Source organism: Sarcophilus harrisii, chromosome 2 (assembly GCF_902635505.1).
Source record: "Sarcophilus harrisii chromosome 2, mSarHar1.11, whole genome shotgun sequence".
Taxonomy (NCBI): Eukaryota; Metazoa; Chordata; class Mammalia; order Dasyuromorphia; family Dasyuridae; genus Sarcophilus; species Sarcophilus harrisii.
This window is the reverse complement of record NC_045427.1, coordinates 98,770,184-99,058,541: the sequence shown is the minus strand read 5'-3', so window position 1 is coordinate 99,058,541 and position 288,358 is coordinate 98,770,184. Positions and strand designations below refer to the sequence as shown.

The window sequence follows — 288,358 nt, the reverse complement described above, 5'->3', positions numbered from 1 at the left end:
TTGAATTGAATCCCAGCACTAACTACCTATGCAATCGCCATGTTAAGACTCCTTTCATAAACCAGAGCGAGTTCTCCTAACTATGCCTTCAGGCCATTGCCAAGTGTGCATCCAGATGCTGCTTAAAGAAGCTCAGGGAATAGCTCACAGATGCAAGTAACTGCATGATCCTTCAGCATTTGGCACAAGCCTAATGCCCCTCTGCCAGCATCCTTAACATCTGACAAACAGCTAGAAGTATCCTTTGTCTAAAACATGGACACAAGAAAGAAGGGAAATAAAATTAGGTTGGAAAGGTAGGTTAGAGAAAGATTCTGGAAGACCTTAAGTACCTCGCTAAGGAGTTTGGATTTTACCCTAGGAAAAATATGGAGCCACTGAAGATTTGTATGACATGCTCTTGCCTGTGCCTGAGGAAGATCATTATGACAGCTATGTAAGAATGAATTAGAAATGGGGATGGAAGAAGGACAAAATAGGAAACTGTTACAATAGACTAGTCCAAGAGTAAGGAAGGGTTGAACCATGATAGTGTCTGTTGCAACACAGGAAAAAAGGAGAGATTTAAGAGATGTTGCAAAGATAGAGCTAGTGGGGGAAAAAAGGCCACATTGTTTGAATATGAAAAGTTAGGGAGAAGAAAATGTCAATGACTTGAGGATTTTGAACTCAGATGACTGAAAAATGGCAGGTTTAATTTTGGATACTTTTGATAATAAGGGGACATTAAATAGAAGAGTCAAGAAGACAATTGGAGATGCTTAGCTATATTATCCTGCTATAGTATATATCCTAGGAACTTACTTGAAATACCTTAGTCTTTCATGGATTTTTCTGTAGATTAACTTAATCTCCTTCACTATTTTGTTTTCTCTTTAATTTACTTTAAGAACAAAACTTGATGAATTAAAAACTGATAAGATTGTTTAATCATTATATTTTCATCCCATAAGTTTTGGTATTTGTCTCATTGTCATTCTGTTGGATGAAATTATTAATTGTGTCTATTATTTGCTATTGATTGATCCATTCTTTAAATTGGATTATTTAGTTTCTAATAAACTTTTGGTCTATTTTTCCATGAATTATATTTTCTATATTTTGTCATTTAGGTATGTTATAATGGAGATTTGGGGTATCAATTGAGCTGAATAGCCACTGAAATCCCTTCTAGAACTCAAATTCTGAGATTCTATGATTACAAAGGTGATTTATTATGAAAACCAAGATGATATCTCCAAATGCTATCAATTTAGCAATGTAGTGAGATATCTTCTTCCTCTTCCCTTTTCCCTATCAATCTTAAAGTATTCAATTGTAAAGAATAATTAGATTAATTATTCTTCCATCTTAACTATTCTGATTCATAAGCTTGATTACTTTGGTTCTTTGTTCTAATATCTGAAAATGTGTTCTATGACAGTCAATATAATTATGAATCAGCATATGTTTTAGTGATATACATTCAATATTTCTTCTGTGGCCTTTGATATTCATGACTAGTGAATACTTGTAGCTCAACTTGTCTTGAATACTTGAATGGTACCTACTTTATTATAATGAGAATATGGTTATTTCCAAGGGACTTGTCTTTTGCTGACATGACAAAAAATATTCTCAAACAAATCAAATTGAGCTTTGTTTATTTTTTTTCAAATTGGAGATTAAAAAATTAACAAATAGAAACATCCCTTAAAGGTAGCTGGAAAAAAGAATTTCTATGAGTTTTAGTGGCCTCTGCAAAAGAATCTGCTGAAAAATCACAATTGTGGTTGATCCAAAGGTCAATTGTGAGATATACTGGGGATGTAAATAGACTGCAGAGTATTACCAACAATGACTTGTGAGTGGTAGTATAAATATCCTTTATAGGAAAATTATGGGCAGAAAAGGAGGTAAACTAATCATACAGTTAGAAAAGCTATCAGATGAACAACTAGCCCATGAAATGTGAAAGACTCATATTAGAAGAAAATATCTGTTGTATTAACAGATGCCTTTGGCAGATCCATTCATTCAGTTGTGAGGACAAAATGAGATAACGTTTGTGCAACACTTTATAAACCTTAAAAGAGTAAATTGCTTTTGCTATCATCATCATCATAATAATCATAATCATCATCTCACCTAGACTAGAAGTACAACAATCATTCAATTCACTGGCTCAATCCCATTAGTGATCAGCACAGAAGTTTGAACTCTTCCATTTCCAACCTGGGATGATTTACCCCTCTACACAGCCCCGGTGAGTCCTCATTCTTGGTGGTTCACTATCTTAGTTCCAGACTTAATATAGAAACCTTAATGGTGTTAGTCTCACTGCAGCTCAGAACTCAAGAAATCCACCCGTATCAGCCTCCCCAGAAGCAGTAACCAGCATTATAAGCATTCACACATGAGTCTCTGGAAGATTTACAGGAAATGCTGGACAAAAATTTCACAATCTGAGAAAACATAGATGGGTTGCAGTCTGAAGCTATGGAAAAAGTACTCATATTATTGAGATAGTGCATCCAGTGAAGTATTCAAAGGTTAAAGCAAATATAGAAGCTCCTATTCTTACAATTTTAACCTTGCATTTGTATCATATTCATTTCTTTTTGTTTTTTTAAAATTAATTTCATTTTTAATTTTATATATATAAATATATACATATATATAATATATCTTTTCTCCTAACCATTTCCAGCATTGAAAAATTTTAAAAAATGAAAAAAAAAGAATAAAAAAAGAAAAAAAAGGGTCTTAAATATATAGTGTGAACCCTGGTATGGAGAAGTCTTGGAGAGGTCAAAAAAGTAAGAGCAAAGAAATAGAAGTCAAGGCTAGAGGTGATAAATTCAAGATCATCTACATCAGGCCTTTGAGGGAGTAAGCTCAAACTTCTGGGTCTTTTTTTCCTCGTCCTTGACCAGAAAACTATATGATAAGTGACATGAAACTAAAGGAAATGAGGCGAGAATGTCTTTCAAACTTCATGAAATAATTCATATTGTTTTGTGAATAGACCCAAGAGGCAACAGTTTTTGAGTGTTATTTAACATGTGCTAAGATGAATGAGAAATGATGAGAAATATCTTTTTCCTAAACCCTATCATGACCTTCCCTCCCTTAAAAACAACTAACTTGTTTCAGTTACTGAAATTCTACTATTTAGGCTTTTTTCTTTGGGAGGAATGAAGGATGGGAATTCATTTCTTGGAATTTAAATACTTACTTTAGGAAAAATCAGTTTTTGAATATTTTTTCAACTTGATAGCTACCATAGAATAAAATTGTATGATAGGAAAATTGATAAAGATATTGAGGATATCACACACATTAAAAAATGTATAGAACAATTTACAAATATTACTTCATTTAATCTTTACAACTTAATGACATAAATGCTATTATATTCCTCATTTTACAATGATGAAACTGAGGGAGAAAGTGGCTAAGTGCTTTGTTCATGAACACATAGCTAGTAAGTATCTGAGGCAACATTGGAACTCAGGTCTTTCTGACTTCATGTGGAACATTCTGCAGATAATCAAAGGAACAGGTATACAATGCAGAACATTTAAGTGAGAGTGAAGGCCATATCAAACTGTCCATACCCTTTGATCCAGCAGTGTTTCTACTGGGCTTACATCCGAAAGAGAACTTAAAGGAGGGAAAGGGACCCACATGTGCAAAACTGTGTGTGGCAGCCCTTTTTGTAGTGGTGAGAAACTGGAAAATGAATGGATGCCCATCAATTGGAGAATGGCTGAATAATTTGTGGTATATGAATGTTATGCAATATTATTGTTCTGTAAAAAACAAGCAGGAGGATAATTTCAGAGAGACTTGGAGAGACTTACATGAACTGATGCTAAATGAAATGAGCAGAACCAGGATATCATTGTACACAGCAATATTATACAATGATCAGTTTTGATGGATGTGGCTTTTTCCAACAATGATGTGACTGATGCCAGTTCCATGATCTTGGGATGAAGAGAGTCATCTACACCCAGAGAGGGAATTGTGGGAACTGAATGTGGATCACAATATAACATTCTCACTCTTTTTGTTGTTGTTCATTTACATTTTGTTTTTTTACTAATTTACTTTCCTTTTTGATCAGACTTTTTTGTCAAGCAAAAGAATTGTCTAAATATGTTTACACATCTTGGATTTAACATACATTTTAATATGTATTACATGTATTGGATTGCTTGACATCTAAAAGAGGAGATAGGAGAAAAAGGGAAAATCTGAAACATAAGGCTATGCAAGGGTCAATGTTGAAAAACAATTCATGCATATGTTTTGAAAATAAAAAGCTTTAAAAGATAGAAAGAGAGAGAGAGAGAGAGAGAGAGAGAGAGAGAGAGAGAGAATGAGAGAGAGAGAGTGAAGGCCTGAGGAAGATAGTGTCATCTATAACATCCTAACATTTTGGGTGTCATAAACTCCTACACAGACTGTCTTATGAATCCCATATTCCATTTCACAGAATATAATGCATAAAATAAAACACAAATCATAAAGAAAATCAATTACATTTAAAATAGTCATGAAAAATATCTTAAATAGACTTCCAGCGAAGAATCCCTGGACATACCAGAGAATATTAGATAATTAGAGGTACAGTTCAAGTACTAACAACCTAGAGGAATGGGAAGCAACAGTAAAGAAAGATTGTGAACGGGAAGATGAAAATATCTAGCAACTTTTCCAAGTCTTTAATCTTGCTGTGGTCTATTCCTAGCAAAGATTTCATTATTCCCTCCTCAAGCTTTCATTTTTATTCATTCAAAGTATTTTCTTTTCTTCTACTCAGTTCCATGGAGTGGATAATATTCTCATAAAATATTCATAGGATCATATACATAGAACTAAAAAGGATCTTAGAGGTCATTAAATATAATGTCCATAATTTACAGATGAAGAAATTGAGTTACAGAGATTTTTGGTGATTTGTTCAGGGTCAAACAGGTGGCAGAGTTTGGATATAAATTAAGTCATCTGACTCTAAGCTCAGTATTCTTTCCCTTAGATGATTGGGGGCTGACTAAGACAGCAGTTGACATGAGAGAAGTCTACAAAATATGAATTCGAAGTAGCCAGAGCAAACACAGCAAAGAAAGCCTAAAATTAATTCCAATTATAATTGTGGGCAATTGGGGCATTGTGAGGTCAGGAAACTCTACAGGAGGATGAGAAATGATGACTTTGGGAAAGTTCTTTTCATAATCTGTGCTCTGAGTTGTCTACCAGTATTAGAAATCTAATCACCCATCTGATAAATACTGCAAATCAAATGACAGTTTTGACATTTACATAATAAATGTTTGTTAAATTTAAATAATCTGAATTTGAAAAACGTACAAGGGACTGTTCAGTGTTCATCAGTTGTTATTTTTTTTTCTTCATTTACATTTATGTGTTGAAGAGCCTTGTTTTAAATACAAACACAAAGTACAGTGGAAAATAGATCCTCCCAAACTCATCTCCAAGGAAAAAATTATGGAAATAGGATAACAACAATTATCAGCATTCTGCTCACAATAAAGGAATGCTTTATTATACTGTACCTGCAGAAAATGCTGTCTCCTTAGATATTGGGACATTCCATCAAGTTGTTCTGACATCACAGGGTTTATTTAGAGCAGAAAAGGTCTCATCTCTGCCACCTCTACTTATTAAAGTGTCAGAAATAACTGGCACAGAGAGAAGAATAGTTGATGCCATCACATGGTTCCCTATAATTAGAAAAGAAATCTTACCTATATGGTTTCTAGTAATGTGTTTCTGGTAATCATTCTAAAGGTAGCATAATATTTGGCAAACAAGGAATATAGGTCATAAAGTGGGACTTTTCTACTCCTTTGCAAAGATGGGGAAGAGAACATGGATATAGAAATCATGTATAACATCAGAATGTTTAAAAAATTGGTCAGTTTGCTGATTTCTTTCTGCTTTATTATAAAAAGTAACTCTGGGGAGGGAATGCATTGGAAATTGTAGGTGATAGTTTAAAAGGCAACAATAAATAAGTGTTTAATTTTTCAAAGTAGGAGAGATTTATTTTTTTCATATTTTACAAATGTGCTTCATTAATTAATTTCTATTTATATTATATATATTTATAAGGAAAATATTTCGCCTCTCCCTTAACTCCAACCACTGTTTTACACATATTGTAATTTTTCTTTTTTAAAAAAAATAGCTTTTTTTATTTTCAAAATACAAGTAAAGATAGTTTTCAATATTCACCCTTGCAAAATCTTGTGTTCTAATTTTTTTCTCTCTTCTCACCTCCCTACTCTCCTAGACAGCAAGTAATTCAATATATATTAAACATGTGCAATTCTTCTATACATATTTCCATATTTATCATGCTGCACAAGAAAAATCAGATCAAAAAGGAAAAAAAATGAGAAAGAAAAAAAGCAAACAAACAGCAACAAAGGTTTTTGAATGAAGATGGCTCTCTCCATCACAAATCTATTGGAATTGGCCTGAATCACCTCATTGCTGAAAAGAACCATGTCCGTCAGGATTGATAATGATATAATCTTGCTGGTGTGATCTCCTGGTTCTTCTCATTTCATTCAGCATCAGTTCATGTAAGACTCCCCAGGTCTCTCTGAAATCATCCTGCAGGTCATTTCTTACAGAGCAATAATATTCTATATTATTCATATACCACAATTTATTCAACCATTCTCTAATTGATGGGCATCAGGGGAGATATTTGTGCTAAAGGTCAGGTCCTTGCAATGATCCAGCAAACCAAGTTTTCTCCTTCTGCTACCTTCAGTCCCAAATTCTGACATCATAAAAGTTCAGATAAGGACTTAGAGGATAGATGAAGAACCTTTAGTTGCTCATATTTATATAACTTTTAAAGGTTTGTAAAGTTACATAATCTCACTTGATCTTTATGGCAATTAAGTACCATTATTATCTACATTTTACAGATAAGCAAATTGAGGCTAAGAGATGTTAAATGAACCACCCAGTGTCACAGAACTTGTAAGCATTGGGGGGCTTCAAATTTAAACCATACTGATTCCAAGTCTAACACTGTCCATTGCATTTTCCTTGAAGCTATATTTGGAGATGAGAGATGCAAATGTTGTATCCCTATATGCCAGATGAAGAAACTGATTCTCAGAAAATTAAATAGATTTGTCCACAATTTTTCCTCTTAGCAAGTCACAAAATTAAGTCAGGCTTCTGACTCTAAGTATAAGTTTCAATCTTCTGCCACAGTTTGCATTAGTGACCCATCACTCCAAATCAAGAAAAAATTTTAAAAAGAGCAAAGCAGGAAATAAAATCATGAAAGGTTTAAACAAAGACAGAGTTCAGCTGAATAAACAATGTAGGTCATCTATTTTCATGATAACATTTGTAACAAATTATTTGAGAGGAGTTTTTTCTTAAAAAAAAAAGTCACAAAATTTGGATTTGGCACAAATAGCCAAAACTAGGGGTTTATTATGCTTTGAATTTATTTGTTATATAATGGGCCCTTGCTTCAGTTGATCTAAAACATATCACTCAGATACTTTAAAGCATGAATTTTAGCAGAGACCTCTGCCTCAAATACAGCTGACCTTGGACAGATCCCCTTCCACACTTCACTCTCTCAATATCAGCTCTTCTCTAATAACAACTGTTTGCAGGATCACTGCCTTCCTCTTGGAGAGAGCAAGCCTATTCATTAGTCGTGGTACCCTGAGCATTTGCCTATTTCATTTAATTAGTTTTCTATCTCTAGTGAGAAGAGGACACAAGACTGAAGTTCATTTCAATTTTTTTTAATGGACAAGATCCTATTTTTCTTTTACTGCAGAGATGTGGAGATTGACATCCTGTTGTGTCAGCAACTGTACTCTCTTGCAGGATTTAATCGGAGGAAAGGAAAAGACAAAAAAATGAACCTTCATTAGGATGACTTTAGCCCCTACAACACTGACAATTCTGAGTATCTGAGACATATGGATGGGTTTCCTTTCAGAAACGACCACCAAGACCAATTTCTTTCTTCTCCTGGGTCAGTTTTCTCTTTGATTCTTCTAGTGCCTTTCCTCCTATCTTTTCACTTGACACTGTGCATGATCTCACTTGTCTCCTGTCCTTCATTTCTCATGCACTTAGCCTCCATTAATTGGTTTATCCCCAGGTCATTTATTGAGCTAATGATGAAGCCTAGGACTTCCCACTTCCACCTACATTCTGATTATACTTGGCTGTTCAACAATGAATTACAACAAAATTTAGCCTGAGCTTTTTTAAAAGGATACTTTTCATGCATTCAAATTTCGAATGATTTAACGAGATCTCATCAGCATCTTTCTAAATCCCTTTGTTTTGCTGACAGGTTTAAAAGATCATCTTCAGCAGCAAAATTATGGTTGTCATTTTTAATGATCGATGGCATTCATCACACAGATAAACCGCTGATAAGAATTACGAACCTGCCTATATGAGAAAGGAGACAGGGACAGGAGTAAATCAGCATATGGTTTTATTGCTATCCAAGTGACAAAACTGAAATAATTGCATGAAAAGTGACACCAGAAGCTAGCTGCTAGCCTATGTTTCATTTGTCTGAGCTCTTTCTAAAACCATATCTGAATTGCAGCTCTGAGTGTGGGTGAATAATCATAGAACATTATTCAACAAACACTAGGCTAAGATAGGAGAGATCTATTGTTTTCATCTTAGCTCTTCCTCCCACTAACCACACAATATTTAGCTTCTATTTCATCCCCTATAAAATGGGACAATTAAACAAACAGAGGTTTTCAACTTGGAATTCGTGGAGAGGGTATTTGATTTTCATAACCTCATTTCAATTTAATTGGCTATTTTAATGCCTGGAATTTTATTTTATTCATTTAAAAACATAATTCTGAGAAGAGTTTTATAGACTTCACCACACTGTCACCACTAAAACTATATTAGATCCTTAAGTTTTTTGATTCTATGATTCTTTCTTTAGTTTGTCTAGAATACAAATCCTATTAAAGAAAGTAGTAAGTAATGAGACTGGGGATGTAACTAGAAGTCTGATTGTAGGGGGCATTTAAAATTATTTAATATAATTATAATATAATAATAAATATAATTTATTTAATTTTTAAACAAAATTTATAAATTTTATATAAATAAAAATAATAAATATAATTAAATATATAAAAATTGTTAAGGAACAGGCTGGGAGAAATGTCAACAATTTCGGTAATGCAGATAATACCACTCTGACTCTAGAAAGTGAAGAGGAATTAAGAAGCCTCTTGATGTACTAGGTCCCTGTCCCAAAGAGATAAAAAACAAAAGGGAAAAGGACCTATGCATACAAAAATATTTTAGCAGCTCTTTTTGTGGTAGCAAAGAATTGAAAATTGAGGGAGTGTCCATCAATGGCTGAACAAATTGAGGTATATGATTGTGATGGAATGCAATGCTTCAAGAAATGATGAGCAGGATGCTGTCATAAAAATATGGAAAGACTTATATGAACTGATGCAAAGTGAAATCAGCAGAACCAGGACAATATTGTAAACAGTAAAAGCAAAACTATATGATAATCTACTATAAATAACTTAGTTATCCTCAACAACATAATGATCCAAGATAATTCTTTAGGACTTATGATGAAAGTTATGTTCATGTCCACAGAAAGAGCTGATAGAGTCTGATTGCAGATCAAAAATTATTTTTTACTATCTTCATTTTTTGTTGTTTTTAGTCTATATTTTCTTTCATAGAATGACTTATATGGAAATGTATTTTAGATAACTACCCATGTATAACATATGTCAAATTACTTACCTTCTCAATAGGAGAGGGAGGGGAGAGAGAGAATTTGGAATTCAATATTTGATGGGGAAAGAATGTTAAATTGTTTTACATATAATTGGGAAAAATAAAATTTTGTTTTATTTTTATTTATAATTATAATATTAACTAATTTTAAAAAACCTCTTGGTGAGAGTGAAAGGTGGCTTAAATCTTAACATAAAAAAACTAAAATCTTGTCAAGTAGTCCCATCACTTCTTAGCAAATATAGGGAGAAGAAATGAAAGCAGTATCAGATTTCATTAAAAAAAACATTTGCTCCTTGGAAGGAAAGCTATGGAAAATCTAGACAATGTACTAAAAAAACAGATGAAAGTTCATACAGTTAAAGCTATCATTTTTCCAGCAGCAACATATAACTGTCAAAGTTGGACTATAAAGAAAATTTAATGTTACAGAACTGAAACTTTCAAATTATGATGCTTGAGAAAACTTTAGGAGTCTTTTGGATAGCAAGAAAATCAAATTAGTCAAAATGTTCAAAAATTAATTCATGCTATTCACTGGAAGGTCAAATACTTAAGCTGAGGCAAAAATATTTTGGTCACATAATAAGAAGATGAAACTTATTGGGGGGAAAAAACCCTGATGTTGGGAAAGATTGAAGACAAAAGGAAAAGGAAATGGCAAAAGATGACATGGATAGAAAAAGTCATAGAAAGAATAAACATGAACTTGGACAAACTTCTAGAATCAATGGTCAATACAAAGGCCTGGTGTGCTATGGATCGATGGGATCAAATATAACTGAAAGACTCAACAACAACAAAAGTACTTTATCCCAAAGTCAACAGCAAAAGTTTCAGGGAATGACATGGTCTGACATGTTCATGAGAAAGATTATTTTGGCATTTTAATGAAGTTTAGGTTTTAAAGAAGAAAAAATGGAGGCAGGGATATTAGTTCTGTCTTACAGATAGAACAGGTAAGAAGTTTATTACTCTGCTAAGTTGCCTTCTGTTTGTTATCTATGTATCTTGTATGGTCTTTTTTCGGCATGTTTTCTTTCTCACTGCAATGTTAATTGTGAGGGCAGGAACAGTTATTTTTTTCCCCTAATGTTTTTTGTATTTCTGATAGTTAGCATGGCATCTGCAACATAGACAATCAGTAAATATTTACTGAGTGTCTGATCTGTGTCAGAAACTGTGTTAAAGACTGAGCATTCAAAGAAAGGTAATAGTTCCTGCTATCAACAAATCTGGATCTAATGCAAATAATTGTATATAAGCAAGTTTTATGAAATAATCAAAATGCTTATTAATCATGATTGATTGATTGGTTGGTTGATTGAAGTGATAAGGGCCTAAATAAAATGGTAGCAATTGTGATTGGAAAGTTGGGAATGATTCAGTCAATCTAAGTACCAACCACATCCTACACATAGTGCTACAGTATAGGAAATAAAAGAAACTGTTTATGAGAGATATTGCTTCAGCAGAATCAATAGAACTTGGCAAATGTTTGGATTAGGGAGAGAAGATAGCATCTTATATCATTAAGGTTGAGAACCTGGGCTACTAGGAGGATTGCTGTCAGATTTTGAGGAAAGGCAGATTGAGTGTCAAATGTGATGAATCCAATTTCAGATGTCTTAAGTTTGAGATGTCAGCAACACATCTAAGGTACAGATGTTGAGCAGGAAGTTGATTATGTTGGGATGAAATTCATGGGAAATATTAAGGCTAGCTAAATAGATTTAAGTCATTTGCACAGATATGTTTATTAAAACCATGATTATGTATAAGGTCAACAAAAGAAAGAGTATAAAAAGAAATGAAAAGAAGGCCAATGGCAGCTTCTTGACCACTACTAAAAATATCAGGGATCAGGGAGGGGACAATGATCTTGATTGAGGGAACTTAGGGAGATAGGAAATGAACCTAGAAAATAAGAATGCTCAGAATTCAGCTGGTAAAGAAAGCCATTAATTCCAGATGCTACAAAAGAATAGAGGAGAATAAAAACCTTTTTTTCAATAATATTATATTTTTCCAAATATATATAAAAATAGTTTTCAACAATCATTTTTGTTAGACTTTGTGTTTCAAATTTCTCTTTCTCCCTCCTTTTCCTCCCCGCTCCCCAAGACAACAAGCAATCTGATATGGGAACTTTTTTGAAAAAAACAATACAATTAAACTTTTCACAATGCAATTTTTCCCATTGTGGTTTCTATATATTGTAAGTCACTATAATAAATTAAATGGGAATTTTAGGAGAATTTTGTGCAAACTATAGACAATATACAAAGGTTAACAGATGACACAAAAAAAGTTTAGAAAGTCAGAAATGCATAAAATATTTTTACAATATAATATATCAACTTTTTAAAATATTTTAATACCCTAATAATTCATACTTTTTCTCTGGATCAAAAAATATTAAAAACAACTAGTTTTTGTTTTGAATGTGATATTGAAATGCTCAGTAATCATTCAGTTAAAAATGTCTAAAAGCTAATGTGGGACTGAGGTCTGTGCGAGAAACATGATCTAGTTATATAGATCTGGGAGTCATCTGCATAAAGATGATAATTGAACTCATCTGAGGTGATCAGATCCCCAACGGAGTGCATCGAGAGAAGAATGCCCTGTTCTGAGCTTTGATAATACCTCCAGTTAGGAGGAATGACATTGATGATAATTCACTAAAAAGACTGAGAAGTAGTCAAATAAGGAAGAATAAGCTAGAAAGAGCAATATCATGAAAACCCAGTAAAGTATGCAGCAAGAGAAGGTGGGCAATAGTGTCAAATACTGCAGAGATATAAAGAAGGATGAGAACTGAGGAAAAAGTTTCTAGATTTGGCAATTTTTTAATCAAAAGAATGGAAAAGTACAGACAACATTAAATGTAATGAGAGTATGGCCAATAGAGACAGGGCCATCATAGAAGCAGGCAATGATATTTCATGTCTAGTTTCAGCTCTTAAAGCAAAACCAATCATTCACTGCTTGCTTCAGATTCAACCATGTATGGAAGGTCAATAAGCCTACATAGTTAGTTCATAGCTAGTACCATGAGGTTGACAGTCTTTTGGTTAGCTTAGAGGCCAGAAAGACCAGTAATGCAGGAATTGTTGACTTGGAATGTACTGGTTATACCAAAGGAATGATTCAACCTTATTTTGGTCCTTTGCCTCCTCTCTTCTTCCAATCTCCAAAGAATTTTCTTTCTGAAAACAAGGTAGATATAACTTCTATAAGCTGCTTGGAGGTGAGAAGAAAGACAGCTACTTTATTTTCCACCTGGGTACCATGTGTTCATGAGTACATGGTCATGTTGCCTCTCTAATTTTTTAATTATTCTTTCCTGATCTTAAGAATAAGTATTCTAAGAGGGGAATTCCCAGGCAAGAAGGAGTTTCATCAAAGCCATTGGAGATCCCACCAGCAGAGTTGCTAGCTGACTTTCACTGGTAGGGATATAGCCCAAGTTGATCATGGACCAAAAGAAAAGTGCTATATATTCCAAAATATTTATAGCAATGCTTTTTTGTGGTAGCAAAGAACTGAAAACAAAATCCCCCATTGTTTGGGGAATGGCTAAACAAATTGTGATAAATGAATGTAATAGAATATTGCTGTTCTGTAAGAATAAATGATTATGATGAAGATAGAGGAACATGGGAAGATACATATGAAAAGTATATGGAAAGTGGCATGGCAAACACAGAAAAAATAATGAAAAGAAAATTGTATGAAAATATAAGGAAGAGGTTTAATACCAAAAAAGGTATATGAGAAGGCACTTTCCTCTACTCCTTTACAAAGATGGTAGTAAAAGTCCATGGATTTAGAACACTACACAAAAGGTTAGTGTTTTTACATATTTGTCAGTTTCAATTATTTTTCTCTCCATCCTGTTTTTTTTTTAATTCTTTGTTATAAAAGGTTGTCCTCTGGAAAGGGAGAGGGAGAAGTACAGGAGTGTTAGATGATATAGGAACAAAATATAGCAATAAAAATCTTTTTTTAAAAAATCCTCTCCATAATATACTCAAGTCAGTGACTACTCAAACTGTGAATGCAAATATCCATTTCAACAATTGTTCTAATTGTTAAAACTTAATTTAATTTGATCAAAATGTTACTCTATTCATATCTATTGTTCCTACTTCTATGTTCTGGGTCCAAAAAGTGAAATTCTTCATCTCTCTTCCACATGTTAGTTCCTTCAAATACTGGAAGATAGTTATCATATATTCTCCAAATCTGTTCTCTTGATTAGAAATATCACCAGTACATCAACTGATCTTCTTAGGTCATATTCTCCACTCCCCTTAGCATCCTCACTTCACTCTAAATACTTTCAAGCTTTTCATTGTCCTTGTTAACATGTGACTTCAGAAATGAATCCAGTGTTTTAAAGGAGATCTGATTAGTGGAAAGTATAAGAAAACTGTTATCTTCATTCTTGACTCAAATTTTAAGATTAGCTTTTTTGAATGTCATGATACACTGGTAGCTCATACTGAATTTGTGGTCCATTAAAATAAAAATCAGGCAGTTAGTACAATGCCTACCCTTTGGCACAATGGTGCTTAATAAATGTTTGATGACTACTGTGCAGCCCTTCTTTCTTCATTCTGTAATTTTCAAGTTAACGTTTGTTTTGTGAGCAAGTTGTATATTTAATAGCTGTGTGATCTTGAACTTCCACTTGCTAAAATTAATAACTCAAATCATTAGATGTCTACTCTTAATCCCAATCTTGTGAGATGAGTAGAGTTCCATTTTACAGATGAGCAAACTAAAGTTTGGCTAGGTTATGACTAGCCCACATTAATTATCAGTGGTTGTATAACCAGCACACACAACCTAAATTTGAAGTTGAATCTTCTGATTCCCGGGACAGGGATTCCTACTCTCTAAGAATTAGTTTCATCTTTAGAGTTAAGCCATTCATATAATTAAATACAACATACACACTAATTTCTAAAAACATATCTTTTGGCAGAAGTTCCTATTTGAAACATCAGAATCTAAAGCTGTCGTTGGCAAGAAATTTCTGTGATTCCAATTGTTATCATTAATCACAATGTGTTGATATGCACTCTTGTTCTTTCCACTCCCAATAATATTCAGCAACCACCCAAGAACTGTCTTTTATTATCTCACAATCTAAAGAATCTTTGGTGTGAAAAAAAAGCCCAAGGAAACACAGTAAATGAAAAAAAAAATAAACTAAGTGTTGGCAACTAATAGACTTGGACAGGTTGTTTTCTTACCTTCATAATACATATCTTTCTTTTCTACCTTTCTCATTTCCTTGGTTCCACTTAATTATACCCATAGTCCTTTAATTTTTTTTAAATACTAATACTTTGCATCTGAATAACATTATTAACTTTTCAAGCATTTTACATCTATTCTCTCATTTGACCCTCATAAATCATGTGAAGTAGATAAATCAGATGTCGTTTTCCACACTTGATAAATAGAAAACCTGATTCTAATTTCTTTCACATTTGGTAAAAGAGATTGCTGACATCTGAAATAGATATACATGTCAGATTTGTCATAACAAATACCATAATAAAGGAAAATCCCAAGATAATGCGAACTTTCCCTTGCCTCATGCAATGGCCCACTTATTAATCTTAAATTACTTAATGAAATTGAATCTAGTTAAAGAATTTGGACATAGGTAACCTCTGAAAGGTTATCATAATAAGATGTAAGTCCATATTTTAATATAACTGGGATTTATTTTTCCCCTTTCTCCACATACTTAGTACATTGAAATGTCAAGGAGTCCTTGGCTCTTCTACCTCAGGCAGGAAATAGATCTGGATAATTTGAATGAACACTCCCAGTTGCTCTCAGAAATTTCTTGAGAAAATGGAAAGAAATTATAATATTTTTTAAAACTTACAGGAAATTCTAGCACAAGAGGAAACAAACATCCCAGGAGTTTGGGGGGATAGGGTGGGGAGAGGGGAAATAGCATTATTAGACTAATAATTCCACCAATGCCAATAACAAAAATTAGCTCAGAGATGAGAAGAATGAGGGGATATATTTCTGACTTCTAAATGAACTTTTGGTATGAGGATAGAGCAGTAAGAACACAAAGAAACATTTCAAAATGGATAAGGGAGACACTCTCTCCTAGCATTATGTTTGAACTATAATATGGAAAGAACTTATATTTCTTGTTACTTTTAAAAATAGAAAAGTTCTGTCCTTCCCTTGTTTCCCACCCAGCCCCATAAAATAACAAAGCACAAGGACTGGAACAAAGAATTTTTTCTAAAGTATCCCTGCTGATTGTTGCTAAGAACTGCAGAAATGATATTGAAGCCAACAATTTTCATGGAGCTGTAATGATATTTAGTAGGTAATGTGGAGACCTGCAAGGTGCACTATACTTTAAATAACAGAGAGCCAGATGCATAGATTAATATAAGCCCAGTCTCAAAGTCCATTAATGTGAGACTCTCCTTGGTGGAGAACGATAAATCAGTGCTCTGTAGCTATGAAGTTGAAGTTAATGAGAGCTAGAGAGAAAAAAGATGTTGTAAGATCTTCCAGCTCCCAGCTTTGAGAGCAAGAATTTTTTCAAATGTACCCATCCCTTGAAAGAGTCTCTGGCCAAGGTATTTGTTGAATGAAAGATGAAGCTGTGAAATTGCTTAGGAGAAAAGTATCAGTTGCCAAATGGGAATAAAAGACAGGTTACCTCGCATACTGCATTAAACCATTCCTAGTTTATTCCAGATCTTGCTTTGTCAAGTCACATAAACAAGCATTTATTAATTACTGACTGCAAGTCAAGTATTTTTAAATGCTGGGGATACAAAGAAAAGTAAAAGTAAACAAACAAACAAGGCCCTGTTTTGAAGATTTCATAGTCTAAGGGGAGAAAAATGTGCAAACAACTAAGTACAAATAAGATTTTTTCATGATGAAATAGAGAAAATCTTTGTGAAAAGGGAGTAAGATTAAAAAAGACTGGAAAAGGTCTTATAGAAAGTAAAATTATAACTGAGACTTGAAAAAAGCAAGGAAGTCCAGAAAGTGGAGGGAAAAAGAACAATATTCCAAGGATGGGGAGAGCCAACAAAAATGCATTAGGTCAAAAATTATGTTGTGAGGAAAAATAAAGGGCTAGGGTAACTAAGTCATAAAATGTATGGAGAGGAGTAAATTATAAGATGCCTTTATATGTAGAAAGAAAGAAATAAGATTACAAAAGGGTTTAAAAATCCAAATAGGACATTTCATATTTGATCATAACGGAAGTAGGGAAATAGTAAAATTTGTTGAGTCTGGGAGTACCATGGTGAGAACTACAATTAGAATAATTACTCTGGTAGTTAAGTGGTTATCTGGAACATAGTAGGTGCTTAATAAATGTTTATTGACTGTCTGAGTTGAGGAGAGACTTGAGGCATGGTCACAGCAGGCTACTGCAATATTACAGATGAATCTGCAACAAGATTATGATATTGTCAGAGAAAATAAAGGGGTATAAACTAGAGATGTCATAAATGTAGAAATGACAGGATTTAGCAGCCAAATTGATGTGGAGAGTGAAAGTGAGGAGTTGAGAATGACACTAAATTTTCAAGCCTGGTAACTAAGAGGATGGTGGTACCCTAGACAACAACAGGAAATTTAGAAAGAGTAGAGGACTTGATAAAGTGACAGTGAAAGTTCAATTTTGCATATGTTTAGATGTGGTATCCAAATGTTCTTTGTGAAGAGTAAGGAGAGAATTGTCTTAAGCATTTGGATATCCAGAAAAATAAACACAGTCTAAAATTATGAGGGGGCAACTAAGTGGCATAGTGGATAGAATGCTGGACCTGGAGTCAAATACGACTTCAGAGACTTACCAGCTGTGTGATCCTAAGCAAGTCATTTACCTAAGTTTCCTCATCTGTAAAATCAGGTAGAGGAAAAAAACAAACCACTCTCAGTAGTTTTTCCAACAAAACCCCAAGTAAGGTCACAAAGAATAGGACATAAATGAAAATTAACTAAACAGCAACAAACTGAAAAACTTTGAGGAGGTTTCTAAGATCAGGGCAAACAGAGATTTGATGGAGGAGGCAAACACCTAAATAGCTCAATAGATGGAGCACTAGACCTAGAGTCAGGGAGATCTGCAAATCTAGCCTTAGATATTTATAGTTGTATGGCTGCACAAATCAATTAACCTCTGTTTGACTTAATTCACTGAAAAAGGAAATAGGAAAGTTCTCCAGTATTTTTGAGAAGAAAATCTCATTGATAGTATGATCTATAAATTCACAAAGAGTTAACCATGACTAAAAGACTGAACAATAACAACAAAAGATCTGAACTATTTATTGTCATGAAAATAATGAGTTCACATGAATATAGTGTTGTAACATTTTAAAAACCCTGTCATTACTACAACTCTGTGAGTTAAGCCAAAATTTCAGCGTTAGTTAGAAATTAACTCAGAGGTCAGCCAGTCAGTCAGTCAGTCAAGAAGAATTTATGAAGTATTTGGAATGTGGCAGGCACCGTGCTAAGTGCCAAGGATACAAATAAAGGTAAAAACATGTTCCCTGATTTCAAGAATATGTTATTTTAATGTTCCAACCTGTATCTGACAAAAAATCCCTACTACAAAAAACTCTAGTATGGTCACTTTTACTTGAAGACATCTACTGACAGAAAACTAAAACTACATATACATATATATATATATATATATATATATATATTTCTGTCATTTTTGTCCATTATAACTAGTTCTGCCTTTAAGAATCTAGGAAAAAAAACAAGCTTATTTGCTCTTCTAATTGAAAGGCATTCAAATATTAGAAGATAAGTTTTTATGTTTCTCATAGCCTCTTCCCATGTTCTTTCTTCTCCAGGTAAAACAAACCATGTTCCTTCAGAGAGTATTCATATGACATGATCTCAAGGTTGATCACTGTTTTTGGATGTTTATCAATTTCCTTTCCAAAAAAATAAATGTGGCACTTGAAACAGAACCCATTATTCCAGATATGGTCTATCTAAGCAAATTACACTTAGAATTTACCCTAACTTGAGTCTAAGTTCAAGATCTGTTATTTATTGTCTCTATAACCTTGCATATCCTTAGTTTCCTCTTTTAAATGAAATGACAGGGTTGAACTTATGAAATGACAAGATCATTTCTAAGACATATTAGATATGTGGCCCTAATGAAGAAGGAATATAAAAGTACTTGAGGCTCAAGAAAGTCTTCTTACTTTTATTTCCAGTGGCTGCATCAGTTTTCTTTCTGATCCCAGAATGTTCAATATCAGACATTTACAGGAGTTTTGGAAGCTATTACTGGATCTCTAAGTCACATGAAGTGGTAAAACATGAAATGGTAATTCATAAAAAATGTTAAAATGCTCTGCTCACTGACCCTTCAGTAAAGAGAGAGAGACTAATAATAACCAGGAAGCAAGAGAAGATCCCATATCTTTGCTTCTCCTTTACAAAGGAGAAAAAGGAGTTGATAGACTTTGTTATCTTACTAGTAGTAAATGAGGGGATTATAAGCCCATTATAAGTAGACAGATGGACTTGGATAAGGAGCCCAGATGTGGATTCTGAAGTGTGTGAATTTTAAACTTTTTTTCTGATACACACACACACACACACACACACACACACACACATATATATATATATATATATATATATATATATAATTACATATATATATGTATATACACACACACATATATATATATATGAAATTTTTCCTAATATGAAGAATCCTATCTATTAATCCAGCCAATCTGTGTGACATTGACAATCCCAAATATCCTGCCAAGATTATATCCCATTCCAAGGGATTTGTCATGTCAATTATACTCAAATTCTGTTGCACTAATTTAGTTTTAAATAAATATCTAGTTTTAGGAGTAGAGTTCTTAACCAAACAGGGATATGAGAGATAATAAAAGGTAAAATAGCCAATCTGAATTACATAAATTTAAAATCTCAATATTAAAAATAATAAAATTAAATATTAAGAATTAAAACTATTTCCTTAAATATCACAAATACAAGTCTAATATCATTATGTACATTTATAAAATTATAAATATACATTTGCTAAAAATATCTAACACCAATAACTATTTCCCCAAAAATATAATATGTAAATATAAAACATATAATAGTATATTATATAATATACATATGTAATCCATATACATTTACTAAAAATATCTAACAGCAGTAGTCATTCCCCCAATATATGTAAGCAGTTAAAGAGTACAATCAATACTTTAGAATAGAATTTCAAGATATAAATTTCAAGATGACATAATCCAAATCACTACTAATTTATAAGATAAAAATAAAATAAAACAACCCTGAGATTTCATCTCACAGGCTGAAAATTGTTTTGTCATTGTTGTTATTATTTTTAATGGTAACAAAAATGGGAACAATCACATTGGGAGAAACATCTGTATTGAAATTATTATGATATCAGAATGGATGTGATAAATGCAAAGAGAAATCCAGGTAAAAACTCAGAGAAATTAGCAAAGAGAGATCTTTGCAACTGGACTTATCAGTCAAGTCATCATGGAGAAAGGAATTTCTGAACTGGACTTAATCAAAAGGAATGTATTTCAATAGGCAGACATGGAGAAAAATCCATTGCAGAAATCTATTTGGTATTATGGACAATGAGAGCAAAATTCAGAGACAAGAGGTCACTATAAGGAAAAAAAGGGAAAGAGCAATCTAGTTTGACTATAATAAAGGAATCGTGTGAGTAAAACTAGAAATGGGGGTTGGAAATGGTGAATATTAAGATAGGCAATTTAATATATTGTGTTCAGTCGACCAGGGGATCTTCCAATGGCTTTTGAAAAGAGCAGTTTTCCTGTCTCTCCACACTCTGATACTCCAGATTTTTTGATAGCACAATACTCATCAGTAGAAAAATTTTCCCTAAGGCCAATGAGGAATTGCTGCTGTAGATGCCAAGTAGCAGTTAAATTAGAGCAGAAACTAGCTATTAAATGTTATTAGAAGCAGGGAAGTCAGGAGTTTGCACAATGGAGACAAGGATCAGAGTAGAGAAATATTATGACATAAACAGCAAAAATTAGATGTCCCTGCATCAGGCAAATCAAATAGTTGGTTACCACGGGATGAATGGGATTGATCAATGTCTTTCTGTTTCTATCTTTCTCATTCTTCTGTCTTTCACACACACACACATTCATACACACATACACATACACACACATACAACATGGTGTTATGATATATTCCTCTTTGGAACCATGTCATTTTTATTTTCTCCCCCTCAAATATATGGCCCCTATTATAGAGACAACTGTTCTAGCAAATGACATCACCTTCATGGTTTTTGAAATTTCTTATGAAATTTCATTATCAGTGATTATCAATGTGTCTGACACTTTTTGGAATTTAATAAATGATAGTTTACTGACTGACTTTCTTTTTCTTTATCTATGAACATGTATCTCCACTCGATCTTTCTTTTCCCCTGACATTCATGATTAAGCTTATTATTTCATTTTCTTCCTTTTCTAACCCTTTATTCAACGTATCCAATCTCAAAAATAAATCTCTTCCTCTTTACTAGCTGTTTCCATTCTGTCTTCAAACATGGACTGGAATTCCCTTTTCTACCAAAAAAGCAAGCAAATTCTTCATTCAAGCCTTTATTGCAGTCCCCTCTAAATCTAATTTCTCAGCATCTTATACTAGTGGGTTTTGTTCATTACCCTCAATTATTCACTATCTACTTTCCCACATTTCCCCTGAATGTGGATAACGTACCCTTTGCTCTACAATTATACAAAATCTTTACTCTGAAAGGTCACCAATAACCTCTTAATCTTTACATTCAGTGACCTTCTCTTTCCTCATTATTTTTACATTCTATAGTACTGACATGTTACTCTTGCTTTATATCTCCTTGGCAACTGCTATACACTTTCTTGGTGATTTTATTACCTAGCTGTTCCTTTTCTGTATCTTATATTCCTTTCCCCCTGCCTTTAAATACAAATGTTCCTCAAATTCTCTACAATTATTATTATACTTTCTCATTCAATACCCCGCTACTTCCATGATCTCAGTTGAGTCTTGTATGAAAATTTTCTACTCCAAACTTGTTAATTCATTAAACCTCTTAAATACTATGAGCTTTCCTACACTTAAACATTTGCTAACAGTCTCCATTAAATTCCCTATATATCCAAGGAAATATTACTCATCCTTTAGAATCAAACATCTAGAACAGTAGTATACATTTCTTCAACTCTTCAACGTTTTGGTAATCTGTTGATTTCATTGCCATATATATTCTACCACAGTACAAAAGATCTGGAGAGAGGAAAGCACCATAAAGTTCATTCCAAAATATTTTGTATTTTAGTCTTTCTATTCCTCCTCATCCTATGTAACTCCAGTCCATGATCTTCAGTATACATTACATAAGAGGTCCATCCAACATCCTTTGGGGTTTATCTTGATGATATTATTTGAATACCAGTGCAAACAAGCACACATGCATCTATTTGTTGCTGTTACTTAGTATCATTATTTGACTGTCCCACCTCCTTTCTAGGTCATATATAAATGCATAATTAAATGATACATTCATTAAGTGATTACTATGTACAAAGCACTCTTCTGGGGATACAAATAGAATAGCAGTATGGTACCTATTCTCAAGGAGATCATATTTTGATAGGAAAGGAAACACATATAGAAGGTTTCAGCTGCAACTCTTTTAAGATATCTTTTATGCTATTTCTAGTTCACAACTCATCATGCTGCAGCCTATTTATGTCCAACATATGTTTCTGTGCAGCCCTTTGGGCAATTCTGATTCCTCAAAGTGTGTGATATTTCATGAATGACAACCACAGAGCGTCACCAAAAACTATTGTTGTTTAAAAGGGGGATTTATTTTAGGAGGAAGCTTCAGGGCCATATAAAACACTATGCAATTTGCCCAGTGTACCCTAGCTGATTATTCTCTTCCTCCTATTCAATTTTGGGTCCAGTTCCTGATCCATTAGCACTGTCTATAGAAGAGATATTTGTAACAATGGTGTGACACTATGATGGTTAGTGGGATTGACAGTCACTTTTATATGTATTCTTACATTTTGGGGAGTATCCCCTCGGGTTTGACTAACTTAGTGGACTATCTTTCAAATTCTACCCCCTGGAAGAATTTTGTTGTTGAATTAAACCAGAAAAAAATAGCAGAGGCTCCTTTTCAATATCATCTCAGACAGTTATAGTTCCCTAGCCACTGCTTACTCCTTCATTGCATACCTAGGAAAGAGTTTTTAACCTGGGATCTGTGAACCTTTTAAGTAGATAGATAGTTTAAATAGATAGGTATAGAGATAACTGAATTTCCATGTAATTTGTTTCCTCTGTAATCCTAAATATCTTATCATTTATAAAAAATTAGAGGAGTCCATGGGCTTCTTCTGACCACCTGAGGGATCCATGACCAAAACAAAAGATTAAGAATCCCTGACCTTGAAGGATCCCAATAGAAATATTCTCTTCTTCTCTAGTAAGTTATAAAAATGAATCAGTAAATCTCTTTTTTAGCACCGAGCCCCTAGCCAGCAGATTACTTGTAAAAATACCACAGCTTCAAACTCTATATCATTATTTGCCTATGGGGACATAGGTTTTTAATCTCCTCCTCCCAGGAGAATTTACTCCCAATAAATACACCCAGATTAGTATGATTAAAAGCATTATCACAATTTCCAGTTTAAGAGAGAAATAAAGAATGATCAACAAACTTGTAAGAAACTCATTCTCTCTGGGTTACATTCCAAAAAGGCCAGTGCAAAGAGACCCAGTGGAAAAAGAAAATGAAGAATTGCTGTTCTGAGATTTTCAGGAGTCCTGGTGCTGATGACTTTATGGTGCTTTCCCCTCTCCAGATCTTTTGCATTCTGGATCATGTATGCTCACCAGATTTCCAATTCTTATGACGTCTCTACTTTTCCTTTTATTCCCCAATCTTTTAGGATAGGAAGAACTAACCTGTCAAAATATGTCCCCATCCATTACAAGATCAAAGCAAATTTCCTGGAAACTAAGGAGAGAAATACTGGGGGTCTTTAATTCAACCAGTGGACATTTATCAAGAGTGTTCCAATAACCCTTGCAATATCCAGGAAGTGCTATCTGTAATGATAGATCAGCTTAGTAGGATTTGTTTCCTGCTTTATATCACAATTGAGAAATATTCTTTATCCATTCCATTTTTCCTGCATAGATACTGAAGTCGACTTATTTTGAGAAATTACAGTTTATTATTTAGGACTTTACCATTTTATAGGGCTAATTATTATCAATGTAATATATTTTGGGAAAAGTGGTGTCCAGAAGGACCATTTATAGGGAATCTATCACCAATATGGGTTCTGAACAGAACATTTTCCATTGCAACAGCACCTTAGTGATTAAGTATTTCTTTGATTTAGATTTTTTATATTAATAATAAAAGAATTATGAAATAAAACTATCCCTTTTAATATCTATAAAAATTTTATATAATTTTATCTTAATATATGTGACCTATTGAAGAATATTCTTTATGAAAGCTTGTCTTTTCCTTTAGCAATTTTCATCAAAGATGCCCTCAAACATATGCATAAACTGATTACATAAAGATTTTATACACATGAGAAATTAAGCTTTTGTGTCTGTGATTGCTTGTAATCTCTCAATTATTTTCTTTATTTTCATTGTAGTAAATAATGTCAATTGGTCAATCAGTCACCAGGATTTAATTAGCATTTGGTATATTCCAGGCATTGTGCTAGGTGCCAAGAATAGAAAAAAAGAAAAATTATTGTCTCTGCTCACAACGAGCTTACATTATAATAGGGCAGACAAAATATAGATAATTAAATATATACAGAATAGATGAAAGGTAATCTCAGACTGGAAGGCATTAGGAGCTGCTAGCAGTAGGAAAGGTACTTGACAATGATAAGATTTGACCTGAGTCTTGAAGGAAGTGGGAGAAGGAAGAACATTCTGGTTACTTGGAATGGCCAACACAAATTCATAGGAGATACAGTGTTGTGGACACACGATAACAAGTTGGCTAGTGTAGTTGGGGCATAGAGAACATGGAGAACAACAAAATATAAGAAAACTAGAAAGCAGAAAGGGACCACGATATTAAGGGCTTTGAATTAATGAGAGGGGAAGGAACAAGGAAGAAAAAAGGAAGAAAGGAAGAAAAGAAGGAAGGAAGGAAGGAAGAAGGAGGAAGGAAGGGTGGAAGGAAGGGTGGAAGGAAGGGTGGAAGGAAGGAAGAAAGGAAGAAAAGAAGGAAGAAAAGAAGGAAGGAAGGAGAGAGGGAGGGAGGCAGGGAGAGAAGGAAAAAGGGAGAAGAGTAAGAATGAGGGAGGAGAGAAGTAAAAAGAAAGAAAAACAAAGGAAGGGAGGGAGGAAGGGAGGAAGGAAGGAAGAAAGAGAAAGAAATATTAACTAAGTGCTTACTATGTGCAAAGCAATGGGCCAAATATTAGGGATAGAAATAGAAAAGAAAGATAGTTCTTTCTCTCAAGATCTCACATTCTAATGAAGGAGACAATATGTATAAGATGATCTAACAAAGTCAAAAGGAAGGCACCAGTGGTCTTTAGAGTACAATAGTGAGATAGCTGGCACTCTTTCATTATTTTATATTATTAAAAATTATATCCATTTCTGATGATTTGGGCTTTCCTGGTTCGAACTTTATTTTTTTATCTTTACTAACTGTGGCTATTAAAACTATTTGCCAGGTCACAGTTCCACAAAGTTTTATTTCCAAGATGATTAGGAATGGATTGGAAGGGGAGTCAATAATCTAAAGGATGTTTCTCTTTTTGAAGATGTTGGATTCAGGGTTATCTTCAATAGATCTAATGGGAGGTTATGGTTGAAGTGAAAGCGATTGGTTAACTTTCCTGGCACATGTCTCCTCCTGCCTCACCCTAAGAATATCTTGTTTTTTCAGCTAAGTTGGATTGCCTGTGCTTATAGCAATAGTTGACAGTTGACAGGTGGAAATGGTCAACCCCTTCTCTATGTGGGTTTGTCTTCCTGAATAATGGCTGTGATTAGGAGGCTGAAAGTTGAGCCAAAATGTCAAACAAAGGACTTCTATTTGATCTAGATAGGGAAAAACTAGAGCCCAATGAACAGTGGGATAATATGGTCAAATATAGCCTTTAAAAATTGCAGTGGCAGCTGAGTGGAAGATGATTTGAAATGGAGAGATTTAGTTCAGGAAAACCAGTTGGAAAGCTATTGCAACAGTCCAGATGAGATTTAATAAGACACTGAACTTGAATAGAAAAGAAGAGGAGAAGGCTATGTGAGTAGGGAGAAGTGAATTTATGTGTATTAAATCATAAGAGTGGAAATGATAAGATTTGTCAATATTTGGATATTGGTCTGATTGAGAATAAAAGGTCAAATATGATAAAGTTGTAAGCCTGGGTTACCAGAAGACTCATACTTAACAGTAACAGAATATTTCAAAAGAAGGAAAGATTAGGGGATGGGGGGATGGTAATGAGTTCTGTTTTGGACATGTAGAGTTTGAGATGATTTGAGATATCTAAAAGACAGGTGGTAATGTGAGAGTGATACCTGGGAAATAGACTGAGATTTGATATAGAGATCTGGTCATCACCTGCATAAAGATAATAATTATACCCATGGGAACTGGTGAGATCACTGAGATAGTAAAGAGAAAATGCAAGAGAACTCAGGAAAGAGTTTTCAGGGAAGCTCACAATTAGATTTTGTGACATGGATAAAGCACCAGCAAAAGACAAATAAAAAAATCTGCTGAGGGCAATGTCAAGAAAACCTAGAGAGGAAAACAATTCTTGTCAATGGGGTCAAATGCAGCAGAGAAATCAGGATGGATTAACATTAAATTTGGTCATTAAGATTTGGCAAATAAAAGATAATTGTTAATTTTAGGAATAGCAAGCCAGATGGCAGAAGGTTTAGAAGAGAATGAATAAAAGTAAAGCTACATAGCATAATGCCTTCCTCAAGAAGCATATCTAAAAAGAGAAGAGGGATGCAGGATGATAAGCTAGTAGAAAGAGTTAGATTGAATGGGAATTCTTTAAGGATGGGGAAGACATGGAAATTATTAAAACCATCAGCAATAGAGAAAAACCCATAGATTGGCAGATTCTGGAGGTAAGAGAGGGTGGGGTGACAGTGGAAACAATCTGCTGAAAAAGACAAGAAAGGATAGATCAAATGTGCATGCAGAGGGCTTGACTTTTGAAATTTTTGAAGGATCGATTTGAGCGTATTATTCTACTGTGCAGTTGGCTCTAATTTTTCCCTATTACTCCCTAGATCAAACATGAAGTCATGTGAGAGTGAAATAAAGGAAGAGATTGAAGGGAAAATGGTTAAGTAATGTGAAATGAGTAGTTTGGAAAAAGAGTCTCTGAAAATGGCCTCAGTTTTTTCATTTAAAGAAAAGGAAAATGACAAACAATGGAAAGAAGGTAGAAAAATTGGGATACTAATTTACTGTTGCATTGGTACACTAATAATAATTTTATGGAGTTATGAACTAATACAACTATTCTGGAGAACAATTTGGAACTATACTCACAGAATTATAAATTTGTATATGCCCTTTAATTCAGCAATACTAGTACTAGGTGTGCATCCCAGAAAGATAAAAGAAAATAAAAAGGACCTATTTGTATAAAATATTTATAATACTACTTTTTATGGTGGCAAAGAATTGGAAATCGAAGAGTTGCCGATCAACTGGGGAAAGGCTAAACAAGTTATAGTTTTTTATTATGATAGAATACTATTGTACTGGGGTAGGAGACTAAAAAAAAGAAGAGCATTATGGTTTCAGAAAAACCTGGGAAGACATATAAAATCATGCAAAGTGAAGTAAGCAGAACTAGGAGAACATTAACACAGTAATAGCAATGTTGTAAAGATGATAAATAGTAAAACACTAAGCTATTCTGATCAAGGCAATGATCCAAGACAATTTCAAAGGACCAATGATGAAAAACACTATCTGTCTCCAGAGACAGAACTTTTAATTGAATACAGACTAAAGCTTGCTTGTTTTTACTATTTTAGTTCTTATTATTTTGTTTTGTTATGTTGGGTTTTTTGTCATATGGCTAATATGGATTATTATGGATATATTGAATAATTGAAATTAAATTGCTTGGAGGGAGGAGATATTAAAGGAGGGAGAAAATTTTGAACTCAAATTTTTTAAATGATTGTTTTTATGTGATTGGAAAATATCTAACAAGATAAATAAAATTAATTCTTAAAAAAAATTTCAGTCAAGTATGATGTAAGGTCCTCATGGAGTAGGTGGGATGAAAGGGTTGTACTGTGGGAGACTAAAGGAGAGAAAGTTTGAAATAGCCATTATGGAAAATAGGATTGAATTTTGATTAGGTAAAGAATAGAATTATTACTTTGCTGTGGTGATGGTCCATAGGAGATTAGATAGCACAAATTTGTAGTAGACCAAATTAGTATGGCGTTATGATTTTCTCAAGCTTTCTTCAGCCCCACAGGAATAAGAGCAAGTAAGATAGATGGTAAAGACTATCAAGTGATAATATTTGGCGAGGTTCAATTGATATTACAACAACAGGAGCAAGAAATTTGAGCAAGCTGGATAGTATAGCACTGAATTGCTTCAACCAGGTTAAAGATGTTGAAGAGAGGAAAATGTATCCAGGATATGTGTGATGGATGGTCTGAGAGGCATATGTGAACTCCAGATCAGAATTAAGATGAAGACCAGGACTAAGAGATATATAGGACAGGGAAAGATAAAATGATAAAAGATTATGATCAGATCAAAGAAGTTCCTAAGTTTATGAACATGCAAGTAAAACATTTGTGGATGATGATAAGATGAAAATCAATATTTATCTGTAGCTGTAGAAATGTGGGAGAAAAATTAGGTCATGAGAACTGAAAAGTTGGAAGTTAAGGTATTTGATGGAACATCATTATGTTGAAGTCTCCTGCTATGAAGACAAAAATTGAGGTAGAAAGATTCTGAAAAAATCAGAAAGCTGCTCAAGCTCTCCCAGTTTCCCTTGAGAGTAACATGAAAGTGAGCCTCTGACCAGAGCCTGATGGAATGAAAGCACTCACCACTTCAAGATAGATGGGAAAAACTTCAATAAAGATCAGTCCTACTGGGGTAAAAAGGATGATCAGCCTAACTCAGATAGATTCTGAGAAAGCCGGTGAAAGGGTGTTAATCACAGCAAATCAGCAACTAAAACCTTCAGTCCTAAGGTCTGAGTAGTAACCCTGAGTCCTGCTCAGTACAGGAGCACAGCAGGGGGACAGCTTCCAGTCCCCGCTCAAAAGGCAAACCCTGGGAAACCAGGTTGTTTCCTGAACAGGGCAGGCAAAGCTACTTCCTTCAAACATAAAGGACCCCTGTGCTTAAAGCCAAGGCTCAGAGCTGCATAGGAAGCTTGGGAGAGTGTCACCTTTACCCCAGGAGCAGAGCTCAAGCATAAAAGCGAAAAAAAAAATAACAAACAGAATATATCTGAAGAAAAGGAAAGAAAATGAGCAAGAAACAGAAAAGAACCTTGCCCACAGTAAGCTACTTTGGTGACAGGGCAGACCAATACACCAATTCAGACAAGGACAAAATGTCCACAGAAGAAATCTCAAAGAGTGATATGAATTGGTTTCAAGCCCAAACAGGCTTCTTGGAAGTGCTAAAATCAGAAAAGAAATGAAAGATATGCATGAGAGAGTCAACAGCTTGGGGAAGGAAAGAAAAAAAACTGTCTGAAGAAAACAACTCCTTAAGTAGAATTAACTTAATGGAAAAAGAGATAAAACTAACTGAAGAAAATCACACATTGAAAACCAAAACAGGGCAAATGGAAGCTAAGGACTTTGTGAGACAGCAAGAATCAGTCAAACAAACTAAAAAGAATGAAAAAAATAGAAGAAAATGTTAATTACCTCACTGGAAAAACAGCCTATCTGAAAACTAGATCCAGAAGATACAGTTTAAACATTACTGGCCTATCTTAAGGCTGTGACCGAAAAAAGAGCTTGAATAGCATCCTACAAGAGATGCCTAAGGACAATTGCACCAATATTCTGGAAACTGAGGGGAAAATACTAATTGAAAGAATCCATCAATAATCTTTGGAAACAGATCCCACAAGGAAAACCCCAAGGAAAATTGCTGCAAAACTCCAAAATTACAATCTCAAGTAAAAAATACTGCAAGTTGCCAAACAAAAACAATTCGCATATCAAGGAGCAACAGTTAGGATCACTCAGGTTCTGGCAACTTCTACAATAAAGCTTTGGAGGGCCAGAAATACCATATTCTGGAAGGCAAAGGACCTAGGGTTACAATCAAACATTAACTATCCAGCCAGAGTCAGTATCATCTTTCACAGGAGGAGATGAAGCTTCACTGAAGTAAGAGACTTTCAATCATTTCTTTCAAAAAAAAAAAAAAAAAAAAGAAAGAGAAAATTTAAATTTAAACAGAAAATTTAATCTACAAACACAGGACTCAAGAGAAGCATAAAAAGATAAACAGGGCAAAAAATACATATTATCTAAAGGTTAAATTGTTTACATTCATACATGGGAAAACTGTATCTGTAACTCTTGAATCAACTCTTGAGTCAACAGAGAGGAGTATCACATGGACTAAGGATGTGATTGTATATGGGCTCTGATGTCATGATATAAAAGAAAAAGACATTAATGGGTGGGGAAAGGTCTGTATTAGAAAACAAGAAAGAGAAGGTATAATAGGAAAATTAGTTCACATAAACAGGCTCAAAAGACCTATTACAATCAAGGGAAAAAAAAGGAGAGGGAAGAACTTTGCCTGAAATTTGATCTTATCAGTTTTGGCTCTAAGAAGGAATGACCTAATAATTCAGGTGGGTATAGAAATTTATTTAACCTTATAAAGAAGTAGAAGAGAAAGAGAAAAAGAAAAGTGAGAATCAGTAAAGAAGTGAAGGCAGAAACACTAGGGGAAAATATAAGAGAAGAAGGGAAGAAATGATAAAAGATAAGGCAATGAGTAAAATGAGGAAAAATCACTTCTAAGAGAAGCGGGGAGGGATGATAGGAGATAAAGTAGTGGATGGGGTGGGTAAAAAAAACAGAACTAAGAACAGGATATTAAAAAAAAAGTATATACACCGGAGAAAATAGGATGTGGGGGAATACAGCTCTTAATCATAAACGTGGACAGGATGAACTCTCCCACAAAACAGAAGGGACTAGCAGAGTGGATTAAAAACAGGCTCCTACAATATGTTGTTTACAAGAAACACATTTGACACAGAGAGACATTTACAGAGTAAAGGTAGGCTGGAACAGAATTTATTATGCTTCATCTGAAGTAAAAAAAAAAAAAAAAAGCAGGAGTTGCAATTCTGATCTCAAGTAAAGTAAAAGTAAAAAAGGATTTTATTAAAAGAGATAAGGAAGGAAAGTATATGTTGATAAAGGGTACAGTAAATAATGAAGTAGTAGTGATGATACTAATTGTGAATGGTACAGCAGGCATATTCCTAGAGAACATTTTAAGCCAGTTATAGGAAGAAATAAAAAGCAAAACTATTCTAATGGGGAACCTCAACTTTCCCCTCTCAGAATAATACAACTCTATTTCAAAGTGAGGCTCTTTTCAAAGAAACTGATTGTAATTTTTAAAATACCACTTCATTGTCTATGGTGACTTTTAGTAAAATGTAGTTTCCTGGGTTATCATTTTAAATTAGGTCTATTTTTCCTTTTACTTTATTTGAGGTGATGATTGCTACTCCAGTCTGTTTTTTTCACTTCTCCTGAAGCATAATAGATTCTGTTCTAGCCCTTTACTTTAACTCTATGTATGTCTTTCAGTTTCGAATTTGTCTATTATGCCCAATATAATTGGATTTTTGTTTCTAATCCATTTTGCCACTCACTTGTTTTATGGGTTAGCTCATCCCATTCACATTAATAGTTATGACTATTAATTGTGTATTTTCCTCCATACTATTTTCTTCTGTTCATCTTTTTCTTTTTTTAACCCTCCTCAAAAGTCTATTCTTCTTCTGATCAATGGCTTCTTTAATTCAAATTCCCTTTTATCAACCACCCCATATTTTTATCCCTTTCCCCTCCTATTTGTCTATTGAATAAGACAGATTTCTTTTTTTAATATACTTTTTATTTACAAAATATATACATGGATAACTTTTTCAACAATGACCCTTGCAAAACATTCTATTCCAAATTTTGCCCTTCCCCCCCCTCTCCCCTAGATGGCAGGTAGTGCAATATATGTTAAATATGTTAAATGATATGTTCAATCCAATACATGTATACACATTTATAGTTGTCTTGCTGCACAAGAAAAATCAGATCCTGAGAAGGAAAACAAAAATGCAAGCAAACAATAACAGAAAGAGTAAAAGTGATATGTTGTGGTCCACACTTAGTTCCCACAGTTCCTGGGTGTAGATGGTTTTCTTCATTACTGGATAATTGGAACTGGCTTGAATCAACTCATTGTTGAAAAGAGCCATGTCCATTAGAATCGATCATCATATAGTCTTCTTGTTGCCATGTACGACGATCTCCTGGTTTTGCTCATTTCACTTAGCATCAGTTCCAGGTCTCTCTGAAATCATCCTGTTGGTCATTTCTTACAGAACAATAATTAAATAAGATAGATTTCTATACACAACTCTGTATTTGCATTCTTCACTCTTTGAATCAATTCCAATGAGAGTAAGGCTTAAGAGTTTCTTGCCACCCTCCATTTTCCCCTTTATTATAAAAGTTCTTCCTTATGCATTCTTTTATGTGAAAAATTTCTCCATTTGACCTGTTCCTTCCCACTTCTTTCAGTGTACTTTTCTTTCTCAACCCTACCTTTTTTAATATCATCATCTCAATATAATTGACTCTCACCTATGCCCTCTATGTATAATCCATATAACTGTCCTAATAAGGGTATAGTTCTTAGGATTTACATATAACACTTTTCCATATTGAAATGTAAATAATTTAACATTATTGAACCCCTTATGGATACTTCATATTTACTATTTTATTCTTCTCTTAAGTCTTGTGTTTAAAAGTTATATTTTCTTTTCCACTCTAGTCTATTCATCAGGAATGCTTGAAAGTCCTATATTTTAGTAAATAACCATATCTCCCTGAAAGATTATACTCAAGTTTGCTGGGTAAGCAATGCCTGCTTGTTATTCTAGCTATTTTGCCTTCTGGTATATCATATTCCAAGCCCTCCATTCCTATTAAGTGGAAGCTGTAAAATCTTGTGTGATCCTGATTATGGCTCCAAGATATTTGGATTGTCCTTTGCCAGCTGCTTCCAATATTATTTACTTGACCTGGGCTCTCTAAAATTTAGCTATCATATATCTGGGCATTTTCATTTTGGTATCTCTTTCAGAAGCTGATTAGTGGATTCTTTCCATTTTTATTTTATCTTCTTGATCTAAGAAATTGGGGCAGTTTTTATTATGAATCATTGAAATATTATGTTTAGGCTCCTTTTTTAATCAGAATTTTAGATGGTACAATAATTTTTAAATTATCTCTCTTCAATTTATTTTCCAGTTGCATTGTTTTTCCTATGAGATATTTTACATTTTTTTCATCTTTTCTAAACTTTATTTTATTGTTTCTTGAAGTCTTATACAGCCATTAGCTTCAACATGCCCGATTTTAATTTTTAAGGAATTATTTTCTTCAGTGACATTTTGTACTTTTTTATTTTTTTACATTTTGCCAATTCTGCTTTTTAAGGAGTTATATTCTTCAGTGAAATTTTGTGCCTTTTTTATCATTAAGTCAATTCTGTTTCTTAAGGTGTAACTTTCTTTGGGATTTTTTGTGCCTCTTTTACCAAGCTATTAATTCTCTTTCTTTTTAAAAATTCTCTTTTTATAACTTTTTTGTTTCATTCTTATTTCTTCCCCCCAATTTTTCCTCTACTACTTTTATCTTTTTCTTTAACTCTTCCAGGAATTCTTACCATTCTTGGGCCCAGTTAGCTTTCTTTTTTTCCTTTAAGACTTTAGTTGTAGTTGTTTTCACATTTTTGTCTGATAAGATTATGTTTCAGACTTTCTGACAAGAAAGTCAGACTTTCTTGACTCCAGAGTAACTTTTTATAGTAAAGATCTTTTGATATTGTTGTTCATTTTCCCAATCTTTGTACTTTATGTTTAAGTTGGATTCTGCTCATTTAGAGGTTGGGAGGTTCTACATTGCTATATTTAAAGCTAGTTCTGGGAGTCTGCAAATTTTTCAGTGCTTCCAAAGTGGTATGAGCCTGGATGAGGTAGGATCACTGCTATCCTAGTCTGTGATCTAGTCTTTACCCAGGAAAAGCACCTGATCCTCAAGCCACAATTACTAGAGTTCTTCTTAGCTTTGGAACTATGACCTAGAATTGCTTATGTGGCAAGTGTTTTCAATCAGCACCAGCTGCACAGAGTGCCAGCAAAGGGTCACTGGTAATTTCTTTCTGACTACCTGTCTGACTCCCTAACCATTTTTGGTCTGAGAGCTCCCAAAGCTACTACTACTGGTCACAGACACTTCCAAGCATCATGTTTTGCTGTGCTTCCAGATCTCTCCTGTGAAACTCCTAAGTTATCTTACAAATGTCTCCTCTGACCTTTTGTTGGTTTTGCTGCCCCCAAATTTTATTTGAGCCATCTTATTTTAAGATTGTTTGGAGGAGAGTATTGGGAGAATTCATCTGGGTCTTCCGCTTCTATATATTTTTCTTTTGCTTTGTAATTGTTTGTCCTTTTGACTCTTCCGAAAGTATATGTCAGGATTCACAGCCAGGCAGAATTTCTGCTTTATGCTAAGACAAAGACTCAAATATTTGGACTGATTTAAACAGTAAGGATTTTAACACAAATGAAAAGCTTAGCTTCCAAAATTCGGAAAAAAATTCAGTGCTATATGTCAAAGTCCTGTGGGTTCAGTCTCACATGCCAGATCATGACTTCCTGAATACAAGGTGATGTATACCCTACCCCCTACTCACAGCAGAAAGATCCAACCCACTGACTAGCAATCAGTCTTCAACCCAATCTCAGTCACATAATAAAACTCCGTGGAATGTAGAAATAGATGCCAAGTAGCATAATCAGAGAAGAAAATTTCCAAGCTAGAATCATTGTCTTTCTCCCTCACACTTTTGAAACAAAAAATCATCTATTTCCTCTCCCAAGCTGAGATTTTAACATCCTAAGGCAGTTTGAGGGTGGGGCAGGTATCCAATTTCTTCTCAGTAATATCACTGGTGGCTGCTAGAAAGACAGTTAACTAAGGACACTGGAGATGTTTGAAACATGATGTTTTCCAATCCAGTGTTTTTCTGCAATAATTGCTATTGCAAAATACATTGTCATTCCCATCAGTGTCTTCACGTGTTGTGAAATATTTACCCGGCAGTAAGTATTTGCTTATCCCAAAGCTGCTGTATCAGGCTATTATGTGCTTGGCAACAGCCTCCACAGAAGGCGTGCTCATTCATCTTCTTGCCAGTTAATCCATGCTACTAATAACTGAGGAAAAGGGAAGGAGGGGTTCTTCTAGGGGGTAGAGGTGAGACACTGTAATCTTTTTCTGATGATATCTTTGATAATTTCCTGAAACAGTGTATTTATTGCTCTCATCGTAGAGTTAGTGCTACCTTCTCTAGGATTAACCTCCCAAATACAGTTAGTCCATGGCTGACAAATTTTAAGTCAAAATGACAGACAGTTTATTTTCCTTTGGGTTAATCCCCAGGAGAACTAAAGGAACCATATAATTAGCATTAGCTCCGCCTACAATACTTTCACTTTCCTCCACCTACCTAAGCTAAAAGAGCCAAAACATCAACCTATAATCATAAGTTTTAAGAAATAGAAAGGAATTTAGGGTTCTCCTCATTTATATCTTCCATTCAGCTATCAAAGTGACCTTCCTAAAGTACAAATCTGACCACATCATCCACCTATTCAGAGAACTCCAGTAGCTCCCTATTATCTCCAACAGTATGTGGATCGAATATAAAATCTAATATAATATATTAGCTATATAATAAAGCTATTAGCTATATATAATTAGCTATATATAAAAGCTAAATAGCTTTTAAAACATTTCAAAATCCGATCCCCTCCTACCTTTACAATCTTTTTATACATTATTCCTTTCCATTTGATCTACTATCCAGTAGATTTGCCATGTTGTTACTCTCAGAGGACACTTCATTTTCTGACTCTGGACTATCTAGCTAAGGAGGGGAGGGAAGAAGAGAAGTAAAATCCACAGATCCTCCCTTTGGCTTTAATGTAAGTTAGAACCAACCCAAAGGTGATATAAAAATAATCAAATCAAGCAGTTATATGTGGCAATTTGGCCACTCTTCAGGAAGCTATGCTGATATATCTTTTATAGATTTCAAAAAGCAATAAGTAACAAGTCTAGATGTAGTTCTCTATTTAACTTCTTCATTCTCTGCCTCCAGTATTCCCATTCCACCCCATAAACAGATAAGTTTTTCACTTTAGGGATGCTAATCAAGTTTATTCTTCAAGATGTATATCCCATTGGCTAGATCTCCTCCCTTACCCTATTCAAAATGTATCACTTGTTGTATCATTCTCAACTAACCTAATAAATTAATCCAGGTTAGAGAATCAGGGGCATTTAGTAGTTTAAATGTTAAATTTGGAGGCAGAAGGATTAATATATTGATCCTGACTTCAACACTAGGTATGTTAGCTTTTTAAAGCTTCAGTTTCCTTTTCTGTAAAATTGGGAAAATAAATATTTTTTTTCTGCCAATCTCATAAAATGGTTATAAGGAAACTGTTTCATACATCTTTTCACCTGTATGAATTAGTATAATGATGATCCAATTATAGTATATGGTTACTGAATTTAAATCTCTGATTTCATCAGTCTGTATGTAAATTATTATAGTGATGACTCATTGATGATATTTGTTTATTGAACTAGACCTATAATTTTATCAGTGTGGTGAACTCCCAGAAGGGAAATTCTCTACACCAATAAAGATGGATAGTTTATCTGTAATTGATAATCTTAGAAAATTGCCTGCAAATACTGAGGGGTTGAGTGATTTGTTCATAATTACACCACTAGAATGTATAAAAAGCAAGATTTGAACCCAAAGTCCCTCATGCCAAAGCCAATTTCTTATCCATTACTCCATGATGACTATTAGACTATTCATATTAGATATTTTGTGTAAGTAGATAAAACACTTGACTTGCTATCAAGAAGATGTGAATCAAAATCTGCCTTAGACGCTTATAAGATATATAGTCTGAGCAAACTATTTTACATTTCCTTATTTGAAAAATATGGATAATATCTCCCATTCACGGAGTTAATGTTATAATCAAATTAGATATGTGTGAACTGCCTTATAAACTTTAAAACAATCTGTAAATGTTATGGAATATTATTGTTTTGTAAGAAATGATCAGCAGGATGAATACAGAGAGGCTTGGAGAGACTTACATGAGCTGATGCTAAGTTCAATGAGCAGAACCAGGAGATCATTATATACCTCAACAACGATACCGTATGAGGATGTATTCTGATGGAAGTGGATTTCTTCGACAAAGAGAAGATCTAACTCAGTTTCAATTGATCAAGGATGGACAGAAGCAGCTACACCCAAAGAAAGAACCCTGGGAAATGAATGTAAACTGTTTGCATTTTTGTTTTTCTTCCCAGGTTATTTTTTCACCTTCTGAATCCAATTCTTCCTGTGCAAAAAGAGAACTGTTTAGTTCTGCACACATATATTGTATCTAGGAAATACTGTGACATATTCAACATGTATAGGACTGCTTGCCATCTGGGGAGGGGGTGAAGGGAGAGAGGGGAAAAGTCGGAACAGAAGTGAGTGCAAGGGATAATGTTGTAAAAAAATTACCCAGGCATGTGTTCTGTCAATAGAAAGTTATAATAAAAAAAAACAATATGTAGATTTTACTATAGATTTTATTTTTATATTTTATTATATTTTATGGTAGATTTTAAATTTATTATTATTTGTTAATTCTGTTAATTAATTTGTTATTAATCCCCCATCAACATTAGCATTTGAACACAGGTCTTCACTAATATGATAATAACAGTAACAATAACAATAAATAACTAGCATTTATATAGTGCTTGAAAGTTTACAAAATGCTTTGCAGATATTATTTCATTTGATCTTTATAATAACCCTTTGATATAGGTGCTACTATTATCTCTACTTTGTGCATTAAGAAATTGAGGCTGGGAGAGCAAAAAAAGACCTGTCCAAGGTCATATGACTAATAAGCCACAAAGTGGCAAAGTATTTAGACTCCAGTTTCCTGAATCCATGTCCAGCACTTTATCCATTGTGACATGTAATCAAAAATGGATGAGCATCAAGGGGCTCTGGGAATAATGAAGGAAATTATTTGAAGGGTACAGCATCTTTAAGCACGGGGAAGGTGGCTGCTTCTTCTCCCTGTGTACAAGATTGTTTCATTCTCTGTGATTTCAAGGTGTGTCTTGAGCATACCAGCCTCCTGCTATGCTCTCTGTAATTTGAATACCTGTAATTTCTTCATTGATTCTCTTAAGGCACTGAAGAGCTGGGCTGTTCAGCTTGCAGGTGAATATTTGCAAACAGGCTTTCTCAGAAATGTCTCCCCAACCCTTTCTACCACCGCAAGCTTGTGACTGTGTGTCTTGTTTATTCAGAATAAAGTATAGTTGGAAAGTTGTTCAGAATTATAACCTGCAGAGGCCAACTGCTGGGAACAGAGCTTCCCTCAAGGCTAAAGGCTGTCCAAAACTGTTCTTCTGCTGTTATTCACAGCCAAGATCCTCTAAGACCTGATCCTGCTATTGCAATTGCTTTTTGCTCTGAATTAGACTAGGCAACCAAAAACTAATGGAGTCATATGAAATCCCTTTAGTGTTACACTTACCTCCCCAACCCAAACTCATGACCCTTCCAGATTCAATTCTCTTCATGGATTAGGTTGATGAAACATCAGCAGCAGTATCAGCAGAATGAAGTTCCAGTTTGTGGAATTTAGCAATTACTAATGTAATACAGGCTTTGGATATCAATCCCTTAGCAAAGATTCCCCCAAATTGTAAAATTAATAATTACTATCCTACTCTGATTTGACTGAAGTGGCCATGTAGAGGCACAAGAAACTCTAGGTCAAACATTACCATCACTTCTTTCCCTACATCTCAGGGCACTCTGAATATTGAGTGGTTAACTTCCATAACCTTCCTCCCGAGAGAAAAAAATCAAAGGTCGAAGGGATAGCAAAAAGTAGTGTTGCCATGACTAAGACTTCCAGCCAAAACACTGACAGTTTCTGAGAAATTACCCAAGCCATAGGCCATATTCTTTCAGGTCAAAGTAAAAGCAGAACTACAACCCTGTGATCAACAATTTGAAGCTGGATTTTCCTTTCTTTTTTTCTTCTCTCCTTCCCTCCTTCCTTCTGCCTTTCTTCCTTTCTTCTCTCCTTCCTTCCTTCACTCCTTCCTTCCTTCCTTCCCTTCTTCCTTTATTTTTTCCTTCCTTCCTTCCTTCCTTTTTTCTCCTTTTCTTTCACTATTTTTGTCTAGACTTATGATTTTATCAGTAGATGGAACTCCCAGTCTGGAAACTCACCCTATGAATAGAAATCAGCAATTTTTTGTATATTAGTAACTGATTAATTAGCAGTCTTAGGTACTGAGAGATTAGGTGATTGTTCAGTCATAACTAATATCTGCCAAAGTCAGGACTTGAATCCTTTTCTTTCAGGTCCCTAAATCCCCACCTTTTTCCATGAGAACAAGTTTAAGGAATAAAAATTTGATTGATGAATTCTAATCAGAAATATTTAAATACTAACAACTGGAAAAAGGGAGAAAAAGAAATGGATCCAATAGGTGAGGTCAATTTGCTGACTTGAAATAAAAATAAGGTTTTTCTTCATCTGCTAATAATTTCCTTCTTGGAAACCTTCTGTTATTCCTGATGGTTATTTCTATCAAAATTTACATGTTTAGTGATGTTTATGGTGACATGAAATTAGCAAAAGACAATTCTAAAATTTTTTCCATTTACTGAAGTTCCATTGTCACAGTAGCTTAGAGCCTAGAGCCAAACCATTTAGTCCAGTTTTTCCATGAGAAAACTCTGAGGTCCATAGAAGTAAAGCTATTTAACATGGGGCAATGTCATCGCCATGATTTGAGCTCTGGTTCTCCTTTCCAATACTCTTTTCATTTAAATCATTTAGGAAGAAGAGCTTGAACATATATTGTAAACAAAAGAATACATCATTGTTCTAATTCTTTCTTGGAGTGGCTATCAGTAATCAGAAAGGTCAAACTTTCCTATTTTCCTCACTTGTATTGCTTTCCTCCCACCTCTCCGTTTATTCTTTAAGGCTCAGTTCAAGTCTCTCTTCCTTCATGAAGTCTTTCCAAACCAAACTATTCCTTTTTTTAGTAGCTGCCATTTTTATTTGTTTATAAAACACTTCTTTTGCATATTTTCTTATAATTATCCTATGAAGTGAGCATTATTATTACTTTTTGGCAGAGAAAATAAATTGCAACTCGAGGAGATTCAGTGACTTCCTTGGAGAAATACAGCTAGCAAATGCATATTCCCTGGTCTTATTAACTCTAAGTCTCTTATTCGATTCACTGTGTCTTGGGTAAGAGACTTGTTTTAGTTCCAATAGCAAGTAAATATCATATCTGGATTTCAAACTCAGTTTTCTCTTTACTCCAAAAATGAGCATTCTCTCCACTATCACCTTCTATCTTTCGCTTATCATTTATTTTGGGATTATAGAAAGGTGAAAGAGTTCCCAATAGCCAATCAGTCCAACTCCTTTCCTCCACAGATGAGAGAGAGGGGCTCAGGCAGGGTAAACGATTTACTCTTAGTCAGACATAGATCCATAAGTCTATGTCTGAAAAAGACATTGGAAACAATCTAGTCACACCTCTTCATTTAACAGATAAGGAAACAGAGACCTATGGTGTTTAAGTGAATTGTCCAGGATCAGACAGGTAGTGATCAATATATCTGAGGTTTAAATCCAGAATTGTGACTTGAAATCCTGGTCCATTTCCAGAAGACTATCTCACACTTCTTGATATAGGGATGCTAATTATACAGATTTCAACATCAATATAATTTAGAATTGGAAAAAAAAGATATTAAAAATCATCCAATCCGACTTCATTTAATCAGTAAGAAAACTGAGGCTCAGAGAGAAGATAGCTGAGAGGTTCCCTAATCCAAAAACTTCATTTCGTAGATAAGAAACCTAAGGCCCAGGAACATTAATTGGCCTGCCAGGGGCACTAGACTTGTTAGTACCTCAAATGGGATTCCAAATCAGATTTCCTAACTCAAAAACATTTTCCATTTTCCTCCATAGCCCCTTTTTACTTTCTGAGTGACAATCAGCCAACATGTTGAAGAGAAATGAGAAAAGAGAAACAAGGGACTGTTTTCCTTGCATAAGGCCGCTCTCAATCTTTGTCTCTGTATCTTTCTCTCTCTCTCTTTTTCTCTGTCTCTGTCTCTATCTCTTTGTCTCTCTCTTTCTCTGTCTCTTGCTCACTCACTCTCACTCTCTCCCTCTCCTTCTGTCTCTCTGTCTATCTCTGTCTGTGTGTGTGTCTCCGTCTTTCTGTCACTGTCTCTGTGTGTATGTCTCTTTGTCTCTCTGTCTCTGTCTCCCTCTGTGTGTCTCTTTGTCTCTGTATCTCTCTCTCTCTCTCTCTCTCTCTCTCTCTCTCTGTCTCTTTCTTTCTGTCTCTTTCTCCCTCTCATTCTCTTTTTCTCCCTTTCTGTCTGTCTCTCTGTCTCTCTCTCTGTCTTTCTCTCTCTCTCTCTCTCTCTCTCTCTCTCTCTCTCTCTCTCTGTATATATATATATATATATATATATATATATATATATATATATCTGTGTCTTTTTTTCTCTCTCTCTGTCTCTCTCTTTTTTCCTTTCTCCTCCTCTTCTCCATCTCTCTTTTTCTCTGTTTCTCTGTCTCTGTTTCTGTGTGTTTCTGTCAAGGTCTCTCTCTCTCTGTCTCCCTCCTTCTCTCTCTCTGTCTCTGTCTCTCTCTCTCTCTCTGCCTCTCTGTCTCTCTCTCTATGTGTCTCTGTCCCCCCTTCTCTCTCTCTCTCTCTCTCTGTTTCTGTCTCTGTCTTTCTCTCTCTCTCTTAATTTCTGTCTCTCTGTCTCTCTGTGTGTGTCTCTGTCTCTTTCTTTCTGTCTGTCTCCCTCTCATCCTCTTTTTCTCCTTTTCTGTCGCTGTCTCTATATGTCTCTGTGTGTGTCTCTCTGTCTCTTTCTTGCTCTCTGTCTCTCTTTTTTTTCTTTCTCCTCCTCTTCTCCATCTCTCTTTTTCTCTGTCTCTGTTTCTGTGTGTTTCTCTCTGTCAAGGTCTCTCTCTGTCTGTCTCCCTCCTTCTCTCTCTCTCTGTCTCTCTGTCTCTCTCTGTCTCTGTCTCTCTGTCCCTCTGACTTTCTCTGTATCTCTCTTTTTCTCTGTCACTGTGTATGTGTGTATGTCTATCTGTCGGCTTCTCTTTTAACTGTTTCAAGATTAGATTTTTTCTTGTGCAAAAGAAAAATAAAGTTGGAGGAAGTGATGTTAATTTACAGATAAGATTATAATATTAAGGAGAGAAAATATTTTATAATATCATGGCATGGAATTTCAGAACACCTTCTTTTGAACCCACTTTTTAGCTGCCCTACTCACATCCCTATTCATATTCCAATTACTCATTCATTGCCAGTTCAAGACTTCTTGTTCACCATTGTCTCATAAGGCTTTGACTTTCAATGTATTTGTCTAGACTCCCTAATAAGACTGTGAGAACTTGTGGTATATACGTATATGTCACTTATAACATATATGTATGTGTGCAAATATATATTTTAAAAATCTCCCCTCAGGAACCAACACAATGCCTGTCTGTTTTTGGGCGCTCTCTTTAGGCCAACACAAAGGCCTTTCAGGCGAAAAGGACTTGGAAAAAATCTTTCAGTAGCCAATGCTTTATGTCAAATCTTTGGCCTGGGCTGTTTCCATATAGTAGCCAAGGTTATATAATTATCCAGGTACTCTAAAAATAACTCATATAATCACTGATAGTCATGATCTACCCTAAAATCTGCATTGTCAGTGTAAAGAGACACTTTATCAGAGACTTCATTGAAATTCTTGAATTTGAGAACATTGAGCTAATATTTCCCTTTAGTGGTTAGGGAATATTCTTATTATATTAAATTTATTAAATTAAATTATTAAATTTCTGGTTTCTCCAATAAGCCTTTAACCTGCTGCACATAAAATTGCTACTCAGCTTCCAGGAGTAATGGACTCAAATAAGCAATTCTACTTCACCCGCCCCCAACCCCCTAATCCCCAAAAGCTTACAAAAATAAAATCATCTTTTTCACATGAACTTAGGAAACATGTATGAAATGACACAGAGGGAAGAAAGTAGTACCAAAATGACAAAATACACAATACTTAAAATGATACAAATTAAGACTCAATGGTAATGGAACTCTGATCAACTCCAACAATTAGTAATGGTTCCAGATGGCTAACATTGGAAGACCCTTTCTCAGCATCAAGAACTAGTGGACTATTTATGAAAAATGCTACCTGCTATGTCAGAAACACTCATTATTGTCTGAGGATTTTACCTAACCATAATTCCTAATATTGTCATAAGTACAAGTACAATGGAAGATTTGGTTATTTAGAAATGAAGGTAATAAACTTCATCAATCTAATATCACAGAAATCTATTACTTTTCCCTTTATGTTTTCTACCTAATAGAATGTAAGCATATTGAGGGTAGGAATGTATTTTTTTTAATTTTTTTGTCTTTGTAGCCCCAGTGCTTTGTGTTTAGCACATAATATAGGCCTTTGATAAATGCTTAATAAATGATGGTGAATACCTATAATCCCTGCTCCTGGGAAGGCTAAGGCTAGAATTGCTTAAGCTCAGAAGTTTGAAGTTATAGTTGGCTAAATTAATCACATGTCTATACAGAGTATGTTACTGTACCCCCAGGGACCCAGAGCCAGACAACTTAAGAGGGGAAAAAAATAGAGCAAATTAAAACTCTTTTACTGATAAAAATGAATTGGATCCATGGGTACCCACTGAACTTCTAGGAATTAGGGAGGTATAGTATTCCCCCAAAAAGCATTAATATATATATATAATATAATCATATATAACAAAAAAAATGAAAAGAAAAAGAAACCTGGCTCAATCTGCTTTTGTTTTCTATGTTCTGACTCTGACCTCAAACTTTAGATTATATTATTCCATAGGGGGAAAAATGGTTGTTCCTTATGCAAATCCTTATGCAAATATGTTCCATATGCAAAGAGGCCAGAAGAATTATCTGGGAAGCTTGACTCCTCTTGTCCATTGATATTGAATTCTGGCTCTTCGTGCATATGAACTTCATTAACTTAGCTTCCCAGTGGCCTCTCATTTCACTGCTTGGTGCCCATATCCTCTGCCAACCAAAGCACCTGACAGGGTTAAAGGACAAACACCAGGGTCCAGTTCCACACCAACAAACTGAGCTTCTTCTCTCTTACCTTACTTGGAGAGTGACATTCTGAAAAGTCCTGCAGTCATTTGCCATAGAGATGCCCTTTATTGCTTCTCAAGGGGATTCAACCTTCCAATTCTAGAAACAATGGCAGCTGCAGTCAAAACTCCAAAGAAAAAATAATAAAACCATCTCACCTCTATTTGCATCATGTAACCACAGAGAGGACTCGATTCGTTAAGAATGGAAGGTCTTTGTCCTTGGGTAAGAGGTAGCTCAGGTATTTATTCACACACACTCCTACACACTCACACACAATCACAAAGTGATTGATCTTTTTTGCTGAGTGAGAATCCGATGACCTCTGGGATGGGAGAAGGGAGGCCATCTGTGAGTGGACTGCCGAGCCACTTGGCTCCAGCCCAGCTTTAAAGGAAATCAGTTCCCAAATCTGTGCATGTGAAGCTGCAGGACCCAGGTGCAGGCCAGAGAGAAGGGAAAGCTTGACACAGATGCTGCCTTTGGTCAGCATTACAGAGACTATTTGTTATACAACTCAGGGATTTCAGCTAAATTGAACCATGAACCAAGAACTGAAGCCAATTCAAATACTAATAATTTTACTGAACCATGAATAACCACCAAAAAAAAAAGCTTTAGGGGGAAGAAAAAAATCTTTGTGAACAAGAACCAGCTCAACATTTTGAAACCCTCTGAACTAGTACAAAACTGGAACATTATTTTTTCTCTACTCTAAATCACAGTTTTATTTGCTTGGGTCCCTCATTCTAAGATAGTAAATGTAAGCAGGGGAAATTGGTCATTAAGTCTGTATTATCTGTGAAATATAGAACTGGCCAGTGACAAGCAAATAAAACAAAATCTGCTCATCTGGGTTGCTTTCACATCCTTGCCATTGGCTCATTTTTATCAGAGGCAAAGAACATATGAGGACAGGGGTCTTAGATCTCTAGAGGAAGAAGGGTAGGTTTAACAAATATACAAAAGAATGAATAACTGGAGAGGCTGCATTTGGGAGTATCACTCTGGCAAGGTCTCTCAGAAGTTTTATCCTTGAAAAAGGCTCATTGCATACTAATCTAGTCTTCTAAGAGTTCTACTAAAATTCAACAATTGGACTGGGATGCTGTCAGCAGCATGGAGAATTATTTAATACTTGGAATGAAGAGATGGCAATTACATAGCTTAATATGGCTTCTGGAATACCTCTATACCAATGCCCCATCATCTTCAAAAAAAGTTTTTCTGCAGATGTTAAGGCACCAAGAAATACCCACACTTAAAGAAAATTGCCTTAAAAGTTGGGATTGTTAGCAACATTATTTATTAAATCATTCATTTCATACTTAGAGAAGACCTATGATATATTATACAGAAATTTGGTTTTGAAGGCAGAACTGGGTGTTCCATGCAACTCTCTAAGACAGAGATTTTGCTAACCTGAATTGATAGATGGGAGTTTCCTCAATTAGTAGTTCTCTGTATCATTGAAATCACATGTCCAGTTTTAATTAATATTTATTGAACATCAACTACACATTAGGCATTATTTTCAGTGCTACAAGGGATACAAAAAACGAGCAACAATTCTTCCTATTAAGAAATTGCAAATCTATGACTAACAATTTTATCAGCATATTAAAATTTAGCAATTAATAATCTTCCATAATGTTCTGAAGGGAAAATCTGAAGAAATTCAGGGACCATTTCCTCTCCCCTAATCAAGAAGCAGCAAACATTTTAGGGGAGACAGGATAAAAAACTAAATAACTCTGCCATTATTACTGAAGAAGAATTAGGTCACAAGACTTGAGGAGCATTTTATATTTTCTTCTAGTGGAGTCAGCTATTGGACAGACAAGTGGCCAAGGTAAAGTAATAAATAAGCCACTTTTTAATCAGGATTGTGCCTTCAGGCCAATGGTGTGATTATTTCCTTTATTTCTTCTCTTCCAAGATTTTGGATCATGAAGAAAACAAGAATGGAAATTATGAAGCAATAAAAGATTAATCAATTAATCAATGAATTAATTATTATTACTTAACCATCAACAGTGAATCAAACACCCTGAATTCATTAAGTACTTAACAACATGAAAAGAAGTGAGCTAAGCACAGGATGCAAAGAAAAGCAAAAATAAGGGCCTGGCCCTTAAGGAGTTTACTTTTCAAGTGGGAAAACAAGACCATGGACGAACAATTAAGAATGTAAAACAGATATACAAAGTAAATGGGTAAATAACCTCAGAGGGAAGGCATTAGTAGCTGAGGAAGACAAAAAGTTTCTTGCAGAAGGGAGAATTTGAACTGTCTTGACGGAAGCCAGAAAGAGCAAGTGAAAGTAAGCACACCTCAGGTTTAGGGAGCAATCAGTGAAAAGTCACAGAGTTTGGGAGACAGAATACAGGGAACCACAAGAACACCAGTGTAACTGAATGGTAAAGTAAGGAGAGTTTAGTGTAAGAATCCTGGACAGGTAGGAAGGGACCAGCTTGTGAAGAAATTTAAATGCCAAAGCAATTTTATGTATGATCCTTGAAGTAATAAGGAATCACTGGAGTTTATTGAATAGTGGAGAAAGAGACTCGCAGCTGAGTAGAAATGGCATGGAGTGGAAAGAAAATTAAGGAAGAAAGAAACCGATTAGAAAGTTGAGGGAGGGAGGTTAAGTTTTATTATGTTTTGTTTTTACACTACAACATTTATAGAAAATTCCCATTATTTTTCTCATTCTGCCTCCTAAATCTATGATTGCATTGTAATGCATATCATATTTCATCATTGGTCCTCTAGATCAAAGCTTCTTGAACTTTTTCCATTTGTGACACCTTTTCACCTGAGAAATTTTCATGCAACTCCAGGCACAAAGTTATACACTATAGATGTGAAAATCAAACATTTACTATCTGATAATAAATCATAATTTCATGATCCCCACATTCAGTTATAACCTCAAGAGGGGCAGGGAATTGAAACAATTAAACAACAACATTGTACTGATCATAGTCCCTATAGCTTTCAAAGTTTGTTTTTATAGTATTGTTATTGTGTCAGTTGTTCTAGTTCTTATTCCATTCTTCATCAAATTATAAATGTCCTCAAATAGTCATTTTTGAAATATTGATATTGTAGTATAAATTATACTTTTTCTGCATCATTTCATATCAATTTTTCTATGGCTCTTTGAATTCATCCATTTCCTCATTTCTTACAATATAAAAGTATTCAATGACATTCATATATACAATTTGTGCATCTATGTCTCAAATTGGCATCCTTTTAGATTCTAGATTTTTTCCTATCACAAAATGAGCTGCTATAAATATTTTTGCACATAAATAACTTTTTTCCTCTTCTTTGATCTCTTTTGGGTTTAGACTTACCCATGGAAAAACTGGGTCATTATTTAGTAACTTTTTGTATATATTACCAAATTGCTTTTTCACTATGGTAGTACTCACTCATCAGACCCCCAAAAGTTCAGTAATGGGACTGTTTTCCCATAATCTCTCAAATATTTATTATTTTCCTTTTTTGTCATCTTTGCCAATCTGGTGGGTACTGGAGTCTCAGAATGGCTTTATTTTGCATTTATCTAATTAGCAGTGACAAGTCACAATCTCTGAGCAAGCCATTTAATTTCTATCAACCTCAGTCTTCTCATCTATAAAATAAGAATGATAATAATTACATGTCCCTCCCAGGGTTATCATGAGAATCAATGAGATAACATGTCATATACTTGGCAAACCTTAAAACACTGCATAATTGCTAACTGTTATTGCTCATACTGATTCCATGAAGGCTTGATGCATTAAGTACAAAGGGGATTTAGGATAAATGAATGATCACTTGATAAGTACTCATTAGGGAAACCTTTCTGGAAGAGATTAGTTTTATTGAAGATTTTGAAGAAGGGAAGGGACAAGACAAGGGTGAGAGGAAGTATAATGTGGGTAGTAGGATTGACATTTGAAATGAATAATGTCTTCTCTCTGATATAAAGGATATCATTCTAAGAAATAAAAAAGTTTTTTTTTTTAAGAAAAATCTTCTATTTATTCCCATTTCCTTTCTTCAAAGTATATCACATTACTATTGCTGTTCTACAAAATCCACCTCACAATCCCATTTCACAAAAGGCGCTGTGGGATACTTGGAAGGCCAATTACTATTTACTTTGTTTCAAATAACTGCCAGAATAAACTGTTAATTGTTCCTTCAGTCTGAACAGTCCCTTGAGACTGTACGAAGAGGTAATTAACAGGAATCCCAGCAGATGGCCATTGATCTTTCACTCTGTATTGCAGTCTTTCTGTAAGAAATCGAAGTAGACATGTGTTACCAATTGCATATAAGAAATATGTTTGCAGGTTCTATTTAATTTCCACTGGTGTTTGTGGAAGCAGAAGTAGATGACTACATTTCCATATTTCAAGGATATGTCACTTCATCAATATGGGAAATACAAATTGGGAAGCAGACCAGGGGGATTTGGGAGAACCATTGATCTTTTAACTACTGTTGAGATTTCTGCACTCCCAAATATCTTGGGGTCCCAGCTCCCCGAGATCCTTGGGCCTTGGTTTGAGCATGTCTCCAGAGGGGATTGGGATAAGACAAGGAACAGGAGCTGTGTTTTCATGGATGAGAAAACTCCCTCTACCCATACAAGTCAACACTTTCTCCAAAATTTATACAGTGTCCTAAAGCATTAAAAACTTAAAACAATTCTTTAGGAACACAGAGTAAAATGTGACAGAGATGAGTCTTTGAACCTATGACTTCCTGACCAGCACTCTCTCTACTCTGCTATATCAGTTCTCTTTGGGAACTACTGTAGCCAAAAAAATTCAAGATCCTATGCCAGCTTGGTAGTAAACCCTTCTCAGCTTCCCTTTCATTCAAAACATTTCTGGAACCATATTGGAAGGCTTTCAATATCATAGGGCTTGTACATAGCCTTTGGGATGTCAGGCTCACCTCCATACTACACTGAGCTACTGAAGAAGAATATTAAGGAAGAGCACTATATTTTTTATTAATTGCCTCCTTTAAATATAAGGAATATGCCATGAGACAGCTTTATATAGTAGATATAAATTCAAGTTTATTGATATTATAATCAATATCATTGGATATTGGATAATCCTGGATTATTTCAAGTTAGGAAGATCTGATTTCAAAATCTACCTTTCTCAACTCGTTTCCTTTTCTGTAAAATGGAGAGAGAATAATAGCACCAGCCTTACAGGGTTGTTATAAGTATCAAATATGAAAAGCATTTTGTAAATCTTAAAGCACTATATTAATGCTAACAATTATTAGCAATTATTATTGAATTCCTTCTTGTTCTCTTTCTTTACACACATACACACACACACACACATACATACATACACACAATTCTTGTGTATTAGATTTGAATGGTTTCTCTCTCTCTCTCTCTCATTCCTTTCCTCTGGTCTATTTCGGATGAAATTTGGGAAATGTTAACAATGGAAATACTTTTTTCGTTGTATAGTACAATTTTTATTCTGGAATTGATGACTACTGTGATAAATTATCTTAGGTCAGCACTGCCAATGATTTCTTTTTTTCTGATTTAAACATTTTGAAAGGCTTTATCTAATTCTATGCCTCTGGAGCTTCTTTATCTTTTAACTAACACCATAAGTGCACCAAAAAGATGTTTGAGCTATTGGAACAGAAATGTCTTTAAATGCTCCTACGAGCCTGGTAATTGGCAATATTAACATAGAAAAGATGATTTTTTTCTGACCTGAAATTAATAAAATGGTACTTTTGTGTATGAGAGAGAAAATAACAACAGATTACATTTCTAATTTTTCTGTCCCTTGGTTTCATTTATTTTTAAGAACCAGAGAGGTTGTCACACTCACCAAAATTTAGATATCTAAAACTTCATTTAAAAAAAACATACTAAAAACTGATGAAACACTTTTTTCTCAGAAGCCCCCAAACATTCTTTAGATCTTCCCAAACCTCACAGGATTTTAGAAAGGCAGGAAAGCAGCAAAGTATTAATATCTATACTTAAGGTCAGAAAAAGAAAAATCTGAGAGAGCTTAAGTGCTTTGTGTCTATTTTCCATGACATGAACAGGCAGCTTTAACTAAAGAACAGGCCCTGGGATCCTCAGGTTCAGATTTATCTCAACTTCCTTATATTATCTATTAGTATTTAGGAATAATCTTTCTTTCCCATCTACTAAACTAAAACCTCACTAATTTAGCCTAACTGGAAAGATCAGTCCAGATTGGCAAAATAAGTAAGAGGAGTCAACTCTTTTCAAAGAAAAGTATTTTAAAATTTTATAAGTATACACAATAATTTAACCTGAGCTTTAAAAAAAAAGAAAACTCAAAACAGAAAAAAATAGCTTTCTAATGGTTTAAGCTATTCAAAAGTGATATAGATTAAAAATGTTGTGAATTCTTTTCACTTCTTCATGAAGTGAATGACCACTTATCATAAAGGTAGAATTGGCCTCTTGTTCTCAGTACGGATTGGATTAATGACCTAAAAGGAACTTTCCAACTCCTAATATATGATGTGGGTGAAAAAATACTCCAGAATTCATGGCAAATACTGTAACAGTCAGGTTTTCCTGATGACCTTATAGAAAAAAGAAGAGAATAAGGAGGAGGAAGAAAAGGAAAAGAAAGAAGGAAGGAAGTGAAGGAAGGAAGTGAAAGAAGGAAGAAAGGAAGGAAGGAAGGGAGGGAGGGAGGGAGGAAGAAAGGAAAAAGACAAAGACAAAGAAAGAAAGAAAGAAAAAAGAAAGAAAGAAAGAAAGAAAGAAAGAAAGAAAGAAAGAAAGAAAGAAAAGAAAGAAAGAAAGAGAGAAAGAAAGAAAAGAGAAAAGAAGAGAGAGAAAGAGAAAAAGAAAGGGAGGAAAGGAAGGAGGGAGGGAAGGAGGGAAAAAAGAAGGAAAGAAAGAAAGAAAGAAAGAAAGAAAGAAAGAAAGAAAGAAAGAACGGAAGGAAGGAAGGAAGGAAGGAAGGAAGGAAGGAAGGAAGAAAGAAAGAAAGAAAGAAAGAAAGAAAGAAAGAAAGAAAGAAAGAAAGAAAGAAAGAAAGAAAGAAAGAAAGAAAGAAAGAGAAAAAGTGTAGGCTAGTTCTCTTGCTTAGAATTAGCCTGTTTAGAATTTCAGCTACCAAATTAAAATCACTTTCATTTCCCTTCTGTGATCTGAATACATGATCCTCAATTTATATGCTAGTTTGGGATTGTAATTTGGAGGGAGTGGCGGGAAAGCTGTATATCAGGCATGGGAAGGTATAGTTCTGACTTGCACCATCTTCTCATCTGGGAGCTAAATGAATATTACTTGAGGAAAAAGAAATTAAGCTTCTGCTGTACATTTCAAAGGAGTACTGTGGAAGACAGGGAATAAACCCAGCAAGTTCATATCTTACAGTTCCTTTGTTTATATGTCATAATATAGCACACTTGGAAAGACCTAGGTTCCAATAATCTCCCTGACATGTATTGGTTGTGTGACTCCGTCAAAGTTACTTAACCTTTCAGTGATCCAGACAGCTAGCTAAGATTTTATGTTGTACAACAGTTGCAGATCTGCACTGGTCAACAGTTCCCTCATTGGGAATTTTCTATATTGATAAAATAATAAGCTTGGACTTGAAAGAAAAAAGGAGACAGCATGAGAAGATAACCCACAAAGATTTTGTGAGGAAGTGAGAATGAGTATTGTGGTGAATCTAATGTTAGAATTGACCTTGACATGAGGTTCTTGTAAGAGACATTTGACCAAATAAAGTAAATAATCCTAAAACCAGTACAAACTGTGAATTTCATAAATTAACAGATTTCCCATCCAGAGGCTCACACTAATTCTGAATGAGCTAAGTCCTAATAAATGAACTAATTTTTTTCATTCATTCCAATATTTACATGAGGCATTTATTCATAAGCACAAATGTAAAAGGTGAGGAAATCCCAACTCTTGGACAGTATATGACATAATTAATTGTTTGGATGTTGTGTTCTTCATCCATCTCACCCCCTCAATATCTCTAAAATGTGTCTTTTACTTAGACAAGGCCAGTCACTTTGCTGGAAAGGTCAGCTTCTTCATCACTTTCACTCTGTAGCTGGAAAACAATTTTCTTGCTTGGGATATGAATTTATTTTCATAGTAATCAATATGGTGTCATATTCAGTATTATAACTTCACTACAGGATCAAGGAAGCAAAAAATATTGCATTGAGAAATAGTTTTTTCAAAGTTTAAGTTTAGGTATAATTGCATCTAGGCTTTCAAAATTCTAAGAAATGTGAATAAAAGGTAAATACATGAATTTCATTAAAATGGAAGAATTGAATAAATAGTATTATTATCATGAGGAATCAGAACTTTTAAAGTTCATGATGAGCAAGATAGGATAAATGAATAAGTGAATGAAACAAGGTAAGGGACAGACTTCCTCTTAGATACCCCTTCCTTTCAAATTTATCTTCGGTTCCTTCAATTGTTGTTCATAGGAGCCTAATTTGGGTGCTCTCATGTTTAACTCCTTAAAAATTTAGCTTACATAAAATTTATTATATCTTTCTTCATGTTCTCAATTTTTTAATTTTAATTTTATATATCAATTAGCAATTTTCATTTTCTCTCCCTCTCTTCATTTGGAAAAAAAGAAAAGCCAAACAATCAATATGAAGTCAAGAAAAAAAATGAATTGTGGTATTGGCAATGTATAAAAATATAGGTTTAATGTTAATTCCATCACTTCTTTACCAAGAAGTGGTCCTCTGGAAATGTAGTTGTGGATGTTCCTTGCATTGAGCAAAGTTGTCAAGTTTTTCAAAATTATTTTTACACTGAGCATATACCTAATTATTATACAAATTATTATCTTAGTTCTGTTTACTTCACCCTGAATTGGTTCATAAAAATCTTCTCAGATTTCTCTGAAATGGCCCATTTCAGCATTTCTTAAGGTCCAAACCTTCCATTATACTCAAATAGCATCCTTCATTCAATCATTACCAACTATTGGGTGCCCTCTTCTAGTTCTTTGCTAAAACATAAAAAATTGGATGGAGGATGAGTTATAGATGAAAGAATGCAAATAGGAAAGCCAGTAGAAGGCTATTATAATAGTTCAGGGGAGAAGTGAAATGTCCAGATACATTGTGGAAGAAGAATTGACAAGATATCAATTAATTGGATACAGAAATGAAGCAGAGAGGAATAAAGGATAGGTTTGAGATTATAAACCAGGGAACTAGGTGGTCAAGAATAACTGATATAAAATGCAGCACTTTTCATAGACATAACAAGTCATCGTGCTTGTTCTTGTTGAGTCATTTTTCATTTGTATCCAACTCTTCATGACCTCATATGGGGTTTTCTTAGCAAAGATATTAGAAAGGTTTGCTATTTTTTCCCTCCAGCTCATTATTACAGATGAGGAAACTGAGGTAAACAGGATTAAGTGACTTGCCCAGGACTTGCCTTTGAACTCAGATCTTTCTGACTCCAGTCCTGGTGCTGTATTTACTGAGAAAACTAGGATATATAGCAGGCACTTAATAAATGTCTATTGAATGACTGACTCTACAAGTGAAATGCAATAGTGTGATATCACACTATCTATGTACATATTTTAGCTCAAAGTGAGACGGTCAATATTTTTGTGAATATGAGTCATTTTCCTTTTTGATCTTTTTCGGGCATATATTTAGTAGTGGTTTTTCTGGATCAAAAGGAGATGTGCAGTTAAATGATTTTGGAGACATAGTTCCAAACTATTTTCAGAATAGCTGGAGCAATTCACAGTTCCATCAAGAGTGCATTAATGTATTCCTTCCACAGGTAATACTCTTTCTCATCTCTTTAAATGAGCATGAATATAATTATTAGTTTACCTGGTGAACTCATTCTTATTTCCCCAATGGAATGTAAGGCCTAATGTTAAAAAAGTTGAGGGTGGGGGGGATGCTGATTTTCATTTTTGACTTTATCCCCAGCTTCCAGCACCATGCTTGACAAATATTGTTAGATTGGATTGGATCAGAAGACCAGGATGACATTGTGTCCAGATTGGCCCAATTGGGCCTAAAGGAAGGTGCAATTATAGGACAGAGAATTGATGACTAGAAAATAGTTGATGTGAAAAAGGTTTGACCTAGAATTGAACCAAAGGAATCTGGATTACATTTTGGAAATTCTTAGTAATGATTCTGAGAAGCCCCCTTATACTCATATTTTAAATTCCTACATTCCTTTAATGACTTTATCCAGCTGCAAATCATTGAACACCATATTTTCTGAATCATGGAACACCATCTTAACTTGCATTATTTGAAAAATTACAACTTTCACTGAAGCCCTATCTAATGCCTTATTGTGGGACTGAGGTTCCCTGGGATTTGAAAGCCATGATAGTATTTAACATAGTGAAGAATATATGCTCTTGTTTTTGTTCAGTGGTGTGTGACTGACTCTTCATGAATCCAAAGACATTATTCATGGGGTTTTCTTGGCAAAGACACAGGAGTTTGCCATTTTCTTCTTCAGTGTGTCCTCATTGTACAGATGAAAAATTGAGATAAATAAGAGTTAAGTGACCCTTTAGGATTACACAGCTAATTAGTGTCTAGGACCAAATTTGAACTCAGATCTTTCTGACTCCAGCCCTGGTGCTGAATTTACTGAGAAAACAAGAGTATATAATAGGCACTTAATAAATGTCTATTGAATAACTGACTCTATAAGTGAAATGCAAGTCACCAAATTTCCACAGATGGTGGGCTATTTTTCAGGTATATCTTTCCTTAAAGATCAGCTACAAAATCTTAGAATGTTTTCCTTGCTTTAGTTGAGAACATATTCATGAAATCATAACTTCTGGAAAGAGTGATCAGAAGAAAGGAGTTAAGAATATTTATAATATATAGGGGGCAGCTAGAAGGCATAGTGACTAGAGCACCAGCAGCCTTGTATTTAGGAGGTTATGAGTTCAAATCTAGCCTCACACACTTAACACTTAAAACTTACTAGCTATGTGATGCTGGACAAATCACAGCCCCAATTGCCTCACCAAAAAAAAAAAAAAAAAAGTATTCCTAATTCTGCCCCGATCAGGGCACTTCTGGTTTACTATGCTTGGTAGTAGACACTGTTTTATAGGAAGGACACAAGTAATTGAGAGTCTCCAGAGCATGCTGACAAATGATGAGAGCTTGGGGATCGCCACAAGAGGTTCTATTAAAATATCTATGCATTTTAGAGCTTGGAATAGAGAAGGCTTCCAAGTGGCAGGTTAGCTATCTTCAAATGCATGAAAAACTGGTATTTATAGGGGGTATTGGGTAGAAATTATAGAATGAGTAATTGGTAGAAATTGCAGACTTCTGATTGATTAAAAACCAGTAACTTCCTTTGTCATAAATGAATGAGCTACTTCAGGTACCATCACTTCAGGTGATGGTAGTCTTAACAGAGAGACTAGATATCCAATCAATTAATGGACAAGCATTTATTAACTCTTTTTCTATATTCCAGGCACTGTGCCAAGAGAGTATACAAAGACCAAAAGGAAACAGCTCCTGCCTCATGGAAATTTCATTTGATCAGAAGAGGCACAATGCTGATACTACACAAATAAAAACAAGATAATTTGGAGAAATGGAAAGGCATTTAGCTAAAAAAGGAGTGCAAATAAAGGAAGAAAAGAAAAGAAAAAAAGGAGAGGGTCATATTACTATCCAATGTTATACAACTACGGGCTTATATGAATGCTTTCTATTTCTTTTCTAGTTTGTGTGTCATGATAGATTTTGGCAAGTAAGCTAAGTTATCTTCAGTTTTTGCTTAAGTTGTCAGCAATGATAAATGATAAAATAACTATGTGTCCCATGAAATCATAGTTCAATTATGTAGCCAAAATTAATAAGAAACAAGTCCCTCCATTTCTCCACTTGTTTATCTAAGGAAAGTCTTAAAATTTTCCTTTTGGCCAAAACTTTCATGAATGTTCTAGTTTCTCTTATATTAAATATGTCAATATAGCTAGTGTTTATTTCCTCCAACAATACATTAATTGGTAATTTACTTGAGAGAGATGCTAGTACGTTGATAGTACTGAAAGTTAAATTAAAGTTATACTCTAAAAAGTTATGTGCTGCTTTGTCCCCTGTGGCTTCTTTTTCTGACACTCACCACCATCATTGTGGAAGTAGAACTTGGCCCAGAACTGGAGAATGGATGATGAAAATGTGTCTCAATGGATAGACAACTGAATCATATCGATATCTTAAAGAAAAAAAAATGAAGGTCTATGGCAGACTGGATAAATCTGTTCAATAAACATGGTAATCTAAAATGTACTGTGTTGTATTTAACATATGCTTTAACATATTTAACATGTATTGGACTACTTGCTATCTAGGGAAGGGGGTAGGGGAAAGAGGGAAAAAGCTGGAACAGGTTTTGCAAGGGTTAATGTTGAAAAATTACCCATGCATATGTTTTATAAATAAAAAGCTATAATTAAAAAATAAAATAAAATGGTATATGTATATCATTATCTTCATAGATGGAAGGAATACCCACACTAAGAAACCATACAGAATTCTAAATATTGTACTAATTTTTATAATTTCTTGGATCCCTATGTCCTACAATTCTCATTAATTTGTTAACTTGAAGAGGATAATCTGTTACATTTTTTTATCTACATGGGTATGGATTTGTCTATATGTGTAAACATGCTATTGAATAGCCACCACAATGGTTTAGCAGCAGAATGACTATAAAGATTAGATCAAATGAAATAAGACATTTTTAAAGTTATTTGCAAATAAAGTATCACAATGTAAATGAGAGCTATTATTATTGCTTTTTAGAAGGCTTCAGGGACAAGTACAAATTCTAAGATAGAAATATATTGTTTCAAAAATGTTCTTGAACATCTAACATAAGCTCTTTGAGGGCAGACACCATTTTGATTTTGTCTTTTTTATCTCTAATACCTAGCACAGAGTCTTGCCCATAATAGAAAATATGTTTGGTGAAATGAATTGAATATCCACTATTACAGTGAGTAATGCTATGAGTTCAGGAACAAGTAAATAGTAAACTCCTTAAAGAATTACATAAAAGTGACTATTCTTATGTAGTATCATAGCTGCCCTCATCATCAAACATTTATCGAGCATCCATCTATGTGTCATAGAAAGCTGCATAACATTTAATGGCTTTTAACAGATATGTACCAGTTATGGGGAAACATATTTTAAAAAGAAAAGAAAAACCACTATGAGATTAAATAATTTATTACCATTGCTAAGATGAACACATATACTTGATACTCAATTTTATGCAGAACTTTAAAAAAATAGTTTTAATACAGTATAAAATTTACACAAGTATTTTGTCAAAAGACTAATGTCCCTTGAATAGCTACTGCAGGACCTATTGCAGGCACAAAAACTTGTTTTAAATGTTTTATATTGTATAGGAATACAACAATTTAAGTTTATAGATGAAAACTTTGTGAAAATGTAAATATAGCAAGCAGGTTTTTTCTTAACAGAGAATAACAATTGTAAAATATAATATCTCAAAAGGAATACAGGTTTAAAATCTAACCAAATAAAGATAATTAGAGAGAAAAGTCTGGTAAAATAATATACAAGGATTTTCAGACAACAGTAAGCTGATTCTACATCACAGTACCATAATTATTTTTTAAGTGTACATCAATTTCTTACATTATACTATCAAATGGTCAATTAAATACAACATGTAACAAGTTCACAAAAAAGAGAAAATATTTGCTGTGAAGCAAATCCTTAGTAATTGAGAACAAGTTGAAAACTGACAATTGTTGCATTCCTATCTCTTTTATTCTAAGCTAGTTAAAAACTTAAGCAATAGCATTCTGTCACAGGCTTCTTGCATATTCATACAAGAAACTCATTGCATTTGGATAAACACAAAATACCTATCATAGCATTTCCATTACACACAGTCTAATGTTATACATATTTTCCCCCTCCCCCCAAATAATAAATGAAATAAACTAAGCATAGCGAGCATGTCTCTTGGTCAACCTTCAAGCAATATGAACAAGAGTTTTTAGCTTCAAAATAATAAAAGACATGCGTTGAGTATCATCAAACAATTCTTTTAAAGAAAGCTGCAGTAGACAAGGAAAGCTTTTTTTTTTCCAAAAATGCAGTGCAATCTTTTAAAGTCTACTTAGAATCTTAAATATAACTGCTTGTCTAGAAACAAAATTGTCAAAATTAACATTTCTCACAGGTGGAAACCCTTCAAGTAAGCTCATGAAAGTTTAACTTGCAAATTGTCGATATTAATGCTAATGGGGGAGTGGGCCAAGAGATAGGTGACCTCCAAATTGTGTTATCAAAATGGAGGAGCAACAATGTATTACTTGCCCAATGGGCCAGAAATTATTTTGTGACAAGTTTTGTCAGGGATTTTGCCTCACAGGAAAAAGGAATTTATGAGATAATTTTAGCACCTCAATACAAATACTGAATGATTTTGGGGGAAAAAATCTTTCAAATTGCTTTCAAATTAAACACCAGCTACTAGCATTGTATACACTCAAATACAATTGATAAATTACTTTCCAAACTTTGGAAGCTGGAAAGCACCATTTCTTAGCTTTTACATAACATGGTAGGAAGTTCCCACTATGTCATCTCAGTCAAAAATCACTAGAGCTCTACCAGAACATCTCCAATTCGTGAAAAACTCCAAATTGTCTTAAGATCTCGAAGAATGTGTAGGATAACAAATTAGTGATATCATGATTCAGAGATTGCACTTGACTATAGTGAAGCAAGAAACACAAAAACCAGTAGGCTGGGGGGCATAGATGTGGTATTCAACTACCCTATCATCAACCCCCTGAGTCCAGATGAGTAGAAATCATGTCTTTTTTCTTTCCCACCATCAAGGCTAATCTTGTATTGAGAAGTGCTTCTCACATGGGTCCTTTGTACTGGTTCCCAGACAGATGTTGTCTAATTCCAGGACAAGAACCTGCAGCATCTCCAAGTTTCCGCCACACAACCTAAAAGAAGTAAAAGAACAAAGACGTCATTGCTAATTGTTCACAAAAGTCCAATATTCTGAATTCTTCCAGGTAAAAACTAAACATTCATATTGAAGGACTGAGGATAAAATATACTTTAAAAAATAAAAATGCTTTTGAGTGGATACAAAAAAATGTTTAAAGTATTACTTTATCAGTGAAATGTATTATCTTTAATAAAGGAAATCAAAGCATTCAATTTTTTAAAATAAATAAATGAATATTTTGGTTCAAGACTCATCTAAATCTTTACTTTATAACATAATGTGGCTTAAATATTCTGTTAATAATGTTGGCTTAACTCTCTCCTTCCATCACATTGCCTCTTTCCCACTGCAACCCAGAATTAATATCTCCTATTTTTGTAAATCTTAATACTTAAACTCAAAGATCACTCAGATTGCCAAAACATATATATATACACACACATACATATATATATATATATTCAAAAAGCCAATAATACCTTTGAAAGGAAAATACAATGGTAGACAAGAGAGATAGAGGAGAGAGAGAAAATGAGAAAGGGAGACAGAGAGACAGGAGAGAGAGACAGAGAGAGACACACAGAAAGAAACAGAGAGAGACAGAGACAAAGATATTTAGAGAAAGAGAGAGACACAGAGAGACAGAGATAGAGAGACAGAAATATATAGAGACAGAGACAGAGAGACAGAGAAAGAGACACAGTGAGAAAGAGAGAGACAGAGAGAAAATAAGAGAGACAGAGGTATTTTAATGAGACAATGAAACTGCAAAAGCTGGGATTTTGAAAAGCAGAAATACAGATTGGTAACACTACTAAATTGAGTCCTCAACATGAACAATTTATCATCGCTGAAAGAAGGGACAGATAGACGATAGATAGATGGAAAGAAACATCAAGAACCCTTTTGTTTTCCAAGAGAGGTTTAGTGTAAAGATAATATTCTAATGGTTTAATAAAATTAAAGCAAAAAATATTCTACAATGAAGCAGAAAACAAGTTATTTATTTGTCTGTTTATTTTGCTTTCAGACCACTATAAGTATTTCAATAATGCTGATAAAACCAAGGCAAATATTAAGTTCTATTTTTCAGAAGACATGATGGTTCTTTAGACATACTGGAGCATTTGACAGAAGAGTATTTTAATTTTGTTTTCAAATATTTAAAAGAAACTATACAAAGAAATGATCAATTCAATCTGCTACCTCAAAGGGTTAGGTATTCTGCTTGATAACTAATTTAAAAACAAAAATAGAAAGGCACCATAACAAATGACCCCAAGAGACTATAATTTTTCTCTAGATTTTAAATTAAAGAAAAGATTCTTAGCTTTCTGAATAAATCCTACGTGATCCTTGAGAGTCATGAGGGTAGTTACTTGAGGCCTTACAACCTAAAGTGCCATGTGTAAGATCTTCCCTACATTTGCTAGCAATATCACATATACTAAAGTTACAAATGGATGGTCCCAACATGGACAGCATTGTGTGGTTTAAGGAGACTCTTAAATGCTAGGACTGAGTGGAATATGTCTTTCACATTAGAATTAAGGGTCCAAAAAATAAGGTAAGATGATTAAAAAAGGACAAATTCCAAGAGAGCAGAGATAAGTCTATAGTCTTTGAATTTACAGAACAATGTAACTGTAGATATTCAGAATCATGTAGGGTATCCATTGGATACCTGTTGGCATGGATTTAGCAACCTGATAAAACCTACCTGACATTTCTGAAGCTCTAGGGTTATCATTAAAAGTTGACTTTCTTGTTCTTAAATAATAATGATACTTTTATTTATGTAGTGATCTTTAGGAAAAATTTAATATCATCATATAGTCAGTCAATTATGAATAATATTTTTGCAATTTAACAGACAGGAAAATGAAAGTATATAAAGACTAGGTGATTTGCTCACAGAAGGACAGTAAAAGGACAGAAAGGACAGAAAAAGGACAGAAGGACACTAAAATTGATGGTATTACCTAGACCAAATAAAAAAAATCTGAACATCATAAAGAAACCAGGGAATAATGCCATCATATTGAATGCTGAGTTTTCATTCTGTTTACTGAGCCTAAATGAATTTATTAAACATTCACACAATTAAATCCAATGATGTCTATTTTAGTTTGGTTTTAATCAATTCTTTGTCAATCTGACCCATAAATGTGATCCAGTTTCAAAAGCTGTCAGGGTGAATTCTGGACCTCCTTCAACAAAATCAGGACATGAAAAACAAACAAAAAAGTTGAAAGAAAAAAAAGTAATAAGCGTAGGATTAGTATAGAAAAGCATATATCACAAATAGGAAGAAGAAACTCTCATTTTGCAAGTGTCTTTCATATTACGGTATAAACTAATAAACTGGGTTTGAACACATTTAAAAATTATCCTAAAAACTACAAACTACTTGACTTGACTACAAACTACTTGATCTCAGAATTTAATTGATTTTCAGTAAATTTGAAAAATAACTCAAACTTTTAAATTTAAGGTAATAATTTTTTTATCATGATGTATTCTTCTAGATAGAAATAATAGCAGCAGTTATAATGGAAGGCTGCCCTCTATGAAAGATCCTGCTTTGTATTCTTTAGGAAGAGAAGTCATAATCCCAAAACTTGTAGCAATGAGATGACTAAAAGAATAGAGTCCTAGGAAAGAGACCATGGTGTCAGTTCTGATTCTGCCACCAGCTTGAATGACAAGTCACTTAAGCAAGTCAATATGGCTCAGTAGATATCCAATTCTTTACTTTTTAAAAGAAAGCTGGACTACATCTCTCTTTTTATTTTATTTTTGAAGAAGGTAGTATTTTATTTTATTTTTTTCTATAAAGTTTTTCCCCCAATATATGTAAACATTTATACAATTACCTTGCTGCATAAGAACAATCAGATCAAAAAGGAAAGAAATTGAGTAAGAAAACAAAATGCAAGTGAACACAACAAAAAGAGTGAGAATGTTATGTTATGATCCATACTCAGTTCCCATATGGACTACATCTCTCAAGTTCCTTTCAGCTTTAATATTCTATCATCATCATCATCACTACATATCACAATTAATTATAGATTATTTCATAATAATAATTTTCTGATTAATTTGTTTGCTGAAGTAAAGCATGATCATTTCTAGGTAAGAATCTTTGCTAAATTGAAAAATGAGAAGGGTCACTTGAAAAGATTTAGAAAAGGCAAGAGTAGAGAATCTAAATACATATATATGTTTATATATATGGCTAAGATTGGTGGTATATGCCTGTAATCTACTACCAAGAGGCTGCAACTAGTATATTGTTTAAAGTCAAGAGTTCTGAGCTACAGTAGCTGATCATGTATTTACTCTAAATCTGGCACGAATATTGTCAAGTAATCAAGATATATAAGAAAAGGTTAGAAATAGAATAAATCAGTTTCTGTGCTGATCAGTAGTGGGATCAGAGTGACTGTTCTACTTCCAGTCTGGGGGAGATAGAGAGATCCAATCTCAAAGAAATGAAAAGGAGAAAAAGAGGAAGGAAAGGGAAGGGGAATGGGGGAGATAGGAAAGGTAGAAAGGCCATATTTCTTTAACATAACAGAAAAACAAAGTCAAGAAATGCAAGCAAATGGTTTGGAAAGCACTAGAATAGAAAAAGGGCAAACAATGGCAAACCAAAAACCACAGATTCAGGAATTTTAGATAGTAAGAAAGAAAATGTAAAATGCTCACTGAATTTAATAGACTTGACACATTATTTACTATATATCAAAGTTCAAGCACTCTTGGATTATAGGTGGGCTGGCAAAATCTGGCCACAACAAATTTAGTATTTACATTGTACTTCTAAGCAAATTTGAAGTCAAAAAGAATGAAAAGACGTGAAGGGAAAAACATTTTCCAAAAATTTTAAACCAGTACTTCATTAACATACTTCCATGTTTTCCTTTCTATAACACAAATAATCTACAAAATTCCTATACCACTTTTATAAATTCCCTTATCCTTATCCCCTTATTCTTGCTTAGAATTAAGAGTGCATTTCTTACCTAAAATGGCAGCATTAAGCTGTTATTTAAAATAAAAAAAAACAACTTACCCACATCAATGACTACATATAAAATGCATCTTGAAAGTAACACAGGCCCTTACTGTATTTTCTTTTTTTGTTTAATTTATATAATTACTTACATATATTTAATTTCCTTTACTTCTACATATAGATTCATAGCACTGTTGAGTTAGTGTGTCAACTCCTGTAGAGTGAATGCAAAAACTTTGAATAGAAGCATAATATCTTTTATATGAGGGATTTAGAAAATAATATTTATAAAGATGATGGTCATTTCTCTAGTATAATATCAAATAGGAGTGCATCAGAAACATACAAACTTGAAAAAAATCTTATGTTCATAACTAAAGAAGTGCCCAAAATTACAAAACAGAAATGCTATTAAAAATTTTGCTCAAGAGAAATAAAATGATTACGACTCCACAGCATATTGCTGTTTTGAATAATCAGTTGAAAAGACACTGAGAAAATTTCATAATTTCTTTAGCATACAGACCTTGCAAATCATTTCTGACTTAAATGTTTTATAATAGGATTACTATTTTCATAAGTGCTCCAGAATCAAAAGGCAAATGAAAAAAAGGATAACAGGTTTTATTTCCATATAAAATTTTTAAAGGCATTCTGTCAGCTTTTTTTTTAAAAAGTAGATATTCATGGAGCAATAACTTAGTTACAAAGAGATTTTAATACAGAATTAAGCACATAAAACTTACATTGCACATTTCTCTGACTATAGCTTTTTCTGTCTCACTAAGGTCATGGTCATACTCTTTACCCTGTTGACGATCTATATTTTCCTGAACATCCAAGACCTGGATTTGTTGAGAAAGAAAAATAAATTTCATCTGAAAAAAGAATTAGTTTGTTAAGTATAAATAAAAACATTAAGGAAATCAACCTTGTAAAATTTTTGTTCCTCATTATGTAAATAGTGTTCACAGTAAAGTAGACTAAATCAAATGCTCTGAATCTCATATACTTTGAGTACATATATATACAATTTTCTAAATAAATTTTTCATATATTGATCCCCACATTTTGGGGGAATAGCATGTAGTCAAATACTCTATTCAAATTTCAAAATAACTAAACTAGATTATTGCCATTTTGTATATATGTGTGTATTTATGTGTATGTGGTTTTTCTTCTAGAACATTAGCTCACACCTTATGGAATTTATAAAACAAAGGTGAAAATATTTTCCAAAAAGCCAGTCTAATGCCAGTGCTACTTTCAATGCATTCAGTTTTGCTATCTCCAAACCTGATACTAATTCCCACAGCCAAACTTAAACCATATAATCTAATCTAATAGAAGAGCTGAAATAAATAACCAGGCATGAAGTAGTCCATTTGTACAAAATCTGATATTGCATTGATATTTATACAACTTTAGCCTTATTATGACCAAACCAGCTATAACACTATATCGTAGGAATTCAAAAATCTCAACTTTCTTTCTCTATATGTATGTTTTTTAATGCAGAAAAAAATCAGAAAAGTAAATGAAAATCTGACGCCTGTGCTTATATCAGATAAGAGTTGTTCATATTCTTTTTACTTTTATAGAAAATGATTATCTTTGTTCAATGAATATTCATAGAAAGCTTGAAGGGCACAGTGTATAAGACTCCTACCTATTTGATTTGTAATACACCCCAGAGAAGTGTACTTCAAATCAGTTAATTTCTACTAAATGAATTGAAGCTCTGATTAATAGCTATCATGCATTTAATAAGCAAGAAATGACTATAGCATCATTATGAGGGGGCTAATTTCTCATTCAGCTCCATACCCCCACCACCATGCTCATTCAGGCATAGAGATCCCTTTGAGATCAATCAGAAAAATATTGCCTAAGAAAATGGAAGAAGATGAAAAACTAGGCTCTAATTCTAGTTATTTTTGTTGAGCAAGGGAAAAAAAAACTCAACAAATCAACTCTAGTGCAATGACTTTTGAAAACAAAATTGTTAAATGGAAACCTATTTTTCATATTTATGTATCTATACTTCTAATTAGTGAAATGCTTAATCAAAAACATTTTCTTTAGAATAGACTGACATACATTTCTGTTTCCCAATACACTTCTTACAGAAGACAATAAACTCCATATTCAAGACCCTTAAATATTCAATAAAAAACAATTTATTGTTCTATGTAGATACCAACCAATAACTTAGGGACAATATTCTAGTTAATTATAACATAAATTAATTATATAATATATAATATAAATTATAAATTTTATAACATACTTAAATGTGTGTCCCTAAATTATTCTCTTGAGATAAAATTTTATAAGATAAATAGTGGGCTAATTATAGAGAATTCACAAGACCCTTTTCCCCTTTTTCCTTACCCTGAAATTATTAGACAATAAGAGTTCCCATCATAATAGAAGAATTAGGAAATTTGTTAAAAGTTACAATACCAAAAATGCCACTCATTAAAAAATTGTGATCTTGGACATTTGAAAATACAACAGACTAAAATGATTCTCAAATACCTTAAAAAGAAGAAGAAACCCATCGCTTTTTTAAGGGTATGCCCTCAACCTTCCAAAATTCAAACTCTATGATATATTTTGTATTTCAAAAATGAATTTCAAATAACTCTTATTTTATTTAAATTAACTACTAACAAAATACAACCTTCATATTTGCATTCAAATGGTAATGCACTTAGTATGATGTCAATTAGGCAGTCAGTAAACAAATATATAGAGGATAGAGATGAGTGAGTCTTTCGTGGGGATTGGGGGTAGGAAAGGAATGATTCTGCATGTGCAATTTCATTGGTATCAGGGTAAAATCGTGTTCCCCCTAATAAGATTGATCAGCAACCTTCTCTGTAACCTAAAATCTTACTTCTTAGGATAGTCTTTGATGTCAAGGCTCTACTTCCCAATAATATATTATAATTCCACCTCTGCCTTCAGAAAATTCTCTTGCTCTATCTCATAGAATATCAGAATCCTCTTAATTGCCCATATGTACTTCTATCCACTTTGGGAATTATCTATGGTATGAAGAACAAACCCTCAATATGACCCGGGATAATTCTGGAATTAACAGGTATGCACTTTAGGAATTTAGTGTTATTTTAAAGAAAACTTAATTAGGAAGGCAAATCTTTGCCAAATATAAATTATACAATGCAGTCCAAAACCAAATATAAATTCTGGGGGAATCATTCACTGTTCTGCAGTAATCATTCCATATATGATGCTTCTTTATTCCACAAGAGATTATAATTCTGAAGAGAACAACTATCATGTGGAAGATTTTAGGAAAATCTTCATCTGTTCAAAAAATAATTAATCTGTTATCCTTTGCAAAATCCTTAAAACAAATGAAAGACTGGTTCTTCTTTTTCCGTAGTTCAGAAAAGTAAAACACAGAAAAAAGATTGATTTGCTCTAGGATACACTGGGAGTCAATAGAAAAGTCAGAGTAAAAAAACCATGAAGTGGTTGGGGGATAGAAATAATTTAATCCTGTTCACTTGGTACCTGTTAAGGTTGCTAAGATTCCAAGCAAAATATTAGGAAATCTTAGGGCTTTTGTATACTTACAAAAGAAACACTAGAGAACAGATTCACTAATTCTGACTACTTATATAGTTGTGATGATGTTTTATTACTTTCAAATGTATACCACAAATGAATCCCTTATTGCCTCATTTGAGCATAAAGTGATCCTAGCAGCCAAGAGTCAAGTCTGAAAGGCCTTTCTCCAGTTTGAAAGCCTTCAAATTTGGGTTCAAAGAAGTGTGTCTGAATAAGGAACTTTGCCAAATTCAAAATTTCATTTCCAAAATAGTGTCAGCATCTAAATTTTTGAGCCTTTTAAGGTCTCTGTGTTATAGAACACTTCTAATCAATGTCACTGGAGAGAATACTGTATCATTCATGAAATTCATGAGATTCATGAAATGTTGAAGTATAATAAAAGAAACAGTGTTGTCTAGTGCATATTTTCCAATTAATAGATAAGAATGACTGAAAATGTTATATCAGAATATTTTCTAAGCCTACAGTTTCATTGATTGTACCATAAAGAGATGTTATTCTGTGAGTTCAAGATCCATTTTCAGAGAATTCTTGGTCTCTGTATCTCTAGCACAGTCTCTTGCACAAGGCAAGTATTTAAAAATATTTATTAAATTGAATACTACTAGTCTCTTAGTTTGTTTGTACAAATATGATATCAAAAGTGATAGTTTTACTGTTAATTTGCCTGGTAATTACAGCCCCGGGTTAGCCCCCAGGTTAACAATCTTAACTGCAGATTTATGACATTTTATTGTATACTGTTAAATGCAATTTATTGTTATAAAGATTTCCAGATAAACACTATTTCAACTAGCATTTCTGGATTTGGTATCCCCACTTGGAGAGAGCTTTTGCTTTGTTTTCTTTAGTTTGGTTATAATTTTTAAAAAATTCTTTGTCATATGGGACAGGATTAGAGAATAAGTGATTAAAGGGCATGAGGGAAGGAAAATATGTCTTGTCACATTTGATAACCTTTAAAGTTTGATATTTGAAGACATTCATGCTACATACATTGCACATATAATTAAAAATATTTAAACAAACATATGTATATGCACATCAGTCCAACTTTTATGCATGTAGATATGGATAGCATTACTTTTAACAGAGAGTTAACAAGGAGGATTCATTCCACATTAAATCTCCAAAGTCAAAATTTATTATTCAGAAAAACACTCATCTTTGGAAAAATAATTTCAAAAATTAAAATACTTTAATTAAAATAAATTAAAATATCAGGGGGAAACATCTATGAATACAGCAAGACTGAGAAGAAATCACATTGTGGTGAAGAATTCAAAACACCACTGAAATTCTAGATGCATAGTTGTGTGCTATTGTTTACCTTAAGAGTATGTACCACTGGTTCAGGCTGCTGAGAAGGTGTGGTATGTTCGCTGAAGCTAGTTGGAGAGGTGGGTGAACTGTTATTCCCATCAGCCCCTGATGGCAACCTAAAAGGACCCTTAGTAAAAAATCAACAACTTTGTTATTAAACAAAAGTCGTCATAACTAATTAAGCAGATGTCATTGTCATATTCAGTTTTGTTGGTAAATGAGAAGAAGGTTTTATTTGAGAAAGGTTATAAAAACCCATGGGTATGATTTGTTTCTAAATTATATCAGTTCTCATTAAAATATACTCATTTCTTGCAGAGCCATCAAGAATAGTAGGCCGACAACTCATCTCTGTACATTTTTGAATGCCATCTCTGATTTACCAAAGAACACAGTTCCAACCCCCGCAACCCCAAGGAATGACCATTAAGAACATTTCAAGGAGAATTTTTTTTAAACTGAAGTGACTCTAAAACAGGGAATTCATAAGTTGCTCCACAGCTCAGCTAAAACCACTAAGTCAGCAAGTCAAATGCCATATTATACACATTTCAGGAAAATGCACACATACCATATTTTTGTATTGAGGGAACTGGGTCTGTTACAAAGCATTACTTAGGAGGGGGGAAAAAACTTTAAAGGTGCATTTTTCCCCTTCTCAGATTTAACTAAGCATCACACTATTTTATTTCAGAAAAGCACTCTTGTCTCCTCTTCCTGCCTTAAAAAGAAAAGAAACAAAAGACAAAGGAGCTCCTGAACATATGTTGTTTGGGTGTGTGATTCTCTATCTTGCAGCTGAATAATTGGAGGGAGGGATTCTATTTGTTTTTCTCATGATGGCTAGGATCTGATTCTGCCAGATAGCAAGGAATCATTTTTCTAGAGACTTGTACTTTTTCTAGGGAGGACTGGAACAAAGCCTCGTGGGATCTTGTATTTAGAGCTAGAAAAGGCCATAAAAGACATTTAGTCCAGTGGTGTCAAACTCAAATAGAAAAAGGTCCCTGCCAGCTACATATTAACTTTAAAAATCCCCAAATAACATTATCTATGGTATATATGTATTTATTTTGTTAGACATTTCCCAATTATATTTTAATCAGATTCAGTTGTACCTGAGAGTTTTGCCACAGCTAGCCGCCCATGGGCCACAAGTTTGACACCTTTGAATTCCATTCCCTTCATTTTACAGAGAACTAACAAGATAAGGAGGAGAATAAGAGAAGCAATGGTCTGCCACTTCTGGAATTAGTGTCTAGTGGAAATTTTTCCCATTCTCTTTTATAGAAGCCATCACTCGCCAGGGAAAGGCTCAGGCTCATTTTTATTTCAGTCGAACAATGAGTAAATGATTCTTCCAAGTCTTAGGATAAGACTAAGAAACAATTCTTCCTTTAAAATTGATTCTGTGAGTACCAACTAGAGTTTTTTTGGTGAACTTCTTGAGTTTTTTATGTTGTTGTTATAGCCATATTTCAATATAATTAATTTCCTCTGTAATCCTCTGTATTTTATTCTATGCATTTAAGAACATTATTCTGCAAAGGAGCCCATGATATCCACACAAAAAAGTTAAAAATCCCTACCTTAAAGATTTAAGGGTGGAAGACATCATAGAGATTATCAAGTGAGTAGTCCAATCCCCTGCCCCTGCCTCATTTTAAAGCTGAAGAAACTGAGTTCCAGAAAAATTAAGTGATATGAGTGCCTGTTCTCTGATATCACATCCAATACTCTTCTCTCCAAACTACACAGCAGATAGGTGTTTTGGTAAGTAAGGGCAATAAAATGCCCATAACCTGATGGGATATCAGCACCAGCATGAATTTTACACACAGACATATTTTGGGATGAAAAAAAAAAGGAATAGTTGTATAAAAGGACAAGTTATACAGAGAGATAAATATATATATATATATGTATATATATGTACATATAAATATATATGATCTTGGGACATATGCTAATAATCAATTTCAATTTATTTATATTTATGTAAATATATAAATACACAATTTATGCTATGTTTTGTCCATATACTACATTTTGTCTGTTATCACCCTCCACATCATTTACTTATCTTTTCCTATATTCCTGGGGGTTTCATTTAGCATCTAACAAATCAACCAAGGGCATTTCCATTTCCTGCTCCTATGCTCCATCCCCAATTTTGGAGCCATATTAACCTAAGAATCTCTCTTATCCATGTATTCTGAGAGAGAGAGAGAGAGAGAGAGAGAGAGAGAGAGAGAGAGAGATTTACCATTGGCAGTTCAGTAAAATCCCTTTTTCTCAGAATAAAGTTTGTAATTACATAAAATAAAATATTTGTGATTGAAAGGGAAACCAATTATTCTGAAAATTAAAGATATATTTTCCCCATATAAGTTCATTGAATCTAAGTTAAGAACCCTTGCTGTAGCTCCTCACAATTATATAACAGAAGGTGCTGTGAAAGCAAAATGTTTTCATTTCTAATTCCTTTGTATGTCTCATTAGCATTAGATAATCAGTATCTGAAATTTAGGATAGATAATTTTTTTAAATTTGCCCTCCCAAAATTAAATGATATCATGTAGTATATGTGTAATTCATGCCAGGGTACACACACAAATACATACACACAAATTGTAATAATCTCAAATTACTGTTAAAATTTAACCAAATTTAGACTTCGCTATCAATTTTTTTTCAAAGAATCTAAGATTCTTTTGCCGCCTTTCTTTTTGTATGCCATTATTTCCTAAAGAGGAAAACTGAGATTCTAAAACTGTAAAGATTTCTAAGTATGTTGTACTATTCTCATAGCAGAATTCCGATCAAGTTCCATGATAGCACCCCTTCTAAAGTAGGGGATTTTAAATTTTCATTCTATAAACTTGTTGATTTTTTTTTTACTGTTTTTATAATTATATTTCAATATAATTGCTTTCCTTGTAATCTTATGTGTTTTATCTTGTATATTTTAAACATTATTTTAAGAAGTCCATGGCAGTCATTTATACAAAAAAAAATTAAGAATTGGATACTCTCCTTCCCAAAAGACCTGTAACAACCTTATGAATTGTTTGTTTGTATTTGTTACCAGAAAAAGGAAGGCTGTATAGCTGAACTATAGGAAAGAACAGGTAGTAACTACTGACAATTGTCTCAAAAAGTACACCCTTCTGCCACTTGAGAGCTATTTAAGATTCTTAACCTATCTTAGACAGGGATAAATTGAATTTTACCACATGTCTGAAAACAAACTTTAATCATATGGTATACAAAACCATGCAGTACCTGGAAGGAGGAGTAATATAACCTGGGCATAGTCCAGCTCAGTGGCAGTGCCATGATGGTCAGCCAGCTTTGGGTATCCATTCAGTTATATTTATTATGCATGGACATCCCTGTGTTGAATAGTCTCCCAAGGAATCTGATCTATTGGGTATGTTGCTGACTGAAATGCCCAAGAACTTAGCCATGAGGGCATGACATGAATGTTGGTTTGTATCAAAAAGTCAAAACAAAAATCGTACCCTTAACAGAACCTTCTGTTTCCTTTCCCCAAATGCTGCAGATCCAACTCCCTAGAACTTAACCCACTTCAGATATAACAAAGAATTCATTCCTAACCTGTTTTCCAAGGCGGCTACAATCTGTTTATCTTCTTATTGATAAGTAGTAACATCCAAAAATTTTACACTATATAACACTATACCTCTAATACTTACCCAGCAATTTTTGAATTATACTCCTTTTGTTCATTCTATCTCATCCCAAATTACAGACCAAAAGGTGTTGGTGCATTCTCATAATTCCTATCAATGGGAAATTGAATTTGAGATAATAGCCTCCTAGATCCCTGGGGCTATAATAGGGTTAAAACTGATTGGATATTTATACTAAATCTGGCACCAATATAGAAAGCTCCTTAGACAAAGGTCACCAGAATGCTGAAGGAGGGGTGAATCACCCTATATCAGAAACAGAACAAATCAAAGCTCCCATAAATCATCAGGTCCATAAGGGGCCACTACTCTTCCAAGTTGAGTGAGATAGGAAGACCCAGTCTCAAATTTTTAAAAAATATTAATAATGATAATCATAGGGCTTGTTAGCTTTGGTAGGCATTCTAAAGGAACATAGATGCTTGGTGTCTAAATGAATAGAAGTTAAGGAGATCTGAAAATTCAATAAGGTATTAATAGACGTTGGAACTGGAAGGGGAAAAAAATAAGAATTTATATAGTACCTATTGTGCCAGCATTATGCTAAGTTCTTTACAAATATTTCATCTGAAGATACCTTCCAGGAATCATCTAGTCCAATCCTCAAATGTAATGCATGAGGAAACTAAAACCAGAAAAACTGACTTGCTCAATGTTTTAGATATGTTAGAAATATCAAAGCAAGCATAGGAATTCCACTAAGTTCAATGCTTCTTCCACTGGATGACCCAGACTACATTCAACACTCTCTAAAACCTTGAGCAGTTTGAAAAATAAAATTTTATAAAATAAAATTTTTATAAATAAAAATAAAGTTTTATAAAAAAAACTTTATAAAAATAAAATTTTATAAAAAAAAAATTCAAGGGTGATTAGAAATCCCAAATTTATCTCAATACCTGATCTTTTTCCAATCAACAATTATCAAATGTAAGGATCAATTTTCATATTTTTTATGACTTTCCAGGAGATGTCCAAATTAAGTAAATGATTACAAAAGTTTAAACCTTTTTGTTATTGTTTGGTTATATCTGGACTTTTTATGGCCTCATCTAGGTTTTTTTTTTGGCAAAGACACTAAAATGACTTGCCATTTACTTTTCCAGGGGATTAAGGTAATCATGGGTTAAGTAATTTGCCCAGAGTCACACAGCTAGTGAGTATATAAGACCAAATTTGAACACAGGGCCTCCTGACTCTAGGCTCTATCCACCGAGATATCTAGATGTCTGATAAGAGAAATTAATTCTCTAGTTATCGTTTATGACAAGGGGATTTTATTTCAGCTCTTATTTGCAATTAAGAGATATCAATTTACAAGCTTGATAGATGCAGACTGTTTGTAGAAATGTCCAACTCCAATACTGTTACAAAAAAGAATTGTATTATTACATTTCTGAGCATTGATTAATAACATTTTAATATAGTGAAATATCACTCCTAAAAAGAAAGCATGTGATAGTTCTTTAAAACTCATAAAAAACAAAAATATCCAACATAAATGTGTATATGCAAACTAACAGGTGCACATAAAGAAGAAAAAGCAACTTTTCTATTATTAAGCAAAGGTCTCAATCAAAACTGAATAACCTGTTCATAACTCTAGCTCTGTGGATGTTCATGATATATGTAAGCACTAAAAAGTTTATTGTCTCCATATAGCTATTAATACAGAAAGGTCTGGTGAAAATATGGAAATCATTAAGAGCTGTCTGTAAAGCTTTGGAAATCCATATTCATGTACATTTAATACTTTTAGAGCAAATTTCAGAATGGTGATTTTCTTGAGCAACTGAAATTATCAATCTTTCATCCTCAAACTCTAAAGAATCCATAAAGAATAGCATTTCTCAAGAAGATAAAATGTCTGTATCTCCTGTGCCATCCACCCCATCCCTGAATTAGATCCAACACCACCCATTCTACTCATGTTGAATTTCTCTCCATTCCCCCCAACATAAGTCTGCCTCCAGCAATGGCAGCAGCGGCGATCTAATTAGGCAAAAACAACTGCAGCCAATAAACCCTCTTCACTCACCGGGAAAGTGGGCAGGCATCTTCCTATTCCTCGGCACCCCTGCCACCACAGCCAGACCTGCCGGGCTCTGGACCCCCAGCTTTTGTCCATATTTGAGCTGTTTCTAGTTGGAGGTTGCCTTCTATTCTGGGTTTCCTTATATTTGGAACAATATGGTACAATCACTCAGAAATATACTGTGTCCCAAGTTTTAACAGATCATATAGAACAAGTATACTAATAATGAGTACCAAAGTTACCATATAAAGGCAAGCCTATAACATACACCTTTAGCCAGGAAAAAAAATTAAAAGCACTGAAGTCCTATATGTTGTATATTTTTAGTAAAAAATACTATTGAATTATTTGAAGATTTACAAGTATAGATTATAAAACACATAATAGTTGAGGCCAATTTATAAAATATCAGCTGTGCATGTTATAGGTGGTAAATAACCATAAATACCTTAAAATAATCAAATCTTAATTTCAGAAGTTTTAATAATTAGCAAGGCTTTAAATAGAAGAATAATTTTATAATGACTATATAAAATTGTCAGTGATATTTTTAGTGTCTATTTTTCTGGATGGACTTGGTGTTGGAGTGATCATATTTAATTGAAATGCAAAGAAAATCCAAAAATATAACTCCTGGCCTAGAGTTCTATGATTCTTCTTTACCATGATCTAGAGCCCAGTATCCATAATAAATTAATTTATACACAATTTCCTTATCTTGCTCTCCTGTGGAGATGCTAGGTCTGAAAGACTAAAGAACAGGAGACACACAAATCCTTGAATTATGGAAGTCATGGGGACAAAACATACAAACAGATTGTAAACAGCCAAGACCATCTAGACTACGAGTTTATACACAATACTTAGCAATGTTTTTCAAAAACTCTTTTAGGGGCAGCAGGTGCCACAGTGGATAGAGCTAAAGACCTTAGTTCAAATCTGGCCTCAGACACTTACTATGTGATCTGGGCAAGTCACTTAATTCCAATTGTCTCAAAAAAAAAAAAAAAGATTTAAAAAAGCATTTTGAAAAATTGAGAACATTATCTTGCTTCTCATTGCTTTTATTCCCTTAAAAGTTTTTTTCCATGAAGAGCAGTCATCATTCTGTAACCTTTATGAGTAAATGAATAAAGATCAACAATGGAGTACAAAGTGTATTGTTAATCATCCTGAGGTGTTCATACTAAGTAGTAGTGACAAACAAGATCTTTTACATATTGTATAATATATTAACAGAGCTGATATTATATAAACATATGAAATTAGCACTAATTACCCATTGAAAAGGAAGCTATATATTGATACATGAAGACAGAATTGTATGTTTTCATTCTAGCTAATATGCCATGTTTATATGACAAAATTAATTTGAACTACTTTCAGTTCTGGCTAGTGTGGCCATTTCAGCCATTGTTATAAAGAGTCATCAAGTTATCAGATGACAAATTATTATTTCCATTATTAAAATATATCACTTTACATCACCATCATCAGAAGGAAAAAAATCTATTGTCTTTCAATTATTTTGAATTCAATTTGAATTCAATTATTTCACAGCTGATTACCAGCTGTGAAAATCATAACTTGATAGGTATCTAATCTCTATCTCTTATGATTTCTCCTATAATATTAAAACAACTAAGCAAATAAATTTTAAAATAAGAAAGAATTATTTATTCAGCAAGTAAAATGTATAAATTTGGAGTCAAAGGCCCCCAGGTTCAAATCCTGACTCTATTAATTGCTGCCTGCAGGCAGCATATAATGGCTCTATTTCAGTTTCCAGGATCTGTCAAGTAATAAGATCGAACTTAATATGATTATTGCAATTCTTTCCACTTTTAAATTTATGATCCTACAAAATTACTGCAATATAATAAGAGAAATGAGAAGACAATGGTTTACACACAGAAGACACTTAAATATTTGTTAGAGAAGAATGGAAATGTAAATCTGGCAACATTAAGTTGTTTTTTATCTGTTATCATTCATTGTTTTTCCTGGTCATTTGAAGTATTTTAATTGTGTATATTAACTTGTATCCTACCTAAAGGATTTTATTGCAACCCTAGAAATTAAAATCATTACAAAATTTTGCCATCACTTTTCTACAAATCATTCTATAAATGATATGCAGATTCAAAAGAATCAGATTTTGTTTATAATTAACAATTTTTCAAAATGACAATTTTAAATAAAAATAATATCTAGTATCATTTAAAAAGCACAGATTTTCTTACTATCACAAATTGACTGTTTAATACTGCTAAAAAAAGAAAAGTTTTGTTTCTATTTCAAAGACTAAAGTAGTACTAAGGGGAAAAAATTGACTTTTAATCAAAGGCCATGAACTTGAATTTTAATCCCTGCATTTACTTCTATCTCTGTGTTCTTGAATAAAGCTCCATAATCTCTCTGGATGTCAATATTATTTTATCTGAGAAAAAAATAATACTAGATAGTATAAGGTTCCTTTCACCTATGTATCTGAGCCTATGATGGATTTCATATATTCTCCATAAAAATTACACTGAGTAATTACATTGAGTATATGGTAAGGAATTCCAGTAAGGAATATTGATTTTTGCTAATCTAGATATACAATTCCCCCTTAGAATTAAGGACATTCAATGTAAGACTTTCAGGACAAAATTAAGTGTAAGGTCTATGACCATAAGGTAGCTGTTTCAGGAATGGAGCCCTTGATTTCACACAATTAATAAATGTTCAGAAGGATCACAACAACCCATTCTATCCACTAAATAGCACACTGCCTCCTTACTGGTAGCACAGTAGTTCAAACACTGGTCCTGGAATTAGTAAAACCTGAATTTAAAGCTGGACTTAGATACTCACTAACTGTAATCCTGGCAAACCTCTGCTGCTTCAGTTGCCTCAACTAGTCCAATGGGGATAATAATAGCAGCCATCTCACAGGGTTTATTTAGAGATATTTTTAGAAGTGCTCAGCACACTGTCTCTGGCACACAGTAGGTGCTATAAAAATGCTTGTTCCCTTCTGCTATCCCATTCAGCAGAGGACCTCACCTCTTTTACTGAGAAAATAGAATCACCCATACTGAGCTCCTTCTTCTTCTCTATACCTCAGTACACAACTACATCATCCTCAAGTGTCTCCTCCCCTACACTAGCCTTTGACAAAGGCATTTTTACAAGCCTCTCTCCATGGAGACTCCATGAAGCATTCTTCCGTTTATTTGGAACTTCTTTTTTCTTCTGGTTTCACATATAGAGACAAATGTCAAAACTGGTTTTATCTAGCTCATCTAGTAGCATCCCCACAAGGTTATCATTGAGCAATGATACATCTATGTACCTTACATATATGGTATCAATAAATTAGTTTCTCTAGCAGAGGAATTTTAAATACTTTAGCCACATAAAGAAAAAAATGGCAATCACTGAAAAAGACTAATGGTGGGAAAAATTGAAGGCAAAAGGAAAAGGGAATGGCAAAGGATGAGATGAAGAGACATCATCATGGAAGTAAGAAACGTGGAAGCAATGAACATGAACTTGGACAGACTTTGAGAGATAGTAGAGAATGGAAGCTCCAGGGAATCATGAAGGGTTAAAATATGACTGCACAACTCAACAACAACAACAATAACAATATAGGCATTTTAATTGTTTTGTGTTATGGATAGGGACCTCTTGGATATTATGTAAAGTCTATGGACCTTTTCCATATAATGTTTTTAAATGCATAAAATAATTATATTAAAAGAGAGTTATCCATTTTTAAGACAAACTATTGAACCTCATGTTAATAGAATGCCTGTTAGTTTGTTACTGAAAAAGACCTCAAAGGTACAGTACCAACAATTAAGTTAATGTTTATATACGTTCTAAAAATGAAAGGATTATTTATACTCTGTCCATTCTATGCTATTCTGCCACCAGTATGCAAAAGTAGAATTAATCTGCATACAAGACTGTAAATCATTATATAATTTTCTTTATTTCTTAAATTTTGATGGCCAAAGTATACATCCAGGTTACTTCTTCAAACAAAATTTTCTTTCAAACTATTCATAAATTTTCCTAAAAGGAAATGAAAGGATTCTTTATACTCTTTGTCCCTTTTCTGCTATTCTGCCACCAGTACTGCAAAAGCAGAATTAACTAGCATTTAAGATGGTTACTTCTTTAAATAAAATTTTCTTTCAAATTATTTTCAAACTATTCATAAATTTTCCTAAAAGGAAAAATCACTATATTGAGCTTCTGCTTGCTATGCAGAAAAAGAGCATTTTAATTGGCTAAAATAACATAAAAAGGATCTAATAATATCCAGATTCACCACTTAGAAACAAAAGCAAAACATTAATGCACTTGGAACAAAAGTTCAAAAACCCAAGCCCAACTACAATTACATGAGGCCAACTTTGGAAACCAGAACATCGATTGACTGAAGTAGTTTCCTGTTACTTAAGGATGCTTAATTTTTTATAAGTCCTGAAACTTGGTCAAAAGTGAGGTATGATCCATTTTATTTCATGATGCATTATAGGTCTAGGATGAGGGAGTATAGGGAATTAGCAATTTTTTCTCTACTGAAGGCAAAGAATAAGTATTATCTTTTAGATTATTGGTTAAAAAAAATTTTTAGTCACTTTTTTTCAAAAAGCATTTTATTATTTTCATCTTTGTTTTTATTTTTTAAGTTATAAAACCCCACTTTCAAAAGATCTTGATCAAAGATTAATGAATATAAGTTTAAGGAAATTTAATATATTCTTGATTTGAAGTAAGAAAATCCATGTTTACCAAATTAAAATAAATCTACTTAAATTCTGACAGAGAATTTGAACATTTTACTAGTGTAATGAAAAAATAAATTGTTCTACCAATTTATTTGCTATCACAAGACCCAGAATGTACACTGTATTTGTACTTCCAAGAAAAGATATTTTAATCTGTGACTATTTTTTTTTAGATTTAACTGTTCATTAGAACAGAAGTGATACTCAGGACAAGAGGAATAAAAAAATGATAAGACTCCTTGCTTCTTACTGCTTCTTCAATCTTTTTTATGTATAGAGATATTCAAATACTTATATTTCCCTGAATAATATCTATGATCTATATAAAGGATGTTTTTATGAAATTTAAGTACTTGACTAGGAAAACTCAGAAACTGTGGTCAATTCTTTAAACCACAATAAAACTGAACAGATAAAATTGGGTGGTTCAATGTATTTTACATATATTAAAGTTATATATAATACTTGTCTGCAATTGATAAAGCCCCATGAAGAATAGCATTTACATAGCACCTACTATGTGTCAAGCTTGATTTTTGTTTCTTTTTCGTGGTTCTGAATCAAATTCAATCACCTCATCGGTTAATCTTCAATTAAAAAACATAAAAACTCTCTTCCACCTTTACTCTAAAAACCTTAAAATACTTGGATATTCTTGCTATATTGAGGACTCACTCCCCAGCCAATATGGAATCCAAACATCAAAACACTATCTTCCAACAAGGAATGCAATATTTAAAAACAACAACAACAACAACAACAACAACAACAACAACAACAACAACAACAACAAAACACCAGATTTCCTTCCCATAGATACGTTAATGGATTATTAACAAGCCAACTCAAGCCAATCTAGTATTTATAAAGTACCCATTATATTCAAGGTACTTCTTTAGGTAGTAAATACAGGAACATGAAAGAAAAATAGCCCCCATCTTCAAAACTTAAATTCTACTAAGCAATAAAAAATTCACACTATCACTTAAGAAGAGAGAAAACATTAAGAACAAAAGGGATCAGGAATGGTTTCCAGTAGCAGATAGGATACAAGATGAACCTTGAAGGCAGCTAGGGAGGTGCTATGAACAAAACTGGGCCTCTATTACAGACAGGTGGACCTAAGTTCAAATGTGGCCTCAAATATTAGTTGTATGACACACAAATTAACCTTTGTTTGCCTCAGTTCCCTGAATTGTTGAGGATAATAATAGCCCCTATCCCCTGAAGTTGTTAAGAGAATTAAATGAGATACAATTCAAGAAACACTTAATTCACTTAGTGGCAATATAAATAGAGATAAAGAAATAGTATATTAATAAATTTATTAACTTTGCACTTAATAAATTCTTGTTTCCTTCCTGTCTTGGGAGGCAGAGATGAAAATGGAATGCATTTAAGAAAAAGAAGGCAGTCCAAGTACAGGAATGGATGCAGAAAACAGATCAACACATTTAGGGATTTACAAATCAAGTATATAGTGACTTCTAGTGAATACACGATATTAAAAAGTACTAAGAATAATGAAGCTTTCTAGAAGTCAAGAATTTACCATTATGAATTGTGACCTTCTACAAAATTACTCCAGTATGTGGAATTCAAATTAATGGGACACTGATTTGTTTTATGAGAATTTTATTTTCACACTAGCAGTTAAGAGATGACTAGGATTTTATAATGCTAAAACTTTTATTTTTCTGATAAACCTTCTAAATATGGTCATTTTGGTTTGGTTTGGTAAGGAATAAGAGAGCCACCTTGGAGTTTTTATACCTTTGAACTCTGTGTAAATATCTATTTCCATAATGAACATTTATATTAAAGTGAAATAATTTTACTCTAACTGCCTGGAAAAGAAGATGGGGGTAAGGGAATTATATACAAAGTTGAAACTTAGAAGAGATGGAGAAAGACAAAAAAAGATGGATCTTTTCAAAAAAAAATTTATAAAAAAATTTTTAATAAAATTACAATATTTTTATAAAAATTAGAATAAAAACCAAATCACAGAAAAGGTCAATGAATAACATGCATGACAATGACTAAGATTTGAAATATGATCTGTCTCTTTATAGCAAGAATATCAAAAATTAATAATGATAACAATAACAAATACCTTGTGAAATCATATATTGAATAACAAAATGGGAAGATGTGGTAAGGTGTTTATATTTATCCTATTTTGAGGGAATTTGTTATCCAAATGGAAACACTGGAAGCCAAAAAAATAAAAATGTTTCATTACATTGGCCTCTGGAGAAAAAGAATATGATATTTCTGAATTTTTCCTTCCGCATGCCTGACACAAACACTAAATATTTACAAAGTTGCTTACCAAGAAAAAATCTAAAAAAAAAGTCTAAATGTTAAGTCTGTAAAGTGTTTGTGTTAAAAGGGGCCTAAGGACAGGGAAATTAAATACCAGAATAATACAGCAACAGAAAAAAAAAAATAAAAGGCTCATGCCAATCTTATTAAGAAACTACATGGAAGTATTTCTATTTCATACCTCTCACATAACTGAAATTACTCTGAAGAATATTACATGTAGGTAGATCCAATGTTAAGGGAACACAATGCAAACTCAATTAATTTGGCAAACATACTGCAGTACTGACATTGACATCTTTAACTGCTAATAGAATAGGGAGACTTGCTTCCTTCAGGGATTTAGCTAACACATATATAGTCATTTGAATAGTCCATATGCACAAAATAGAATAGTGTAGAGTCTCCCGAATACTATCTTTCATAAGACCTTAGAGATGGAAAGGACAAGAGGGGATGGCCTTTCCCTAACAGCCTAGATAAAAGGTTAGTACCCTGGAAATTTTCTGTAGATGACAAGCCATGGCTGTTGTTCACCCAACTTCTCCCTGGTCTTCCCACAAGGGTAAAACCTTCAAGTCATTTCATAACCACTGGCCAAATATTTAGTATCCATTTCATTCATTCATTTACTCAGCAAATATGTTAATATCTGCAGTGGGCACAGCACTGGGCTCTCACCAACTTTCTACCTCAGAAGGATATTTGATACCATTTGATCCCTAGACTATCTCATATGATAATTTCAAGACATTTCCACAAACTAAGCAACTAATTTCTAAGACAACTATATTCCATCCTAAAGGAAATTTTTGGTGCACCTCATCAAAATACTTCGTTAAGCAGTTTAAGTTATTCCTGTGCATATTGGACAAAACAGTCAAATAACAATCTTTATTGGCGTATGTGATATAGCAGAAAAAGTTGATTTGGCATAAGCTCAGCTTCCCTAGTGAGTTGAGTTCCATCTCATCAGCAAGCACTGCTAAATGAGAAACTATCATCACTCTGACAGAAACTTCTCTTCTTTCATTAATATTAACATCACACCTAAGGGACATTCTTAAAGTACAAGACAAAAAAAGGAAATGATGCATAATTGTAGATCTGGGGCAGCTAGATGGTTCAGTGGATAAAGCATTGACCCTAGAGTCAGGAAGACCTGATTTCAAATCCATACCCAAACACTTGACACTTATTATCTTTGTGACCCTAAGTTAGTCAACCTCAATTGCCTTGCAAAAATAAAACAAAGAAAAAACAAATATAGAATTAATTCTGAGGAACTTGGATTGTTAACAATGATAACAATAATGAAAGTAGAAACAATAACTATCTTTATTGCCAAAGTTAGAATTCTAAACAGTCAAGACTTGATTTGAAAGTCAAGATTTATAACATCAGTTTTAAGCATCTAGGTGGTGTAATAGATAAAGCACTGAATTTGGAGTCAAGAAAACCTGAGTTTGAATCTGACCTCAAGTACTTATTAGCTATGTGCCTTTGGGAAAGTTACTTAACCTATCTTAATGTTGATTTCCTCATCTGTAAAATGGAAATAATAATAGTACCCATCCTATGGGGTTGTTATAAGGACCAAATAAGATAACTTCCACATAGAGGAAATGTGTTGCAAAACATTATAATAAATGCTAGCTACTGTTATTGCAATAATAGTAATAATATTACTATTATTACATCTATTTTATAAGTAGTTTAAAAGACAAATGGATGGAAAAGGATTTGATGAAAGTTATACACATGACTTCTACAAGACCTTCAAAAGAATCCTTAAATTAAAAGACAAAATATCCTATTTTGAATTCAAAGAATATAGATGCTCAGGTAAAGTGATTATTCAATGAGAATTTAATTACTCCTAGAAACTACAAGAGAGGCTTCAAAAGGTACTGTGCTTGCAAAGCAAGTTCAGAAATCATACTCCTTTAGAAGTAAACTCACATTTGCCAAAACAAAACCAAACTTGCTAAGAGGAGAACCTTGAAAGGAAATAAAAGCAGCCCCTATATGGTGCAAATTGGTTAGGTTCTTCTTGACCAAGCATTCATAGTCATTTGATGCCTCAGTGTTACAATGAATATAAGTCTCAATGTCAGGCTTTCTCATTCCAAAGAGAAAGATGAACTTCTAATATTAGATAATAGAATCTTGACGTTGGAAGAGACCTTACAAATCATCTAGGTTAACAGATCCCTGGAGCATCAGTCTCAGGGGATTAGAGATAGTTTTATCCTATTCCTCCATCAATTTTATAATAAAAGTAATAGCAATGAACTGATCTGATTGGGAAACGATTTCTTTTGTTTATCCTGCCAAAGGACTGGTCAAAAGGACCATTTGGAAGATTAAAATGTTCAAACTCTGGAAGCAAGGTGCATATATAAATGGTGATATAGTATTATAATAATAAAAACTCACATTTGTATAGCATTGTAAGTATACAAACAATTTCTTCACTTATAAAGATAGATAATAGAAATATCGTCTCCACCCTACCTTTAAGGAAACTGAGATTTTTGAGGAGTTAAGAAATAGCCAAAACAAAAGTCAGTCTCAAATTTCCCAACTCCATGTTCAGCAAAAAGAGGCTGGGGGAAAAATACATCCTCAACAAGCAATCAGCCTTCCGTTAACCTGAAATTTGATTTGATCAACCAAGTATTTATTAAGTACCTACTATATATTAAGCACTGTTGTGGATAACATCGGAGACTCAAAATTTTTAAAGTTAAAAAGACTGTTCTCTAAGCCAACAAGGACATATGAAATAAAATAAGTTAACTAAAAATCCACTGGAACTTGCTATAGTCACTACTTCTACTGGGTGGTATAGTGGACTGAGCACTGAACCTAGAGTCAAGAAGTCAAATTTGGCTCTAGACACTAACCAGCTGTATGACCCTGAACAAGTCACTTAACCTGTCTACCTCAGTTTCTTTGATTATAAAATAAAGCACCTACTTCTCAGGATTGTTGTAATGATAAAAATGAGGCAATATTTGAAAAATGCTTTGCAAACCTTAAGGTATTATCTAAATGCCAGTTATTATTATCTCTAAAGAGTATTTCCCTAGCTCTAGATAAAAAATCAGAAATTGAACAGCTGTGTCCATATTTTGCCACCCAGCCCTCAGAAAATTACTGGTCTTCAACTCCAAAATAGTGAGCAAATCAACTTTCTTATATGGTGTTAGTGAAGGAAGATGACTAATAAAAAATATAAATAAGCACTTTGGAAGCATTAAGTGCTATATAAAATGTTTGATAATGATAAGGTTTCTATCAGTCAACATCCAAAACATTAAAACCACATTTGGCTCAAACTAAACCCTGCTGTTCTTCTCCTCCTCTCTTGGCTCCTGTGTTGTCATTTAGCCCCAGTTATACATTATTTTCAAGCTGCTCCTTCATTTGGAGGAAATGTACTAGCCGAGAGTGAAAGCACCTCTGTTTTTTTCAAAGTACCTCACAGACAGGATGGACTATGAAGCAGCCTGAGACTAATGGAAACATTTTCTCTTCTGCAAACAGCCCCTCACAAAATTTGGACTTATGGACCTAAACTAACCCATTTGACAAGGCCCAGATGAAAATCAAATACTGACGGGCAAAACTGATATTTTACATGTAATTTACTTCATTCCAAAATATATTCTCATCCTTTTCAGAAAATATTTGGTCTCAATAAAGAGAAAAGAAGGCATTTTATTTATTTTTTTTAATTTTCACCAAGCATCAGAAATGCTTTTGTTACTCATTTTATTTCTAAATCCTCCTGAGGAGAAATTTCCAGTGTGGATTGGAGGGTTTATAACATTTCAGAAGTTCATGTTCTTTTCAAGGCAGCCACATTGTATCAAAGAGTTTGAAGTAAAGCTTGCTGTTTGCTATCTCCCTGGCATTCTCTCCAAGACATGCAAGAATAGCCCAAACCAAAAGTTATACAGTCAATCACTCCCCAAGGGAAATGAGCACTCAGCACAAAGGCATGCTTCAGAGAAAATACAATTTTCCTCCCCACTGGGTACTCCAGAAATTGTATGCCTGACAGATGAAGTTCTTACCTTTCCCACAATGTAAGACTTTTACTCTTATACAGACTATTCTTATATTCCTTCTGCTTCAATTATCACTTCTATGTATATGAATACTGACCCTCTGTCTCAGTCATGATCCCTCTACTAATTTTAAAGACCCACATTTCCAAATGTCTGCCTACATGGACATGCTTTCCTAGATGATACACTCACTGGCATCTCAAACTTTCAAATAGTTAAAATTATATATATATATATATATATATATATATATATATATATATATCATGATTCTTTTCTTATTGATGGACATAATAGGTGTTCTAAGTTGCCTCAACTTAACCCCATATTGTATAAACTCAAGACCCACTATCCTGTTGGCTGCCCTCCTCTGGTACTTTCTAGTTATCAATGTCTCCTCTAAAATGTGGTGCCCATTGTTGAACAAAATATTCTAGATATGGTCTGACAAGGCAAGGTACAGTAAGGTTTTCACCTTTCCCAAATTTACATCATCTATAAATTTGTTATGTTATTTGTGTCTTTATACAATAATTAATAAAAATGCTAAATACCAGAGTCCTCTGGCTCTCCACTTAAAACTAGACTCCAAGCTGACATTTCTCCTTTAATCAAACATTCTTTGTATCTTTGTGTTTGGAAAGTGGTAATTTTGAATGACCTATTAATACTATTTCCTGATCCATAGTTCTTCACCTTTTTCCTAAGCCAAGGGGATTTCATAAATCAGAGAGACTGCCAAATGCCTTAATATGTTCATACTGTTCCTCTGATCTCCTAATTTATTTAACAAATTTATTCTGGCACAACTTGTTCTTAATTTATAACGTGATCACTTATAGTGATCTCCTTTCTAAGTATTCACAAACTGTTCTAATAATCTAGTCTAAAATTTTTACTGAAATCAACTTAAACCGTCTTTTTCACTTTTAAAAGAAAAATCTGGATGTTTCTTTACATCCAGACTCTTGACATTTTTCATCAACATCTTCTTGATTAGTGATGGTGTATTTTTACACTAGCCTTTCAAATGGTCTCCTTGCCTCCATTTTTACCCTCCACAATCTAAACTCCATACTACCTAATCAGTAATCCTAAAACCCAGGTCTGACTGTGTCTGACTCTGCTTAAACTTATACAGTTCTGTATTACTTTCAGGATAAAGTATAAACTTCTGTTTGACAATTTTTAAGGCCTTCATAATTTGGCTTCACTATGTCCTTCCAGAATGATGACATATTACACTCCCATATGAACCTGATGTTGTCTAAATGGACTGTTTGTTGTTCCTATATATTACATTCCATCTCCTGCTTTTGCTAGGATGCCTTCATTTCTCAACTTCCACCCCTTGGAATCCTTTAGGACTGAGCTCAAGTGCCACAACTTCCATAAGGGCTTGTAGATTTCCCCAGTTACTAGTATTATGCTCTAAATCATTACATATTTCACATATGCCTAATATTTAGTTATCTGTAACCAGGTTCTAGCTCCTAGGTATAATTAGGCTCCTGGAGCCAGGACTTTCTCACTTTTTATTTGCATGTCAGTACCTGACACCGTGTCTGGCACATAGCAGATATTTAATAAATGTTTGTTGCTTAAATGACTGTCTTAGCTATCCCATTTACAAATTTTGGGATGCCTTTGTATGCATCTTATTCAAATAAGATGTTTTGAAGAGCAGTGAATTCATTTATCTGCTCTTCTACCATCTGCGAAGGAAGGAAGGAAGAAAAGGAGCATGGGGAAGGGAGAAGAAAAGAATATAATTGTTAAGTAATTAATATGTGCCAGTCATTGTATTAAATGTTGAGGATAAAAATATATAACAAAAAAGTCCTTGATCTTAAGGAGCATACATTCTAATAGGAGAAGACAATAGAGAGTTTTATTCTCCAAAGTTAGAAAGAGAGTAAGAATGCTCAATGAACATATCTTTTCCAGAAAAAAAGACATTAGTCATTAAATAATTGGACACTGGTTTGTTCCTCAATAAGATTTCTGTCTTTTTCTTGATTTTCTTGCGCCCAACATCAGCTTCAAAAACAATAATCTTTCAGTGTCTCTAACATTTAATTCAAGCTCCAAATCACATTAGACACTCACTTTTCTGATGCTGTTATATAACCTTGCCTCTTTTCTATTCATCCTTAATTAACTTCCCTGGTTTTAATCTCTTGTCTGTATCTTTTTTATTTCTGTGAATTCTGAGATATATTTCCCATGCAGTCACAGCTATTTCTGTAGACCCCTCTTCTTTTGCATACTCATCACATAAAGCTTGCCTGCATCACAAAAAGTCATTATTCTACTCTTTGGTGTCTCTAATCCTTCCTCATCTTACTTTCCATAAAAGTTTATGAAGATTCTGATGACAGATTTTCTTGTTTGGTCTATTCTGCCAATGCTTAGTTTGGAGAGAGAATAAAAAGCTATTTCTTTCTGCAGTCTCATCACATCTTGGTGATGTTCACAAGAGAGTTCATCTGAAAATAAACAAGAACTAGCTTTTTTACCCCACAACCTACAATGTCTCTCTTGGGGATTCAAGGACTAATCTACAGTGAAATGAGGCAATGAACAGTGACAGCAAGGAGAGTATCAAACAAGGGTAAGCTAGTTGCCTGTTGACGAAATAAAGAGCATGAACCATGTGTCTTAAATACAAATCAAAGCCTCACTAGGCAGCAAATAGGAAAATGAAGAAACAACCTGATATCAGATTTGAGCACATTACATTGCTTGTAAAACCAATGAAAGCTGCAGTGGGTTAGAAAAGCACTATAGCATCTCATAGGATGTCATAGGGTTGTGAATAACATACTTGGGGCTAAAAGGGATCCCAAAGATCCAACTTTAATTCAGCTTCTAAATTTTATACATGTGGAAACTGAGAACTAGAGAAATTAAAGACATTGTTCAAGATCATAAATGTAGCAAATGATAGGACCAGGATTTAAATCCATGCAGTTATCCTCTAAAAGATACATAGTGGATACAATGCTGAGCTTAGAGTCAGGATGAGCTGAGTTCAAATCCTGATTTAGAAATTCATTAGTGTGTAAGTCTGAAAAGTTATTTAATTTCTCTAAGCTTCAAGTTTTTTTTCTATTTATAAAATGGAGGAGTTGCATTCTAAGGTTACTTCAAGTTTTAAATCTATGATTCAATAAGATGCAAATTAATGCTTTCTACAGGTTGCCTCTCTTAACTATGAGAAACAATAAATGAAAAAAATGCCTAAACTCTTAATAGGGGAAATATTTCCAATTCTATTATCTTATTAGATGTGATCTCGTACTAGCTACAATGATCTTGACTATGTAATTTGTATAATTTAAATGAGCTCCCATTTAGAGATTACCCACATTCAGTTGCCCTCACTCTACCAGGGCTTCTTAAATTTTTTCCACTCATGACCCCTTTCCATTCAAGAAATTTTTATGGGACCTTGGGTAAACAGGTATTATAGGTATACAAATAAAACATTTACTGATAAATCATAATTTCACTACTTCCACATTCAATTACAAGACTCCATATAGGCTTGCAAACCACAGTTTAAGAAGCTGGCTTCTAACCACTTCCTACATGTCAAAAGAACAGTAAAATTTCTCTATTTGTATAATAAGAGGAATCAGTGACAATAACTGTTCCATGAGCTACAATATTTAACCAAAAATAAAGTAAGGCAGTGATGTAGACAGATACTGGCAGGATTAAAACAATAGCTTCATTAGTAGGGGGCAATCTCTCCCCAATTCTACCAAAACTGCATTCCACAGTGATCTCTCAACTGATAAATACAGTGACCATTTCTCAGACCTTATCCTCTTTGTTTTTCTGTAGCTATTGCAGAACATGGCTCACCATTTCCTTCTGGAAACTGCCTCCCCAACTTATTTCTGTGAAGCTACTTTTACCTGATTCTCCTTCTACCTGCTATATCTCTTCTTAACTTCTCTGCCACTTCTTCCTTTTCCTAAGTGTGAGCACCCCATAGCATTCTGTCTCAACCCTCACCTCATCCTTCTCTCCATATACCCTTGGTTATTTCAAATAGAAATCATCATCTTCATCCTTAAGTCCGTCTTTCCTTTCATTTCTAAAGATACTCCCATCAGTTGTTCCCTCGGCTATTCAGACTTGAAATATTAATGGTTAATATGTTCTATCTCCGTTACAAGCTTCTATCATCAAATTAGACATCAAGTCCTACTAATTCTACCTCCATAACATCTTCTACTTCCACCTTTTTCTTAATTTGAATATTCTAGCATAGATTTTTTGTTACCTTGTAGCTGTACTATTATGTTAACCTCCTTATTAGTCTTCCTGACACCAGTTTCTTCCTTCTCCAATCCATCTTTCACATATCTGCCAAAATAATGTTCTTAATAACTATTGGTCTCTACAAAGTACTCCTCTACTCAAGAACTTTCAATGGTTTTCTTTACTAATGAAATGCAAACCCTTAAGTGGCATTTATCTCTCTCTGCAGTCTGACTCCATCCTGTTTCCAGGTTTACCATTCTACTATTTTTATGTTTTCTTTATTCCAATGAAACTGCCCTACCAGATACTCTGTGATCTTCCCTTGTTCTCTGCCATCTCCATTCATTCTCACAGGTGAACTCCTCATAAGGAATAGACCACACTCATTCCTTACTTATACTTTTAATTCTTTTTCTTCCATCAAACATAGCACAGTTGTAGTTCATTCATGACTTCTTCCTTCACTATTCCCCAAAGAAAGTGACCTTTCCATACAGAACACTTCATCCCTTCTCATTCTACCTTTTGTATCATATTTGTTTTTTTATGTACAGTTTGATGGTTTCAGATCATAGACCCTATAAATTGGAAAATGTTTCAGAAACCATGTCATCCAACCCATATGTCAACAGGAATTCCTGGTACAACATATAATGTGCCATTGATGAATATATTAGAGGAGAGGAAAAATAGGAAACAAAGGTTTTGAAAATTCCTTTACCTAAGGAATAAAATAACTACTGCATAGTGTTTCTTTTGGTAGAGCAAATAAATAAGTAATATTTTTTTAGTCCAAAAGGCAATGGCACAAAATTCTATTTCTTATTACTAATAGATAGAATACATTTCATAAGTTTAGTTAACAATGTACAAAACCCAGCACTTCTTAGGATACTAGAACCCTCTGGTTAATGTTGGGATTCCTTCTCAACCTTAACTCCATGATTTGTTATTTCAGGTCTTCTTTTCAAGTGGCTTAGATTACTTCATCTTCTTCATATTCTATTCTATAAACATGTCTCTCTTCTTCTTAACATTGCTATTTCTCTCATTGCTATCACCACCCATCTAGTTATTCAGGTTTATAACCTCATGGTCATAATGGCATCTTTATTTTTCTATCTAATCAACTGATAAATCTTGTGGACTTTACTTTCCACATCTCTTATATCTGTCCCAAACTCTCTACTCACAAGATCATCACTCACAGTGCTTTCATCATCTCTTATCTGAACATTGTCAGAATTTCTCTTTGCTCTATATCATTGTCAAGCTAATATGCCTATATGTCAAACTAATATGACTATGACACCCTTTTATTTAAGATATTTCAGTGGCTCATGATTGCCCCTAAGATAAAATACAAACTCCTCTTTCTGGCACTTAAAACTTTTCACAGTCAAACTCTGATCTGTATTTCCAAACTGAGATCCTATTACTCCCCCTCTCACACTGTACAATTTAGTCAGTCTGTTGGCAACATTACTATTCCCCATGATATTCAATATCCCATCTGTGTGTCTTAGCAAAGAATATACTCCAAGCCAAGAATATGTACTCTTTCCTCACCTTTACCTCCTGGAATCTTACCTCACCTTTACCTCCTGGAATCTTAGTTCCATTAAAATCTCTATACTGGTACTTCCCAATTCTTACTTTAGGCCTTTCCTAATTCCCCCAAATCATAAGTGCCTTCTTCCTTAACTTGCTTTTTATTTGTTTTATACAAACATTTTTATTGACTTATTTGTACACAGAACAGCAGCTAGTTGGTACAGTGGGAAAGAGTATTGGATTTGGAATCAGGAAAATCTCAGTTTAAATCCTGCCTCAGACATTTACTAGCTAGGATGCTGAGCAAATCTCTTAAAAGTTTCCCAGTTTCAGTTTCATCATTCCCAAAATGGGAATAACAATATCACAGATTTTGTGATGATTAAATGAGATAACTTGTGTATAATGCTTTGCAAATCTTAACTTGCTATTTAAATGCTAGTGATGATGATGATGATGATGATGATGATGATGATGATGATGGAGAAAACATGATAAATCTTCCTTCCAGTAGAATGTCAACTTCTTAAACATCGGAATAGTATTGTTTTGTCTCTATATCTCCATTACTAATATATTACATAACAGATGAATGAATGAATACAAGTGACATCTAGCCTTTCTTTAAAGACTTCCAATGGCAGGCCATTTTACTTTTAGATACTCAAATTCTCCTAAAGATATTGTATTCTCCTCAAATCTAGCCTTTCTCACTGAGTTTCCTGTCCTTTTTTTATACCTAGTATCTAAAGAAGGGCCTTAAAAATAGCTCTGTCACTGTTTATTATATTGATTTAAAAAACGAACATGTGTTAAAATAAGTCAATGATTGCCTTTTAAAAGAAACATATTTTACCTTGGCACTTATCTACAAGTTATTTGTAGCATCTGTGACAAGAAATATATGCTTGAAAGAAGAATGATGATGATTAATACTAAGGCTTATCTAACCTCAACTCAGACTAGGGGCATGATGAAGACTAATGAAGAATATGCCCCAAATCAAAGAAGAAAGATCAAATTCAAGGTTTTTACATCATCTTTGTCTAAAGACTTTTTTTTCATAACGACCTCTGCAGTTTCTGGTTAGTGTTTAGAATTCAATAAATAAATATAAACTACTAAACATTATAAAGACCAATCATCCTTAAATGATTTATTTGTGATCAAAATTTATAGTATTTATTATGTATTTTATATTTTCCTTTTGTGAGAGTTCTATTAGAGACACAAATTTCTAGCCTACAAAATGTTTAAATACACACACACACACACACACACACACACACACACCCACTCCCTCCTTTAATCCAACAGGACACCTGCTTTGTACCTTGAGGGTAAATGATATATATCTGGTTATCAAAACAACTCCACTTTTCTCTGGCAGTTTTACAGGTTATTAGGATGGGCCCAGTTATCTATAAGTTTTCAAAAGTTTCAACCCCCATAATTAGTTGTCATATGGCAATTATCATATTTGCCTTTCTTTTACTATTTCTTTATTTTTACTTTATTTCTCCTTACTAATTACTGTTACTATAGTTAAAGTATTAGCAAAAATAGGAAACACATTGAAAATAATAATTACTTAATATTCAAATGTGTTATTCCTATCATTAAGATGCCAAAGATATTTCTATACTATCAACATGTTTGCTAAAAAAAAAAACTCCATTGAGGATTGGATTGTCTATTAATAAATCAACATATATTAAGTGCTTAACATTTGCTACACCCTGGACTAATTGCTAAGGATGCTTGGAAAAAGCAAAATAGTTTATGCCTTCAAGGCCCTTACATTCTAATGGAGTTTTGTAAAAATAAATAACTCCATAGTTGCATACAAAGCATATGTAGAGAATTTTTTAAAGAAATAGATATTAGCTGATGAAGTAATTAGGAAAGATTCCTCTTCTGAAGGTGAGATTTCACCAAACTCCTGAAGGAAGCCAAGGATTCTAAAATGTAGAGATAAGGAGGGAGAACACCTTGACTTGGGCTTTGGTATTTTATAAGGCTCAATGAGATAATGAATATAAAGCACTTTGCAAGTCTTAAAATGCTGTAAAAAAATGTCAGTTATTATATTCTATAATCATCAGACCTAAAGTCTAGTGATGACTTCATTCCCTAAGGTCAAGTAATGTTTATAAAATAATAGAGAAGCATGCTGATAAATGGCTAACAACCTGGCCCTCTAAGAAAATTGAAAAGGTATGCACATGCACTTTTAAGGTTAATTTGCTTTATTAAAACTTTCCTAAGCTAACAATCAACAAAACATTAAATCAAGTATTTTATAACAGTTGCTAATTTCTGAGGTGTAAAGGCACAAAAAATTTGATAATCATTTAGCTGCTTAGAGCTGACTTTCTAATAGCCATCCCTTATGAAACAAGTGCCTGTTGTTTGAGGAATAGAAAGTAAGCTAATATGTACACAGAAGAATGAGATGGTTGGGAATATAAGAATGGGGCAGATAGTGGAGAATTTTAAATATCTCAAAAGATTCAATGAAGTTGTTAAGTCATTAAAAGCTAAAAATTTTGGAGGCTATAATGGTCAGATCAACACTTTTGGAAAATGACATTGGCTATTGATGGAATAGAGTGAAGTAAGGGATAGACTTGGAGCAAAAAGTCAAATTTAAAAGTTGTTACAAATCAATAAAACAGATAAACCATTGGATAATATGAAAGAAGGAAATGAAATTATTAATACCAAAAATGAATGAGGTAAATGCACCATCAGTGAAGATGAAATCAAAGAAATTATTAGGAGTTATTTGCCCTAATTACCTGTCAACATAACTGATAATCTAAGTAAAATGGATGAATATTTACAAAAAATATAAACTATTCAGATTGATAGATGAAAGAGAATAATTAAATAGCCTATAACACATATATACACAAAGCAGCAACCATTTGTGGTGAACTGACTAAATCAACTATATTTTATAAATGGATTGCTATTCTCCTATAAACATTGCTTTTACATCTTATAACTATATTACATATATAAGCATATATGTGTATTTATATGTACACATATATACATATATCAAAATATACATATATATATATACATATATATATATAAAACAAAAGATACAGATACAGTTGTATATTTGGTAATCCTATGTCCCACAATACTTTCTCAAAAGAAGGATTTCTGGTCTGCTTTAAGTCTTTCTTTTTTAATGTGTTACTTCTCTTTGGGGGAATAAAGGAGGAGGGAATGGAAAGTTATCTAATGCTAAATTTTGTGATGATATGAACCTATGATCTTATGAATGAAACCCAGAAAAGTGCACATATTTATTGCAAGACAAAATCATCACCTTTGAATATAAGTCAGAAGTATTTAAAGGTTAATTAACTAACATTTCCATATCTAGATTTTTCTCTTCATTGTCTCATCTCACTCCTGCTTTACATTTCACAGGGTCTTCAAAAAAGTTCCTTTATGAAAATTCGACATCTTCATTAGGCTTCATTTCTGCTTCACTTGATCATTTGATTATTAATACAGCCTGAATCATTCAAGCCCAAAGGTCACTCTTGGTATTGCTTCAGATTTTTAATCAACTCTATTGTATGATTCAGTTAACAATTTTAGCTCTTTCCTTTTACATATGAGAAAGTTTCAAATCTCATAGGCATACATAAATTGGGTTAAATTGCCTCTTGTATTTAGCCCATATTAATTCATAAGAAGATGTAGTTATAAATGCCATTGCCACTAGGTAGTATGTTTTTTCTACTTTAGATTTTGTAGATAAAGCCAATTTTCAATTATTCAGAGCCATGATATTAATTTACCATTTCAACAATTCGTTAACATTTCTACCTAGATTAATACAATCATGAACTTTCAACTGAAGGAATCTCAGAAATCATCTAATGCAACTAACTCATTTGAAAGATATGGAAACCAAGAAGTTAAGTTATTTACCCAATTTTATACAGATAATAATAAAGTGGAAAAATTGGGATTAAATCTTTGCTTATTAGATATATTTATTAATTATAACTCATATTTTTAGCTTTTTATACAGTTTTTAAAGTGATATCTTTGAAATCATAATTGCCAATGTTTATTCTGACATGTTATGTTGGTTTGGAAGACCATCTATGGTCAATTTTGGGGAGGTCATAATAAAGAACTACATGAAAGGAATGGGCATGGATGAGCTGGGAACTTCACAACTGGAAGAATACTCCTATCAGAAACATCACAAATGCACTGCAATAGTCACAAACTGCATTTTAAGAAAGACTAGATTAGATAACCTTTTAATCAAAAAAGCTTTAAATCTAAAATAAACCAAAAGTCCTAATTCTAAGAAAAACCTGAGGTGCAAAGATAATAATCTTTGAAATAGAGGAAAAAGTAAGATTGTTCATTCTAGTACTTGGTATACACACATCTGAGAGGTGATGAAATCCATTCTTTCATAACATGATAATCAGGATGAGATTAAGTATAAGGAAGCTGGGAAGATTTTCCATACCCTTCTAATTAAAATGTTCATAAAAAGGCTTATGTGTTTGCATAAAAATGAACTCCAAAATTGTACAAACTCATATTTAGGATGCAGACACAAAAACACATTCCAAAGTTAAATAATTTCTCCACCATTTTAGATAACCATTACTCTGGAAACAAAGGGAAAAATATTTTATCAATATGATTATATGGCTTTATTTAGAAAGAAAATGTATTCCATCAAATTGCAGTAATAGTTCTAATATCTTTCTCTCTCCCTTTTTCCCTCCCTTCCTCCCTCCCTCCTTCTCTCCCTCCTTTTCTCTCTCTGTCCCTCTGTCTCTGTCTATCTATCTGTCTCGTTCTCTCTCTGTCTCTCTCTCTCAAAATGACCAATGACTTAGAGAAATTTTTATTGTCATTTCAGGATTCTTATTGCACATCCTTTAAAAATTATTTCTCCCATTAATCTTTTCATTTCATATTATGGAATATTACTGTTCTGTAAGAAATGACCAACAGGATGATTTCAGAAAGGCCTGGAGAGACTTACACGAACTGATGCTGAGTGAAATGAGCAGGACCAGGAGATCATTATATACTTCAACAACAATACTATATGATGACCAGTTCTGATGGACCAGGCCATCCTCAGCAACGAGATCAACCAAATCATTTCCAATGGAGCAGTAATGAACTGAACCAGCTATGCACAGAAAAAGAACTCTGGGAGATGACTAAAAACCATTACATTGAATTCACAATCCCTATATTTATGCCCACCTGCATTTTTGATTTCCTTCACAAGCTAATTGTACAATATTTCAGAGTCTGATTCTTTTTGTACAGCAAAATAACGTTTTGGTCATGTATACTTATTGTGTATCTAATTTATATTTTAATATATTTAACATCTACTGGTCATCCTGCCATCTAGGGGAGGGGGTGGGGGGTTAAGAGGTGAAAAATTGGAACAAGAGGTTTGGCAATTGTTAATGCTGTAAAGTTACCCATGCATATATCCTGTAAATAAAAGGCTATTAAATAAAAAAAAATCTGTTTCATTTCTAATCATTTCTTTACTGATAAAATCTTCCATCAATTGTCTCTCATCCCTATCTCTTCATCTCATAGCCAAACCAAACTCCTCCTTGATTCTGTCTCCTCCCAACACTTCCAGCAGATTTACCTCTCAATTACCCTCCTTTTCTCTCTAAATTTCAGTCTCTCCCAATCTATCAGCTTCATCTCTACTTCTTTTAAACATGGCAAGTATCTTCCTCCCAAGAGGAAAAAAATTTCTATTAAACTCCACCATCTCCCCCATGATATCATACTATCTTTTACATACTTACTAAGGTAGAAAACCATGCAGTGATATGGAAAGAGTGCTAGAACAGGAGTTAGGAAAACCTGAGTTGAACAGCTGCTTCAGGCACTAACTAGATATATGATCCTCAGCAAGTCATTTAATCTTTGTCTGCCTCAGTTTCCTCACTTTAAAAATGGAAATAATAATAGTACCTCCCTCCAATGAGTATTAAAAGGATAAAATAAGATAATATTTGTAAAGTGCTTGGAAAAACAATGCACTACATAAGTAATAGGTAATATTACTGTTATTAATATGTGTTTATAGTAGCAGTAGTAGTATATTTCTACATAGCATTGGATTAATTATGTCTCCCTTCTCAGTAAAATCTATTACAATGCCAAAGATATTAACTTAAATATCCACGATGCAAAATTAAGTATATTACATATATTATATTAAAAACTATATTGCCCAGAACATGGTATGTAACTGTATTATGCCCTGAATTACTAAAATTATTATGCTGTGCCCTGAATAAAATTATTATAGCCCCACTCCTTTGTCCCTTAGGAATGGGGAAATTAAGTTAGAAAAGAGGCCCTGAAATACCATTGAATCATAAACCTCCAGATGCCTTATTTCAAATGCCTGCTGGGATAATTTCCCCTTCTTTGAGTATTGTCCCTCACTTTGCTGTCTCCTGCCCTCTGACCTTCTTATCTTGACCCTATCCTATCAGGACTAAGTTATGATCCTTTCCAGGAATTATGGCTTGTCCAGTCACCCAATATTCTCATCCCCTTATCTGCCTTTGTTTCCCCTAGCTATATAAGTTTCCTGACTTAATTGCCCACTGCTGAATGCTTTGAGACAAGAGTCCCCATGCAGCTGGCTAGCCTCAGCTAATCTAAAACTCTTAAATTAAATTATTATTAAAATAATTATTAATTAAAATATTAACATTTTTAAAATTAAATTATCATTTATTAAATTAAATTAATTTTTGTTAATTTATTAATGTTTAAATTAATTAAAATATTGAATTAAATTAATTTACACACAATTAAAATATTAACAATCAATCTCTGTCTTGCCTCAGTTTCTCCAGCATTACAACTAGATGAATAGCCTCTAAATTAGCCTAGACACTGCACATGGACAATAAACAAATTAATCTGAATTCACCATAAGGGACAGAATATATTTGGAAAATTATACAGTAATTTCAATAACCCCAAATTACCTACTGTCATTAAAGTCCATTTCACAAATATTATCACAGTAATATCCTATGACTTATGTATCATGGAATGTGAAATGTCAGAAAAAACAAAATTATAAGTCACAGAATTTACAATGGATATAGGAATGATTTTTAAAGTATTTATTGTGTTTACTATATGTCTAGTATTATGCTAAGTATTATAGATAAAAATGGAAGAGCAAAGACATTCACTGCCCTCAAGAACTTATATACCAAAAGGGAAAAAGAACCCATGTAGGAAAACGGTAGCCAGAGAGCGACACAATGAAAAGACACATGATGCAAATGAGTAGACAATGGAATATTATCGAAGATTATGTAAGAAGGACTAGGATTAGGGCTGGACTTGTGATTTCATTAGGCTAGGAAGAGTTCCCAGGAAGGTCCCCTGCCAATGCAGGTCAGCACCTCTGCAACTTATTTTAGTGAGCTTCCTAGAATTCTGAGAAATCAAGTGTTTTGGCAAAGGTCACACGGCCAAGTCGCACGAATTTAAATCCAGGTTTTCTTGTTTCCAAGGCCAATACTATACCTCTTAAGTTATACTGCATTTAGGAAGTAGTATAAGTATCACCCAAAATATGTTTGACTAGCGAAGGAAGTGGGCAAACTACATGGCAAGAGTGAGAAACAAAAAATGAACAAGTCACTTGTTCTGTGATATACAGAGTATTCCAAAAATCTTAGCACAGTTTGAAACTTTATGCTTCAACTTTTAAAATATCCTTGATGTTTGTTTTTAAACTCAGAAGTCTTTAGTAAGTTAGTTTGATCCTTTATAAAGTATGCTTAAGACTTTTAAGTTTTTAAGAACTTCCAGCTTAAGGAATTTCCACAGACTTTATTTTCCTGCCATAACCAAGAATCCAGGATCACAATACTATATGGAAACACTTTGGTGGAGGATTTCTCATGGCAATTTGATGAAATTGTGACTTGTTTGGTATGAATTCTCTCTCCACTGATAGAAGTCACAGCTCCAACAAAGCACCAAACCAATATACCAATGAAGAATAAACCACATGGTCATCATAATGTTGGATGACCCTAGATTCTTATAGGCTATTTGAGTAAGATAGTCATTTAACAAACATCTATTAAGCACCTATTGTATACCAGGCCCTATAGCTATTAACCTATGCCAACAGAATATAATCTCCAAAACTTCTACCAGGCTTGGGAATAATCTCAAATGTCTCAATATAATCATGGATATGTCAAATAAAGATCAATCTCTGTAAGCCCAGAGAAGTTCATCTGCAAAAAAAAAATTGTTTACCAGATGACAAATTATTTTTGGCCACAATATCTCTTAAAACCATCTGCTAAAGCATAAAGGATTTTCAGTCTTCATTGGTGAAGAAATATATTCTGATGAATGAAATCAAACTTCTACTGATGTCAAATCATACTTCTACAGCCACTTGTGCAGTTCACAGAGACATTCATAAAGTCCTATTATGATATGAATTTATAAAGTGGTCTGTGTGACCTTGGGCAAGATTTAACCCTTAAGACATTCAGCTTCATTACTTTTAAAATGAGGATTAGATGAACTCAAAGGTCTCTTTCAGATCTAAATACATGATCCTATGTTATTTCAAATACTTCTCAAGCAGATAGATAAATTAAGAGAAAATGGAAATCAACAAGCAACATTAAATTGGATGAGATTATTACTCCCAATAGAACTTCAGCAATAGCTATGGCCTAATAAGTTAAGAGTATTTTTTGCCAGTTGGAAGACTCCATATCAGACCCAGTTTCTTCAACATAATTAGGGTTCCTATTCATGGAAAACTAATTTTGCAAAGTAGTAGATGAATAGTAATTTCCATGCAAATGGTATAAGAACAACACCATTTTGCTATTATGTTCCACAAAAGCCATTTTGTGGTTGTTTTCTGGGCACTAGTTACTAATTTTTCTGAGTAACATCAACCTCAAGAAAACAACTAAATATGTTCCTCTAGGAGATGAAAATATTTTCTGAACAAAAAGGGAAGAGGGGAGATTAAAGGCATAATGGAGCTTTAGAAAAATATGCAAAATCTTAGGCAATTCAAAGGAATGAATTGGAAAGATATGAGTAACATCTAATTTCCAGGTAATACCTTCTCCTATGTCTCTGTCCAGCACATTAAATAACCTCTGCATAATTAGGTTAGGCACATCAGAGCCATGATGCTGGACTTCAGCTGCGTTGCCATGGAAGTGGAAAGCTCAATTCCCTTAGCTCTTGCGTGCTCTCGTCCACACTTCTGGCAACAGTGACAGGTCCTTTTCCTTTGTTTAGAAACTGTTCTAGTAGTGGTTCCCATCAGTTTCCCATTGCACTGAAAGGCAACATTGTAAAGCTCTACTGTAATCAAATTATATGAGGAGACATTCACTTTCATGTATAAAATTAGACTTTTATATATATACAAAAGCATTATAAAAATAGAACCACTTTCTGAGAGAGGGCACCCAGTGGTGTTCTGAAGGCTAAGATTTTCATATATATCAATTGAACATATGCAGAATGTATGCAGGATGGGAAAAAAGTCAGGATATCCTTAAACAGTCCTGAAAGCTGGCTTCAGAATGCTTGTTCTTGAGAAAGTTTCTAGAGATAGAAAATTTGTTTGTGGGGAGGACCTCGGAGAGGGAATACCAGAAGATTTTGCTAGCCATGCAGATGTCAAGGTCGCTAGAAAAGCAGCACATTTGATGAAAAAGAACATCTATCCCAATAAAATTTTAACAAATGAGTGTAACTGACTTTGGAACAGCAGACAATTGTATACTTCATGTCTCAAGAACACCTTTGGGGGTGCCACTAACTTTAATATCCACCAGACGCAGAAATGAGAATAGATGGGAGATTTTTTTAACATAAAGAGTGAATCTCAATCTGCAGGTAAGAAATAACTATTTTTTAAAAAGTCAAACATGAATTATACTTTCACTGCATAAATACTGATTTATTATTTTAAACAATATAGTATAATTACAGTTGAAAGTATTAATTAAACCTGGATCCCAATGAAAATTCAAACACATGAGTATACATTCAAACACTTTTTCATTTGCTCATGAACAAAATCAGTTTTAAACAGACCAAAAAACAAATTTTCAGAATTGGTCATATCTGTTAGCATTTGACAAAGTTTGAAACTGCTTTTCAGTGTTTGAAAAGTATGCCCACAGAACTGCATGAAATTTAGGGGTCAAAGGCATATTTAGAAGTAGTGAAGTGGTAGGAAATTAGTGACTTTAATGCTCTCTTTTCACAGATGAGGAAATGAAGACCTAGAAAGGTTAGGCAACATAGGTCACATGATGGTCATAGAGGTCTTTGAGCCCCATCCAGTCCACCCCACTCCCTTTTTACAGAGGAGCAAACTGAGATAAATAAAAGTTAAAAGACTTGCTGCAGATGGTAAGTGGTTGAATCTACATTCTAAACCAAGCCTTTTGAACATAAATCCCATGCTATTTTTCATTATACAGTACTAGTTTGACTTGATAAATAAAAGCATACAAACTACAGACAAAACAGTTTTCTATAATCAAAAATATATTATTAACTTAAAAAGGTTTCTCTTTGTGTGATCCTTCATCTGTTGTTTCTTAGGCTGCTGTCTTGACTATCCTCAGTCCTAGTCTAGATACAATATTCTCATTTAATACTTTCCTTATCATTCTTCAATATTGTTAAGATTATATCAGATCTTTGGAGAAGGGAGGAATTTGTGGCAATTAAAATGCAAAATGGATAATTTTTATTACATTAAATTAATTTTTTTCCACAAACAAAACTAATACAGCCAAGATAAGAAAGGAAACAGAAAGTTGCAAAGAAAGTTTTTTTCAGCCAGTGTTTCTGATAAAGGCCTCATTTCTAAAATATATGGAACTGAGTCATATTTATAAAAAAAACAAGTCATTCCCCAACTGATCAATGGTCAAAGGACATGAATAGACAATTCTCAGATGAAGAAATTATAGCCATTTAATTATCTGAAATGCTCTAAATCACTATTGATTAAAGAAATGCACACTAAAACAGTTCTGAGATACCACCTCATACCTATCAGATCAGCTAAAATGACAGGAAAGGTAATGATAAATATTGGAGGGAATGTGGGAAAATTGGAACACTAATGTATTGTTGGTGAAGTTATGAACTAATCCAATCATTCTGGAGGGTATAAAACTGTGTATACCCTTTGATCCAGCCGTATCACTATTAGGTATGTATCTGAAAGACATCATAAAAGAGGGGAAAAGGACCTACATATGCAAAAATTTCTGTAGCAGCTCTTTTGGTGATGACAAAGAATTGGGAAATGAAAAGATACCCATTAATTGGGAAATGACTGAACCAGTTATGGTATATTAAAGTAATAGAATATTCAAAATGATGAACAGGGCGATTTTAGAAAAACCTGGAACATTTTATATAAACTGAGACTTTGATAAAACTATGATAGATTTATTCTTAGTGGTTCAGTGATCTAAGGCAATCCCAATAAACTTTGAATGAAAAATGCCATTCAAATCCACAGGGAAAACTATGGAGACTGAATATAGATCAACACATACTATGTTCATTTTTTTTTCTTCTGTTTTTCTTTTCTTTCTTGTGTTTTTTCCCTTTTGTTCTAATTTTTGTCTCCCAACATAATTCATATGGAAATAGATGAAAAACGAATATGTATGTGTGTGTGCAATCAAAAAAATTGTTTTATAGGTAACTAGGAAATATAAAAATAATAATAAAAATATATTGTTAAGGTTAACTGTGAACATAAATCTGTGGTCACAATAAATAAATAAATATTTAAGGTGTATAAATAAAATCAAGATCAAGACACTAAGAAATTTCTTAACAATTTTAAGGGGTGCTATAGTATTCTCTTTAGGGCTATATCTGTCTCTTTTTCTTAACTAACAGGATATTCAATTGTGGATTCAAATATTAATTTTGAAAATATGGCTATAAAACATAAAGTTTTGCTTTATCGGAGGGGGTGGGGGTCCATAAGTCAGATATATGAGTGCCTATTTAATGTATAGCAAAGAACATATACATGAGAGAACACTTTTAAAAATGAATAAGCTTATTGATTTTTGTAACTACATATGCTTTAGGAGGTATTCATGTCTGATTCAGGCCAGTTCCAATGAGTTTGTTATGAAGAGAGTCACCTACACCCAGAGAGAGGACTGTAGGAACTGGGTGTGTTTCATAACATAGCATTTTCACTTTTTTTTGTTTTGTTTGCTTGCATTTTATTTTCTGGTTTGATTTGATTTTTCTTGTGCAACAAGATAATTGTATAAATATGTAAGCAAATACTGGATTTAAAATAGATTTCTACAATGTTTAACATCTACCTAGATGGACTACTTGCCATCTAGGAGAGGGGGTGGGAGAAGGGCAGGGGGAATTGGAATACAAGATTTTGCAAGGGTTAATGTCAAAGAATTATCCATGCATATATTTTGAAAAATAAAAAGCTTTAATAAAAAAAAAGAATATTCATGTCTTCAGGCTAATTCCTAGAAAGCATCTTTAACAATGGACTGTTTAAAAATAAACATCCCCCATACTAGTTTGTATATGCACCTATAGCCAAATATTTCTAAAATAATAAAACTTGCATAATTAAAAAGTTCAGAACTAAAAGTGACTTTAGTAATCATTTATTCAAATTCTTTTTTGAAGTAGATAAAGAAATTGAGACCTAGGGAAATAAAGGACTGTCCTAAAGTTAACATACGTGGTTAGCTGTTGAGGCAGGTACAGGGCTGAAGCCTCCTGACCCTTAACTAGGTAAATTCTTTGCCATCCCCCCAAATATTTTTCTTTGCCTAAACTAAAAATATTAGAGTGTACTTGTAATGCTAAATGCTAAACCCATGTTTAAATTATAACTAAGTGGTCAATACAATTATGTTTTAAGGCCAAAAGTTTAAGTTTTGAAAGAAAGAACCAAAGAATAGCCAGCATTTGAAAATTAACCAAATAAATATCTCATGTCCACCATGCCTGGAACTAGAATAGTGTGCTGGATGGTACACCTGCCATAAGTCCCTACCCATTTCAATCTATCCATTCAGCTATCAAAGCAATCTTCCTAAAGTGAAGGTTTACCCCCTACATAATAAATTCTAGTGGTTTCCTATCACCTTTAAAATCAAATATAAAAACAGCCTCTGTAGACAGATTAAAAGCTCTTATAAATTGCCCCATTCCCCACCTCCTACCCCTACAAACAAAACCCATGTACACACACACACACACACACACACACACACACACACACATTTTTCCCAGGCTTCCTATACCTTATATTTTTCTGCATATTATCTAGTAATACTGGCCTCCTTGCTATTCTTCAGACAAGACACAAATATTTTCACTGGCTATCCTTTATGCCTGCAATGTTCTCCCTTCTCATCTCCACTCCCTGACTTCCCTGACTTCCTTCAAGTTCCAGCTAAAATCCTACCTTCCACAAGAGGTCTTTCTTAATCCCTCTTAATTCCAATTCTTTCCCTCTGTTGATAATTTTCAACTTATTCAGTTTATACATAAAAACAAAATCTTGTTTATACATAGTTTATTTGCTATTTCCCCCATTAGATTGTGAGTTCCTCAAGAACAGGGACTGTCCTTTACCTTTCTTTGTATTCTCCACACTTAATCACAGTGCCTGACACAGAGCAGACACTTCATAAATGTTTACTGACTTACTTTTCTAACTCCCAGGTACAACCAACTCTAAGTTCAAATCCTTTCCCCCAATGTCTCCTTAGAGCCACTAAGAAAGATTCCCTTCATTCTGTAATATGAAAGAATGCACAGGAGTATAAAAGGCAGGTCTTAATATATCACTTAACATTTAGTGTGATATATAAATTTATATATATAAATGTATACATGTAAAAGTAATCTGCCCTTTCTCTGATGCCTATTTAAGGATGTAAAAATATATATTGGAAAAAACCTGCTTTCCTATATTATGTATAATAATCTTTTTTATCTCATAGCTATGAATCACTGAAAACAATAAATATAATAATGAACTATTACAAACTCTAGTGATATATTTGCTTCTCTATGAAATGGTCTTTCTTAATCGAACTACAAAACTGACAAAGACTCAGAATAGTCAAGAAAGATGCTCAGGTTTCCAATTTTCAATTATATTTTCATGCTTTTTGTTGTAGTTTCAAGTTAAATGAAAGCTTATGAACTTGAGTAGTAAAAGGATAAAGCCATTTTAATCAAGATACTAAATTTTGGTCATTGAAAAACCAAGTGTTGAGATTAAGTTATGCAAAAATGCTAGCTTGACACATGGCAGTGACCTTGAAAATAGGCTAAAGATATAGAAAAAAGTATCTTCTTTGAGGAAAATTCAGAACACTGTTACCTTTATTGTTATTTCCAAACATTATTCTATGTGCCTTATTGTAATGGGCTGAAGCTTGAGTTGATGCACTGAGGTCCCAAGCACATGAGGCTAAATAGTAATTGGACCATACTCTATTAATATATATGCTTGGAGAAAAAATGGCCCACGCCTACTCTTTGTGCAAGTCCTGATGTATTATATAAGAAATGATGATTTTGGCGGGTGGAGGCAGAGGGGCAGGAAGAAAGGCGGAGAGAGACCACTGGCTGGCTTCTTGTTGCAGCTACACACATTGCTATCCCGATCCCCCTTTCACCTCTGAATCCCCTTCACCTCCAATTCTTCTTCACCTCCACTAAGAATAAAAATCGAAGATTTTCCCCTAACCTGAATTCCTGACTCCAGCTGATTTTAAAAAGTGGTCATCACACCTTATAATATTTAATGTGTATTTAAAACAATACTTTTTTTTCTTTCCTCTTGGAAGACAATTTAGAAAATAACATGCATCTTTGTGTAATCATAATCTAAGTTTTATTTTCCCATTTCCTTTATATAACACCTACTCTAAGATAATGTATCATGACCTAGAATATTTATCTTTTCAGTTCCTTTTTTTCTGATTCCAAAGACTAAATAGATTTATGTTGAAAAAGTAATATGGAAAGACATTGCTGGATATAAATTATGTGAGAATTTTATGAAATATATAGGCTAACAACTTTAGCCTTCCTATATTATTAAACTTAAATGATTCTCATTCAGTCTGAAAAAGTAAGAGTTTTATACTATGAGAAGCATTGGCACTAACTGATTTTATCAAATGCCCCTAAAATGGCACCTTATTCCCCATTGTCATCACCTTTCTTTTTGGCTTATGGCTTATACATTGTCTTCCCCTATTGGAATGTACTCCTCCAAGATAGAAACTATTTTATTTATATTCCCTGAGTTTGCAGTGTTACTAAAACAGAGTAAGAGCTTAATAAATGCTGTATCTAAGCTTATCTAACTGTAAATAAATATGGTATCCTCAATTAAGAATGACCCAACTGAGCTCTATTAATTTGGATTGTACCAGAACTACAGATTTCCTGGAAAGAACACACATCTGTCACCATATGTTCAAACTTTGGTAATTTCCTTTACAGTGACATCTGTTAAGAGCAGATCCTCTGTCATAATATTTTCAGAAAAAAATTAGTTCTTTATATCTTTCACTCATAAGATGGAAATACATTTCAAAAAGTGATTGGAGCCATTTAACTCTCTGAGGTAATCATATTATAATTCCTTTCCTAATGTGAAAAATGCTCTGAAAAGATGAAGGACTGCTGCACACACACACACACACATACACACTACCACCACTACACATACATAATCACACCACACTGTACCCTTATGAAAACATTAACACTTTGGGTACAGATGAAGTCAACTGATTTTTATTTAGGACACTTAGCACACATTTTGCTCACTTTCATTTAATTATTTCTTAGAATAAATATGGAAGTGTTTTAAACCCTCCACTATTCCTGAATGAAAAGAGATACATTTTAATTGTTAATATAAGCCACATTATAGAAATTTAGATGTCTCTTTTTTCACTTCTTCATTTACCAGAGAAAAGATATAAAAATAGAACCATGAATACATATACTAAATCATAGCTGAGACTCCTTTTACACAAAGGAAAAATGAGGAAACATTTATATAATAAACACATATACATATATGTGTGTATATAGTGTGTACACACATACACAAATACACACACATATAACCATACACATATACATATGTAATTCTGTGGAGAGCTATAACATTGTCACACAGTGAAGTCTGGATGAAAGGAGAAATGTAAAGGAAAAAGAAGCACAGAAAGGGATAGTAGAAAGCAAAGAAAAATGCATTTTAAAAAATTTCCTGATACAAATGAGTTTTGACATAGAAGTGGAGAAAAGAAAGGAATCATTTCATTTTGTTTCAATATCAGTATCCAGATGGCTGATCAGCAGAAAAGAAGGAGAAATACTTATGTGTACATGATGAGAAGGGAATAAAAATACTTAAAAACTGACTAGCATAAAAAAGATCTAAAACTACATTTTCAAGAGAGCTTTTGCATCAAAAATAAAATCTCTCTTTTTTATTATAACCAATTATATGCTATCACAATCTTTACTTGGGCTATTATTTATCACCAGACTACAAGAATAATTTGTTGTTATTTGCCTAGGAAAACTTTTCTTTTTTAAATCAGTATAAATTTCTTGCTGCACAAATGCAATGACAAGTCCACCTAAAATGAATGATTTTGCCTATTTTTGGTCTTCAAACACCAACCCAACATTTTCACATACCACCTCCAACAGAAACAAAATAATTTCTTCAAGTAACTAACTCTTAAAAGATAAAACTGACAGAAATTCAGCATGAATTTGAATATACTAAAATAAATGATGCTTTACTTTCCTTGGGATGAAATTTGAAGACCCAAAGTAATTATACTTTTCTGATGCAATAAAGATTCGATGATATCACTAACACATTTCATTAAAAACGAATATAATTAATCTACTAAACCTCTGAACTACCTTTAATTTTGCTTACAATACGAATCAGCAGATTTTTCATTTGAATAACCTCACTCCTGTATAAATTGAATACTGTTGGTTTAAATATGAGTAAGTGCAATTATGTTGAAAACCTCCCTATTTGCTATTTATTTTAATTTCTCCTTTCTTTCTTTCATATTTAGGTTCTTTTACTCTCTTAATTTAAGAAAACCCAATTTTCATATGTCCCATGAGACACAAAAGAAGTTGGCTAATAAATGGGATGACCACTATGAATGGGAATATCCACAACCTAATATATTCTGTATTGAGAAACAATTTGCAAAATGACTTCTAGTTTTAAAAGGGGATGGTGTATTTGAGGTTTTAAAATTCAAAATAAAATGCTATAACTCAAAAGATACTGTCTAACTATGAGCTTCTATAAGTCACCCACCTGGGGCAGCATGCGATTCTCCTCCTCCAGCTGTCTTACTCTTGCCTCCAGCTGCCTAACATAGGACAAGGTTGATTCTAAAATTAAAAAGAAAGAACTCACATTATACATACAGGTCTTGTTTTGTGCACTGTCAGGGTATTTTTGGCTTGATTTATTCAGAAGAGGTAATGACTATTCAATCTTCCTAAAAACAAATAAACAAATCCCCCAAAGATTCTCCCTAGGGGGAAAAAAAAACCAAAAACTGCTGATAGTACAAGTGAATTTAGGCCATTGTATAATGTTTTGAAGAATTAATCCAATTTGGAAGTGGTTAGATTCCAGATTCCTGGACTCCAGCCAGGCTTTTTACATGTAAACATCTTGTAGACAGTGCTTATTAGTTCCTACTCATCTCCTAACCCTATGCTTTCTGAATTTACAATAAATTGTAGCAGACTATTTTAAAACAGTCTCCAAAACACAAGTTGCATAACCACTTATGCAAAATGGCTAAAGGAAAGAGAGATCTCCTTGTAATGTACATTTATACACTGATTTTGAAAGAAATATTAAAATCTTCCATCCCCAATACTTACTAGCTCTCATCCTGCCCACAGTACACAACCAGCAAATATTATCAAGCCATACCTCAGTGGCAGGCACGAGGTGTTATGTATAGAATTATAAGTGAGAAAACTCTTACTGACAAGGAACTTATATTCTAATGGGGGGATAAAGGAAAGGAAAGAGGGAAAAGGAGAAAGAAGGGCAGACTGACAGAAACAAAGACAGAGAGAAACAGAGAAGGAAGAAACAGGAAAGGAGAGACAAATAGAAAGACAGCAGAAAAACATATCTGCACAAGTACGTAATCCCAGGACTATGACATCAAAAGAATCAAAACGTTTTGACACTTTTTTTTTTATTTTACAGGATATAATACAATTCAACCAATGATTCTGTAAATTAACACTCAAATGTTGACCCTCATTTGGTGATACTTGGGTTACCCTCATCCAAGTTTCAAGTTAAGTCCAAAGTATGTTGTCAAAGGCCCAGAAGATGGATAAAACTCACTTTTGGATCATAAATTGAGACCCCCGCCTAAATGTCCAAAAACAGGGGAATGATTAAATTTTAAAGTGATGCAATAAAAGAATGGAAATGCTTTCCAAAACAAATGAGACTGAGAATTTTCAAAAATATAAAGAACTTATATAAAATATATGAAGAAATTATAAAGAAATATAAAAAAAATACCTTTATGAAACCCTACAAAACAAAACAAAACCAAAAGTATAGGAGACCTGAGTATGTACCATGATGATATAAGAAAAAAAGTAAAATGAGAATGAATGAAATCCTGATAAAGACTTAGAGCAAAAAACTTTAAAAGCACTACAGTCATTTATGTGTTGAAACTAATTAAATATAAATGATATTAATCATGTATATTTTTTATTCTGATGTTTAATTTTTTCCCAATTTTTTTTAAAGAAAAGTCAACCCCCACTCTCTTAAGAGCATGAATTTAGGAAGAAGAAAGTAGCAATCATTTGAAAATACCAGTGCTTCCTTTTCATTGTTATTGTTCAGGATTTAAGGTTGATTGTAAAATTAAAAAGAAAATTCACATTATACAAAGAGGTCTTGTTTTGTATAGTCAGGGTATTTTTGACTTGATTTATTCAGAAATACTTGTGTCTTAATCTTTGTGACCCCGTTTAGGGTGTTTTTGGCAAAAGATATTCTAGCAATTTGCAGTACTCTTTTTCAGATTATTTTACAGAAGAGGAAACTGAGATAAATGGAGTTGGGTAACTAGCTCAGGGTCACACAGCTAGCAAGTATCTAGAGGACAGATTTGAACTCATAAAGGTGATTCTTTCTGATTCCAAGTCCAGTGTTCTAGTCATTATGTCACCTAGCTGCCCTATTTTCTATTGCAAAAAAAAAAAAAAAAATGTAGCAATTCTAAACCATGTTGAAACCATTTTCAGGGCTCAACATAAGCATAATATGACCCATCACTGTAGAGTGCTATCTATGAGCAAATGAATATAAAATATGGTGAAAGTAAAGGATAACACAATTCCTCAAGGGCAAATTTCCATATATTTTTCATATGATTATTTTTAGCTATCAGAAAAGCTGATGAGGCTGATTCATTATATTGTTCTTCAACTTAAGGAGGAGAAAAAGAAAGATATAGTTTTGTTAAAAGTTGGCAGAATATTTGGGAGACATATACTTGAACCCCTTAAAGTTATGTAAGGTTGGAATATTACAGTGATTTAATATCAAGTTATAAAATGCACTACATAAATAAAATTATCACTTATCTACAGATTATATAATAAAAGATTCAAATGCCTTTCCATCACAACCACAGAGACAAATGAACAAAGATTTTAATATAACACTATTCTCTTTAAGAAAAAAAGAAGGGGAAACTATTTACAATTTAATATGATGTCATATGAAGAGAATCTATCCTTGCTGATCAAACATTACAATGAAAGGATCTTTCCTCATTAGCATCCATCAATTCTTTTGTTTTTCTTCTTTTTCTGTGGCAATCAGGTTTAAATAATTTGCCTAAGATAAAACAGCTAGTATGGATCTGAGGCTCCAAGGCTGGTATTCTATCCACTGTGCCACCTAGCTGCCCTAGCATGTATCAGGTCTTCTGACTTCCACATACTGAGCAAGTTCTTTCTCAATTTTAACTCCTCACCTCTTGCCCTGAGAAGCAGCTGAAGTGATCGTGGGACAAAATGATCCATTCCATAATTTAAAAGAAACAAGAGCATTAGGGGTAGAATTAAGTGAGTCAAAGTGAAATATTGAGATAAGATCTACTATTTAATTGCAATATTCAAAGTGACCAATGATTTAAAAAGTAATCTGACAGTCTTTTCTCAGTCTTCATCCTTTTTGACTTCTCTATAAGATTTTTATGACACTGAACATGATTTTCTAACTACCTGTCCAATTTTTCTTTCTTGGGTTCCTTTTTCAGATACCTTAACTTTTGGGGGCATAGCATTAGTGATTTCATCAGCTTTCGTGGCTTAGTTATCTCCATACATAAGACTCCAGCCTCCGTTGTTCTCTTGAGCTCTTTCTACATGTTTATTGGTCTTTTCCAACTGAATGTAGCATAGACATTTCAGATTATTTTCTATAAAACATTTTAGATTGAATATGGAGTATATCTCCCCTGCCCCAAACTCTTCATAAATGCCAGTTATTGTTTGTACTTCAACCATTTTAGCCTAATTCCCTCATTTTACAGAGGACAAAACAGAGATCTAGAAAGGTGGAATAATTCATCCATTATATTTAGGTGATTTTTAAAAGTTTTTTTTCTGCTATTAACAAGTTAACTATACATGTTAAATATTCTAATTTTCTTTTTCTTTTTAGCTTATAAAACATTATGTAATGATTTGCCTGGTACATAATAGATATCTAATTAGTGTTTGTTTCCTAGCTTTACCTTTAAAAAAAAGAAAGAAAGAAAAGAAACAAATTCAACATGTCCAAAATAAAACTCACTGTCTTTACCACCATATCCACCCTTCTTCCTAAACTTCCCTTTCTTTCCAAGGCTCCTCCATCCTTCCAGTCAACAAAGTAAGCAACCTTGGAGTCATTCAATTCCTCCTTCTTCTTCATCATTCTTCCATTATCTAATTAGTTACTAAACTTTAGCAATACTATCTCTATAAAATTTTTTGCCTTCTTTACATTTAAACAGCTGCCATTCTAGCACAAGAACATATGACTTATTATTACAAGAGCCTCCTAATTAGTCTTTTATGCCTTCATGATTCCAAGTCCAGTCACCTAGCTGCCCTATCTTCCATTGCAAAAAAAAAAAATTGTAGCCATTTTAAACTATGTTGAAAAAAACAAAGAACAAATTGTAGCCATTCTAAACTATGCTGAAACCATTTTCAGGAATCAACATAAGCATTACGTTAGGGCTCTGTGGCCCTAACTAACTTCCATTGGTCTAACCATTCCCTTGAACAAAAAGCTCCAGTTGTTCACTCATGCCATTAGAATAAAGTATAATGTACTCAGTTTGTCATTTAAGATCAATCTACCTTTTCTAGGTACTTGATATTTTTGTTCACATATTCCAACCAACTGGCCAACACGTCATTTCTAATTTGACTATCTATCTCCCATCTCTGTACCCTTCCACCAGTTGTCCCCCATATCTGAAATTCATTTTCTTCTCATCTCTGCCTCTTGGATCCCTTTCTTTAAAGCTCTTATTGAAGTGTTCCCTGATCGCCTCAGTTTCTAGTGTCCTTCCTCCAAGAAAATATTTCAAACTCACTGAAGTTCACCAGATTCTCTATTATTGACTCCTCACTAATTTTTCTTATTAATTCCTTATTAGCCTCTCAGCCTACTCACCATCTGTAAAATAAGCTTAATAAAATGTGTCTATCTACATCTCCTGACTGAGCAGTTATGGGAAAGTGTTACACAGATGTGTTATTATCAAATATGGAATGTTGGTATTAGCATCAACATAATTTTGAGTAGATTACAGTGAAGTTATTCTTTCTTCAAAATGTCAGCAGAAATTCTTCATGAATTTTAAATTGTATCAGAAATAGGCACCTTCCTAAGAGATTTACTTGGTTAACCCGTATTAAAAAAAATAGAATTACTTCTAATTGTTTCTTAGGCCATCAGGTAGGCTAATTTATGTTGTCTCTATTTTGAAATGCCATTTTATCTTGTTTCCCATGGCTTTCTAAGGCAATGTGTCATTTTTCTTTTGGCTCTCATTCCTGAAATCATCTATGAATTACTTTGATTGTTTCAATATGCACAATTGAAGCTGTCCAATCTGTCGAATTTATAAATGGCAACTCTTTGGGAAAATGTAATCTGGTCAGTGAAAAGTCTTGGGAACAAGTTAAAGCTACAAATAATATATCCTCATCATCAGGGCATTCAGGTAAATAGAGGATGAGGGAGGACAGGGAAGTGAACTGTTAGTTAAAAACATAAGACAACTAATTTGTTTAAAAGATTTCTTTTTCAAAGCTTTATAGGAATATTGTTACCACAGATACCACAATACCTACATCTACCAGAAATCATCCCATAGTCTTGGAATTATCAATTCCCAGTAATCTCCCTATAAATTCAGTCTCTGAGGACATTGTTCTGGTTATTTCAAAATTAGATTCTACCATGCATAGGCTTTTATACATTCCAGAGGAAATTATTTCAGAAAAATATTACTGAGATTATTTCTCTTTGGACCAAAATTGTTTTTCTTCCCTTCCTCAGGCAAGCAGAGGTCAGCCTTCTACTCAGAACACACATTAGCTTTGGACACATTTGCCATTATACCTCTCAATGTAATTTGACATTTTTCTTATGAAAATATCCCTTTGGAATCAGAATTTCCTATTTGTTTTGGCCTTTAATTACAAACTGCTACATTTGTAGAGATTGAATTTTTAACTGGACTTTTGGGTTTTTTAATTTGTTAGGGTTATTTTAAAGGGGAGAGAAGTAAACTTGTGATCTCATCAAGGTAGAAAAATTTTCCAGTTCTCCTACATTAATTAGCAATCTGTAGCATAGTCAGTGAATGGCCTAGGCCACAAAAAATTACTGACTTATCCTTGGTCATGCTAGGGTATTACAAACAAGAATCAAGTTTTCCTAATTCTAAGATTAGCTATCAGTCTATGACCATGAGTTTCTCTAACCTAGGACTTAATGAACCATTACATAGATAAATATGATGGATAAATGGATGGATGGATGGATATCAATAGATAGATAGATGATAGAGACAAAGAGAAAAGCAGAGAGGGAGAGAGAGAGAAAGAGAGAGAGATGATAAACATGCCAATTTATTTTTTTTCATGGGTACTGAAAGGTGTGGGGGAAACACTTGATTAATTGAAAGACTGCAAAGAGTCACAAGATTAGGTTGAACCTCTAAGGTAAACTTTGAATTTAGAGCTTCCTGGCTTCAAGTTCAATTCTCCATCAACTACCCCAGGATGCCCATTTTCTCATTTATTAAATGAGACTAATAATGTATACAATATGGGCAGCTAATTGGCACAGTAGATATAATCCAAGTATGAAGTGAAGATCTGAGTTCAAATTCAGCCTCAGATATTTACTAGCTCTGTGGCCCTGAGAAAATCACTTAACCTTCTTTGCTTCAGTTTTCTCATCTATAAAATGAACTAGAGAGGAAAGTGGCAAACCACTCCATGATTTTTGCCAAAAAAAACCCCAAATGCGTTACAAAGAATTGGACATGACTGAAACAACTTAAAACTGACAATGCATTACCTCCTTCATTGGATTGCAATGAAAAAAAATTACATTGACCAAGGCTAGATTGATATTCCAGTAGACCTCCAAATTGGTTAGGTTATTGCATGTGAAAATACACACAAAATTTTTGATACAATCAGTTTTTCCATTAGTGTTTGTTCTCAAATGATTTTCAAGGCCAGGACTTCAAAAATAATTGCATAAGCTTAAAAAAAGCAAATAGAAATATGAAGGGCTGTATTTATGTGAGTTAAGGGCAAAGGGAAAATTAGATCGTTTTTACCATTAAAACTGTGCTATTAAAATAAAAATACTCTTTCATATTCCCCTAGTTCATTTTTATGCACACTGGGCACTCAATAAATAGTTATTAGCTATAAAATTAATTTTCCAACACAAGCCTCTTTAAGTTCCTAGAAACTTGACTTTGTGATAATACATAATGACTAGAAAATTAACCCTATCTACTTTCCTGGGAAGATTCATTTAAGATCCTTAAAGTTCCCTATAAAAATGATGGTATTTCTGAACATTATTACAAAAACTGATACAATCACCTTTAATTTTGGCATTTCTAGGAAATGATATAATTTTAACTCTGGATCCTGTTTATAACCCCAGAACCTTCACTGATTTTCTGGAAGATGTTAAACAACTCATTTATGACTTTTTTATGTTTCCAGCCCTGAAAAATGAGAATAACCACTGCCCCTTCTATCTCTCAAGATGAAAGGATGAACCAAATCATTCTTGACCCCTAATCCTCACTCTTAAAAAAAAGACTTTACTCTCCTACAATGCTTCAAAGTAAGAGAGGAAGGAAAATTATTAGAGCCACTAGTGCCTATAAAAGGAAGGACCAGATCATAATAATTAAGGTCGCTGTAAAGGATGAAGTGTGAATCTTGAGGGTGAATTGGGTGCTAAGTAAAATTTCCTTTTTCTAAATAATAGACAAAACTGTCACAGCTGTTATGTTGTCTCCCTTATGCCATACCATTCCCTAGGTTGAGGGATACCAAGTTCCATGTATGGGTATCATATCCATATGGGCAATCAATCAATCAATAAACATTTATTAAGAGACTTCTGTGTGCCAGGCACTATGCTAAGAAGTTCTGGAGATACAAAAAGAGAAAAATGGCAGTCCTACCCTCAAGAAGCTAATAATCTAATGGGGGAAACTGAGTGAAAAATATATATACAAACCAAGTTATATACAGGATAAAAAAGAAATAATCAACAGAGGAAGGACACTAGAATTAGGAGGGATTGAAGAAATTTTACTGTAGAAGGTGGTATTTTCGTTGGGGCTTAAAAGGAAGCCAGAAAGGTGAGTAGACAGAGTGGAGAAAGAGCATTCTAAGGATGGGGGACAGCAGAAAAAATTCCCAGATAAGCTTGTGCATAGAATAGCCAGGAAGTCCATGTAACTGGATCAAAGACAAGTAGATGTAAGGAGACTGGAAAGGTAGGAAAGGGAGTAGGTTAAGAAGGCTTTGAATCCCAAACTGAGCATTTTATTTAATTTGATTCTGGAGGCATTAGGAAGTCATCAGAGTTTATCAGGAGGTGGAGGGGCTCTGTAGTAAAATTATACTTTTGGAAAATCACTTTAGTAACTTACATGGAAGCATAGGGAAAGAACTGAGGCAGGCAGATCTAGCACCAGGCTATGGCAATAACCTAGACATGAGATGATGAGAGTTCAGTGCCAGAGGAGAAAATGGGGTATATTCAGATATGTTACATAGGTGAAGTTTACAGGCCTTGGAAACATTCTGGAGGTGAGAGATAATGAGGAATCTAGAATGACTCTTAAGTTGGGAGCCTGAGGTCAGATTGTCAGACAGGAAACCCCTCTTCACAATTCGTCATTCCTTGAAAGACCAGAAATTAAACAAAAGAGATCCCAATTAACAATTAAGGACTTTCTGATTGGTTAATGTAAATTTATAATTATAAAATTGACAAAGAAGTTCTATTTATACAACTTTCTAATATTATATGCCTATCATTAAAACATTTTGGAGCACATCTTCAATATGTGAATGTGTACTTTTTTATAAATTACATGTGTCCTAACGTATTAATAACTATGCATATTACAAATATAAAAATATTTTAAATAAGATAATATTTAATCCTAAAATCAATGGAGAATTAAGGGATGTTTTTTGAGTTAGAGAATTAAATAATTAGTCTGGAGTTTGAGGAAAATCTTTTTTTTGAGAGACTTGAGGCTAGAAGACCAATTAGAAGATCATACCAATAGTCAATGCAAGAGCTGATAAGGCTTTGACTAGATGGGTGGCTGTGTGGAGAGGAGAAGGAATATGCTAAAGATATTACAGATTAAAAACAAGAAATTTTGACAACTGACTGAATATGGGGTGAGTGGGAGTTAGGAGTCTGGGATATAACTGAGGGAGTTATATAAACTTCCAAAGTGTAAACATGAGAGACTAGAAGGATGGTGGCAGCATTCACAGAAAAAGGGAAATTTGGAAGAAGGGTGAGTGTGGGAGGAAAGATAATGAGTTCTGTTTTAGACATGTTGAGTTTGAGATGCCTCTAGGACATATAGTTTGAAATGTTCCCAGTGACAGCCATGCATCCAAGTTTTTGGTGATGGGGAACAGTTCATTTAGAACTTCCCTGAGGGCTGATATACACAGAGACTGGATGGGAACATGCACAAAGAAGGGAGGGAGCTCAATGCAGGAATTAGTGGGGTAAAAAAAGGTAGGTATGCCTTAGGTTGTTTCTCATGAAAACATGGATGCAGTTTATCGTCTCATCCTTCAAATGGATAATCACAATCCTTTTTGGGATATGTTATCAAGTCCTCACTTTGGAAATAGCTGATCTACAGTATTCAGATAGCCAAATTCCAAATCAATGGAAGTTTTCAGAAAACAAGGGTAACAACTTTATTTTGTCCAAAAAGATTATCTAGATATTAGAGAAAGAACATCCTAGACATAGAAATGGAGAGAAAAACTTAATCAGAAAATTGAGATAGCAAAATATATGTTTACAAACTTAAGCAGAGTGAACAAGAAGGCCAGACTGGGAATCAAGAAGACCTGAATTTAAATCCTGTTCCAGAACCTGGGCAAGTCATTTAATCTTTCTGTGCCTCAGTTTCCTCAGCTATAAAATAAGGTAATAATATCCACTTCACAAGATTGTTATGAAGATCAATTGAAGTAACAAGCCCTAGTTTATTATTATTATTATTATTACAATTTTAGCATACATTTATTATTTCTTTATTCTTGTATATTATTAATTTACATATTCTTTCTCCTTTGTGAATAAATTTGAATAGACACAATTTATAGTTTGAAGTTAAGACAAATTAATATTATCCTATTTTATTAATAATCATTCATTTGTGATATATCCTTTTCATCCTATTTCTGTTAAGACCCAACTCTTGAAAATGTCAGGTAATTTTAGAAGGGTGTAAGAGTAGGTAATCTACTCCTAGTCTTTAAGGCATATACAAGTACATAAACAAGGCAGATATATAAGTTTAGAAGGACCCCGTTCAATTGGGAAACCAACTGAATACATTCTGGGCAAGCCTTTACCTTGAAGGAAGGATCCCCTATCCTTGATCCTCTTAATCAAAATTGTGGATGGAAGGAGAAAACTAGCCAGAAAGGTCCAAATGGAAATGCCTTCCTCTTACCTAAATGCTTTGAGACTGCTGAGCTTCATGATCAAGCCAAGTTCTCAGCAAGAGCTAAAGACTTTTCCTCATTAAATGTTCACTACTCAGGGTTGAGTTGTCACAGCAGTTCCAAGTCAAAAGATATACATACATCTGATCCAAAGCATTTCAGAGCTTCCCTTGGTCTCTTCATCTGTGGTTACCAAGAGAAACTACTACCCACCAATTTATTGATTATTAGCTAGCCTAATTAATAAATTCATTACTGATTACCTGGAAAAATCTGCCTCCCAATGGTTTTATTCACAACAGACCATGAACCAGATGGGGAAAAAGGAAAACATATTATCAAATGATAGATGAAAAGATATTTAAAGACTTCACTAAACCTAGACAAATAAGCAGACTAAAGGCTTCAGAATGTTTTGCCTGGGCTCAATAAATCAGATGAGGGAGGCTGGCAAAGTCAAGCCTAAAGAATAAAAACGAAGCCTAGGGACAGGGATAAAGGTTAGAGGAAATCAAAGAAGGAAGACATAGAAGGATTCTATTGTCCACAATCCAAAGCAGAATCTTCTATGTCCTTCCTCTTTGTAAATTTATTTGATGATAAAGTGTTTTCAAAGGAAAGGGCAGTAGAACAAAATGTGTCATTATTTCCTTACCACACTTGATGAAACAGATTTTCATAAGTGCAATGCAAGTTGCTTTACTCAATTCTAATGTAAACAAAGAAAGTAAAAAGATATACACCTCTCAAAATTAGTTTCAAATACTCACATTATACTTTAGAGCTCCATGTGGGTCAACAAAAAGCTTCACACAAAAAAAAATATTCCCTAAGATAGTTAATTCATTTCATTCATGCAAGTGTAAATTAATTTTATGGAATGGAATGGCAGGCACTCCTCCTTTTTATGGTTGCTTCAAGAGAGGACATGGGATCCAGGGTTTCCTTGGGACCAGTTAGTGGAGAGATAAAGAAAAAATTGGGGGAGCAGCAGACATGTAGCAGAGATTGCCTACCTTGTCCTTCCACATAGGAAAGATCCAAAGATCTCATACCACATTGATCAGTGATTAACTGAATTATTTTTTTCTACTCTCCTGGAGAGTTTCATGTAAATACTCTAGATCAGAACCCAGAGTGACATATATATATTTAGATTATTTTGCTTCACTGCACTAAAAATGGTATTAAACAGGAAGGGGAAGAATAAATTTTAAATCATAAGATGCTTCTCAATTCAGCAGGCCTAGATTGAAGTGCCACAATGGATGCGTTGGAGCAATCAAGGCACTATGCAGTGGATTATGACCATACAGGTAAAATTAGCAAAGAAACTTTTTGCGTTTTTTTCTAATTAAAACTTTTTAATTTTCAAAAGATATACATAGATAATTTTTCAACATTGATCCTTGCAAAACCTTGTGTTCCAACTTTTCCCCCCTTCCCCACACTCCTGCCCCTAGATACCAAGTAATCCAATTTATGTTAAACATGGTAAAATATATATTAAATCCAATACATGTTTACATATTTATACAATTATCTTATTGAACAAGAAAAATCAAATCAAAAAGGAAAAAATGAGAAAGAAAACAAAATGCAAGCAAACAACAACAAAAGGAGTGAAAATGATCTCTTGTGATCCACTTTCAGTTCCCACCTTCCTCTCTCTGGGTGTAGATGGCTCTCTTCATCACAAGATCCTTAGAAATGATCTGAATCCTCTCAGTGTTGAAGAGAATCATGTCCATCAGAATCGATCATCGTATAGTCTTGTTGTTGCCGTGTATAATGATCTTCTGGTTCTGCTCGTTTCACTTAGCATCAGTTCATGTAAGTCTCTCCAGGACTTTTTGAAATCATCCTCCTAACTCCAGGGCTGGTGTTTTATCCACTGCACCATCTAGCTGCCCCTGAAATCATCCTGCTGATTGTTTCTTATAGAACAATAATATTCCATAACATTATTCAGCCATTCTCCAACTGATGAGCATCCACTCAGTTTCCAGTTTCTTGCCACTATAAGAAGGGCTGCCATAAACATTTTTGCATTTGGGTCCCTTTCCCTCCTTTAAGATCTCTTTGGGATATAGCACTTGTTTTAAAAAACCAAAAATGATTCAACAAAAGTGCTGTAAAGAGCTAGTTTCTTTCATTATATCAATGAAATTAGAACTGAATAATTTTCCAAAAGATGGTTTACAAAAATTGATTATCTCACCTTTAGATTTGCTATAAAAAGTGCCATCCTCTTGGCATAATGAAACCTGCTTCTTCGTCTCCATCAGGTAAATTTTGAAAACTAAGGTCCACATTACTTTCTAACATATTTGCCAGGAAATTCCATTACTTTAATTGGATTACAAGAAGAGCATATAAGCCTATCTGAAGAGTCATTATCTTACAAGCACAGCAAAGGAAATTATTGACAATCATTGTATAATAAACTCATAGCTCTAGTCTAGATATTACCCAATGAACATATTCAATAGAGATAGCCTGAATAATTCAGACGTCTTTTCTTAGAGGATTTTTCAACTTGGATTTCTCAATCACTCTCTTTACTTCATAAGACACAAGCTTCAAGGAGACGCAAACTGTATTTCTCACTAATGGACTTAAGAATATCTAAGATGATGCTTTTGTTTGTGTATTTGCTTATAGGTAACTAAAATTATTCTTGGGCTGTTGCATGCCTTTTTCAAACTCCTTCAAGGCAAAACCTTTTCTGTCACTCCTTAAAAGGCCTGTGCTTTGAATCCCAGCTTCTTAAACTGTGGGTCACAAACTTATATGGGGTCTCATAACTGAATGTAGGGGTCATAAAATTATAATTTATTATCTGTAAATGTGTAATTTGTATACCTATTTTATATGCCTATATGTCTGGGATCATGTAAAAATTACTCAGGTGAGAAACGAGTCACTAATGGAAAAAGCTTAAGAAATCCAGTTCTAGATGATTTTCAATAGCAGTTTTTTTGAATGAATGAATGAATGAATGAATGCTGAGATTCAAAATGCTACTTGTCCTCCAGTTCCTGATCTTCTTACCTCACCACCACAAAAATAAGCATAATAACCTTGTGCTAAGGGAATACTTTGAACAGAACATGAAGGCAAATCACCAAATCTGAACCACAGGGGCAAAAGAGCTAACATGAATATCCATACATTTTCTTTTGAAGAAACCTAGCCTCTCCGTATTCTTTTAAAATTTTTATCTTAATTTGTAAGCAGTTCTGAACTGAGCAGGAAAAAAAAAATCAGTGAATACATGAAAACATAAAGAAAACTCTAAAGAATTATTAAGTGTAAATGTGTATTTTAAAACCTATTTCGGGGTTTAAATTAGTTGCCTTTTTATTGACTTTCTTATTGTTATTTTCAAAGAAAAACCCATTCTTTTCCAAAGTCAAAGGATAAAATGGATGTCATTTAAGCAAATTCAACAATTTCCCTCTTATGGTTGCACTTGTGAGTGCCATTTGTCATTTTATCTATGAATGCACAATGAAGGAAATCAGTGATAAGTATGTTGTGGGTGGATTTATTTTTTTTTTAAGAAAGTAAAACTACCACAATTTGATTTTCCAGTTGGATGAATGGTGTCTCTTCCTACATATTTTGGATGTTCGTGTTTGATGGTTATTTCTCTTTTTTTTTTGCTACAATCATATTATTTCAGTGATAAAATTATTTTTTAAATCACATCAGATAAATGTTACTAATTTGCTCTCAACTAAAATAAAATTCACCTTAGTGTGGGCTAATATTTTCCTTGTTACTACTTTAATTGACATTTACTATTAAACAAACCAAGAGGTGCTAAAAGATTCATAAAGAAAAATAAGATATATTCTCTGCCCTCACAATCTAGTAAGATATTTACACAAATAAATATAATGGAAAATAAAAACATGATAAATAAATGAGAGTACAAATTAAGTGCTAGATGAGAAGATACCTTTTATTTATCATTCTGTGAAGACACTTCGAAGGACTAATCGTATAATAGGATTGATTAGATTTGGGTTGTTTTCATTTTGTGGTGATATAGGGAGGAATCAGGGTTCTTTTAGGAGAGCAAAGTAGATCACTCTCATGCACTCAAGCTGACACAAAAATAATAACAATATTTGAGATAGAAAAGCTTTATGGATATAGAAACTGAGGCTCTATAGAGCCTAAAGGGTACAAAAGGGTTATTAAGCAAATAGTGTAAACAAAACAGGCATAGTTGACCTAGATAAGAAAAAACTGATCTTGTGGTATCAGTCTTAATACAAACAATGAAAAGTGGCCATTTAAATAGTTTTTAGTCTATTTAGGTTAAATAGACTGAATCTTAAAAATTATTAAGCAAAATTCATCCATAGAGGAGTCAGTAAAATGGAAACTAAATATGCACCAGCTATAGAGTCAGAGGACTGGGGTACAGTCCTAATGCTGACAATTGATCTCCTGCATGACCTCAAGTAAATCATTAAACTTCCCTAAGGGAGGTGAAATGAATCAATTATTATTCATGGCACTTCCATCCCCCAAGTCGCCCCAGTTCATAATCATAGTGTCATCAATGACCTCTCTCTCCTCAACTGATATGATATGATATGCAAAAGGTATGAACAGATAATTTTCAGATGATGAAATTAAAGCCATCTATAATTACATTAAAAAAAATGCTCTGAATCACTATTGATTAGAGAATGCAAATTAAAACAACTCTGTGGTACTACTTCATACCTCTCAGATTGGCTAAGATGACAGAAAAAGATGATAAATATTGAAGGGGATGTGGGAAAACTGGTGGAGTTGCAAAATGATCCAAGCATTCTGTATCTCCAATTATGCCCAAAAGGCTGTACACCAGCCTATTCTTTGACCTAACAGTGCCATTACTGGGAATGTTTCCTAAGGAAATCAAAAAGGAGCAAAAAGGATCCACATGTGCAAAAATGTTTGTAGCTGCTCTTTTTGTGATGACAAAGAATTGAAAAATCAGTAGATGCCCATAAATTGAGAAATGACTGAATTAGTTATGGTATATGTAGGTATATGAAGGTAACGGAATATTATTGTTCTATAAGAAATGATGAAACAAACTGATTTTAGAAAGACCTGGAAAGATTTACATGAACTGATGCTAAGCAAAACTAACAGAACCAGGAATACATTGTACATAATAACTGTAAGAATGTGTGATGATCAACTATGAAAGGCTTGTTTCTTCTCATTGGTTCAGTGAGCCAAAGCAATTCCAATAAATTTTGGACAGAAAATGCCATCCGCATCCAGAAAAATAAGTATGAAGATTGAATGTAAATCAACACATGCTGTGTTCACTTCTTTTTTTCTGTTTTTTTTTTCCTCTCTCCCATGGTTTTTCCCTTTTGCTCTGATTTTTCTCTCCCAACATGATTCATAAAGCAGTGTATTAAAAATTAATAAATTTACTAAAAAATAACTTCTCTCTCAAACTCATGCCACAAATCCAATTTTGACCCTTTTTAACCTTCTTTTAGGTGTAGTAGGAAGAATTAGAGAAGAAAAGGAGAAAAAGGAATAGGTAAAGGAGAATGAGAAGGAAAAAATGAGTAGTAAATAGTAGTATCCATGAATGGCCTAGCATCATTTGAGAGACATAAAAAAGCTCTTAAAATATTTCGCCTTGTAAGTGGTCAACACAGCAAAGAAGAACTAAGATAATTATTTTTTTAAAAATTTTAAGTTAAAACTTTCCAGATCAATTAGAACCAAAGAACAAAATTGAAACAGAAACAACAAAATAATCACTTCCTGAAACACTTAAAAAAGAATCCTAAAAATTCCATAAGCAAAAATGAGAGCTTTCACATCAAAGAAATTATCAGCCAGCAGAAACAAAGATTTCAAGCACAAAGGAACTATAGATAGGATCACATAAGCCTTGACTGCTTCTATCTTGAATAAGAGAAGATTTTGGAATATAATGTTCCAAAAGGCAAAAGGATTCATATCTGTAACTCCCCCCCCCCGCCCCCCCAAAAATGTACACACACACAGTTAAGTATAGGAAAAATACTTCAAAGTCAATGGAGAAATAGGCATGGATAGGGAGAAGGAAAGAACCAACAGGATGAATGACACTAGGAAAAGAACTTATCAAAAACAAATAGATTCCTAATTTGAAAGAAAAAACCAAAAGATAAAAAAGGTAAACTCATAATACATTGAAAAGAGTAATCAATGCAGGAAACATAATTACAAGACAAAGATATAACTAGAGACTAAGATAACATATTCTAAATCATGAAGTGGCTAACTGGCACAGTAGAGAGGAAAATCTGATTTCAAATCTGGTCTCTATTTGCCTTAGTTTCTTCATCTATAAAATAGGGATGATAATAGCACCTAATATAAGGGTTGTTTTTAAAGTCAGATGAAATGGTACTTGTAAAGCACTTCACAAAACTTAAGGATGTATAGTTATTATCATTATTAAATAATGATTGGGTCAAACAACAAACCATAGGAAACAAAGAATTATATTCCAGTTGGATAATTAAAAGAAAGCTGAAATACATGGGAAACATTCTCTGAAAAAAGCAATATGTATCTATATATGTAAATACATAAATATAGCTTTTCTTAAATGTAGCTTGCTTGGGAGTCAGGGTGGGGGGAATAAGGGGAGAAAAAAAGAATAAAGTAAATAAGGGGAGCAGCAGAGAACCAAAGAACTATTTACAAGGAAGTGCAGAAAAAATGGTCATTTATGAATATAATCTCTTCTACTGATACACATACTTTCTTGTTCTGGTAACGTGTTATTATATATTTTGAATTTTCCCTGATGTTCTGCTAGGCACATGATAATGTTCTCTTTTGTTTTGCTTTATCTTGTTTTGTATTTCCTTTCTGTTTTCCTTTTTTCTTACTCTTTTTTGAAATAAAAAAGGAAAAAAATGAAAATACCAATTAATAATATATATATATATTTCCAACCTCATAAAATATTACTTTCTATGCCACATTTTATGGTCCATCCAAAGTAGCCAATTTTTATTAACTGATAGATCATTTCTTCTTTTTCTTCAAGACGCAACTTGAGTTTCTTCTTTGATATGACACCCTTCCCAATACTTTCCCAATTTATATTTCCAATCCTCCTAAACTATTTTGTGTTTAACTCTTTCTCATCTTTTTGTTCCTACTTCCTTCTCTTTTTTTCATCTTCTCCTCTTTCCATTCCTTCTTTTTTTCTCCTTTCTTCCCCCTTCCCTCTATACACCAGACAACCACATCCATACTGTTAGGTGTGTGTGTCTGTGCAGTTTTCAACATTAGAATATAAGATCCTTGAGAGTAAATAATGTTTCAATGACTGTATTGTATTCCCAAACTCACACTACATGGTATATATTTGTTCAATCATTTTTCAGTCATGTCTGACTCTTCATGTCATTTGGCAGTTTCTTGACAAAAATACTGAAGTACTTTCCTATTTTTCTCCAGCTCATTTTACTTATAAGTAAACTGAAGCAAACAGGTTAAGTGACTTGTCCAGGGTCATAGAGCTAGTTAGTATCTGAGGCCAGATTTGAATTTAGATTGACTCCAGTTTTAGCCACTGCCATTTAATTGCTCCAAGGCAGCCATAATAGACAATAAATATCTGCTGATTGACTGACTGACAAAGTTTTGCTGTTGTTCACTTGTGACTGACTCTTGATGACCTCATGGACCACAGCATAACAGATTCTTCTATCTTGCAGTATCTCTTGAAGTCTAGGTTCATGTTGTTTCCATGATGCCATCCATCCATCTAATTCTCTGCCATTCCCTTTTCCTTTTGTCTTCAATCTTTAGTAACATCAGTCTTTTCTAATCTCATTGTGTGGCCAAAGTATTCAAGCTTCACCTTCAGGTATCTGACTTTTTAGTGACTGTCCTGAATTAATTTCTTTAAATACTAACTGATTTGATCTTTTTATTGTCCAAAAGATTTTCAAAAATCTTCTCCAGCACCACAATTCTAAAATGTGAGTTAATGGCCCTCAGTTTTCTGTGTAATTCAACTCTCACTGCCATACATTGCTACTGGAAAAACCCTAGCTTTGGCTTTATGGACCTTTATTTAAAAAGTAAGATCTTTGAGTTTTGTATGCTATGCAGAATTGCCATACCTTTCCTTCCAAGGAGCAAGCTCTTTTAATTTCATGGCTACCATCACTGTCTGCATGATCTTTGAGTCCAAGAATATAAAATCTAACACTGCTTCTATTTCTTCAGGCTCTATTTGCCAGGAAGTGATGGAACCATTTGCCAAGATCTTTGGGGGTTTTATGTTAAACTTCAAGACAACAATCACTAAAAAATATTTTACCATATTATAAACCAGCAAAACTAAAAATTTAAAGGTAAATGAATGTTTGCTAAAATACAAAATATATAAATTAACAAAATAGGAAACAGAGATCTTAAATAAATGAATCTCAAAAAAGAGGAAATGAGAATGCATTCATGGTTATTGTCCTTTGTTTTCAGAGAGAACCAAAAAGACATCACTATGTTAGAATTGAGTTACAGTGTGTCCAACTGTGGCTGAGCAGACCAATATGAGTTCAGAATGTTCTGCCACAGGTCAGAGACAAATAGAACATGTGAATATTTGGGGTGACTTCTCTAACTTTGTGTATTTCGTGTTTCCTTTGATCTATTTCAATTCTGTTTTGCTCATAGAGCACAATTCCTTCTTTGATGAGGGCACAACATGCTGCCAGTCCTGTACCAGTGTTTCCTATGTCATATAATCAATTTTAAAGTTCTTAAGAAAGACCTTGAGAGTGTTCTTGTATCATTTTTTCTGACCACCTTATGAGCTCTTGCCCTGTATGAGTTCTCCATAAAAGGATCCTTTTTTTTGGCAAGTGTACATTTGGCACTGAAACAATGTAGCCAGCCCAACTGAATTGTGCTCTCTACAATAGAGTTGAAATGCTTAGCAGATTAATTCAAGGAAGGAATTCAATGTCTGGTATCTTATCCTGCCAGGTGATCTTCAGAATATTCCTAAGATAATTCAAATAAAAGCAATTGAGTTTTCTGGCTTGGCACTGGTACACAAAACAACAATGAGGTCAGCACAACAGCTCTGTAGACCTTCAATTTGGTAGTCATGATTTCCCAAAGAAGCTCCAATACCAGATAGAATTACAAATGAATTATATTAAATTTTTAAAGAGCAATTTAGTGACTTTTATTTAACTCATAAAAGATACCAATATTTATTAAGTTTCAAAACACTATTAAATGAAAATCTATATAAGGTGTCACTTGAGTGCCTCTTATTAGGATGTGTCCATTTTCATATAACTGCTTAGTGAAAAATCTATAATTCCAAAAACAAAAGAAAGAGAAATATAACTTAAGATACTTTCTAATCCTCTTCATAATAGAAACTTTTTTATCATTTCAAAGGTTCAAAAAACTGTAATTAATATATAGATAGAAAAAAATAACAAGTCATTGTTTCCTTAAGAGATGAACAAATTGGCAATAAAATAAGTGGAACAGGAAATAAAGCAATACTTATTTCTCTTTGAGTTATTTTAAAAAGAAAATAAGTATATACAAGGTTCCAAATGGCTTAAATGAATTAAGTTTTAGAAATTCTAAGGAAGATTACATTTTATAAAGGAATATTTTTAGAAGTAGAAACAAGTCAAAAAGTCAACTTTTTTTTTTAATCCCTTACTCCTTTAATTAATAATTGCAATTACTCAATTCTAACTGCCTAGAGGAATAATGCTATGTGGAATGTTGTCCATTTCTAAAGAACAATTGAAAGACCATTTCCCTCATAATGTAAACAAACTTTCATAAGTTTTTATAACAAGACAGAAAAGTAAAGTATCTACTAGCAGAATACCCTAGAAATGTACCTGTCTCCTTTTTTTGCAGATAATTTAATTTTCTGCCTATTTAACCTGCTGGTTAGCCTCAACCTGGTTTAACTAGTCTGGGGAGATAGTTTTATCAGAGTGGGACTGCTACTCAAGCCACAATTTCTTGGAGTCACAAGTGAGAGGTGGATGAAGCCCTCATGCCAAAGGTGTTAGTCCTCCCTGAAAACTCCATATCCACCAAGGGAATCATAGTACTTTTTAAGAGGTCATATTATAAATGTGCACATTAATTTCTAGAAGGCAATTATATGTTATTAGTTATATGATTTTCCAAACATGCACAAAAAAGTGAAGATAAAAATAAAAATGATAGTAATAATAACAGTAGCTATTATTTATATAATACTATGTATATATATATTATATATATATATATAATATTATAGATTTTTCAAATCCTCTGTAAGCTCTCCAAATCCATGAAACTGCAATTGACAAAATGGCTCTAGGAACTAGCTGGATTCCAGGTTGGATGCTGCTGCCAGCCCAAAAGGGAAGGCTCAGAAGCCAGGATGTTGGGATGCAAGTAAGGGAGGATACTTAGAACCTGATGGAATTGGGGCTATATAAAAACTGAGTCAAACCATGTGCTATAATCTACTTTCATATTGAAAAGAAATTAGAAGGACTGCAGCCCTATATTTCGGGGTGGTAGGAATGTTTGGATATTTGTTGTTGTTATACATTCAAAATAAATATTACTTTATAAAAGTAAGCTGACAAATAATTAAATGAAACTGGTTACTGAGGAAGCCTTAAAATTAGGGAAACACGAGACAGGTGCTTGAGATAATGACAGAAAGTAGGCATACTCCCATCCCCTTAAGATACTAGAGAACTCTAGAGGAAGGATGGAATATGAAATATTTGGCCTGCAGGTAGTAGGGAACAATTGTTTCCCTAATGTTTAACATGTTGCCTGGAACATAAAAGGTACTTAATAAAAGTTTGTTGGCTGCTCAATTAGAGTGCTGGAATTATTTTGCTATGATGAGCGTGTAGTAAAGATCAACTAGCTTATATCTGCAGTGAGCACAGTCAACACATTATATAGTAGTCAAAATTAGAGAAAACTAAAGCACAGACCAATAAATAATAATAATAACTAACATTTATATTCCATTTATTCTGTGCCATGCACTGTGCTATATGCTTTACAATTTCATCACATCTTTGTAAGAAGTAAGAATGTGGAGGAGATTTTGGAACATTGGTAATAGAAAATACAATGGGTGCAGATGTTCAAAGTAGAAAATAAAGTAGGTAAAAATGATCTTGGAATCTAAATGTCTAAATGAGAAGAATTTGGAGATATGCAAATATGGAACTGAAAGTTCTAATAGAGGAAAGGAAAAAGGAGGATGGGGAATTAAATAGGTTGAATAAAAATAACAACTCATATTTCTATAGCATTTTAAGCTTTAAAGGGACTTTTCTCCAAGGCAGATAGAATCAACATTAATTCCATTCTACAGAAGAGGAAAATGAAACTGGAGAAGAGACATCACAAAGGTACCTAGCAAAAGAGAAGTGGAACCAAGATTCCAGATTTGATTTGATTTGTGATTTGATTTGATTTCAGAGGCAGCAGTTATTCCATTACTCAATGCTTTTGCCACTTCTTAGTGTCTTGCTAGTTTCTAGGCAAAACTTCTGACACAACTCCATAAACCAGGTACCTGGTATCTGACCTGCTACAAAACTACAGACTCAGATTTGGTTTATATTTTATTTCCTCAGCTATACTTTCTACTCCCTTCCCTGCTATATTTGTGTTTAAATACTGTCCTAAAGGATAGTTAATGATGCCTTTACATTAGGAACTGCCCCACAGGACTATAAGGATGAAGAAATTATGGGAAATGAGTAGCCAACACTAACTTCATCTAGTAACAATTCTAGAGCTAGCTCAGTTCCCTTTCTATTCAAAATTCTGTCTAATTCAATGGATCTAGTCCAGTTCTGTCTCATGAAAAACCTTATTCAAATATGGAAATTATGAGAAAATGTCATTACACTGTTTGAATCCTGCCCTGTATGGCTGGATAGTAGAACTATCTCTACCTGTTGCTTAGAGACCCTTAATTAAGGATTCAGGTTATGCTGACCAGAAAACCAGTGGGATCCAAAAACTGGTGCAAAGTATTCTTACAATTATACATTTCAAGTAATCCATATATGTCTTATCTGAAAACCCATACTGGCCTCATCTGGTTTATCAGTTACTATTTCCTTGTTCCTTTAATTGAATACAAACACTTGGGAGTGGGGAGAGGAGAATGGGAGGGAAACATCTGTTTTCTTAATTTCAAGTTATTACACCCATTTGCTCTCCTCCTCCAAATTCAGAAAGCCCCTATTCTTTCTTCCAATTAGAAATCAGATTCCTTAATCTCATATCCTGGTTTATATCCCATTAATTGTTATCTTTTAATACATAAAAATCTGTCTTCTGATTTCAGGATCCAGTGCCAACCTGAGGCCCAGTTCCAATTTGTTATGAAATAGGCATGCATTGCTTAATAAGTTGATATGTTTAAAAGCTCAAATCTTTGTTTCTTTAGTTATTTCAGATTTCACCTGCCACATGGGATAGAAAAGGACCAAATTGTCAGCCTGGCAAAATAAAGTGTGCAAAAAAAGCAAACATGACCTTTATTTGATTATTTTTAAAAATTCACTTACCAATAAAATTAGTTATTCCATCATACAATAGTGAAGAAATAATCCAAAAATTTAATTTATTGTAGCAAATATTCATGAACACCTATAAACTGTAATTCAGATTAAAATAAACCCTCTTACTAAGAAAAGAGAGGGGCTAGAGGCTCAAATAATATCTATTGGCTCTCTAATTGCTCCATTTTTCACTTATCTTCCCTATGAAAATGGATAGCTTTAGTTTGTGCATTAATATTTATGAAGGAAAAACAATGTTTCATTTGGAGAGAATAATATTGGAATAATGTTAAATCCAGTAATGCCAGCTCCATAGATGATTTCAGGTGCTCCATACTAGTCTGTGTATTCTTTAATATACAAATGAAGCCCCAATTAATCTGGAATTTATTTTGTAAAAATATCTTTATAGATAAACATCTATTTTCTCTGGTATTTTAAATTTTGCTTAAAATATATTAGCTTGAAAAAAAGAATAATTAGTAACCAAAAGTCTTAACTAAAATGCCTTTTTACTAGAAATGGGGATTTATTTTTTAAACAACAAGAAAAAATTCTTCTACCAAACTATATGCATTTGAGTTTATGTCCTCTACTTATTCAGCTAAATTTTGCTCTCTGAAATAGAATTCATTATAAGTAAGAAAAAAGATGAAATTTTTAACAAAAATAAGAAAGGAAAGATAAAGAAAATAGCTTTTATTAAGTGACTACTATGTGCAGAGCACTGCACTAGATGTTTTACACATAACATCTCATAAAAAATTAAGATATTTGGTTAAATGTAAATGAAATATATTTAGGCCTTTCTGTTTTGTAAGTTCTGTTTAGTTGCCACTAAAAATATAAAATGACATTTTACTGTCTAATGAAAAACTACTAGAGAAGGATTTTTTTATAGTAAAGTTTATTTCATTATCCAAAAAAAAAAAAATGAATGATTTAAGTAGAGACATCATTAACAAAAAAAAAAAGTTTTCAACTTCAAAAATATTTCTGGAAGGTAAATATAAAGTCGATATACTAACCATTTCAGAAAAAAATTTATGATTTGTGTTGACTTAAGACACGTCATCTAACTGCTGATCTTCCTAGCCTTCACTATTCCCTGCAGAAAAGACAATGTCTTATTCTGGCTTTTCCCAGTTTTGGGACACAGAAGCTTTTAGACCTTAAATATATTGGAAAAAATTCATAAAGGCTTTGCAGGGAACTTAGGTTTATGAAATATCATGAGGTCAAGGCAGGAATCCAGAAAAATGAGGAAGTAAACAAAGGTAAGGAAGCATATTTTTCATTTAAGGAAAGGCTGATAGGTGGCTCAATATACAAGTGCTGGGAAGATCTATGTTTAAGTCTAGCTTTACATAATTACTTGCTGTATGATCCTGAGCAAGTCACTTAACTACTGTGTGCTTCAATTTCCATATTACAAAATAAAAATAATAATAGATCTAATTCACAAAAAATGGTTGCTGTGAGGATCAAATGAAAACATATTTGTAAAGCGCTTCACAAATTTTAAAATGCTATATAAATGCTAATTAAAACAACAGTATTACTATTACTAATACCCCTATTCCTACTCTCCCTTCCACTACTAGTACTGCTGCTGCTATTACAAATATACTTAAAATAAATTGTTACTCCTAAGCAATAAGTTTTGATAGATATGTAACACCTTTAACAGAGGCTTGCTTTCATGACATGAAGGACCCAAATATATCTCAGAAGAACTTTGTTTGTTTCTCTTGGATTATCTACTACCATAGACAGCTGGAGAAATCTCTGGATAATGTGAGTCTACTATCATACTGAGCCCAACTCTCCACTAACAACCATGTTATTCACAATACATGGGAGAAAGCTTTATTGCAAGATATAGGAAAATAAAACTTCTGAAATGAGTATCCTTTAGTATCCAAGATCAATGTAAATATTGTCACTTCTAAATATCTGAAGACTCCTATGACTGTAACTGTTCCTCCCTTAATCCACACTTATACATAAATCAAATTTCTTTTACTTACTTTCTGCTAGCTGTCAGTGGGTGACGTGATGGAGGTAGGGGAGCCAGGTAGTGCTTCCTAACTATTTCCCACTGTTCTTCTATTACACTTTGGTCCCTTTCATTCAGTTTCTCAGTCAAGGTTAGGGAAGTCCTTGACATTTTTATACATTCTCAGTCTTACTCAGATATTTACCAGGATATGAAGAAAAAAGTTACCAGCCTCCCCACATTCCCCCATGACCCTGGTACCCAGCCCTCCTTTGTTATTCCTCCAATGCTCTCAGGCTGACATAATTCCACTAGGTAAGATACAGGAAGGAAAAAAAAGAAAACTACCATCACGTACTCTACATACATAATTTAGTTTCAGGGAGATAACATTGGTAACATAAAAAATTTGTCAGAGATTTCCCCTTTACACATTATATACACCTCCAAGCTTACTTGCAACACACTTTGGGAAATGTTGACATGCACATAGCAGTCTCAAAAATAGCTGCCATTTTTATTTGAAAAGATAAGCTTTTGATCATGCTATTTCCTATGCTCAGAAGGGCCCTTCCTTGCTGTATGACCCCAAGCAAGTCACTTAACTACTCTGTGCTTCAATTTCCATATTAATTAATTAATCAACCATCTTTCAGTGCTGTACTCAAGCCCCACTTCCTCTACAATCTCTGCCTTCTCTCAATTTCTTTTGTACTTAGAGATAATGCCATATTTTTTAGTGCAGTTCTTCTCTGCTTAGTTCATAAAAAGCAACAGTATGTAATAGAAAAATCACTGAACTTAGGGTCCAGAGACTCAGATTCTAGTATTATTTAACCTTCTCAATCTCAGTCTCCTAATCTATTATAGTTTTAAGAGGAGAAACTGAACAAGAAAACCCTTTGGCTCCTTCTTCTAGCCCTAACTATTTATGATTCTTTTAGATACATTTCTCCATTTAAAATAGAATCTTAATGTCTGGTAAATAGTAAGCATTTAATAAAGGTTTTATTCTCTCTATCCATCTGAGTGATAGTTAAAAACTAAACTATCTTCTTGTACAATACAGAGCCTAGCACAGGGATCAGTATCTAATAGGAATTCAATAAATGTCTATTAATAATAGATGACATTTATATAATGTTTTATACAGTTAGACATGTGCTATGGCATGTATTATTTTATAGATAAGGAAACTGAAACTCAGAAAGATTCATTATTTAAATTTTTGATATAGTTACCTGGTTTAAAACATGTTCATCAGGGGCAACTAGATGGCACAGTGGATCGAGCACCAGTCCTTAAGTCAGGAGGACCTGAGTTCAAATCTAGTCTCAGACACTTAACACTTCCTATCTGTGTGTGACCTGGGGTAAGTCACTTAACCCCAACTGCCTCAGCAAAAACAAACAAACATGTTTATTGGCTGACTAACCAATTAATAAGAATTCATAAAGCATGGGACTGGGCATACAAATATAGTAAATGAACCAATCCTTACTCTCAAGGAGTTTACATTTTAATAAGAGAGAAAATAGGCATATATATATATATGTGTGTGTGTGTGTGTGTGTGTGTGTGTGTGTATGTAAAATAAAAAATAAATATAACCAAATGTAAAATAAAGAAATAAAATGTTGTTTAGGAAAGATGGCATTAGCAGTGATGGTATCAGCAAAGAATTCATATGGAAGGTAATACTTAAGCTGCATCTGGAAGGAATTCTGGAAAGTGAAAGTAAGTAAAGAGGACATTCTAATTATGAGAAATATCCAGTAAAAGAACACAGACAAGAAATATAGTGTTCTGTGTGAGAAAAAGAGGAAAGGCCACTCTGACTAGATCACAGAGTACAGGACAGGCAATCATCTATAATGAAGAAAGAAAGATTCGGGCTTATAAAGGGTTTTAAATGCTAATAAGTCACTTTATTCCCGGGATACAATAGGGAGCCACTGAAGTTATGGAGTGGGGGAGTTATGGTCACGAATACTTAAGAAAAATCGCTTTGGAATGAATGTGTAGGATTGAGGCCAGAATTAAGAGATTATTGCAATAATCTAAACATGGAAGAGGATCTGAACTAAGATAGTAGCTGGGGTGGAGAGTGAGAAAAGTTTGGGGGTGAAAGGTGGTATGGAGGTAGAAATGAAATGGGAAGATTTGGCACGTGACCACATATGTAGGGGCAGGAGATTCAAAGAATTGCCTACAAAAATAGGGAAATATGGAAGAATAAACTTTGGTGGGAAAGATGATTTTCATTTGGACCTTCTAAGTTTAATATGCATCTGGGTAAAGTGGGACTGCAGGTCTGGTGACATACCTGGAGCTCCATTTAGAAATCTGAGCCATCTGTATTGAGATGATAATTAATCCATGGGGACTGATGAGCTTTAGTGATTTACTTACTTACTTAGAGTCATCCAGCTAATAGAGTCCATTCCAGATACTTACTGAACCAAGCTATAAACAGCTGACATTCATAGAGCTCCTTACAGTCTACAAATCATTTCATTTATGTCACTTCATTTCATAACAACCCCTTGAGATAAGTACCATCGCTATTATCATTTCCACTTTACAGATAGGAAAAGTAAGGCTAAGAAAAGTGACTTGATAAGATTATCAGCAATGCGTGATCTAAGACAATTCAAATAGTCTTTAGATGGAAAATTATATCTATAGCCAGAGAGAGAACTATGGAGACTGTGGATTAAAGCATACTATTTTCACCTTTCTTCTTTGTTTGCTTTTTCTTTCTTGTGGTTTTTCCTATTTTTCTTTCACAACATGACTAACGTGGAGATATGTTTGAAGTTATTGTACATATATAAAAAGCTTGCTATCTTGGAGAAGGAGGTGGAGGAAAGAGAAAAAAAAAATTAGAACTCAAGGTCTTGCAGAGATGAATGTTGAAAACTATCTTTACATGTAACTGGGGAAAAAATATTATTGAAAAAAAATTTTAAGTGATTTGACCAAGGTCACACAGCTAGTAAACCTGAGGTGATTTGAACACAGGTATCTAACAGTTCAGTGTTCTTCCCATTAAGGCAAACTCCCTCTCTTAAAGTCATCAAATGTGGACATACTTGACATGCTAATGATAAGTACTCCTTGTATCATTTCTAAAACATCTGAAAATACATTTATATTTTCTTATCTCCCAAACTGTTAAATAGATTATACAGGAACAAAAATCTCACCCTATTTCAAAGATGGGAGATAACAAGGGGAGATAAGTGCCACATAGGATTTACTCTAATTGTTATTTATTATACATTCTATCCAGCAGAACAATCTCCATTGTCAAGATTCACTTCATAATAATAGTCACCATTTATTTAATACTTTAAGATTTGCAAAGCACTTTATTAATATTACTTTATTTTATCATCATAACAACCCTGAGAGATAGGTTTTATTATTATTCCCATTTTGAAGATGAGAAATGTGAAGATTAGAGACTAAATTAAATGATTTGCCCAGATTCACAAAGCTGGTTAGTGTCAGACAGAATTTGAACTGGGATCTTCTTGATTCTACATCCTGCCTTTCATTCACCATATTATTTAGCTGCCTCATAACAATAGCTACTATTATACAGCATTTTAAGATTTTCAAAGCATGCGACACTATCTCACTTTATCTTCTCAGCAACTCTAGGAGCAAATAGGTTTTATTATTGTAGGTATCATCCTCAGTTTTTTGGATTCATAAATGGTCATTCTATCAATCATGTTCTTACAGTTTTCAAAGTTATTTATTTTTATACTGTTTTGTTATTACATAAATTGTTCTTTCTTTATCAATTTCTAAATTTTTTTAACATTTTTATGTTACAATATTAAATTTTGGTATAAATTGTCCTAGTCACTTCACTCTACATGCTCTTCCATGTGGTTTGAAATGATCTATTTCCTCATTTTTTATACCACAATATTTCTTCAAAAGTACAAAAAAGAGGAAAATACAAAATATACAAAAATATTCAAAAACATTTATATACAAAAATATTTTAGCAGCTCATTTTTGTGATAGAAATGAAAAAATGGAAATGAGGGAGATGGCCATCAATTGTGGAATAGCTAAATGATTTTTGAATATAATATTATTTTGTCATTATGAAATCAGGTATTTACTGCTAAATTTTAGGAACTAAGCAGGACAGCTTCTGACCTCCAGTCTCAGAAATTATTCCCTCAATCCCAAAACCACTTCTGATTATCAGTAACACAGAAGAGCTGTACTATTTAGACAGTGCCTGGGTACACAAATGCCTTGTTCTTTTTCTGCATACCACTATATTTTATTCTAAATAACCAGAACAGATATTCATTATAGGATGAAAGTAATGTCGCCTATAAATAAAAAGTATATTTTTGTCATTTATTGCTATCACAAGGCCCTTCTGACACTTTGCTGACAAGCTATCACTGGAATTCACCTTTCAATAGAATAGCCATAAAAATAAATACAAAGTCATTAGGATGGATTTATTTCCAAAGAATATATTAAAATATCACAGATAGATTATTAAAGACAGGCATACAGTGATGTCCTATGGGTGTTCACTGAAAGAACCCCCAAGTGGAGGGTTTGTAATTTGACACAAAACAAAGCAAATATCTATTGGCCACAGAAATCAGGGAGAGCCAAGGCCTTGGCACCAGTTATGTAGCATGAATGAATAATGCAGTGAAATATGAAAGAGCTAAAGTGGGCACTAGGCCTCCTTGGTAACAAAGTCAGAGATGCATTTTATTTTTCCTGTCAATCTCTCCAAAAAGCATTTTAAATTGTAGCCACCATGTAACGATGATTGCTTAGCATGATAGTGAGGCCATGTCAGGATAGGAATCATACATTTAAATCTAGAAGGCACCAAAGAAATCCTCTACTCTGAGTGTCTGAATTTATAGATCGAGAAACTAAGATACAGACAGGAAAAACTAAGACCCAAGACCATCTAACTAGGAAATGAAGAGCTAGAAATCAATCCCAGAGTCTTGGGTTCTTTCCCCTATATTCTAGTAATGACTCCATAAGGGAGAAAAGGAAGCAAAGGGCAAGGATTTTTGATACTTTTTTGTTTTTGTTTTTGTTTTTAACAAATCTGCATAGTTTACAAACACCATAAAGCTGGAGATGAAAGTCCAATAAAGGTGCCCATGAAAATCAAACACAAGATTTTCTCCCATAACTTCCTGTACAGGTTTTCTAACTGTGCTGCAAACCCACCTTCATAGATCATAGCTCTCAAAAGCTCCCCCCATGGGAAAAAATTTATACACACACACACATATATAATTACTATAGATATATACATATTTATATATATATATATATATATATATATATATATATATATATATATACACTCTGATATTCCAAGTTGCTAACCTAGTTGTCCAGCCTGAGGAAAATGAAACAAAATTTGCCATAAAAAAAAAAATGAAAGAGAAGTTGGAAGAAAATAACACATTAAAAATAAATAAACTCCATCTCACTAGTTGTGGTCATCTTAGGAACAATAGCATTTTATCTATTTTACATCCCAATAAAAGGAATCATTCATGATTAGTTCCTGTTAGAATCCTTACAAAGTGATAAGTCAGTTGCCTAATTTAGCATGGTACTTAGTAAATTCTCTAGCTCACTAATGTATTTAAGTACTCATTGGAGTTCACACTTTTGGGAGATTCATAAGTCAGTATTCAGTATGAGATTCACAAGTCAGAAACCCACAATCCCACTCTCAGAGGAGGAGTCAACCTTTGAGTTCACACCTCTAAAAGAGCATAAAAAGGAGCTGAGTTAGTGAAGTGAGTTAGTTCAGAAGCCCACTCTCGGAGGTGGAACCAGATTCTTTCATCCCATCTCACACCACCGTGGTGGCAGGCTCTCCTCCTTTGCTTCTCCACTGAAAGATAGGCCTCTAAGAAAGCTACCCGGGCCCAAGGAAAGAGACAAGACTTGGAAGGAGAAAATAAACGTTTGGATTTTATCAGCTGGCTGTATTTTGGAGTGATTATTACCTGGAACTGAAACTAAGGCTGCCTCCAGAAACCTCCCCAAGAAACCTGCTCCCAGAGAGAACCATCTTATATTATACAAAAGAAGAGAACACCACAGGTTCCCAGGTTCTCAGGCATTCATATATGGTATAATAGATGCAAAATGCTTTGTAATCCATAAAGCACTATGTAAATATCACCAATAATATGTTATTATTGTTGCTACTATTCACTAACAAAGGTACTCGGCTAAGGGAAATAAATAGAGAAGTGATCCCAAAACCAGGAAGAACAGAACTCATACCCTATTTCTAACACATGCTACATGATCCTAAGAATCTCATTTAACCTTTTGGACCCTTGACACCTCCACCCCAAACAACTCTCCTCAGCTTAAGGTACAGATCGCAGGTTCTGATCTGTACTGGTAGGAGTTTTCTTAAGGGAATTCCCACCCTAGTAAATTCATAGGTTCAATTCATAAATAAATCATTTGCTCAAGAAGCATTTAAGCTTTTACAATGTGCAGGAGCTCTCTGCTAACTATTAGGGATAAAAAAAAAGTCAAAAAAAAACTAAGAAAAAACAATAGACAATTGCTAGTTAACCAAGTTCTTTCAAAGAAAATTTCAAGTAAATGACATCTAAACTACCAGTCTTCACTTTCTCTCCTCACTAATTTCTCTGCTCATTCCAATTTGGCTTCTAATCTCCCCATTCAATCAAATATACTTTGACATTAAACTAGTTAGAGACATGTAACATTCAAGTTTCCAAAGTCACTAATGATCCATTGTCAAAACCAGTGATCTTTTCTCACTTTTCTTGACATCTCTACTGATTATACCTCCTTTTTACTTCTTCCTCTCAGATTTTGTGAAATTCCTCTCTTCTGGTTCTATTCCTACCTACCTGGTTTGCTTTGTTCTTCCCCAAGCTACATTTGCTGAATCTTCTTCCATGTTCTGACCATAGATCTACCCCAAGATTTAATCCTGGGATCTCATCTCCTCTCTTTCCATGCTCTCCCTGCCAGTGATCTCACTGCCTCCCCTGGTTCTAATTATCACTTCAGAGCAGAGTTATCATATGCTTCAAAATGAATGAATTCTTCTAGAAGATTAAATGTGTACATGGAGAAACGGATACTGTCACATTTAAAAAGAATGCAAAATTCTATTGAGAGGGAAAATGCTAATTTGGGGGGGGGGGAGATGTAGGGAGAACATTAGAAAAGGCCTCCAGGTAAGAAATGGCATCTGAGCTGAGCCTTAGAGGTAAGACAGTACGACATTCTACAAAGATGGGAGACGTCCTATATAGGTAAATACAATTAGTCCTATTTGGCTGGAGTGTAGGATATTTGAGAGGGAATATCATGAAATCAGACTGTAATACCTAGACGAGGAATTAATGGTTACTATTATTTGGGAAAATGGGGTAGGGAAAGTTGAGTTGATTAATATCAATCTATATTAATCTAAACAGGAGGAAATTTATCTCTAATGGAGATACCAATTTCTTCATCTATTAAATATGATGGTAAGGACCATGTTCTATACAACGTAAAGAGATATAGAAAAGCAAGTTAGTATCATATGAAATGGGTTTGGAAGCCCTCTGGAAGGCAAACATTGCAAATTTATTTATTTAGAAATAAAATATGAACTATAATTGTGTTTATAATTATAATTGTGATAAACTATATTTGATTACCTGATCTGCCTCTTTCTACTCTCACTAAACAGTTCCTGAATCCTAGAATTATCATTCTATTATTCTGTGCTAAACTAAATAATCCTGGTGGAGTTGTTAATCTATTTTTTAAATGTTTTTCATTTGGTATAAACTGATGCAGAGTTAAGAAAGCAAAAAAAAACTAACTGCTGAAATATTTTAAATAAAGAAAACACTAAAAGTACACATAATGTGGGTAATCTTCAAGCAAAAATGTCAGTTTTAGAAAACACACACCTTTCCTTTCTACTAAAACTTAATTATAAGAGTAGAAAACTATATGTATTGCTAGTTACAATTCCTATATTAGTTTTATGTAATTTTTTAATAAGGTGAAAGGAATTCATTGAAAAGTGGTCTTCTCTAAGATACCACTACACACCTGTCAGATTGGCTAAAATGACAGGAAAAAATAATGATTATTGTTGGAGGGGATGAGGGAAAACTGGGACATTGATGCAGTGTTGGTGAAGTTGTGAACGAATCCAACCATTTTGGAGAGTAGTTTGGAACTATGCTCAAAAAGTTATCAAACTGTGTATACCCTTTGATCCAGCAGTGTTACTACTGGGATTATATCCCAAAGAGATTATAAAGAAGGGAAAGGGACCTGTATGTGCACGAATGTTTGTGGCAGCCCTTTTTGTAGTGGCTAGAAACTGGAAACTGAATGGATGTCCATCAGTTGGAGAATGGCTAAATAAATTGTGGTATATGAATATTATGGAATATTATTGTCCTGTAAGAAATGACCAACAGGATGATTTCAGAAAGGCCTGGAGAGACTTACACGAACTGATGCTGAGTGAAATGAGAAGGACCAGGAGATCATTATATACTTCAACAACAATACTATATGATGACCAGTTCTGATGGACCTGGCCATCCTCAGCAACGAGATCAACCAAATCATTTCCAATGGAGCAGTAATGAACTGAACCAGCTATGCCCAGAGAAAGAACTCTGGGAGATGACTAAAAACCATTACATTGAATTCCCAATCCCTATATTTATGCCCACCTGCATTTTTATTTCCTTCACAAGCTAATTGTACAATATTTCAGAGTCTGATTCTTTTTGTAAAGCAAAATAACGTTTTGGTCATGTATACTTATTGTGTATCTAATTTATATTTTAATGTACTTAACATCTACTGGTCATCCTGCCATCTGGGGGAGGGGGTGGGGGGTAAGAGGTGAAAAATTGGAACAAGAGGTTTGGCAATTGTTAATGCTGTAAAGTTACCCATGCATATATCCTGTAAATAAAAGGCTATTAAATAAAAAATAAAATAAAATAAAATAAAAGTGGTTGTTACATTAAAAAATTATTTTTTTAAAAATGTGTTTCAAAACAAATTGTGTAATATTGGGAATTCTCAAACCTTTTGGGTCTCAGGACTCTCTTATACTTTTAAAAAGTATTGAGAACCCTCTAATGAATCTTTGTTTATCTATATAATAACTATCAATGACTACTTTTAAGATTAAAATGTTAATTATTATTATTTTTGTGAAAACAGTTCTGATTTTATAAACCTTCTTAAGGGGGTCTTAAGCCCCAAAAGTTACCTGGATCTATGTGGGACATAAATGGAATGGAATTCAGGTTCCATGAGAAACAACAAAATATGAAGAATCCAGAGAAGCATGGGAAGAAGCATAGGAATGAAATGAAATAAGATCAAGAAAATATGCAGTGACTACAGCAATGCAAATGAGGTAAAAATTGAAACTCAACACAGCCTACTTGTAAGTATCAAGTTAGAGGCTTGAAAAAAGGATGAGATAATGGACCACTTTCATTTCATTGGAGAGGTGGAGGATTACAGATATGGTATAATGCATATGCTCTTATATTGAATTTGCATGCTGTTTGGTTTTATGAAACTTTTTTTTTACTTTTTTCTTTTTTTTCCTTATTTTTTTAAGGTTTAACAGGGGACAGTTCTCTGCATAAGGAGGCAGAGAAGAGTATATTTGGAAAGGTGGCAATACAAAAATCAAGTTTTGATAAAGAATAATAAGAAAAAAATTGAAAGAAAATATGTTCTCCAGTTGTTCCATGTTTATGTTCTTTTTCCTTTTATTAGGGTGCTTAAAAGTAAAGTTAATATCCTCTCTTTCATATCTCTCTCTTCAGCATTCAGTGTAGCAGTTTGTGCTCAAAAATCAACAAATATTCAGGCAATGTGATTAACTGACTGTAACTGAGAACATGTTGCCAACAGCCTTTCCCAATTCTACTGCTGCCACCAGCTAAAAATGTGTTCTATCATTTATAGGCATTGACCAGGAAAAGAATTGGATGACTTATATCACTATATCAAGGATTCATGATTTTTGTTAGTGTTGAGTATTCCTTTTACTGATAGGGATTGCAATCTTACTATGACTTGATAAATTGTATTCAAGATTTGCTGTGGCCAAAAAATTCATCTCTCTAAAGTCAGCCTGGTAATCATTCTCTCCAAATGTATCTAGGCTAATCCCCAGAACAAAAGCACACAGTCTTTTGTGAAGATAATATCCAAAGCCTTCCTCGGGACATAAGGCCATCAAGAGCTAGGATATCACTGCCACAACCATCACAGACACAGGGTCACTTTTACATCATGATGAAGCAGTTGAATAGGAAGGGCTATAGTGGAGGAAGTAAAATATCACCTACCTATGAATAATGTATGACCTAGCAGGATAAAAATACATTATGTGTATAAATTCATATTTTAAGAGTAACATACTACTCATTCTTATATTCAACTTCATATTTTATTCATATCAATATAGGAAGAAGTAATGTGATTCAATATAGAAAGGGCATGGAACCTGAGTCATAAGATCCAGCCTTCAGCCTTAGCCCTGTCACTTATGTAAATATATCATTCCTAAGCAAATTATTTAGCCTCATTGATCTGTAAATTTCTCATTGATGTTATGGAAATGATGAAATTAGGTGATGTACATAAAGTTTTTTGTAATTGTTAAAAGTGTCTATAAGTCAATAAGTATTTGTTAAGTGCTCAGTATGTCGGGATGCAAAGAAAGGAGATATTTATCTCTATATTTAAATTTATATCTATACATATCTGTGCATACATATATATATATATTTGACATGACAAATACAGTATATACAAAATGTCTCCAAAGTCTTAGGAACATTTAAAGGTGTTCCTTAAAATCTTATTTTTAATAATCAAAAACTTCAGGATTCCTTTCTAAAACCCATAGACAAAATCATCCTTAGGATTAAATGAATCCAGGATGTTTGTTTCCCAGGTCTTGTGTTTTGGAGAATCACCTAACAATTAACTAAGGATAGAGAATTCAGTTGGTTCTTAAAAACGGTACTTTCTTGTGCATGTCACATTGAGAAAACTGTTACTCCTCTCTTCTACTTTCACCTTCAGCCCTTTTCCTCCTCCCTTCCAAGGTGATTTGTTTTGTTAATAAGTCAATAAGCATTTATTTAGTGCCTGCAATATGTCAAGGAGTGAAAGCTTTACTTATAACATAACCATATTAATTAATATAATTTTCACTTTGATTTATACACACACACACACACACACACACACACACACACACTTCAACTGAGAAGCACAGTTAATAGACATATGGACTCCATAGAATGAATGAATAGATAGGCTATGAGCACACCTGGAAAACAAATGAAAGAAATGTTTTGCTGTGGAAGGCTGATGAATGTTTATGACAAATTTTATAAGGGAAAAGGAGAAAAAAGTACTATTTTACTTGACTTTATCATTTCTTTTGCTTTACTTAACAAATCTCTCTTCTTATGTTAGGATCAGTTATGAATAAGCTATAAACTCTGGATACAGAACTGATTATTCCCCAAACAGATGCAGTATTTGAACCCCAGGATCAGTTACTCAATTTCATGCCATTCTTGGAGAATCAGGTCTTTGAACTCAATTCAAATCACTAAACACTAGTTAAATGTCTGGTATATAGTGCACTCTGCTTGGCACAGAGCTCCCCACCTGAACAACCTGCTAGAAGTGCAATTACTTACACAGTGAAGCCTTATCCCTTCTTAATTCACTGAAGTTCTTCCAGAAGCTATTTTAGCTATTTTTCATCTTTTGCTAGTTAAAGGATTCTGCTGAGAGGAAACTGGACACTTCCCTCAGGACACAGTCAGTCAGTCAATCAACAAGCATAAGTTGAGCATTTACTATGAATCAAGTACTGTGCTAAGCCTTAGGGATATAAAAATAAAACAAACAATCAAACAAAAAAAACCATTTCCCTCAAGGAGTGTACAGGATAATGGCGTGACTCAAGTTACTGTCCATATTATTTGTCAGAGATATTCTTAATAGTTAACCATGGAAAAGAAATGGCTTGTCGCTTCTCATTAACTACCATACCATGTAATTCTCTAAACAATATTTCACCAGTCACATTACAAATGCTGTTATCAGACAATAAAGCATTTTAGCAACCAAGTCAATAATACCAACATTGGTCTGGAAAGCTTTTATGGCTATTAAGCTGGCAGTGTCACTTAATGGGTTGCAAGCTGAAATACATAAAGTACATTTACAAACTCACTTGTGATTGGAGAAGCTTCCCATTAAGCTTAAATGCTGTGGTCTGATGTCAAGCAATCTTGATATTCTAACTACTGCCCAGGCTTCTCACCTTTTAAAATAATTCTATAGTTTTTCTCACCTTTGCGAATTCCAATTACAAGAACACAGTAATTGGAGATGTATCTCAACTGGCAGCCCAGTCTCCAAGTTATAAACAGGTTCAAGTTAATAGAGTTCATGTGTTTAGAAAATGGACTACATCTCTACACAGAAACTGTGTCATAAGCACTGGACAGGTTCCCAGGCCAGTTGGCAGAAGCTTATTTATAGTGCAGCTGAGGTATGGGATGAATAGTCATAAAGTTTTCCATTGTTCCCATCACTGGGAAATCAGGAAGCTAGAAAACAGGTATGTTGCTTAGCCTTTAAAATTAATTCTCTATTTAGTCCTCTAATTTTTCCTGGAGCAAAAAAGTGCTTCCTCTTTACCCTCCCTATAGAGAGACAAAAGATGTTTTTTTACTCTTTTAATAGTCACTAGTATTATGTAGAGCTTTTAAGATTTACATAGAGATTTATGTGTTATATTTTATTTGACCCTCACAACCTTGTAAGATCTGTGCTCTTATTGTCTCTATTTAAAAGATGAGGAACTTGAGGCTGGAATGAGTTAACCGACTTGCAAAGAGTCACATAGCTAAGTTATCTAAGGCAATATTTGGACACAGGTCTTCTTGACTCCAAGCCCAGCACGCTATTTACTACAATAGTTGCTTTTCTCTTTCTTCTTCCTTCTCATTCTCCATCCTTGGGCAAAGGGATTTTTTCTTTTTCTTCCTCTCAAAACAGTGAAATTCCAACACAATGGAAGCTACTAAGGGCTTTCCTTCTATCCTGTGACACTGGTAATGAAAAGGATTCCTGATCTTTTCCTAACTTTCTCCCAGAGCAGTGGCAACCAGAGCTGAATATCACGATATAGTAGTCAGTGTAGCATCAGAAAGGAACCTGTCCTAATTCTATAAGTGTATTTAGGATGTCATAAAGTGAACAGGTAGCAAATATTATCTCACTTGGTTTTTACAATAGTCTTATGACATATATAAGAGAAGTAGTATTTTTTCCAGTTTCTAGATCAGGAAATTGAGGTACATAGAGATAGGTTAAGTTATTTGCCTATAGTGACATAGCTAGATCCCCAAATGCAGCAAAGCCAGAATTCAAAGCCATTGTCTAACACTAGACCATGCTCCTAAGAAAAAACAACAAAATTTATATTATTATCATGTCTTCCTGACTCCACGTCCAGGGCTCTAACCCTGTATGGAATCAAGGCATCTCAATAAGAGAATAGTTTTATGGAGAACATGACCCTTCCACTTCAACCACAGAAGAAGAAGCTATCTGCATCCAGAGAGAGGATTGTGGAGGCTGAGTGTGGATCACAATATTGTATTTTCATTTTTTTGTTGTTATTTGCTTGGGTTTTTTTTTTTTGCTTTCTTTCTATTTTTTTCCTTTTTGATCTGATTTTTCTTGTGCAGCATGATAATTGTGAAAATATGTATAGAATTGCACATGTTTAACATATATTGGATTACTTGCCCTTTAAGGGAAGGGGTAGGGAGAAGGGAAGAAGAAAAAATTAGAACACAAAGTTTGGCAAGAGTGAAAGCTGAAAACTATGCATATATTTTGAAAATAAAAAGCTTTAAAATTTTAAAAAATTTACACAAGAAGAGGCAGCACAGGATTTCTCCTCCCACCCCCCAGATTAGTCAAAGCATCTTTCAGAAGTGGTATTCACCCAACAAAAAACAAAGCATCCATTAGTGAAAAGAGAGACAGAGACAAAGGGTATCAATTAGGCAGACAGAGTCAGAACAGATAGCCTCCCATCTCCAGAATTATTTCCAGAACTCAAGAGTTGAATTCTGGAGAGGAGCAGACCCAGAGAGCTCAGCTGAGCAATCTAACCACCAGGGAACATATGTTTAAATTAGATTGCACATATCCTACCCTGAAAGCATGCTAAGCAATCGGAAAGAAAAAGGTTACCAAGGAATGTAAAGAGCATCTTAGATACACAAGGGAATAAATGTGATGTCCACTGTTTAATCAGCATCATTTAGCTATAAACAGTAATGTCTACTTTCCCCCTTATAGTCCCCAAGTTGGCTCTATTACAACTAAGGAAGGAAACCACATCCATATTCCATTTTACAAATCTTGGGGAAAAAACCACGATGTTAAACTACTAGTCTGTATTACTGGATATATTTAGAAAAAATAGCACTTATTTTCACTAGATAAGACTATGGCAGATCTGTTTGTGGGAGAGCTAGGAGAAAAATAGGTCAGATTTCATCTTTTCCAGAAATATCATTATGCTTGACACCTAGAGAAAGAAACACAGGACTGTTATAAAAATATGGTCAACAGGCAATAAACATTTATTAGGATTTACTTTGTACTAAGGATTGGGAATACAAAGAGGCAAAAGATAATCCCTTTCCTCAAGTAACTCGCAATCTAATAGAGAAGACAACCAGCACATGAAAATATATATGAACAACTTATATGCAGGACAAATAGGGAATAAGAGAGGGGAGGCAGTAGAATTAAGAGGAGCTGGGAAAGATTCCCTGCTAAAGAATTTTAGTTGGGACTCAAAGGAAACCAGGGAAGCAAGTAATTAGAGTGAGAAAGGATAGAGGTCTAGGAATGAGGATCAGTCAATGAAAATGACCCTTTTCCACTCCCAAGAGAAGGAATGTCTTGTTTGTGGAATACTCAAAAAGTCATTGTCACTAAATTAAAAATGACCTGATGGGGAGTAAGGTCTATGAAGATTGGAAAGATTGGAGGAGTTTAGATTATGCAAAAGATGGAAAATAGCTAAAAAGCTTCTGGAAAAGGTTAATTAATTTCGTGCAACTCTACCTCATTGAAATCCAGTCCACGTGCAAATCAAGACATCACCCCATGATATCATTGGTTCTCTTTAAAAATGAAGGATGAACACTAAAAACTTTGCTAAGCACTGGGGACATTCAGACAAACAAAAACCAGTCTAATGAGAAAGACAACATATAACAAGTGTGTACAAATAGTATGTAATCAATTAAAGATAATCTTAGAAGAAAGGCACTAAAATTAAGGAAAATTGTGCTTCTTGAAGTAGATATGACTTTAGATGGGACTTGAAGAACACCTGGAAAAGCAGGAGACAGAAATGAGGAGGGATAAAAGTTTTACAACAAATAAAAATACAGTCAGGAGATTCAGTGTCCTATGTAGAGAGTATCACCAAATTGAAGAACCCAAGGAGATGAAGGTGTAGGAATCAAAAAAATTCAGAGCACATGGATACAGTAAAACCTCAATAATTTGGACTCCACTAAATCAGAATTTGTAAATTGAATGAGGCTATTAGTTTGATACCTATTATTTTGGCACAATCTGCAGGAAAAGGTTGGGGGGAGATGTTGCTATATAAGTAACAGAGTAAATGTGATTTGAGGATGAGGATATGAAATGTTCAGTTTTTACACAGAACAAACTATCAACAAAAGTCATATGCTCATGTCAACTGCTCTTTTTAAAAAATGTATAATATTAATTCATATTTCACTGACACAGGACTACTTCCACATGGTGACCCTGAATCAAAAAAGGCACTCTGTGCTATATGAGCAAAACAGAATTGCAGTAGCTCAAAAGAAACATGAGATGTGCAATTTTAGAGACATCTCCAATCCAAGTGTTCTTGAGAATTATTTATGCCTGACTGGTAGTAGAAAATTCTGAGCTCGTAGTGGTCTGATCACTCACAGTAGGACATAGTTTACCCTAACCCTGACACAGTGATGTCATTTTGCTTGAAGAACTAAAGATCAACCAACAATAATTCACATTTATATGAAATATATACATACATATGTATTTGTATACACATATATATATATACAAATCTTAGAACAATTAGTGAAGAAAAAGAGTAATCATCATCACCCGTGTTTTATAAGAAAGGGAACTAGGGAGATAAGAATTTAAATAATTCACCACTAGGAGGTAAGATAGGATTAGAACTTTGATATCATAACTCCAGGTCCATCAATTTTTTCTACCATACTACAATTCCTTTTAAGTCACTAAATTAGGTCTGGTAGAATTCCACTATGACCTTGATTCCTTTGGGGTTACTGATTATTGTTCCTGAAAATATTTAAAAATTCATTTCTCTTAGAAGAGACTGGTGTCTAACTTTAAACCCACCCACCCACCATACGAAATTCAAATCAGTTAATCATGTCCAGCTTCATGTTAATTACTATCACACAATATTTTTTTAAATGTAAGTGAACATCTTTTTTATCTATCTCAAAACAGAGGTGGTTTGGAAAATATAATACATTATGTAAGAGATACACTATCAGAGATTGCTCCTCTTGGGAAAAAATATTTTTTGCACTGAAGAAAAAGTAACAAGTTATTACTTATGGTACCTATTGTTCCCTATGAAACCAGGAGTACTTCATTATTAAATCAGCAACTCTGATTACAAAATCCAAGACTACATATGCTGAATTAAATTTTCTGCTCATCAAATCCAATGTATCTTCTTCTAAATATCAATATTGAATTTTAAGCAGCTAAACTATCCAATCAATTAAAACCCAGGCCATGATTTTAATCAGCTAATGCTGAAATACAATTTGTTGAACTACATGAAGCAGTGAGATTGGCTTCATTGCTATGGCAGTTTTACTATCTTGGAGGCAGATACAAGAATTATATAATCCTCTGGAAATATTTTCGTCTGTGGGTTGTGCCCTTGTCTCTGGAATCAATCTTGAAATAGAGGTCAAAGTTCTGTAAATAGCTTCCTCTCAGGGCTCATCCATGTGAGTATATACACACAGATATTTGTATTTTCTAAAGTACCCAGCACATTCATAATTGAATAATTACAATTTACTTCATATTTTCCTTTTTATTTTCCTGATAATCTGATATGTATTTTGCTTCGCTTTTTTATCTTAAAGGGATCCATTGCAGAAAATTTTCCAATTAATATTTGGGAAGTTAACACTGTGTAACAGAAAAAGAACTTTATAACTTTATGACTAGAAATCAGAATGACTGGGTTTAAGGTACAGCTCTTGTACTTACTAGCTTTCATTAAAAAAAAAAAAAAAAGCTAACATTTATAGAGCATTTACTATGTACCAGACATTATGCTAAGCACTTTACAATTACTATCTCATTTGTAATGATAGAATTAACACTATTTACAGATAAGGAAACTGAGATAGACAGAAGTTAAGTGACTTGTTCAAAATCACACAGCTAGTAAATGTCTAAGGCCAGGTTTGAATTCTGACTCTAGGCCCAAATTTCTATCTGTGCTACCTGGTGGTTCTTAACATCTCAAAACAAGTCAACTTCACTGAGCTTTATTTTCCTTCTCTATATAATGGTAATAATGCATTCCCTTCATACCACACAGAGTTATTATACAGGTCATATGACATTATGCAAAATACTATACAAATATAGGGCACTAATGTTATCATCTCCCATATCACACTGAGAAAACACTACATGATAATTTCTAGGGAAATCACAAGATAAGTCTTATTTTTAGTATACTTCCTACTTCAACAAGTCTACATTCAAATTTCTTCATACTGTTATTGCAGATTGCTTAACAGTTTCATCTGTAATTGGCATTTAGTATTCTGCTACTAGGTGGAATGCAAATAGAATTATGGAGTATTATTTTACCTCCTAATTAAGTCTACTTATCTTTGTAAACCTTCCTAGAAATGCATCAGTCCTAGAAGAAATTACTGTTGCCATCACACAAGAGTCAAAACTTCATGCATATCATATGTTCCAGATTTAAAATTCCAGACTATATATACTTTCAATGCCATAGATCAATGTGGACATAAGGAGGCTTCCCCAAAAACAACATTTGTTTGAAATGTCAGTTCTGTGAAATTGTCATCATTCCCAGAAGGCCTAAATAACAGGTGCTATATTTAATTAAAAATGCTAAATCAAATATGAATTTTATCATATAGCAGTATCAATTATGAGCCAAAATAACATTACAGAAAATAGTGGGTCATGATTAGAAACAAAAAACAATCTCAGTTGGGATAATCTGAATTTCAGCAGGTAGGTCAATCACAAATCAATCAGTCAACAATTGTTTATCACGCACTTACTATGTGCCATGTGCTGTGTTAAAGGCTCACATACAAATACAGATAAAAATACTCTCACTACTTTAAAAGAGATTACACTCTAAAGGGAAAAGACAACATACAAAAGGAAGCTGAAAAGTGTGGGTAGGGAATACAGAAGGTACCATCACATGTACAACATGGTAAAGTCCAGAGAATGAAGGATGGCTAGTCTGGCTCTTTCCTTAAAATGACTATTCTAGGAAAAATTTGCCAATGGGAAAAGGGAGAGTCAGTGACTACTCAAAATTATTTAGAATACAGATTTTATTTTATAAAAACCATGATGACATACATCCAATGCTTTAGTTTTCCTTCCCAACTTTTTTTTTGCTAATTTTTTTAATATTTTAGTTAAATCTCTGGTTTTACCTAGAATATTTCTTGAGCTTTGCTTATATTACAACTCTACTAACTTTTTTATGTAATAAATTCTAGGCTTCATTTCTTGGAGATGAACGAAAAAAACATTTCTTAACCTTACTTCTCAGACATCAAATAAATGTTCTTTGCATTCCCAAAGACTTCAATTTTGAAATATGGAGGCAGTACTTTCTTTTAATCAAAGAAGTTTTTGGGTTTTTTTAATCAGCTCCATAACACACTCCTTCCCATCAATATTTTGGTAAGAAAATCATTTATATAGCCAGGGTAATCTCATTGTCTTACATGCATGGTGTTCATTCCTGGCACTGTCTACACTCATATTTGCCCCCATCTATTACAGATTGCCCTTTCTCCTCGATCCATCCAATCCCTACTCATCCTCCAAGACCTCCTCACTCAAGTTCTAGCACCTCAATGAAGCCTTCTCTGTCTGTCAGCCTTCATTGATTCACTAGTGTCGTCTAGACTGTTAAAACACTCAGGAGAGTCCGTACTATTTAAGCATTTTTCCTACTTAATTGGATCCTGCTAGGAATTATTGTTTCCCATATGTCATATAGATACACATATGTGTGTGTATTTAGAGAGGGGGGAAGGGAGGGAAAAAAAGGAAGGAGGGAGGAGAAAGAGTGGGAGGAAAGAAGGGAGGGAGGGAGAGGGGGGAAAGGGTATATAGAGAGAGATGTATATATGTATATGCAAGTATGTGTATATATATGGAGAGGGGGAGAGAGAGCATGTGCACTGGAAAGGACATTACTAATTACAGAAGAATATTTGAAAGTTAGAAGGAGATTCAGTAACCACCTATTAAATCATTCTCCCCCCCGAAAAAAAAAAAACCATCACTTAACTCTTCTCAATAATGCAGTGATTCAAAACAATTCCAATGGACTTGGGATGGAAAATGCCATCTGCATCCATAGAGAGAAATATAGAGACTGAGTATGGATTGAGGCATATTTTTATCTTTTTTGGTTTCTTTCTTACTCATGTTTCTTTCCCTTTTGAAGTGATTTTTTTTGCACAAAATGACAAATAATTTGTTATTTAAATATTAATATACTGAATATATATTATATTGAAAGTAGTTGTATATATTTAACCTATATCAGATACTCTCTAACCTCAAGTGGTTTATATTCTAATTTGGAAATATAACAGATAAAGAGAAGCTGGAAAATTTAGGAGGTGGGAGGTAGAGGATAAAAGATATTCATTAAGGGTCCAAGACTATGAAGAGGTAGATGAGTTCACAAAATAAAAATACATCAGGGATTGAAATGAGCATAGCCTGGGTACTTCCTAAATGTATATTTATATTTATCCAGACCAGGGATTCAACAATCAGAAGAGAGGACTACAGGACAGACATGTTTCCCGGGTGAGATTGAAAGGAGTGGGAAATTGAAAGGGTCATTTGAAAGACAGCACCTAAATAGTTTAGTTGCAGTAAATAATAACATAAAAATATTTTGTCCAATATTTTTATTTTTTATAAAAAATAATATACTTCATTTTTGACAAAGGTTTGTCTAGCCCTAATCTTTTTCCTAATTTCTATTCTCATCTCCAAATGGCTGTTGATCTTCTTGAACTAGATGTCTCACAGACATCTTAAACTCAATATGTCCAAAAATAAACATCATTTTTTTCTCAAAAACCTTCCTCTCTTCCTAACTTCTCTATTGCAAATGAGTATGCTACCACCTTCCCAGCCATCCAAGCTCATAATCTAGATGTCATCCTCAACTGCTTTCTTACATACCCCATATTCAATCAAGTGCTTTTTATTTCTCTTTTATTTTTCAACTTCTCTGACACTGCCACTACATTAGCACAGGCCTTTATCATCTTTGGCTCGGACTATTAAAACAGTTTATTGGTTTAGCTTACAGCATCAAGTCTCTCCCACGCCATCCTCCACTGAGTTGTCAAATCAATCTTTCCTAAAATACAGGTCTGACCATGTCAACCCCTAATTCAATAAACTCCAGTGACTCCTTATTACCTCCAGAAGCCAATATTAAATCTGTTGTTTGGCTTTTAAAGCCCTTTATAACCTGCCCCTTCCTACTTTTTAAAGCCCCTTTCAATGCCCATATTTTATTCACCTCTACATATTCTGCCATCAAATGACACTGGCCTCATTGCCAATTGCTTCATGAGACATTCCTTTTCCTGATTCCTATTCCCATCCCTGGGACTCCCTCCCTCCTCATCTCCTTGCCCAGCCCTCCCACACTTAAATCCATGGCATCCTGATGTCATAAGGCCCTTCAAGAATGAAGGGCAAAAAACAACCATACATCCCACCTTTAGAGTTTTAGTTAAAGCCTCACCTTTTATTAGAAGAAAAAAGTTTCAGGATGGCTTCTAAAAATGTCTCAGGCTTTGTTAAAGATTATGATGATGATAGTGATAATAATAGCTTCCATGTTTTAAGGGTCATAAAGTACTTTATAAATACCTCATTTGATCCTCACAACAATTCTGGGAGGTTTATGTTATTATTATCCCTTTTTATAGATGAGGAAACTGAGGCTGTGAGAACCAATGAGACATAGTAAATATGGGCTGGTCTTAAGAAGTTCAATCTGAAGTGACTGAGATTTCAGTACTGATATAGTAGCTGTGTATTCAGCAAGTCACATAAATTTCAGTTTCTGGAGCTAACGCTCCAGATAGCAGAGAATGCACTATGTGTACTCAAAAAATATACAATGATAGAAAGGATTTAGCAACATGAACTCCCTTCAAGTGTGAAATCACAAGAAGATGTGATATATATACATATTTACATAATATATATGACTCAAATATTATCTACCTTCAGTTCGGCAAAAGGTATTAATGACTATAACCATTCTTGAGAACAGCACTCATGCAAAATAGGATATGGAATAAGAAAGAGAAACTTCCCAGAGACTAGGTCAAAAAGGATGTCAGTTAGCAATCCCATTTGAACCTTAACTATCAGTTCTGACTTGCCTCCTAGCCTGTTCTAACCTAAAAGCCATGATTCTTACACCCCCATTTGTACCAATTCATTGATTATAGATGTTTGGGGAGAGGTTTTATGAGAGAACTCACATTTTTCCAATTTTGGTCTTGTGTCAAATTTTTAATGTAGCTGTAAAAGTTGATTGAGAATGGAGAGGATAAGCTGATTTTTAGCAGGTCAATGGTATATGAGTCTGAGCTAATATTATACCAAGGATCTAATTTATTTAATTTTCCCCTCATCTTTGATTTATCTAGCTTCATGAATACAGACAAGTACTCACCGAATATAGCCTAACCCAGCTCTTATTATTTTAGAAACACTAAAAGATTCTCTCTGGTGATTTAGACTCGGAACATCAGACCAGACCAGCTTTCTAGCATTTTATTTCTAAAGCTCAACAGATGTGCAGCCCAAGAGCTGTAAATGCAAAATCCACTGAAAAAGTCAAGCAAAAAGGTCTGGATTCCAAACAAAACTCCACCACTAGTATACAAATCTCTAAGTCAAGCAAAAAGGTCTGGATTCCAAACAAAACTCCACCACTAGTATACAAATCTCTAAGTTTCTTCTGTAAGAAGATGGCAGCCAGGCACAAACATTAAAAAGACTAATCAAGGCAGACATCAGTAGGGGGGCCCCCTACCAAGGATCATTGATAGAGCTCTAAACTTAGAACAGGCATTCCTAGTAAACCAATATCCTCCGATCTCATTAAAAATGCCTGAAACAGAAACTGCCCAAGATTATTGCTGCAATTATCACAGTCCCCAGATTGGTACACTACATTCTAATAAGTGCAAGAAAGCAAATTTGAACATTTCTAAAACATTCTCTACTCTTGTAAGAACTAAGGGTATTCATAAAAGCACGAGGAGCTGAGATCCCACAGAGAAATACAGGTGCTCAGAGCTTTCCTCATGCTTACAAATGTTAATATGTGCCCAAGGTCTGACTGTTAAGGTTTTTTTGGGTTTTTTAGATTCCCCCCCACCCCAGTCTCATTCTGTATCAGAACAGTAATTACACAAGCAGTGCAGCCAATTACATGAGCAGTATAGTTCATCTTATCTTTGCCTTCTCTTCATTGCTCCAACCCTATAGACTTTCTCCCCTAAATTATCCAGTACCTCTAAATAAGGATATCACTAACTAATAAGACTACAGTGGTATTTCAAAGTCCAGAGGAGTAAAAAGGACTAAAACATGTCTCCCCCCTACCCAGCCAAGGCTCCATTATGTGATCTCATCAATGTGGATGTTCCCTACAACAATGCAAATTGCAACATATGCATGTTTGCTTATCCTTGCAGTTCCTGCTCATTTACTTCTTTCAGTTGCTGGGATGAAAATTTATCAGGAACCTTCCTCAGGCACACTCAATAGGTCACATTTTACTGAATGAATGCAGAAATTATCCATTGGTTATCTATATTCACAATATAGCCAGAATATCTACTTTTTCGCATTTAAATTTCTTTGATAACACTCTTCATACTGCTTTTTCTATATATTCCTTTTTTAAAATATGGATATCCATTATGCTTCTCTTCATTTTTTTTTGTTCTTCCTATGTTTTACTATGACCATAGTTAACTAATCTCAAAAGATTTTACTCTATAATATTCTTCTTTTTTAATTAAAGCTTTTTATTTACAAAACATATGCATGGGTAATTTTTAATACTCACCCTTACAAAAGCTTGTGTTCCAAATTTTCCCCTCTTTTCCCCCCATCTCCTCCCCTAAATGACAGGTAATTCAATACATGTTAAATACATAATATTCTTCTGACTGTTTTTCAACATTACTAGCTCTGAATGACTCAAACTATACTGAAAACACTTTCCTGTATAATTACCCTCCCCTGGGTATATAAATCAACCAACGGGACATCATTTTTCCACACAAAATCAGTCCAGAACACATTCATTGGGATGAACTATGTGGCTCGTAGGTGCCAGCTCCCACCTAAATGTCCACCAGATGCTGCCTGGGTTGAACAATAATCCTGAAGAAGTGGGAGGTCTCAGAATCATGGAAGTCAGAATTGGAAGGAACCTTGGAGGGGTGTCTTGTTCAATCTGTGCCTGAACAAGAAGCCCTTCTATAATACAAGTTGCTAAGTGAGATAGTGAATATAGAGGGCTGAACCTGAAGTGAGGAAGATCCAAGTTCAAATTGAATCTTACTAGCTTGTGTGACCCTAGGAATGTCATTTAGTCTCAGTTTGCTTCAATTTTTCATCTCTAAAAGAGGGTAGTAATAATAACAATAAATAATATTTAACTCAAGTTTGTTGTAAAGTTAAAATAAAATAATAATTATAAAGGGCTTTGCAAAACACTGAAGCTCTACATAAATGCTGGCTGTTATTATGGACATCAAGCCTTTGTTGGAAAAGAGAGAGAAAACTCCACTAGCTCCTATGGCAACCAGTTACTTTTAGACAACTCTAATTACACACATAGGGAGGTTGCCACATAGGAAAACTGCTCCTAATATCAACCTAAATCTGCCTCTCTGCAACTTTCAATCATTGTTTAGCCCCCAGTTTAAAGAACATGTCTTTAAAAGGCATTAAAGAACATAGAAAAGTTATGCTATTATTTGTTCTTATTTCTCTCTACCCACTCTCTATGAGAAAAGGATTGCAAATGTTAAAGTGCTATGTATATGGATCATATTGGAACCCTACAATACTTGATATAGATATAATAGTATATATACTATCTATGTATATAGATAGTATATATGTACTATTACATAGTAATATAATATAGATAGATATCTTGAAGTCTTCTTTTTATCCAAGACAAAATCCCTATTAGCTAGTGTGATATATAGTTAGGTACCTAATACATATTTTTATAAATTGCTACCAAAAAAGTGCACATTGAGTCTAGCATCAAAAGATTCAGACCTTCAATTCCAGGCCCTTTTACTTCCTATATACAAGGATAAGTCATTTAATTACTCTGGGTCTCAGTTTCTTTATCTATTATATAATGAGGGATCTTGACTAAATAACCCCTAAATTTCCTTCCATGTCTAATTTTATTCTATGATCTTCTTAAGGAAGATTTCCTGTTTATTTGCTCATTGTTGTGGTCTTGCTCCTTCTTCTCAATCTCTATCCATCTCTGCCAGGTGGCCAAATCCCCAGAAACCCAAAACTCTCTAATTTACTGAGCAAATATCATCCAGAAAGCCCTGTGATAAATTTTCTTAAGACAAGAACATACATAACTCCTACCTCTCCCCCCAGACCTCTCACACTCTAGGAAAATGAAATGTCACTAAAAAACTTCACACTTCCCTGCTCTATAACTGCCCTTTAAATAATCAATAAATCAACCAGTACTTATTTACTGTTTATGGGCCCTCCATCTCAAAAGCCTTAATTCTTCTTGAATCTTTGATTATAGAGCAGAGGGTATGGAACTTCTGCTTGCAAACATAAGCATGTGTTAAATCTTCCAGCTCTTCCAAATCTCCCATGGCATGCCAAATTCCTCAAGGCACCTTGCTATGAACAGCAACAACAACAAATTGAGAGCCACTGTTAGAGATAATAGACAGAGACATATTTTAGAAATCAAAATGCAGGTGGTAAGAAGAAAGCAAAGGAGAACATCTAAGACAATTACAAAAGAAAATATTAAGGAGTGTTACGACCCTAACAGAACTGAATGAGCTGCAGACATCCACAAATTTCTCTTTCTAAGTCTTCCAATCACCCCCTCCTCCACTTAACACTCCAACACTAATTCATTTGATTGAAGTGGTCTTACATTTATTGCTGCTCATGTCCCCTGATCATTTTAGTGCCACTATGAGACACATTCATTACAATTTTACAACTATGTGCTCCCACTTCACAACAAATAAGTATTTCCTCAGCAATTCCCACTGAGATACCATTCCAGAAAAAAGCTACGCTTGCAAAACATCCGGTGTTCATTTTTCAGAATTCAGACCAAATTGGCTAACCCCTGATACACGATAAAAATGATTAAATGCAAACGCTGGGAATTCAGTACAATAAATATTTTATATATTAATATGTTTTCAATAGCCTTATTTCATATTTACTGCATTCCTATGTGGTATTATCCTCCAATGGAATCATCTTCAATGAAAATATAGCAGTTCCTGGCCCACTTTAAACAAGCAGATTGCATTATCATTGTGTTACTAATTTTCTTGGGAAATTGTTTAAATTATAAACTCTTTTTTATTATTAGATATGTTTTGCTCCTGCCTGAGGGAGAATGAAATTTTTTCTGCCAAGAAAAATACATACTGTTTCCTAACATTGAAGGTAAGATTCCCAGGTCATCAATTCCAACCATGGTCCTCTAACAAAAATGGTCTCATACCCCCAATACAAAAGAACTTTGTGCATGATTTGTATACTACTCAGTTAATGGCAAAATACCAATAAATTTCTTTACTTCTATGCTCTCTTTTCATACTAACTCTAAATCCCATTTTGAAAGGAGAGGGAACGCCAGATTTTGGAAAAAACCTTGGCTGGTCTTGGCCTAAAACAGTAGCCCCCAATTTAAAGAGCATGTCTTTATAGTAAAGTTATGCTATTAATCTCACCTTTCACAGGTATAAGAATCTTCCTAAAGTCTCTTCTCTCCCACTTCACTTTGCATATGTGTGTAAAATAAATGGGTCCTTAAAATGGAGAAAAGGCGGAGGTTCTTTTGTAGAGACCTAGAAAGGATTTCAGAAATCATCTTGTTGAACCCTGTTGTTTTATAGATGAGGAAACTTAAACCGAGTGGTCACTCACATAGCAGTGGCAGAAAGGATCTAAATCTATGTGCTGTCTCCAAAACCCCAAGTGAGGTGACTTAAAATGTTTAATAAGATACAAAGTCTGATGCTGAAACTGAATTATAGTCATGTTCCTATGGGGTAGTTATGCCCCAAGCATAGACACAGAGCACAAAGTGTTCAAAAGAATAGAAAAAATACCAACAAAAAATCCATCTGGGTGGATCAGCAAGAGCATCTGAAGAACATAAAGTATAAATTGGGGTAGAAATGACTTAGGGCAACAAAACAATCAAAGCCACATTTTTCCATTAAGCACTGGGATCTTACCAGAGTGTCTATCTCTCTCTACTGCTCTTTCTTACCACAAAAAATACTTCAAAACAATAGGATTCTCTGCCTCAAATCTAATAAAATCAGAAAAACCTTTTCCTTCTTAAGTACACTAACTGAATGAAACTTCTCATAGAGGGGACAAAGAATAGACAGGGTAGCATGTCCCAAGTTGATTCTTTGCATAAAACAAATCATCTATGTAATAGGGGTTTGAGATCTGGATGGCATCTAGAGATTTGTAGTTCAGAAGGACAAGTATTTCCCTCAGCCCTGAGAGTAATTTGAACTAGAAACGAGAATTGAGTCTTGTCCCAGAATTCTTTAAAAAACTCATATAGTGTACAACAGGGCTTTTTAAAACTTTCTCCACTCATGACCCTTTTTCACCTGAGAAATTTTTATGTGACTCCAGGTATATAGGTATATAAAATAAGTATTCAAGGCAAACATTTACTGACAATAAATCATAATTTCAGGACTTTCACATTCAGTTATGAGATTCCATATAGGCTTGTGAACTACAGTTTAAGAAGCTGGGATCTGTAAGAGAAACTAAGAGGAAGGAGGAAGAGCCAGGAAAAAAAGCTGGAGGTATAGGCAAAAGGAGGCGGGGGGGGGGGGGGGGGGGGGGGGGAGAGAAAGGTAAAGCTCTACTGTGGTAGAGATGGAAGAAGATAATAAGGACCATTGGCTTCTATAGGAATCTTGCAGCACAAAATTAAGATTTAAACTGGGATGGATTATACCCACCTTTACAAGAAATGTGAGAAATTCCAAGAAATGGTCTATACTTCTCCCAACTTGACCTCCCAGTGGCTGCCCATTAACAGAAAAGGTAAGTATATTTTATTCATTTCTTTACATCAATATTTCTGCTAACTTGAATTTTTCTTTCAATAATTAAGAAGCCAAGAATTAGCTAAAGATAATTATAATTCCAATTCAAATCAAGACAAAGACTCAAACTAACCTGTTAGGAAGTTTCCAAGTAGGTGTTCTGAGTTACAAATTGTACTCCTAATATTCCATTTAGTAAAAACTCTACAAGGAAACACTCATAGGATCATATGGCCCTAAGAAGTCATTATCCTCTGTGTGTTTTTCCTAACCTTCCTCTCTAAAGAAATCCCTTTCCCTAGATTTGGCTCTATTGCTTTGGAATTCACTGGCCCCCAGATCTGGGTTCTTATAAATTTCTAGCCTTGGACTTTTGACTCACAGTCAAAGGGATCCTTGTGTGTGCTAGGACCAAACTTGTTTTATGTCCGCTGAACCTATTTAATCTGCTAATAACCTATTATATCTCTCTCTGTCTCTGTCTTTCTCTCAGGCACACACACACACACACACACACACACACACACACTTTATACACACTCCCCTGCTCTCTTCTGGTCACAAAATGCTGTTCCAGTCACCCACTTGGCCCAGTTAACATACTTAATATTACAATTGTCAATGTCTAACAAATCCTTTAAGCACATATTAAGAGAGTCTTCTGTGGGTAGAAACCACTCAGGAGGAAAAATCAATCAATCTATAGCTATACTGCTGAGAGCCTGCTTACACACAACTTCCTGAAGTTATTCCTATATAAAGAAAAGGAAAACTTGTCAGTACATTTGTTACCTTAAAAAAAACTTGACCTTTAAAATAAAAATCTCAAACTTTTAGTTAAGGTAAGAAAGATGACAAATCCTTATAAACAACTAGAAATGAAAAGGAAAAATTTATGAAATGACAATCTAACATTTATATAGCATTTGCTATGTGAATTCTCACAACAATCTAGGGAGGTAAGTATTATTATTATTCTCATCTTACAGATGAGGAAACTGAGTAAAACAAATGTTAACTAAATAGACCTCAGAGACAATCTAGTTCAATTTTTAGCAGAATAAGAACTCAATGTTTAATATACAATCCTGGAGGCTGCATTAACAAGACAAAGAAAAGGAACTGAAATTGGAGGACCCTGAGTCAGATCCTGTCATTAGACTTATTATCTGGACCTTAAGTTTCCTCAGTTGTAAAATAAAGGAAATAGAATAGATGACCTGAGGTCCCTTCCAGCTCTGATTCTAAATTTATATGCTCTTAATACATTATCTTATTTGAATCTTATAACAACTTTATGAGACAGATATTGACTTCCTCTCATCCCTAAATAAATATATGAATAAGGAAGTAAAGGTCCTGAGAGAGGAAGTGATCTATTCATTACCGCACTGGTAACAAGTGCTAGAGTAGTATTTGAACCTATTCCTTTTTGACTCATATCATCCTAGAATCACTGATTTGGAGATAAAAAGGATCTTAAAAACCATCAAGTCCAACTTTCTTATTTTACTATTGAGAAAACTTGAGGCTAAGAAAGCCTAAATAATTTGTCCCAAATCATAATAAGTCCCAGAGACAGGATTTTAATTCCAGTCTTCCTATTTCTACACTTTATTCACTGAACCACTCAAATATTTCTCGAGGTTTTCATACTTTCCCACTACAATACAATACTTCTCAAACTTACCCAATGAAAAGTAATTTAGCTTTTGCTTGAACACTTAATTCAAGTAGGGCAAAATTCACTCCATCCTAGTGCAGCCAGTTTTACTTACATAAAAAGCTTAAGCTGCCCCTTGGCTACTTCCTCCTCCTAGCTTTGCCAGATGGAGTCAAATAGACAAGCTTAATCACTCTTTCCTGATAACAATCCTTCAAATCCTTGAAGATAGCCCTCATGTTTCCTGAAATTTAATGACAATTTATAGAACTTTAACATAGAAATAGTAAGGTACATAAATATTTAAATGAATTTGTGGTCTCAAAAATATAAATAATGCCTCCAGTGGTACAACTCACAACCTATTCATGCCTATATGATTCTTGTTAACATCCTTCCATTAGTTCACCATAGAAAGGTCACCTAATGTGAAAAAAAATTTTACTCTTTTTAGAATTCCACTGGGGCACACAGGCTGTAGACCAGTTACTTTTGCCATCTGGTTAGCCCATCTTCTTTTTCCACTATCAGTTCTTTTATGGCATCTTTTACTCTAATTATTTTTCATTATTCCTTACTTTACTGGGTTGCAACTTATTCACACCCTATGTAACTCTCTCTCTCTCTCTCTCTCTCTCTCTCTCTCTCTCTCTTTTTTTTTTAAATTTAATAGCCTTTTATTTACAGGATATATGCATGGGTAACTTTACAGCATTAACAATTGCCAAACCTCTTGTTCCAATTTTTTACCTCTTACCCCCACCCCTCCCCTAGATGGCAGGATGACAGTAGATTTAAATATATTAAAATATAAATTAGATACACAATAAGTATACATGCCAAAACGTTATTTTGCTGTACAAAAGAATCAGACTCTGAAATATTGTACAATTAGCTTGAAGGAAATCAAAAAATGCAGGTGAGGCATAAATATAGGGATTAGAATTCAATGTAATGGTTTTACTCATCTCCCAGAGTTCTTTCAGGCATAGCTAGTTCAGTTCATTACTGCTCCATTGGAAATGATTTGGTTGATCTCGTTGCTGAGGATGGCTGGTCCATCAGAACTGGTCATCATACAGTATTGTTGTTGAAGTATATAATGATCTCCTGGTCCTGCTCATTTCACTCAGCATCAGTTCGTTAAGTTCTCCAGGCCTTTCTGAAATCATCCTGTTGGTCATTTCTTACAGAACAATAATATTCCATAATATTCATATACCACAATTTATTCAGCCATTCTCAACTGATGGACATCCATTCAGTTTCCAGTTTCTAACCATTACAAAGGGCTGCCACAAACATTCGTGCACATACAGGTCCCTTTCCTTCTTTATAATCTCTTTGGGATATAAGCCCAGTAATACACTGCTGGATCAAAGGGTATGCACAGTTTGATAACTTTTGAGCATAGTTCCAAACTACTCTCAAAATGGTTGATTCGTTCACAACTCCACAACAATGCATCAATGTCCCAGTTTTCCCGCATCCCCTCCAACAATCATCATTATTTTTTCCTGTCATCTTAGCCAATCTGACAGGTGTGTAGTGGTATCTTAGAGTTGCATTTCTCTGATTAATAACGACTTGGAGCATCTTTTCATATGACTAGAAATAGTTTCAATGTCTTCATCTGAGAATTGTCTGTTCACATCCTTTGACCATTTTTCAATTGAAGAATGGCTTGATTTTTTATAAATTAGAGTTAATTCTCTATATATTTTGGAAATGAGGCCTTTATCAGAACCTTTGACTGTAAAATATTTTCCCAGTTTATTGCTTCCTTCTAATCTTGTCTGCATTAGTTTGTTTGTACAAAACTTTTCAGTTTGCTATAATCGAAATTTTCTATTTGTGACAGTAATGATCTCTAGTTCTTCTTTGTCATAAAGACCTTCCCCTTCCACAGGTCTGAGAGGTAAACTATCCTGTGTTCCTCTAATTTATTAATAATTTCATTCTTTATGCCTAGGTCATGAACCCATTTTGACCTTATCTTGGTGTACGGTACCCTATGTAACTCTCAAAAGTACTTTGGATGTTTCTCATCTACAATTCTCTAGAAGCTGTGATGTTCCATGGCTTGCATCATGGGACTAATTACATTGGTAATTAGTCTGAAAAAGATATATTTTTGTTTCTCGGAGAAATTTGGGTTTATGAAAGGAGCTCTACAATCTTTTGAAGGCAGCTGAAACTTTTCCTGTTTGATTATTAGCCTAACTTGTAGCCTATTATTATATTACTCTGCCTAAGATAGAAATAGATAGATAGATAGACAGACAGAGAGATAGATGGATAGATGGATGGATGGATGGATGGATGGATAGATAGATAGATAGATAGATGATAGATCAATGGATGGATGGATAGATAAATATATAGACAAATGGAAATTATTATGATCATAATAGATAAGATAGATTATATAGACAACTTGAAAACTGTCACATCAGAGACAACTTTGTTTGACAACCCTTTGATTATTAACATCAGACAAACAAAACAGGCACATGCTTACTTTAACTGTGATAGACAAATTAGATAGAGAGATGGTAGAGATGATAATAATGATAGAGAGATGATGACAGGTGAATGTGATAAACAGATGATAAAGATAGATAATAGAGATGATGATAAATAAGTAAGAGATAATGATAAATATAATAAATAGATGATAGGTGATAGTTCTGATGGCATATAATAGATTAGACATATATGATAACTAGATGATGGAAATGATAATGATGACAGAAGATATAGCTATGATAGATATGTAAGTAGATACAGATGATATAGGTGATGATATAATGATGATAATTAGATGATAAATGATAGAGACAAAATGATGATAGGTATGGCAGATTAGATGATGATAGATCATATATTAATGAATAAATTCTATGGCATCCCTATAATTCAAATAGTAGGTATTCTTCATCTTCATAAATGCAGGATGCTTACATCCTTAGATGCACATTCCTATGTGGATGTAGGTCAGAACACTTTCCAAGAGATCATGCAATGTTCTAAAATTTGCACATTTCCTGCAACAGGAGTATCTGGAAGACCTCTTGAATCCATAGGGAATTCCCCTTTTGCATAGAGTCTATGTTGGATCTTTTCATAAAGTATCAAACACTTGTAGTAAACATGCATCTATTTTTTTGTTTGTCTGATGCTAATAATTAAAGCGTTGTTAAATAAGGTTGTGTCTGGTGTGGCATCTTTGAAGTAATATTGTATAATTTTATGTGTGGATGAAAGATACATTGTATATTATTTATTGAGTATAAAAATGTTCTTGATTCAATTGTGTAAAATGCCAATTTTAGAGATTTCTTCCAAAATAATGAAAAATTTTGTAATAGAACATCATTAGCCTACCATGGCTGACTCAATGAACTCCAATGGCTTTCTAGTAACTATAGCATTGAAAATAAACTCCTGTCCATCATTTAAGACTCTTTACAAACAGTTTGTCGAGCCTTATTACACATGACTTGAGTTAAGATATACTGTGGTTACACACCTGTCAGATTGGCTAAGATAACAGGAAAAAATAATGATGATTGTTGGAGGGGATATGGGAAAACTGGGACATTGATGCATTGTTGGTGGAGTTGTGAACGAATCCAACCACTCTGGAGAGTAGTTTGGAACTATGCTCAAAAAGTTATCAAACTGTGCATACCCTTTGATCCAGCAGTGTTACTACTGGGATTATATCCCAAAGAGATCATAAAGAAGGGAAAGGGACCTGTATGTGCACGAATGTTTGTGGCAGCCCTCTTTGTAGTGGCCAGAAACTGGAAACTGAGTGGATGCCCATCAATTGGAGAATGGCTGAATAAATTGTGGTATATGAATATTATGGAATATTATTGTTCTGTAAGAAATGACCAACAGGATGATTTCAGAAAGGCCTGGAAAGACTTACACGAACTGATGCTGAGTGAAATGAGCAGGACCAGGAGATCATTATATACTTCAACAACAATACTAGATGATGACCAGTTCTGATGGACCTGGCCATCCTCAGCAACGAGATCAACCAAATCATTTCCAATGGAGCAGTAATGAACTGAACCAGCTACGCCCAGAGAAAGAACTCTGGGTGATGACTAAAAACCATTACATTGAATTCCCAATCCCTATATTTATGCCCACCTGCATTTTTGATTTCCTTCACAAGCTAATTGTACAATATTTCAGAGTCTGATTCTTTTTGTACAGCAAAATAATGGTTTAGTCATGTATACTTATTGTGTATCTAATTTATATTTTAATATATATAACATCTACTGGTCATCCTGCCATCTTGGGGGAACGGGTGGGGGGTAAGAGGTAAAAAATTGGAACAAGAGGTTTGGCAATTGTTAATGCTGTAAAGTTACCCATACATATAACCTGTAAATAAAAGGCTATTAAATAAAATAAAAAAAAATTAAAAAAAAAAGATATACTGTGGTTCAGTCAGAAGGCAGCTAGGTACTCAGTGGATAGAGAGGGTTTGGAATCAGGAAAAGCTGAATTCAAATCTGGCCTCAAACACTACCTGTGATGCTGGGCAAATCACTTAACCTCTATTGGCCTTAACCCCCTAGAGGAGGAAATGGCAAATCACTCCAGTGTCTTTGCCAAGAAAATGCCATGGACAGTACTGACATGCTGTGCTTCATGGGATCACAAAGAAACACGATTGAACAAGTGTTCAATCAAACAGACTTTTTTAATTTCTTCACACGCATTTTTGGTCCTTATCTCAACGGTCTCTCATGCCTGGTATATACTCCCCAAGCCCCAACAAAATTCTGTTTCCTCCAAGACTCAATTCAAGTAGTACCTTCAGTGTGAAACTCTGTGATTTCTCCAATTTCCCCCCAAAAAATTACCTCATTTATTTGTAATATATTTTACATACTCTTACATATATACATATATATATGTATGTATGTATGTTGTCTCCCCTACAAGAATATAAGCAAGGACTATTTTACTTTTATGATGCTATATTCCCAGGTCTAGCAAATCTTGTGGTGTAAAGCAAGCACTTAATAAATGCTTATTGAATGATTGATTAATTATTCTCTCAATCTCTGCCTTAAGCAGGATGCAACTGTATGATTTCTGTGTTGCAATTATATTACTTCCCCTCTCAGTTTCTGAATATTTTCAGTTATGGTTTTTTTAAAAAGCCTTTAAGAAACTGCACTGATGCAAATCCTATCTGATTTAGAAAAAATATGTTTATATTTAGGATTGCTTTAGTGATAGAGTCTAAACTCACATCACTAAAGAGACTGAAACTGAAAATCTATGCTCTTTAGAAGCTTGTCAATTTTGTTTTGGGGGTGGGGGGTTGTGTTCATTACCAGTCATTTGAATGACCTTTGAAGGTCACAGAAAAAAAAAGACTTTTTACATAAACGTGATCTTCTGAATTTGTCATATTTCAATGGAGATTATGCTAAATTTGCATTTTATGTCTTCAATAGTTAACAAATGAGATATTATTTCATTAGGCTATATATGCCTCATGGTCCTTTCATCTAAACCAGCCCATTGACAAATTTCCAGATTACCCTTGACAAAATATAGACAAAAGCTTTTTCAAGTTTTATAATGAGATAGTTAATTTAAACATACCTTTTTTTAAAGTTGAGTTTGCAAGCAACTTGATCATTAACAGTTTTTAACCAAAACAATAATCTTTATTGAATTAGCATTTCCAATGTTAAGTAAAATTCTTTTAGAATTTTCACTGTTCTGAAATAATTAAACATTATTAACATAATTGGTTTTGAACTCAAATATTTTTGTGCCTAGTGAAAATGCTTTTAAAATTGATTTGTTACTGTCTAAGCCCTGAATAAGCCTTTACCTGCAAAAGTTGACTGCCAATCTATAGATGTTTCTGTAAATGCTTATTGTCAAATTATGCAAAATGCCTCAAATGAGCAGTCATTTCAGTCAAAATAGCCTATATTGTACAAAGTTGAAACTGTGTCCTTCCTCTACAATTTAAACATCATTGATGCCCCCAGTTCTGCACCTTGTTATCATCTGACACAATGTACATAATTTAGTGATTTAAGGATACATAAGCACTAAGTTGTTATAATCAGTATCAATATTATCACTACTGGTATTAACATCATAGACAAAAATATTGATATTCCAGGGGCCTAATCGTCCATGAACTAATACAAGGAATTAAAACTAGATTATATAAGTCTAATGAGAAGTCTAATGACTTGTGATTTTATAATACTTTTCACTACCTTGGCAGCTAATATCTCTTCTCCCCATCCTCCCTGGTGACTACCTCACATTTGTCAGAATCCATGCCTGGTCTAAAAGACTTTATTTCCAGAATTCCATCCCCAAAGCCCTATTTTCTTGATTGGTAATTTTATCACCTTGTCCTTTACAAGCTGGTTCTCACCAAATTTCGCTTTGTTCCATTGTTATCTTCTTGCCAGCCAACCTGCTATCCTGGATCTCTTTTGCATTGTGTAATTCCCCATTCCATAATCAAATCAATACTGTCTACTGAAAATGATGTTTCACTGAAACTACTCCCCTTTAACTCCACTCATCATTCTTTCCAAAACCAAAATGCCCTTCCCTGACCACTATTCCCTTCTATGTGTTGCTTCCTGATACCAAGGACAAAGACTGTCTTCACTTTTGTAATTGTGTCCCAAGGCACTTTGAAATTAAGAGATCTACTAGTCCAAACCTCTCATTTTACTGGACAAGGAAAGTGAGTCGGAAACTTAAAATGACTTGTTCAAGAAATGCTTCATATACAAGGCAGTACCTTGAGGTAAGCCTTGTAGGAAGCTAGGGGTTTTAAGAGATGGAGGTAAGGATTACTTTAGAATTTAAAAATATTAAAATTACATAAAAAATACAAAAGACTGCCAGTGAACATATGTGGGAATGGAATATGAGATTTTATATATATAGATATATATAGATATAGATATAGATATATATAGATATATAATCTATATAAAGATATGTAATAAAAAGGCTAGTTTATTTGGGGTATAAGATATGAAAGGCAGAAATGTGAAATAAAGCCAGGAAGATAAGATGGGGACAATTTGTAAAACTCTATAAATGTCAGACAGGGGAGTTTTTATTTAATTTTAGAACCAACAGGTAGCCATTGGGGTTTAGTGAGTATGGGAATTAGATGGGAAGGAAAGGAAAATAACTTTGTCTGCTATGTAAAGAATGATTTATTGTAGGTATGATACAGAGAGCCTCAATTAGGAAGCTGTTATAGTAGGTAAGGGGATAGGCAAAGGGTGCTGTTTCTGGAGTCAGGGAGATTCATTTTCCTGAGTTCAAATCTGGCCACAGACATTTAGAAACTGTATGACTCTGGGCAAGTCACTTAATTCTGTTTGCCTCAATTTTCTCATGCATAAAATGAGCTGCAGAAGGAAATGGCAACCCACTCTTTCTCAAGAAAACCTCAAATTGCTGATTCTGAGTGAAGCAAGGAACCAGGAAAACATTGTACACACAACAGCAAAATTGTGTGATGATTAACTACGACAGACATGGCTTTTCTCAGCAATTCAGTGATCCAAGGCAATTCTAATAAACTGTGGATGGAAAATGCTATACAAATCCAGAGAGATAACTATGGAGACTGAATACAAATCAAAGCATACTATTTTCACCTTCTCTCTTGATTTTTCCTATTTGTTCTGATTTTTCTCTCCTAACATGACTCATATGGAAATTATATATATATAATGAATATACATACATAATCTAAAAAAGAAAAGAGAAAAAAATACCATTCTCGTTTACCCACAAACTATATCTTAGCCAAACTGGCCTGTTTCTTCCCCAAACTTAACATTCTATCTCCTGCTTCCTAGACTATTCCTACATAGTCTCTCATATCCAGAGTATACTCCTTTCTCACCTCTTCCTCTTAAAATTCTTAGCTTTCTCCTCTTATTTTGGTGTTCTCACACTACAAATTATCTTGCATTTATTTATCTATGGAAATGTCTTAACTCTGTGGGAGAATATAAACTATTAGGGAGCAGGATCTGTTATTCATTTTGTTCTGCGCTGAACATAGCACCTCATATGGGATCAGGAACCAATAGAAAAAAAAAAAACTAAACAACAAACAAAGTAATAGGCAAGCAGTGAAAAGTTACTATCTGGATTAAGGTAGTAACTGAATAACAAAGAGCAGTCAAATGGGATATATGCAAAAAAGATTGAATTGGTGGTATTTAGCAAATTTGGAATGGAGAATGAAGGAGAACGAATTGAGGATGACTCCAAGGTTGAAAACTTGGCTGAAGAGTAAGATGGTCTTATCCTATATAGCAATGGGTTTGGGAGGAAAAATAACAAGATTTTTAGAATTATAAAGTTTGAGATGTTTATGATAATGGTATTATAAGGTTCAAATCCATGTCAAATGGATGTAAGATACTTTGCACCCTTTAAAAAGCTATACAAATACTGATTATCATCATCTTCTTCTTCTTCTTCATACAATCACGATTCCAATCTGATGAGGATTTCATTCCCTGAGACTTCTATAGTATTCATACTGAGGTCAAGTAATATTTATACAGCAATATAATGGTGTTCTAGCAAATATTTAACAACCAACTAAGGCTATATAAATCAAAAAAAACGTAAAATGTCTAGGTTTAATGTAATTTACATTAAATGATTTATTTCCTACCAATTAATTAAATCAAAAATATAGAAGACAGCTTTTAAAAAGGACCTGATTATGGTATGATTAGTCATGACTACATTCAAACCTTGGAAATATTTAAGCATCTGATTAAATCTCTGCTAAAATGATTCAAAGAAAAGAAAGAAAGAAAGAAAGGATAGGTGGCAGGCGAAGATAAAAATGAGTGAGTCATGAGCTCACTGCAAAATGAAGTGCTGGGATGGAGACCACATATATAAACTACTAATCACAGGTGTATAAAGTCTTGTCTCCTGCTGTTCATCCCATACCTCCTGTAATGAATAATTTCCATGACATTAGAGTTCTCACTAAAAGATGGGTAGTAGCTTGTCAATCATTCCTAAAAGCATTGTGTTGAGATGCCTTCAAATTATCATTAGGACAGGATATTTCCGAAAGAAAGAGACGGGGAGTCAGTGTCTTAGTGCTAGTTTCTGCCATGACCTAAAACAACCTTTTACCAGCTCACCAGGTTGATAGTGATAATGAAACAGCCTAACAAGAACTGAGGGAGTATAGGAGATTAAAAGGCCTTTGGGCTTGTTCCAAAAGAAGAAGGGAATTCCACATCCAGAAGCATTATGCATTTTCCACAGATGGTTGGACCAAGTAAAATGACATAAGATTTGCCCTTTAGGAATATCTAGCCAGATAAAAAAGGGAAGCAGCAAAAATCTAATAGAAAGGGACACATTTGCGAAGTGTATGGTTGGGATTTTACCAGTGAAATATACTATAAATACTATATGTGAAAGCAGACAAAGGAAAAAGTATGAGGAATAGCAAGGGAATAAGCATTTATTAAGCACCTTCTGTGTTCCAAATACTGTGTTAAGTGCCACACAAATATTATCTCATTTGATGCTTGCCCTGGGAGATAACTGCTATTATTATTAGCATTTTATAATACGGGAAAAGAAAATCTCAGAAACAAGCAGAGGTTAAATGAAAAAATTACACAGATAGTAAGTGACTAAGGCCATATTTGAACTCATATCTTTGTAATTTCAGACCTTGCCCTCTATTTTAGTTGCCTCTTAAGGATCCTCAGAGAGCAAATGTAAGTCATTAGTTGTAAAGCCATTATGGTATATAGACAGACAAACTTATCTAAAACTTAGTAACACCTTTCCTGATTCTACCCTCTCCCTTCTCAAATCCAGTTTCTACTGAGCTGTCAAATAACTGTACTAAAGAACAGGTCTGATCATGTTATTCACCTCCTCAATCTTTGTCATTGTTAGGATAAAACAAAATCCTTAATTTGGCATTTAAAACCTATTACAAGCTTCACTCCACTCTATTAGATTTCGTTCATATCACACCCCTTCACACACAAACTACTTTCTAGCCAAGTTGTCCTGCTTCCTCTTTCCTAAAATTTAGCACACTATCTCTTGCCTCCTTGCCTTTTCCTACACTGTGTCTCACATCCAGAACATACTCCTTCCTCACCTCTTCCTCTTAAAATTCTTACTTTCCCCTCTTACCTCTAGATGCTCTCATGCTGTAAATTATTTTGCACTTATTTATCTGTGAAAATGTCTTATCTCCTCAGAAAAATATAAGCTCCTTGAAGGCAGAGCCTATTTTTCATTTTGTCCAACACCTAGCACAGTGTTAAGAATATAATAAATACTTAATAGATGATCATTGAATTAAAGTGATGAGAGGGAGAGAGGAAATCAGGGAATAAAGGAGAGAGAAAGAGATAGAAAGACAGAGAGACAAAATGATATAGCAAGAAACCTAATAGAGTAAGGTCCCTAAGAAAGTTGGATGGATAATAATAGCTAACATTTATATGGTGCTTTAAAGTTTACAAAGCAAAGCTACATTCTTTCTGTATTATTTCATTTGATGCTCAAAACAATTCCATGACATAATGTTCTTTTACAATTGATTAAAAAAAATGTTAATTGACTTGTCCAGGATCACAAAACTATCAAGAGTCTGGTGCAAAATTCAAACTCTAACTCTGAATTCAATATTTTGAGTCTACTGTTCCACTGAAGGGAGTAGGGGAAAGATTAACTTTGGCAAGAAGAGAGCATTACAGTATAGTAGAGCGGTCACTTCACTGGGAACCAAAAGGCATAGAATCTAGGCCTGCCTATTCCAGAAATGAACTGTATGGTCTTGGACAAGTCACTGAAAATTTTCAGGGTCTGTGCTACCTCAAATTTAAAACTAGGCTTGTGGGTTGGATAAATTCTAGTAGATTATAAAAATCTGTGATGCATTGAATACATTTCTTCCTCTGAAAGAGAGTGAAGGAAATGATAATCAATTAAAGTAGAAGAAAGTTCAGTAGACAAAGGAGGAAGATAAGTAATGTAGTTGTGTCCAGGTAATAGAACTCTTTTCCTAGAACACATTCACTTTCCTCAACCCAGTGTCCACCCTTGTGGAAGAGGATGGGAACCCCAAAAAGGCAGGATGACAAGTAAGTGAATGATATGAGTAGATTCTCTATAACTGGTTCTGGGTGGTAGGCTAACCATGTAGTACAGAGATAAATTACTGACTGACTGTAGAGCTGCAATTGAACTCCATCTGAAGTCAACATGTGGCCTATAAATATGGATTTCTGTTCTCTGATACTTATTAAAGGAAGAATAGAGATGGCTATGATGTTATGAACCTATGAAAGCCAGAATTCCAAGCATGAGAAGTTCAGAAGCTGAAATCAATGCTGAGATGTGCAAGAAACCAAGTATAATAAGTCAGATTGCAGAAGAATGACCAGCTTGACTCAACTCAAAGATAGCAAATGTTCAAACCTTATCCATTCATTAGCTTTGTCGCATTTAGATATTAATTTGATGGAGTTGATGCTTTATAGCAAATGTTTTAATTGTAAGCCTATTCTTTCCAAGCCTGGGATCATAGGTTGGAAGAGTATAATCTCCTCCTTACATGGGGTAGGATGGAAAGAGAATGCTTTGTAATTTTTATTCTTGTTCTATCTTCATAGTAAATATGTTTTTGTAAAAGCTAATAGATATTCATTGTTTAACATCAATTGGAATAATAATTAATTATTTTATTAATTTCTAACTTTCAGGGAGAATACACTGAAATGGGGGTTGAAGTCAATAACATTAATGATATTAAAGAAGATACATATCCTTAAGGAAAGGTATAACCACATGTATTCTGTAACAATGAGTTTAGAGTATACAGACTGATATACATTTATATATTACCAAAGATTTAACTATCTATCCCAATCTAAAGAGTATGGTCATTTTACATTTGTTTTTGTATTCCCAAAGTACAGTGCTTTGCACATAGTAGGTATTTATTATTTTTTCTTTGTTTGGTTTGGATTATATTAGAACCTTGAAGCTAGAAAAAACATAGGGAGCAACGGTTTTAGGCAGAATATATATGAACGCTGAGTGACTCAGAGATTTCAAATAAAAATTATCTACTAGCAAAATACATGGTACAATTTGCTGATCTGTCCTCGCACTATTCAACCTCTTCATTTAAGACAAAACTCTATCTTGGAGGATAGTTCTAGAAGGCAAGCACCCTTAGGCACTTAAATGAAGACATTTGAATTTTTTTAATTGAATAAACTAGAAGCTGAGTTTTAAGGAAATTAAATAAATAGATAAAGGAAGAGAATATCTTACCTTTAGAGATCTGGAAATCACCAATGACTTAAATTACTCCCTTTTTTATCATTAAACAGTAATTGTAAACAGGCTTGAAAAGACCACTGATTCATTCCTAATGACTTTGGGCAGCTAATTCCTATGTCTCACAACCAGACTTTCTGATGAAATAAAGTCAGTATTTAACACCAAATCAAAGCCCACATGAGAATGAGCTAACAGAACCAGCCACTGGTAACTTTTCTTCACCTCCATGCCCATCTTCTCCTTAACCACTTTGTTGCCATGGGTATATCCTTATGAAATATCCTTTCTAGGCTATCATTCTTTCATATATGCTATCTTCCCTATTAAACTACAAACTTCTTGAGGACAGAGATTATCTTTGGTTTTGTCTTTTTAACCTTCAGTGTTTGGCACTTAACACCTAAAAAGTGTTTTATTGATTCATTCACTCATCTGATGGCTCAGAGTGATAACAGACATTTATAATCTAAATATACTTTGTCTTCTAAATTAAAAAAATATTCACTGGGGTTTGAAACTATCCCACCCTGTTCCCTACATTCTTTGTTTAATAACTCACTGTGACACCTCCTTTTAGAAACTACCATAGTAAGAAGCCATTAAATCATCAGTAAGCAAATTTAAAAAGTATTAAAAAAAATTCCCATGTCCATAACCTTGTCAAAAAATTCTGACACATTGTGAAGAAGACTACAGTTATCTTAGCCACAGGGGTTCCAGTAGGGAAAAAAATAATGAGTTTCTAAATTTATCAAATAGGAGTATAACAGTCAGGGGAGAAAAATGCCCTAAATTTGTTTCATATATGGTAAATCCAACTCATTACTATCAAATTGATTAAATTTTTTAAGTGAATATTTTCGCAGCTTTTTAAAAAAATCATATCCAGCCCAGGGGCTTGATTTAAAGAGACACTTGGTAATTTAACACCACTGAAGGGTTGGAGGAAAAATGAAGCACATTACACAGATGACTCCTGAGTTCTTGTGCAGGCAAGGCATTTAGTCTACATAAAAACAAATAACTAGTCTGAATTATTTCCCTATTCTAATGAATTTCCAGAAGATCTACATGCTCGTTTGGAACTATGCTCAAAAAGTTATCAAATGGTGCATACCCTTTGATCCAGCAGTGCTACTACTAGGTTTATATCCCAAAGTGCTCTTAAAGAAGGGAAAGGGACCTGTATGTGCACGAATGTTTGTGGCAGCCCTGTTTGTAGTGGCTAGAAACTGGAAACTGAGTGGATGCCCATCAATTGGAGAATGGATGAATAAATTGTGGTATATGAATATTATGGAATATTATTGTTTGGTAAGAAACTACCAGCAGGATAATTTCAGAAAGGCCTGGAGAGACTTACACGAACTGATGCTGAGTGAAATGAGCAGGACCAGGAGATCATTATATACTTCAACAACAATACTATATGATGATCAATTCTGATAGACTTAGCCATCTTCAGTAATGAGATGAACCAAATCAGTTCCAATAGAGCAGTAATGAACTGAACCAGCTATGCCCAGCAAAAGAACTCTGCGAGATGACTAAAAACCATTACATTGAATTCCCATCCCTATATTTTTGCCCACCTGCATTTTCGATTTCCTTCACAGGCTAATTGTATACTATTTCAGAGTCCAATTCTTTTTGTACAGCAAAATAATGGTTTGGACATGTATGCTTATTTTGTATAATTTATAATTTAACATATATAACATGTATTGGTCAACCTGCCATCTGGGGGAGGGGGTGGAGGGAAGGAGGGGAAAAATTGGAACAAAAGGTTTGGCAATTGTCAATGCTATAAAATTAGCCATGCATATAACTTGTAAATAAAAAAGCTATTAATAAAAAAAAAAAAAGATTACATGCTCTTTGAATGACAATCTATTAGTTATTTCCCATTACATTTCTCATAAACATCTCAAATTCAATACTTCTAAAACCTCACTATATATTTGCTCTTCCCTCCCCCCTAAAAAATATCTCTCCTCTTCCTAACTTTCTTATTTCTGTCAAGGATAACCACTACCTCTGACCAAAAGGTGAAGAAACAGGCATATCCTCCCAGCATTTCCATTAATGAAGATTGAGAATCAGTCATCCTTTTCCCATCCACCTACACTCCTCTGGACTTCACCATCATGCCCAGGAAACTCAATAAACTTCAGGATCATTTCAACCCTGAAAGTCATACCTCATCTGTACCCCCTATTCCTTGAACACTCCCTGTGATGGAAAAAGCAAAGTTGAAGAGCTCTTCCCAGAACCTCCATTTAAGGAGAGTACTCAGACCAGACTCATTTCTCATATGGCTGCCCTTTTCTAGATTTTGCATCAAACTTTCCCCATCATCCCTCCACCACACACACACACACACACATACACACCCCTCGCTAGTTATCCCTCTCCCTTTTTAGCTTGTGTGTGTGTGTGTGTCTGCCCTATTAAATTCCTTGAGGACAGAGACATGTTTTTCTTTTTCTTTTCCTATTTCCAGCTTTCAGCACAGTTCTTGGCACATGATAGGCATTGAATAAGTGTTTATTGACTCATTACCCAGATTACCAAATTCAGAGACAGCTTCAACTTTCTTCTAACTTGCTCCCCCAATATCCAATCAATTGCCAAATCTTATCAATTCTACTTCCATACATTCATTCCCTTTGCTTCATTCACAAAGCTACTGCCCTATTTCGAGTATAATTAATCCTCTACTGAAATATTGCAATTGTGTTTTAATTGTTCTTCCTATCACAGATTTCTCCTTTCTTCAATCCATCATCCATACCACTATGTGCTATTAAAGTCCTTGCCTTGTCATTTCCTCAAGATTCTGTATTATTTCTATAATAAAATATAAACTTTTCTATTGAAACCCTTCACAGTATGATTCCACCTGACTTTTACTCTTTCAATTTTAGTTAAAATGTCCTAGTGCTGTTGCTCATTTATGACATTCCATTCATCTCATGTCTCCATGACTTTGTACAATTTATTCCCAGTGCCTAGAATACACTTGTTCTTTGCTTCCATGTCTTAGACACCTTTAAGTTTTAATTTATGTAACATTTCATTCATTAAGCCTTTTTAAATGTATTGTGTATGTGTGCATACATATATGTATAAATGAACAGGTATTCATATGTTTCTATGCCTATATACATATACACACTGACATGATACATCAGGCAGCTAGGAGGAGCAGTGCATAGAAAGAAGTCTTATCTTCCTAAGTTTAAATCTGATCTCAGACATTTACTAGTTATGGGAATCTGGGAAAATGACTTAAGCCTGTTTGCCTCAATTTCCTAAACTAGAAATGAGATAGGGAAGGAAATGGCAAACCATTCTAATATCTTTGCCAAGAAAACCCCAAGTGAGGATATAAAGAGTCAGACCTGATTGAAATGACTGAACAACAAAAATAAGATATATACATGCAGATGTACATACACATTTATATGTAATACACATAAGACTAATTATATATAAGCACATACATATTTATTTATATGTTTATTTATATGCATATGTGGTATTTTCCTCATAGAACATAACATATTTGAGGGAAGGAACTGTTTAACTTTATTGTGTTTGTGTCCTCATTGCCTACAGTGCCTGGCATATTGAATACAGGGAGTTAATAAAAGCTTATTGATGAATTGATACCTGTCAAAATAGATACTTTAGAATCCATGTGTAGGAATCCACGGGGACTCAAAACCAATGACTGCTCATATCACACTCAGTATATATCACAAATTAAGTGTCATTCCATCTATCCATAGGGGCAAGTCAATGGTATGAGTCAAAAGGGGTTAAATACACTGATGTGAAGTTGACGTTTGGTCATATGGGAGAGTTTGATCACTGGGAAACCAGGAATCAGAATAAGGAGAAAATAATAATATAGTAATATCTCACAGTTATATAGCACTTTAAGGTTTGCAGACTACTTCACATAATTATATTAACTTTCCTATAAACTTAAAAGTCAAGAATAAAGTCCAACATGTCTACAATGTAGCTACAATGGCTAAGGTCAAAGGGTTAATACAGCAGAACGCTGAACCCTGGAGAAATACCTGGAAAGAAGATTCAGACACTGAAGACTGTTGGCATATAGATCATGTCTTCATTATAACTGCTGATCAAAGACAAAAGCTTAAGAGGAGAAAGGCAGGATTGGGAACTGAATAGTTGATCAGGAAGATGGTTATTTGACTAGCTGGATCTCAGCGAGAAATAGAAGAAACATGGTCAGTTACAGGTTCCCCTTATAGACTGATAAAATATATTTGCCTGTATTCCTAAAAATTTAAATAAATGGATTTTAAATTAAATAGGAAAGGAAAAGGAGAAAATGTTTGTATATATCTATGAACTTAGATATCATAAAGCACAGCAACAATGATTTTGAAAAACTTCCCCTTGAGAAAATAAATAGATACTCTCTGAAGTACTCCCAGTGGAATAGTTCATTCACTTGGTGTACTGTCTGGTATAATCTAATCTATGTAAATTTTCTTATTTCTGTTTGTAATTTGGCTTGGGAAAATGGCTTTATTCATTATTCACTACCCTGAATGGTCTTTGTGTAAATAGCATTTGGTGGAAAAGGAGTCAAACCTACAGATATAGCTTGGGGAATTCTTTCCTGATTAAGGGATAGCAGTCAGGAAAATCAGCATGAACCTAAAAATTGTTTCCTCTAGATTGCTAATATTTAGAAGTAAGTTAGAGCAGAATGATATGATTCTGGACTAATATCCCCTTCTGAGGAGAACAAAGGAAGCTCTAATCTTCTGTTCCCTTTCTGAAAAGGAAAAAAAAAAAACTCCCTTGGACAGAAATAAGCAAGATTCCAAAGACAGGTATTTATTCTTCTCTATGAGTAAAATTAGACAAATCCATGTGGATGTACACGTAACGTATATGGACAAAACATAAATATGCACGCACACACATACACACACACACACACACACACACACACACACCATCTCTTCGCAGCTTTTATCCATTGTTCCTAGTATTGCCCTCTTGAGCTGAGATGAACAAGTCTGATCCTTCTTCTAACAGCCTTTTAAATACTTGAAGACAACTATCAGAACTCCAAGCCTTTCCTTTCTCTAGGGTACACATCTCCTCTTTCAATTGATTTTCTTGTGCCATGAATTTGATAGCTTTCACCATCCTAATTGTTATTCTTCCAGTTTTATTCGCTTAAATCTTCAACACTTTATAAAGAACTTCCCAGTTTCTTTTAAAATTGCCCATCTGATCATTTCTTATGGCACAATAATATTCTATTACATTCATCTATCACAAATTGTTTAGTTATTCTCTAGTACAAATTCCTTAGTTTTCAATTTTTATCTACCACAAAAAGAACTGGTACAAAAAATTTTTGCACATATAGATCCTCTCCCTCTTTCTTTAATTTCTTCAAGGTATAGACCTAGTAGTAGTATAGTTATACTATAGGATATGCACAATTTGTTAATTTTCTGGGCATAGATCCAAATGACTTCCCATAATGGCTGAACCAATTCACAGCTTCACCAATACTCAGTCTGTGGAACAATTGTCACCTCTTTTGTCATCCTTGCCAGTCTGTTGTTTTTTGTCTTTTGTTCTCAAGGACATCAGAGAGGTGGCACCATGATATGCAAGTGACTTGGATTTAAGTGATGAGAGGCTGTGCAAAATTACCAGCCTCTCTTTCTCCTCCAAAGCATCTAGATCCAATAGTCAGATATAGATCAGACCAAGTGGAGACGGCCCTGGTAGCCAATCTCATAGACATAAGGTAGAAGCTCAATTACTTTAATTAGCATTTCTCTAATTATTAGTGATCTAGAAGATTTTTTCCCAATTCGACTGTTGATAACTAGTTTATTTATCAAGAATCCACTGTAATCTCCCTTCCATGACAACCAGGACTTTGGTAGAAGTTTCTTACAATAACCCACCACTTAAATGAAAAAACCAAAGCTCTTTGTGCTCATTACATTTGAATATATAAAATATTAGAAAGGCAAAAAAAATGAGTAGGCTATCAAAATCAATTTACACTTTCATAGATAACTATAGCTAATAGTCTTTTCTCATTTTAATGGATGTTGACTTAAATGGGCAAGCCAACTACCATGTAAAATATGTAGCAATTAGAAGGCTATCACTAGATATCAGACATCATCTCCTATTGCCATCATTTTTCATTGCTAATTCTTTAAAGGAAAAGTATTAGAACAGTAATTCTATCTGGAACTTATGTTTGCTTTTCACAATTGAATAATCTCTTTGTTTAGCACCACATTCTTCAGAAATGTGAGATTTCTTCATTTCCCTCATGGGTTATATTGTGGTAATCGTATATCCAATTACATGAGGCATTTTTAATCAACTTTTATAATCATTCATGGGACCAACAGAGAACTATCTAGCTACTTTAATATGTTCTCTTAAGTATTCTTTATTTTTTCCTAAGGCAGTGAAAAATCAAATAAATAATACTTGGAAATTATATCTTTCTAAGTGCAAGCTTATATCTGTCAGAACTCCTGAAATTTTGGGCCTTCTCCAGTCACCAAAATAAATCACAACCAAGTAAGTAGCCCACTAATTACTCTAAAAGAAAGGTGGCAATTGTCTATTACATATTGACATAAACATGTGTACATATTCACCCACAGACATCTTAGTGGAGGCCTTCTGTGGAATGAAGACAGGTGGTGGACTTGACAGGCTGCCTTTGCACAATATGAATCTAACATTCACTTAGACTGACAAAGTCACTACTGTGAGGGAGTATTTAGCAGAAATGACTTTTTGAGGCAGCCAAATTGACAGACATGTGTGCCCCATGCTGGGTGGATAAAAAGCACAAACAATACTAATGTAGAAAGAGAATTATGCTTTTGCTGCTAATAGACAATCCATGAGAACTTTATAGAAAAGTGCATTCATGTTAAGTCAATTGGGTGACCCAAGCAAGCTAAATATTCACACTTTCTTACGTTTTTCTTGAAAAATGCTTTCACAGTGATCTCCAGGTTTTTCTCTCATTCAATGAACAGGGTTAAAAGGAATATGCTCAAATAGAAAGGGCTACACAATTTACTTACACCTATGCCCAGGATACTCAGTGGGAGCAACAATGAATTGGACTCCCCCTCTTAGACTACTTCTTCTTGTAACCCACTCTTACATGAAAAGTCATCAATAGTTCATTTAATTTATTTCTAACACAGCCACAAGCCAGCCAGCTATCATTCTGGAAAGGAGCATTCTGGGAAGACCACACTGCTAGAAATAAGTGTGCAAGACCTGGAACTCATGTGAACATAACCAGGTTTTTTTGGTTGGTTTTCCCTGCAGAAAGGGGAAAAGACCTAAAATCTACCTGTGAATTCAGGGAATTGTAACCTCAAAACAGACAATGCTCTATTCTTGCTCCAGGAATGACTGTACTACAGAAGCTCTTAGTAAAAGGTAGATTTCCTACTGGGTCAGGAATTTTTGAATGAAATCAAGACAGAAGAAGGGAACAGATGGAAGCCAAGGGCAAAGTGACTGGGGGCAGCAACAGGGAGGTAAAAGGCAATGGCAGCCGCAGAAAGAGAAAGAGAAACTTCTGCTGTTTTTAGGACACATGGTCTAAGGCTAGAGAACACTACAACTCTCAGAATCCATAGTTTGGTTTCTGACCTTTTCCCAGCCCTCCCCATCTCTCCTTCCCAAATCAGTCCAAATACCTGTCCTGGCCATGCAAGGAAGGATTCACAGAAAGCACTAGCTAGTGATGTCAGTCTTGAGAAGAGTAGACTTAGGGAAAGTAGTATTGTCAACTACCTAAAGGGCTGTTATTTAAAAATCTGAACCCAAAGGACAGAACTAAGAGCAATGGGTAAGAGGTGCAAAGGAGATGCAAGCTTTGATATAAAAAAAAATCTTCTTAACAACTAGAATTCACAGTAGAATGAGCTGAGAAAATCAAATCAGTACTCCCTCACTGGAGGGAGTGTATGTTATAGAGGGAATGTGTGTTGTAGAGGGAATATATGTTGCAGAGGGAATTCTTTCCAGATTGTTAGTTTGACTAGATGATCTCTGAGAAGGCAATAACATTCTTGTGTGATCCTGGAAAAGTCATTTAATCTCACTGTACCTCAATTTCCTCAGTGTGACTCTGGACAAATCACTTAAATTTCTCTGTGCCTTGGTTTTCTCATTTGTGAATAATAATAGTGCCTACCTCATTGGATTGTTGTAAAAAGTAGATAATAATGTAAAGAAAGGGCTCTGTAAACCTCAAATTGCTAAATAAATATAAGCCATCACTATCATTCATTCATTCCTTCCAACCCTGAGATTCTGTGCAACTTCTCTTACAAAGTGTACTAGATCTTTGAGAGGTACATAAATGGGGCAGCTAAGTGGCAGAGAGACGAGTTCTAGGCCCAAAGTCATGAATATTAGAGTTAAAATTCCACCTGGACCCAGAGTTAAGAAAACCTGAATTCAATTCTTGCCTCAGACACTTACTATTTGAGTGACACTGAGAAAGTCTTTTTGCTTCAGTTTCCTCCTCTGTAAGATGGGGATAAAAATATTGGCTAGCTCCCAGAGTGGTTCTGAGGATCAAATGAGGTAATAATTGCAAAGTGCTTGGCAAGATGCCTGGTATGTAGTAAACACTACGTGAATATTAGTTATTATTATTAAATGTGAGTTATATCTTCATACAATACCCTTCTCATAAACAATTCCATGTATTAGGGAGTACATGGATTATTAATCCTATTTCACAGATGAGAAAAGTGAAACTCTGAAGGATTAAGTGAGATTACATAGCAAGTTTTTATCTGAGACAAGAGAGCAGTCCCAATTCTCTTAATTCTGAGTCCATGACCAACAAAAAGATGCTTTCATCCATTACCACACCAAGGTACAATGTCTCAGACAGCAATAAGACCAAGTACTCCATGTATTTTTAGACTTTCTAGGCCCAGGATGAAATGAGAGGGCACTCTACTCTTGTAGTTTTGCAAAAAGTAAATCTTTCTTATCCAAGAACCAAGGAAATGTTTGAAGAAGGAAAATGTCATCTTCCTTCCATAGACCGAAGTAGGATCAGAGAACATTGAAAATCAGGGGAAAGAATAGTCAGTTCTTCAGCTCTTCACTAATAGTAGAAAAATTAAAAAATGAAATTAGGAGATGCCTTCTACATTGCCATGTCCATATATTCCCTTTTACTAGAGTGTTTGTTTAAATGAATTTTCTATCATTTAATATGTGGAGTCATGAGAACTAGGTTTTAATCATGGTTCTAAAACTTAATATATACATAATTTTTCCTTCAATAAAAACAATAATCTTATTCTCCTCAAGTTTATGATCTGACATGAATTAAGATTACTACAAATTGGCAAGTTTTATTTATGTTGATATTAATTAACTGTTTATATTTTGTTTACTCCAACAGAGGTAAGTTTTTTAAGAGCAGGTATATTTTTTGCTTTTTTTTAATCCTTGGGGCATAGCAAAGGGCCTTCCCTATAACAAGCACTTGATAAATGGTTGTTGACTGATTTCTTTTATGTTTATCATACATAAGCTAAGTAAGTAAACTTTATATTAAATATTATTATTTACAAATTTGCAAACATCCATAATAGAAAAAAATCAATAGCCAACATCTTGAGAACCTTACTTTGCATTTCTTTATGTAACCACCTTTCAGCTCTAAATATTTTGATAGGATAAAAAATGACTGAGTGATTTATAGTAACAGTATTGTCCTGGATAAAAACCTGTGTAACTAAAACTATGATATAGTTCCAGGTAAATAGCTGTGTTAATTAATTCTAGGAATGTGACTTTAATCGTCTTTATGTTAAAATATATTGGGTAAAAGGTGGCCCTGACCTATGATGCAAAAGCTAGACCTGCAAATGTAAAATCTGAAATCGAAATATTATGACCTGCTTAAGTCATAGGATTAAAATTGAGTCTCTTCATGAGCTAACCTTAAAATGGCTAACCATTTGCACCATGGGTTGACCAGCGTAAGACATACATAAATCAAGAAACCGATAAATAACTGAATTCTGTTAACTTGTGGCCTTGGACCAAATTGGGTGGACTGCAGACCACCATCTTTGTTTCTCTTAATACAGGTTCGTTTATTTACCCTGAAAGATTTCCCAGTTTCTGTTTTACACATCTAATAGTTAAATCAACAAGCAGTGCTCTGTGACAGATACTGGCTTACAAGAAAAAACAAAAGACTATTCCTGCTTTCAAGGAGCTCAGTCTAATAAGGAGACAATATGCAAATAATTATATTCAAAGAAGATATATACAACATAAAAAGATCATCTCGGAAGCAAGATCTTAACATTAAAGGATTTAGGAAAGGCTTCTCAAAGAAGGAAGGACTTTTGAGGGGAATTGAAGGAAGTCAAGAAAGTCAAAAGGCAGAGATGAGTGAGAGAATTCTAGTCAGAGAAGATGACCAGAGTTGGGAGACAGGTGCAAAGAACAGCAAGAACGCCAATGTCATTGGATCATAGAGTACAGTGAGAGGAATAAAATATAACTCAGCGCACCCCTTGAGAATCACTGTAGTCAAACATGAGGTGCTCTAGAATGTGTCTGGCAACTTCATACATTTCCTTGCTATTTGTCCCACACTGGGATCTCACTATCATGTTTTCCAGGCCATGCTGTAGGAGGTACCTCATATGGTACTTCAGCAAATTTCTTGGATGGGGTACAACTCACTAAATTCCAAACTGGAATGAAGTTATGGCATATTTCATTCTCCCTCTGAGGTTAATATGCTAAATCATAGGCAATTTCACAGGGCTATGAAACTCTAAGAGAATCTTCTGCTTTTAAAGCCTTCCTGTGTGCAAACTGGCAACCAGCATGCTTCAGCCACAGTGGAGCCTCAAACTCCTTCCATCTGGTACCAGTCAGGATGCTAGCAGCAGGTATTTGAATCAAGTTTAACAAGCCAATTACTCATTGCGGAAAGGAGACAAAAAATATGTGTGTGCCATATGAGGCTATATTACATATATTTCAATGTAACTAAAGCATGGTTCAGGTATGACAGGGAGGGATAGGACAGGTGCAAAAGGCACCCAGCAAAGTTTGACAGGGTTAATCAAAGCAGTCTCAAATTTGGGTCCTTGCTTTTTAAAGAGTCAGAAATAGCAGAGCAGGTTGTTAAGAGTTCTGCCCAGTGAGCTGGCTTGCAACTCATTTCTGGCCTGGGCCAGGAACAGTTAGAACCAGAGAATTGGCAAGTTTTGAGGATTTTTTGTTATTGTTGTTATTTTTAGCAGAAGGGAAGAATTGCTCAATTTTAAAGCATGACCTCTGAATACAAATTGGAAAAATCACAAGTCAGGACAGAAAACGTGTCTCAATTCACTCGGTCCATCATTACATACTCATAATTTTCTTATCCTGCACTTGGCACAGGGTAAGCATTTAATATATTTTGGTTGATTGGTAAATAAAACATAAAAATCTCTTGTGTGAACATATATATGTAATATATATATACATAAATATACAATTCTATATCATCATGATATTTTATAATCATTATAATATATTATATTACTATAGATATGGAATATAAAGTATATTTACATGAATTAACAATAATTTATAATACAGGATACACAGAATCCCCTACCCACAAGGTCTACATATCCCCTCAGAAAGAAAAATATGAGCATAATTGTTCCTAACAGAAAATACAAATTGTTATCTATTTTTTCTTTAGTTCTTTTTACACTTTAGCCATTCTTTGGATACACTGAGAAGAAAACTTCTATAAAGTTCTAACAACTTTAACAGCTCACTTAAATCTTTGTTAATAATTCTTTGACAAAGAGGAACATCTTTATAATCAATCAATCAAGTATTTATCAAATGCTTCCTATGTGCTAGGCTCGCTACTGAACACCCAGTGGCAACATTAGATTGGAAGGGAGGGAGGTGATGAGTGAAGGAAGGAATTAATGGAGAAAAGAGAGTTGAAAATTTGAAAAGGCATCAAGTTTAAGCTATACCAGATTCTTAAATCCACATATCTAAAGAGTATTCTATACTTGTCACAAATCCCTGGTATCTTTAAAAGGACTATTGAAATCTCTATAGAAGACATTATAATAATGTCAGAATAAGCAATAAGCAATTAAGCACAGATGGTCACAAATGGCACTAAAATTCATTACTGATGGCACTCTACAATCTCTATTCACCTATACATCCTTTTTCCCCCTGTCTCATCCCCTTTTCAATCCCTTCCTCTTCTTTTCTGCAGCAAATGCCTAATCAAGGTTTTTAAGCCTGCTATTTGTATTCATTGACACTCATGGTTATTGTTTAGTCCCATTGGTGACATTTAGGTTACTTAAACTAGTTATTTGAAGAGGGGTTCTTAACTTGAGGTTTGTTAATTTTTTAAAGTATATTTCAACTTTATTTCAATAAAATCAGTATCCTTTGTAATCCAAGGTATTAAGTTTTAATTACCTAAAAATATTATTGTGAGGAGGGATTTATAAACTTCAGCAGACTGCCAAAGGGATCCATGCTGCCTTCTCTAAATTTGCTAAGGAATATTAACATGAAAACAATAATCTTTATTCTCACTTGGCATGAGTATAGAAACCAAGAAATCTCATTTATTGGACCTCTGGAATTCTTCTATTTATTTGAATTCTGGATCATCACCTGGCTAAAAGGACCAGTTACACCAGAAATTCCCAAGGATCGAGTGCAGTTCTTTTCTGATTATGTCACACTCTTTACCTATTTATAGCTCCTAGCTCATGCCGTCAGCACAAGAGCAGACATTCAAAGAAAACATACTCATCGGCGTCTCTAGGGTTTCTGATGATCACTCTCAGGAGTCATTTGAAATAAAAGCTACAATTCTCTTAACAAGAATAATTTGTTTTCTCTTTCTCCCACCAGCTTTCTGAATGAATGAAGCTGTTGTCACACTGTGACCTTATGAATTGAGGAACCACAGGGTCTACCATTAAATTGGCTCCAATCAATTGCTAATCATCCAGATGTGGCTTCTAACATCAGAGCTAAAAACCAAATAAAGTTATCACACACATCAGCTCCCCCTTGCCTACCTCTCAGGCTTACAACTCCACCCATGTTTTGCAGACCCAGAACATCCAGGTGCACAAGCTGTGAGACAGCATAATCAAAGGGATACTGGGCAAGGATTACGTCCACCTGGGTAATCCACACCAGGAGAGAAAAGCTACTATATAACTTTTTTTTCCAGCAAAAGACTGTAAAGTATATGATGGATAGGGATTCCTGCTGTTTGAATGAAGAGTTGGAATTGGGCTTCAAGATCCTTTTCTGATTCAAGTAAATGGAAACTTCTCATGAAAGTGATTCTCTAGGCTTCTGTTCTTAACATAAGAATTTCTAATACATATAGACTAAATAAGGGAAGTCATAAAGAAAAATAAGTTTTGAGAGGATGGGATGGAGTAGAAGGAAATTAAGCAAGTTGGCAAGTGGAAACCAAAGCAAGTAACAAAGAAAAGAAATTCTGAAGGACTAAAAGTACATTTCAGCATGAGGGCAGCCTTGGGCTCAAGAACATAGCCCAGAGCACAGTATAAACTATGAAATCCCCTTGGCTGGTCATCCATTAACAAATGTCAAGTAATCTATGTCAATTGAAGCTGAGACACATGAAAGAAGACAAGGAGCAGGCAGTCAAGAAACAATCTTACTCATGACCCAGCTGATCCTATTTATTAGCCACCGCCTATTTGGAAACAGTTCCCACCAGCAACTAGTGATCTCACTTTCTCACCTCCATTCATGGTGCCAGAAAGGTTATTGGAGAAAAGCAGCTGTGGGAAATTACGCAGCAAGGACACTACTAATGCAGAATCTCATGCCTGGGGTATTCTGGTCCCTTAACAGATAGAACAGCTTCCCAAGCTGAACAATTTTATGGATGAGCATCTTCCTCAAGGTGAATATCAGGAAATTATATTTAGCATGGGGGAACAGCTAAGAACATCTAAGGTGGGAAGTAGAAAGCCTTAAATGGCAGAAAACCAGTATGGCTGGATCATAGATTGTGTGGAAGGGAATGAAATGTATAAAGACTGGAAAGATATGAAAGGGCCAAATTATGACGAACTTTAAATGCCAAATGAAGAACTTTATATTTAATCTTCAAGTTAACAGAGAAACTCAAGTTTTGACATCTTGCTAAGTTTAAATTATGCCTTAATCATTTTGTTTGAAGTGAATTCTCAGATCATCAGATCCACCCTTATCCAAAGGTCAAGCACAAAAACACATTCCAAAGCCAAAAACAAGTTGTTGTTGTTTTTTTAATTATCCATTGCTTGAATACAACCGCAATCCTTTCCTTCAGTGAAAAAAGTCTGCTGGCCTGATGAACTGGAAGAAGGAAGGAGTGCATGAATTGAGGGGAAAACAGGAAGAGCCTCCAGATCCCCATATTTTTTTTTCTCCTCTGCTTATCACTGGTGCTTGAAATTCCATTAGAGAGTCATTCCTCTGGAATACAACATTATTTCCACAAAATTCAAATAAACATCACAATTAGTAATAGGCCAGTAAAAGAAACTGATTGAACTTGTTTATTAGATCTTAGCCAGATGATAACTAGCTACGAGTAGGTTTTCATAAACAAAGAAAGGAAAAATAAGTCCAAAACACAGGCAGACACTGAGTTGATCAGTCAAAAATCATATATGAAACATGCTATTTGCCAGGTACTGTACTAAATTCTGAGGATACAAACAAAGGCTAAAACAGTACCTTCTTTCAAGGAGCTCACATTTTAATAGTTGAGACATTTATATGAATATATGTTTATGCATACATATGTATATATGTATATGTATACACATATGTATATACCTGCATGTGACTGTATGGATGGTATATATACAGGTGTATACACATATATACATTATATATGAATGGATATTTAAATATAAATATATAACATATATAGTATAATTACATATATAAAGATGATATATAGATCTGTGTGGACATATATGTGACCACATATATTTTTTATATACATACACAAAGGAGACTATGAAAAGATATCTGAGAGAGAAAAGCATTACCAGCTGAGAAAAACTCAAAAAGACCATTTACAGAAGGTGAAATTGGAACCAGAACTGAAGGAAGTTAGGAAAAAGCAGAGGTGAAGAAGGACATTCCAAGCATGAGGAAGAGCCAGTACAAAGGGACAGAGATGAGAGATGGGGCAGTAAGCCAATGTGGCTGGGCTAGCCAGAGGGAGTAAATGTAAGAACACTAGAACTGTCATAGGAGACCAGAGTATAAAATGTTTTAAGTAATGGGATAACTCTATTTTTGATCCTGGGGGTAATAGAGAAGACGCTGGAGCTTGTGAAGTAAAGCAATGATATGAACAGACTTAAGAAAAATCATCTTAGCAACTGGATAAAAAATGAATTGAAATAAAGGCTCATCATAAAGGCAGATCAGGCAGAAAAAAAAACTGCCATAATATGAAGAAGAGATGCCAGTGGTCTAAACTCAGGTAGGGACTGTAAGAGTGGAGAAAAGGGATGTATGAGAGATGTTGTGAAGGTAAAAAAGACAAGATTTATAACAGTTTAAATAGAAAGCAAAAAGCTGAGGAAGACAGCAGTTCCTGGTGCTTTTGAAAGTGCTTTTGAAGCATTGATTATTTATAAAGCCTCAAAACAATTTCATGTAACAGATATTTCAATTTTACATATTTTTAAATGAAGGGACTTACCCAAGATCACAGAAAGAACAAACAGAAATAGACAAAGGATCTAGCTTTTTTGATTTCTAATCCTATTCCACAAAAAAAAATTTTTTTAATTTTAAATTTTTTTTAAAAAAAGAATTTTTGAAGCCTGGAAAGTCATGAACCAAAGATGAGTGAAATAAGCAGAACAAGAAAATAATGTACACAATACTTGCAAGATTGTGCGATGATCAACTATGATGGATTTAGCTCTTCTCAGCAATACATGGATCCAAGATGGAAATTTTTTTTGTTTGCTTTCTTTTTCCTTTTTGTCCTGATTTTTCTTTCACATCATGATGAATATAGAAATGTTTACAATGAGTGTACATGTACAACCTATATCAGATTGCCTGCTGTTTTGAGGAGAAAGGAAATAAAGGAAGGAAGGAGAAAAATTGGAACTCAAAAAAAAATTGGAACTTACAAAAATTAATGTTGAAAACTATCTTCACATGAAATTGGAAAAATAAAATACTATTGAGAGAGAAAGGGGCATTTTCAAAAGAAGCCCATGTGGAACCTACTAGAATTAGACTTCCAAAGAGTTGATTTTTAACACCAATAGAAATTTTAAAAACTCCAGAAGGATAGTTTTTTCAAGGGTAAATGCTGAGAAATAGAAATTTAATGATCAAAAGGCACTTGGCCAAGCCCAGTTCATGAAACAAACTAAACGCTCACAGATTAAGCATCAAATTAATATTCTGACTCAGTGGGAACAGTTAGATTTCAGCACTCCTTAGTTATTTGTTTCTTTCAGTACAAGTCCTTCTATAGCAGAAACCAATCCTTTTGTGTTCTCCCCAATAAAAACAATACTGACCTTAAGTAAGCATGAATGAATACTCAATAAATATTTATTGATTGAAATATAATTTTCAGTTCCTGAAACAAAGTAGATCAGGGAGGTGCAATTATTTTCCCCTTCTTAGTCACAAAGTGAAAGTGAATACCCTACACTATTACCACTACCCCCACCTGGAAAAAAAATGATGCTTATTAATGTCAGCAACAAATGAACCAGTCGTCCAAATAATGAGATTACTCCGGAGTCCCTACTCCTGATCATTAGGATGATACATGAAGGCAAATCAAATTATCATTATCGCTGACAGGAAAGCCACCTTGATGCTGGTGAAGTTCAAGCTAATTTGGGCAAATTTATCATTTTCATATAAGTAGAGTATAAATACATTTGTTGTATGAACCATTTCAAAGAAAAGCCCCATATGAACCAAAATATTTCTAGCAGTAGCTAAATAAAACAAAATACTAGAAGTGGGTGCCCATTAGTGGGATGGTGGCTGTATAAACTGTAGTTCATGACAAGGCACTGTAGCTGAGGGGAAAAAACACTAAATTTGGCCAAAACCATCTGGGATGAAATTTCAGATCTGCTACTCACTAAGTGGGTAAATTGGACAGAATATTTACCCTCTCCATAAAATGGGAGTGATAATTATTATACTCTCCACATCAAAGTGTTATTTAAAAAAGAAACACTAAAATTTGTAAACTATAAATGTTTGCAACTATTTCCATAAGGTTCTTTATGTCTTCTTTTTCATTCCATCAACCTCTATTTCCATTTGCAAACTAGTAACAGATGGGTTTGTTTTTAATGTGCTTTTAATCCAATTAAACATTTAGTAAAAACCTATGTACAAGGGTGATAGAGGTGACAGAATAAACTTAAACTAAATTTGAGGTAACAGAATAAACAATTGAATAGGCTAATTTAGTACATGTCCTCCACCCACTCTATCCTTCATCCCCATTCCTTCCACATACACACACACACACACACACACTTTTAGAAAAAATGATGTAAGATAGCCAAATAAGGTAATTTGGATGGAATATCAAAAACCTGTCAATCATCCCCAGGTTTTCTGACTAACTTCAGAGAGTAAAAAGGACCAAAGACCACAATCCATAGTAAACAGAATTGATGTAGTAGTATTTGGAGGCATAAGAAGCCATGCTCTATTGTGACCACCAGGGAGCAATATGTTCCAACTCTCTAGAATACCATGGCTTAAGCTAGGACTGGGGAACAGCAGGGGAAAAATGTAGTTTGGGAATTCAGGTCCTAACCACTGGGGTTAGTTTTGTTTTATAAATACTTCTAATCGCCTTACATTGGTTACTGTTTCCAAATTCATGTAGATGCTTTCCCTTTGCCCTTTTTTAAAGGAGGAAGTTTGGCAGATCTTTAATAGGATAGGACAGGTATAAAGAATTCTGATGTACCAAGGGAGAGTGTCAAGAATTCTCCAACCTGGGATCCTGAGATGACCAATGACTTGCTGAGAATCACAGAGACAGTATATGACACTGGCAGAATTTGAACCCACAGCTTCCTAAGTCTTCTGATAGCTTTTTTATCCACTTTGCAACACTCAATAATCAAATAAACTCTAGAAAATGTATTCAAGGTTCACCATTATGATGTCAAACTCAAATAGAAATGAGAACTGCTAACTGTGGCTCTCATAAGAATTCGTGCAGACTTAGAAAACCACATAATTATATTTTCCTTTTTTTAGTACATCAACACATTAAAATCAGATACGAACTCTATTTTAAGCTAGTATCTTCTCTAGTCTTGGAATTCAGGGGAGATATGGCGTCCAAATATGTGAAGGGCTATGATGTGGAAAAGGGATTAGATTTACATCAATCAATCCTTAATGATCAAGTATTTATTATGTAGCTGCTATGTGTCTATGCATTATATCAAGCTCTGAAGAAAAAAAACAACAACAACAAAGTAGTCCTTGCCCTAAAGAAGCTTACATTTTATCCTCATATTTCCTAACAATTTCAACTGGTAAAAAAAAAAGAGAGATTGTTTCAGGAAGTTTTAGGTTCCCCTTCGCTAAAGAATCTCCAAGTGTCCCCATGATTTCTTGTCAGGAAATAACTTGAATTATATGCCTTTTGAAGGTTTTTGAACTCTAGAATTCTTTGATTCTACATGATTCAGAGATCAGTATTTACCAGATTTCAAATCTTGGGTTGGGGATCATAAATTAAAAGAGGAAAAAGCCCTGGATTCAAGGGGAAGGCTTCCCTAGATCAATACTAATAAAAACTAGAATAAGTAGGAAGGCTACAACATAGCAAAGCTCAAGGACAAGATTATTAATGAAATCTTATTAAGGCCAAGCTCTTGAAATGGCAATCACCTTACCAGAAAATACGTAAGATGATTTTCTAAATCATAAGAAATGAATTTCACAAAGATAAGAAGGAGAAAGCAGATTAAACAGTATAAAAATGTAGGTTGTTGGTGAAATGTAAATTCAATTCAAATCAGTAATGTGATATAATAGCCAAGAACATTAATGTCATCTTGGACTATATTAAGAGAGGTACATCTTCCAAGTATGAATAGGTATGAGAATAGTCTTGCAGTCCCTTGCGCTGGTCAAACCATTTCAGATATAGATGTATAATTTTAGGAAAAAATGAAGAATGTCCAAAGCAGAAAGGATGCTAAAAAGAGCCTTAAATTTATATTCCACAAGGCCTAGTTGAATGATTAAGAATGTTCAGTCTGAAGAGAAAATGTTCAGTTTAAAAATTAAGATTAAGAATGTTGAGTCTGGGAGAAGTGATAGATATTTTCAAATATTTGAAGGATTGTTGAAATGGAAAGGGAATTCAATCTGTTTGCCTGTTGCCAAAGATCAGAATTAGGAGTAATAGATGGCAACCGAAAACATGAGTATATCTAGCTATCTATGTATATCCCTATATATATGCAGATAAATATATATATTACACATATATACATATATCATGAGATTTATGTGTGACATAATTTTTTTTAAACTTTCTACAATTAGTGTTGTTCCAAAGAAGAATGACTTCTTATTAATAATTCTGAGTTCTTATTGTAAAAGTTCAAGAAAAAGTTAATTGTTTGCTTATTGTATATGTGTGAGAGAAGAATCTTTTTCAAGGTTAAGTTGACCACTAAGATCCATTCCAACGCTAAAATTCTGCCACTCTGTGTACCTTTTCTCGGGAACAGAATTTATTACAAAATCAGTCTCCTGGATCCTGATGTTCTTTTACACATATTTAAGCTATTCTCTTCATATTCTGCAAATTTCTCTGAGTTCTAAACCATCGAATCAACCCTTAATCCTCCTATTTCCCACTTGCCAATTTAGTATCCACGACATGTCCTGATTTCTAATATTTCTATTTAATTTGACATATTCATCTGCCTTATTTCTGTTTTGCTGCCAATCCACAGGCTAATCAAAAACCTGGGCATTTTGGGTGCTCGTTCTTTTCCTAAGTGTAGGAAGAAGGAAAGGTGCATTGCTTATTTATTCCCCAAACTGATAGTCTAGAATTAGGAGCATAACGGTGCCCCCAAAGATTCTTTGTACATCCAAAAGAAGAATGTCATCCTCTCAGTCCCAGAATTACAGATAAGGGATAGGAGTGGGAAGGATACAATAGCTGGAAAGGAGAATAGATTCTTTTTCTAAATACTTATTTTTTTCCCAGAAAAAATTGAAAGGCTGAGGGGTCCTGATACTTTCCACCCATTCCCCACCTCCAGTTATTCCCTAAATGAGATTAATGCCAGACTCATCTCCCTCAATGGTCCCTCTAAGGGACTTTCTTTTTTTGGCTTTGAGATGTCAAGAGTAAGAGATGGGGTATTCATTGTAAAACATCCCTGGGCTTTGTAGTGTTCATTTTATTGTAGGAATAGTTAAAACTGCTGTTGAATTCCTTCGCATGTGTCTACTGAATGATTTCTGGTTATCTGGTGTGTAATTTGGGCCTCATTAGTTTATATATTAGGAATTAGTAGATAAAATAGTAGATATAGGAATTTATATTTCTATAAATACTTGATTTTGGGGGTCTCTATTAGGAAGCAGTATCTCTCTGTGAGCTTACTGGGCTACATTTCCAATATATTTCTGCCTTCCTTGCTTTTTGCTTCCTGTCCTTTCTCAGTGCTTTTCCATTTCTGCTGTGCACAGAACTGGTTGCCAATACTTTTGTCTCAAGAAATATTGGCAGAGATCAGGGTCAGGAAAGAAAAGCAAATAGCTGATGGGTCCTGATGTACCTGACCACATTCCTTGAAAGTTAAGTCAGGTGACTTACTCTTCAAGTATTATTTGGAATATATGTTTACTTACTAAGCCATGGAGAAGAGCACTTTGAATTAATCTATAATAGGAATATCTGGAGGATAGTTTTTCATGGACTTTATCGAACATATGCATTCACCCAATATGTCATGCTTTTCTATTTATTTTTGATGAGCTGGCCCTTCTTCCTAGATTACTACCAGCAATTTTTATAACTCCAGCACACAAGTCAAAATAAATGGTATTCAAGCAGAAGTACTTGAAAATTGGCTCCTGATATTTATTTTAATCCTTTTGGATGAAGTTACAGTGCAATTCACTCCTTTCACAACTTCCAAAGTTACAAGAAGCTTACCAAATGTAAGTGGCAGTCACTTATAAACCTTCAGCATAAGGCTTGAAGCCCTGTATTTATCAAAATGCTCACTAGACAAGATATTTAAGTCAAGCTAAAATAAAGAACTAAATTTGGTTACCTGGTATCTTTGAGGTCCCTAAAATAGGATTTTGAGAGTCTGCCCTAAAGATTTTTGATCTTTAAAATGAACTAACAAAGTTAGTCTGCAAAATGCCCCCCAAACCATGGTTTACATTGTCACTGATGATTGCTGAATGAATTCTGATTGGTTATTCATCCCCACTGCACACACAATTTTCAGTCAACTATTTAATAATCGGTTTTCCTCAGGCAAATGATATGAAGTGTAACTTATAGAGATCACCAGGTACAATATACTATGACCACTACTTTGAGGCCCAAATCTTTTTATTTTATCTTTATAGTGAACTCCGCATTATGAAATTCCCTCTTCTGATTAGGACCGTTCTTCAAATTTCATTTCTAAATAATTTCTTGGGGTACTGAGAAGTTGTCAATCAATAAACCAATCAACATATATTAAGCATCACTACATACCAGGCATTATGCTAAGGTCTAAAGTTATAAAAAGAAGCAAAAGACAGTCCTGAGCTCAAAGAGCTCCAATGGAAGAGCTTGCAATCTAAGTGACTTTTCCAGAGTTACTCAGACAATATTTGTCTGAGACTGGACTTGAACATTGTTCTTCCTAAGTCTGTCACCAGTTCTCTCTATCAGTTTTCATAGTCTTAAAGACCAATTATCAGTCTTTTCAAAATGACAATTTCAATCGCTTTTTGGGAAGGTTTGTAGTTGGTCCTGCACAGCAAGTTGCTTCTTTAAAGAAAGATTCCTATGGAGACAGTAAACTAATAAATTCAAAATTTAGTAAGCTTTCTATTTACTCCTTTCTTTAATTTTTCAGTAAGAGCCCTTATCTGGAGGATTCTAAGTAAGAGAGCATATAATCAAGTTACATTGGAATACTCACCTTCTTGAGTATATATTTGTATATAGATTTATATATAAATATACGCCTATAGATTATAGATTTGAAAATAATGAATAAATAAATAACCTTTCCTTAGTCTTGATCTTTACAAAACAATTTGCTTGTCCCTATTTTTATATCTTTCTTAGTATCTTCACCTATCTTCTAATTCTTTCTTCTTCTCTCTGAGGAAGTGGCTGTCTCCCTTGAAAGGTTAGACTCCTATTCTGAATTTTTGGATTTCCTTCTCTCCTAAACCCTTCAGGAATTCACTCAATCAATTAATTCTTTCCTCCTATCTTAAAGTTCTCGCTTGCCACTGTCTCATTGGCTTTTTCTGATTTTCAACACGATTCACTCTCTCCTATTCAAAAAAAATGAAACAAACAAAAAAACCCTTTCTTCCATTCCACTAAATTTATCTATCATTTCTCACTCTCCTTTTGTTCTTTGCTAAAGTATTTGAAAAAAAAAGCAGCATACATTTATTGACCTCTCATTAATTTTTTAACATCTGGCACCAGGGCAGAAGAATCAGACCACTGCTTCATAGCAGGACTGTTAGAAGATGCCAAAAAGCATTTTGGGCAGGGTACATCCTCCCCAGTGCAGATGTGCTCCAGCATTCAGGTTAGATTGAAATCTGGGGTGAATTTGCAATCCAATGGGATTGAAATGTACACAAATCCAACTATCACTGGTCTAGACTTTCAAAAATGATTTTCAAATTCAGCTTTAATCAGTCACAATAATCACTTATTCCCATCTTTCCTATTCCTTTCATGATCATCTCTCCAATGGGATTGAAATGTACACAAACCCAACTAAAGATTTAATAGTCATTGTTATACAATCAGAGCTGTTTGCCAGTCTCTCTCTACAGAATGCTGCAGTTACTCTCAAAAAAACTCTTTAGGTTTGAAATCAGAAATAAACAGCAGCAACAACAAAACACTGAATTAATCTGATTTTATTCTCTAATGAACCCTTTTTTTTCTTTCTGTTCCCTAAGTAAAGGGTATTCTTCTCAGGTTTTTTCTTTCTACATTCCTTTTCTGTCTATGTTCTCTTCCTCATAAAGAATATTTATTCCCACAGCTTCAATTACTGCCTAATAATTCTATATCTCCAGTCATGAACTTTTTCTTATGGTCCAGGGCCCTATGTAAATTATCCAAATGCCTTTAGGTCCTAAAATCACTAAGGTAAACCTGCATAATTTTTAGCATAGCTCTAAAAAAATCTCTACATTCATCTACATAGAAGGGAAATTATACTGAGCAGGACAAGAGAAAGGAGCAAATGGTTCATCTTGAACTTCTTTAAAACTGGGGCATTGCATTCTCCAATTGAAAAATGGTCAAAGAATATGAACAGGCAATTAATTCTCAGATGAAGAAATTGAAACTATTTCTAGTCATATGAAAAGATGCTCCAAGTCATTATTAATCAGAGAAATGCAAATTAAGACAACTCTAAGATACCACTACACACCTGTCAGATTGGCTAAGATGACAGGAAAAAATAATGATGCTTGTTGGAGGGGATGCGGGAAAACTGGGACATTGATGCATTGTTGGTGGAGTTGTGAACGAATCCAACCATTTTGGAGAGTAGTTTGGAACTATGCTCAAAAAGTTATCAAACTGTGCATACCCTTTGATCCAGCAGTGTTACTACTGGGATTATATCCCAAAGAAATCATAAAGAAGGGAAAGGGACCTCTATGTGCACGAATGTTTGTGGCAGCCCTTTTTGTAGTGGCTAGAAACTGGAAACTGAATGGATGTCCATCAGTTGGAGAATGGCTGAATAAATTGTGGTATATGAATATTATGGAATATTACTGTTCTGTAAGAAATGACCAACAGGATGATTTCAGAAAGGCCTGGAGAGACTTACACGAACTGATGCTGAGTGAAATGAGCAGGACCAGGAGATCATTATATACTTCAACAACAATACTATGATGACCAGTTCTGGTCCTCAGCAACGAGATCAACCAAATCATTTCCAATGGAGCAGTAATGAACTGAACTAGCTATGCCCAGAAAAAGAACTCTGGGAGATGACTAAAAACCATTACATTGAATTCCCAATCCCTATATTTATGCACACCTGCATTTTAGATTTCCTTCACAAGCTAATTGTACAATATTTCAGAGTCTGATTCTTTTTGTACAGCAAAATAACGTTTTGGTTATGTATACTTATTGTGTATCTAATTTATATTTTAATATATTTAACATCTACTGGTCATCCTGCCATCTAAGGGAGGGGCTGGGGGGGGGTAAGAGGTGAAAAATTGGAACAAGAGGTTTGGCAATTGTTAATGCTGTAAAGTTACCCATGCATATATCCTGTAAATAAAAGGCTATTAAATAAAAAAAAAACTGGGGCATTGAAAATGCATAAGGGAAGGAATAGTTTATAAAATGTAACTGTGACCAAAATTAAGACAAAACAATAATCAACTAACATTTCACAGAATCTTGGCATTAGAAAAGATCTCAAAGCTATCTAGTTCAATCTATATGTGATCAAGAAATCCATCTGTGACATACCAAATAAATGACCATCCTATCTTTTCATGAAAAACTTAAATAATGGTAAAAACACAACCTATACCATTCAAATAAGCCCATAACCAATTAGATAAAGCCCTTCTTAAGTCATTCCTGGATAAAATCCACATCCTCAGATAAATACTACTTGATGTGGCAGACCCTTCTAGGAAAGTGTCCCAGAAGAAGAGAACAGATTCTTGAGAAGATGTTATATTTCATGGTACCTCAACAACCTGCTATAACACTATTACTCCTACTGCTTGCAAAAGAGAAAGACCACTCCTTCCTTACCTGTTTCCTATCTCAGTCACCTCATAAAGTATTGTTCCTGACTCTAACTCACAGGTCCAAGGTGATAAGATGGAAGAGTTCTAAGAGAAATAAAGACAAAAAATTTCTCAGGCAGATAAAAATAAAATACAGTCTTAAGAAAGAAACTTCCAAAAAATAGGAATAGAAAAGAAATTCCTTAGGAAGAAGATTTACAATCAGAAAGAGGAGAAGGAAAAGGACATTAAAATACATGGCCTCTAAGGAAAAAGAAAAAACATTGAAGAAAGTAAAGAATGAATCCACAAAAGAAATAGGAGAAATAAAGAATTGCTGAAATGAAGGGGAAAGCATTAAATTATATTAACAAAAATAAAAGAAACAATTGGAAGTTAAAAAGAGAAAGACAAACAGACCATTTCTTGGTCCCCCATAAGATCCCCCATTTCCTCTAAGTTTAATTAGTTTGGATGTTGTTTCTCTCATTAAGTTGTGTGTTCCTTGAGGGCAAGTACTCTTTTTGCTTAGTACTTTTCAGTGCCTGTTCCTTCCTAAGAGCTTAATAAATGTTTATTGATTGACAAAGAAACACAAAAGGGATGGAAAAGAAAAAAACAGTTAAAATAGAAAAATCTATCATAATAAATAACGGATGGGTTCAAATGAAAAACAAAATTGGCCAGTAACAGTCTTCAGGTTACCCAGAAAAAAAGAACAAAAGAGTACCAAAAGTCCAGTGTAAATAGAACCATCCACTTATGAAGAGAAACTTGCTAATGGTCATACCTGACATCACTGAGACCTTTCATCCTCCCCAACAACCTTCCTATTTGGTTACAAAAATTTTAAAGGCTATCAGGAGCAGAAGAAATCAGAGACAGAGGTCTTACCAAAAGGTGGACACATACACACACACACAATAACTCTGAAAGGAAACCTCAAACCCAAACTGGAGAAATTGAGGGGAAAAAGTAAGGCAGGAAAGAATGAAAGAGGCTAAAAATAGTAAGTCAGAATACAATCCCCAAAATGCCACATTTAAATCCAGAGGCCACTAATATCTGCCAGTTACCTGACAGAAAAAAAAAAGGATGGCAATACAAGATTATTATTAAACTACAATAATGGTTGAACTCCACACATAGTTTCTAGCTTTGGAGTTTGTAGGACTATTTCTTCCAAGGTTCTCTTCTTACCAGGTGTCCACTTTCAGGATTCATCTAGTCACCAGTTTGCTACATCAGCCTGTTAGCTAACCTATGGATTATACTAACAGTCACATTATTTCAATACGTTTCTAAAGTCCTTGTCATTCTCGATTTAACAGATCATCTCTTTCTCTGGCACAGCTGGTTACCCCAAAGAACACAGTCAGTCTACTGGACAACTCAATTCTTCAGAGTATTTCCATTTTATTTCTTTGCAGGAAGCAAATAAGGACAACACCAATTGCATCATACATTACTTTTTATACACATCTCTTCAGCATCTTCCCACTGCAAAATCCAAAATCAGCAGGAGGTTACAACTATATGTTTATATTTAAGAAATGTGGTGGTTGTTTCTCCTCTCCACTGATAACTACTTCTGCACATCGATTTTTCTCTCCATTCCTAACCCAAACTTCTGTTTATTTTCATTTTCCTTTACTCCCTTTTCTGCCTTCAGTGCTGTTTTTTCACTTGTACTAGTAACCATAAGGTCCCAGTCTCTAAGCCTGAATGTTTCCATAGTGCCTCACTACCTTTTCCAATTTCCCCTGATATCACTGCATCCATCAGTTGTCTTTCAAATTTCTTAGCAACATACAGAAAAGCACAGCAGTACATGAAACCCTCTACTTAGGGGTGGAACATTTGCTGTTTCTTTGTGTGGGGAAGAAGGGAGAGAAAGCAGTAGCCCACTCCTATGAAAATCACGGATCTCTGAAGTGATGAAGCATTTAGAGCACCCAGCATTTTTGTTGTTGCTGCTGTTTATTTCTGATTTCAAACCTAAAGAGTTTTTTTGAGAGTAACTGCAGCATTCTGTAGAGAGAGACTGGCAAACAGCTCTGATTGTATAACAATGACTATTAAATCTTTAGTTGGATTTGTGTACATTTCAATCCCATTGGAGAGATGATCATGAAGGGAATAGGAAAGATGGGAATAAGTGATTATTGTGACTGATTAAAGCTGAATTTGAAAATCATTTTTGAAAGTCTAGACCAGTGATGTCTTTTAGGAATTCATGGAATTAAGTGAATGGCCCTCATATACTTTTGGTCAAAAAGGGAGCTGTTTAGTAGAATGGGAAAAGAATTAATTCTAGAATCAGGGGAAATGGGTTCAAGTCTCTCTAATCACTGAAAGTGACTCAATCATAATCTCCTTGGCCCTTCATTTAAATTGAAAGGAGAGACAGAATGGTTTTTGAGGTCTCTTTCAACTTTTGAAGTTTTGCATGTTATGTTACACTGATAAAAAATAAAAGATAACCTGATTTTCAATGTTCCTTTAATTCCAGCAATGAATGTATATTGATATATTTTATTTAACCAATAATTAAGTGTACTCATATTTGGAAGCAGAAAAAACTAGGAAATTCAAACCCCTGCCTAGCATGCATGTCATAACTGTTGGCAAACAGAAGCTTTTTAATGTTTCAAGAACCTAAAGAACAGGGAAGCTATAAAGGATGAGGCAACTAAACTGTAAAAACATAGTTAAGCCCGCACCTGACAATATTATGGTAAATTAAACTGTAATGAGACACATAGAAATGCTCAGCACTTGGAAATGCTGAGCCATTGGCTTAAGGCCAATGAACAACCAAACTCAGGTGTGACCCCATAGGGACAGCAAAAGGTCAGGCAAGACTATTACAGCTCAAGAATGTGCAAAGTGCAGAGTAGAGCCAGATGTTAGTGAGACAAGTCCTCTACAAATATACTGGCATTCTCTTAGAGGTCAAGGAAAGTCGACTCGAATTCCCCTGTATAACCTCAAAACAAAAAATTCTATCTTTAAAGTTCAAGGCCATATGACTTGGACTATCTACTGCCCATCAAAATTCAGTTCAACTATTACCTCCTAAAAAATTGGTCTTCATTACTTGGCTATGAATATCTGGCTGTTAGCATTCTCCCCATACCCCCTTGAATATATTTTGTATTCTTGTTGCATGTCTTTTGTATTTAGGGAAACTGTGTGGCGTAATGGATAAGAGGTCTTGGATTTAGAAGTCCTTATTTCAGATCCAGTCTTTGATAAATCCTGGGCCCTGTGACTACGGGCAAGTTCCTCAAATGTTTAGTGTCCCAAACGGGACTCTGGACTAAAACTTGCAGGACAATATCCAGTCTTCTATGGTATAAGGAGTTCCCTCACCACCTATTATTGCCAATGCTGAAGAATAAGAATCTTCATCCCTATAGCTTTCCCCCAAAAAAAAAAGATTTATCAGGATACAGATTTTTTTTGGCGTGCATTCCCTGGACCTAGCAAAAAAAAAAAAATCAGAAAAAAAACCACATCATAATTCCAAGTCCAGCTTTCTATCTACTTCTAAATAGCACAAAGTACTGCATTCAACACTCTCACATGTATCTGATCAAATGAAGCATACTCAAATACAATTTTCTTTCTTTCCTTTTGACAGTAGAAGCAATCAATCTCATGTGCAATGTCTATGGTGAGCTTATTCATATCCCTGCAAATAACTAGGAATCTAAAAACAACATGAAGAAAGACTCTCTGCTGAAAATTAAAAAAAAAATTGTAGTGGGAACTTTGACTTTTGACACACAGAAGGCATGTACAGCTTAGCCTGGGTGGAAGTTGTCACAAGTCAACATGGAAGAATGGATAGGTATGTGAACTGGGAGCCAGGTTAACCCAAGATCTGGTTTAAAAATCCTGCCTTAGAAACTTATTATCCCTCTGACTATCAGCAAATCATTTGAATTCTTTCTGCCTCAATTGCTTCATCTATAAAATGTAGATTCCTTCTACTCTAACTCTATAGTCCTATGTATAATAGGAAAGTCATGACTGCCTCCTTGAAAGTTACAAGTATTTCTAAGAGAAGAAAGGAAAGCGTTTGCGCTGAATGTTTCATGGCCATAAGAATCAGAAGTGAAAAGCTAAAAGTGAACAGAATATTGAGCTGAAATCTGAAGGGACAATAAACTGGAAGGAGCATCTAGTTCAGTACTAGAAAGGAATTGGCAGAACCTACCAAATAGCAGGAGATATAGCTTCTTCACCAAAACCCAGAGGCAAGAGGAAAAACAAGTCATCCAATTTGACTGGATAGTTGGGTTGGTGAGGGGAAGTAACATGTAATGAGCTTTGACAATAATCTGAAGTCAGATTATAAAGAGCTTTACAAAGAAACTTGAATTTTATCCTAGAGTCACATGGAGCCACTGAAAATGAGCCAGTCTATGTCATTTTGATGAATGTTTCTCTTTTCTAACATACACAAAAATAATAAGTTCTGGAAGGAAAAAAAGAAAGAAAGAGAGTTGTGTTAGATGGTAGAAGAATTGATAGGCTTGGGATTTAGCACTGCATGTGTTCTGGGTCCACAAGGGGCTCTTCTCACTTGGAGTGCCATCCATAATGTAAATCCTATTTTAGGTAGCCATGTTAAGCAGATCTCCACAAGAGAAGCTCATACGGACAGATCTATACTTTAGGAATATCACTGTGAACAATATAAAATAATACATATTGTATAGAACAGTGGTGTCAAACTCAGATAAAAAAAAGTCACTAAACCATAAATAAGGATCTCAGTGGGTCACAAATTGACTTAGAAAAATACATATTGATATTATTTGTGCTTGAGTGTATTTGTATTTATCTTGTTAAAATATTTAACAAGATAAATAAAAATACTTTAATCTGATTTAGACCTGTTTGGGACTATTATAGGCCATCTGTTTAACATCTCTGGTACAGACTATAAGTGCTAGAGAGAAAGGCAAGGTTGATTTCAGCTGAGGTAATCAGGTAAGACTTCATAGCAAATAAAAGTGGGGCTTAGGACAGATACTAAAGGATCTCTAAGATTTGTATATGTAAAGTCATAGAAACTAGTTAAGACAGAGATAAGAATTTTCTTCTTTGGTTATGTGTTGATGACATATTTGTGGAATTTTTTTAGTAGCTTCTCTGAAAATATATTGACCTCCAGAGGAAAAAAATTATCAAAAAAAAAATTTCTTAAAGTGATAAGTCAAAAAAGGCTTATTTAATGCCCAGCCTGATTTTGCCACTAGATTATAATAAAGGGAGAATTTCAAAATCTCAGATTAAAATTATTCTTAATCCATATGAACATCTAAAATAGGGGGAAAGTACTATAAATTAAATAAGTTATTACAGTTTCCAAAATGCTAATGATCCCTGGATTGTTTTGTTTTAGTCAAAACTTATCCACTTCTGGTGTGAAAACTCCTTCCCCATAAAAGCAGGTCAGTACTCAGTAATGCTTAGTCTTTTAAGAGATGGGATGGGGCATTGCAAGGTTCATTGCATTATTAAACTGTGGTCACAGAACAAGTATGCATCTGAGAACTACACTCTGAAATCAACTCTATCACCATTTTGCAGAATAGCTTTATCCTTTTAAAATACTTTCATTTATATTTTTCACTGGGCTCTACTCAACAAACTACCCAAAAATAGTTTTGAGTATCTGATATCTATCTTTGTCACTCTTTCTGTTATTGTGGAGATCTGCTTAACATGGCTACCTAAAATAGGACTTACATTATGGATGGCATCCCAAGTGAGAAGAGCCCCTTGTGGACCCAGAACACATGCAGTGCTAAATCCCAAGTCTATCAATTCTTCTACCATCTAACACAACTCTCTTTCTTTCTTTTTTCCTTCCAGAACTTATTATTTTTGTGTATGTTAGAAAGGAGAAACATTCATCAAAATGACATATACTGGCTTCCAGAAATTGAGACATCTAGAAACAGTCATCTGAGTAATATCACTTATATCCCCTGTCACTTTCTGAAATGATCTAGGGAGAGGTAAAGATATAGTTGTTGTAACTTTCTGCATTTCAGGTAAAGCATGACTATTACCAATGATACTTCCTTGCTCCCCAGTGAATAACCTAAATTCTACTGAGACATTCCAGTTTTTCTCCCTAAAAATCTCATCTGGACATAAGTGGCTTCTAGAATCAAGAAAATATTTAATATTACTTAATACCTATCCTGTGTGCAATACTTTCTAACTTTCCACTTGTTTATAGTGCATTCTTCTCTCTATCCCAAGGGGAATTTAAAAGGACCAATCGAAGCTTTTAAGATAGCAGAAAGAGAAGGATGAATACACTTCCTGTCTTACTGTCTGTCTATTCTATATTCTCCTCTCAAAAAAAGTTGCTGTCATTAAAAAGAAAAGAACCGTTCTCCCAAAGCCAAATAATAAATGACTGCTACAAGAATTTCTTCATCTAGTCTTGTCATAGTTCTTATTTTTATCCAGACACTGAAGAAGCCATGGCTATCATCCAGTCAGAAAATAGTCAATCATTTCCTTTCCCCTTCTCGGGGAATAACTGGCCAAAGTGGTTGGCCAGCTTCTAATACTTTTGTCTCATTTTACTCTGTAGGAGATAAAAGGGAAAAAACAGGCTAGTGCTCTCCCATTTTAATGCATACAGTAAGTTTGTAACACTTACTTCCAAGAGAAGTACATTCCTGAACAAGATTGAGAATGTGAAATTCATCTTTGTGGTCCCCTCCACTGTAGCCCTCCTTAGAATCTTTTCCTCCAAATAACATTCTGATATTCAGGACCTTCACCCTTCCCACTGCTTTCTGACAGTTTCTTATATCCAAGTAAAATCTAATAAATTAATCCACTTTTAGGTAACATCACCGTGTTAACAGGAGTCCAAAGGAGTGATCACAATGGGATATATGCCAATTAACATGATAAAGATGATGAAAAAGTAAAGACACAGATGGGCATTTTAAAACTCAAGAATATTCCTCACATTGGCAATCATCTATTTTATTTATTTATAAGGTAATTCCTTCCCTCTCTCCAGACTGCTGGGCAGAATCTGGAATCTAAGGCAGCCATGGTATATATATATTGTATAAATATATATTGGTATATGGTTAATAATAATTACCATATAATTACCATATATTACCATGGTATATATATTGTAAATATATATATATGTAAATAATGTAATATATATGTAATATGTAGCTCTCATATTTTGAAGTATTTTAATTTAACCTCTATCATATACAAATCCATGTAATAATGAATAGTGCTGTAAGTAAGGAAGTTCTCATGAATCTAGCCGAAAAGAGTTTTTATAAATGACTTTTGTTAAAACAGACTTCTCATAAAGTTAATGAGTACTTTTAGACTTTTTTTTTAATTTGAAAAAATGACCAATTATTTCTTTTAAAAGTAAATTTATTGTACTTTAAGACAATTACTTTATACTTACTAGATTGCTTCTTCTCGATACCCACATATGGTGAGATGCAGTATGGTATAATGGAATGCTTCCTCAATTTGACCTAGGAAATATAGTTCAAATCTCGGCTTTGATTTTTACTTCATTATGTCACCTTGAACAGTTCACTCCATTTCTCCTAGCTTCAGTTTCCTCCTCTTTAAGTTAGGATAATAATTATAAGTTATTTATAAATTTTAAAGCATCAAGTAAGTGATAAACCATTATTACTATCTATTTCACATGTCTATTGTGAGGAAAATGCTTAGTAAACCTCAGATATATGCACTTTATGAATGAGAAATATTATTATGCAATAGAAAAGGACTTTATTTCATCAAACCAGCACATTTTCCATTTCTTGGGAGAGAAGTAAGAGGGAAACTCTTAAGCCATCTGAAGTAATAAGATTGCTAACATAGATATTGGTTGTTTTGAGGGATACTGTTTTTTAAACTTTTAAGGAAGGTGATTTTATCAGGTCCCTTAATAACCTGCTTCAATGTTGGTAGTATTTTACATGATACAAAGCTGCATATGTCTCAAACTGGGCTATTTTGTTGTGAGATTTTTTTAACCTTCAGTTCTTTTCCTTCTATGAGTCCTCATTTCCACTTTCTATATTACTGCTACATCTTTTCAGGCTCTTAGGATGCCAGTATTAACTTTTCATCTCCAAGCCAAGCTAAATGTCACCACTGAGTTCCTTGACTTATAGGTTGTCAACTGGGGGACCAGGAAAGAAGAGAGATGGACATGAAGTAAACAAAAAATTAAAACCAAATGGACTTTTAGTAGGTCTCTTGGAACCATTGGGATTACAGCTGCTTTCATCTTAATAAAACAAAGAATAAACAAAAAGAACTGGCCTTGAAAGCAAGGCATTGGAAAAGTCTGTAAGAGAAATAAAATCATGTCTGGTGATATATTTGACTAATACTTCTTTTAATGATAGACCAGCAAAATCACAAAATTCCATAATCTCCATTCACAGATTGTTTGTTTCACTAAATCTGTCCAAAATCTCAAAATGTATGTCTATTTGAAAATTGCTACTACATGACAATTTAGTTTTAAGATGACCAACAGAATGACAAATTATACTTTCTTAAAGGCTATCTTTTAATACTTACATATCAATAGAAGGTATAATTTAGTGAAAAACCAATCACTATATGGAGAATTATCAAAAACCAACCAAAACAGATACAGTCAACTTAAAGTAGAAGGCTTGGTCTGTTGGGTGTTAGGTATAAGTATGATTCCACAATCATTCTGATAGTGGGTCCTCCTGCTTATCGGTCCATAAGATTTCCCATATTTGTCATTGAAAGTTATAAAGCTATGCTAACTTAATGGTGACTGACCATGATTTCTTAATAATCTGAACACAAACATATTCATTATCCTAGTCACAGAAACCAAACTCTTTAAAAACCAATAGATGTGAACTTCCCTTCCTAGGTGAATTTCACCCACAAACGATTAATCTAAATCCAAAAAAAATTTTGTGGAAATTAATTTTATAAATAAAGATCACATGTGGCTATTTTGAGAATATATTGTAACTTACCCAACATTAACCCAAAAGAGTCAGTCTCCTTAACTCAACAATTTTCATTTCACTGCACTTGTGCAAAGGAAATCTCTTTCAATGTTTTCCTTGCACTTATTTTCAGCTACCTAGGAAAGCCTTAATTACAGGGAGTGATTGATGATATTTTTAAGTACCAGGCAAAACAGCATGTGGTTGCCTTCTAAGGGGAAAATGCAAAAAATAGAAAGGAAATTAAGGTACATGGTAAAATAACCTTTAGTAAGCCTCCAATTACAGATCAATGGAACTAAAGCTTAATCCATATGTAATGTCTAATAACCCAATGAATCTAACATAATAAATGAGTCAAACTGAAACTGGTCTTTGTTGTGTGAAACTGTACATTCATTCAACAAATTTTAATGAACATTTAATACCATACATGCAAGTGAATGATTAATGACAAAAATTATGTGGGCCCTGACATAGGGAATTCAAGCTATTGGGATTGGGAAATTGGGGGCAGGAGAGGTAAGACTAATATACTAATTATTCCGATTTGGGGCAAAATATAATGAGTATCTTGAAAGAGATTTAACAGTGTTATGGAGATTTAAAAGACAAATTTCATCTAGTTAGAGAAATCAGTGAATCTTAGAAAACTTCATATAGGAGGTAGTATTTGAACTGCACTCTGATGGAACTGGTTTTTATAAAGAGAGATGAATAGAAAAGAAAATCCAAGTAGAGGACACAGTATAATCAAAAGTTGAGGTTTAGTGATCTTAACTGCAATGATAATAATGAGAAATGTCTTTTGTTCTATATCTCTGATTTTAACACAGAGTCTTCCTGATATGAAAAATCCCTTCCTTGATGTAGACCAGCAATTTGCAGGGATCTGAACAATCTTGAGAGCTGCTAGGATACTGAGACATTTAAGGAATTTGTCCATGAAGCATACAGATATTGGGTGTTTAAAAACAGGACTTGAATTCAGGTTTTTAAGATTGCGGGAAATATTATGAGATGACTTATGGAAAAAGTTCTCCCTTAAAAGAAATATATCACAGAGGGAAATTATCATCAGTTCAAAATTTTATGTAGGGTCTAACTAGAAGGAGGAAAGTAGAATATGAAATCCAGATTTAGGAAGATCTGAGTTCAAAACTAACCTTAAGTGCTTATTAGCTGTGTGACCCTGGGCAAGTCACTATGTATTTTTGCTTCATATTTCTCAGCTGTAAAATGGGAGTTATAATGGCACCCACTTTTCCCAGTGTCCCTGAGAATTAATGAAATGTTATCTATAAAGCATTTACCCATTACAAAGTAGGTACTTATTAAATTCTTATTTTCTTTCGTCAACAAACACTATTTGGCATCCATGGTATAGAAGGCACTGTATTAAAAGCTACTGTTAAGAAGAACATTGTACTAGTAATAGCAATATTGCATGATAATCAACTGTGAATGCCTTGTCTTCTTAGCAATATAATGATCCAAGACAATTTCAAAGGAGTCATGATGAAAAATGCTATCCATCTCCAGAGAAAGAACTGATGGAGTCTGAATTACAGATCAAAGAATACTATTTTTCACTTTAAATTTTTCATGGTTTTTTCTTTTTTTTGGTCTGTGTTTCTTTCACAACATGACTAATATGGAAATGTTTTATATGGTTACATATTTATAACTTATATCAAATTGCTGACCATCTCAGGGAGGGGTAAGAAGGAAGAGAATTTGGAATTCAAAGGTTTTTTTTTAAATAATGGAAAATTGTTTTTACATGTAAATAGGGAAAAATAAAGTAAAATGTGATTCCCAGAAGAAGAAAAAAAATAAAAGCTATGGCTAAAAAAGACAAAAGCAAAGTAGCCCTTATACTCAAGAAGTTTATATTTAGCATTTGACTTTGAGCTGATCAATGTTTTTCTCTGGAACTCAGTTTTCTAATCTGTTAAATTAGGGAATTTAAACTAGATGAGCTCTAAGAGGCTCTCCAGCTCTAACATTTGGTGTCACATTATATCAACTGCAAGTTTGAAATTGTATTCTGTTTTAGTTTTTATTCAACTGGTCAGCTAAATTTTTTTTAATGAGTTCTTCCAACCCAAATTTTTTTTGCAAGAAAAATTACTTGAATCCCCCTCTCACTGATACTAAAATGGTTTCTAAATAGTGGCTAAAACATCTCCTTTTCCCTTCAGCTGACATCAGTCTCCTTGAACCTCATCAGATTAAATTAGTTTGTCACTCTGGTTTCAGCCAGATGAATTTGACTGCCTTATCAGTTTTCTAAGGCTTTTGATCATCATTGAGATAACAAAAATTGAGGAAAATAGAGGTACAAATTAAATATTTTCCAAACAGTGGCAGGAAATACCAAGGGAATCTTACTTTCTTAGAGTCTAAAGAGAGGTGAGATATTGTGGTTTTTCCAACCTGGGTGGTCCATTTGGCAGAGCTACTAAAGTCAACCTGTTTCTAACTGTGTCCCTAGTGATGATATAAGCATATTACAAATGTGGGTGTCAGCATCATATGGAAATGCCTCATTGCTTCAAATCAGCATTTTGAACAGCTGAGGAGTAAATTAAAATACATTTTGATGAGACATGTAAGTAAGATTTGTAAAAGTGCCCAGAAATGCACAGAACTGAGCTCCAGGAGGGTTGAGCTCATCTGCTCTCTACAGCCACTTGTTCTCTATGGGTACTCAAGATGCACACATAGATGGAACATGTTGCTAGGAAAAAGATGTGCACTATAGTGAGGAAAAGAGGGAGGTCTCTGATAGTATTAATTATCACACTTAGTACCATTATGAAGCTGAAGTTCTAGGGTAAGTGCATTGCCATTGTAAAATGTTCCTCAGAAATAGGTTTGAATCTTTTTTCTTTATCTTTTCATTATAAAAAAGTGAGTGAAAGAGGTATAGGTCACCTTTTCTCTGTAAATCAGTAATCATTATTCCTGTCCTATAACTTGCATATAAAGAATATGGATTGGAAAGTTTAAAATTATTATACTAACATTACAAAAAATGTGAATGTTTCTCACAAAAAGGGTCAATAAGATCAAAGTCCAAGCACTCCAAAGTGAACAATATCTCCAAACTTCAATATCTTCTTTTTATTTTAAGATCTCCTAAGTAAAGACTAAAATAGTCCCTCAAAAAACCCATATGCCCTTAAAACTCATTTTTTTTTCTTTCAAGGTAGTTTTCTTCTGTGATCTAATGTATTCCCACAGTTCTCACCAAATGAATGGGGTTTTTGGTCCTTCCTTTTCAAAGGACCAGCTTACTAGTTTTGTGACCCTTACCCCTATTTGTCTCAGTTTCCTCAAACAAAAAATGGCAAACCATTCAAACTTCTTTGCCAAGAAAACCCTAATGGGGTCAAGAAGAAACTGAAAGGGACTTTCAGAAGTAGAGCCAAAAGGACTTGGGGGGATGGAACCAAGACAGTGGAGTAAAGTCAGGAAGCCACTCCAGTTCTCCCAATTTCCATTGAAAACCATATGAAACCAAAAAAACAGAGTCTTACAGAATGAAACCCCCTCTCCAGGTCAAGATAGACTAGAAAAACTTCAAGAAAAGTCAGCATCACTGAGGAGAAAAGGGTGTTTAGCCCAGATCAGACAAGCTCTGGGAAAACTGGTAAGAGGGTCTTAATCATAGCAGATCAGGCGCTGAGACCCTCAGTTCTGGCTCAGCAGAGGAGCACAGCAGGGGGGCAACCTCCAATCCCAGCTCAGAAGGTAAACTCTGGAAAACCAGATTTTTCCTGAAAAGAGCAGGCAAAGATATACCCTGAAAACACAAGGGACCCCTATGCTCAAAGCCAAGGCTCAGAGCTGCACAGGAAGCTTGGGACAGCACCACCTTTACCCTAGAAGCGGAGCTCAACCATAAAAAGTATAAAAAGGAAAAACCAGAAAAGGAAAGAAAATGAGCAAGTAACAGAAAATAATCTTGATCATAAAAAACCAATATGGTGACAGGGAAAACTAAAACACTAAGACACTATGTCTACAGAAGAAATCTCAGAGTGAGATAAATTGATCTCAAGCCCAAAGAAGCTTTTTGGAAATGCTCATAAAAGATTTCAAAAGGCAAATAAGAGAGGGAGAAGAAAAAATGAGAATGGAAATGAGAAATATACATGAGAGAGTCAACAGTTTGGAAAAGGAAGAAAAAAAATCTGAAGAAAATTCCTTACACAGTTGAATTAATCAAATGGAAAAAGATATAAAAGATAACTGAAGAAAATCACACATTAAAAACTAAAACAGGGCAAATGAAAATGAATGACTATGTGAGACAGCAACAATCAGTAAAATAAACTAAAAAGAATAAAAAATGGAAGAAAATGTGAAATACCTCATTAGAAAAATAGCCAACCTGGAAAATAGCTCCAGAAGAGACAATTTAAAAATGATTGGCCTACCAGAAGGCTATGACCAAAAAACAAGCCTGGATAGCATTCTATAACAGGTCATTAAGAAAAACTGCCCCAATATTCTGGAAACAGAGGGGGAAATGCTCATTGAAAGAATCCATCAGTCACCTCTGCAAAGAGATCCCACAAAGAAACTCCAAAGAACATTGTTGCAAAACTCCAGAACCATAATCTCAAGGAAAAAATACTGCAAGCTGCCAGACAAAAATAATTCAATTATTAAAGAGCAAAAGCTAGGATTACCCAGGATCTGGAAGCTTCTTTAATAAAGGATTAGAGTGCCTGGAATACCATATTCTAGAAAACAAAGGACCTAAGGTTACAACAAGAATTAATTACCCAGCAAGATACAGCATCATCTTTTAGGGAAGGAGATGGAGCTTCAATGAAGAGACTTTCAATAATTTCTATTGAAAAAACAGAACTAAATGGAAAATTTAATATACAAATACAGGACTCAAGAGAAGCATAGAAATATGGAAAATATATATTTAAAAGTTAAACTGTTTATATCCCTAGATGGGAAAACAGTATCTGTGACTCTTGGGAACTGTATCTGTCACTGGGACAGCCAAAGAGTGGAGTTGTGAATGGTCTCTGATGTGATGATATTAAAGGAAAAGACATTAAAGGGTGGGAAATGGTCTGTATTGGAAAAAGAGCAAAGAGGAGTTATAATGGGACAATTAGTTCACACCAAGAGACTCAAAAGACCTATTACAACCAAGGAGAAAAAGAGAGGGGGATGAGTATTGTCTGAAGTTTGATCTTATCAGTGTTGATTCTAAGAGGGAATAAGTCAATCATTCACTTGGGTATAGAAATTTATCTAATCTAGAAAGAAGTAAGAGGAGAAAGAGGAAGAGAAAAGGGAGGGACAGGATAGAAGGAAGACCAGAAACATAAGGGGAAAAGGCAAGAGAAAGGGGGAAGGGTTGATAGAAGATAAGATTAGTGGGTGCAGTGGGTTTAAAAAACTACTAAGAGAAGAGAGATGGGGTGATAGAAGATAAAGTAGAGGGGCAGAGTGGGCAAAAAAAAAACCCACAGAACTAAGGACAGCGAGGAAAGAGAAGAAGAAACTGATAAAATTGAAACAGCAATCAAATGAACAAATGAAAAAGCTTTTATCAAATGCTTCCTATTTACCAAGTATTGTGCTAGATAATAAGTATTAAGGGTGGATCATTCTTTCTTTATTATATATATTTAACACTCCCTCCTTTCTTCCCAAATCTATACCACTGGCCAAGACTTCTCTCCCAAGTTCTAGTCCCATGTTTCCAAATTTCTATTGAAAATCTCCACCTAGGTGGAGTTGTGAACGAATCCAACCATTTTGGAGAGTAGTTTGGAACTATGCTCAAAAGGTTATCAAACTGTGCATACCCTTTGATCCAGCAGTGTTACTACTGGGATTATATCCCAAAGAGATTATAAAGAAGGGAAAGGGACCTGTATGTGCACGAATGTTTGTGGCAGCCCTTTTTGTAGTGGCTAGAAACTGGAAACTGAATGGATGTCCATCAGTTGGAGAATGGCTGAATAAATTGTGGTATATGAAAATTATGGAATATTACTGTTCTGTAAGAAATGACCAACAGGATGATTTCAGAAAGGCCTGGAGAGACTTATACGAACTGATGCTGAGTGAAATGAGAAGGACCAGGAGATCATTATATACTTCAACAACAATACTAGATGATAACCAGCTCTGATGGATCAGGCCATCCTCAGCAACGAGATCAACCAAATCATTTCTAATGGAGCAGTAATGAACTGAACTAGCTATGCCCAGGAAAATAACTCTGGGAGATGACTAAAAACCATTACATTAAATTCCCAATCCCTATATTTATGCACACATGCATTTTTGATTTCCTTCACAAGCTAATTGTACAATAATTCAGAGTCTGATTCTTTTTGTACAGCAAAATAATGTTTTGGTCATGTATACTTATTGTGTATCTAAGTTATATTTTAATATATTTAACATCTACTGGTCATCCTGCCATCTAGGGGAGGGGGTGGGGGGGGGTAAGAGGTGAAAAATAGGAACAAGAGGTTTGGCAATTGTTAATGCTGTAAAGTTACCCATGTATATATCCTGTAAATAAAAGGCTATTAAACAAAAAAAAAAAAAGAAAAAGAAAATCTCCACCTAGGAGCCAAAATCTCAAGCTCACCATTTTTAAAATCAAATTCATCTACTCTTCCCCTAAACTGTTCTTCATCATGACTTCCTTATTTTTCCCAACATCAAAATATAGCATTATTCCTTCAGTCACATAAGATTAAAATGTCAAACATCTTTTACTATTCCTTTTCCCTCATTTGCTACTTGCACTTAGTTTCCAAGTCATTTCTATCCTTCTATAAAAATCTCCAAAATCTATTCCTTCATGTCTTGTTTTCTGTTGTTTTCATATTCCCACTGACTCTACCCTATTTTAAGCCCTTAATATATTATATTATAGTAAGCACTTATATCAATAGCCTCCAGACTCCATTGCTGACTCTAGTTTATTATCCTTCTAAAATATCATCAATCCACCCCAAAATATCATGTCTGATCATTGTTTCTATTGTTATAAAGAGGACATACACAATAATTTGAGTATTAGGAAGGTTAGGTTACACCTCGTAATCCTCAGGAAAAATGAATATGGAAATGAAGACATTATGTCAAGACAAAATCTGAAGAATGGCAAAAGAGAGCATTCCTGGAATATAAGAATCAAAGGGAAAGAAAAGAGAAGGTAAATTTGAGGAAATTAACAGTGAGTTTTGAGAAGAGAATAACTGAAAATAAGAACAAGTTTAGATTTAATGAAACAGGTAATGAGGGGTCAGTGGAAACTGACAGAAGGAGTGAAAAATTAGGACAATTATTCTAGCTGTGCCATTCTGAAGTGGTTGGTTCTTGAAGCTGAAAGTCGAGGACCAATGACAGGGTTAGTGAGGGGCCTTGGAGAGATCCAGCAATCATGAAAATAGGAGATACAAAAACCAGGTACAGTTCTCATGAATGAAAATAATGTATGAGTTGTTCAGGACATTTTGGAATAAAGTGAAGAATTTAAGAATTTATTATTCCTCAGTTGGATGTGAATAGAATGAGTGAATAAATAAATGAATTCAAGATAAGAACACATAAATGATAACCATTTCTGTTCTCTGCTTTGTTGTTCAAAGACCATTCTATTTAGCAAAGAAAACAGAAACAAAAAATAGTTGAACATTTCTGCCTTTTCTCAGTCTTCCATTATTATCGTTTCATCCACTCACAGTAGTCCTAAATCTTCTTTGCCTTTCTTCTATCTGACTCAAAATTTATCTTTTTTTAAAAAAAAAATTTCAACTTTTTCATTATCCATCATTTTTCCTGCCAGCCTCAGCTCATCCTGAGCCTTAGAAATCCAGATACTTGTTATAGAACTGTGACTGTCTTTGTTTTTATAATAGGAAACTGGATCTAGCTAATAAAAGCTCAATTCTCATGACACAGTGCCTAAGGGACTTCACAGTATTCCCAGGTTTTGCTTATGGTCTGTTTAGCATGTAAAAACAAGGAGTCTTTTTGATTGGATTTTATTGGCCATTTTATCAGATGCCAAGCCTAATCAGGCAATGTGGCTGCTGCATTCACATCTAGGAGCAAGAAATGCTCTGAGCCTCCAAGAAAGAAGAGCGGTCTCTAGCCTTTATATCTTCCCACTGGGGATGCTGTCTTGTGACCTGCAACTGCACACCTACTGTGGCTCCTTTTTCTGTGGTGTCTGCCCTTTGTCATTCTTAGGTGAAGAAGTATCACAGGATGCTTGTGAGCCTTGAATGGCAAAGAGCTGCTGATAGAAGTCTGGGCACTGGCTTCCATGCCAAGTTTGGAGGAAAGGTGATTCCAGGAAAGAGGTAGGTTCAGAATGACCTTCTTGATCCTTCACAGCAAGAAACCCAAAGCACCTAAAGAGGAGCAAAAGGGACAACTCCCATGACTAATGTCCTCCCTTTTATCCATACATTAAAGAGTTCCTCTCTTCCTTCAGGAGGCATGTTGAGGGCCCAATTTACCTAACTACCTGGTAGTTAGAATTCTATCTGCAGCATGTTGTCTCCCCTAGTATAAGCTCATTACAAGTGAAGATTGTTTCATCTTAGTATATATCTATCCTCAGTGCACAGTTGCTTTAATACATGCTTATTTTTTGATATCAGATGATAGTAAAGATTAAGTGAAACTAATGCATATGAAGTATATTTTAACCATAAAGTAGCATATAAATGTGAGCTATAAATAAGATAAAACTTCCATATATGCTAATTTCTCTAGTTTTCAAGAGACAAAACAAAGAAGCTGTGTTTGAACATAGAAGTAGATGTGCTACAAAAATAAACCCAAATTGCTCAGAGATAGATAGATTGTGAAACTGATTTTTTTAACTTGTCATAAAATTTTTCTGAGACACTTTTCTAAGACTTTTTTCTTCATAGCATAATGAATTTTTTTCTCCACATGGCTAACTTTTTTTCATCTAATTGGTTTACTTTTTCTTTTGATCTCTAAGGGAAACAGAGAAATCCCACTTAATAATAGGCTTCTATGCTTGCAAGTGAAAAGCTTTCCTTCATGTGGCTATCCCCCATAGAATGAAGCCAACTGATGTCACTGTCAAAGTGTGAAAATTTATTATGGCAAGTAAGGATAAATAAAGTCCAAATGTTGTGGTGATTTCTGTAAAAAAAAAAGGGGGGGGGTATATTACAGTCTATGTAGGATAACTAAAATTGCTTGAAATATATATACATATATATGTGAATATGTGTGTATCTGTACACATGTATATATAACATTTATAAATTATATGTATATATACATATACATGTGTGTGTATATATATATATATATATATATATATATATATAATATACACAGAGAGAGACCTCAAGCAAATTACTCTGTTATTAATACCATCATACCTCCATTTAAATGTGTTGAGACTGTGATTATTTAAGATATTTCACAAAAATACTGTTAAGATAGGGATAATAGGTGATAAAGTAACCTATACTACTTTGTGATAGCTCTGTTAGTAGGCTTTTTTTTTCATTTATCAAAACTAAATTTGCTTTTTGTAACCTCTACCCATTGTTTCTAGTTATTTCCTATTGGGTCCAAAAGAACAAGTTCAATCCTTCATTCAAAATCTAGTAGCTCAAATACTTGAGTACAGTTATCAGGTCTATTTTAAGTCTTCTCTATGCCATGTTAACCATACTCTGTTGCTTTAATATACCTCCATATAGTCAAATTTTAGGCAAAAATTCTAGTTCCTGTTCCCTCAATAATAACCAGTTTATTAATTTCCTATTAGACATCTCAACTGGGTGGCTCATAGTTATCTTGAGTTCATGTCCAAAACTAAACTCATTATTCCCATCCCACATCCTCCTATTATTACTGTCAAGAGTACCACCCAGTTATCCAGTCTCAAGGTTTTATCCTGCAGTCCTCATTCTTTCTCAGCCCCTATATCCAGTCTCTCATCAAGTTCTATTGTTCCTCTCTTTGTAACATTTTTCATATATAGCCCTGTCTGTCATGGGCACTGACAACACTCTGGTTCAGGCCCTCATTACCTGATGGCTGAAATACTGCAATAGCTCCTGACTATTAAGGAAATAAAGAGTTATTTTTCCTATAGTCTTATTTCTCTAGTAATTAGATCTTAGAAATAGCATTAAAACAGCAAATGACTTATTCCTTTTTTATAAATGGTCTCAGAACTTTATATTCATTTTCTTATATTTATGCTATAAGAAATAATACTGTTAGACCCTAGATTGTGCGGTCTTTTTCCTATAGATTGCAGTCCGATGGACTGCACAACCTGCTGGTTGATCTTCCTCCCTCAACTAACTCTCTTCCCTTCCAGTCAATCATACACTGAGTTGTCAAAGTGACCTTCCTAAACTGAAGGTGATCATGTCACTCTCTATTCAACAAACTCCAGTGGTACCCTTCGCATATAAGACCGGCTATAAAGCCATTTATTTTTATAAAAATAATCTGGCCTCTTCCTACTTTTTAAGTCTTTCTATACCGTACACTCCCCTGTACATAATATGATCCAACTGATTAGATCAGCAGACAAAGCAACACATGGAAAGTTAAAAGAGCCAGAATTGAAAAAAAAAGAGAAAAAGCAAGGAAGCAGACTGGAAAGAGTGGTGGGTCATAAGAGAGATGAATTTGCATCTCTGCTCTGATGCTTCCTCTGATGACCCATCATGAGAAGTCACTGTGAGTCTCAGTTTCTTCAACCATAAAATGGGGTGAGTAACACTTGAACTACCTAATTTCAGGGGTGTTGTAAGAAGAGCATTTTGCAAACCTTAAAGAGCTATGTAAATGTAAGATATAATTATATTTTCAGCTTGCTATTAAATCCAATATTCAGATGGTATTTATTCTTCAATGCAAAGCAAAGAAAGCAGACATCATGCATGGTAGGCTTAATGCATTTTTAAGTGATCATAATATATTAAAAATGAGAATAATGGATCTTATAAGCTATTTTTGACTTGAAAGATGCACACTGCCACTAGCATGATGTCTCAGTTGGATGATGTTTTCCTGTACATTTCAGGTACCATAAGTGGCCCATTAGGGAAAAAAAAAACAATGGATGCATCATATAGCCCCACCAAATCTTCATTATCTTTTGTATCCTTATTTAATCTATAATGTTACAAAGTCCTTTCCCATATTGAATTCTCATTTCACAAAAATCCATAGGAATGTGACTACACAATCTAGGGTTCAATAGTGTTATTTCTTATAGAATAAATATAAAAAAATGAATATAAACTTCTGAAACCATCTATAAAAAAAAGAATATATTTGTTGTTTTTATGCTGTTTCCAAGATCTAATTACAAGGAGAATAAGACCATAGGAGAAATAACTACTTATTCCCTTTCTTCCAGAGATTAATAAATGTATTATAAATAGAATAGTGAACTATGACACTGTTTCAGAATTGGGACCAATTTCCTAATTATCAACCATTGTTTATAAGCATTTTCTTGCAGAAAAGAATGAATCCCATCAGTTTCTTAAGGAAAATACCATCCATCCAACCTTAAGTATGCAAGTATTAGTAAAGAAAGGTTTCATAAAACCAAATACTGAAAAATTAGGTTAATAATACTCAAATAACTAGTAGACTAATAATGTCAAAAGTCACTCAACTTCATTGGCTGATTCTTATGACTTGGCCATCCACTATTTTCTACTTCATGATTTTTTTTATTATTAATCAAGTATTTATTTAGTTCCTCCTATGTTCCAGCCACTGTGCCAAGTACCTGTAGATATATGAACAATGAACTAAATAATATGTACTCAAAAAGAACATACCTAATAAGAATCATTATAATCACCTGGTTGTTGGAAGGATAAAATAAGATAAAGTGTGGGTGATGCTTTACAAACTTTAAAAACTATGTAAATATACAGGTCTCACCAGATAAGGATCAAGGACTATGAATTTTCATAGTGAAGAGTCACAAGAAAAATATAGATCTACCACTATTTATATACACAACTTTTCCCCATTGATCAAGTAAAATTAGTACAGGGTAAAGAAGATCAGATTGATTCTTTGGTGAAAAACCAAGCTTACTGATGGTGAGTGAAATGAGCAGGACCAGGAGATCATTATATACTTCAACAACAATACTATATGATGACCAATTCTGATAGACGTGGCCATCCTCAGCAATGAGATCAACCAAATCATTTCCAATGGAGCAGTAATGAACTGAACCAGCTATGCCCAGAAAAGAACTCTGGGAGATGACTAAAAACCATTACATTGAATTCCCAATCCCTATATTTATGCCCACCTGCATTTTTGATTTCCTTCACAAGCTAATTGTACAATATTTCAGAGTCTGATTCTTTTTGTACAGCAAAATAACGTTTTGGTCATGTATACTTATTGAGTATCTAATTTATATTTTAATATATTTAACATCTACTGGTCATCCTACCATCTAGGGGAGGGGGTGGGGGGGTAAGAGGTGAAAAATTGGAACAAGAGGTTTGGCAATTGTTAATGCTGTAAAGTTACCCATGCATATATCCTGTAAATAAAAGGCTATTAAATTAAAAAAAAAAGAAAAACCAAGCTTACTGGGACTGATTTGTCTTCACTTCAAAAAGAAAATGATGGTAAGTTCTTAGACTTTGTTTCTACAAAATATTTGGTTTGGGGGGAACAGGAAGTGAATATTTTGTATCCAGATTTCCTGTGGATTTTTCACTCTGTCAGTAAGAAAACAAATATAGCAATCATCCAGAGCAAAAAGAAGAAACCCAGGGAGGAACACCTGAAATGCAATCAGATAGACAGTCCAATGAGTTATGTGGTAGGTTAGGCAGACCTTATTCATGCTTTGGTCTGCCTAAGATCTTTTTAAATTGAAAGCTTTCTCCAATAGGCCTTCAATTAATAATGAGATCATCAAACTGAGAAATCATATTCTATCCTGGGACTAATAGGGATTCACTAGGATTAATTGATTATTGATACATGTTTTAGGCAAAACAGATACATGTTTTAGGCAATCCCTTTGACAGCTACAGAAAATGGATTGGAGGAGAGAGACTTGAAACAGGAAGCCCTAATTATGATAGAACAGGTAAGAAATAATGAGACCTGAGCAAAGGTAGTAAATGAAAGGGATATTGTGATAAATATGTAAGATTTGGTATATGATATCTAGCGTAGGTAAGGTTAAGGAAATGAGAATGAAAACAAACATTGAGAACCTGGGTAACTATATAATGTTAGAAATTGGAATAAGCAGAAATAAGAAAGTTTTTTAAAAGGGTAAGTTTGGGTAAAAGTTCTGTTTTCGGCATTTTTAATTTAAAATGCCTTTTCAGGCATACATTTTGAAATGGTAGGTAGATAGTGATACAGGACTAGAATTCAGGAAAAAGACCACAAGTAGACATATGAATCTTGGAATCATCATCATAAAAACTATAACTAAAATATATGTAAGTTGATAAAGTCAGTAGAATAAAATCTGACAGGCCATTATCGAAAAATTCTGCAAAGGGCACAAACTCCCAAAGGAATAATGAATATTCATAGGGTCTCGTGGCCACATGAATTCAGTTTTGTTGGTCCCACTGATTGTTAGGAAAAAGCTATTGGCTGCATTGGAAGAGGGACTACATCATCAACAAAATTTCATATCCTTCAAATATTCCTCTAGGCTACTTACTACATGCAAATTATAACTGCTGCTTAAAATAGATCTGCCCATTGGGTTACTCACATTGGCACTGGAAGATGACACTCAGCTTATTGCATAAAGCCCTATAAAGTTATCATGCTTCCTCAGTGAGAACAATGGGAAAATCAAAAGAACTCAGACTAACAATTCAAATGAGGAAAAAAAGTGGATGAAGGAAGATCTTGAAGTGCTTATATATGCCCAGACTATGCAAAAAATTAAACCATCAGAATATAATATACATGCTGTATAAATGTACAAAATATATTGCATGTAATACATTACATATATAAATTATATATCATGTCTTATAATATATCACTTATTGTGCAGTGTGTGATGTCACTTATACTGTATGGTATCTATTTACATTTTTATAATGTCACTTATTACATTTGTACAATGTCATGTTATATGTCTTGTGTATGTATTATGTATATTATACATATATGCATATGTGACCACACATGCAATGGATACAAGAGGGAGAAAGAGACAGAGAAAAGAGAAACATGATATAAATATATCTGTAAACACTCACAAAGGATAACCCATAATTTAAGCCAGAATTAAATGGAAATAAAAGTGTTGGTTAATTTATTTTTTGGAGGTTTTGCAATATTTATAAGAATCTACATTCTTTCCACAAATTGTTCCCTCCTACTTTTGTTGTAATTAACATAGCTGAATCCTGTCAATTTAAATTGATACCTGTTATCCTTATTATTAATAATTGAGAATATTTCTCTTAAGAGACAAATGTGATTATAAGACTACCAGGAAAGATCAAAGAAAAAAAAAAGAAAATTATAGATAAGTATTATTACTAATGAAGATATAATTTTAAATAAAATTCTTACAAAAAGACCATAGAAAGATAAGACAAAAATTCATCAATATGAACAAGTCGAACTTGTTCCAAGATGGTTCAGTTACAAAAATATCATAATTTATCATATTAAAAAATTTAACAATAATTGCTACATAATTATATAAATGCACACAGAAATGGCTTTTTGAAAAAAATTACAACATATATTTATGCTTAAATTTTTTAAAGAAAATAAACATTGAATGAAGTTTTCCTTTTCAATTTTTTTATTCTTTCAATATCAAAAAAGGAAATATTTCCATATACAAAGCAAAACAGAATATTTAAAACTACAAATCTCTTCTCATATTCAATTTCCTTTAAAAATATAGAATTGTATATAGTACATATACAATTCTATATATACTATATATGATTTCTATAGTAAATCCAAAATGTTACTTTCAAAGCTATCCTGCTTGTCTTATTTCCCTTTTCAGCTTCATTTGCTTCTCTGCATTATGAAATCCTTCTACAATTCTTTTTTCCTTCCTTTTCTTTTCTTTTTTTTTTCTTTTTTTTTTTTGCTTTGTTGGGAAAACTATTATTAGATCCTAGTTGTACCAAATATTCCTCCCCCAGTGCAAAAGAAAAACGCATAATTCTTATAGTAAATAAGTATAATCACACAAAATAGATCCACATATTTATCATATCCAAAACTGTATGAATTATTCTGTAATTTGCCTATCACTCTTTTCTCAGGCCTCTGGAATTATGATTGGTTGATTATTGCATTGATGTGAATCTTTAAGTCTTTCAAACTTGTCTTTCTTTACAATGTTATTGCTACTGTATAAATGTACTGTATAAATTCTTCTCCTGGATCTCACTTCACTCTGTATCTGGTCATATATATGTCTTATCAATTTTCTCTAAAATTATCTTATCTTTTCTTGTGGTAATATGCCATATGTTTGATCATTCTTCAATTTATTGGGACCCTATTTGTTCCACTTAAAATAGGTATTACTGGTGTTTTGGACATGTGGATTCTTTTTCTCCTCGTTTGATCTCTTTAGGGTTTAGGCCTACTAAAGTTATTGCTGGGTAAAGGGGTATTTTAATACACTACTATGTAAAACAAAAAGCAGTATTATTTGTAATGGTGAAACACTAGAAAACTTCCTAATAAGCACAGGAAGGAAATTAAAGGTACCCTTTCTTTGCTATTATTTCTTTATCACCTGTTACCAACTGATTATTGAAACAGCCTCCCAACTGAACTCTTCCCTCGCTAATCTATCCTCTACATAGCTGACAAAGCAATTTTTCTAAAGTGTAGATTTGACCTTGTCATTATTCTGCTCCATAAATTCCAGTGGCCCCTTATTTTTTATTAGATCAATACAGACTCCTTTATTGGCATTTAATGTCACTAACCACCTGTTTTCAATTTAGGTTTCCATATTTGTTAAGCATTACTCCTCTTTATGTACTTTTTAGTCTGGCTAAACTGGTCTATTTGCTTAGAATTCATGTAACCTTCTATACTTCCTCAGTATACCACCTGTCCCCATTGCTTTATATTTATTTTATGTGACATGTTGAATCATTTTTAAAATTTATTTTATTATGAACTTAAAAAATAAAGCAAACATTTCTGTAATGTAATAGAATGGTAAGGTGGGGGCAGGGAAGATATTTGTACATTAAATACAAATTTATTACATACAACTAGCTATTCCTTTTAAATATATAATAAAGTTATCATAACTTTTTCTTCCTTCTGTCCCCTGTTCTACAATTAGGCACAAATGTGTGTGTGTGTGTGTGTGTGTGTGTGTGTGTATAAAACCATTCTAAACATATTTGTATTTATTAATTCATATTGTCTCTCTTGAAAGAATGTAAGCTCCTTAGGGACCAGGCTTTTTATTATTCTTTCTCTTCCTTTCTTCCTTCTTTTTTTTTTTTGTATTACCCATCTAACTCAGTACTTAGCATGTAATAGTGCTCAGTAAATGCTTTTTAAATAGTTCCATAAATACTCACAATTGCAATCAGACAAGAAAAAGAAGTTAACAACATAAATATCTTCAAATAGGGGTCCAATCATCCCTATTTACAGATGCTGTGATCATTTACATAGCCCCAGAACATTAACCAAGAAACTAATCAAAATAATTAATAACTTAGTAAAGGAGCTATAATACACTAAAAAATAACAAAAATTATCAATAAATGTGAATATATGTATATATAAGTATTTTGTCAATTCTTATCTTTATAAAGTTATATATACATATGTAAGTTTATATATGTATAGATAGATATAACAAGAATGATAAAACAATAAACTATTTAAAAGAGCTGAAAATGTATAAAATATCTAGGAGTTAGCATATCACTACATATTCAAGACAAATACAACTATGAAATGTTATTTACACAAAGGAAGATAATTGGAGGGATAGTCATTGTTCATTGTTGAATTATGACAAAAATTTTAAAAATAAGGGAGTCAAAGGTTAAAATTTCAAAAGAAATAATGAAAAGAAATATTAATTCATAGTGTGGAACTGAGTATATGCTCTCTTAGTCTTTGAGAGGGATAAGTTGTACATTGAACTTTCATATGTACTTGGCAGGGAACAAGCAAACTGACCTAAGACTGAAACTTCTGTTGGCACAGTAATTCATTTGTCCCTGATGTCTCTGGCCTAGCATGTTCCCTAAATTAATTTCTTGAGATAGGCTAATGTGGTGGCCTTAGATTCCCTTGATACCCTCCTTTGATAAATATTTCTACTGTCCTTCCAAGACTTTCTTCTAATTCTTCTACTCCATCCCCATATATCCATTCCAATTTGGTGATTTTAGCCTATACTCTCCTCTCTCTAGGGTGTTATACTGGGAAAAGTACTAAATATGGAATATGGAAAGATTTGGTGGATTTTAAAAATTTAGTCTGGATGTAAAGAAAATTGTCCTTCTTTGGACAAAACTGTCCCAAGTTGAACTAGTTTGCCTCTGGAGGCAAAGCTTGTAGTCAAGTTAAAAAAAGCATTTTTTAAGTTCTCTAAAAAGTTCTTGTGGAAAATATCTCACACAACCACTGAATTCAGCCAACCAGGAAAGGGAAATAAAGTGAGAAACGATATGCATATGCAATTTAGTCTGCTGTATACATGGTCTTTTCCCAAACTACTTAATGAACCCTTATTCCAGGGATGCTGGTTAGAAATAGAAAAGGGAAAGTGAGGCAGTTGGTAGGGAACACATTGTCATGAGGAAAAATTTGAACCTATAGAAAAAAGCTATAGGAAGACAAAATTCCAGAATCCAGATGTTAAGTCCCACAGTAATCTTGGGTAATAGTTTCAAAATTGTTAGGATGAATTCCCATGGAGAAATATGGGTATTTGGGGGGGCTCTTGGAACAAAATTTTGGCAGATTGAAAATTTTTGAGCATCTGAATCTGAGGATCTGAGTCCCTAATATTTTCTGCACAAAAAAAGAGAGTCCTCAGGGGAAGACAATGGAGCAGAGTTCAGGAGTGAACATAATTAGTGGCAAGTGAAGTGTGAGTATGGATGAGTAGGTCCACATCAAGGAAAGACCCTTATGAAGTCCTTTAATAAAATTGGAGGATGAAAAAGGCAATTTCAGGTATCACTTCAATATTGTGAAGAGGGTATCACAAAAAGAATTTAACAAACAAGTATCAATTAAGCACCTATTCAAAGTTATAGAAAAGTTGCCAATCTGTACAGTATTTTCCTCACCAGACACTCTCTTAAACCAGTCACTGATGCTAACCTTACTCCCACAAAAAGGTACAAAGCACTTTTAGACTGAAAAATTTCCGACACAAACATTTTTATAAAGGCAGGGGAAATGCTTCACCTGAGCTAAATTCTTGAGATTCAATGTGGTCTAATTGAGCCTTAAATATCAGACCTATTGCAGGGATTTACTGAAAAGAATACTTGCCTTTCCTTCAATCCCATTAACACAGATGAGGAAGGAAAGGGAAGGAAAAAAAGGAAGGAAGGAAAGGCAGGAAGACAGGGAAGGAATAAGAAAAGGGAGAAAAGGAAGAAAAGAGGGAGGAGAGAAGAGGAAGAGGAGGTAGGAAGAGGAGGGAGGGAGTGTGAAAGAAAAAAAGAAAAGGAGAAAGAGAGGAAAGAAGGGAGGAAAGAAGGAAATGCAGACCTTTTAATTCTTATGTGATTTGGTAGATTTAACAATCTACCACATTTAACATGATGATTCCTAGAAGTACTATGTTTTCAGTCTGGCTCTCCCTTAGTTTGGGGGGGGAAAGAATATCTATTTGCTTTATAACTCAGTCCTTTTTCCAAATATATTTTTCAATTAAATATGAATGTCAGTTTTTTAAGTTATTGTGAAGGCCCACAATAGAAGAATCAGGATACCCGCTGAGTGATTTCTGACTAAGATAGAGCAGATAGTTGAATACAAACCACTGTGACTGTCCACACTGTGGAACTCCCTGTAATTACTGACATTTAAGAAGACATGCTTATAAGGGCCACCTGATCAACAATTTTCTACAGAATACTAAATAGACATATACAACACAAAACTAGCACAGCCCCCAACTTCAAGAAACTAACTCCACAATATGGAAGCCAATGCATAAACACATCTTCAGTACTTTTCATAAATATGTAATTTCATCTATGTGAGCATTACTTCCTAATACTGCAGATGTTAAGTGAGAAGAAGAGGAATTGACCTGAAGTCAAGAAATAGGTTCAAATCCTGCCTCAGGATTCTCACTAGTGTGTAATCACAGGTGATTTCCTTAATTCCTCTCAGTCTCCTCTCTGTGAAATGAAGATAAGAATTAGTGTGCTGTGGTCCATATAAGTGACCACTGAGTCAAGAATAACTTTTCAAAGTTTACAAAATACTTGATTTCATTTACTCTTGTCCCACCCGCGGATACTTTACTGGATGGTTAGAGCAAGACCTGAGGGGTATAAGAGGGAAGCACAAATCTATATAATTCAAATACAATCAATGTGGAGATTAACGTTAATAACAAATCCACTAAAGTAATGGCATTATTTGAATTCATACTGCCTATTTCCATTAGGCTGGAAGCAATACCATGTTATCCATAATTATTATTTCAAACAGTACTAGTTCAAACATATGCAACCATATGAAAGGATTCATCATTGGAACTAATCAAAATTTAGCTAAAGACAAGGATCTCTTCACTTTTTTCTCTGGCATACCTTGAGTTATAAATAAAAAATGGATTATAATTCTACTGCCCAGTTTTCTCTTCCTCCAGGGCTATTCTTTTACAAATACCAAATTCACTTTAATAAAGCAAATGAATAGTAAAACCCTGAATTATTAAAAATCTAAAAACCTTAAAGCTTTTCCTTGGGTTGCCAGGCAACACACTCAGCTTGTGCTACAGTCTTTGGGTGGGCTTACCAGTCCTGAATAGCCTAGAGAGTATATAGAGACAAGGTATCCTAATTGTTGAAGTAGGGGGAAGGGAGGAAAGGGAAAAGAAAGAGAATTAGAAATAGGACTTAAAACCAATCATTTGAGAATCCCAGACAGAAAATGGCAAGCAGTGCTTGCAGAATTTCTTAGAATTCACCATACATGATGGAGGGGGAGAAGGCTTCTATAGAACTCCTAAAAATGCCATTAGATATTTATATTATGGCATGTGGATTTTCATAGTATCCACTCCACATATTTTAAATAACTACAATGTCTTTTTTAGTCTATCCCCCCTTTAGGCCCATATAAATTATAGAATTGGAGCTGTAATGGACCTTAAAAATCATCTAATTTAATATCTGTGTCTTACCAATGAGGAAATTAAAAAACCATTTCAAACTTGGGTCTTATGATTCTAAAATGTGGGTTTTCTAGTAATCTGCACTCCCCAAAATTTTCCTAGTGAAGTTGACCATGGATCTAAGTATTTCCAAATTCAAAATTCAAGTAAAAGCTAAAACAAAGAACAATAGAGCATTTATTCTAAATCAAAGGACACAGGTTCCTATCTCATCTGGAATGCTTGATACCTGTGTTATCCTACACAAATCACTTTACCTCCTTATACCTCAATTTACTTAGCCATGGAATGAGAATTGGACTAGATTGCCTCTTAAGTCCCTTCCTGCTCTATATCTGTGATTCTCTGTGATCTGTGTTTTCTCAGCAAAAATATCAGAATAAATGCATTACTATATAATACTTTAAAAATGCCATGGTACCTAGCTAGTCTTTCCATAAAAGCCTATTTAAGAAAGTCAGATACAAGATTCTTTCCCAACTTGTGAACAACAGGTTCTAGAAATTCCCCACCTGCCCATCCCAAAAAAAAAACAGAAGGCGGAGAAAGTATACTTCTCAAATCTACACATGATACAAACATAGGGTAGATAGCTAATAGATAGTAGAACAAAATTAAGATTTTAAACTATCTAAATAGCTTTGAACAATGTGTTAAAAAAATGTCCTTCCAAGTCATTATTAATCAGAGAAATGCAAATTAAGACACTCTAAGATACCACTACACACCTGTCAGATTGGCTAAGATGACAGGAAAAAATAATGATGATTGTTGGAGGGGATGCGGGAAAACTGGGACATTGATGCATTGTTGGTGGAGTTGTGAACGAATCCAACCATTCTGGAGAGTAGTTTGGAACTATGCTCAAAAAGTTATCAAACTGTGCATACCCTTTGATCCAGCAGTGTTACTACTGGGCTTATATCCCAAAGAGATCATAAAGAAGGGAAAGGGACCTGTATGTGCACGAATGTTTGTGGCAGCCCTTTTTGTAGTGGCTAAAAGCTGGAAACTGAGTGGATGTCCATCAGTTGGAGAATGGCTGAATAAATTGTGGTACATGAATATTATGGAATATTACTGTTCTGTAAGAAATGACCAACAGGATAATTTCAGAAAGGCCTGGAGAGACTTACACGAACTGATGCTGAGTGAAATGAGCAGGACCAGGAGATCATTATATACTTCAACAACAATACGATGATGACCAGTTCTGATGGATCAGGCCATCCTCAGCAACGAGATCAACCAAATCATTTCTAATGGAGCAGTAATGAACTGAACTAGCTATGCCCAGAAAAAGAACTCTGGGAGATGACTAAAAACCATTACATTGAATTCCCAATCCCTCTATTTATGCCCACCTGCATTTTTTATTTCCTTCACAAGCTAATTGTACAATATTTCAGAGTCTGATTCTTTTTGTACAGCAAAATAACGTTTTGGTCATGTATACTTATTGTGTATCTAAGTTATATTTTAATAATATTTAACATCTACTGGTCATCCTGCCATCTGGGGGAGGGGATGGGGGGGTAAGAGGTGAAAAATTGGAACAAGAGGTTTGGCAATTGTTAATGCTGTAAAGTTACCCATGCATATATCCTGTAAATAAAAGGCTATTAAATTAAAAAAAATGTCCTGGTCTCATTGCCAGGACAAGTGTGCAGAGTGGGAAGGGGCACTATAATGGAAGGATCAAGCTTACAATCCACAGGTTACGGCAAAAAGAACGAGCAAATTAAACTGCTCACAGGGTTGAGTCCAACATTCATATTGCTGTGGTGACTGAATCTTCAATGTGAATTCCCTAGCTTCCTGGCTTTCTGCATCTGCTCTCTGTACCCCCAAGCTTGTACAACTGAAATGGAGGTTGGCTTTCATAATGTTCATCCCTGAGCATATTTCACTGGGACTCAGCCCAGGTGCCAGAAGTATTCTTTATAGCCCTGCTTCAATTTGAGGCTAATCTGTTTTTAACAGCTTTCTAACCCTTGCTAATCTTTCATTTAACAAGGATGTCAGATGGCAACAGCAATAGCAGTTATTAAAGGCTGACTGAATGGAAATTGAAATGAATTCATACAAAGTTTTTAAATATTTATGTCCAAGGAAATAACATTATCTAATTAATCCCACATTTATTATCCATGACTCCATCATAATAAAACTTTTTGTTCCTTTAAATAGATAGCAAGTTATGTTCCCTTTCCCCATGACCCATCAAAATGTATTTCTATATATATATATTTGTTTGCTGATGTTTTAGCTATACTGAAAGACAAAAAAAAAACCCCACAATAGCAGGTCACCATTGAGGACTTTTAATTCAAATGGATTTGTGATATCATCATATCGTATGTTCCTTTCAATGACATAAATCACAATCCATTCATGCTTGTCCATCCTATACAATTCTTGGCCAAGTCCTATTTAACATGGGATTCCCTCCACCTAAGGTACAAGAGGTCTTCCTTGAACTCTTAATTTCTTTCTGTCTCCCAATCATGTCCTTATTCCCCACTCTCAGTGAAAACGAGGTTTCCATTCCCTGATCACCCCAATTCTATCCTGCTACTTTCTGTGGTTTCCTCACTTTTTCTGGGTGTGTACTTCCCAATTTCTAGCACTTTTTCTTATTACAATAATGGTATATAGTAAGCATTTGATAAATGCTTCTTTTTATCTTTCCTTCATTAGAATGTGTCCTTGGGGGCAGGCCTGTATTGTTTGATTGTATATGTCTCTCCAGTATATAACAGTGTCCAGGTATTTCTTCAAATGGAGGAAGAATTTATCATTAATCTGAAGAAGATGATAAGTCACAGGTGGAGATAAAATTATACAACTGCAAGTGCTCTTCTAACTCATTTATAACAGCTCCAGACTCTTCCCCTTCTTTCTGTAATACCTTCCCTTCTCTTCCCCCTGACAATAGAAGCAAGGACTTTTTTCATAGTTGTTGTTCAATACATTGTCAATGTCCAACTCTTCTTGACCTCATGGACCAAAGGGTGCCAATACTTTCCATGGGATTTTCTTGGCAAACCATTTCCTTCTCTAATGGATTAAAGCAAACCGAGATTATGAGATTTACCCAGTCACATCACTAGTGTTTGAATTCAGTTCTTCCTGATTCCAGTCCCAGAATTCTATTCACTAAGTCACCTAGCTTCCTCCACGTGGCACATGCTTAACAAATACTTATCTAATATAATCTATCTATGTATAACCATATATCTATCTTATATCATTGTGAAGTTAGAAGTGAAAGACTCAAGCCATGCTCTTTTTATACTTTATATACAGCATGATCATCCCACCTCTTCAGATCAGACATTTTCCCAAAGAAACCATTTATTCTTATTTTTCTTAAGTTCCTATTGGTCACTGACAAATAGATTTTTTTTAAAAATCAGTTAGTATTGCAATTCTTTGGCAAGGATATTAAGTACAATGAGGGGAGATTTTGTTCCTGGGCTCTTTTGTCCAACTTGTATTGATGATTGCTTTTTATTGCTTAAATTTCCATCATGGCTTTTATCTGTTTCTCATGTTTTTTCCCATCAACAGATTATTTATGTAAATGAACTGTTTTTGATGTGTTTTTTTTTAAATCAATCAATTGGGGCAGCTACATGACAAAGTAAAGAGAGAATTGGTCCTAACCTCAAGAGGATGTGAATTCAAATTGAGCCTCAGACATTTAATATTTACTAGCTCTGACCCTAAGCAAATCACTTAATCCCAAATATCTTGCAAAAAAAAAAAGCAAATTGGGTGAAATATCAAAGAACATTTACATAAGTGGAAAATACTGATAACAAATCAACATTTTTGGTACATAAAGAAAAATGCATGAGGCTCATTCCCCACAAAAAAAAAGAACAACAGGCAATTGGAGCCTTCTTCAGAGAAAGGCTGCCTGTCAATTATTTACAGAAATTCAATAAACCACCAACAAATGTTTGAAATTACAATTCACTATTGTGAAGTTGAATATGAAGAAAGGCAAAATTCCTCTCAAAGAACAAAACCAGCCTAGAGCAGCATGGACCATATGCAGCTCACTCTGTTTTCAAGAAACTTTGCCTCTTAATATTCCTTTCATCACAGGCAGTTTCACAGGTCAGGCAGTTCAAGGAAGGCAGGTGGTACTCCATCATTTCTTAGTAGCTAAGCATCATTCCGGAAGACAAGGCTGCAGAAGTGTCAGTGTGTCTAATGCTGCTCCAGAGCCACAAATGGATTGTGCTAAAAGCCGAGGAAGGCCAAACTCGCAAGCAAAATAGCCACCGAGGTTAATCCTTCTTCAGAAGCAGCGCTGTTCAACGCCGATATTAGCCTCTTCTCCCCTGTCTCACGGCTCCTGAGAACAGCACACTGCTGAGCATGCTATGAATCTACATTTGCAGTCAGAGGGTGAGGGGCTGAATCCTAACCTTGTTACCTGTGACTTGAGTGATCATGTTTTCACAGGACCTGTTCCTTCATCTGTAAAAGGAAGCAGTTGGACTAGTATTCTTCATTTGGTATCCATTAACTTAAAAAAAAAAAAAAGATGGAGTAGCTGGATGGTAAAGTGGATAGAGAACCAGCCTGGAGGCAGGAAAACCTGAGCTAAAATCAGGACTCAGACACTTAACACTTACTAGCTATGTGAGTCTGGGCAAGTCACTTAACCCCAATTAAATCCTCCCCCCAAAAAAATATTAGTTTTTAAAATTAAAAATTAAAATTAGTTTTAGAGCTATTTCAATATAATCAGTTTCCTTTGTAATTTTACCCATTTTTAAAATGAATATTAAAGCATGATTCTGGGAAGGGGTCCATAGACATCACCAGCCTGTGACAGGTCCGTGACAGAAAAAATGGTTAAGAATTCTTGGACTAGGATAATCTTCAGGGTCTCTTCCAGCTCTAAATCTTATAAGCCTATGAATGTGAGAAAGAAATATCCTAATTTTGCTTTCATATACCTTCTACACTCTCTTTTGTCAGGACCTATATGCTGAAGGCTAATCCATGCACCCATCCTCCTCAACTAATGAACTTCTATTTGCAGCTCTGATTCTCCTACAGTAAACATCAATAAGATCAGCATTTTATGTGGTTCTTTGCTTAGCAATAATAGGTAATGGTTTCTGAAAAGAAACTAAGGCTTAGCTCACTTTATAGCAGTATCTTAAATGAGATATCCCTCATTGCTTGCCACTAAAAATACAGAATTCATCTATTAATGAGGTTTCCCTCCAGGGAGGCAACAGCTTTTATCTAAATTATGACTGCAATCCTGAATGCTTACATTGTGAGCCATGTAGTATAAATAAAACAACATTGGATTTCAAATTGGAAGGTTTGGCTTCTCATCCTGACTCTGACATTTATAGTTTGTATGTTCTTGAAGAAGCCATTTCCAGATCTAGAGATGGAAAGAACTATATGGATATCTAATGCAAACCTCTTGAATATTAAGTAATATTAGAAGAATAATAATATTGGATATAGGATAGTGATATTGAAGGAAATTAAGGCCTTGAAGATTAAGTGAATCAAGGTCACACCAGGAATAAGTGGCAGTCAATTTTTGAACATTAAGTCCACAAGCTCCAAGGTCACTGTACCATGCTGTTTGTTTCACTTGTAAAATTAGAGGGTTGGCTTAAGAAGCCCTTCAAGTCCCTTCTAGATCAAGATTTATAGATCCTATAGTCTTAAGAATCCCCCAGGGAGGAAATGGTTCTTAGAGGATTTGTCTTTACATCATCAAATTTTTAAATCAAAGCTATATACTACAGTGGGGAAAAGCCCTGCATTTGTAATAACTAGACAAGCACAAGTCTTGGTTCTACCAATTACTGTGTAACTTTGGGCAAAACACTCCATCTCTTTGGGACTGAAGTTTTTTCATCTATGAAATTAGAGGGCTTTAAATCTGATTCAATGAGAGTAGGATTCTAAATACCATGGCCTTGAGTCTAAATACCTTGGCTGGTCATGAAGCTGATATACACACATGCATACACACACAGAAACATTCTTATTAGACAATATTTTTGTTAATCCAACCTACATAAAGGCTCTTTTCTCAACTTGGTCATTCAAGGAAAGCACCTCCAGCAAGCATAGTCTAGGATACATCTCTATTAGAAAAGTTAGTTCCAAGCATACTTAAATGAGGAAATAGATAACACAGCTATTAAGGCCACATAACTAATAACTGAATATTTTGACATTAACCATACTTTCAGGTCTCATTTCCCAAAATGTAATCTTCAGTGGGGTTGATATGAAGACTTTTGCCTACTTGCAATATATATTTAACATAATCAGTTCCCTGATACAATACAAAACTACAGGTTAAAAAGACAGATTTGACAAATAAAACAAATCTCACTTATCTACCATAAAAGTGCTGCCCTCCAAAGTGTTCACCGTGGAAAGCTGGAAATTGATGTTCAATGTTACTGCAATGATTAAAAAAATCTTTTGTAACTCCTCTTTTGCAAATGGCCTTAAAACTAGTGAATGAGCCACAGAAATGATCTCATAATTTTGTTGTTATAAATCTCTTTTCTAAAAAATTCCTGAAATTCTGCAACTTGATCACTTACCTTATTTATTTATAAAATGGGATGACATTATCACATAGGCATTAAATTTAATAACTTCCCTCAGGAGTAGCATTTAAAATAAATAACTAGATCCTACTACAGTTAGCATTCATTCATATTTACCAAGAAAAAGAGATATGGTTTGGAAGGTATATCCCCAAAATTTGTGTAAGCACAGAGTGCTAGGTCACAGATTACAACAGATTCACAAATTTTGAGCTGGATAGGATTTCAAATGTCAAACGCAGGCCTCCTATATTTTGCAGATAAAAAATAGTGACTTGTCCAAGATCACAAAGGTAGTCAGTATAAATCCAAAAGTCAATCCCAGATTCTCTGACTCCAAAACAGCTAACTCCTTCTAAGACATGATGCTTATTCATACAAATCAAAGAAACAAAAGAAAAAAAAATTTTTTCCCTAAGAAAGAAATTTTGATCACTATCTACCAAATCACTGGAATACATCCTTCTGTAGTCATTTTTCCCCAAATATGAACTCCAAACTTTTGAGGTTTCCCCTTGGAAATTATTATAGAAACACTTATTTCTGTTCTTCCTTTTTAAAGGATTTGCCCAAGTTCGTATTTCTACTAAATATGAGGAGCAGGTTTCAAGTCCTAGTCTCTAATAAGTCCAAATCCAAAGTTTATTTCACTATCCAACAGCAGCCTCTCTCACTCAACCCCCCAACTTCATACTTCCTCAAACTCGTCAACTCTAATTACCTCCAGCTCTGCTCCACCTCGACCATTTGCACACAAGACATGACTATATCTTAAAGTTCATTATCACCTGGAATTGTGCCATCTCCAAGTAGAATTAGTAGTATAGTGGAAGAAGGACTAAGAGAATAAATATAAAGAAATCAAGAAAAAAAGAATTTATAAAGTAGGAAGGAGTTTGAACACTGGTGAGGCAGTGAGGGAGAGAATAAGGCAGCCAAATGGTACAGTGGAGAAAGTGCCCAGTTAAAAGTCAGGATAGACCAGAATTCAAACTGACTTCAATTACTTCTTGTGTGACCCCACTTAACTCTTTTTTTTCTCTTGGTTTCCTCCTTTGTAAAATGAACTGCAAAAGTAAATAGCAAATTACTAGTATATTTGCAAAGAAAACCCTAAATAGAATCATGAAAAGTCAGTCAACTGAAAAACAACTTAAGTCACAAAAGTGAATCATTAAACATACAACTCAATAAGTCACAAAAGTGAATATTTAAAGACACTTGACACTTTTTCTCCTTTTATAGAAGCCTTTCACAATCCTTCATTCTGGTGCTTTTTTTCTATTGATTATTTCCAATTTACCTTGTATAGCCTATTCTTAGTTATTTGTATGCTATCTCCCCCATTAGATTGTGAGCTTCTCAAGAACAATGAATATATTTTGCTTTGTATGGCCAAGACTTAGCATAGTGCCTGGCACACAGTAGGTGCTTAATAAATATTTACTGATTACCTAACATAGGAAAAGTTGCATAGTTAGTAGTTTTTTCCTATTTATAATAGTATTTCCAATTCAACTGTATATTCCGTCAAAGTGACATTAACACCCATGTATCCTGGTTTTTATTTTATTTCTCTGCTATGTTTTTAAGAAATCTGTGTGCACAAGCAAAAAAATGGGAAAAAAAGAATGCAAGCCCTACTCCCTCCAAATTCTCAATTAACACCATGTTTCTGGACTTTTTAGAGCTAATAATGTTCATGGGTATTGCATCCATCATTATTATAAGTTGGTGGTCTCCATGACTGATTATTGATATTGACAGTGAGCACCTGGGCAGTTCAAGGCCTAATGTTTTAGAGTCCCGAGTCTGGACTCTATCCCTATGGCAACAACAGGGAGTCCAGTGATGATAGCAAGCCTTGACTTATCTGTGTGTTAACACAATTTTGAGTTAGGATCTGGACATGAGTGGATGAGTATAGATCATTCTAACAACTAAGCTTTCCTCTGGGATACAATATGAACTTTTTTGTTTGGCACATAAAGTCCTTCAAAATCTGTCTCCAACTTATATTTCCAGTCTGATTATTCATTTCTCCACTCATATACTCTATACTCCAACCAAACTGGCTTACTTGCAGCTCCCCATAACACGTGCTATCTCTATGCCATTGCATATCCATAACTGGAATGCTTTCCTTCTCTATTGCCTCTTCTCAAAACTCCTGGCTCCCTTCAAATGAAATCAAATGAAATAATGTCTATAACGCACTTTGCAAATTGTAAATCACTGTATAAATTAAATCTATTACTTTTGTTGTGATTGTTATATGTTATTCAAAGTTCAGATAAGATGCCATCTCCATCTATCTCTATGCCATTGCATATCCATAACTGGAATGCTTTCCTTCTCTATTGCCTCTTCTCAAAACTCCTGGCTCCCTTCAAATGAAATCAAATGAAATAATGTCTATAAAGCACTTTGCAAATTGTAAATCACTGTATAAATTAAATCTATTACTTTTGTTGTGATTGTTATATGTTATTCAAAGTTCAGATAAGATGCCATCTCCATACAGGGCTTCCCGGATAGTCCCTACTTTGTTTGTTTTTCCACTGCTTCCCCATCTTTAAGTCATATGACTTTATTCTGTAACTACTATACTTATCTATCTATGTACCTGTTGTTTCCCCCCAGTAGAATATAAGCTTCTTGTGAGCAAGAGTTCTTTCATTTTTCTCTGGTCCTAGCAGTACTTGGCAAACAATATGCATTTAATAAATATTTTTAATTCAATTCAATTCAATTCCTTGGCTTCTAGCACCTCATGAAGGCCTTTCTGAGCTATCTAGAATGACCATCAGTAGCCAAGCTCCCCTAATTTCTACACTTAGCTTGAGGTATATCAGCTATAGTTATTTCCTTTTTGTCAGCCACTGTTCTTACTAGCCCCAAACACATAGAAAGTGATTTTCAAATTATGCACATGCTGCCCTAGAAAAAAAAATTAATTCAAAACATCTATGAGGAATTACTAATCAAAAGTATTTTAAGTTACTTCTTTTACAAGTATGTTTATGCTCAGCAATAATGCTAATTTTACTGGGTTGTCTGTCATTTTCATTTTCAAGCTATTATTTTTAAACCTCTCTTTTTTTCATAGTGAAAGTAGCAAAAATTTGGCAGTTGATCTGCAATCACATTCTTAAATTTTAAAAACTAATTTTTACCAATGAAAATTTCATATCATTGCTAGGGGGAACAGTTCTAAGTAAGTTTTTTTGTTTGTTTTTTTATAAAAACAAATGTCATATCAGAAGTGATACCATATGTCTCCACATTTTGGCATGCACAACACAGGGTCTGTAAAACCAAATTTAATGAAGCTTTTCTGAAAATTGACTTTTCTGTGATCCTTAAAATATGCACATATTTTAAAAAACCAATAATCAGACAAAGCTAATTAAGAAAAAGATAATTATAACTAACAAAAGAGTTGCCAAATTTCACTCTAAGAGGCACAGTCTGATGCTCTCTATAATTTTCACATATGATTAATATAACAGCACCATATCAGCTTTAATCCTCAGATAATTTTGACATGTGATATTAAACTGAACTTGAGTACATTTTCATTTTAAATGAGACATGTCCATTTTTGAGCACTGTTAAAACATTTATTTTGACAACCAATTTTTCCCTCATATCACAGAATCTTTCAAAGATTGTGTCTACCTGACATAAAAGACCTACATTCCCCATTTACATCCCTGACACTGTCTACTAGCCTGCTTGGTCAAATCACTTAACCTTCCTAGGCCTAAGTTTCCATGTAATTAAAAATGGGAGGTTGGATGATAATGGTCTCCATGACCCCCACCAGCTCTAGATCTAAAATATTATCATCATAAAAATGAGGATCATAGAATTTCAAAGTTGAAGGCTACTTCAGAAGCCAGTTCATACCTGAAAAAAACTCCTTCTATAGCATATGCCACAAGTGCTCAATTTCTACTATCAGCGATAACCAGAGGAGGAGAACCATTATATCCTGAAACAACCCAGTGCATATTGGAGAGCTCTAGTTAGGAAATTTCCCAACCCTGTGATTTATCTCTTTATAATTTCCACTCATTGCTCGTAGTTTTGTCCTCTTGGGAACAAGTCTCCTCCTTCTTGCATTTGAGTTGTCTTTCAAATATGTTAAAGGTGCTAAGCAATTTAATTTCCATACAATTGTCCTTATGTATCATATGTTCTGGGCCCTTTGTTGCACTGGCTGCTCCTTCCTCTGTTGCCTCTCCCGCTTATCAAAGTCCTTCCTACAATGTGTCATCTAGAACTGAATATAACTCCACAAAGATGGGTCTTATCAAACTCAGAACAGTAATAATAATTGACATTTTAATAATGTTTTGAAATTTTAAAAGTGATTTACTTGCATTATATTATTTTATTCATACAACAATCCTATGAGGAAAAGAATATTAGTAGCTAGCATTTATATTTATATTAATATTTCCAACATGCTTTACTGATATTATCCCCTTTGATCCTTACAACAACCCTGGAAGGTAGGTACTATCATTATCCCCATTTTGCAGATAAGGAAAGTGAGGCAGTCAGAGACTAAGTGACTTGTCCAGGGTCACACAGTGAGTATGAAGCCAGATTTGAACTCAGGCCTTCCTATCCAGCCTTTGATCCATTATGTCACTCAGACAACTGCATATTATCCCCATTTTACAGATGAGGAAATATATCTCACCAAGATTCTACAGGTCTTCTCTCTGTTTGGCAGGGTTCCATTTTCATTTTGGACTTTAGTGTAAGAGTAGGAGGAGGAAGTGTTTATATAAATTAAATTGAAATTTTACTTACAATAGAGGTCAAGATCTTAAATTTTTTCTGAAAGACTCCTAACTATAGGATCTTTTTTCTTCACAGTGCTAGAACAGGAGCATATGGGATATTCAAGGAGCAGACTAGCATCTCTGGTGTGAGGGCCTACTTAGCATGCACAGTAATTCTGGGTACCTAGTTTGAGGGTACCCGATAGTCCTCATCTCTGGGGGTGAGTTAGGGGGATGTCTATGTGAAAAATGGGAAGACTTCCCCCACTGGAATAGGCAGATGAGAACAATTTGCTCCAAGGGCCAGGAAACAGCTGCAGCAGCTGCTGTGGAGCACTGGGAGCTTGGAGGGACATCAGAGATCCCAAGGCTATCACAAAACCCCAGGACCATCACTAATCATCATCACTTTAGTCCTGCTACTGGACTTAAAGGACTCTGGAAGAGAAGAGTTCAGCCAACAACTTTGTGCAATTCGACCTCACATCCAATCCACGTGAGACAGTACCTTGTACTGTCACTGGTCCCTTCAAAAGTGAAAGAACAGCAGCACTAATGCTGACATCACGGAGGTCCAGAACCAAGGCAAATCACCCAACAAACTGCAAAATAAACCAAGGCCATAAAGCCAACTGGATCTTTCTGCTTGCCTTTGTAAGTACAGAATTAAGAGGAAAGACGTTAGGAAGGGAGGGAGTAAGGAGCATTCATTATATATTCACCTGGTACTTTAAAATACTCATCCAGGGTCATCTGCAGTCATCCTGATCTATATCTGGCCACTGGACACAGAGGGCTCTGGAGGAAAAAGTGAAGTTTGTGACTTTGCCCAGCCTTCCCTCAAATCCAATTCACTTGTATGTCATGGTATCACCTCCTTGAAGTCATGGTCCTTTTCAAGAATAAAAGAAAAGCAACAACAACTGAATTAAGAAACCAGATGTAAGAAAGAAGGAAATGAAGGCTGGGGATTTGGATAATGAGTCACTGAGTAATTGTGGAGTGAACTACAGTTTGCTTGACCGCTAATTCCTACCCAAAGGAATTTCTCATCTAGAATACCATTTCATCTGAACTGCTAATGATTTCTTTTAGTCCTTATGCTATAGTGAGCAACTATTTGATTTCCTTAATGGCAACTGGCCTTTTTGTTGTTGCTGTCCTTTTTTTTTCTCCCCATTTATTCAGAGAACTCCTTTTACAACCGATTTGAAAAGGATGAGAGAGGGAGGAATCACTTCAAAGCACATCTTTCTGTTTGAAATAAATATTCTTTAATGTTACTTCATTAAAAGTATGTAGATTTCTCTTAAGAGAGTTCCATAAGTATGTTAAATTATAGATATTTAAAAAGATGGCACCAGGACCTGTTTGACTTGGATCCTTTAACCCCAGCCTTCGGACTACATCATCTACCCTTCTCTTCCTCCTGTAATATAAGGAAAAACCTAAAAACAACGACTTCTATCATTTATATAGCACTTATTATGTGTTAGTCATTGTGGTGCTAAGTACTTTTCAGTTATTATCTCATTTGATCTTTACAACCATCCCAGGAGCTATATACTACTATTATCATCTGCTTTTTACAAATAAGGAAACTGAGGGAAACAAATGTCAAGTGACTTGCCCAGAATCATAAAGCTAGGAAATATTAGAGATCCAAAATCCCATGAAACAAAACACAGAAACCAAATTTGCCTAGCCTAAAGTAGGTTTAGCTACTTTAATTCCTCAAGTGCTTGTGGAAGAGCATTAAATTAGGAATCATGAGGCTTACGTTCTACTCTTGGTTCTGCCCCTCACTATATATGTTTTATCAAGTCATTTAACTTTTATGTGACTCATTAATATATATATATATATATATATTATATAGTATATATATGTGAATTTTAGCAAGTCATTTAACTTTTATGGAACTCATTTTCCTAATCATAATCTATACAATAAAAGGTTTGAATAATCTCAGAGGATTCTTAACCTAGGGTTTATAAATAGACTTAAGAAAGTATAAGAAATTGAATGGGGAAAAATTATATTGTAGGATCAATATAATTATTTCCCTTTTAATAGTCTACATTTTACTTTCTTTAGGAACATCTAGATAGCATAGTGGATAGAGTGCTTAGGCCTGGAGTCAGGAAGATTCATCTTCCTGAGTCGAAATCTATCCTCTGACACTTATTCACTCTGTGACCCTGCACAAGTCACTTAAATCTATTTACCTCAATTACTTCATCTGTAAAATGAGTTGGTATCTTTGTCAAGAAAACCCCAAAAGAGATCACAAGGAGTAAGACAAGACTGAAACAACTGAATAACAAATAGACCTAAACATAAGCAATTATTTAAAGTTCTCAGAAAAACCCTTTGAGGTTTTTCCCAACCTCTGGGGACCTAAGTAAAACATATTCTGAGGTTCTCAGAAAAAAAAAAACTGAGGTGGAGAGAGAGGGAAAGGATGAGCCAAACAAATATGTTTTGAGAAGCCATTCCCAACATGCCCAGTTCATAAAAATACGTTATTTGAAAGTGCTAAGCTACAAGTAATGTGTATATTCCCATTTCCCCCAGTTATTAGTGATTCTTTCCTCCCCACAACAATTACTTTGTATTTATTTTATAGTAATTAGGTACAAGTTATGTCCATTTTTTGAGACTATTTGGTTTTTACCATTCCCTCTAGTAACTAGCACAATGTTAGGCACATCACAGGTACTTAAAAATGCTTAGTAGAGGAAATAACACAATTTAATTCCAATTAAAGAATAATCTACCCCTCTGTTATTCAACTGATAAATTTTGAAATGAAATTTATTAAACTCTAAATCCTATGATATTACAGAGTAATCCTTGTGTAACATTCTCATGACCCAATGGCCAGAATACACTTTAGGGGATTTTTTTTTTGGCTCATCACTACCAACCAAGAAACCTGGGGAAATGCATGCCTGAGTCTCTCAGTATACTGAGACTAATCCTTTACTTGCAAGCAGGTAGTCTACATTATTACAGAAGGAAGTTTTATTAAAAGGAGGAAAACAAATCAGAAATCCTTGAACCATTACTCCTAAAGGCATATGTAAATTCCTGGAGTCACAGCCTGGAGTCTAATGGCTTCTCTGGCAAAAGCTCCCTCCCTGACAAATCCTGTCTTGGACAGGCTGCTTCCTGCTCCTCTCCACTCCCAATGGCAGTTCCAGTTTCAGTGCCCTGCCAATCAGTCATCACTTTCTGACACAAAGCAAATTTCATTTTTCTGCCCCATCTCTACCAGACAAGATAAAAAAACAAAGCCCTACAGAGTTCTCTTTAAGTCTTGTTGCTGTCACTTTATCCTATGGATCCTTCTTCCCTATCTTCACTTCCTTCCAGTTACTAGCCCCATCTATCAACAATACTATTATCTTGGGGTAAATACATTTATTTCCCCTTTGCTACACAAACAGAAGGGTAGAAATATGCTTATTGCCCACAAATGCTTTCCTAAGGATCAAAATGAGAACAAAGGAGAAGATTCAAGCATCAGTTTCAAGCATAAAAGCAGTACAGGGAAGTTGACTCTTTTCTTACTTCCCTCCCACAACTCTCTCTCTCTGAACTGCTCCACTGCCCTACCAACTGCCTGGCCTCTCTCCCTGGCTTTACAGCAATCCTCCTTTATGTTTTATCTGCCCCAATTTGAATGTAAACTCCCTGGGAGTAGACACCATCTTATTCTTTGTTGTGAATTTTTTTTTATCCTTAGTATTTACAACAGTACTTGGCACATGATATTGCCTTAATAAAGGCCTTATCTATCCATGTATACATGTATTTTTGTTTTCTCCCTTCTCTATTACTAATGTAGTTTTTAGCAAACAAGTCAGAAATGATCCTACACGGATCCAAAAAATAATCCATGAGTAAATGGGTATGACAGAAAAACTGACACAACAACTGACACCAAGGAATATTACTATTTGGCCATTTTCTCTTCCTTCTGTTCCATTCATCAATATATCCTACTTCCTTTGTCAGATCTGCAAATAAAACGAGATGATCAATCCCATTATGTGGACACTGAACATGGTAGGATCAAGAATAACAAAGAGCCAGAGGAGTGTACTGTTTGTGAAAAACCAAAAGATTATCCGTGAGAGAATGGAGGACAAATTTTCCTATAAAACATACAATGCTTTCTTAAATTTCCGCTCTCTAATAACCACTAAAGAGGCCATGCCACAGGAAGCTTAGTTGAAGGAATTGAGGATTTTAGCTTATAGAAGAAAAGAGTCAAAGGGAATATAATAGCTCTCTTTAACTGTTTCAAAGACTATCACATGGGAGAAAGATTAGATTTATTCTGCTTGGCCTTAGGGAGGACAATTGGATAACAATGGGTATAAAATTCTAACTTGGTGTATGAAAAAAAAAAAAAAAAGATTAGCTTTCCATCGATATTTTGCCTTAGGAACTAGAAGTGGGAAAGTGTCTGAGTCAGTCACATGCATTCCACGACTCACCAAGTCGTGCTCTTGAACATATTAATTCTCTACTATACCCACACACACATAACTATTCATCTTCCTTTTAGCTAGTACCTTCCCCCATTCTATTACAACCTCCTTGAAATTTGAGGTATTCTTTGTATCCACAAACTCCTTAAATTATACTTCATGAGCCTCCACTGACGTGTTTACTTTTCAATAATCAGACAGAGATCAGAGTTCACTTGGAACAAAGGTATTTACTGGCAATGGATAAAAAGCATTGATATTAAAGCACTCCTCCTCCATAACCTAGAACACATTCTCCAGCAAGCATAAATCATCAATGAAGAGAGTGAGCAAAACAGAGTTTCATGAGAACTCCCCCTTCCCAGGTATACATAGAAATATACACATAGAGAAACAATTTAGACCTCCATCAGGGTAGGACCTTTTATGTCTTCTGATGTCTAATGTTCCCTCAAGTACATATGTGTAACACTCTCTCTCTCTCTCTCTCTCTCTCTCTCTCTCTCTCTCTCCCTCTTTCTCTCTCTCTCTCTCCATATCCCACCAAGGCCCCTTGGGATCACTGCTGAGCTGGGCTTGTAGCTACACTGCTTGACTAGTAACCATTGCCTCCACTTGGCTCCAATGTTTGGCCATAGTCCCTATATTGCATCTATCTTGGCTCTGATGCTTGGCCTTAGTTCCCCTTGATTCAAACACCTCACTTAGCTTAGTCTTTGGCTACGGAAAATATCAGATTCTTTCTAGGAAAACCAGAACCTTATCCTACAACCAATGGGAAACCTCCCCATTTCCACTTCCTGAGAACAAAGGTGTCAAACATGAAGTAGCCACAAGGCCCTCAACCCTCCAAACTGGCAGGAACCAAAAGGAATATTTGACAATATAATTAAAATACAATAAAATATAGACTATCACATTAAATTTTAAAATTAAGTCAATATGCAACCTGAAGTGATGCTTTTGTATGCTTAGTGTTCTTCCCAATCCCTTTATATTTTAGTTTGAAGCCCCTGACTTTTAAGTATCAGCCATATTTCTTTTCCAAGTACTAAGCTCTTTTCCAGAAACAAATATAACCAAAAAAAAAACCTTTTTAGGGTTCTTTCCCCCTCCAGCCTATCTATATCTAGGACCAAATCCATTTTTTCTGCCAATCCTCAGCCCCAAAATCCAAGATCCTGATCTCTGTCAATCCTTAATCATTTATCAATTTTTCCACATGAAAAAGAACCCAAGTTGAAAAATCCTACAAATGGCAAAAAGCTTTTCAATATCTCTGCTCTTAAACCATATGCCCTCATATTTGTTGTGCCAGTATGTTTCAACAAATCATTGAGTTCCACTTGCAACAAACCATAGTCCATTGTAGTATATCCTTTCTTTGATATGAACTTTTGCTCCTTCACAAATCCAAAGTGTATGAACTAATTAGTTCCCTTTGGATTTAATGTTCATCTAAAAGTTCTAACCCCAAAATAACAAATATATCCCCAAATCTCACCATCAAATGAAACCTGGAATAATACTTCCATTTCCCTGTGATTCACCCAGTCTAAACTTTTCCTTTCCCCCAAAGCTATAATACTAAACAAGAAACCAATGAGGCAGAGGTTTCTCTCCTATGAATTGCTCAGCAGGGAATATCCTGTACAATCCAACATTCAGATCTTGAGGGAAAAAAACAACCAGACTTCCTTATGTGTATCTCTATGGATTTTCCAAACACCATTCAGTCTTAAATCAATATCCTGCAACTGATTTTTTTTCCACTTTCTTTTTGGGAAGAAGGGGATATAAGTTGCTTGAGACTGAAGCAATACAATCATGATATAAATAGTTTACAGACAGCAAATTATATCCTGCAAATTAACTTTCTGCTTTTAAGAGGAGAGTCAGTAAACTTACAGCTTGGACTGTATCTGTATCCTCTTTCCTAAACTATTTCAACCACAACTTCCAGTGGGACCAATCAGCCATATGCCATCCACTGAGATGGGACCATATTGGAAGCCAGTGCACTGAGGCACTTTTGTGGCTCTGGAAAGCATAATTTTAGAAATAGCACTTTAGAATTTACACTGTGCCTCCCTGACAGCAACTCTGTGAGAGAGGAAGTATATCTGTGTACTTTTATTCTTAATGGGTTATTATATTCTAGATTTTGTTACTCTCCTTTGCAGAAAGAGCACTGGACTGAGAAAAAGGAAAACCCAATCACACTTACTGTGAGTCAATGGGCAAGTCACTTAACCTCTTTGAGACTCAGTTTCCCTATTTGTCAAATGGGGATAACAATACAGGTAGACTGTCAAACAGGGTTACAATATAAAACACATGAGATAATGCATGCAAAATGCTTTGCAAAACTCTTATCCCTGGACCATTTTTGACAAGGATAAAGATAGTGAGAATGGCTACTATCACTATAATATATGATTATCTATTATGATGCTACTTTATAGATAAAAGAAAATTAAGACCTAGGAGAGTCCATTAACTTGCCCAGGTTCACTCAGCAATAAGGACAAGAACTCAGATTTCTTCATTCCTAGTCAAATGCTTTTTCTATAATACAAAATTCACTTCCTATGATGGAAATTAAATAAGAACTTGGGGTTGGAGGTGTTGATAAAAAGATGGGTGAACCAGTAGATGTCTGAAAGAGAAAAAAATGTATTTTGATGGGTTGGCTCTCTACTTACATCCCAATAAGTTCTCAGAACTATCACCAACTAAAAGGAATTTAATCTGTGGAGACCCAAATAAAAATGATAATAAAGAAAGTTTAGGAAACTTTTGCTACCAAATCCCCAGTGTCTTAGCCTTAATAAACCTAATGAAAACTCTCCCAACTACTGTCTACATTTGGCAATGGAAATGTTTAGTCTTATGGAATTTATTGTGGTCATTTAAGTACAGCATTTCTATATAAAAACTGCTTCATATAGAAATGCAAACATCTTCATCCAGGGCCAACTCCATCAGACACACTGTGTCAGCCACTTTGCCAATGAGCACAAATCCATCAATGTATTAAAATTCGGAATTTTTGATGAAAAGGCAGTCTTTGCTCATTGTCTTCACAGCTCCGAACAAATCCACTTTCCTCATAACATCATCTCCCCCATCCTAAGAATTCACAGCAAGATCTAAAGAGAGGAAATGATCTTAATTACTAATAGTAATTCAACAGAGAAGCTAAAAGTGAAAAGAAAGAGGTCTGAGAAACTGAAATCAACTACTTTGGTTATTTATCTAGCTTTACAACTATTTCTTTTGTGTTTAAAAACTGATCAAAAAGTGCCAAAGAATGAGAGTAAGAATATGGAAATATGTTTAAAATCATTGTAAATGTATAAACTATATCATATTGGTTGCTGTTTTAGGGAGAGGGGAGGACAGGAAGAGAAAGAAAAAAAATTTGAAACTCAAAATCTTACAAAAGCGCATGTTGAAGACTATCTTTACATATAATTGGAAAAAATAAAACACTATAAAGTGGGAAAAAATTAGAGTAATGACAAATTAATTAAGGAAGGGAAAAAGCTGCAAAATGGCTAGTATGAAAAGCCCAAATGAGGCAACCTATGTGTTAATGTGAATACATTTTTTTTTAAGTCAGTCCTATTTTCCTCTTCTTCATGATGCCATTTTGGGGTTTTCTTGGAAAAGATACTGAGGTGGTTTGCCATTTCCTTCTCCAACTATTTTGCAGATGAGCAAACAGGATTAAGTGACTTGCCCAGAGTCATATATATATGTGTCTGAGGTAGGATTTGAATTCATGAAGATAAATCTTTCTCATTCCAAGCCTGTACTCTCTCCACTGCCTCCCTATGCCATTTACCTCAGTTATGAATTTCTACAAAACATCAGACACAACTTCTCCAAGAATGCAGAGGTGGCAAGTGAGAGTTGAAATTCAAAGCCAGGTCCCTGACTCCAAATCTAGCATTCTTCCTGTATACCATATTGCAAAGCAGAGTTGTTTTAGTTAAACCATTAATCTTTGGAATCCTTTTATCCCCAAATCCAATCATGAAATGACAATCATAAAATATGAGTATAGAAGAGAATAAATTACAGGATAATATTTCCAAAATTTTGCTTGGGGTATGTTTCATCAAGGAAAATATCCTTGATGAAAGGAGCCATATTTTAGTGATCCTTTGATTCCATTTTTTTTCTTGACACCTCTAAAGTTTCAAAAGAGAAATACAATGCAATAACCTTCTCCCCCCAAATAAGGTGGGTTATTTTTTATTTTTAAGGTAATAAGGCATTACTTGAGAATTGAGAAAAAGGGATCAAGACTGTTGATATCAATTTAGCACTACCTGAATTGAAAGCTGTGAAGCTTTAATGAAGAACTCATAGACATTTAGCTGATCAATTACAAAGGAGTTTTGCCTTACTGAATTACCTTAAGACTTCTCAATGTCAATATTTACTTAACCTTCTCCTATTTTAGCTAAGGACACCTCCTTTTAACTGTTGAATGACCTATGAGTGTCTCATTTTACTCCAAAATTGAACCTAAATTATAAGGAAATTGGCTCAAGTCATAACCAGGTTAGAACAATTGGGGACTATATAATTCAAGGATCTTCTAGTATTTATCTGGGGCAGCAGATAATGGGTTTGGTGAACAGAGACTTAAGTCAGCCTCTCCAAAACACAGATAACTATTTCCATTTGCTTGGAGTTAAACAGTAGTAAAATCTTTTTTTTTAATGTTTCATTAAATTGGTTACATCTTTAATTAGAAGATATTCTCTTAAATGATGCTGATCTTAGATAGATTAGTAACACTTTCTCATCCAATGGGATACTTGCCTATGAAGTTAAGACATTTAAAATGTTTTGCAAATCTTAAAGTGATATAAAATGTTAGCTTTTATTATCCATGCCCCATCCCCAAAGACTAGTCATAGAATATCTATAGAACATACTGGTTTTTCCTAGATTTCTTATTTCAGTAGGTAGCAGTATAGTACTCTGATTGCTATATGATCTGCACATCTCCTTTTAGAATCTAAAATCACTAAAATACTGAATCAAAAAGAGAGGTTTTATGTCAGAGCACAGCTTGAGATTGTTAAAAGCATGATTCAATATTGCCACTTGAAAAAACAAACCATAAATATAGTGAGATGTATCTTCTATACTTCTATTGCAGAAAAAAACTAAAATTTAAAAGTGCTAAAAGAAAAACACTTCAATGAATCAAACTAATGGCTAAATTAGGTTAACTCAACTACACTGGACCAAGAGAAGGGTCAGCCTGTTCCAAGATCATTTTTTTCTGCCATTATTGTTTGAACAGAATTAGTTTTATTGATTTTCACTTAGTGATATTTTTCTGCCTCCCAGGCAATACATGGTCCTGCTCTGAAAACCTTGTAACATCTTCATCACTGATAGAGAAGTGTGCTTGTCAGAAGATGAATTTTTCCAAATGATGATTCCTTCACTGTAAAACTTCCCAGTAAAGGAAACTATTAAATCAGCATAACCTTTGCTTTAAAAAAAAATAACTAAGGAAGAGGATTAAATGGGATGTAAATCTATATTCACAAAAATTGAACACACTGATGGCAGTAAAACCTCCCAGTCCAGGGACTCTTGAGAGGGAAGAATAGAAAATGTCCAATAAAAATCAGAAGGCTGAGAAATTGAAATTGCAACAAAGGGGAAGGAAAGCCATGAAGTAGGTCATTCTAAACAGAAGCAGGACAAAGGCATCATATGACAGACAGCTGCCAAAGAAGCAACATATAGAAGGAAACAACATAAAACATATTTTTGTGGTGTTATTCTGATTGTTTTAAACTTTTTTTATTCCCAAAGCATAGCCCAGTGCTTGGCAACCAAAAGATGCTTAATAAATGTCTACTGATTGACCAATTAATAAATATAAAGTATATCCAACAAATGTAGCTCTCTAGTTCCCCAAATCACCAACCCATTGAAATTTATCACCAGATCCTGTATCTTTATTATACTCATTTGTGTTTGTTTTGCTGTGTTCTTTATCTCAGGCTTCACTCTGATTAGCCTTTAATTTGCTGTAATAAATCTCTATTATCCCTGACATTACTTTGAGAGTATGTCTGCTTGATTATCCCAAACAATGATGCCCAATAAAACTGCTTTGATACAGTAAATACTCCTCTTTCATTTCATTTATGAGTCACAATCCAGTATTCTGTAAGTTCTACCTATCTATACAACTATCAATTTGAAATATTAGGTCATCAGGGAAAACAAAGAATGTATACATATATATATATAAATATATTTTAGAACCAATAATAACCATTATTGCATATATTTATAAGTGTAAATAAATATATATTAATAACCATTAAAAATATTCTCTACTCTCCCCTTTGGGGAGGAGCACCCACCATGCTTTTCCACACAGGTAAGACCAAAAGAAACTAAAATGACTAAGACCAAAGAATCTAATAATTCCCTAAATACACAGCCAACAAACATTCAAATAGACCTGTCATCTCATTCATACAGGAATTGACTCCAACAATGCAAAAAAGCAACTGGTCTATGCCTGCTTCCTTTGTGTAATATATATTACATATATATTATATATGTATATATATATATATATATATATATATATATATATATATATAGCAGTGAGCCATGGAACACTACTATCTTTAAAGAACCAAAGATGAATATCACATAGAAGACAATGCAAAGGTAAATAGTGGACATGAGCAACATGAAACACATAACCAAGAAAGAAGTCCAAAGAATATGAGTAAAAGACATCAAGGAAATATATGATAGAAATCCAAATGGTCATAAAGCAAAAGAGAGTAATCAAAAAGGAATCAATCATTAGTACTCTGGCAACCTTTGGAATGAGCAAACCAATAAATACATTCAAAAATCCAGGAGTGAAATGTAAATGATTAATGCAGCTATTTTTCCAAGTACTACTTTGCTATATTGAACATTTGCTATGAGAATAGAAATATACTGTATTAATCCAAACATAGGCAATGCTAAAATGTAGGCTGTACCTTTGAAATTATATTATTCTTTCATTAAAAATAGATATACATTAAAAACTAAAAATCGCAAGTTAAAATATTTTAATATAAAATTTTTTTATATTTATTTACATTTAAATAAAGGCATTTTATTCAATTTTTATCAATACTACTTTCTTCCATCTTTCCATTTTTGTTTTTGTTCCACATATGCTAAAAACACACTTATAGGAAACAATCATATAGTATATAAATCAGATTTAGGAGGAAAAATGAAGCTTATAATCTAATTTAATAAATTCATATTAAAGGCCATCAACCTTCTAGAAGAACTCATGGTAATTATAACTTCATTCTCCTGATCTAACTTTTCACTCGTCCTGTTAGGTATTAACACAATCATCACAGCCCTCTACTCATTACATATACTAATTACCTCCCAACGGGGCCATGTAGAAACAAATAAATCATCCCAACTTCCAAGTAGTCTTTAAGAATGCTCACCATTCACAGATAGAATAGATTCATAGACTTTTGAAGTTGAAAGTAATTTTGGAAAACATCTTAACCACCCCCCTCATTTTACACCTAATTTTACCTAATACCCCTCATTTAGTTAGTAAGGAAAGTGAAATACAGGAGGTAAAATCACTTACTTAAAGTCATATAGCTAGTTAGTAATAGAGCTGGTACTAGACCTCCATGTGCCATTTTAAAGGAGATTTTTTAAGATGAATTTATTATAGCAGTCTCATCAATTTTAATTCCACCCAATGTTAAGAAGTTTGTTCTTTTAAATAACAACATAACACATTTCTGAAATTTTTTTACATTAATAAAATTTTAGCTAAGAAAATGGTTAAAAAATTAAGTTATTGTTTTTAAACTATAATCAAACTTTCCTCTGAATTTTCCCAGGTCCCAAAAGCCCAATCAATAGGATTCACTCACTTGCAAAAATATTTTACAGAGAGAGAGAGAGAGAGAGAGAGAGAGAGAGAGAGAGAGAGTTAGTTCTAGGAATGCCATAAATTATTGAGAACATTTTTTTGAAAAAGAAACAGAAAGAGACATAGTGAGTAGCAAACAAAAAGAGAAAGACTGGCACTCATGACTGTAGATAGACACTGAAAACTAGCTAATTAGAACACTTCAGATATCAATCAATCAACAGACATTTATTAAGGGTGTCAAGCATTGAACTAAGTACTGGGAATACAAAGAACAAAGTAAAATCAATTCCTGCCATCAAAAATCTTATTTTTTAATGGAGGAGAAAACATAAAATAATCAGAATATATATGATCAGATGAGAGGTATTCTGTAATGTCAACAGGGAGGAGAAGTAAGGTTAACAGTTCTACTATCTGGTAGATGTATAACTCAAATTTTTTTAAAATCTCAGACTCTCCAGAAGGACAAGCCAAAAAAAATTAAAGGCAAAAAAAATTGTCTCCACTTAATTTTAGTCAATAGTCAATAACCAATACATATTTATAAAGCACCAACTACAGTGTGCCAGACTGTCTGCTAAGCATTGGAGTTTCAAGTTTTTTAAGCAAATTTAAGGTCATAGAGATGGAAAAGGAATCTACATCTAATGTGTTGTAAAATAGAGATTATGAAAATATGCCCTTTCCAAAATATCTGCTATTCCAATACAAATCAAACTGCATACTTCAGCTATTCGAAGTTTGAATTCTGAGTGGTTTCTCACGGTCGTCATCATGCTGCAATGCTATTTATAAAGTACCACCTGGATAATGTTTTTTCCTAGCTCACTAATTGATCATAATGGTAAATGCTCTATCTTCCAAAGTGTCCTCCTATGGAAAATAAGGAATTAAATCGATCCAAGGTTCCCACTGGCTCTGTAACCAAGGTAGTACCCATTGGTTCTTAAAGCAATGAATAACCTCACCGTACCAATCAAAGGTACACAGGTGTACAACACGCCCCCACCACATGTATGCATTCTTTGGAATTCTCTAACCTACCACACCACAGAAATAAGTATCTGCATATTGCCTTTGTTTGAAAAGAAAGAGTCAATGTTCTGTTTTTTTTTTAATTCTTTCACAGTTTCTAATTGAAAGAAAAAGAGAAAATGACTCTCTTCATTTACTTGTCAGTTAGACCCAAATATTTTAGCACCTGCAGATAGGATTAATGGCATATGGCCATTCTTTTGCTTTGTAAGATGTATCCATCAGCAAGTACTATCTAAGGAAATCAAAGAGACCCTGAAGAAATGAGCACTGGAAAGCCAAACAGCCCAGAATGCTTGCATAAAACAAAGCTAAACAAAATGCTTGTGGGGAAAGTCTATAAATATAAGCAAATAGCAGTTAATGCTGAGAAATTCTTAAATCAGACATTCCAACCTTTTAAACACCATGATGATTGTAATGAAGGCACTCTCTACTTCTGCCTATTGTGGCATAAATCACTGTAACAGGCTTAATTAGTAAAGCTTCCAATAAGCTGAATTATTAAAAAATACAACTCCTTGGTAGCAGTTGGTAGAGCCATCTGCCTGGTCCCCTGATTACTAGTCTCTACCCCTTCTGCTTCATGAAGTGTACAGACTGCTCAAACTCGACTTCATTTCAGTAGAGAATTATTTGGGTGTGGGGAATATGAAGATTGGACAATAGTGTTATCAACCTTAGCATAAGAACACTTAAATGGAATAAGGGGAGTTTTGGTGCAGGAAGTGTTGTTCCTGGAGTCAAACATAATAGGGTTCCCAAATGGCAGTCCTTCAAATACTGGAAGGTAACTATCTTGTCCTTCCTTTTCTTTCCTTTTCCTGGCTAATCAACCCCTATTTCTTAAACCAATAATAGGGAATTATTTCTAGATCTTTAATCATCTTAACTTAAAGCCCAGTGTTCTATCTATACTTGCCCACTGGATCTTACATATTCTTTTTCTGAGTCTTTTGAAATATGATTTCCTTAATTCTAAACTGTAAGTCAGGTCATGTATAGTTTTACCTCTCCTTTGCTATCATAAATTCCTTGATGGTGGTCACTTGTCACCAAGGCACTGGTCATTTTACTTTCATCAACTAGTTCTTCCTTGTTGCTCATAATCAGATTCACTTTGTTTTTGCCTTCTTCACATTTTGAATGATGAAATTATCATTAAACCAAGTTATGAATTTATTTTTTGGCAGAGAACAAGAACTAGCACATACCCAGATAGCTGAAATTCCCCATTGCCACAATGACATGCTTCCATGTTAGGTTTATAATAGAATATTCATCTGAAAACTCCAAATTTACTGCTATTGCCATGCTCCTGTATACTGAAAAAAATCACAATTAATACTGTTTTGATTCTGCAATGTAACTGACTTTGTGTTTTATTAATTTTATAATTGTCTTCCTAAAGCCACCTTTCTAAGTCTATGACTTGAGCTCAAGAATCAGCTTTTCCTCTGAGTTAAAGCTGTAATTAAAAGAAAAGATGTTCTCTCACACACAGGTAGTCCCTGAGATACTTCCAAGACATGTTCATTATCTTTAAGTCCTATAAGTTAACTTAGTAGCACCCCTCAAAATACATATTGTTTGACCTTGCCTGTCCTTGTACAATTGGTTGAGTTTTATCTTATTCAAGGAGAAAGGAAGTCTAGTAAATATTCTAGTAAAGATTACAAGATGCAGATAGGTCCCGTGAAATTCCTTAATTGTGTATAAGGGGGTGATTACCAGACCCATGTCGATCTAGCCCTATTTCTTTGATGTAACCAATCATACTGTCCCCTTCCCACTCCTGTGATGCTATCTACCCCTATGAACAATCTGTACCCTTCTAAAACTATATGAAAGCTAGTGAGTGCTACCTCGGGAAATTTGGTTATTGAGGGCCATCGACCTACTTCTAGCCTAACTAATAAACTGATCAGACAATTATCTCTCAGTTGACCTTAATTTTCAATAGGATTGTTTGTTATCAACACTCCCCCTACTTTCATGGAAATGAAAACTGGTTCTTCCTCACAGAGAGTTTGGAGACTCCAGGAACCAAGAGTCCTGGATTCTTGTCTTGATTGCCTCTAACTAGCAGTTCATGTAAGCTAAAAATGTCTCTAGTTTCTTCCTCATTGTAATTTAGACTACTTCATATCTAAAATTCCCTTCACCTCTACAAAATTCAACAACTTTATCATCTGCAGGCTGAGTTTATATATAGTATCTCAATTTTTTTTCTAATTTTTATTGAAAGGAGAGGGAGGAGGGATTTTCAATTAACTTCACTATAACTAAAACAAAATCTACATATATTTAGTGAGGCTTTATGCTTCTGTACTTATGTATTGTCCAATATTAGAATAGCCCAGCCACATAACAATTCCCACCAGATTTAACAATCCATGATTTTTTTTTAATCTGCAAAATGAAAGGATTGAACTTAGACATCTTTAAGGCAACTTTGTACTTCAAAATCGTATTATCTATGTTTTTTAGCTCTCCCAGCATCTAGCATAGTGTTCTGAAAATAATAGGCCTCTGATAAATGTAAGCCAAACTGTTGTGTTTACAGGCATACTTCAGAAATAGTCCAAATTTGGTTCCAGACCACTGCAATAAAGAAACTATCACGATAAAGCAAGTCACATGATTTTTTTTTGTTTCCTGGTACATATAAAAGTTATGTTTATACTATATTATAGTCTATTAAGTGTGCAATAGTATTATGTCTTTTAAAAAAGATGGGCAAACTTGACTTATGGAAATGTTTTGTATAACTTCCTAAGTGATTTCTCAATTGTGAGTAGGAATAAGAAAGAAAACCTAGAACTCAAAAAATTTATAAATAAATGTAAATTTTGTTTTGTTTTGAATGTAACTGGGGAAAATATTAAACAAAGAAAATAAAACAAAAAAATATAAAAAATACTATTTCCAAAAAAGACATGTATATATAGTAATTAAAAATAATTTTATCACTAAAAAACTACTATCACCTTTTTTGCTGGTGGAGGGTGTTGTCTAAATGTTAATGGCTGCTGACCGAGCAGCTGAAGATTGGGATGGCTGTGTCAATTTTTTAAATAAGAAAACAATGAAATTTCTTTTCACTTGAATATTAAAAAGCTATTTCAGGGTTATTAATTAACCTAATTTCAATATTGTTATTAAATGCTGTGAAAGAAAGGAAAACAACCAAGGATGTATTAAGCACCTACTATGTGCCAGACACTAAGCTATGCTTTATAAAGCATTTATAAAACATTATGACTTTATAAATATCTCAATGGATTGGATCCTCAAAAAAAAACTCTGGGAAATAGGTGCTATTAAGATGGCCATTTTACAATTAAGGAAATTGAGGTAGACAAAAGCTAACTGCCTTGCTCAGGATCAACAGGATAGTAAGTGTCTGGGGCTAAATTTAAACTCAGGTCTTCCTATCTCCAGATCTTTGTCACCTAGCTGCCTCCTCCTAAGAAAGGCTCTTGAAGTGAGATGCTGCTAAGTGTTCCAATAAGGAAATGAAAATAATCATTAATAAAGTCTGCATGGAGTCGAAGGAGGAGCAACCCCTAGGGAGAGACTGAAATTTGAAACAAAAAGTCCTTTTAGCAATCAATGTGGAAATATTATTTCCAGTAAGAAGCTGCTGCTAGACTGCACAGATATATCTGAAGAGAATATAGTTTACCCTGCCTTCTCTTCCAAGCAAAGATCCTGAATTTTTTCTATTGCATAGTAGAAGTTATTTAAAATTAAAAACAAAACCAAAAATGCACACCGATTCAACAAAGGGAAATGAATTTTGATGTAAAAACTGGACTTAATTTTATTCCTAAAATATCTTAGCTCTCCTTACCAAATTCTTACCTACCCAACCTCAAAAAACTAAAGAATTAAAAGCACTAGAGTTTTAAGAGAAAACACAATGTCCAGGATGTTTATTTTATTTTTAAATGTTTCATTAAAGAGGCAACAAGTTGTAATATAAAAGGAAAAAAGCTGGATTTGGAGTCAGAAAACTAAAGTTCAAATACTGGCTCTGTTATTTGTTCCCTGTGTGATAGTGAACAAGATACTTGTCCCTCTGAGACTCAGTTAGAACTTCCCTAACATTCTTTCCAGATTTAAATCTATAATCCTAAAATCTAGAGTTTGTTTCAACTAATGACAGAAGTACTTTATATTTAAGTATATAATTTATTTATAATATATGTTTGTATACTATAATTATTTATAACATTTATATAATATTTAAATATAAGTACCTTATATTTATTGTGTCACCCCCACGGTACCAAGAAATGTCAATAAATATTTGTTGAGTTATGATTAAAAATGATCATTTTCTCTGTGTCTGTATTCAATCATTCCTAGTAAGGCAAACCATTGCCTCTGCAAGTACTATTATAAGCTGTACATTCTTTCTCTGCTATTATCCCTTCTCTTCCTCTTCCATTATTCTTTGCTGGGTAAGTATCAAATGTACCGGAAAGAGCAGGCTGTTATTTCTGCCAGAAGCACTTGAATGGCACTCTAAAGAGAAGACAATTTATGTCTCTAAAAAAAAAAAAAGTATTAACTTGACCAAAGCCCTTTTTAATATTAGAGTTTTCATGTTCTCTCCTCATCTTTAAGTGTCATATGGTCTATTCATAACACTAAAAATCAGGTCTATAAAATGCTTAAAATCAGCCTATTTTAAAATCTACAAATATGAGAGTGAGGTTCCACCCAATATAATACAGAAGGCCAAGACTTCTTAATGGAATCATTCACTGTCACCTACAATTAAAATAATTAATTATATTTTCTGTCTCGATATTTTTATCAGCTGAAATTACTTCTTTGAGTTCCAGAATCAATCAAAGATGTAAAATAGGTGTGTTTTCAGACACCTCTGTGAATCGATTAATCAAAGATATAAAATTGTGAAGGAAAGGTTATTAATCAGTTTGGAAGAAGTTAAATACTTAACAGACACTAGATGGAATGAAATAATATTATATAGGAAGCTGCCTGAGAACAAGGACTTCATTTTTTTCTTTCTCTCTATATTCAGTGGCACATAGTAGGCACTAAATAAATATTGATTGAGGTTGAAAAGAATCATTTATGCCCTACAGGGTTTAGTTAAAATAACAAACTAGTATAGAACCTAGCATTCCCATATTAGGTCACCTTAGAGACTTCATCCAAGCCCCCTTGAGAAGAAATCATTTGAGGAAGCAGGAAAAGGGTGGTGAATAGGAGGAGAGAAGTCTCCCTCTCCTCCCCCTATCTCATCTCTTTGACTAAACTTGCTAACTTTGAGAGGGTAAAATATTTAGACTTCCCATTTAAAACAGTTAATAGTAAAAGTGTATAAAAATGGAAATATGTATAGAAGAATTGCACATGTTTAACATACATTGGATTACTTGCTGTCTAGGTAAGGGACTGAGAGGAAGGAAGAAAAAATTTGGAATACAAGGTTTTACAAGGGTGAATGTTGGAAACTATATTTGCATATATTTTGAAAATAAAAAGCTAATATTTAAAAAAAAATAAAGTGTATACAGAATATTAGTAGCTAATAAAAGTCAAGGTCCAACTAGATACCTTAAGGAAAGGCAGTTTTAAAACTTTCTCACAATGTCAACCCTCAAGCCCTAAAAAGAGCTTCACTTCAAGGAAAATTCATGATGTCTACTGGAAAGGAGAGGAATATCTCCTTGCAACCAAGATCTATAAATTATCCCTTGACCATATGTGTTTTCTAAGCTTAAGCTCACCTCTATCATCAGAGAACATGTTCCTAACTTTTGGAAGAATATTGATGTATGTCAGTCTTCACTACTAATATTTCTTTGTAAAAATTAATTGCTGTTCTTTAGTTAATTGATATTGGATAGACATTAATTGACTAAATGATATTAGGAAACATTACATGGATGCTTGTAAGTAATAGAATTAGCCACCTCCATCATTTCAGGATGACTTCTGAGAGTAGAGAGGAATGCTATTATTTAGGCATCTAGCTAGGATGAAACTGAGATAGTGAATACAAAGTCTGAGCTACACAAGATATCTGAAATGAAGTTAGAAACAACTTCTATTTGGAAAAGATATTTCAACATTTAATACAAACTCTTCCCTTTTCCCCATGTAACATCCAAATCAATTTAACACAGCAATTTTATTGTTGTCTTTGCATGAGTCTAGCACAATGTCTGACACATTAGCAAATATTTGTTGAATGACTGGATAATTTTAAAAAAAAACAGGTAATATGAGACAAGCATTTTGCAGCCCTTAAAGCACAATATAAATCCTAGCTATCATCATCATCATCACACCATCATTATCATCATCATTACAGTCTACTATGTGAAAAGCTCTAAGCTAGGCAGAATCATTTTTAATAAATGTCCTGGGTTCTTTTCTTATAATATTACCCATGAAAATAATACCCAAATCAATCTTTCTATAAAGAATAAAGTACGATTAAAAAGTCAATACTTTCATGTTCTATCATGCATGTTTCCTGAAAATTCTTGAGCCCAGCTTTGTCCTAGTCTTTGAGGAAGGCAGTACCCACCTGACTACTTTATGATTCAGTTTCTTTTTCTCTGAAATACGTTTTTTTAATTACATATGGATGTTCAGATTAATATAGTACTGTGAAGGACTACTGTGGAGAGAATCAGGAAAATGATACATGCTGTATGATTTCTGTAAAGGAAAGAACAAGCCTTTGAGTATTGTGTACACAAACCACTGTGGCAGTTCACATTCTGAAACCCCCTGTAATTACTGACATTTAAGAGGGCAGATATATAAAGATCAACTGGTAGATCAATAATTTTGTACAGAACACTGAAAGGGCACAGTGCATTGAATCAAGTTGCTTGAAAGTATATAAGGAAGGAAGGAAGGAAGAAGGAAGGAGAGAGGAGGGGAAGGGAGAGAAGAAAGGATGAAGGGAGGGAGGAAAGAAGGGGAGGAAGGAAGGAAAGGAGGAAGAAAAAGAGGGAGGGAAGGAGGGAGGGATGGAGGAAGGAAGGAAGGAAGGAAGGAAGGAAGGAAGGAAGGAAGGAAGGAAGGAAGGAAGGAAGGAAGGAAGGAAGGAAGGAAAGAAGTAAAGAAAGGAGGGAGGGAGGGAGGGAGGGAAGGAGGAAGGGAGGGAAGAGAAGCATTTATTATATATTCACCAGGTATTTTAAAATACTTATCCAGGGCCATCTCCAGTAATCCTGATCTCTATCTGGCTACTTGACAAAGATGGCTCTGGAGGGGAATGTCTGAGACAGGTGACTTTGCACAGGCCAAATCAATTAAATTCAGGTCCATCATGGCATGGCATCAGCTCCCTGATGTGAGGGTCCTCTTCAAGAATGAAGAACAAATAACAAAAATACCATGCTAAGGGCTCAGTATATAAATTCAAAAAGTAGGAAGATATCTGCCCTCAAGGAGCTTTCATTCTAACAGGGAGAAACACCACAAAGAAGGGAGTAGTAGCCAACCCATTGAATTTTGCTTTAAAATCTCACAAGGATGGTGGATAGTCATAAAGAGGGAGCCTGACATACTTAGATCTCTAAATAAAGACAAGTCTGATAATAGAAAGAAAACAGTTTGAAGTGCGGAAAGATTGGAGAATGAGATCAGCTAGGAGCCTCTTGAAGAGATATAGACAATGATTATTTGTGTTAAAATGATAACAATGGAAAGAGAACTACAGGATTTAGAGTTGAAAGGATTCATAGAGAATATGTGGTTGAATTCATTTTACAGATGAAGAAACTGAGACTCGGAGAGAGTGAACTTTCCTGGACTAGCATTGCTAGTAAATAGCAGCCCTACTTAAATTCAAACCTGTATGAAAACCATATTATAAAGCAGCACTCATCAAAACCATTCAGTACTGGCTAAGATATAGAGTGCTGCTGGATCAGTGGAATAGATCAGATCCACATAACAAAATAATCAAGGTTTATAATAATCTAGCATTTGATAAACCCCCAAACTCCAGCTTCTAGAATAAGAACTCACTATTTGACAAAAATTGCTGGGAAAACTGGAAAATAATGTGTCAGAGTCTCGGCACAGACCTACATCTTATACCCCATATCAAAATAAAATGAAAATAGGTACGTAATTTGGGCATAAAGGATGATACCACAAACAAATTAGAAGAACAACGGATAATTTACCTATTAGATCTTTGAAGAAGGGAGGAATTTATGAACAAAGAACTACTAGAGAACATTATGAAAGGCAAAATGGACAACTTTGATTACATTAAGTTAAAAAGATTTTACACAAACAAAACCAACAGAAACAAGATTAAAAGGGAAGAATGAAGGTGGGAAAATTTTTTTACAGTCAGTATTTCTGATAAAAATCTCATTTCTAAAATATATAAAGAATTATGTCAAATTTATAAGAATATAAGTCAATCCCCAACTGATAAATTGTCAAAGGTTATGAACAATTTTCAAATGATGAAATTAAAGTCATCTATAGTCATATGAAAAAATGTTCTAAATCACTTGATTAGAAAAAATGCAAATTAAAAAACTCTGAGGTGCCACCTCATGTCTCTAAGATTACACCAGGAAAAGATAATTATAAATGTTAGGAGAAATGTGGGAAAACTGGGACACTAATGCTTTGATGGTGGAGTTGTGAAATGATCCAATCATTCTGGAAAGTTATCTGGAACTATACCCAAAGGGCTATAAACTGCCTACTTTTTGACCTAGCAGTGCCAATTACTGGGTCTGTATCTTAAAGGAGAGAAAGGACCCACAAGTGAAAAAATTTTTGTAGCTCTTTTTGTGGTAGGCAAAGAATTGGAAAATTAGTAGATGCCCATCAATTGGGGAATGGCTGAACAAGTTATGGTATATGAAGAAAATGGAATATTATGTTTCTATAAAAATTATGAAAAAGCTGATTTTAGAAAGGCCTGGGAAAATTTACCTAAACTGACACTGAGCAAAACAAGCAGCACCAAGAATACATTGTACACAATAACAGCAAGAATGTAATAATCAACTATGAAAGGCTTGGTTCGCTCACTGGTTCAGTGAGCCAAGGCAATCCCAATAGGCTTTGTACAGAAAATGCCATCTACATCTAGGAAAAAACCATTGAGATTGAATGTAAATCAATACATCCTATTTTTCTGGGGGATTTTCTCTCCCATGGTTTTTTTCCTTCTGTTTTGATCTTTCTCTCTCAATATAGAGTACATGAAGTATGTGATATAAAATAAGACTGAAAAGGGAAATAGGTTGGTGATTTATATTTTAGCCTACAGACAATAGTGAACACTGAAGATGATAAGAGTTAGATAGTGACATGATCAGATCTGTGCTTTAGAAATATTATTTGGAGCAACAGATAGTAAAGAGATCAATTATAAGGCTATTGCAATAGTCCAGGAGATGAAGGCCTGAACTAGGATGGCAGTTGTAAATTGAGAGAAGAGGAAAGATGTGAATAATGTGGAGATAGAATCAATGGAAGGCTATAATAATTGGATTTGGAAGGGAAGGATTGATGGAGAAATCTCTTCTTTGATGATTATTACCACTGTGTTTTTCATGAAATCACTTAAATTTCCTGAGTTATATTTTCCTCACTTACTTATAAATAAAAGGATTGGATTTTATGACCTTTCAAATTCTTTGTAGTTCTAAATTTATGATTCTATATTGCCATCATAGGGAATTTCATTTATGGAAACTCCTTCCACCAAACAATATGCAAACCCTCAGTGATTTTTTTAAATGTCTTAGGGCAGTGAATAAAGGTTATGTGGCTTGCCCAGAGTCAAACAAAATCTTAAGGTACACACAGGACTATGGAAAATATGGTGATCCATCAAAACAGGTTGCAAAGGAACAACTGGACAAGTGGAAAGAGAAATGGGAGATAACCTTGCTATAAAAACCAAGACCTGAAAAGGTAGGTATGAGGAGAGGGCAATCAACAGTAATAAATGTTGCAGAGAGGTCAAGACGGCTAAAGACTATGAAAAGGCCATGGGAATGGATGATTAAGAAATCACACAACTGTGGAAAGCAGAATTTTAAATTAAGGAAAGAAATCGGGGGCAGTTAGGTGATGCAATGGAGAGAGAGCTGGGCCTGGAGGCAAGAAGATTTATTCTCCTGAATTCAAATCTGGCCTCAAAAACTAACTAACTATGCAACATTGGACAAGTCACCTAACCTGTTTGCCTGTTTCCTCATGTAAAATGAACTAGAGAAGGAAATGGCAAACCATTTCTAATACCTTTGCCAAGAAAACCCCAAGTGGGGTTTGGGCCCAACTGAAAAATGACTGAACCACAACAAAAACAGTCAGAAATCAAATTATAAAGGACAAGAAAGTCAAAAGGAAGAAGAAATGAGGTAGTCAGTGGTCAGAAAAGTAAGAAAACTGGATGCAGAAAACTCGTTTCAAATACTAAAAGAATAATGAGACCAGGGAAAATTACTTATAGTAATTGTGTCTTAATAGAGATGGAGCTGAATGCCAGAATGCAAAAGCTGAGTAAGAGAAGGAAAAGAGAATAATCTTCCTCACACAAGACACACTATTTCCCAACTCTGACCATTTTTACTGGCCGTCCTGAGTCCTTGGAATTCTCTCACTCCTCACCTCAGCCCCATGGCTTCCCTGGTTCTTTTTAAGATAAAGATCCACCTTCTGCAAAAAGCCTTTCCTTAACTTCTTTCATTTCAGTGCCTTCTCTCTAACATTTTTTCCAATTTATCCTGTTCATATTTTATTTGTACATAGTTGGCTTTTTTTCATATCATTCCCCATATTAGATTGTGAGCTTCTTTAGAGCGAGCACTATTTTTTTTGCCTTTCTTTGTATCTTCAGTGGGTGCTTGTTTAAATAAAATCTTATTGACTTAATTAGTAAAGGCATCAGGAATATACTTATCCACATACAAGCCAATAATGCTTTCAACTCAATACCTATTCATTCTTAAGATACGTTCCTAACAAAATGGCTTGTTTGGCTTCCCTTCCCATAACACAATAGAAACAGCAAATTTCAAGTGCAATAGGGAGTACCTTTTGGACCAAGGAACATTGATGGCTCCAGCTTGAGAGTGAGAGAAGACTTAAAAAAAAGTATTAAAAAGCACACACAAGAACACAAAAAGGACAGGAAATTTTCAAGCAAGAAAAAAATAATCTTACACATCTCAATAGTTCCTGTAAGAATTTTGTTATGTAAAGTAGATTTTCCTAATAATGAGCCTATCATCAAGAAAAGGTTAAAATGTCTTCCTTAATGAAAGTCAGCATGGGAGTCTGAAGCTCCTAGGTCCCTCTACCCAATTACCTGACTTTCCATGACCTCATTTTGGAGTAAAGATACTAGAGGGGTTTGACATTGCCTTCTCTAACCCATTTTACAGATGAGGAACAGTTGAAGTTACATGGCTCCCTGAACAGTTTATTCCCACCTTTCTTAACTTTGTTTAAGACAGCATAGAAGGCTCCAATACAGTTTAGAAAGAAAATAATCCAAGAAAGATTTCATCAAAATTGTTTAATTTTTTTTTAAGTTTTGTTGTAGGCATTGACTCACATAAAAACCTTATCACCTAAATATTTCAGATAAATGAAGACCTGATGTCATTGTTTTTTATCATAATTGGACAAAACTATCTTTTACATACATACCTATTGGTATAGCTACTACTTTACTTTAGAATAAAATGCTTTTGTCATGTGAAAACATACAATTTTAAATTATTATATTGCTAGATGCAAGTACCACACCTGGATGCATATTTGGTTATGCTGAAGGAGCTAGGTGTCAGAATGGATAAAGCACTGGACCTGCAGTCTAAAGGACCTGAATTCTGGTCCTGTATCAGAACACTTAGTTCTATGATCCTGTATAAATCATTTAACCTGTTCTGGTCTCAGTTAGCTTACCTGTTAAAGGTGCTAATAATAGTATCAACTTGTAAGAGTCATTATAAAGTATTCAAATAAAAACATTTATATGGTATTAACTATGTGCCAGACATTGTACTAAGTACTTTAGAATTATTTTTTCATTTGATCTTCATTATAATCCTGGAAGGTAATGCTATTATTATTCCAGTTTTGCAAATTAGGAAACAGAAAAACAAGGATTAAGTGACTTGTCCAGGGTCACAGAGCTGTTAAACATCTGAGGTTGGATTTGAACTCTGGTCTCCTTAATTAAGCCCTGTGCTCTATCCATTGAACCAGTTACCCGTAAAATGTTTTGTAAACTTTAAAATGCTATCTAAATGCCAGCTATTGTTATTATTATAACTACACTGATAAAAAGACTAAATGAAATGACTTTTACTTCTATATGCTTTGTTCTATCTGTTTGAAAGATTAAAGCCTTTGTAATTCAATTATCTTACTTTCTCTATTTTATTTTATGAAAATGTAATGTAATTAAAGTGGAGATGAGTCAAAAAATATAACCATGTAAACTGATTTAAACTGAGTTAACATGATAACAACACAATCCACTGAAGAGAAAAGAGGTCATCAACCAGGTTGAGTGTATAACTTACAAAACACTTTGATTTAATGTAAAACATTTTGCCTGATTAACTGAACTAAACAACTGTTTCGTTATACTGCACCAACCAATTGCTTATTTTAACAGTGTAGACACATCCACTTTTAAATAAACATGAAAATATTTCTAGCAAATAAAAAGACTCTTATGGAGAGAAGTGGTCTTCCAGACATAAAAATGCTTAAAGCCAGTGGCATTTTTATTAATACTGTTTAATAACCCTTCTGGTTCCACTAGAATTATTTTTCCAGAAGCAACATCACAGATGTGCAATGTTCTTACAATGATCTACATCCCCATTGTTTATCTAATATTCATCAATTTATATTCTAATGAACTATTTATCAGAGATTACCACAACCAACAAAATCAATGATTGACTTCATTTTTCCAAAGGTCTTAAACTTATTAGCTTATATAAGGGGTTATATAAAACTGAACAAGCCACTCATAAATAAATGTACTTCAGCTAAGCTTGGAGAATATAAACCATTACCTGGTTTCTCAACCATCAAATAAGCTGGTGCACCAAATAAAAAACATACTCAGGAGACCTCGCTTAAAATCAACTATGGTATTCTATAATTGTAACTGTTGGCATATTTCCCCAAGAGAAAAGTGATTTCTACTGTTCATATTCACACACCAGTGAGATACTGACACCACATTTTTCCAGAAAAGTGACAGATTTATAAGTGTAATTGTTCATTAGGCACTGCCACTTTGTTTTTTTCCCAGGCATCTTTGCAGCAAAAAAAAATTGTCACTGAGCACTTTTCTGCATGTCAAACCTCCAACCAACTGGACCTTTCCATTTTTGTCAGAAATTCTACTTTTTGCTCATTAATAACTCAGACTTAGAGAAAGAGCAAAAGACCAGATAGCTCAGGGTAATCCAAAAAAGATATATATAAAATGAAGAATTTACCAGCTAGCACTCTTAAATACACAAGGATCTGTGATTCCGCCTGCATCCTTCCCTCCAGTTGTACAAAATATAACACAACACTTTCTCATCTTCTATGGCTCTTGTCTATGTCCTTCTATAAATGCTCCATAAGGGATCTACCCTCATGTGATAGGGGCGTTCCTCTGGGTCTCCTAATACCATTTGGAAACTAATGCAGTGTATTATGCAGCATAACACTTAAGAAAACACTTGAAAGGAGACATCAGAAGGCATTCATCTTCATAGGAAAATCTGCACATTCTGCTTTCATCTACATAACATGTATATTGTTGTTTCCAATGCAAAATTTATAAATGTATATGAATTAGTTTATGTGTTTTAGAGTTGAAAGGGAATTTGGTTAGATACTATACTTGGTATGCAACATGATGGAGTAAAAGAGGACTAACTTTGAAGTTAGAGAATCTTTGTTCAAAACCTATGTAGTTTATTGCTTATAAAACACTGGCCAAGTCATTTACTTTCTCTGGGAATTGGTTTCTTCATCATAAAATAAGAGACCATCCATTATCCTGTGACCTATTTGAACCATCTCAGTTTTCAGATGAGGAAGATGAAATCCCAGAGAAGCAATGTCATTAGCTCTGGTAGCTAGCACACAGGTATCTGAGAGCTGAGATTCAGACTCAACCCTTTTGCTCTAGTATTTTCTCCATCACAACAGGTTCCCTACATCCAGGGGTGCTCTGGGAGATCTTTAACAACCAGATCTCGGAGAAAAGCATTTAACGTTTTCCCCCTCACTTTTCTAAGTCTAGACAACAATAAAACAATAAATCAAGCCCCAATTTGCAGCATTTGATGAGTTCCCAGATATAATGCTCATACTAGAATTTTAACAATTATTTAGCCACAAGAACTGGCTCTAACATACCCCCTGCCACATTTTTGTGACTCAGAAATAGAAGCACAGTTTTCCTTTCACAGAGTAAAGAAGTCTTAACTCTGCATGAAGGTTTTCCAATTTTAACTTAAAACAATTTCAATAGCCTAAATCCTTAACCAAACTTCTAATAGTGTGTCTTATCTCAGAAGCAGCCATCCTAACTAAAGGTGATTGCCCTCTGAATGATGCAGTTGAGGAAGAAGTTCATCTTACAGTCTCCTTCCTGAAGGAAGCATACTGTGTAGTTCATTAAAACATTCAACCAACATTTGTTGAAACTTATTGCATGCAGAGGATTATGATAGGCACTGAGGGGAAGATACAAAGCTTAAATGAGATAGGGCTGCCATCCCTATGGAGCTAGCTGTCTAAGAGAGAATTAATGCAGGTATATAGCCAACTAAAAATAAACCATAACAGCTTGGCAGATTAGAAAGGTATAAAATAAACTGCCGTGTGAAATTAGAGGTGAAAGGTCATTGCCAACCAAGGTGATTAGGGAAGTCTTCATTAAAGAGCCTGCATTTTAATTGGGCTCTAAAGGATGAGTAGAACATTTCAAGTACAGGGAGACAAAGTGTATGGTAAGCAAAGATATGGAGGCAGAAAAGTATATGTCAGCAGAGCAAAGTCTGATTTAATTGGGGAGCATCATGCAGTAAAAATTATATGCAGTAAATCTTGAGCAACAAAATGGTACCAGGTTGTATAAGAACTTATCTGACTGTCAAATATGAAATTTATTTAGTATAAAATAGTGAATCACTGAAGAGTTTTAAGCAGGGACAGGACAAATGGAACTGTGGCTAGAGTAGTGGGTACAGCACCTGTTCATCCACATGTCCTGTTTTGTGGAATAGATGGTTCACTCAGGTATAGGAGGGGACAGAATGATAGGTGAAAGATTTATGCCTTCCCATCTCATTTCTCAGACATCTCTTCCTATCCTTTCCAAACAATGTGTTAAGTGGCAAAGTATCAGTCTGAATGATAAAGGAAAAGAGAGCTTATTACTCTAATAGTGCATTTTCAAGAAGGCAAAACCCCTGATGGATTCTGAATTTAACAGGAAAGACTCTAGCAAATGAAATCAAAAATGGAAGCAATTTTTCATCGTATACATTATAAGGAAGTAAATTAAAACCAACAGAATTCGATTCAATAAACGTTTATTAAACACTTGCTTTGTGCAAGGTGAAGTGTTAGGTGCTGGTGATACACAAGTGGAAAAACAAAAATTCCATAGTCCCTGCCCTTAAAGAGCTTACAATCTACTACAGGGAATATAACACGTACACAGGTAAGCACAATACAAGTTAAGGAGTGATGGGACAAAGGAGAGATCCAGAGTATTCTGAGAAACTCTGAGGGAGGTAAAGAATACTTCCATCTATTGGGGGGATTAGGGAAGGCTTAAAAACCTAAGCCTTGGTGGGGGAAGAGGAATTTTAACAGGAAGAGCTAAGAAAGGAATATGTTCCAAGCATAGGGGACAGCCTATTTGAATGTGGGGTACAGAGGATGGCAGACTGAATTTAGGTAATTTCTATCAATTCAATTTGGCTAAAACATAGAGGGTGTTTTGACTAAGAAGGGAAGCTAGAAGCAGAATGTGGAAGGCTTTAAATCTAACCTAAGGAGCTTGTACTATATTTATTTCCATTGCTAAGTGAATTTAAACAATCATTTTCAGATGATGGAAGAGCCCTGGACTTCTGCATTCATCCCAGTTTATTTGCCTAAAATCAGACAGTTTGCCATCTTTCCACCTGGAAAATGTTCCTGGTTATTCAAAATCTCCAGAGGGATAACTCCTTTTTGGGAGTTAAAATTCTGATCAGCAGAATGATCCCTATCTGCAAGACTGGTTTCTCCCAGACTAACCAGCTGTCAGAAAATCTGAGTCATCCACACTTTAAGCAAGATGACCAGCCTCTAACAAAAAGAACTCCAGAGTTTACCCCCGTTCAGGAAAGTTTCTTGTTAAAGGCCTTTCAATGTGCCAACTGGTTTCCTGACTTCATTGGCTTTGGAAGGGTGAGTACTTTAACCTTAAGAGGGCTAAACATGATCCCAACTCCCCATGGAGATAGGTGAGTGAAAATTCCATTCTGAGGGGCTACATCTGCTTAGCTCATGCTAACAATGCACAGCCCATGTGGGACTAATAGCTTTGTTTTCAAATGTAAAATGCAGGAAGCCAAAGCCAAAATGCTTTCATTTCCAAACACCAAGAGTGATGCATCAAACTTCCTATTTGCAAAATGGCCCTTTCCCAAATTGTAGTTTTGCCTAAAGATAGCAGAGTAAAATATTTAAAAGATAAAATGCTTTCATGATGTGTTTTGAATGTTTGTTTTTTACCAAGACTAAATGAACAACAGCCAGATAGACTTGGATGAGGAGGGAAGAAAAGAATCCTAGCATCTACATTGCTTTTCACTTGCAATCTTAAGGAAAATCTTAAGGGCACATGTTTAACCTGTCTTTCCCCTTACTTCCCACCTAAAAGCTTAACTTGGTTTGAAGATGCCCAAACTTAAACATAATTTTATAAAATCCCAATACAACCTCCCCATTGATGTTCACTTTTTTCTTGTATAAGATTCCAGAAAGAATGACATCTTGTCCATTCCCCACTTAATGAATTGTCTAGATAGTACAAGTTTCTCATCTCAGTCTCAATTTCTCTCTACCTACCACAAACAAGAGCACTTTTCCGAGTTAACAATTAATAGGTGTATCATAAGAAACATCATAAGAAACACCTATCTGTCCCAAATCATCATGTTTTGAATAGCGATGTTGATATCCCAGAGAAGTCAAACAGAGGCCACAATATTGAGTGCTGACTCAAACAGATTAAATGATAATAGGGAAACATTTAACAAAATAAAAACACAGCAGAACACAGACAATATTAATGTAGTTTTCTAATTCAACATGTGGCCCAAAGGGATATTATCATGTATGATTTAGTGGCCCTGTTTCCATTTGAGTTGGATATCGCAATCCTAGATCAGGGCTTCTTAAACTTTTTCTATTCACAACTCTTTTTCTCCCAAGAAATTTTTACATTATCCTGCATATACGTATATAAAATATTTCTACAAATCAAACATTTACTGATTTAATCAGCCATAAATTCACGACCTTCACATTCAATTATGAGACCCCATACAGAATCACACACCACAGTTCTAAGAAACTGGATTCCAGAGCCAATCTCTGAATGAATTATCTTCCATTCTCCATAGTGTAGTGCAATCAAGACATTGTGGAATTGCCACAAAAGGCATAGATTACCAAGTTAAACGCCACCCCATCTTTCCCCAATACTTATTATATTCTGAATATGATGAGAGTCTTGAAATTAAATAATGTTCTCTGGGAAGGGCAACTCAGTGATGAGCAATACTTAAGTACAAATTTGAAATATACCTAAAATATTTGCAAACAGGACAAGACATGGAAATGCTGCATTGCAGGGTACAACTCACATGCACCATAGACTAATTATGTTCAGACTTTTGCTGTATTAAATGTGATTCTGTTGAAAATGAACCAATGGCTCTAAATGTATCCTTGCTACATTGGGGGCAAAAGGGGCACTTCATCTGAATTGCAAAATAAATCTGAATCAATGTAAACATAAGTCTTAAATCTTGTTCTGATGGTTTTCTCCTAAACAAATGTACCTCACTTTATGCACTAGATGTATTCCTGAAGGAATGGCCATAAAATAGGTTTTATGAATATCATAAAATTATCATTTAATCGGACTAAGGGAGCTCGATAGTGAGAAGAATCCTGTTGTGAAATGAACCAACAGCTCTAAATGTATCCATTTGAGCACGTCTTTTTTGCATGCTATTGTTCAAGCAAGGCTCACTCATATTTATATTTCACATATAAGATAGCAGAGCAAGACAAGGAAAAATACAGTAATACTAATTTTTCAACCAGTGCATCCATTCCTTCTTAAACCAAACTTCTTAGACAACTTTTCTCATCATGGGTAACATTAAAATTATTTGGACTGTTGTAGAAACAAAGGAACCCAAAGTTCCTCCACAAAGACCAGGAGAAACAAGAAATCTTGAAATTTTGATCAATCTGTTGTTGGGACAGATTTGGCTTCAGTCTCAGCCTCCATCTTCAAACATAAACTGCCCAATGAATGTAATCCTGTGACTCTGCTACCATTTCTCTTTCCTTTTATGAATGCTTTTAAAAGAACACTGGATGCATTAGAAGCTATGAGCTTGAGGAGTCAATTTTCAGCACCATGAGAGAAGGATTAAGATAAAATGAAATCCAACAGCTAAATCCCCAAATACAATATTGAAAATTTACTCCTTCAAAGTCACCACTAAAATTAGCAGTATATTTACACACTGATCAGAGCCTCCCTCATGCAATCTCTGAAGCAACATTTAAATGAAGTGAATAACTACTGATATTTTGGAGGGTGATTGGGAGTAGAAAGGTTGAATTTTCAGTCAACTTGTAGCCTCCTTACTGATCACTTCCATCACATGGTGACTCAACCACAAGTAGCATAGAGGGACTTAAAAACAATTCGTGTGTGTGTGTGTGTGTGTGTGTGTGTGTAGTTTCTAAAATTCAAGTTCCAAAACCAAGATGCAGAAAATGAATCTACCTTTATTGAGGGAAATGGCAGTTAACTCTGGTTTGTTGTCTCTGAAAATTCAAGGTATATCATGACTTAGAAACCAGAATTTGTGCCTGTTCACTTTAAAGAATCATGAATCAGTGATATAGAACCTGAAGGGGAACCTAAAGGGTATCTGGTCAAATTTCCTTTTACAGATGAGAAAACTAAGTCCCAATAAAAAATAGTGACTTTTTTGCAAGGTCATAGAGATGGGAAATGGAATAGATAAAATTTGAGTCCAGGTCCTCTAATTCCAAACCCATTGATTTTTCACTGCACCATGCTACATTTCAGGGGATAAAATTAAACTCCTCCCCTTTGGGGGAGTCCTTTTGCATCTAATTATTAAATGCACAGTGCGCTCCTTTAAAATCTTCTGAAAAATCTTTAAATAGAGAAAGATCGATTGTTTGAATGCTATGGGAGATGGAAAGGATTTAAAATGTATTCAAGAAGCAACTTAACCCATTGAAAAGCCCAGATTTAGGGTACAACCTCCGGTTAATGGAGAACACACTGACTTTTTAGGCAAATAAGGCCCAAACTAACTGTTGACAAAATTATATCTTTTTTTTTTTCCATGCTCATGTAGATACCTCCAATGTACAAATATGCTCAATAGTTAAATAATAAACTTGGGCAACCATTCAGCAACAAGAGAAGACAGGTAAATTAGAGCCCGTAAGCTGGGAGACAGCTTTTACCTGAAATTTCCAGACTACCTGGAATCCCTACACATTCCGCGCGGACACCCCACACCACAGCGAGATTTCTCATCTCGCTTCTCCGGACCTAATCAACTACTCAGAGGTGTACGAATGGGAAAAAAACCCCAATGGGTCATCACTAGATAAATCCTTCCCCCTCCCAGAACGATTACTCATTCCAATAGCTGGCATGCTATTCCTTGGTCCTAGTTGGCAGTTCCAGCAAAAGAGGTGCCCATGGCGCGTACTGACCCACCATTCATTCCACTGTACACACTCCTGTGATGCGGGGAGAGGTCGTCGGGCGCCTGCCTCCGGAGGGTGCCTTCCCTGCTGCCTCCCGCGCCCAGGTGCTTGTGATGCTCGGGGCTCCCTCCGTAGTGCTGCTTGAGGTGCTCGGGGCTGGTCCCCCGGGCCCTGGGCAGGTGCTCCATGCTCCCGCTGAGAACGTGCTTCTGCAGGGGCTCGGGGCTCCCGCCGCCGTGCTTGGGGTGCTCGGGGCTCCCGCCGGGCCTGTGCTTCTGAAAGTGTTCGGGGCTGCTGCTGATGACGTGCTTCGGCAGGGTCTCCGGGCTCCCGCCGGGCTGCCTCTGCTGCTCGGGGCCGCCCTTGATGGCTTTGTGGGGCTCCGGACTGGGTCCCTTGAGCTGTTTCTGGTGGTCCGGGCTGCCAGAAACCCTGGCTTTGGGCAGGTGTTCGGGGCTGCCGCTCCTGTGCTTGGCGTGCTCGGGGCTGCCCTCGGCCCTGGGCTTCTGCAGATGCTCGGGGCTGCCGCCGGCGTGGTGCTTGTGGTGGTCGGGGCTGTCGGTGCTCCCCGTGCTGGAGGTGCTGCTGCCGTCCCCCACGTCCCGCACGTAGGGGGCCGCGGAGGCCGCCAGCTGGCACAAGCTGATCTGGCTGTCGATGGAGCTGCGGCTGCCCGCGCAGCCGCCCTTCTCCTCGTCCAGCATCACGCAGAGCTCCTTGAGCTCCATGTTCTCCTTGACAACCTCCTCCTGCTTCACTTCGAGCTCCTTCAGTTTCTGCAGATACAAGGCCACTTCCTTGTGCATCACCCCGGCCGTATATCTGCCCAGTCTCTGCCACTCACGGGACACCTTTTTCCCCTTCTGCCGGTCATCATCCAGGAAACAACAAAGGTCTCTCAACTCTTGGTTGTCCTCTTGAAGCTTCTGGTTAATGTCCTGCAAAGAGACAGGGAGAGCCATTCATGAAATCCGGGTTCCAAAGTTTTCTCATCCTCACATTACTAGCGTCAGGCTATCCCCTCCTGGCAGACTGGCAAATCTACTGGGTATCAAGCCACTGGGAGGTATAAGAATTGGGGGGGGGGGAGGTGCTTATCCTATTCCAGGATAAGCGGACTCTGATGAACAGACTTCAATTAGGGATAAAGGAAACTGAAAAAAAGGAAAGATAAAGGAAATTGAAACTTGAAAAATATCCAAAAAAAAAAAAAAAGTATTGAAAATACACACACAAACAGGAATACAACATAGTATTTTCACTCTCTCTGTTGTTGTTTGCTTTTATTTTGTTTTCTTTCTCGGGTTTTTTTTTTTTCCTTCTTGATCCAATTTTTCTTGTTGAGAAAGATAAGTGTATAAATGTCTATACATATATTGGATTTCACTTAATATTTTAACCTATCGAACATGTACTGGATTACCAGCCATCTAGGGGAGGGGATGGGGAGGTGGTGAAAATTTGGAACACAAGGTTTGCAAGGGTCGGTATTGAAAAATTACCCACACATATTTTTGTAAATAAAAATAATTTTTTTAAAAGAATACACACACACACACACACACACACACACACTCATACACCAAATCAAGGTGTATAACTAATAAGTGATGTACACGCCCACAGGCAGGTTAATCAGGATAATGGGTGTTACTAGCTAAATACACTTTAGAACAATTAATCAGATTAGCACTTTGAGAGCAGGCACTATTTAATTTTTGTTTTTCTATCTCCCACACATCCCTGGCATGCAGTAGGCTTTTTTAAAAAATAATCTTTCTTATTTTTGTTGAAGTTTTTTTTTTTTATTTTCAAAACATATGCAAGGAGAATTTCTCAACACTGACCCTTGAAAAACTTTGCATTCCCATTTTGCCCTCTTCCTCCCACCCCCACCCCTAGATGGCATGTAATCCAATATATGTTAAACATGGTAAAAATATATGTTAAATCCAATAGAGGCTTACATAATTATACAATTATCTTGCTGCATAAGAAAAGTCAGATCAAAAGTAAACAAATGAGAAAGAAAATGAAATTCAAGCAAACCAGAACAAAAAGTGAAAATTCTAGGTTGTGATCCCAGAGTCCTCTCTGTGGGTGTAGATGGCTCTCTCCATCATAGGTCTATTGGAACTGGCTTGAATCATCCCATTATATGCAGTAAGCTTTTAATAAATGTTTGCTGACTGAGTGAGTAATCACAGGATATAAAGTCCAACTCCCTCATTTTTCAGAAGAGAAGACACAGGAATAAAATTGTGGATCAATAATTGACATCCTTTCCGGGAATAACCTTGTTTATTTGTTTGTTGTTACCAGAGGAAAAGATAGAAAGGGGAAAAGTGAGTTGTAAAGACAATCAGAGGACAGCAGTATGGTTAATTTGGGTGAGACTGACCTAGAGAAATTGAGTGGCTAGCCCACCACAACATCCCTTCATTCCTTGTACCCATAAAAAATGAGAGTTGCAAGAACCCCCACTCTTCTCACATACCATTCACTAAGGAAATGGCCCAATGCCATTTCCTCTAGAAGGAATTTGATTCTTTACATAATCACTCTGAGATCCTCCTTACACTCCAATAATTTTATTTCCCTCTTAAACAATAGGTGAGTGAGTCAGAAATGAAAAAGACACAGTGTATGACCTAATAACATCTAATAATCCAGTTGGAGACCAAAAGAAATGAACTGTAATTTATATAAACCCAGGATGATCTAGATACCTAGATCATATAACCTAGAAAGTTAGTTCAAAACTCTCCACGAAACTACAACTTTCACTTCATTATGGAATATTTATAATACGTATAGATATGCAGACTAGTAGCAGCATATTTTCAAGGTCTAAAGAAAAATAATAAGAAACAACACATAGTGAATAAAAGATCTTAGAATCAGAAAGACCTGGAAGTTAGTCCTGCCTTGAACCCATATTCGATCTATGACTGGGCACCTAGAGGGCATAGTAATATCCAGGAAGCAAGGAAAATCTGAGTTCAAATCCAACCTGAAATAGATTTTAATTATGTAACTTAATCCTGTTTGCCTCAGTTTCCTCATCAATAAAATAGGTGAAGAGGGAAATGGCAAACCAAGTGTCTTTGTCTCTTAGTGACTGTGAAATTTTTTGAAATTGCAAGTTATAGATAGTAGAAAAAAATTCTGTTCTAAGGGTTTTCTATTCTGAGAAAATCAGAGTTTCAGACCTAAATTATCACTTAATTTTTCATTTTAATTAGCAGCAGAAATAGTATTTAGTAGAAGGATGCCAAGCTTGGAATCAGTTAAGATCCATGTTTAAATGCTGGTTCTGTCACTTCCTAAGTATGTGACCTTAGACAAATTGTTAATTTCTTTAAGACCAATTTTCTCATCTGTAAAATGGTAATTATAATATTTACACCTGCTTTGAAGGGTTGTTGTGAGGAAAGTACTTTGTAAACCTTAGTGATCCACAGACATAATCAATAGGCTTCTGATCAGCTAGTCTTCGCTATTTCTAGCCTCATACAGACTGACCACTCTACTGTTTCCTGACCATTGTCACAATCTACTCTCCCCCTCTACTCATGACATCTTTCACTTTTTTAAATTTTAATCACCTATTCATCCAAATATAGATCCTTTCTTTGAAGACAGGTGTACCATATTCCTCCCTGATGCCAAGGTCTTCGTTGAGAAGGAAGGATGAACAACATATTCCCCCAAAGTATCTTAATGTACAGCAGGCACTCATTAAATATTTAACTGATATAGAAAGACTAGTCTAATTTTTTTCAAAGTTGTGAACTGATGCAAATTTGAGCCACTGATAGGTGACTTGAACACTGAAATGGCCAAGCTAAAAAAAGTAGCTCCTCAAAGCAGATAGTTTTTTAAAGTCATTTTTAGACAATCTCTTCTATATTGGTTTTCAATATGTAGAAATCAGAATCTTTAATGTTATAGACAATTTATGAAAAACTGGAGATACTGAGGAAAATAATTGACTAAAACTAAGTATTTTTAGTTAGCAAAAAAAAACCCTCAAGATTTTTCATTAACCTCAGCATTTTAGTATAAATTTCAATCATACTCTTTCATCCAAATGCAACACGCTAGTTCTTCCTTGAAAGTATTAAGATCATACTCAAAATTTGATTGGTACAGGAGACTAAAGGCTCTGGCTGCTGACATCACTTTCTCATGACCTGAGTACAAAGCAGCTACAAGATTACTGAGCCAAGCTCAACTAAGCATGCTTGGTTCTTGGATCACAATGAACACAGCACAGGCAAAAGAATTTTGATCTTCTGAATCAATACAAGTGGTCCTCAATGCCCCTCCCCCTTGAATATCCTTTTCCTTATAATGATTTAAGTAAATCTCCTCTTGTTAAATATTGTATGATCTTAAAGCACTTCACATTATCTCTCTTTAGGCTCATCAAAACCCTGTGCATGCAATAAGTATAATACCATTATTATCCCTATTTTACAAGTGAGGAAGCAGAGGTTGAATGACTTGCTCAGTATGACATTAACTGTGTCCAAGGTAGGATCCATATCTAGCTCCTCCTGACAATTCCGTTCTCTATTCACTAACTACCTTTTCTATCCTCTAATATCAAAAGATCATCACTTACTACTCCAGAAGAAAGCCATTTAACACATTTATGTTTTGAAAGGTCAATTTTGATTCCCAAGTTATTTGGTTCCTTTTCTGAGGTTTTGGGGTTTTTTGGTTATTTTACAGCAACAGAAGATATGCATTCATTCACAATAATGAGCATTTCACCTACTGTGTGTGTCTGCCAAGAATTAGAGAGATTTTAGTGATGAATGAGAAACTGTTCTGGTTTTGTTTGAGAGAGACCAGGAAGGACTGCTACAGGAGGCCCCATTTGAGGCAAGTCTAAACAAGAAGGTAAGATTTGGACAGTTTCTTAAAAGAAGGAAGTGAGGAAGAAGAGATTTTTTTCCTGGGAGTTGGGACTGGAATCAGTAAAGAGGAAGATGTGGAAAAGCAATATATATTCCAGGAAGAATAAAGAGGGAACAAGGAACTGAAGAGGATGATTCCAGAGAAAACTAAGAAAATTTCTATGAAGTGATGCAAAGAGAAGTGAGCAGAACCAGGAGAACTATGTATACAGTAATATTTTAAAGATAAAGTATGTTGTTAATGTCAGCAGTGTGAGATGAGGTCAGAAAGATGAAATGAAACTGTTTGCATAGCCTTAAGCGACAGAAATGAAGTCTGAACTCTAATTAACCAACAAAGATTCTTAAAAAGAGAATATGATTTAGAAAGATTAATCTGGCAATGGTGTGTAGGAAAGGCCAATAATGTGATGCAAAGCAAAGAAAGGAGATGGAAAGGCCAATTGGAAGAGATAATGAGACCCTTAATTAATCTAAGTGATGCAAATAGAAATGAAAAGAAACAGATTTGGGAGAATGTATTCTCTCTGTGCCTTTACTCTTCACATTGAAATTACTGATGATTTTAGTCTCAGAATTAGAAAAGAACAATCACCCCAAACAACAAAAGACATTACTCAAATTATTCAATTTCTTAGATTAGTAAGATGCATTAATAAATACTGTAGTTGTAATGTTACTATTCTATCCCATTTTTAAAATGCGCATAATAAACAGACTATTTTCCAAAAAATCATTATCCATTCTGGGTTTGGTTTAGGTTAGAGAGTATCATTTCTAACAAGAAACTACACACCTTTCATATTAATAACAAAAGGAATCAAATTTAGGAGAAAATCCTGAATTCAAGAAGGGACCTTACTAGATTGGTGAGAAACAAGGACATGGAGCCAAATCCCATTCCATGATAGATCTCTTACACCTATCTAGTCATTCTCCAGTAAATGTTACCTAGGGAGGATGGGGAAAGGCAGAAATCTGTCCCAATGTGACAAGAACATAGATTTAGAGATAGAACACTAAGAAGCCATCTAGTTTAACCCCCTTATTTTTAGAAAGGGATCTAAAAAGCAGAGAGGTTCAATGATTCCGTAATAGAACTGGCATTAAAATGATGGACCTCAGACTTCACCATACACTTATCATTGTACTATTCTGCCTCCAATTATCTGCACCTGACCTAAGAAGGTCCATCATTGAGAGGTGGAATTTCTATTCCAGTGAGTTTCATAGACTATGAATTTGGGCTTCACTGTGCTAATATTATCTTGCTTTCAGTCAAGCTGTTTGATTTAGCCACTGTTTCCTATGTAAGTTTATTAGAAACAGTGCTGACTTTAATCATTGTTTCCCTAAGTAAGAATGTTAGAAATGAATGTATACTGATAATTTGAAACGAGTATGAAAAGGTCTTTTGAAAGTTATTGAACTTCAAGGTCAATGTCTAATTTAAAGGAAAGAGGGGCAAGTATCATTAAAAGGACAAATTCTCAGTTACATTATAGCTAAAAAACATACAAGATAATGAAGTGGGGGGAGATAGTCATCATCCAATTTATTCCTGGCTAAATCTCCCTAACAAATTAGACTTCTTTGTCTTGTCTTTTTGTTTAATACACACACACACACACACACACACACACACACACACAGAAATACACACACAGTTACATACAGCAGGTACTCAAATAAATAAATGTCTATTTCAATGAAAGAACCAAACAACCATGCAACAGAATTTCTCAGATTTCTCAGATTTCAGTGATCTTTGAGATCACATGACAATCCTGACATACCTCAAGTCTCCTTCCCCATTAGGACTGCCACATTACTGCAGCATTCTAACATGACACACCATTCAAATCAAGAGATTTTTTGATGTGCCTTCTCTGTCCTTCCTACTCTTTTTCACCTAATTTTTTTTCTTCAACTGAGCAATTTGGAGTCAGAAGGTATTATTAAAAGTAAAAGGATTGGGAAGGAGAAGGGAGCACTATCTGTGTGTATGATTTTACTCCAAATTATTCCTGCAGTCATTTCATCTGTTATTTGACTTTCTATAAACAAATCCAGAACAATTAGAGAAAGGAAGAAAAGAGTTATCATTCACAAACTCAGAAAGTAAAGTTTGATAACTAAATCAAGAGCCTTCCCAGCCATCTTATTCAGTTAAGCACATAAGGAGGTTTTTATATTCATTTGGCATTTTTTATTAAAAAGGACAAAAAAAAAGTTACTCCTAATGGCATTCCTCTTCCAAAGCAAAAAGTCTTGACCCAAAATGATAGCATCACAATTTGACACTTGGGCAAACTGTTACTATCCTATGGACCTGGGGATTCTTATATCAGACTACCAGGAAGATTGGGGAAATAAAATGTTTACTCCTGAAAGTACTTACTTCCAGATTCAATAAGAGACAAAACATTTGAATAGAAAAAGGAAAGTGGTGATGATTCTTATAAAGTCCATTTATAATTTGCTCAACTATCTCTGGAGGAAAAGATAGGGAGATAGCTGGAGGGGGTTTGCATTCAGATGAGGTAGATTAAGTTCTTTCCAGTCTCATCCTGCAGTTTAAGGCTATTTTCTTCCAGTTAATTGCTATTAAATCTGATTTCCTTCCTTTTACAACTCTGGTTTTTCTTTTCTCATATAGTTGAGCCTCACTGTCCAACCAAGTACATACATATTCTTTCCTTGATGCTGGTTTACTTTCTCAAGTGAAAATATTCTTCTGCAGTAACACACCTTCATTACTCCAAGAAAGAGCCCTGAGATTTGGTTTCTCTGTCCAAGTTTTAAAAGTTGGGGGGGGGGAGGGAGGAAGAGCTTCCCCACAGCTTCAGGAATAGTCACTCATTCCATTTTCGCACTTGCCCCCTTAATGGCAGGAAAGCCAGACTGGGCCAGGGCTCCACTAGCCTGCTAGTTTAAAAACTGAGGGAAAAACCAAATGCCAACAAAGTTTGGGAAAAGTTACCAAAACAGAGTGATTAGGGGTGAGAAAAGAGGTCATTTGTTTTTATTAAGAAAAACTTTAGATAGTACCTCCCTGTTTTGTTCTCAATTTCTCGTGATTTTATCTAAGAAAGAAAAAAAAAATAGGATTGAATTAAAAAAAAGAGGGAGGGGACGGAGGACAAAAGAAGGAAAGTGAGGATGGGGAATAGAGGAGAGAGAAAAAAGAGGGGTAAAGGAGAGGGAAGAGAATGGGAGAGAGCGATGAGAGCTGGGAAAAAGGAGACGGATGGAGAGAGCCGAAGGGATGGCGAGAGAGATGGGGGGAGAGAGGTTTTCACGGCCTCCCACCCGGACCCTCGGCGCGCCCTGAGAGGTTACCTTGAGGCCGCGAATCTCGCCGAGGTGTAGCTGCAGGCGGCGGTTCACCTCTCGGATGAGATTGCTGTGGTCCAGCATCGCGCTCACCTTCTCCGCCTCGGCGCGGCGGAGGCTGCGGATCAGCTCTTCCTTGCTCCACTGGAGCAGCTCCTCGTCTGACACTTTGGACAGGTCCTCGACCACGGCCGAGGCGGCGGGACTAGAGCAACTTTCCGCCCCCGCTGGCGCCGCCGCCGCGCCCCCGGCAGCCTTGGACATGACGTTCCTCTCGTGGGAAGTGGGGCCGGATGGAAAGTGCAGGAAGAGCCACACAAGGAGAGGGTGCAGGAAGACCGGAGGGCTGCCGGGCAAACGTGCCCACCCGCCACCCGCCCGCCCCGCTCGGCGGCTTCAGCCACAGGGCTTCCGCAAGTCACCGGGGCCGCCTGGGCGTTGCTGGGCTCGGGCTGCGGGGGTCCAGCGGTGCGCCCATTCTATGTCTCCATCTCCATCCCCGGACGCGCGCTCTCACACCCCCCAGCCGGGGAGACGGCCCGCGTGTTCCCGCGGGGACCAGTCCCAACTCTGCGCAAGTACATGTTGGAGGAGTCCAGGAGCGCGTCCGTCCGGGGAGGTCCGAAGGCAACTGCCTTTCCCCGCCTCTCCTTCCACGCCCTAGTGCAAGTGTGCCCCTCCGCCTCCCAAAGACCGACACGCTACGCACTTTCCTTCGCCCCCCCGCCCCTTCCCCCCGGCCCCTCGTTTTCTCTGTCCTGAGCTTGCAAAGGGCCGGTCAAGCCCAGCCGGGGCCGGAGGCGGCGACGGCTGCTGAAGACTCTGCTGGGGCTGCTCGCATCCCTCCCCGCTGCCGCCGCCGCCGCCGCCGGCGCGCTCCGCATCCGGCCGCCCCGGCGCTGCTGCTCAGCTGCGCTGCTGCTCAGCTCCGCTGCTGCAGTGGGGATGCTTCAGACCGGGAGCGCGGAGGAGGAGCAGGTGATGGAGGTGGAAGGGGGAGGAGATGGAGCTGGACCAGAGGAGGCGGAGCGGAGCTTAGGGAACCGCCCACTGCAAGCAGCAGCCCCCGGACACATGGACCAGGCGTGGCTGCCGTCCTGGGCAGCAGCCTCTAAAGTAAGACAGTCATTCGGCCCACCATCCCTCCTTGTCTGGATGGGGAGGCAAGGGGGGAGGGGGAGGGGGAAAGGGGACTTCCCTGCGGGGGGTCGTGGGGAGGAAGGGAAGAGGAGCAAGGAGATCAGAAGCAGCTATGGCCAGCCTGGACCTAGGAAATTCTCGCGCGCCACCCTGTGGCTGAAGTGCCCGCTCCACGCCCTGATTCAGGCAGCTTCTTTCAAGGAAGGGGAGAAAATCAGGGGAGAGTTCTCTTCGATGGGATTCAGGGGTGCAGTAGCTGAGAGGTAGCTTCACCCTGCATTTGAGGCGGGGAGGAAAGAGGGCGAGAAAGGAAGGGAGAATTGTCAGATAAAAACTAAAACTGAGAACACAGGGAAGGATAAATCTCTGAGGGAGACCCTTAGGCTTTTGTCTTTCTAAAGAAATTTGCTACCTTTGTGAGTGAGGTTGCTGCAGGAGAAGGTGGTAACAGGAAAAGATGGAAGGAGAAAGCAAGTCCAGCTCTTATGGAAGGAGAAAAAAGATATTTTTTTCCCTCCTTTTCACTACCTAGGTCTTTAATTAGGGACAGCGCGCACACACCCCTCCAGGAAAGCAGAGTTTCTGCCAAAAGCATCCTTAGACGCGGGAATGAAGCCTTTTTTTTCCCCTATGTGCTCCAGACAGGCCAGAAAATGTAATGAGGGGAGTTGTCTAATATTGATTTCCTCCTAGGGAACACTAAGTCCTTACTCTTTGTTCTGGGCTCTGTTTCCTTAGAGTCAACCTGACCTGTTTTTAAAGTTATGAGAATGCATAGGTTTCTGATCCCAGATAGGTCTCCTCTAGTTTGAAATGAGATTATCAGAGCTGAAAAATTATCCTTTCCCCTGCCACCCCCCACGAAAAATCACCCTGATAGGTGATTGGGTTGAATGTATTATCCCCCTAGATAGCAGCATCTTCTACTTCCTGGAAAATTGAAGTTAGTCTTCCCCGTAGAACTTGAGTGAAAATTGAAAACATCCTTTTTCTTTAACATTTCAGCATTCAGTTTAATTATTCAACAAGCATTTATTAAGCACCTACTATTGTTCCAAGTTCCAAGTATACAAAGACAAAATATTTTAATTGTCTCTTCCCTAAAGAAATATACATTCTAACAAGTAAACAGAAGAGAGGAAAACTATATGAATTGAGGAAAGAAATAATAGTAACAACTATGAAAATTAAGAAAGGTTATATGCCTCATGGCACCTGAGTTGGATTGAAATATTCTAATAGGTAGGGGGAAGCATTAGAAAAGAAACTTGGAGAGGACATATAGGCAGGAAATAGAATCTTAAATCTGGGAAGCAGCAAATAGACCAGTTTTTTTTCTGGAACATGGCATATGGAAACAGGTGATGAGAAAAAATACCTGAAAAAGTTAGACTGGAAGTAGATTGTAATAGACTTCAAAAACAAATCTTATTTTTTCTTTAATCCTAGAACCAATCAGGTAATTGAAGATTATTGAGGATTATAAGGACATTAATCAGACTGATTTAGGAAAATTATTTTAGCAGCTATGTGAGAAATAAGAGAAATGGAAATAGAGAGATCAGTTAAGAAACTACAATGGGGAAGAGCACCTGAAGTAAGATGATGTAAAGATTTTGTAGAGATAGATTCCACAAGATTTAGCAACTTGTTAGATATAGAAAATGAGGGAGATGACAGAAATAAAGATGAGTTAATCTGAGGAAAATGGTACCCCCGCAAAAGAAGGAAGGAATTTTGAAGGGAGTGGATTAAAGGGAAAGAATGATGTTTTTTTCTCAGACTTAGTAAGTTTGGAATGCAAGAAGTTAGAGTTATGCATCAAGCAGTTGATATGACAAGTTTGCCTAACTTCTGTCACTCTTTGGTCAAGATTAGGGTTAGATACACATGCAAGTACATATGTATGTGCTTATGGGAAAGAAATTTATATACATATATTTCCTTCGTTTACCTTATTTTTTCAGATCTTAAACATCAATTAAAATGAATGTTTCTATGTGATAGAGCAGGAGAGGATTATACATGAAACTGCAAATCTTTATCAGGTAGAGCTTGCTTTTCCTTTTAAATATATAATAAATTCAACAAATAACTTTCAAAGTTGTCCTGCATATCTCTGATTCCTCCTCATCTTTCTATTCCTTTCTCATATCTCCTTGGGGGAGTACTTTAACTATCTATGTTTCTTTATCCATAAAATGAGGGATTGAACAAACTGGCCTCTGTGGTCCATTCCAGCTCTAGATTTATGGTGCCATGCATCATGGTAGTATCTAAGGGAATCATACATCACAAGATAAAATACAATTGTGTTTAAAGTGATGACAGTCATCAAGAAAAGAATCAATTATGATTAATCCACTTTAAGGAGGGAGACTCATCAATCAATAAACAAAGCAACAGTTATTAAGTACCTGTTGTTCATGAGGCACAGTGCTAGGTTCTAAGGATGCAAAGACAAAATTTAAAATAGGGGGAAAGCAGCTAGGTGATGCAGTGGATAGAGCACAAGCCCTGAAGTCAGGAGGACCGAGTCCAAATCTGTTCTCAGACACTTAACACTTCCTAGCTGTGTGACCCTGGGCAAGTCACTTAACCCCAACTGCCTCAGCAAAATAAATAAATAAATTTGATGACCATGTACATCTCCCACATGTAAGAAATACATGGGGCCAACATGCATACTTATGGTACTTCAGACTCCCAATGTGCTTTTTTTCTTTTCAACGTATCCTTCCTTCTGAATGGAGCCTCTCTACTGGAAAGGTAGCTCGTCTGATCTTTTTAGATCTGCTACTCTCTGATGATCAGCTCCCAATTGCCAAGGCTAATTTTTCCTTTCAGTTATGATTAGTTCTTTTTTCTTTTTGTATGCCTGGGGTTATATTCACTCAAGCTGGTTCCTGTCTTGAAAATACTACCTCTGTGTCTGTGTCTCCCTAAGGAGAATGTGACTCTCTTTCCTGCTGGATGCTCTTCTCTTTTCGGGCAGCGGAGAGTAGTAGTGGGAGGAAAATTAATAATCCTTTTTTTGCCCTATGAAAGAAGCAGATGATACTCCACAAGCTGTTTCCTGCCTTTAAAATACTCTTTTGCTTCCAGTGGTTAGTAAACTTAGCAGGGATTTGGCCACTCTTCATCTAACCAATACCAACCAACCTCCCCTTCCAATTCAGAGAATATCTTTCTTACTTTATAAGATAAGAAGGTAGATACTTCATTATCACATTAATACCTCATTACCTCTGTTATGCTTCTTGCTTTCTGGGATTATGTAGCTCAGTTGGAGAACTGAAGATGGGGACCGAATTCTACCACTGCATAAATAAATACAAAATATAATCAAAGTAAACATAATATATTTTTGGAAGGATGAGGCACCAGCATCTGGGAATGGAGAGGGGAAATAATAACAATAATTCATGTTTTATAGTTCTTACTATATGCCAGTTACTGTGCTAAGCCCTTTACAACTATTATCTGATTCTCACAGTAACCCTGGAAGGGCCATTAGTATCTGTATTTTACAACTAAGGAAACTGAGGCAAAGTGACTTGCTTAAGATCACAGAGCTAGCATGCTCTTGAATCAGATTTGAACTCATATCTAGTATTCTATCCTCTTTTTCACCTAGTTAGTTGATCTGCATAAAAGACTTTATTTAGAATGT

The 288,358-nt window shown here is 34.6% G+C and overlaps 1 protein-coding gene across 4 annotated transcripts; it reads right to left on the bottom strand.

Moving 5' to 3' along the window:
- Positions 1-57,908: 57,908 nt before the first annotated feature.
- Positions 57,909-284,683, bottom strand: CCDC85A (coiled-coil domain containing 85A). 4 transcript variants are annotated; one of them, XM_031950507.1, is made up of 7 exons: positions 283,552-284,683; positions 275,292-276,219; positions 108,941-109,017; positions 74,412-74,546; positions 68,665-68,784; positions 64,475-64,573; positions 57,909-59,696 (listed from the first exon to the last, which is right to left on the bottom strand). In XM_031950507.1, the coding sequence occupies exons 1-7, from the start codon at positions 283,807-283,809 to the stop codon at positions 59,607-59,609; spliced, it is 1,707 nt and encodes a 568-aa protein (XP_031806367.1). In that variant the 5' UTR covers positions 283,810-284,683; the 3' UTR covers positions 57,909-59,606. The 4 variants fall into 4 exon arrangements, with proteins under 4 accessions (XP_031806367.1, XP_023350709.1, XP_023350710.1 ...); XM_023494941.2 differs by lacking the exons at positions 64,475-64,573; positions 68,665-68,784 and having other exon boundaries at positions 283,552-284,675; XM_023494942.2 differs by lacking the exons at positions 64,475-64,573; positions 68,665-68,784; positions 74,412-74,546 and having other exon boundaries at positions 283,552-284,668.
- Positions 284,684-288,358: the final 3,675 nt, after the last annotated feature.

Excerpts from the sequence above, each read along its gene's own strand:
- CCDC85A (XM_031950507.1), bottom strand. The coding sequence starts at position 283,809 with ATGTCCAAGGCTGCCGGGGGCGCGGCGGCGGCGCCAGCGGGGGCGGAA. Across the intron at positions 276,220-283,551 it reads GCGAGATTCGCGGCCTCAAG|GACATTAACCAGAAGCTTCA; the intron begins GTAACCTCTCAG and ends GTCTCTTTGCAG. Across the intron at positions 68,785-74,411 it reads GATGCCTGCCCACTTTCCCG|GGTCCTTTTAGGTTGCCATC; the intron begins GTGAGTGAAGAG and ends TTTTTTACTAAG.